Source organism: Lutra lutra, chromosome 17, assembly GCF_902655055.1.
Source record: "Lutra lutra chromosome 17, mLutLut1.2, whole genome shotgun sequence".
In the NCBI taxonomy this organism is placed as follows: Eukaryota; Metazoa; Chordata; class Mammalia; order Carnivora; family Mustelidae; genus Lutra; species Lutra lutra.
In genome coordinates, this window is record NC_062294.1 from 9,865,963 (window position 1) to 10,154,320 (window position 288,358).

General features: G+C 44.8%; 1 protein-coding gene and 1 long non-coding RNA gene across 3 annotated transcripts in view; one reads left to right on the plus strand and one right to left on the minus strand.

Annotated features, from left to right (window-relative positions):
- The first annotated feature begins 96,148 nt into the window (after positions 1 to 96,148).
- On the plus strand, positions 96,149 to 233,366 carry ADAMTS18 (ADAM metallopeptidase with thrombospondin type 1 motif 18). Of its 2 annotated transcripts, XM_047712341.1 has the most exons (23): positions 96,149 to 96,554; positions 96,657 to 96,744; positions 99,571 to 99,887; positions 156,906 to 157,188; positions 159,322 to 159,515; positions 159,786 to 159,869; positions 161,444 to 161,603; positions 163,173 to 163,278; positions 165,252 to 165,389; positions 167,547 to 167,700; positions 174,848 to 174,943; positions 179,297 to 179,445; positions 185,665 to 185,837; positions 189,693 to 189,823; positions 190,468 to 190,591; positions 191,314 to 191,558; positions 211,885 to 212,026; positions 214,453 to 214,579; positions 217,750 to 217,954; positions 221,061 to 221,246; positions 222,615 to 222,827; positions 225,589 to 225,736; positions 231,453 to 233,366. In XM_047712341.1, the coding sequence occupies exons 1-23, from the start codon at positions 96,465 to 96,467 to the stop codon at positions 231,566 to 231,568; spliced, it is 3,669 nt and encodes a 1,222-aa protein (XP_047568297.1). In that variant the 5' UTR covers positions 96,149 to 96,464; the 3' UTR covers positions 231,569 to 233,366. The 2 variants fall into 2 exon arrangements, with proteins under 2 accessions (XP_047568297.1, XP_047568296.1); XM_047712340.1 differs by lacking the exons at positions 96,149 to 96,554; positions 96,657 to 96,744 and having other exon boundaries at positions 99,771 to 99,887; positions 156,906 to 157,192.
- A 54,320-nt stretch (positions 233,367 to 287,686) lies between these two features.
- The window catches only part of LOC125089867 (uncharacterized), an 11,034-nt gene continuing 10,362 nt past the window's right edge, over positions 287,687 to 288,358 (minus strand). Inside the window, exon 3 of the long non-coding RNA XR_007124086.1 lies at positions 287,687 to 287,697. This is a non-coding gene — a long non-coding RNA (uncharacterized LOC125089867). The remainder of the gene's footprint in view (positions 287,698 to 288,358) is intronic.

The window sequence follows — 288,358 nt, forward strand, 5'->3', positions numbered from 1 at the left end:
ACTCCGACTTTAGGTGCTCATGATGTGTCTGTGTGGGTTCATTGATCATTACTCTGTGCCGTGCTGGTGGGGGATGTTGGTAGGTGGGGGGCTGTGCATGTGGGGAGACGGGGTGGTATGTGGGAAATTTCTGTACTTCCTGCTCAGTATTTCTGTGAACTCAAAACTGCTCTAAAAAATAAATCTAGGGGCACCTGGGTGGCTCAGTTGGTTAAGCATCTGCTTTTGGCTCAGGTCGTGATCCCCGGGGTCCTGGGGTCCCCTGGGGTCCTGAGGGTCCCCACCTCAGGCTCCCTGCCCAGCAGGGAGTTACCTTCTCCCTCTCCCCCTGTGCTCACTCATTCTCTCTCGCTCACTCTCTCAAGTAAATAAAAATATTCAAAAAAAGGGGGGGGGAAACCTGAAGATTTTAACCCATCATTTATGGAGCAGTTTAAATTCAGCTGTCTTAATGTGTAGAGATTTGTAAATAAATTATTTAAAAGAAATTCAGAAAACACAAAAATAACCAAGAGTCACCAGAATTGGCCGTGTTAAATTAATCCTGCCTTCCTTGTCTCAGGATACGGCTGTTAGAAATGCTACAGCTCTCAGATAGCTGGTTTTCAGCAAGGTGTATGATAGTCTTTGAGGAAATCAGAAAAACCTGGGGACATTTATACATTGAGCCCCAGTGTTGATAGCCAAGATCAGGTTGACGGACCATAGGTAACTGGAGGTGTGTGGTCAGCCGAGGGAGAAAGCACTTGGCTAGAGCATGGCAGAAGGGAACGGAACCTCCGATGGGATTTTGGAATAGTTGGGCTTCTGATCTGCCCTCCGCTCCTAAGGGTCTATGATCCTATATAAATAAATATTTAATCCGGGTACCAGAATTGTCAGGAAAAAAAAAATAAGAACTTGACTCTCACAACAGCCCAGTTCTTTAGTCTTTTAGGACTTTGTTAGCTTAATTCCGGCCAGTTATTTTATTTTTTTTTAAATAGCTTTCATGAATCTAATTCAAAACACATTGAGAAGTCAAACCTTTGCTGGGTTTGAGAATGTAACTAATAAAAAGGCAAATACATCAAGGTTGCCAAACACTGCAAAAGAGAAGTATATGACACCAACTCTAATGTGAGAAATTGTAGAGCCTTATTTTTGTTCTCCTTTTGATAGGAAACATAAGGGTTGTTTCATACTCTTGGAGAAAGGCCCTCACGATACTTAGCAATGACTTAAAAAATATCATTGTTATCAAATGAGAAGACCCTTCACATCATGGCAACGATCAAGGTATAATCCAGGCATGGCCCTTTTCTCTGGGGAGCTCCATGCAAGGCTGTGCCTCTCAAGTTTAGTAGCCTTTGGCAGCCACAGAAACCTCAAATCCGTCTGAAAAACCAAAACCTCACGTCGCCGTCCCCAAGGCGATGCCGTGGTCATGCAGGTGGCCTCAGAAAAGCAGTCACGAGGACCAGGGTCGGCCTCTGGGCAAGGAGCCTCTTCTAAGCCTTCCTCGTCTGCGGCCCCAGCCAGGGTACTGTGTTTGGAATGGACAGCCAAACCCATGCCTTCTGATCAGAAGACCTTTGTGGAAACCTAGCAGACAGAGAATCCTCCTGCCCATTCCCTTTGCAGAGTGATGAATGGTTTTGCCACGTGAGCACGGCTCCTCTCGTTTATCCCAAGTGGGATCCATTAAGCGTATTTGAAGTATCTCTTATTTAAACTCTAGGGGTATAGATTTCAGTGTCCTTCTTATAGCTGGTATGCAGCAAGATGTGTTCGGTCACATTTCCTGGGTGAATTTCATGGCATTCATGACCTTCCTGGGAGGGTCTTCCTCTTCATCCGGCCAAATCCGGCACATTCCTCAGACCTCAGCACTGCCATCAGCTCTCTCCCCTCCCCACCACATCCACACCTAATGCTCTAGGGACACCATGGCTCTCTCCGTTTTAAAGCACAGAGTTTCAGTTTGTCATTGGCCTGGGTGGTTACTGATCAGTGACCATCACTTCAGTTTAGCTGTAACTGACATGAGGGCTTCTGGCTTTTTGCATGTTTTATCTCTAACACGTTTCATGGTTTTTAATGTATTCTGGAAACTCAATAAACCTTTGTTAACTGTATCAGTATACAAATGAAGGAATTTCCTCCACTCCGTGCCCTCAGTTGGTAGATGCACACCTCTCTGGGCTTCGGTTTTGTTCCATGACCATCTGGATCAGAGTACATATACTTCCTTCCTTGTAGGGTTTTTGTTAGAATCGTAGGAAGTACCGAGGGTTCCTGGGTGGCTCAGTCGGTTAAGTGTCTGGCTCTTGGTTTCTGTTCCAGTCATGATTTCAGGGTCTAGAGATCTTGTGGGGCTCCCCGCTCAGCGGGGTGTCTGCTGGAGATTCTCGCTCTCCTTCTGCCCCTCCCCTACTCTCTCTCACTGGTGCTCATGCTCTCTCTCTCAAATAAATAAAATCTAAAAAAAAAAAAAAAGGAGAATCATATGAAATACTGCAAAGCCTTCGGCACACTATAGAAACTCCAATATTTGCTGAAATAAATGGCTGCATTTGAAAACATTTAGCAGCATCTCACGTTTGTGATGTACCTTACATCATATATTTTCTCTTTACCCAGAAAAACATCTCATCCTGGATCTTTCTTTCCCTTTTCCCACTGCACCTTCACCACTCGATACTTTTTCCCAAGGCCTCCATGTCTTGTGAAGAACAGACTTACAGTAATGACAATAACTTGCATTTGCTCATTTCTTGTAAGTTTATAAGTTGCTTAGCAGCACTATTCATACATTCCACTTAATAGCTATGGATTAAAAAAAATGTGTTCATATGATAGAGTATCATACAACAAGGAGAACAAGTGATGAAAGCTACTCACGAACATGGTCGAATCCAATAAACATCACATTGAGTGAAAGAGAGGATACAAAAAGATACGTATTACATAATCCCATTTGTGTACAGTATGAAAGGCATAATTATTTCTTGGTACTAGTATCGGGACTGTGGTTACCCTTGATGGGAGAAGGTATTGGGAGAATAAAAATAAAGCAAATGGAGCTTCCGGGTCATGCCCTGTTTCTCGAGCTGGGTGCTGGTCACGCAGGTGTACTCAGTATGGGGAAATTCACAAATGTATGATTCTGAAGGCACATTCTTCTCTGTGTGTACTTTACCTCCATAGAGAGTTCTGAATTGCTGTTCCATACATGATTTAATCCCATTTTTGCCCCAACTCTGTGAGCTCAACGGGGCAAGTATTTTTTTTTTTTAATTTTATTTATTTATTTGACAGAGAGAGAGAGAGAGAGAGATCACAAGTAGGCAGAGAGGCAGGCAGAGAGAGGAGGAAGCCGGCTCACTGCTGAGCAGAGAGCCCAATGCGGGGCTCGATCCCGGGACCCCGAGATCATGACCTGAGCCGAAAGCAGAGGCTTAACCCACTGAGCCACCCAGGTGCCCCCGGGGCAAGTATTTTTTAATTCCATTTTGGAGAAGAGGAGAATGACACCTGGAGAGTAGACACTTACATGATGCTCGCACCTGTCCCATGGGTTATAGTGGAGGTTGGAACCCAGGTGTTCTTAGCCTAGAACTCTCTTATGCCACCATATGATCCTCAGCATGTGACAGAATACTCTTTAAATGTGCACACCTCCCAGAAGCCCATAAGGAATGGTGGGAGGGGTGGCAAACTTTGGTGATTGCTGAGAGTGTAATCTCGGATTATGGAAGCTTTGGGATATGCCCCAAAGCCCACCATGTTGGTGGCCACCTGCTTGGCTGTTCCCCATTTCCAGTTGGAAGACAGTAGAGAGGTCTTCATAATGGAGAGCTCTCCTCCTTACACTACTTCCCACATGGGCTGCTGATGGCTACGTAGGGAGATTCAAATGCGTTCCAAAGACTGAGGCAATGACTTTGAGGACATGTGCAGAATATGATAGTGCTGAGCAGATGTTAAGCAGCTGGAACACTCTCTAGCATATCCAGTCAGGTCCCAGATGAACTGATTCTCTATGTTCTTCTGTTCAGCACCCCACGTGCTAATCCTTGTAATGGGAAGGCGGAATTCTGGCTCGCACCTCATCACAAAGGGCTTAATGGAGGAGAAGAGATTTTTGCAGGGGTCTTTAAAGACGCAAGGGGCTTGGTGGTTGATGGGAGCAAAAAGGTTCCAGATGTAAGGACACTACAGGAGTGGTCCAAGTTACGGGAAAACTGGCTACAGGATTCCATGGGCTCAGAAGACACATAAAGAGAGAAAATGCTTCTAAAGAGAGAAAATGTATGAATCTCAGGAGATTTTATTTTAAGGGGCAGAGCTTGAGTCTGTCAGCTCCAGGGCCAGAACCCAAGGCTCTAAACTTCTAGACCAGTGCGTTCTGCTTTAATCATCTGCTGTGTGACCTTAAGCAAGTCATTCCACTTCTCTGAGCAGGAATATAGTCCTTGATATTAGAGCTTGTGGTTATGCCCCCGCTGGAGTTTGACAGTGCATCCTAGCAACCAAAGCCTGTTTGTGGATAAAGAACAAAAAAACAAGTTTGAGGGATCATAAAAATATGTTCCATTGAAGGAAAAATGAACATTCCACACTTTCTTCTACAAAAACAACGGACACATACCTCAAAATATTTGACAGAGCACATCTAAATAGACTTTTTATTAAAGATAAATGCAGAGCATTCTTTTGACTCCCTTTTTTAAGGAATTGAGATGATTTTTATTTGCTTTTGTATTGTTTGATTTTCTTACTATTTTCTAAAGTTGCATTGTGTCATGGGACTCAACTTGGACCCATTTCCATGTTGGCTTTGTTGAAGAGCAATATTTTTTTTGAAAATTGAGGTTTCCTGAAATCTGGTTTTATTTTCCCAATAAAAGCATAATACTCCATATTTCGATTTTCTCTTCTTATATATCTTTTGCTTCTTCATGGATATTAATAAAAAATTCCCTATGTGATAAAGGAAAATGTGCTTCTGCCTCTCGCAGAAGTTCACTAATCAGAGTTCATATTCCTTTCACACAAATATTCCGACCTGCCAGGTTTTCGACGTTGTTAGAGCGGTCCAGCACACACTTGTGGTCATTCGTCTTATATTTTGAGTAGGATGCCTTAGCTGTCATCCTGAAGGCCCACGTATCTCAAAGGTTATGTTTTTACCTCTGGATGGCTTCAATCAGTGTGATAGACACAGAGCACTGGCTGTTGAAAGTGGGTTCTCTTCTGGTAGACGGCTGCTTATTTTGGCTTCGTCTCTCTTGCAATCTCATATTTTATCAAGTGCATAATTTCCTATCAGCTTCAGACACCAGAGTCACCAGCTGAGAAAAAGTTGGGAGGGCAGCCTTTGACAGTGGTAAATTTGATTGTGCTTTAAAAAACCCCCACCAGCACCCGCCATATGCTGCCATCCGAAGGAAGACTTATTTCATGGTCTCAACTTTACGGCCTGAGATTTCAACATGACATGAGTGATGTGGAAGGGAAGTACGTTTGGATGATAAGATGAGGATAATTTGTACGGGGAAATTATTTGCAATTGTGATAAATAATCCCTGGCACATCATAACAGAAAAGCTCAACCCTTGAACTGAATTATATATATTTGTGTCTCATAAACAAGGAGGAAAATACATTTTTTAAACTGCTGTGTTTGCAAAGTCCTTTCTTTCCAAGGCACCCTCGTTAATAATCATAAAGGAGCACATTTCCAAGCTCAGAATCACATTAATCTCCCTCCACGTGACCTGATCATGCACTTTGGGGAGAATGGATGGGATACAGTTGCCTTCGTGTATCCTATGTGTTTTTTCCTTGTATTCTTGGGATAGCTGGGAAATATGGAGTGGGGGAGACCAATGGGGGGAAAAAAACAGTAAGATAAAAAATGAACCTTTCAAGAAAATTGGACGTTTTCTGGTTAATCACTGAAGCAATGATAGACTGATGAAACGAGTGGCTTTTTTTCTTTTCCTTCCTACATTCAGGGAAGGTGGAAAGGGAATAATGTTTCTGTTCGTACTCGTGAACCTTACCGTCCTATCTGAAAAAGTTGATAGGGAGACTTCACAGGACTTTTCTTTTGAAAGTATGTGCTTATAAATGTTGCAGAGTTGGATTTTCTAAGAGAGGGAGGTTATCCAAGGGTTGAGGAGCAGGGGGATAACTATATGCAAGAAAGAATGTGAGGATTCCTCGAGAAGGTGATAGGAATGGCACTGGGGAAAGAGATGGGTGGGATGAAGCAGAGGGAAGAGAAGATAAACAATCAAGATTGACTTGTGTCTCCCTTCAAGGCTGCTTTCTGGAAGAGGCTGTACCTCCAGATGATGACTGAATGAACCTGTGGAAGTTGAACACTAAGTGTGGAACCTTGAGAGAAACAAGGATTTACCAAGCTTAAACGTGCAGTCAACGGAGGGGTCTGCTGAGAAGAAAGTCTTTTTCTGTTGGTACCGCCATGCTGGGCTACTTAGGGATGGCCAGTATTCAATGGTGGCCTGGGTGACCTAGCCAAAGCAGCAATGGCAGTAATGAAAACCCTTACAATAGGTCAAAATCAGGCCCCAAATTCAACCTCTTGGGACCCTGAGTTCAACCATTGAATTCAACCTCCATATTTATCAGAGGCAGAAAATGAATCCTAGAAAGATTAATCCCCATTCATCCAGTGGAAGAAGGGGGTACAAGGCCACTGAAGCAACTTCAAAATAATGCACAGTGATAGGAGGAGAGAACCAGGAAGGTCAGATAACATCCTGACACCTCATGGGTTTTCAGGAGGATCAAATGAGATCACTGAATGGAATCCCTTAGCACACAATCAAGCTTCTTACTTCTGTCAGCTCTTCAGTAAGCTCATCCCATGTGTGTTTGTTAAGCATTTGCAACTGTTGTATAATGTGTTCTGAGAGACCCTAATATCTGTCCCTAGAACTCTTATTTCTGGAAACTTACGGTGACCTGCTCACAGGTAGAACTCTGTAGTCGGACAAGAAGGAAAGATGACTGTGGCTTGGTCTACAAAAGAACACCGTCGGGCTTCATAGGGAGAGCTTACCTCTGGTTTCAAGGCCAAGGGAAGTAAGGGAACTGAGAGAGGAGAGGGGATTGGAGTCTAACCCTGAAGAGTTGCTAAGGTTTGGCCAGAATCCAGAATCCTAGGACTAGAAGAAAGTGTGAGAACTCTAGTTTCGTCTACACAACCACGGGAAGTTCCTAGGCTTCATCGCCTCAGGGATTATCTGCTTGAGCTCCCACGGAAGTCTTTCTTGCCTTCTCTTATCCTCAACTCCACCGACTAAGCTATGATGGTCTTCTTCTCCTGGGAAGACAGAGCTCAGGGACATTCAGTGACCTGCTGGGGGTGCCCAGTCAGTACGGTTACGCTCAGCCACTTCGCAGCTGGGCAATTTACCTAAAGGCACCGAGCCTCAGTTTCCTGGTGTGTAAAGTGGGGATCATAACTAGACATCCCACACAGAGTTATCATGAAATCTCAACCAGAGCCACCAGACAGTGCGGTGAAAGTGTCAGCTGTGTTTAGGACTTGCCAAGTGATGTGTTTTCAGTGTCAAGGGAGACAGAGGAAAAGACACACAGACGGGGCTGAGGGGACACATGGCCCTGAGGAGGGAAGAGAGGAGGAGTCAGGATCACGTGCTGGGGCTGGGGGTCCAGTGTTGCCAGTTGCCCACAGTGATGAACTTACACTTCTCTGTCAGTTTTGCTCTGTCTGTCGGCCTCAGCGCTGTTGATATCTGGGGCTGGACAAATTCCTTTCCTCCACGTGGATGTCAGGGTGGGGGTTCTCCCATGCATTGTACGATATTTAGCACCGTGACTGGCTTCTAGCTTTCTGATGCCCACGGTGCCTTCCCCCAAACTCTTGCCCATCAAAACGTCTCCAGATGTTGCTGAGTGTCCTTCAGGGGAACAGACCTCACGCTGGCCCAGCAGCTGCCCGTGCTCCCCTGTGAGGGTCCTGGCACAGATGTTGGTGGCAGCTCACAGTGGAGAAGTCCTCACACGACTTCCTGGGGAATATATAACAACCCGCCCACAACCGTCTTTTCCTTCCTTAATACCCATGATTGTACCGTGTTTCTTCTTCAGTTTTCAGCTCTGGGAATCTGTCTTTTCTTAATCGCCAAAGCCACAGCTCAGAGCAACCATGAGAAAATCATTAACACCATCTGTCTGTCCCGAAGCCGTCGGACCATCGCAAGGTGTACGTGTCCCGAGTACAGTGTGAACTTACTCTGTGACCCCAGTTAAAGACAGCATGGTTTATGTTTTTTACTGTAAGAATTTCGTGGGGAATATTTTTCTTCATTTTGTTTTCTTTTCCAGCTGTTAGAAAAACTAACATTCTTTGTCTTCACGTCCTGCTGTTCTTCTCTCTCCATCATTTAAAATAATCACAGGAATTTCAGTGAGGGGCTGGGGAGGTCTTAAAGAGGTCTCCTAGTTTAAGCCAGGTCTGTGTGGCTATTGAGTACGGTCTAGCCCCTGGGGGACGGGGCTGTGCCCTTCAGGGTCCCGGATGTGCCTCTTAGTGGGAAGAAAAAAACATGGATCTACATTTGGGGAGGAGCTGGAGGGCTTTGGTATTAAGTAAGCATCTAGCTAAGTATCTCACCCCATTGTCTCACCAAACCCTCACAAACGCGTTCATGAAATGGGAATGATAGTAATTGCTCTGTAGAGAACATGAGTGGGGCTCAGACAGAGGCTCACTGATCCCGTGTCTCAGTCTGTAATCCCAGCTGGGATTCAGGCCCAGGCTCTCTGCTGCCGCAGCTCTGTGTCCTTCCAGGCAATGAACAAGACCTCCATGGCGAGGGGAACTGGTGTGTTAGGATTTTCCTTGACTATTAATACCATGTATAGCCTCTATAGACGCTGTCCAGGAGGGCCAGGCAGGGAGTTTGGCTAAATCACAAGAGGCCTGCCGATGACCAGGCAGGCGGGTCAAACCTTGCCTCATCTTGACTGACTGCTCATACCTCAGCTCCAGGACGAACTGATAATAAATCAGTATTGGTACTAATAAAGGAGCAGCCAGGGAAAGTGCAGGGACAGACAGAAAATCAAGGGACAGGGATTCACATCCAAGTCTTTGTGGCTCTGAACAAGTTATCTCTTAGTTTTTTCATTTTTGGAAGGGGAATAATGATCCCAATTCACAGGCTGGGAGAGCAGCTGGAACAAACGAGATGGTCCATAACTGGTTCCTGTCTTCTTCTGCTTTACCTTGTTGTTGTTCTCGGGCCCTGACATGGGCTTCTCCACCTGCTTCTCCACACCTGTGGGCTTGGACCTGTGCTTGGACCTTGGCCTTGAAGGCAGGGACGATGCATCCCTTCTTCCTTGCATTAGCACCACAATCTGGGGTCCTGCCAATTCCTGGGGATGATTCCATGAAGCAGGGCTCTTTTCCCGTGACACACCGGACCTTCCACACTTTGTCCATTTCCAAGTCTGGGGGACCCTCACTCCCCCCAGGTCAGCCACTCAGCCAGGCTTCTCTGCACGCTCTCCTTCCCTTTGCTTCCCATCTGGAACAGCCTCATCTCTCTGCTTGATGGGCTCCCCATGACCACCATATTGTTTTCTCCTTCTTGGGACTTGGGATAGGCAAAGAAGTACTGACCACTGCTTGTTTTTCTTTTTCTTGTATTTATACATATTTGAATGAACAAACCTTTCTTTTATTGTTGTTGTTTTGTTTAGTGATAGTCACTGCAGACAAGAGAGGAGAAATTATGTCTCCTAATGCAAACATGTTGTAGGTAGGATATGACCAAGAAACACTTCCAACTTACTTTGATTTAATACAGAAAAGACTTCCACAGGGGCGCATTGTTTCTCCAGGCACTGTTCAAAGCGCCCGACCTACTTTAACTCATGTAATTCTCCAGTTCTTCTATACATAGCTGTCCAATTTTCCCAGCATCATTTATTGAAGAAAGGCAAGGAGGCAGGTTCTTTTAAGATCTCAGTTACATAGATGAGGAAACAGGTGTAAGAGGTAAAATAACTTGTCTGAGGCCACACCACTAGGAAGTGACATCCAAGTCTGTGATCTTAACCACTGTGCGTGTTTGATCCTTGGGAAGATAGCTCTAAGGAAAGTCTTTCATTGGCATAAAATCCATTAATTTATTACCAGACGTAAAATATGACTTTGCTGCTTATTAAAAAGGGTAAAATTGCATGAAACTGAGGCCTGGCCCGTATTATCCTATTTCTTTAAAAAAAAAAAAAAAGTGTACTTCTTGAGGGGTCTGCCCCAGCTCTGAGAACTTGTACCAGGGGAACAGTTAGAATTTGCAAGACCACCCTTGAAGGTCCCTTTAGCTCTGTGTGTCTGGGGGAGGAAATTAAGGCAGTTCCTCCTAATGGGCTCATTGAGTTGTTTCCCTTTTCATGGGGCTTGGAATGGAAGCCGAGGTCTCCCGGTCCTGTCTCCACATCTCCCCCAAACATACACATTAAAAAACAGCCCCTACTCTCCCCATTTATTCCCGTACTCTTCCTCCTCTGTTCTACCTGCACCATCCTGGCAAAACAGGTCCAGGATTTTGTCTGCTGATTTTGCTGGTTGGTCCTTTAACAAGATCTCCAAATAACTCTTGAATAAATTCTATAATAATAGAACAGTTACCTATTTAAAAATGAAATTATAAAATGTTGATTTTTACTTTAAAAGATATATGCTCCTTTTAAGTGTTTGGGAGGAAAAAAAAAAAGAGTCCTAAGAGGAGAATGAAAACGGACTATGACCAATCAGAAGTCTTATTCACTGTTAACATTTGGGAATCTTTTTCTCCCCAGGATTGATCTCCCTCTTCCTCTCGCCATACATATGTGTTGTGCACTTACACAATTTGATTGCTATCCCAGTGTATAATTTAGTTTGAATCCTGCTTTTTTTAATCCAACTTTTAATCAATAACACTGTTCCCATTTCATTAAATAGTCTCTTAAAGCAGCCTCAGATGACTACCTGATCGGATGAGCCACAGTTTTTAACCTATTGTTCTCCTCGTTCGATGTCTAGCTTATTTCCAATGTTTATGCCAAAATAATAAACATTTTTCTATATATGTCTCTGTCTGAGTTTTTTCCTCTTTCTTCGTCTGTGTGAATATTTTTACTAGTACAGAGAAAGATGTAAGTTTAATTTTCTTAGGATAGATTTGGGAAAAATCACTGGGGAAAGCAAGGGACATGTGTTTTTGTGGGGTTTTTTTCTGAAGGATTTCATGCATATTATAAAATTATATTCCAGATAATTTGTACCAATTTTCATTCCCATGAGAAGAGAATTAGAGTATCTGTTCCATTTCTCCTTTGCCAAAAATGTTTGACTTTTAAAAGCTTGGTTTATTTGATAAGGAAAAAAGAAAATCTCATTTCAGTTTTCATTTTCTAAAAATTCCTGGTAAGGCTAGCCATTTATTCATATCATTAGTCACTTTTTATTTTTATCTTAAGGTGTTATTTAAAGGGTTTTTATTGTTGTTATTGTTTTTATTGGACACTTGTATGTCTAATTTGAAATGTACACTTTTTTTTTATCAAATTTTTCCATTGGAATTTTTTTCCCTTGGGATTTTGAGGCTTTTCTTATAAATTTTTATGAAAATATTTCACTTACTTATTTTTAAGTTTTACTTACTAATTTTTTTTTTACTTACTAATTTTTAGCACACATGTTTCTTGATAGGAAGTACTGCCAATGGTGTCTCATAGTGAATTCAAAAATACTTAGGCCTAAGCACATCTTGGTGAAATCTAGAAACAGGTAATTTTTTTGTTGTCTTTTTGAAAATACTGTAAGTTGGATATGGTACCTTCTCTGCAGATACTCCCATATGTCTCAGAAAATATGTCTCATATTGTCTCTGTGTCTTTTCAGTTGGTTTTCTTGGAGATTTTCTTAATGTTTCTGCAGACTTTTCTAGGGTGCTCCTTTTTTTTTTTTTTTCTTTTTTGGTCTGTCTTATGGATATTATAGGTTTTCAGATCTCTTTAAGACATTAATAAAAATTTGCCTTTAAAATGGTCTTCTGTGCCCTGCATTATCTCTCTTTTCTCCAGGGTCATTTCTTTTTTATTTATCATATCTTCTCTAGTTTTCAATACTAGATAATCTCCTCCACTGTGTAATGATTGATATTTAACATTGAACTAGGATTCTGTGTATCAGGGTAGGGTTTGTGGAAGGTGGGCTTTGCATTTGGGGAACCAGAAGACAGTGAGTGGCCGTCACACTGGGGAGTACAATATGCTATGAAGTGAACAAAGTTAAGGTGAGGTGGATGACGTCTGCAGATAGAATTGAAACAAACATCCCTTCCTATCCCAGCTGCTCCTCCATTTTTATCCTGTATCTTATCTTACTCCAGTTCTCAGTAGTACCCGTATTAACAAGTCCCCCAGACTCCACAGGGCTCCATTTGACCAACAAACTCCCTCCTCCACGGAAGCCTCATTCACACACCTGGGCTGGGACTTCTCTCACGCTGTGTGGCAAGTGTTTCTGGAGCCTGGACTCACAGCATTCAGCCTCCGCTAATATCCACTCTGGCTGCAGCTGCTGGTTCACGTGGGTTTGGACTCACTTCACACTGATAGTAACTTGCATCAAGCATAGAGAGCGTGAATCCCACATTTTGTCCCAGAGTTTCTCTTTCTGGGCAGATGTTAAAACGTGCCCCTCGTGAATCAAGCACGAGAAGCGTATGAGTTTATGGACATTTATGTCTCCACGACAGCCTCAAGCAGCGGGGCAATGGAAGTGAATGGGCTGGTACTACTCTCAGTCAGTCCTTGGGTGCACAGCTCGTTTGGTACCAGCCTCAGAAGATTTGGGTGAGACTGAGCTTTAGCTTCCCGTAGCGGTGGCCTTGGTAATGTCACTAATACATTCTTCCGTTGGCCTTTCATCTTTCTCTCTCTGTCTCTCTTTGGTTCCTCACTACTGTTCCCTGGATTTCAATCTACCTCAAGTCCTCTTTCAGTTTGACTTTCAGAAGAACCCAAGATTCCTCAATAATGACCCTTCTATCTTCTTTCTTGGTTTTTGTGTGTTTGCTGAGGACCCGCTCCCATTCTCTCCAGGATGGGGGGATTACATTTAGTGAGCACATGCGCTATCATTCTGATATGAACTCAGTAAGGAGTTTTGTGTTATTGAATCTATTGACCTCTCTCCCTGCATTTTAAAAATTGCTCTTGAGTTTAGGGTATGCATTGCTGTAAACTTTTCAAGGGTGGGATTTATGTCAGTTTCTATAGAGAAAGCAAATATATAATTTACCGTGCCTGATTCAGAAAGTTTGTTGAATAAATAAACATACTCACAATGCCCGTCAGCCGAAGACTACTAGAGATTCATCTGCAGTTGAACAAAATAGGATTTATTAACTGACTAATAGGGAGAAAAACATGTATCATTGGAAATGGTGGGTTTTCTCAAGAAGAGGGTATTCAGGACTCATTACAGGCTTGTGTTAGGTGATCGTGGGGAGGGCCCTAGGAAGTGGAGTTTTGCTCTCGACTGAATGCTGTCAGGATATAAAAGGTAATTCTATGATTAGATATCATAATAATTTCTGTCTAGAAGGCAGGTGGAATAAAACATAGCTCATGCTGTAATTGGTAAAGAAGTAGCAGTGGTTTAGATTTGACTTGGTCTTTAGCGAATGAATGAATATTATTATTATCATTTTTTTGTTTGAACAATGTGTTTTTTGTTTTGTTTTGTTTTTGTTTTTGTTTTTGTTTTTGTTTTTGCACTGGCTCAGTCTTGATTATTGAGTGGACTTGTCTCTGTCTTGCTCCATCATGGTATTTTCCCCAGTACCAGTGCCCTGTGAAATTATCTGTGCTCAACAGGGATTCATGACAATCTGCCTTCAAGTGCCAGAAAGTTCTTACTGACAGTAAGGTGTGCCTGATAGTGCCAGCTCCCTCCCCAGCAGTCAGGAGCTGCCTTTCTCTTTCTCAGCCTTTGTGAAAGTTCTTTGTCAAGTAATGATGTGACAAAATTTCCATGCAAGTTTGTTGGGGCCATTGTATATGACTGATATGAACAGGTTTTGAACTCCAGTTCTGCCACTTGCTAATGTAGTTTCTTAATGATATTAAGCTCTCTTAGCCCATTCTGTCACATGGGCAGGGTGATAGTGATCCTCAGAGAATCTTGTACAAGGAAGTAATTGGTAGAATAAGCACTTGTACGACTAGCTGACCCCAATAGGCACACCCACCGTGGACTTTTCTTCCCAACTTTCCTCTCCCAGTTTCGGTAAGAACAGTCTCCTGAGGAATCATTGTCCTTAAAGGATCTCCCTGCCCCTGAATGGCTATGAATACATCCCTCTCAAAAAAAAAAAAACAAAAAAAACCTCAAATAAATACACTTTCCTGCCCACCTTCTCCACCACTTTTCTTCATCTTCCTCTAGGTCATGCTCATGTGGCTAGTTTTCACTCTGACACATAGTTGGAAAGCGGAGATCTTGTTTTTTTTCTCCTAACTGAGATTTGTATTACATATGAAATGTTTTGGATCTTTCCGCGCCTTTTCTTTAGAAAGCTGGTAATAATCAATCCTGTTGTACTTGCGACAATGGAAAGCTTGGTAGACATTTTAGAAGCCACAAGAACCCAAACACAATCTGAGGTGTTCTCTCAAAATACTGTCCTCGTGACCACAATGTGTTATATTTAACTTTAAGCATCAACTTCTTTGGCATAGTTTTCAGTAATTAAAGAAATACAGAAGAGTTTAGAAAAATGGGTGTGGTCCTACAGTTGGGTGATGGAATTTATGAGCAAAGTTCACACAGTCACCAAATTTGCTCTGACGCTTTTCGCCTGCCCTAGAAGTGGACCCTGGGCGAGGATTTGTAAGCACTTTATATGGAGGAAGAGAGAAATACCAGTAGGGAATGGACAGTTGAGAACAGGAAAGAGAAGATTGCGAATAAAGCCAGCGTTATCAAGCCTCTGACCACTGACTTTTAGTCTTGCTGGACTCAGTGGAGAATACACGCCTCTGTGTGGCTCTCCCGAGGCACAGTCAGCCAGGAGGGCATCCATTCACTAACTCCCCCAGGTCCTTGGTCTAGGGATGTCCCTGAGGGAACTCATTTCCCAGCACTTACCAGAGGGCATTTCCAGGTGGGCCGGGGCCATGGGCTCCAGCAGCCAGAGCAGATTCTTAGGCAGAAGCCAGCGAGTACCGAAGTGGTCAGAGTGAGGACATAGGGTTGGGTACTAATTGCTACAACGCTGAACACAAATTGAAATTTGAGTTCGATACAACTTAACAGAAGTGTCCTATTTTTAAAGGCAAATAGCTTTGGAAGGCACATTTTCAGAGTGAGAAAGGTCAATGAGGTTAGCGAGCAAGAGCTAGGATGTGAAGTCAGTCGGGCTTGTCGGAGGCTGCATTGCTTGACTGCTTTGGGTTCTGGTTCCCTTCGGAGGTCATAGCCAATGTCAAGTGCAGGTACCTGCCATACCCGGGATGGAGTAAGATACTTGGGAGACATTCAAGGAACTGTCACTTATCTTTTGCTATCTTCTCCGTAAAGGAAGTTCATTCGGCCCCACTTGCTTTCAGAAGTGGGTCAGGAGAAAATCAAAAGAGAATAAGTTTGAGACAACAGTTTCACCTTCATTGGCCGTGATTGTTCAGCAGCCAGCTGCTCCCTGGGTGCTGCGGAGAAGACATCTGAGTCACGGGAGTTGTTTTGGGGAGCCCCTGTTGCCAGCTGCCATGGGTAGAATCTAGTCATTGTGTAGGACTTTCCCTGTTCTCTCATGGCTTCTGATTCTTGAAAAAAGAGATACTCTCGGACCCACTGACTGCTCTGATCAGGTGGCCTCAGTCCTTTCAAACACACCGAACCTAGAAAAACTTTGACCTCTCTTGGTCTTTGCTCGTGTTTACTGGTGGGCGGTCCCCCCTTTCCTTTCCCTGTGACTCGGTTGAGAGATCGAGTCTTAGAGCCACGGACATGTTCTCTGACTGCTGCTCCCACCACCACCTCCAGTGTGACTGTGACTGTGATGATGGTGACTATTATTGCTATTGCTACTGCTGTTACTATCATACTGTTGCTATTTTTTTCCATTTTATTTTATTTTATTTCTTTTCTGTATTCCAGGATTCATACTATTGCTATTTTTAATGCTGCTGCTGTTGCTGTTACTGTTAAGTCCTACTAGTGCCCCTGCTTCCAGGCCACCTCTAATTGCTGTTGTCCTTCAGTGCGGCCGGCACAGTGGCTAGCAGGAGACATACATTCTAGATAACACATACACATTGTTTGCCTGCTTACAATGTTGATCCTCACAACATCGTGAGGCAGGCCCCCCGTTTTTGCCCCATTTTCCAGATGAAGATCTTAAGACCAAGAGAAGGGAACTAACTTGTCCACCAGCAAGAACGGGTAAATTCCAGAAGCATCAGAATTTGACTTTTGATCTGCTCAATACCATGCTTTGCTCTCTGTCTTTGAACACGCGCTCTCGTATTTCCTACTCTTTGCAGAAGGTCAGGCTGCATGCGTGCAAGGCAGGAGGGCGGGGTCTGCCGAGACAGGTGACCGTGGGGGTGATTCTACGCAATTCAGCCCCCATTAATGGAGGAACGTGGTAACTGGGATGGAAGGACCACATGACCGACGAGTATGGGAGCGTGCCACACTCTGTATTCTCTTCAACAAAGAACCTCTTTGAGCCTCAGCTTTCCAGATCTGTCATGCTGAATGTTTGGGGTATTACACCTAACTTCCACAGTAGCTCTGAGGACCGGAAGGATGATCTCTTTGTGAAAGCCTTTTGTAAATTATAAACATATTCAACCATAAGCAGTCATTCTAATGAATTTTGAGGCTGCGTGATGATTAGACAAAAAATGTTAAGCAAAGCTCATAAATAAAGGCAATTAAGCAGTAGTTTAAAACAAATTTCTTTATTTTTCTACTTTGCTTCTTGTACAAGGGACAGTCATCACATGAAAAATATGTAGGGAAACAGTCATTTGATGTTGTTGGTGGTCCTGGGCAGTGTGGGGATGGCTGAATGGGGCAGAAAATATGCCCATCTTCCTTTCTAATTCCTGGTCTCTCTCCTGCCTCATCTTACCCACAGCAATGCCTGAGGGGTGGGGTTGCCTAGTTTTATCCAACACCATCCTGCTGGCTTCTTTTGCCCAATGGGAGAGAAGGAGGCTCAGGGGCAAGGCTTCTGACTCTTTCCTTTCCCAGACCTCCTGTGTTGAAGAATTTTGGAGCTTCAGAAAGATAGGGTGGAGTGAGAGAGCTCCTAGTGTTTCTGGCACTTCTCACAAATTAATCCTTATTTGTAGAATGAATGAATGAATGAATGGCTCGTGGCTTTTTTCTTTAAGAAGAGATGTAATTATCCCTCCCTTCCAATATTAAGCAACCTTATATTAGCCGATTAAATACACATGTGGTATCCGAAGAATACATAATGTAATCATTTATTTCTAGTTCAGATCCCATCTTCTAGTCTGTACAGAATCTATGACAGGAATGGCCCCTGGATGTTCTTCAACTTGTCTCAGCTCAACTGCACCTTTAATGGCTGTGGGTTAGATGACACGGACTCTCCTCACCTGGGAACTCTTTTCCCATGGTCAGTGGAGGAGCTCTTTTTCTGGAAAGTTCCAACTTCTCTCTCTCCCTTTTCCCTCCCTGACCACTTAGATCATTTAGCCCCTTTTTTTCCCTGTTACCAGAGTCTCTCTTCTAGGTGGGTTGTCCATCATTCTGTTCCAGTTTGGACAGAGCTGGGTTGGGGTGGAAGATGAGGCCTATACATCCTCTTCGTCACACACAGGCTCCAATCAGATTGCTTAGACTGACCTCCATTAAACACGCCTCTTTTCCTTTCTGGACCTAAAGAATCATTTATTTGCTTCTGTCTCACTTATTTGCACTGCCTTCTCCTCCACTACTCCTAGAGCCTAGATCTCATCTAGTGAAAGATGCATATGGAAGCTTGAAGAAGTGTAGCGATGAGGGCATAGTAAGTATTTGAAAATTATTTGCTTGATGAAAAAATAACAAGTGTAGATGACATCTGAGTAGTGGAGACTCAGAACTTCAGTCATTTCCATGAAGAGAAGGAAGCTTTCTATCCCCCGGGAGGGTCTTTCTTCATCAGCCTGTTATTTCAATAATATTTGAGTGATTTCCTATTTTGATGAATTCAAGTCATGTTTGAACAAAATGAAGAAGTGACTTAAACTTTCTTAGAATGATTGGTCACATCACTCTTTCCAGGATGGTGTAATTTCTGATAGACATGGAAGTGTAAGGTCATAGAGCATATTTTGAGATTTCAATTCAGTTCCCTGATTTTTCATCTAAAGAAAGTGCCTTGTTATTGGGCATAGTTTGGCCACCATCAAAATGCATTTTATAGAGCTCAGAGGCTGAACCTTGTCCCAGAGTGAATTGACAACGACCTGACCCAGACACAGTGGACCAAGGTGTCTATTATGCCTAGCCCCGAGATCCCTCTCAGATGTTTTTCCTTTGTGGTAGGATCACAGGCCCAGATTTCTCACCATTAAGTTTTGTGGCATGTATTTTCCAGGTCCTGGTTAAATATGGACGCTGGGGAGAACTCACTGTCTCCCCAGACATCCTGGACTACTAGTCCTTGCTAATAGTGATTACGGTGCTGAGACCACACTAACTGCCACTTATCGCGTGTCTTCTTACGTGTCACGCCTGTCCTAAACATTTTGCTTTTATTAAGTGATTTACACACTGAGCAAGGTACTGATGTTATTTCCAGATTACAGACGAGGAAACTGGAGCTCACAGATGTCAAGTTATTTACCCAAGGTCACCCAAGTTTAGATTTCTGAGCCTAGTCCCTAAACTGTTGCACACGTTACGCAAATTCCTACTCGTTCTTCCAAGCCAAGCCAGCGCCCCCTCCTGGTCACACTGTTGCATCAGGCCTGCGCCTCTGCTCTAGGGCCACACAGAGCACGCACGTCTCCCTCTTTTCCTGCTTGCATTCGTTCTGAAAACATGTAGAGAACCCGGCTGTTCTCCAGCCCCGTTTGCTCACAGGGTCTGTGTTAACGGATAGGCTTCTCCTACGAAATACATGTTACTACTTTCATGTTGTTGAAGAGTAACTTCCAATCCTTTCTGTGATCTCAGCTCTGTTCAGAGATGACCAATAGCCCTTTTTTTTTTTTTAAGATTTTATTTATTTGTCAGAGAGAGAGGGAGAGAGAGCGAGCACAGACAGACAGAATGGCAGGCAGAGGCAGAGGGAGAAGCAGGCTTCCTGCCGAGCAAGGAGCCCGATGCGGGACTCGATCCCAGGACGCTGGGATCATGACCTGAGCCGAAGGCAGCTGCTTAACCGACTGAGCCACCCAGGCGCCCCCCAACAGCCCTTTAGACACAAGCTTTCGTTCATCTAAGGGAAGGAATAGCCTTGGCACATCCGAAAGCATCCATTCCCATATCCTCCTTTGTTGAGCATTTTATTTATTGTCTGGACAACATATGATAAAGCATTGGCTAATCATCTCAGGGTTGATTAACTTTTTCGTGCACGTTGTACATTATTCTCTTGGCACTTAGTGTACACACGTATGGCTTTGCCAGGAACTGTGTGTGGAAGACATAGGCAGGAGTTGACTCCTTTCTGTGCTATGGCTTATCGAGATTCTGATGTGTCACATGGTTGTGTTTTGAAGAGGACAGATTAAGTTTTTTAGAAGTGTTCTGGGTTAAGGGAAGAAATGAAACAGTGGAATCTTGTCTATCTCTTCCTGTTCACCCTAGAACATCATTCTGGACTTTGGTGTTGAATCCCCCACGTCTGCCAGCTTCTTCTAGCAATGAAGTATCCACTACAGGTTTCAAGTCAGCGGTTAGAGGCAGTAAGTCATTTTCCTACTGCTTTTCTTGGATTCCTCCAGTAGGCTAGGCAAGAGGAATTTCCCCTGAATGAATAATTTACAGTCCTCTCACAGATGATGGATTCACGGTTCTGTGGTGAAGTGGAGCCTTTATCCCAGCTACCATTTGTTTGGCAGCCGTGCTTTGGGAAAAAGACATGCATTTAAAATTATTTTAAGGTTATATGTAACCCACCTTCAAGTTTCAGGACTCACAAATTGTTTATATTATAATTATAATATTGTGTCGATAAACTATCACTAATTTAAATATTTTGCTAGTTCTTTTATGGTGTTGAAGAGAGACTGTTCACTGGGGTGCTTGGGTGACTCACTCGGTTAAGCATCTGCCTTCAGCTCAGGCCATAGCGTCAGCGTCCTGGGACCCAGGCCCATGTGATTCTCCCTCTCCCTCTGCTGCTTGCCCTGCTTGTGTTCTCTTTGTCAAATAAATAAATAAAATCTTTTTAAAAAGAGAGAAAGAAAGGTTGTTAAGACATGGGGGTTTACTGGAGATTCCCTTTTCATAGGACATGGTAATAAAAAAAAATCCTGAGAATGTCCTTTGATCTTAAAGCTTAAAAATCTAGTGTGGATAACACTTTAGATGATTTTCTCCTTTGATGTTCCCTGTCATTAGTCGATTTATATTTATTTTCCAGGATTCTTCCTGAGATCAGGAGAACAGTTCATATGTTCATTAGTATATCATGGTGCTTACATTTACCGGATGCCTTTATCATGTGACATTGAAAAGACAGTAAGACTAAATGCAGTCTGAAAAAAAAATTCTAGACATTGAAGTTTATTTTTTCTGTTTTATTCTATGCACGAAATTTGCTAGGGAATATCTCCTAGCAAAATATTAGGAGACCCTTCACCACCCACTGCCCAATCCCTATAAGCAGAGCACCTCATGAAGTTGGAAAGACCTCATCCCATGTAATGCTCAAATAACTTGGGTCCTTGTGGAAAATAAGCCACTGAGCCAATAAGGAATAAAAATGTTCTTTCCTTTTTCTTATCATCCTAATAGCAATTATTCTAAGCCAGCATTTTTCAGAGTCAGCACTGTTGACAGTTTCAACCAAATGGTTCTTTGTAGTGGGGGCGGGGTACTGTCCTATGTGTTGTAGGACACTGAGCAGCGTTCCTGGCCTCTACCCACTGTCCTCTCCAGTTGTGTCCACAACAATGTCCCAGGAATGCAAAATCACCCTTGGTTGAGAACCAGTGGTCTAAGCTCTTGTATCCTCTACCATTTTCAGTCTATAGGGGTGGCATTAAGAGCTCTTGGGATTGCTGGTAACCTGGACTTCCATGGTTAGAGCAATGGTTGATTGGGGAAGGCCAAGTGGTACTGTCTTTAGAGTAGGCACCATCACCTTTTAACTGCTGAGTCTCTAGTGGTTTTCCTGACCTTTCTGAGACTCAGTTTCCTTTTATTTTTTTTTAAAGATTTTATTTATTTATTTGACAGACAGAGATCACAAGTAGTCAGAGAGGCAGGCAGAGAGAGAGGAAGGGAAGCAGGCTCCCTGCTGAGCAGAGAGCCCAATACGGGGTTCGATCCCAGGATCCTGGGATCATGACCTGAGCCAAAGGCAGAGGCTTTAACCCACTGAGCCACCCAGGCGCCCTGGTCAGTTTCCTTTTCTATAGCCTGGAGATAATAATCACTGTATTGGTATGCCTGGCTCATAGTCCACTGTGAATATGAAATAAAGGAATGCTTATGAAAGATCTTTGCAGACTCTAAAGGGTTGCCCCAGTGAATGGGTTCAGTAATGTTAGGTTGCTTAAGCAAAAGAGATAGTGATGATCCATTCATGAGGCCGAATATACCAGCTCATCTATTCCGGCAAAGCTATGTAGAAATTGTTCTCATCCCCCAGTTACATACTATTTGCTGTAGCTCAGAAACAAACAGGTACACGTGCGTGCATACAACCCGAGCAATATATAACTTGGATGACTAGTTAAAAAATTAGAAAAAAATCAGTAAAGCCTGAATTTGGCCATTCCCAGGAACATTGGGAGGGTCTACCCCAAAATGAGCTTTCAGAATTGGAAATTGCACCCTCAATGTGACACAGGAGTCCTGGGTAAGTGCTTTGTTCACCTTTGTTAGATCAAGAAAGGTGCTGAGACTACTGCCAAAAGCCAGGAGAATAGAATAAGGTAAAGGAGCTTTATGAAGACAGAGCTTCTTTAGGGGTGTTAACTTAGAATCTCATCGGTTCAAACAGTACTGAGCACTCATTTATTCATTCCTTCAGGACAGATTTAGCAAGCCTCTCCTGTGTCCTGGGTGCTGTCCTAAGCCCTGAGATTATAATGGTGAATGAAAAAAATAAGACCCTTCCACCGTCCTGGGGCTTATAGTCAAGTGGGTTAAGACCAGGCAAGCAGACCCATCAACACAGAGTGTGATTAAACTTATAGCAGGAGGAAGGGGGTGGATATGTAGGTCACACGATGGATGGGAAGAGACTGAGCTGATGTGCAGTGAGGATTCCTGGGAGGAAGAACATTGATTTGACATGGGGCTGAAGGGGATGAGTGAATCCTTAAAAAAAAAAAAAAAAAAGTGAGGGAAAATACTCCAGATAGAGGGAAGGATAAATGCAAAGGCTGAAGAGAGAAAGGAGGTTGGCCCGTGAGTCAGGGTCAGTCAGTGTGGTTGGAGCCACTGGTGAAGAGGGCATGATGTCCACTCAGGAGAGCCTTGAAGGGCTATAGTTAGAAATTTCAATTTTATCTAAGAGCTGTTGGGGGAATCAAGAGCTTATTTGTTTAATGCTATATGGAGAGTAGATGGGAGAAAGCCATCCATTATTCTCTATTGCCTGAACAAACCTGTCTCAGCTTTGGAACGTGGCAGTGGAGATGGAAAGACGTGGAAGGATTCTAGATCTATGTTGGAGATTAAAAGCCAGATTTATGATGGATTGATTAAACTAGAGGACAAGAGAAATGCAAGAGTCAAGGATGGCCACACAGGAAGATCAGTGGACCAACAATATGAAACTGTCATTGGGCTTTCAAGGTCTGAAAGAGTGGGACCTGTGAATTACTCATAGAACACATGGTCTTGGGCGCCTGGGTGGCTCAGTGGGTTAAAGCCTCTGCCTTCGGCTCAGGTCATGATCTCAGGGTCCTGGGATCGAGGCCCGCATCGGGCTCTCTGCTCGGCGGGGAGCCTGCTTCCCCCCCTCTCTCTCCCTGCCTCTCTGCCTGCTTGTGATCTCTCGCTCTCTCTGTCAAAAAAAAAAAAAAAAAAAAAAAAAAGAACACATGGTCTTTCAGTGGTTTGATCTGGTTTATTTTTCATCACCATGATCAGCTTTTGTAAAGCTCAGGTGTCAAGAGCATGGTGTCCCTTCTGGATTGACTGTTGTTGGTCTACCTGAATGGCCTCAGATACAGGGTCACTGGAACCTAGAATGCCCCTGATTGTTGAATTCAAAGATTTTCCAGCCCTGATCCTCAGAGTCATGGAATCGGAGAAGCTTCAGGATCAGGCATGGGTACATGGATTGTCTATACCACATGTTGGTACTCTCACTTGCAAAAGGACTTCCCCTACAGGATAAGAGCTTTGAAAATCACTTAGCCCAAACCATTAACTTTGCATATGAGGAAACCAAGGAACAAGTATGGCTACTTCCTCCCAAGCAGGTTCCAGAATTTTTGTTGGCTGTCTTTTTTTTTTTTTTCCTCTTTCTACAAGGATAATGAAACCACTTGGGTGATTTTAAAAGTAGATTTATATACACATCGCCCTTATTTTTCACCTCTATTTGTGTACAAGATATTATTTCCATTTTCTGGGTGGGGAAACTGATGCTTGGGGAAACCAAATGTCCAGCAACTTGAGTTTGGTGTGCACAGGCAGAACTTGCACTTTTTACTCCAGACTTAGTCTCTGCTCCTGTTCTCCTAAGATAAAGGGGAACTGGCCTGGATCTTGCCATTGCCCAATTCATTTAAAATTGTTGGAGAACTTACTGAAAGGGAATGGTTAACATTGAATCCACAGTTTAAAAAAATATATATCTGGTTTCAAATCTCATCTTTTAGTGCTAGGGCATCACTTATCTCATCCACTAAATGGAGATGACACTGCATATTTTGGAGGGTCATTTTAAGGATAAAGGGAGAAAATAACATGAAAGACAGACGACTAATACAATAGCTACTCCTCAGGGACTGGACCATTGACGCTAGAACATGGTTCCAAACGAGACACTATCATAAAGGCAAATTTGAGTAAACTTTTTTTTTTTTCATCCTAAGGTTTCTTCCTATGAGTGAGAGAGCTGAACAGAGAGACCACAAACTCTACCCCGGTAGGTCATTGTTAATAGTGCAATTATATGAAAAAATAATCATGAGGCCCCCCTTTATTTCTCCATGTCCTGTGGTAGCACAAAGGACGGACCATCTCAAATGGGAGGGCTTTGGGAGATCTGGTGGAGTGGGCTGGAATGGAGGGGCAAAGGAGCCACCACACCTAAGTCAGACACCTTCATGCCTTGGGGGCTGTGTGAAGCCCGGCCGTCCTTGTGTTGCTTCTTGTTTGTGAAACAAAGTGAGGCGTTGCATGGTCAGCTGACGTTCTTCAGAATTGGGCTTTTGCCCCATAAAGGGCTTTCCCTGCCTTTCCTCTGGAATAGATCTTTTCATCTTCTCAGTGGTTTGTGGCATTTTCTTTGTAGAACTCTTTGATGCAGACAATGTGGTAAGTGCAGAATGTGTCTGCCCCATCTACCCCAACAGACCATAACCCCTTTGAAGAAAAGACCTCAGTATTTTTCATGTGTGTGTGTGCACGCGTGCGCACACTTGGTATAACATGTAGACCCTGAAGTCAGATGGCCTGGGTTCAGATCTTGCCTTTCCTTAAGCTCCGTGTCTTGTTTAGTTACTTCACGTGCTCTACCTTCTACTTCTGTGTCTGTGCGAAGGAATGATGACAGAATGTGCTTGATAGCGTTTTAGGAGAAGATGAAGTGAGTTAGAATATACAAAGCACACAGCTCTTCATAAATATGTATTGCTGTGATTATGATTATGATTCTTATTTCATGTGACTTGGTTGTTCGTGTTTCCTGAAATGCCCTTCTTCCTCGTATAAACTTACCAAAGTCCTGCTCACTCTTCTAGACCAACCTTGGATGTCATCTCCCGAGGGAGGCTATTTCCATCCCCCTCTTCTTTCTCAGCTCCCAGCATCCCTACACTCTTTCCTCTTTGGGGCACCCCATGTTGTTTTGTGAATCTGAGGGCATTAAGCTTTTTAAAAAGGCACTTGGCACTGACTAGGGAGTCTACAAATAAAAGCACGGAAGAGTAAATGAATATAGAGGAGGATCTCAGTTAATTTTGTGCAATTGATTTCAGCGAATTGAAGTAAATGGGTTGAAGCTAATTGGTGGGCAGATACTCCAACTAACTCGAAAGAGTTTAAAGAAGTTGGCTCAGGAAAGGCATGTCATTTTTCACGTGCATGTGCCTTTAAGAGAACTAGCCAGTGAAACCCAAACCAGCAAGGATGCTAATTAACTCTGATTAGAGAATTTATTCACAGTACTTTGTAGAGGGATAGATAATTGTAATGTTTGTAGTGAACAAATTACTTATTATCTCTTTGAGGCATTCTCACTTGGCCAAGAGCTCTTTGATCATGGGGACAAATACACACAGGCGATCATGTATTAGTTCCTTTAATCCTTATGGGACAGAAAGATTTATCAGTGGAAAACAGATCTGAACCCTCCTGACCTCACCTCGACACAGAAATCCTTAATTCGGGTATAAGGACAGGCTGGAAAGAGCAAATGCTTTTAACTAACGTCAACACACTCTGGCACTCTTTGTAATTAATCAGGGCAGAAAATTTGCAGACAAGAGAGTAACATAGGCTCTGCAAGTCATATTCCTGTCTAATCAGCAATAGCACACACTTTTTCTTCACTCCACTTGGCGTTTCAAAAGGACCATCATTTGAAAATGACAACTGCTGTTGCTGGGGATCACTGGAAACTTGGTCAGCCTTTGAAGACCCAGTGTTTATTGTTGCAGGCAAGGAATGGTAATGCACTTTGGTTTCAATCAGTTATCCCAAATAATTCCCCCCTAGAAACCGCTAAATCCAGCCCTCTCACTGCGACAAAGCCTGTCTCTATTAAATCTATGTTTTATTTTATAACAAGAGAGTGTAAAAGAATGGAGAAGTGATGGCTGAGAATATAAATAAAAAACACAAATGGAGGATCGGGAGGGCAGAAGTGGCTGGTGTTAGGGGAACCGGGTCCGAAGGAGGTGACTTCACATTCCCAGCACGTGCATGCCAGTCCCCGCTGTAGTGAGAAGCGGTCAGGCCTCGGCCTGAGTGGAGTCGAGACACTTTCCTGTGTTTATCGCGAGTTGGTAAACACATTAAAGATGACATCGGAAGATGAGATGGGGTCAGCATTTTTAAGTGAATTGGAACTGTTGAGAATGATCTTCATATTCTTAATTGAGAATTTATTTTTAAATAGCTTTTATTACTGAACTCAGGAAAGACTCAAGCTGAAAGAGGCCCAGATGTTGGCTTGGAGCAAGTTACTTAACCCCCGCCCCCCGCCCCGAGCTTCAGGCTCTTATGAAATGAGGCCAAAAGTGCCTACTCTGGAGGTTCATTTGGGGATTAAATGAGATTGTTTCCATAAAGATCAGAATATAGTAGGCACTTAAATAATGATAGGGGCCATTACGTTTTTTAGAACCGTTGAGGAGCTCACTTGTTTGTTAGTGTCTGTGAGAATAGAAAGGAATTCATAGGCCAGAAATATTAAGGAAGTGGATATTTTGAAATTAAATGTCTTCTAAAACATTTCTGTAGAAAGTGGTGACACTTAAAATATTGAACAGCTAGTGTGATGTGGGCACCAGTCAGAACGGATGAAGGTCACATCCCTGGGGTTGGGAATGAGGGGCTGTTTGTGCTAAGCCTTAACCCTCTGGTTTCTGAGCTATGTGGAGGTGTTGTTTGGGGGCTGCTGGGACAGCTGGAGACCCTATATGGTGGGGAGAAGCCTTGGAATAAATGACTGTTTATCGAGCCACTTGGTTTCTATCATGTGTAGAAATATTTCAATACATATATAACCAAGAGAGACATACCAGTGCCTACTGCCTATCGGCCATATCCACAGAGAAACCAGTCATGAGAATACTGCTACTCACGTGCTCTAGGGATTGTGTCATCAAGATATTGTGATATTAGCATAGAGATAAATATACATCAGTCAAATATATTCCTAAATCCAGAAATAGATCCACACAATTAAAGGTACTAGGGTAATTCGATGGGAAAAAAGATAACTTTTTATAAAAAAAGTGATGAGGGGACACCGCTTGTTGAATCTCCAAATGGAGAGAAAACCACTGTGACCCTTACCTTCCACCATATACAAAAATTAATTAAGTACAAGACCTAAAGCTTAGGACATAATGCATAGAAGACAATCTTTGTGACTGTGGCTAAATAAAGTTTTATTAAATAAGCAATAAAAATCATAAACTATAATTTTTTTTAAAAACTCAAGGGACCTTTAATAAAATTGAAAATATTTGCTCTTTGAAAGGCATTGTCCAAACAAGAAAAAAACAAAAAATAAAAACGTTAAGCCACAGACTTGAATAAAAGACATATACCTAACAAAGAACCAGTGACCAGAATATTTAGGAACTCTTAACAATATAAGAAGAAGATGAATAAACTAAGAAAAAGTGGGCAAAATAATTGAGCTGACACTTCATGAAAGAAGACATGTGAATAGTAAATAAACATTTGGGAAGGTGCTCAGCATCACCAGTCCTCAGGAAAATGCAAATTGAAACCCAAATGAGACACATCTCTCCACCTGCTGGATGTCAGAGATTGGAAAGACAGACAACAACAAGTGTTGGCAAAGATGTGAAGTTACTGGAATTCCCATACATTGCTGGTGGGAGTGTAGAAGGGTCCGGCCACTTCTGAGAACACCTTTGGCAGTTTCTTGAAAAGTTAAACACGGACTTACTCTACAGCCCAGTGATTCCACTCCTAGATATATACCCAAGAGAAATGGAAGCCTAGGTTCACGCAAAGGCATGTACACAAATGGTTGTAGCAGCTTAATGAATAATAGCTCAAAACTGGAAACAATTCATCAGGAGATGAATGAGTGAACCACAAGTGGAATATACCTGTGATGGAATGCCATCCAGAAAAACAAAAGGAAGGAATTACCAAGCTATTTCCAGCAGGAGGGAGGCTCCAAACCAGGGTCCTAAATGAGAAAAGCTTAATGCAGGTGGTTACGTGTTGTATGGTTTCATTTATTTACGTGACATAGCCAGAAAAGGCAAATTTGTAGAGAGAAAATCAAATTGGTGGTTGCCAATGTCTGGGGTCAAGAGTTGACTATAAAGAGAAAAGAGGGATGGTTTTAGGGTAATAGAGGTGTTCTAGCATGATTATAATGATGATTTCTTACCTACATGAATACATTCATCAAACTCTGCATTTTATTGTACAAAAATTATAGCTCACCAAGCTCATCAAATATTTAAATGCATAGTAATTAATGCACAAAAAAATTAATACTGTATCTTGTTAAATGAAATAATGTAGCAGGACCCTGGAAACCAGTGGGCTCAAAACATTTCTTTCCTTCTTACTCCTGCCCGCCTTCCTCCCTCCTAACTTTCTTCCCTCCTTCCTCCCCTTCCTCCTCCCTTCTTCCTTTCTTTCTCTGTTCATTCCGCATTATTTTTTCTGCTTGACAATTCACCAGTGCTAGTCTTTGCTAAGGTGTGAATGGCCAATGGTGTGTCAACGCGTGGTCGCTCTCAGGGGTCTTTTAATGAGCAACTCTTGAGATGGTCTGTCCGTGGCCTTTGTGAGGGATCGGTCCCTGGGGACAGAATTTTTTCTGTGGAGTAGACTTTGAAAGAAAGCTGTTATTAATTAGCTCAATGTATTCTTGGCTGGGGAAATGTAACCATTTATTTAGTAGAAAAACAAACATAAATCTCCAGATAGGCACTCTGTATTAATCAGACAAGTGGAATTTCCAGCTTTATTTCTCATGTGTAGTCTTTGTTGCTAGAGGAGGCAGAGTAACATTTATGGAAAGAGCATCACCTTTTAAGTCAAGGGGACCCCAGTTTGAATAATAACACCATTTGTTAGCTCTGGGACAGGGAGCTCCAAACTTTAAATTCTGACTACAATTCGGTGTTTGGAAACCAGGCATGAAAAGAGAGAAATGAACGCAGCTAAGGTTCTCACTGACATAAACAGAGACGGCTCAGTCCCCCCTGGGGGAAATGGTAAACTCATGTTTAGGGCTTTAGCTAATCAGGGGACATATGGCTATTCTAATGGAACAGGGCCTAGAGTCTGCTTTTATACTCATATTCTTTAGAGGGTATGTGAATGCAGTTGACCAAGAGCAGATTATAGGCGGGTTTGGTACCTATCTGGTTAGTTGCTTGGGGCTCCAGCTACCTGAACTGGGGGCTAATCCTAAAGATGCAGCATATATGTTAAAATTTCCCAAACATTGCATTCATAAAGCTCCTGCTTTGTTCTTTCAAAGGTGTCTTTTCATATCTTAATCTATTTGATTGTCACAAAGGCCCAAGGCAGAAGGTGTCTAAAGGTACCATCCATCTGTGTTTTATAGGCAAAGGTGTAGGAGTCTGGATATGGTAAGTGGTTGTTCAAGGTTCACAGCTGGTTGATGGAAAACTCTGGCCCAGAGTCCTCATCTTCCCTGTGGGGCTTTGTCATTGGGAGGAGACGTCCAAGCCCCCCGGAATACAGTCTGCGGTCTCATCCCTTGCTGTGATCCTTGCGGTCATCATCAGTTGCTCTTGGGTCATGTTGGACATTGGCAGATCTGGGTCCTGGGTTAAACATTAGGTCTTCTTTGCCTTTGCATTCCGAAAGGTCTTTGTGGAGGTCACACATCAGATTCCCAGGGAGGCAGCCCGGTTGAGTGAAAGATACATGGGGTTGGGAATGGGGAGAACTGGGCCCCACGTCTCTGTTCTGGTGTCTGGTGTTCTCTCTCTTTGGGTCACGGGATGCACATTTCTTACCACTGCTGGGTTTCTGTTTCCTCATCATTCAAATAAATTCCTGTGAGGAATGAAATGACGTCTGCCCAGTTCCTGGCTAGTAATAATTACCATCAGATGATGATTCGCCTTTTCCTCTTCCCTTCCTCTGCAGTTTTGGCCTGGTTTGATCCCACAAGGAAAGTCATAGTCAATAGGAGGGGTGGTCAAGTCACCAGAGGAACCAGGAGGAAAACAGAGACGCACCCCTGCCTTCTCTTCGCATGCTTTGCAAGAGATCGTTTGCAGTTCATTACGGTTAATCTTCTACCACTGTTGATGCTGTTGAGGAATGTTTTAAACTTTAGAATAGTTTTTAAGGCTCACAGCAGAAGCTGAAGGGAAAATGAGACCACTGCTTTGTTTTCAGCTCTTGATTGAAACGTAGCCTCTGTTCCTTCTTGCTTTGTCTGCAGAAAGAGCTTGCTCTTCCGTTCACACGCACACGTCAACATTGAACTATTGATTTCTCTCTGGGGAAGGCTTATCAGAACTTCTGGAGGGTCTGGGATGTAAGCATTCACTCTCTTATGTGCTGGAAGGAGCTTTAGAAATTAGAAGGCACGGTCCTTTTGCTTTACTGATGAAGACACTGCAACTCGAGATGGGGAAATGTCTCGCTCAGATTCACCCAGGGAGAAATGTTTCAGCTCCCTTGAAACTTCTCCTGGGGACTTACTCATTGTGACACCTTGACAAAGAGTGAAAATCCCAGAAGGGACTCTTCTTTGGCATCATTCAGTAAGCCTTCTTAGTGATTCTATCAAAATGGGAACTTTTCCATAAGAAACAAAACCATTTCAAACAAGTTTAGAGGCAGGAATTTTACTTATTTCAAAGAACAATTTCCATGCATAATTAATTTACCGAACAAACCTTTTCTTTCTTGAGGAAGGTCCGTGGGTGGTCTTGGAGGGAGCCCCGAATACTTAAAATTAAATGCAAAACTTCCTGTATGTTTCCTGATGAGAGGGTCAGGACAATTTTCAAGACCCCAGAGTCAGCTGACACAACCTCCCTTCAAAGCCTGTTCTACATGATAACAAAGGAATCATTTCTTGACTCTCTTGGGTTTTTAGTTGGAGAAAGCTCTGGGCTTTTGTTTTGTTTTGTTTTGTTTTCTTTAAGACAGGCTTACACTTTGTGTGTTCATCAGTGGAGACTGGGAGACACGCAGTGGAAACTCCTGTCTCCTTTCCTGAAGCTTGGTTGGTTGGGCAGCATAGAACAATCTAGAAGAATCTTCTGACTTTCTCTCCCTGCCCCCACCTTCACCCCAGCACGCTTGTCCCTAATAGTCAGCAACATATTAACCCCAAGCCCTCAGCTTCCCTGGTAACAAAACATTACTTCTTCTCTCCCACCTATTTTCTTTGTCTTTTGGGAGTTTTTCAAGGGTGCTTTTCTATTACCTAGGATTTTGTTATTTAGGTCATGACTTTAAAACCTTATACTTGAATAATGTGTGACTTCCAGTGTGCATGTGAATGAGTTTATCTCGTGGCACTCTCTCACTTCCAGATATGTCACTGTCTCCTTCCCTAGAGCAATCTTTTCCCAACCTGCCCTGCTCTTTTCAAAGTGAGAACAAATGCAACGTAATATACTGTGGGAAAAACTAATCCCCAGGTATTTTGGACCCTGTGTATTTTTATCATCTGTGAAAAATGAGAGCAGACTAGACATTTTTATGCCACTGTAGGAATTACAGTTCCTTTTCCTGTCCCCTGCCATTGGCCAAGCACCCACGATGTTTGATGGGCAGGATAAGAGGTAGAACCCCCAGGCCTACCTTCCACTCAGGGGCCGTGTTATAGGAATGCACTTTGTGTAAGAGCCAGTCGGATAGCTTAGGTTTCCCAAGACTGAAATGGTGTTGACAGATCTTAAATGGTTTAAAATGTGGGGGAAAGAGCTGCCGGTCATGATGAGAAACTCTCAAGTGCTGGAGGGCGCCATTGAGGAAACTTCCTCCCAGGAAGTGATGACCCCCAAGGTCAGCAGAGATCCAGACTCACAAAACTGGGCCAAGAGTCCCCCTACTGGGGTCGCCTAGCCTCCCAAATGGGCATGCGCATCTTCCTCCCACCAGCCTACTGGTGGCCTGCCTCTGCTTGGTTTCCTAAGCTGGTGTGTCTGTTTCCAGATGGGCTTCTGGAAAGAACCTGCTGGTGTATGGCTTGCCACGGGTCCCATATAAAGGGTGACAGTCTTGTTCATTTTTCTTCCTTAGGCCTTTTTGCTGGAGAGAGATTTTAGGGGATTGATGTGAAGAGTAGGACGTAAGAGAGTTCAAAATTCCAAGATGCCCCCTGACCCAAAGGAAGAGCTCAGAACACCACAACAAGGCACACGCTACCTCCCTTCTCATCCTTTACTTCTCCTTCCCTTGCCCTCCAAACTTCACCCACTTTGAACTACTTCCTTCCTGTTCTCTTTGATGCTAGGAAATTGCACCCATGTTCGCTTTATCTGGACTGTTTCCCTCTTCCAATCGGGCTAACTCCACATTATTCTTCATCATTCTCTTTGTATCTTCTCTGTTAGCAAGCTTTCTAGAACCTTCCAGATGAGATAAATACACCTGCTCTCTACTCTCATAACCCTTTGTTCTTCCCCCAATGTAAACTTCATTCATCCCACTTAATTTTTCATTGCAAACTCTTATTTTTTCTTGCTTATTTTTCCTTGCAAACTCTGAATGAAAGAGACCCTGTCCTCAGTACAGAGCTCAGGAAGTGACTGTTGGACATGTGCAGGAGGAGGATAAGATACTAGGAAATATCTTGGGATGTAGGGTGAAGAGTCTGAACCCTACTTTCTGTGGGATCCTGGGTAAGTTACCTAATGTCTCTAAATCTGATTCTTTCTTTTTAAAATGGTGGTTGCGCCCCCCCCACCCCGCCTCCCTGTATGACTGTCATAAAGATCAAAAGGAGACTTTTAGGAGATGATGGGCGTGTTTATGGCATAGACGATCCTGATGGTTTCACGAGCATACATGCATCTCCAAACTCATCAAATTGTCTGCATTAAATGCGTACAGATTTCTGTATGTCAATCATACCTCAATAACGTGGTTTAAAAAAAAACTTGAAAAGACCATGAGCACAACATACTTTATAGATATTATTCATAAATATTAAAGCAAATTGCATGGGATGGGCAGCAAGAGTTTGAAAAAGTATATCTTGCCTGGGATAAAGGAAACAAGATTCTCAAATGTGGGCATTATGAGACCTAATCAAACATCTTGCAAAAAGAAGTGCTTATTTTTAGAAGTCCTCTCTGAGCTGCATACTCACCGGCCAAGGGCCCCCATACAGTGTGTTTTGCACACATAATCTCATCCGTTCCGACAGTGACCCACAAGATAGGAGTTAATGTCTCCGTTTTTTATGTTAGAAGGCCGAGGCTCAAGGAGAATGTGCAATTTTTCCCAAAGGCACAACAGTTGTAGACTAAGAACCCGAAGCCATATTTGTCTAGTTTGCTGTTTTGCAATCGGGTGATTTTTACCAGCCCCCTCCCAGGGGACCTGTGGCAATATCTGCAGACATTTCTCATTGTCACAAACCAGGGCAGGAGGTGCTGCTGGCATGTGGATAGAAGCGTTCGGTGTCCAACAATGCACAGGATGGCAGCTACCAGAAGGAATCACCCAGCCCCAAGTGTCTGTAGCTCTGACCTTGAGAAACCCTGGTCTAGTTTCATGACTTCAAGGTCTCCCTTCTTTCATTCCCAAAGAAAAAATGTGATTTCCAGCATGTGGTTTGGACAGAATGGAGTCCTATCAGAGGGCAGTGTCATTGTAGGAGGCGCTCTGTGCCAGGAAACTCAGATGGCTCTGTGCCCTACAAAAAGTGATGAAATGAATGTGGCTGAGGAGACACTGACACCCTGAAAACCCAATTAGAACTCTGGCCTGTTTAAGGTTCAGAAACACCACACCCAGGAATCTTGGATACGGAGGGGGATGGAGTGTCAGGAGGGGAAGGAATGCAGGCAGAGGAATGCTGTGTCCTTGGGAAATTTAACTCTTCTGGCAGGGTTTGTGTTCTACATCTGCAAAATGGGAACATTAATGCCGGATTCAAAGAGTCCGTGTGAGGATTATGCGAAATAATGTCGGGTGTTCGGTATAGGCTCTGGTACATGGGGAGAGTTCCGTGGCACACGGGGAGTGTTCCATGGCACACGGTGGGGGGTGTTCCGTGGCACCCCCAAATGAACCTGTGCTATGAATATGGTTCTTGGTCCCATCCTCTATAGTTCAGGGGGGAAACTAGATTCGTACCCAATGTTGATTCTGCAGTCTATGTTCTCCTGCACATCCCTGTCCCTGTCACCTTCCTGGCGCTTACCCTTGTCTGGTAGGATTGTCACCTCTGGAATGGCAGTGCCAGCCCTCCTACCCCCATGAGCCCCTGGCAGAATGATGACCAAGAATGCTTTCCTGGGCTAATAGTCCCTCACATTCTCTTTCCCACTTAGCACTCTCACTGTCCTCCAGCTGCTGAGGGAGACTGCTGCGGTTACGCACCCATGGAGAGGGGCACCTTTGGTCTCCTGAGAAGGGATTCTGGGGTATTTGGTCCCTCTGGTCATGTTCATACTGTACCTGGCAAATCTCCTCCTTTGCTCTGTCGTTTCCTCTAAGGTGTTCAGTTGAGCAAAATGACGCTTGCCCAACACTGCCAGCATTTCCAGAAACCTGTGTCTGAATGGCCTTATCCTGTTTTCCCATGTGCCCCAACAAGATAGTCAAGAAATATTTGTTGAGGGCGCCTGGGTGGCTCAGTGGGTTGAGCTGCTGCCTTCGGCTCAGGTCATGATCCCAGGGTCCTGGGATCGAGTCCTGCATCGGGCTCTCTGCTCAGCGAGAAGCCTGCTTCCCTCTCTCTCTCTCTGCCTGCCTCTCCATCTACTTGTGATCTCTCTCTGTCAAATAAATAAATAAAATCTTTAAAAAAAAACAAAAACCTTAAAAAAAAAGAGAAATATTTGTTGAAGGAATAATTTAGACGATAATCTCATGAAGCCAAACCACAAGTCCATGTTATACAGAGTCTCAAAGAGGCTCAGGAACACGGGGAGGGGTCCCATAGGAGCTGTGGGGAAGGAGCAGTGCTACGACCCCAGCTGTCCAACGCCAAAGACCACTTCCGTAACCAGGACCAAATACTGATGCGTAATGGGTAGGAGATGGCACACGCCGACTGGGGCCAACTGGAGTCGTTCCCGTCACTGGCTGTGAGTGCACCCTGCTCTCTCTGACCCTCTCCCTCATACATTCAATGACTCACAGGTGTTTATTGACTTTGTGCTGCATTCCACGAACAGAGCTGGTGTGTACGGGATAAGAAAACAGACGACATCTCTTGCCATGTACACTGGACACACCTGTGAGTGGGAGGTGGTGGTCCTTGAACAGAAAGATGTATGTGTGGCGCACACAGGCTGAGTGTCACCGAGGAGATGAAAGGACTGGCCAGGGAGACAATGAAGGAGGTCTGCGGGAAAGCCTGACGGAGCTGGTGGTATGTGAGCAGAGATCCTGAGGAAGCCACACACACACACAGACCCTGGAAAGCATGTTTCAGGCTGAAGGAGCAAAGACCTTAGACTGAAAGACTTGGCACGTTGAGAAAAGTCAAAAGAGGCCAGCATGCCTGTAGTGTAGGAGAAAACGAGAGGGTATAAATGTGTGAAAATGACGTTATTCTCCTTTTGTCCTACTGTAATAGATGCAGGGTAACTCTGTAGCTCTCAAACAGGCACTTTATCGTTCAGAACTGGGCGCACTGAACTGTGTCTCCGAAAAGCATACATGGCAGCCATCACCCCTGGTACCTGTGAACGTAACCTGATTTGGAAATACAGTCTTTGCAGGTGCAATTAGGACATGAGTTATGATGAGGTCCCAGTGGAGTGGGGAGGGGTGGCTGATCCAATAGCATCTATGTCCTGAGAAGAGAAGGCACACAGACACACAGGGAGGAGAAGGCCATGTGTAGACACACACACACACAGAAGACAACCGTGTGATGGTAGAGACGGGTCGGGGTTATGGAGCAGCTGGTCAAGGAAGGCCCAAGATGGCCAGCCTTTGCCTGAATCCTGGAGTAAGAGCATGGTTCTGCCGGTGCCTCGATTTCGGGCTCCCAGTCCCTGGAACCATGAGAACCAATGTCTGTGGTTTCTCCCCTGCCATTTTGTCACTGTTTGTCAGGACGGCCCTAGGAGACGAATACGGTAGCTTGTTATTTGCAGCGGTTCTCCCACTGATCCCAGTGTGTTCAGGCTGAGAAGCCCCTACTTGGGACTTGAGTGTCTCTGAGGGGGGTTGAAGGGCTTCTCCTGCATCCCTCAGCTGGTGACCATCCCAGAGGGAGCCCACCTTGTTGACCACAGTGCCTGAGTGCTCGCTCCACTCTTCCAAAAGGGCTGCATCGTGCTTCTCAAAGTGGGCTTTGTCAGAAGGCAGGACACCTTGAGGACAGTTGGCACACTGGGGGCAGGCCTACAATTGCCCCTTGACCTCAGTCCTGACTGTAGCGTGAACTGAGGGCTCACTTATATCTCTTGGCCCCACACAAGGCACTGGGTCTCTGCTTATTGGCGTCCTGTCTTCCTTTGCTCCAGAAGGGTCACTCCCAGGTCCTCATATGTCCTGCAGTTGGAAAAAGGGAAAAATATGGAATGGGGTTATACAGACTGCATCCTCTCTGTGGGGAGGTTTGGATTACCCTAACATGGACTTCAGATAATTAAGGAAAAAAATTAGTTTCATTTGCCCCAGAGAGCTGCTTTGCTTGAACAAGTGTTCTTCATTAACTAAACAGGGTATTTTTCCCACCCCAAATGGCAATTGCCTCTTCTTACTAGCATGTCGTTCTTTGTCTAAAGAATTTTTTTTTTAAGGAATGGAAAGGGAATGTGTTTCAAGAGTAATGAATTCGCTGGTGGCAGAGAAAGAGTCTTCTAGCATACTAATGGCATGACTGGGTTTGGATAGGTTTGGGCACCAGCTTTGGGAACCACATGAGTCAGTGACCTTTCTGAGAGCTATAATTCCTACTCTGGAGTTACTGTGAAATGAGATGAAATCATATACCTCAAGCTCTCAGAAGTATGGGCCATTCTTAAGCCGTTCCTCCAGTGCCCGTAGTGTGCTGTAGATGGACGGCAGCCCAGGGGAGAACAGTGTTCGTTCAGGCCCCAGGGCCTGGTGCAGTGGCTTGTCCCCATCCAAGAGTCTTGCAAGGTTGCATCACCTCAGGGTGTACTAGATAGCCGAACCCTTTCTGATATGCCACACAACGGCATCTGGACCTTGTTTTGGTGCCAGTAGACAGGATCTGTGTCTGGATTTCTCGGTCCCCTCCCTGCTTCCCTGGGAAGTATCCAGTGCTGTAGGGTCTGAGCTGTTACCCTATGTGCAAGCTAACAAGTGAATCTGCCAAGGATTCATGGATGTTGGCTGGAGACAGGAGACCCAGGGGTCAGCAATAAAGAACTCTATTACCCCAGGCACAGCAACAGCATAAACCTCGTGTTTCTATCAGCTTCCTTTGTGCCAGCTCCCACAAGGCAATGCCAAGAGGGCCAGGGGCCACATCACAAGCTCTAGGGTGTGTCACAAAAGGGAACCATCAGGGGCGCCTGGGTGGCTCAGTGGGTTAAGCCTCTGCCTTCAGCTCAGGTCATGATCTCAGGGTTCTGGGATCGAGTCCCGCATCGGGCTCTCTACTCACAGGGAGCCTGCTAACCCCCTCTCTCTGCCTGCCTCTCTGCCTACTTGTGATCTCTCTCTGTCAAATAAATAAATAAAATCTTAAAAAAAAAAAAAAAAGGGAACCATCAGCTTAGGGAACGTGAGTCTGCAAGTTAGCCGGTAAGCATGCCTGCCCACTGCTCTAGAAGAATACACTATCTGTTTTCCAAAGCTGTTTGCTACATGTCCTTCAAAAGATGGTACCTAACAAAGGCAGTCAGTGTCTCTGTTCACAAGATGTGTGAGAATGTGTAAGACTTGTGCAAAATAGTCTTCTTTTTCTTCTTCTTCTTCTTTTTTAAGATTTATTTATTTGAGAGAGAGAGTACAAGTGGGGAGAGGGGCAGAAGAAGAGGGAGAGAATCCTCCAGCAGACTCTCTATTGAACACGGAGCTCGATGTGGGGCTCAATCCTAGGACGCTGAGATCATGACCTGAGCCAAAATCAAGAGCCAGACCAACCGAGCCCCCCAGGGGCCCCACAAAATTGTCTTCAAATAGTACGACCCATTGTTATTTTGTGTCAAAAACTATGAAACACTAGGAGTTTAGAAACCACCACATGGCACTTTCTTCTCCTCCCTTGTTCTCAGCCCCTTCCTGCTTTTAATTCAGGGAGAGATTAGGGTGGAAAGAACACAGTCTTTGGAACTTGGTATGGCTGGGGCTGCTGCTGTTAAAATCTTGATCTGCTTCTGCTTCATTATGAAACCTAGAGCAAGTGACTTACCTGTGAGCCTTAATCTTCCCATCTGTGAAATGGGGATAGGATTGTCTGCCTCACACGGTGAAAATGTTTGGCACGTGATAGGTGCTTAAAAAGTCCTGTCTTTGTTTATAATGTGAAGTGGCATGTGATTGCATTCTTGTCGTGGATCATCTGAAAGAGGAAGATGAACTCTGGGTGCTCGTGTCTCTGCAAGAATGGTACCAGGGTGGAGGCCGGCCTGGGCATGACTGACATATTTTGAGCAAAGTTGCACAAATGGGAGCCCGCTTGGCCCAAGCTGCCCCCTGAGTTCCTTACAAAGAAAGCTCACATGTCATCTTGGTGGGAGGCTTATGAGTGGGCCAACCTTTTTGCAACCATGACCCGCGTGTATCGCTTTATGTTTTCCATTTCACCTCTATTAATCTAACGCAAAACACCCTCCGCATTCCCACCTTGCCCTCCCTGGCCTATTTCTGCATCATCCTCGCCTCCCCAAGGCCTGCCTCTCAGGTTTTTTTTTCCTTAGCTGCCGCTTTGACTGTGTCGGCAAGCTATAACTCACTGTCAGCACCTCCTCCCCCCCTCCCAGTGACTCTGTCTCTCTTCACTCCAAATGGGCCTTGGCCAGCCTCTGGAGAGTTTGGCGGGCTAGGCGGGAGGGAGTCAGACATACTCCTCCATGCTCAGCGTTCAGGACACAGGTAGCTGGATTCCTCCTGGTGGCCTCACTGCTGCTCTGCGAGTTTCCCGTGGTTTGGATTTCTCAGGCAGGGAAAGCCAACTGAACCCTCAGCCCCTCGAAGGATCAGGAGGCGTCAAGAGGAGTGAGAAGACTGCTGACAACCAGGGTTCTGAGTCCACCCTCATCCTAGTGAGGACTGCACTGGTCCCACGGGAGTAGCATCTTTCTGCGGGTTCCCATATTACTATCCTGGTTGGTGACTACACCTGGAGAGAATGACACAGTTCCTCATACTGAAATCTCTTTTCTGATATTTAGCTGATGTGTCATGTCAGATCCCCTTTTAAGATGACTTCAGAATACTGGTAGTGATGGAGAGGCAAAATGTCAGCTCATTCAAACAGAAGTATCACTAATTATCTATCCGTCCATCCATCCACCCACCTACCACCCATCCATCCGTCCATCCTCCCATCCATCTGTCCATCCTCCCATCCATCCATCCATCCAACCATCTGTCCACCCACCACCATTTACTTATTTATTTATTTCCTTCCTTCCTTCCTTCCTTCATCCATCTATCTATCTATCTATCTATCTGTATATTGGACATTCTATTCCAGGTGACCACATTACTGATTGAAACTGTGGCATTGAGGATGAGTGTCTGTGTAGTCTGGATTTGTTTGTTTTTTTCAAATTTCTTTCCTAATGAGGAGAATCTATATGGTCTAAAGTTTTATGGACATGGAGTATTTGTTCTGTGGGTTTTGGATCAGTACTAACAAATATTCATTGGCCGTTGGGATTTTGCTATTATTAGAAGTCTCATTCAGAACCTTTTATTTAACTGGATGCTTTTCTTTACCCCTTCAAGAAGAAAGTTTAATTTTTGCTCCAAGGAAAAAATGCAAAGCAGCTCTGAGCTCAGAGTACAACTCCACTCTTTTTTCTTTCTTTTTTTTTTTTTTCAATGAAAGCAGGGGATGTGATGATGGATCCCATATCCCTGTGTGTTCTCTCAAGAAGAGGTAATTCCCAGAAACCCCAGGAGGCACTGAGCCTGCTAGAGGCATGACAAGTAGGAGGAGCCACTGCCAAAAGGGAGAAATGGAAAAAGAAAAGGCATGGCAATAGTCCTGGGGGTGGGAGGCTCATGTCTTTATCAGAATAGTGCTGGACCACGGGTGCTGGTGCATAGCAGAGGGCAGGGCAGAAACCTCATTTTCAGAGCGGGATCTGTCAGTAGAATCAAATCATCAAGTGTTGAACTGAAGCCTCCTTCAATTCTTTTATCAATGGCTTTGGAGGGGTCTGAGAGCCTGGGGTGGGCTCGCATGGCCTCTGACATAAGAAGAAGGGGTCTTAGGGTTTGAGACACCTACAGGGGCTTCCCCCAAGGCCCTGCAAAATCGTGAAATGCCGATTTTCGAGTTCATTCTTTTTATTGAACAGATTTTTAAGACACGTGTATGGAAATAGAATGGGTTGTTGGTGACTTCCTGAAGCATTCCTTTTCTTAAGAACTGCCCTATGAGATGTTGAGGGGTATTTGTTTAGGCATTTTATCTAATCCTAGACAATGGACTGACACTATACTTGCTGCAGGAATGAAGGAATGAGTAACAGGACCAGGCTCTAACAGGGTAACAATTACCAATCCACCCTAATCTCGAGGGCAACACACCTGAACCATCGGGGCCATCCGCTCAGCAGGGAAGAGATGGTGCCTACCTTCCCCTTCAGTCATCCAGGGTCCCTGCTTCAACATCTGTCCTTCCTCCCACCTCATTCTACTGCAGTCTGTCCTCAAAAATGACATAATTCTTGGTCACCTGTATCTTAGTGTGATTGTAAGTCATTGCTTCTTTAGCTTCACGTGCGCTTACTTCATTTCTCATGGGAAACAAAAGACTTTATCCCCAAGGATTACGTGTCAGAAGATGGAGTGGGGTAGGAAATCGGAAGGTGGCTTGCAACCAACAGCTGGGACCTGGGCTCCCCTAAAATTGACATCTTCTCTGTCGGCCCCAGACGCTTCTTTGAGCCTAAATGTTCTCATTTGCCAAGTATGTTAGTTGTATCAACCTCAGATAGTTTCAGAAACTACAATTGCAAAAAGACGCATAAACATCTGTATACAAAGCACCTACCGTACAGTTCTTATAAAGTGGTCTGTGCTCCGAATGGTAACAATTATTATTCCTGTCTTTATTATCACTATCAATATTAGGGGCCAGTTCAAAACACAGGAATAATGGAGACTTTCTAAAACATACTACATGTTATTTCAAAGCTTTCGAAAAGGCAAGTCTTCCCTACACTGAAACACCTCGGAGATTGCCTATAAAAAATGATCATAATGCAAGTTTTTACTTTAAAGCTCATGGAGAACCTGGGCAGTGGAGTACTTCCTTTAAGAACACTGATGATGGGGGCACCTGGGTGGCTCAGTCGGTGGGCGTCTGTCTTTGGCTCAGGTCATGATCCCGGTGTCCTAGGATCGAGCCCCGCATCAGGCTCCAGCCCCGTATCAGGCTCCTTGGGCAGCAGGAAACCTGTTTCTCCCTCTAACAGTCCTCAGCTTATGTTCCCTCTCTCACTATGTCTCTCTGTGTCAAATAAATAAATAAAATCTTAAAAAAAAAACAAAACCCAAAACACCGATGACAGAGTAGGAGGGCATCAGCCTGGGTGTTCCAACCGTATGGAAACAATCTTAACCAAACAGAAAAATTCACACTTTGGGAACCCGCCTTGTAAATGTGAGGACACTCTTTTCCTCCTGGACTTTCATGTTGGAATTCAAGTTCTTTTGAAGACAGAATGTATCCAATTCAGGCTGTGGATCAAAAACCATAACATACTAAACGCTGTGATGCGTGAGGGGTGTTCAGGTTTCTAATTTCTGGGCGGACATGTTGGAACACCTCGTCAACGACGGGATGTCCGGGTACTGCAAACATTCCTGCTGGGACTCAGGCAGCCTGAAGTCAAGCTGGCGTTCACGTGAGCTGAAAGGGAAGATGGAGGGGCACCTGGGTGGCTCAGTGGGTTAAGCCTCTGTCTTCGGCTCAGGTCATGATGTCAGGGTCCTGGGATCGAGCCCCATATCAGGCTCTCTGCTCAGCGAGGAGCCTGCTTCTCCCTCTTCCTCTGCCTGCCGCAACACCTACTTGTGATCTCCCTCTGTCTCTCTGTCAAATAAATAAATAAAATCTTAAAAAAGAAAGAAAGGGAAGATGGAGCTGAGCGAGGACTAGCCCAAGTTAGACGAGAGCCACCCTCCTGCCTTCTGTGCTCTTCCCGAATGTTTACTGACCACCACTGCATGACCACCTGTCCCCTACCCACTGAGGAGACAGCAGTAAAGGTGTACAGTGTGACACCAGGGTGCTCACAGTTTGATAAGAGAGTCACATTCACCATGATAATATGTGCTACGCATGGCATACAAGTTAGGTAACAAAAGGTCAGACACATGGCATGTGGATCTGCTTGAGTTTCTAGGCATTTGGGGAAGGCTTCTTAAAAGATGTTGTTATAGACTGAATTTTATAGACTGAATGTCTGTACCCCCTCCCCCAACTTCATATATTGAATCCCTACCCCAATGGGATGGTATTGGGAGGTGAAGCCTTTGGAGATAATTAGGTACAGATGAGCTCACGAGGCTAGGACTCTTGTGATAGGAGTAGTGCCCTTCTAAGAAGAGGGAGCTTTCTCTTGTCACCATATAAGGACATACGGGGTGAGAAGGTAGCCATCTGCAAGCCAGGAAGAGGACCTTCACCAAGAACCAAATCTGCTGCCACCTTGACCTCAGACTTTCAGCCTCTAGAAGAGTGAAAAATAAATGTTTGTCGTGTAGGCCACCCATTCGCTGGCATTTTGCTTTAGTAGCCTAAACAGACCAGGACCTCGGTAGCACTGGATTTGACTCTTTTAATAATGCCTATAAGTTCAACAGCAAGAAGGGATGTTTTCCAGAGATGGAAACAGCACATGGAAGGAAGGAGGGACACACAACATGGGCACCATACCTGTCTCTTTCTTCTCTTTGTGACTGCATTATATTGAGAAGAAAGAGGGATGAAAGGGTATCAGCTGTGAAAGGTTTTTGTGCCAAGCTGAGTTCGGTTTCAGCGACTGGGCAGATTAGTAGGTTTCTGCCAACCAAGTCGCACTCCCTGGTTTACTACTTCTGCGCCTCTCCCTGACTTCACCACAGCAAACTACAATGGGGTGTGCCGAGAGCTAGTTATTCTTACTTGTCTCTTTCACTGAATAGGGAATTCCTTGAGGTCACAGATGCTGGTTTTCTGTTTTCTTTTTCTTTCTTTCAGTGGAGGGAGTCCCATATAATGCCTAACACATAGTAGGAGCTCAATAAATAAGTATTCAAAGGTATTAAAATTAAGTCTTTGAGACGAGGTGATATGTGAACAGGGGTCTAGCTAGAGCTCAAAAAAGAGCTTTTTAGGTAGTGAGAAGGGCAGACACAAAAGACCTAAGGCTTTGTAGGCTTGGTGTGTTTTCAGATGACAGAAAAGGCTTATGCAAGAAAAATGGTGTATGAGGATACTAGAGAGTAGTTTAGAGATATGGGATTGAATGCCTTGGTTGGGAATACTTTGCCCTCTAGTTTTCCCTCTGCTTCCAACACATCCCTAACAGCAAACTATGATTGTGGTTAAGTGGACTCATAGATGGCCCCAATGATCCCCACCTCCTGTACTCACATCCTTGTGTAATACTCTCCTATTGAATGTGGGTAGGACCCGGCACTTGCTTCCAACCAACACAGTATGGCTAAGGTGGTGGTATTCACTTCCAAGTTCAGGTTCTATTATAAAAGATTGCAATTTCTGTCTTGCATTTTCTTTCTCTGACTTTCTTCCTCACTCCAATGAAGCAAGATGCCATGTTGTGAGTAACCCTAACAGTGAGGCCATATGGCAAGACCCTCAGGATGACCTCTTGCCAACAGCCAGATAAAACTAAAGCCATCAGTCCAACAATCTTTCAAAACTAAATTCTGTCAACAACCACATGAACTTAAAAGACAATCCTTTTCCAGTTGAACTTTGAGATGAGATCCTAGCCCTGGCTGGCACCTTGATTGCAGGTGCCTTGTGAGAGATCTTGATGTAGAGAGCCCAGCTCAGCTATACCTAGACTCCCGATTTGTAGAAACTATGAGATAATAAATACACGTTGCTTTAAGGCTCTAAGTTTGTGGTGATTTGTTTTGTAGTAATAGTGATGTTCTAAGATCCATCAAGACAGAAGGGAGTATGTGAGATGGGTCAGAAGCCCCCACATGGCATAGCTGTTGGCCAACCACTTCCCAGAGCCCTGGGCCTGGCCCATTTCTGGGTGCAGCCCTGTTGTAGACCCGCTGCAGACAACTCTGGCTCTGTGAAATGTGGACAGGAGGCTTCTCCCAGATTGAGTCAGTGAGTCCCTGTCTAAGCTCCAGCTTTCACAGTGCCTGACAGAGTATCTGGTGGAATCTTCCAGGATCACTCTGAAGTAGAAGCCACTATTGCAGAGAACTCTCAACATGGCCTACAGAGTCAAAGCAAGGACTTGGCAGGACAGACAGAAGGACAAGTCTCAGAAAAGTATAATAGAGCTCATTCAAGAAGTCTGTTTTCTGCTGAATGTTTTTAGATCTGAAAGAACCTGAAGACAAATGTGGCACATGGCTGTGGTCATTTTTGTTTTCTATTTTATTCTGTCCCCAAAGTTTGGCTGAAGGGATCACTCTGAATTCAACTTGCTGTGTCATATGCATTGGACTTTAAAGAAAACCAAAAGCCCAACAAATGCCAGTTATTTCTTCTTGGTTCTCCTTTAATGCCCCTCTGAACTTGCCTCAGATACTGGGATTCTTTCTCCAGATCGTGTTTAGTTGGTTTTTTAACATTTTAATCAGGGTTTATTTAGACTTGCAGAGCTTGACTTGGCTCAAGCAGAGTCTCTGGATCTGAAGCTGGACTCGAGGAGTATGCAAATGCCAAGGCGCATTTCTCCAAACCACACGTACTTGCTTTTATCTCTTTTATATATCGGGGTTCTCCATAATATTACGTGTGGAAAATACAAAAAGAGGCACAGTGAGGAAAAAAATAATAAAATAATCTTAAAGTGCCCCCCAAAACCACTGATTTTTGAGCATCTGCAAAAGATGCTGGCCATCTCCACCATGGTAGATGATATTCACATTTTTATTTTAAAAACAGTTATTAGTCTAATTTGTTCAGTGTTTACCCGTGCCAGGCACCTGGGTGAATTTATTTCCAACCTCAGGGTGTCAATCATTCACTGCAAACATATTTTTTGTCCCTAGCAGAGAACAAAACATGCTGTCAATCAAGACAACCCAGACATCTTGATCCATGCTCTTTAAGGGCGTAGGGATGAAGCAGAGGACACAGTGATGACCATGATCTGTGATAAGGCTCACCACAGGCTCCAGTTTGGCAGAGACGGCCTCTGTTGACTAGAATAAGTAGAAACACCCCCTCTTCACTTGTAAAAAGCCCTAATTTGAAAAATAAATTTAATAGTCCACTCTAGCTTAGGACAAAAGTCATATGTGTGTAAAAAAAAAAAGTGCCTTTTGGTAAAATCAATCACATTTTCTGCTTACACTTAAACAAAAGTTGATTGTTGACATTTATGTATTCAATTTATATATTGATACTTAAGTTACATTCTTGGGGTTTGTTATATCATAAATTATTGGTAATTTTCTAATTCTCTTGACCAATATATAAAATTAGTCTTGCTTTACCCAGGTTAAGAGAAAATGAATTTTCGTTGGCTCACTTCTTCCAGCTCTGAGAGTTTCCCAGTTGCCATGGACAACATTCATCCATTGGAAAGCATAAATATCTGCTTTCCTATATGGAGATGATGATTATCGTGAATTTCTGGGGAGGGAACCTACCACCCACACTGTACTTTCTTTTACTTTCTACTCCTCTAAGGAATAATCGTGAATCAGAGAAAAGCTATATGGAAATCAGAGCTGAAATAGCCTATAAATCAGCCTTGTCATCGTTTCCCCAAACTGTGGTTGATTTATGAAACACCCTAATGCCTCATTGCCATGGCCACACCATTCTCGTGATATGAAATCACACATACACACCATCAGGGACTACTTAAAGACTATACAAAGGGAGAACTAAAAACAAAACAGAATCAAAGCTGGAGAGCACTGAGACACGTATAGGATGCAAACACATCAGTGGGAAATCTGGGGGATGATGGAAATAAATGTTCACACTCTGAAGAGTAAGAGGGACGGTCATTTGGTCAACACAGGATTATCTAAACTCATGGAGAACGGGGGAGGGGTCATGTGAATGCTGAAATAATCAAATTTTTGTCTCTAGGTACAAAGGTGTCCCCAGGGGCTTCATCCTTGGGCACTCTGAGTTGGTTATTTCTAAGCTGAGGAATGGTCAAGCTTCACTCCTGGTTGAAGATGGGTAAAGGCTTCCCAGACATGCTGGTAGCACTGTGTGTCGAGGGAAAGTTAAACATGTGGCCAGGGAGAGAAAGAGGAGAGGAAGTGGGACTGTCTAATCACCCTCTTCCAGGATGATTAACTAAGCCAGACATTGGGAATCCGGGGAGAAACTTGGGGACCTGCCCTCTATCCATGTCCACCCAGATTAAAATCACGGAGCTGGGCTTTAGCTTCCAGTACCCATCCGTATTACCCCAAGAACATACTTCCTCGGATGAGAGCAATATTTAGGCTTGCTCTCAGTGGAATGTCCTTCATTTAAAAATATGTCCAAGTCCTATGTATTCCAGAAATCTGTCTGGGGCAATTTTCTAAAATACTTCAACAGAGAAAAATAGTGATGAAGTCGTGAGGGAAGCTAATGTGAAACCTAATTGTCATCCTTTTGGGCCGCCACGAATGTCCAGGGCACATCCAGAATCAGCAAAAACCCATCACATCACAGTGGTGTGGGGAACGGGCAGAGACACAGAGCGAGAGGGATCTGGAGTGTGCTTCCCATTGCCAGGGCGGCCCTGCCTCTTCCAGCAGCCTGTCTCTTCCAATTGCGGATGATTTCACTGGTGATGGTTATTGGGAGGTGATTCCACACTTGTGGGTCTTCTCCCTTCACATGTTCTGCCACTTAATTTGTTGTGTTTTGCCTGGTTACTTGTCATCACTTTGGGAACTGAGCACAGTCTCGCGGTCAGATAGATTTGAGTTCAAGTTCCAGCTCTGTCTCGTATGAGTTGCGAGACTTTGATCAAGTTATCTGATCTTTCTGAGCCTCAGTTCTCTCATCTGCAAAGTGGAGGTAATAATAGCTACGACATAAAGTACTTAGGAGGATTAAATGAATATAAATAAACCGGCATACAGCCTAATGTATACAGTAGGTCCTTGGTGTGAGTATGCTTGTGTGTGTGTGTGCGCGTGTGCGTGTGTGTGTGTGTGTGAGTTCTCCAGAGTACAGAACCAACAGGATGTGTGTCTTTCTGTCTATCTATCATCTATTGATCGATTGATTGTTCAAAGGGAAATTTATTTGAAGGAATTGGCTCATGCAATTGTAGGTGCTTGGTGCATCCAAAATCTAGAGTAGGCTGGCCGGCTGAAGACCCAGAAAGAGCTGCACTTCCAATTCAAAGGCAGCTAGCTGGCAGGATTCCTTCTTGTGTGGGGGAGGTTAGTCTCTGTACTATTGAAGCTTTCACCTGATTGGATGAGGCCCACCGACATCATGGCAGTAATCTGCCTTACTCAAAGTCTACCAACATAAACTGCCAATTTATCCAATAGACTCCTTCACAGAAACATCCAGAATAACGTTGGACCAAATATCTAGTCACCATGGCCCGGTCGACTTTGACAAACAAAGTTAACCATCACAGTGTATATGTATACGAAATGGGAGCTGTGTGGCTCCTCATATGTGTCGAATAATTATAGGCAGTGTAGACTTACTAATACCTTTTCAGTAGTCACTGACTTTATGTGGAAAAAAAAAAATTGTATAACTTTGGCTAGTCATTCCAGACCCCACATTTTGGATCTTTCAAAATTTATTCCACTCCAGCTGTCTGTGCCAAATCTTGAGTTAAGCAAAACTCCTCTCTCTGGCTGACCTGAAGCAAATCTTTTGGAAAAAAAAAAAAATGAAGCATGTCTAGGCAGAGACATGCTAAAGAGAAAGAAAATCCAGTCACTCTCTCCTCAGAGAGACATGTGACCCCTTTTGGAACTGTAAACTCCTCATTTTGGCTTTCTTGGCACCATGCCACAGCTTTGATGGTGAGACCATTTAGCTTTGTCAGTTCCTTGAGGGATATGGGCCTTCTCGGAGTGGGCAGTGAGATATCCATCCTGTTACCACCCTAACCACATGGAACATATTTTTCACTCATGGCAATCCTTGGACCCCCTTGAAATGAGCCCTTTACATATAGAAGGGCGGGCCCAGCCAAAAGAACGCTTAGATGGTCAGGGGAAGTTACTAATATTGCCCACCTATGGAAGCAACAACAATGGTTCATGAGATTTGCTTTCCATAGCTTGCTTGCCTCTTGGCTTTTGAGGCAAGTCTTGGCTTCCCCACTGTCTCTCTCAGATTATGGTGTCTCTTGGTGTCACTAAATTATATATGGCTTCAACCATAACCATGAGCTGCCTCCACAGAAGAATATGGTTGAAAAAAAAAATGCTCTGCTTCCCTGGTCTTCCCCCACTTTCTTCTTTTTTTCAAGATATTATTTATTTCGAGAGGTGGCGGGAGGGAGAGTGAGCACAATCAAGAGGGAGGGGCCCTTCTTTCTTCTCGATGCCAACAGCTATCTTTGAAGATCACATTAATGCGAAGTGAGTTAGGAAAAGTTCAATAGATGGGTCCTTAGATATTTGAGGTTGTTTTAAAGACAGTTATTCCAGGCCAACCCCCTTTCCATGGATCCCTCTGGTAGGAGGTTTCCCACATCCCAAATATTTTTTGAGGTAGCCATTGTTTCTACTTTTTAAAGCTTTTCCCACTTCTGTTTTTAGCACCCATGGGAGGTAAGGGCTCTAGGTCTCATCTCCACATAGCCTCTCACGTATCTGTGCCATCTTGTCTAATGCACTGTTACTCATCCCACAAAGTTGACTTCAGACAGAACTCCTGGGATGGCTTTCCCTAGAAAGTTCATCTTCTTCTGTTTCTATAGAATCTATATGTCTTTACTGCAGTTCTTTTCAAATTATGTAACTGTTGGATACACATTTCCTTCCCTGATGTGCCGTGAGCTCCCAACACAGGGAATGGGGAGTCCTCATCTTTCAAACTCCTCCATCTTGTATAGACAACAGCAAAGAAGACCTTTAATATAAGTTTGCCGGATGTTGGTTAGATGGATAGAAGGAGCCTTCAGGAAGATCTCAGAAACATCCCAGTTGAAATTTCGGTGCTGAGTTTACCACCAACATGCTGTGAGACATGGAAGCAATTTACTTGCTCTCTGGTTTTTTTTCTTATAGGTCAAAGGAAGGTGGCTTTTATTTGATAGCTGAGTCCTTTCCTGTTCAAATAATCTGTGCGCCCAACATGCTGTTAGGCGTTTGTGTGGCCAGCAGCTTCCACTCCAAGAGTCATCACTTTTGTATGGTTTTAGCATTCTACAGCAAACCTGCGTCATATTGTCATACCAGCTAGGACCCAGGCAAAAGTCTTACACTTTCAATGCTGTTTACTGCCTGATTCACTGGGCTGAGAAAAGGCATCGCTGCACTCTCAGAAATCGTCCTTTCCAGAATTCACATACCCTATGAAGGCTACTTAGCAGTATGGTCAAGACATAAACACCTCAGTGACACCAAAATGGTTCTAGAGAGTTTTGCCATAACCATCTTTGCCATAGTACTTTTGCCCCATAACAACTTGGCCATAAGGCAATTTTGCTATAAAAATTTAAAAAAAAAAACTGGTTGACAGTTTAATTTCATTTCTCCTTTGGCAGTATTTTTTCATTTTATATTATTATAAATCTCAGCCCTCATCATGGTCCACACAGTGGTGCAGTGTTGAATCCACATTTCTTGTAGAACTTCCAAACATCTCTTGGTGGACGGGATGCCAAGAACAGATGACAATGTAGAGGTTTCCACAGCACAACACAAAGCTCAGTTACAAATGTACAGCATAATATCTGGGAACTGATACCTCACTTAATGAAGGAAGAAATTTTAGCAAAAAAAGAAAAAGTGGTATCCTACCACCTAGCCACTGACTGGGTGGCTCAGTCGGTAGGACATCTGCCGTTGACTCAGGTCATGATCCCGGAGTCATGGGATGGAGTTCCACATTGGGCTCCTTGCTCTGCAGGGAGCCTGCTGCTCCCCCTACTTGTGCTCTCCCTCTGGGGAGGGGGAGACAGAATGCCGACGGAGAAGATGAATCCACAAGCAGTCCCCCACCAAATGTAGACCATGAATGAAAGACTTTGAAGACAAATGCTTAGGTACAGTCCCCAAAATAAAATCAGTTACTTGCAGCGTGGCCATGAATATACACTATACATTGGGAATGTACTCAGGTATTTTGCATTTTGCAATAGTCTTTAATTTTGTTCTTCATTTTTCATGTTTAATGATGCCCTTTTAAATCAATGTTCTTCTTTTACTTTTCATGATTTTTATCTTTTATGGCAAAAGTGCCTTATAGCCAATTAGTTACACAACAGAAATGCTTGTGGAAAGATGCCAGACAGGCACCATGATCAGAGAGGTGTGAGTGGGAGAGCCAAGACTGATGGGTTAGAAGGTAAGAAGCAAGTCATGAGCATCATAGACACCCAATACTGGAAAACACAGGTCAGTGGTTTCAACCTGGATCAGAGACATCTTTTCTCAGTGGACATTCTTTTTTTTTTTTTAATTTAAGATTTGTTTATTTATTAGAGAGAGAGAGCAGGGAAGGGGCAGATGGAGAAAGAGAGAGAGAATCCTCAAGCAGACTCTCCACTGAGTGTAGAGCCCAATGTCGGGATTGACCCAGGACTCTGAGATCATGACCTGAGCTGAAACCAAGGGTCAGCTGCTTAACTGACTAAGCCCCCCAGGTGCTCCTCTCAGGGGCATTCTATACCTACTTGATTCCCCTCTGTGACATGCAGCTCACTACATGATGAGGCAGCCATGCTGTTATCAGACACTGAGAAGGAATAAAGGTCAAATTCTACCCAAACTCTAATCAAGCTGGAGCCCACATTCAGAACCCAAACAACTATGATCTTAAATATTCCTGTGTTCCAGCAATTAGGAGTATGGCTTCCGCATTCAGTTGTCATGAGTATCATGCAGAGTTAGCCATTTGTTAACTGTGTGACTTTGTGCAAAATACTGAGCCTCTCTCTCTCACCTGTAAAATGGGGGTATTTGCAGTACCCAACTTACAGTATTGTTAATGAGGTTTGAGGGAGATGATCATATAAAATGCTTAGCGCAATGATTAGCTCTATTGACACCTGCGAATACTTACTCTATCTAGTAGCATATCAACTGTCACTCAGAGGATCCCCTTTTTCTTCTCTTTAGCAGAGAGCTAATTGGGACAGATACCAAAACAGAATACTTCTAGCCGCCAAATCCAAGAACATCACAAGAAGGGGGTCGAGTTTGGAATCACAGTAAGGGGTTCTGAGTCTCCGTTCTGCCCCCTCCACTGTCTGGATTGCTTTTTGCAAGTCACTCTGGGATCAGTTTCCCAGTCTCTCTTTTTTTTTTTTATATTTTATTTATTTGATAGAGAGAAACTAGGCAGAGAGAGAGGAGGGAGCAGGCTCCCTGTGGAGCAGAGAGCCCGATGCGGGGCTCGATCCCAGGACCCTGGGATCATGACCTGAGCCGAAGGCAGAGGCTTTAGCCCACTGAGCCACCCAGGCGCCCCCAGTCTCCCAGTCTCTAAATGAGAGGTTGTTACTAAGTCAGCATAGCTCCCTTTTTAGTAAGCAACAGTTCAATCCCTTGAAATTCCAAAATGGGTTAAACTGTTTGAACAACATTCAATCTAAGCAGCGAGATGATTTTAAAATATTTTTAAGTGTGTGCATGAATTTTCTCCTGGGAAAATCTGATGTGTACTTTGCCATTTTTCTCTCCCCCCGTACAAGACTCATCCACATCAAGTTAAAATCCCAGCCCTAGATAGCCTCTAACTGTTCCCATCCAGCCTACAAATGTTTGCGTATTATGCTCATGAAAAACAACCAATGGAAGTTATTACTCAAAATTATCATAGACATTTGTTCATCTGTCAAAAAGTAACAAGAAAATTGCATAGAGGGGAACAGTGGTATGAAATTTCATGAGCTCTTTCAGTAGTATATTTTAAAATAAGTGAAAGTCAGCATGTTGTGGAACAAAAACATGGTGGATAAGGATTAATATCTTTAAAAAAAAAACCACTTTTGCACACCCTGGACTCTGGTACATTCATATTATCCATCCCACACAGAACTGAAAAATCATTAAGCCCACAGAAATTCCATGTGTCCATAGTGCCTGCACTCATTTTCCTTCTTCTCCACCCATGCGTCCTTGTCCCTGTCTTTGCCTTATCAGGTTCTGCCTCAGGCCGCTGCCCATCTCAGCCTGGATTAGAAAAAAAGCCGCCCCCCACCCAATACCTGAACAATGGGGCTTCTGGGCTGGGTGACTTCCTATCTCTGTCCCTGTCCCTGAAGGCTGCATCTTTGGCCCACACTTCCTTGGCTTCCACCCCGGAAGGCAGCAAAAGGAAGCCATAGCTGTCAGTCCCCGCCAGCCTCGGTCTTTCTGAGATGCAGCTGAATAATCAGTTACTGGGTCAGTGTATCTCAGTTTCCCTGGCTCTGGTCCACAGGCCTTCTCAACATCAAAGTCTACAGGCTTGGAGCTGCGGGGCCCTCCTCCCAGACTCTCGCACCAGCCTGCCACTCAGCCCCAGCCCGAGGCAGCGCCCGCCCTCACCAGCCTCCCTTTGTTTCCTCCATCCTTTCCACAAGGTGTCTGGAAAGAAAGACCACTGTTTCCTTGAAAAGGGACCAGTTGGAAAGGAGAGATGGTGCAGACAGCACCATTTGGCAACTTGGTGGCTGGGGGCAAGGACCAGGAGCTATGAAATAGACACCTCAAACAATTTTTATTTTCATTTTGGTATCTGAATTAAAATAAAGCCAGCAGATCCAAACTGTGAGGTCCTTCTGCGAGAAACCAGGGCCCCGAATGCCCTCCTGTTTCCACGTACCCAGAAGCCACACAGTCCAAGAGGGTGCCTGTACTCCTGGCTTGATTGCAGAATTTACTCTAAGAAAAGTCAGAATATCAAGTGATTGAACAGAGGCATCTTGCCAGCTTGAGAGCAAGCTGGGAAACAGTTTAAGGAACAGAAAAATTCTTGTCTGTGAAGATGTCCAGTTTTCCTGTGTTGGTGTGGATATTTATGTCACTTTGGGGAAAATGATGGCACAGGCAGGATGCCTGATAGGAGGGTGGTTGGCGGGCAGATCACACAGCAGGTTGTAAGGGTTCAGCTGAAAAACAAATATTGTTTATGTAACGGGCCGCACACGCAGGCCGAAATAAGTCCGGCTAACACAACATTTTCTCAGACTTGGGGATTTTGCGTCTTTTGGCTTGGCTAAAGCTGAGGTCTCACATCTGTGTTGAGCAAATGGGTCAACAGTTCTCAAAATCCGCCAGTGGGTGAAGCAGAGATGGACTCTGGTGTTCTCATCTGTCAAATGGGAGCTGTGAGCATTCTGGTCCCAGAGGTCAGTGGTGGAGGGAAAATGAGTTCATTGCCAGCTGCCAGATAGTGTGATTTTATTTGTTTATCCTGAGCATCCAGAGGAAGTGATAAAGTTCACCAAAGTAGCAATATGTAGTTGGAAAAACCCTTGACAGGGAACCTTCAACCTGAGAATGTATGCTGACAGCAGGAAGACTTTACCTAGGTCCAGTGTATGTTTTTAGAGTGCCCACTACATGTGAGGCACTAGGAGTGGAGATCTGTTGCTATTTCGTGATTTGAAACATAGGAAGTAGATTGCTTGTTGTTTAGGGTTGAAGCAGGGGAAGAGAAAAGTGAATGACCGCTAATGGATATGAGGTTTCTTTTGGGTGGTCCAAAACTCTAAAATTAGGTCATGGTAATGGTTGCAAAGTCCTGAAAATACAACTAAATACATTGACTTGCCCATTTTAAGTGGGTGAATTGTATGGTATGTGAATTATAGCTCCATAAGCCTGCTTTTTAAAAAACGTAGAGATGGGCACCTGGGTGGCTCAGTTGGTTGGGCTGCTGCTTTCGGCTCAGGTCATGATCCCAGGGTCCTGGGATCGAGTCCCGCATCAGGCTCCCTGCTCAATGGGGAGCCTGCTTCTCTCTCTGCCTCTGCCCGCCGCTCTGCCTGCTTGTGCTCTCTCTCTCTCTGACAAATAAATAAGTAAAATATTTTTTTTAAAAAGTAGAGAAACACTATTAAAAAAGAAAAGAAAAAGCAACAAAACCAAGGTGATCACAACAATGAAACCAGGTCTTGAGCAGGAATATACCAAATTGACTTGGTTTCTAGCCTCATGGAGCCTGATGTTTTGTGAGGTAGCCACAGATTTGCTAAGTGGCCAAATAAAGAAGCCTTTGGGTAAAGGTTAAATGAGAAGAGGGCAGTGTGGCCGACACTGGCCATCACCTCGCAATATGCATGCATGTTCTTCTGTTTTCCTGCTGCTGGAGGTTGGAGACTATGCTTACAGCATCCTCACAGCCAGGTGTGGCCCTAGGGGCATTAAGTGTGTGGCTGGTGGGATGTGCGTTTCCCAAGTCAGGTAGGTTCCTTCCTTAGAACAAGCTCTCTTTCCTTTTCTGCTCTCCCATGGACTGAGAAACCAGCATCACCCCTGTGAACAGGTCAGCCCTTTGCAGATGGTACAGAAGAAGGCAGAAGGCATGGCCGACATCTTGCTCTGGACTGCCCTTCTGTCTCCTTCCTTGCCTTGTTCCCAATAAGAAGCTGCTTTCATTTTTATCTTAGCTTTTCTGTACATAACATGTGTCTTGTTCTCTGGCTGGTTTTAAGAGTTGCTGTTTATCACTGGTTTTAAACATATTTCAATTATGATTTTGATTATTTTGAGCAGGTTTTGTGACATAGGTCTTCATGTCTCTTGTTCTAGGAAGACATTGATTTTCTTGGACCTATAGGTGTATAGCCTTTATTAAAATTGAGGGGGGATTGGCCACTATTTCTGCAAATAGTCTTCCTGCCCACACCTACTCTCTTTTTCATGGAATATAATTACACATATATTAGCCTGCTCACAATTGTTCTTTTGTTCACTGGTTCTCTTCTCTTCTCTTTTCTTTTCCTTTCCTTTCTTTTTTCTTTTTTTCCTCTCTGAGTTTTATTTCAATAGTTCTTATTGCAATAGCTCCAAGTTCATTAATCTTTTCTTCCGCAGCATCTAATCTGGAATCAGCCTCGTGCAGTATTTTTCATCTTAACACACCACACGTTTCATCTCTAGAAGCTCAATGTGCATCTTTTTTAAAGAAAGAAATATCTTTTATGTCTTTTTAAGTCAAAGCCATCTTCAATGAGAGCTCAAGTTTTGAACATCTGGAATACAGTTATAATTGTTCTAATGTCCTAATTTTAACATCTGTGTCAGTTCTGGGTCAGTTTTAACTCATTTGTTATTTGCCATTTGGGTTGTGTTTTCTGGTTTCACTGCAGGCCTGGTGATATTGGGATGCTAGCTGTGGTGCATTTCACCTTGATAAATGTTTTTGAGGTTTTCCCGAGATGCAGCAAACTTTCTTGGCAACAGCTCGATCATTTTGGATCTTGGCATGATGATTTGCTAGGCGGGTTTGAAGCACTGCTCAGTCTAGAGCTAATCATTCCCTGCTACTGAAGCAAGACCTCCCTGAGTAGTCTCCCCAGTGCCCATGAAATGAGAGGTCTAGCTGGGGTAAATGGCATTATCCCTGGTCCGGTGGGAGTCCCAGACAACGTTCCCTTTAATCCTTTCGGATGACTTTTTCCCCTCCTTTTGAGCAGTTTCCTCCCATGCATGTGCTGATCACGACTCTGCTGACTATTCAGGGACAACTGTCTTGCCGATCCTTGGGGTTTGCTCCACTGGTAGCTCTTTCCTCTCCAAAATCCTGCCCTGCATACTCGAGTCACAGCAGTCTGCACACTCTAGTCCTGTCAGTCTCCCTGGATACTCAGCTCAATGATTCAATGCACAGAGTCTCCCAGGTTTCCCCCGGGGTCCTTTCATCATGCCACAGACTGCAAGCCTTTTCAAGGAAGAGATTGGGGGAATCATAGTGCCACCTTCATGTTTCTCCATCTCTCAGGGATCATGGTCCTTTGTGGCTTGATGTACAGTGTCTTGAAAATAGTTTTTCCCTGTATTTTGCCTCTCTTCATTTGTTGGTATGTTTCAGGTGGGAGGGTAAATCTTGTTCATTTGTCTTGGCTGCAAGCAGAAGATATGCTTCCCAATATCTTACTTAACCTTATCAATGAGGCTTTGAAATAGCTGACCTATCCTCATTCGCAGGGGAGGAAGGGGGGGGCTCTGGCAGGTACATAACTCGTGCATGCTCACACCGCTTGTGATGGTAGACCCCAGATGCCATCCCAAGCTTGTGTCTTGAAAACAGTTGTTTATACTCTTTTCTGTGCTCTGCATTCCTTTCACTGGAAATGCTCTCGGGTGGGAGGGGAGAGTGGGAGGAGAGGGCTTGAAAATAGGATGCTAGAACACCATTGGAGCACTGCAGACCACTTCCCTCCTCCTTTAGGGTGTGAGGTAAGTCGGGGTAGAAATTGGAATGTGTGGTTCAGACCCAGGGGCCACACCAGTATCGGTCACCACACTTCTGTCTCATAGCGAAGGAGTCTCTAGGTCTGCGGGTCTCAATGTGGAAAACAAACAAACACATGTACTCATGGTTGGGGAGAATATACACCACCTTGGGTTATTAACAACAACAAATGGGAGAAAATAAAGATGAAAAGTTCATATACTTAGTTTCTTTCTTGAGGTTCTGGCTTGTGCCCCCAGTGAGAACTGGGGAGAGAAAGTTCTTCGACACAGAGAATTTGGTGATCTGAGTGACAGTGTCCAACTATTGCTCTCTCTCAACACCCCCTTTCTTCTGTGGATAGGCACCACTGCATTCAGTGTGGCTCAGACCGCAGACCCAGCCAATCATCAGAACCACGGGTCTCCCACCCTGACAACTGGGCCAACCTTTAGCTCCATGCCCCAAGCTGGGTCACTCCCAGTTCTTCTCTAAGACTTTATTATCTGGGGCCAAAAGAAAAGGAGTTTTGTCTTTTGGGCTGCAGAATAGGAAGGCATGAGTCAGAGCTATCTGGGAGTCATCTACCAAACCCTACAAAGACCTTGTGTGCTATAGGAGAGAATAAGACAACACATAAGGCAAACACAGGCAAGAATTGGAGTGCAGTGGGGCTGGTTTGGGGCGGGGTGGGGATACGTCAGAAAAAAGGAGATTATCAGGGTTTAGTCATTCATAATTTGCAGATCTCACTGGATCTGGAACCAGTGCTTGGACTTCCCAGATGCACAACCCAGTAAATCCTATTTTATATTAAATTGATTTGAGTTGGATTTCTGTCACTTGCAACCAGAAGGGTCCCAGTAAATACAGAAAGGAAGTAATGTACCCAATACAAGGTCCAGAATTGTATGGAGGCAGGGATGAGACTTCTACTCATTCTATACCAAACATATCGGGCAGGAGAGAAAATTTAGGACCCTGTTCTTCACCTTGACCTGCAAAGCCTGCCCCATGCACAATCACTACTAACAGTTTTTCTTGTCATTGGTATCCATTGAAGCCATAAAAACTTAGTTCTGGGCACATTCTAAGGCTTTTATGTGATCCTTGCACAACCAGGGAGGAAGATCTTATTATAGTCTCGCTTTGGAAGGTGAGGGAATGGCGGCTTGAAGAATGTCAGCACCTCGAGTCCAGAACTGGCAAGTGTTGCAGGCAGCCTGACTTTTCAGCCATGTACTTGACCGCTGTGCTGTCTTGCCCTTGCACTGGTGCATTAACAACCTTCTGCCTGAGTACCAGGTGATGTCAGGAAATGATCTTTGACTGGTCTCAGACAGTATCGTCTGAATTTCCATTCTGTATAAGGCAGTTGCATCCAGATTTCTCCCTGAAGGATGAAAGAGCTGGTGGTGGCCACATTTTGGAGCGGAGGAAGAGGGGAACAGGATTGCTCCCCACTTGTAAAGCTGTCTTCTCACACTTTATCCCAATGATTCCTCACTTGAAGTTTGCTGCGTTTCAGAGAGTGCTGGTCAAGATAGCTGAGCGTGAACCCTGGTGCACAAGGGACTATACTTAACCTAAGTTTCCGGAAACAATCACTATCCCATCTCAGGTGTCATTCTAGCAGAAATTCAGATACAGTTCTGGCTGAGCCACTAAATCAGTGTGTTTTTCCTTCAATGACACCAAAGCGCTTGATTTTAGAGAATTCCCAGTGGCCCTGATTACAAAATAAATGAGAAAAGAAAAGCCCAAGGGGAACAAATGGGGGCCAGTGCAGACCTTGCAATTTTCAGTCTCTGAATACAGAATCCATCTGTGGTTCAAGAGTATGGATGTCACTGTAAGTGGACAGATGCCTGTTTGGACAAGCAAGGCCAGGAAGTGATTTGCCTTACGGCGATTTTTCCTTTGAAATTCTTTTTGTTAAAAAGTAAGTAGGTTTTCAACTATCAGTGAGACCCAGTCTACTAAACAGAATGACACAGACACCTCGGCATTTTCTGGAATGGCTTTTGGCTTTTATCAGCAGTAGGGTTTGGGGAAGTTTTGCTGGGCAGACAGAAGAGAGCTCGGTAGGGGCTGCATGTTTAGACAGGGTGGGGCTGGGAAGCAATCACAGAAGGCCCACCCTGGGTCTGAGCTGTGGGAACAATAAACACAGGGGAGACTCCCATGTCACAGGAAGGAAGAGACCATCATTAAGGTCTTTGGAAGAACGGAACTGCGGGGTCTCCAGTGGCTTCAGGGCTGGTGTCATCCCATCCCTGAGGTCATCATCACACATGTCTTTCTCACACACCAGATGGTCTCTGCCTTGGAGTTGGCAAGCTGAGGCGCCTCCTGTCCCAGTTGGCCAATACCTACAGGCTAGAGTTTGTAGGAAGAAAGTACATTTGGAACCACGAAGAGGGGACTCTTGCCCCAAAACTACTTGGGCAGCTTCACTCAGCAGATGCCAAACAGGGAGCCATGAGTCCCTGCATTGGCTCTGCTACTTACTAGCCCTGTGAATTTGGGCAAATTCCATTACCTCTCTGCACCCCCCCCCCAGTCTCATCTAAGCCTCAAGAAGCCTTAGAGATTATCTAATTAAAACAAGCTATGGTTCTAAAAATAAAGGGAATATCCAAGAGACCATTGTTCTGTTGCATGTAGAATTTTCAGGAGATTTCAAATTCCTCTTTCTTATTCTCTACCGTCAGGTTGCAAGTAAAGGGGCAAAAATGTAGATTCTAGAGAAACGTCAGAATCCCTCAGCACAAATTCAGGGGACCCTGTGTACTAATATTTCCTTAATATTTGTCTTGAAGCCAACTCACATTTTTTTCCCCAAATAGAAATACTTAAAAAGGAATCTTTATATCACTTGCCATAATAAGAATTTTAAAACATTGTATTATTTTCATTGTATTTTTTTCCAATTACTTTCTAATTAGATACTGTTGCCTGCCAAGGGTTCTAGCCCCCAGGCTTGTTCTTTCTTTAATGCTTGCTAATCTCTCTTTTTAATAGAGAAGTATTAAAGACCTACTTATTCTGAGCCAAAACACTTCCTCTTGATGTAATCAGCAAGTGAGAAAGTGAGTCCCTTTTGAGTAATGTTCAGCCCCTGAGATTTCATTGTCGTTTTGTTCATGTGCTTCTGAAAACCGTCTCCAAAACTACCTGGTTTGCATTTTCTGCACCCGGGAATACGGAATGTAGGCTCTCTCATGCCTAACCAGGAGTCCAATTAAATAGTCTAATCCTGGGTAGGCTGAAATCAGTTGCAGCGATTTAAAGAGATTTCCTTGCAAAGGGCAGAACCCTGTGCCTTTATCACTGTGTGCTTTGGTGCAAGCTTTATACAGGTCTTCCAAAAAATAAACTATTTTCAAACAACACTGGCCCTGTCCAGTCCTTCCAAGAGAGAGAACAGAAGCCTCAGCAACTAGGACCAGGCATTGTACCGGTCGCCCCTCTACCCGCTTTGAAAAGTCAAGCTTCTTGGGAAGTTTATACTCAGATATGGCTGCAGAAGTCAGGCTGTGCCTATCCACACAGAATGTCCATGAGCAAGTCCGCGTGGGTCAAAATACTTAGCACAGCCATAAAATGTAAGGCGGATAGGTTTGGTAGAAAAAGTCCCTGCTTTTCTTTTTCTTTTTTATTTTTTTTTTTTAATTATGTTCAGTTGACTACTGTATATTACATAATTAGTTTTGGATATAGTGTTCAGTGATTCATTAGTTGCATATAACATCCAGTGCTTGTCACCACACGTGCCCTCTTCAATACCCATCACCCAGCCAACCCATTCCCCCACCCACTCCCCTCTGAAACCCCCAGATTGTTTCTCGGGGTCCATAGTCTCTCATGGTTCATCTCCCCCTGTGATTTCTCCCCCTTCAGTTTTCCCTCCCTTCCCCTATGGTCCTCCATGCTATTCCTTATGTTCCACATATGAGTGAAACCATATAATAATTGTCTTTCTCTGCTTGACTTACTCCACTTAGCATAATCCCCTCCAGTTCCATCCATGTCGTGGCAAATTGTGGGTATTCATCCTTTCTGATGGCTGAGTAATCTTCTGTTGTTTTCTTTTATAAACAGTAAATTTTAGGGATGCCTGGGTGGCCCTGTTGGTTAAGTATCTGACTACTCAACTCAAATGATAATCTCAGGGTCATGGAATTGAGCCTCACATCAGTCTCTGCACCAAGCTTGGAGCCTGCTTAAGAGTCTCTCTCTCTCTCTCTCTCTCTCAAAATCTCTCACACTCTGCTCCTACTTTCTAAATAAATAAATAAATAAATAAAATGAACAGTACATTTTTTTTAATAAACATATAATATATTTTTATCCCCAGGGGTACAGGTCTGTGAATCGCCAGGTTTACGCACTTCACAGCACTCACCATAGCACATACTCTCCCCAATGTCCATAACCCCGCCCTCCCTCTCCCAACCCCCCTCCCCCCAGCAACCCTCAGTTTGTTTTGTGAGATTAAGAGTCACTTATGGTTTGTCCCCTCCCAATCCTATGTTGTTTCATTTACTCTTCTCCTACCCCCTTAACCCCCCCATGTTGTATCTCCACTCCCTCATATCAGGGAGATCATATGATAGTTGTCTTTCTCCGATTGACTTATTTCGCTAAGCATGATACCCTCTAGTTCCATCCACATCATCACAAATGGCAAGATTTCATTTCTTTTGATGGCTGCATAGTATTCCATTGTGTATATATACCACATCTTCTTTATCCATTCATCTGTTGATGGACATCTAGGTTCTTTCCATAGTTTGGCTGTTGTAGACATTGCTGCTATAAACATTCGGGTGCACGTGCCCCTTCGGATCACTACGTTTGTATCTTTAGGGTAAATACCCAGTAGTGCAATTGCTGAGTCATAGGGTAGTTCTATTTTCAACATTTTGAGGAACCTCCATGCTGTTTTCCAGAGTGGTTGCACCAGCTTGCATTCCCACCAACAGTGTAGGAGGGTTCCCCTTTCTCCGCATCCTCGCCAGCATCTGTCATTTCCTGACTTGTTAATTTTAGCCATTCTGACTGGTGTGAGGTGATATCTCATTGTGGTTTTGATTTGTATTTCCCTGATGGCGAGTGATATGGAGCACTTTTTCATGTGTCTGTTGGCCATCTGGATGTCTTCTTTGCAGAAATGTCTGTTCATGTCCTCTGCCCATTTCTTGATTGGATTATTTGTCCTTTGGGTGTTGAGTTTGCTAAGTTCTTTATAGATTTTGGACACTAGCCCTTCATCTGATATGTCGTTTGCAAATATCTTCTCCCATTCTGTCAGTTGTCTTTTGGTTTTGTTAACTGTTTCCTTTGCTGTGCAAAAGCTTTTGATCTTGATAAAATCCCAATAGTTCATTTTTGCCCTTGCTTCCCTTGCCTTTGGCGATGTTCCTAGGAAGATATTGCTGCGGCTGAGGTCGAAGAGGTTGCTGCCTGTGTTCTCCTCATGAACACTACATTTTAATATCAGAGTATGTTGGTGGGCACTTGAGAAAGATGATAGTGTTCACTGTGTTGCTACTGCAGGAAACACTCTTTTTTTTTAAGATTTTATTTATTTATTTGAGAGAGATCAGAAGCAGAGGGGAGGGGCAGAGCAGACTGCCCACTGAGCAGGGAGCCCAGTGTGGGGCTCTATTCTAGGACCCTGGGATCCCAACGAGAGCAGAAGATAGACACTTGACGACTGAGCCACCCACGTGCCCTGAAACACTCTTGATGGTTAATGAACTTCTTATAAAGAGTGACTAAGGGGGCGCCTGGGTGGCTCAGTCGGTTAAGCCACTGCCTTCGGCTCAGGTCATGATCTCGGAGTCCTGGGATCGAGTCCTGCATCGGGCTCTCTGCTCAGCAGGGAGCCTGCTTCCTCCTGTCTCTCTGCCTGCTTGTGATCTCTGTCAAATAAATAAATAAAATCTTTAAAAAAAAAAAAAAGAGTGACTCAGGGACCTGGATCTTCAGGACAGTGGTTTCTCCCAGATCAGGGGCCATCCAGCAGGTGGATGAGCTTAGGTTCCATGCTGAGGCACAAGGGTCTTGGTTACAGAGCCAATAGTCTTCTGTGTCCTCTTGACTTGATCAGGGAGGCAGTGGTGGTAGTGGTGAGGGTAGTTTAATGAACTGCCTGAACCAGGAGCTATTTTACTCATCTTCTCCTTTAACCCCTGCCATGATCAAGTGGTCTGGATCTAATGATTCCACTTTACAATAAAGACTCAAGTGCAAAGAAGTCAAGATGCCTACAGCTTTGGAGTCAGTTTGGAGGGAGCTCAATCTTCCAAATCAGGCTTGTGCCATTGTGTTCCCAGAAATCTTCAGCACCGATTTGCTCTCGGGATAAGTCTGCTTCCCCATCCCTCCGAAAGACCCTCATCCCTGCCCCGTGTGCTCCTGCCCCAGGGAAGCTCCAACTAGAGCATTTTCAACACAGAAAGGTAATGTTTCCAAGACATTTATATCCTCCTTAAACACACATGCATAATCCCGAGACTAGACATGAATGGTGGGGGGCAGGGTTTACTAGGGTTCCTTAAAGGAACTTTGAATAAATAATACTGGGCATTTTCCTACCCATAGTAGAAGAAATACATGCTATTTTGAGGATTTGGAGCTTAAAATATATCTTTGATGGAGAATGCCTACTGAAGATTGAAAAAAAGCTTACTCTAAGTTGACGATTTAACATGGAGGTTTGATGTTCTGTATGAAGTTAAATTGCTCTAACTTATCATCATACTCTAGAAGAGTTAGGATACTCTGGCTACCCATTAAAGGGTTTTTATTGAGCACCTACTACCTGCCACTCACTGTGATGGGGTACCAGCGAGAATGGGCATTATGAAGAAAAAGCAGGCCGTAGGGGCGCCTGGGTGGCTCAGTGGGTTAAGCAGCTGCCTTCGGCTCAGGTCATGATCTCAGGGTCCTGGGATCGAGTCCTGCATCGGGCTCTCTGCTCGGCAGGGAGCCTGCTTCCCTCTCCCTCTCTCTCTCTCTCTGCCTGCCTCTCTGCCTACTTGTGATCTCTCTCTGTCAAATAAATAAATAAAATCTTTAAAAAAAAAAAAAAAGCAGGCCGTAATGGAGCCTTACACAGGAGCTGAACCTTGTCTGTGGCTTTAGAGAAGGTTCCTCAAGGACAATTTTGAAGCTTGCTTCCAAGGAAGAATATATGCAGGGTCAGAAGTCCCCAGTTTACAAAATCATAATGACATACCTTGAAAGTCATATTAGAAATAAAATCCAAGTAGAAAAAAAAGGCTTCTTTTTTTAAGATTTTTAAAAAGATTTTTATTTTGTTTTATTTTCAGTGTTCCAAAATTCATTCTTTATGCACCACACACAGTGCTCCATGCAATACATGCCCTCCATAATACCCATCACCAGGCTCACCCCACCCCTCACCCCCCCCAAAACCCTCAGTTTGTTTCTCAGAGTCCACAGTCTCTCATGGTTTGTCTCCCCCTCCAATTTCCCCCAACTCAATTTTTTTTAAGTAATCCTGACACCTAACATGGGGCTTGAACTCACAACCCTGAGATCAAGAATCACGTGCTCTACCAGCTGAGTCAGCCAGGTGCCCCTTCCCTCCAAAACTTCTTAAATACAGCATCAGTTACATCAATTATTGGTAGGAGACGTCCAGTCTGGACGAATATAAATGGTGGTATTAGAAATCTTTTATTCATTTTTTTCCTTTTCATGGCAATTGTAAGTAACCCTTGCCATTTAACCATTTTTAACCGACTGAGCCACCCAGGCACACCATTTAACCATTTTTAAATGTACAATTCAGTGGCATTACTACAGTCACAGTGCTGTCCTACCATGACCACGATCTATTTCTAAGGCTTTGTCATCACCCCAAGCAGGAACTCTGTAACCCTTCAGCGATAACTCCCCCTTCTCCCTCCCCCGTGTCTACTGGAGACCTTTAGGTCTTTCTGTCTCTTCGAAAATGGGCCTATCCTGGATATTTCATGCACGTGGATAATACAATATCTGTCCTTTTTGCGTCTGCCTGATTTCCCTTGGTGTGATATTTCCAGGTTTATCCACATTGTAGTACATGTCAGAACCCCATTCCTGTTGATGGCTGCGTGATATTCTACCATGTGGATAGACCGCCTTCCACTATCGCTGATTCTGTTTGTAGATCTCGGGTTGATTTCAGCTTTGGCTATTGTGAATAATGCTGCAGTGAACAAGGATCTGAATCTCTTTTCCGTTCTTTTGAGTAGATACCTAGTGGTGGAATTGCTGGACCTCAGTTCTATTTTAACTTTTTGAGGAATGTCGGCACCATTTCCCATGGCACCTGCGTCATTTTACGTTCCTATCCCCAGTGTATGCAGCTTCCGGTTTCCCAACACCCTCACCAACACTTGACATTTTCTGGTTTTTGATTATAGCCATCATAATGGGTATGAGGTGCTATCTCATTGTGCTTGTCATTCGTATTTTCCTGAGGACTATGTTGATCATCTTCTTATATGCTTCTTGGCCATCTGTCTGTTTTCAGAGAGACAGCTAAGTATTTTGCCCATTTTTAAAATTGGGCTGTTAGTCTTTTTTGGTGCCAAGTTTTAGGAGGTATACATGTGTGTGTGTGTGCGTGTGTGTGTGTATTATATATATATAATATATATTATATTATATATATATAATACACACACACACACATATATATGTATTCTGAATATTAAACCTTTGTCACATGACTTGTAAATGTTTCTCCCTATTTTTTCAGTTGGGTTTTTTTTTTTTTTCATTTTCACTAATGTCCTTTGATGCACAAAATTTTCAAGTTTGCTGAAGTCCAGTTTATCTATTTCTTAGGTCATTGTAGATACTTTCGGAGTCTGTACTAGCTTAAGAGTGTTCCCATCCCAAAACACTCTGGTTTTTAATTTTCCCCATATCAAGAATACCTTTGATTTCCTCTGAGGCCTCACTCTTTGGTTGGCAGATGACTTCATCTTATCATCTCTACATACGGTCTTTTCTCCTCCCTTGTGTCTCTTCATGTGTCCCAATTTCCTCTTTTTCTTTTTAAAAATTTTATTGATTTATTTGGGAGAGAGAGCATAAGTGAGCATGAATGAGGGGGAGGGACCGAGAAAGAGGGAGAAGCAGGCTCCCCACTGAGCAAAGAGCCTGATGCAGGCCTTGATCTCAGGACCCTGGGATCATGCCCTGAGCCAAAAGCAGACGTTTAACCAACTGAGCCACCCAGGCCCCCCAAATCACATAAAATTTAAAAAATAAAATGCCAGAAGAGAATAGAGAGTGACTTGGGCAGAGAGACTGTACTTCAGTGATCCAAGAAGTCCTCTCTGAGGACTTGCTATTTCCTTGGCACCTGGACCAGTTTTTTAAAGATCTGGGAGACAATTCAGTCTCATCACCCAGGATACCATACACTTGAAGTCAGTACCTTTGCTCGCAGTGGCACAGCCAAGATTTGCATCCAGATCTCTCAACTAACTTCTGAAACAAACTATATTATGCATTTCAAGATTAATAAGCCAAATGGAGTGACTCAAGCAATATCTTGTCACTAGTGAGAGAAAAGGTAAAGGGTAAAAAAAAGGGGGGGGGGGGCGTAACTGATTGATTGATTTATCAGATTTATGGATTTTTTTGCAACCGTGAGGAGGGTAATCAAATGACATATTAATTTGACCAGTATTTTGACAAGCTGCCCTGGAATGTCAGTCCCCAGAATTATGTAAGATTAATAAACAACATTTCTTGCTGGGTACGGTGGCAGGCACCCTGGTCACACTATCCCGGAAAGGAATGCGATGCATACATTCCATTCTCCAGACCCACGGCTGGCCACAGTGGGATCTCCGAGCTGCCAAGGAGAACGAGAAGTTACAGATGCTTGGTTTTGGGTGGACTTGCCTGATGAACATCGAAATGACAAATTGTCTTTCACAATCCCTAGAGTGGGATGACAAAACACGGTGGTGGGTCAGAGTACAAGGCACATTCCACTCTTCTAGGCTTGCAACAAACCCAGCCCAGTTCTCGAGGTCCTTCTGGACCCCAGACCAAGCTCTCCTCCTTGGGAAAGCCCCACCCAAGTGCAAACACGTCCCAGACACACTGCATTCTCCCACAGCACAGCTCTCCAAGAGTTGCGTTGCTCAGCACAATCTCAGCCTTTAAAAAACACCATAGGAGAAGACCCTTCTCTAGGGAGAAGAGTCTATTTCTGAGTCCCTAGGACTTGGCCTTATTTGGCGCTCTTTTCTAACTTGAGCAGCAGGGAAAACAGCTCTTTTGCGTTCTGATAAGTCTTTATCACCAGGAGGCCCACCTCCCCTTCCTGCCCCCACACAAGGAACTTGAAATCCCCAATTCATTTCTCCAGTCTCTGTCCATAGCATCTCATACACTTGGGCATTTTCCGTATTCTGCCCCTAGTGTCCATGCTTTCTTTATTACCTTTTCTCAGTTACATGTTTCTGAATATAAGCATCAGGTTTTACTCATCTCTGCCTGTAGTAGCACAGCACCTACCAAGCTTGGAATAAATATATTCTGAATAATTTTTTTTTTTTCAGGAAGATCATGTTAGTTTTGAAAACCGTTTCCTATTTTGCAGGTATTTTTACAAAGTCGAGAGCTGCCCTTGTTGGCTTATGCAGAACTGTAATAAGGCTAGCATGAAAGCCAACTCTGATAAATGTACCAGATGGATATTGGAGAAAAAAATGACATAAGGTGGCCATGTCACAAAATCTAATTGCAGTATTTCAAAAGGAAAGGAATAAAACTAAACAGAACAAGTTCCTTTTTTAGTTGACAGTGGGTTAGTTAATATAACAAGGGTCACAATTTGTAGACTGTCCAGATACTACAGCCACAAATGTAAGGCTTGATGGGACAATATAAAAGAAAAGACTCCCGGGGCGCTTGGGTGGCTCAGTGGGTTAAAGCCTCTGCCTTCGGCTCAGGTCATGATCTCAGGGTCCTGGGATCGAGCCCCACGTTGGGCTCTCTGCTCAGCGGGGAGCCTGCTTCCTCCCTCTCTCTCTGCCTGCCTCTCTGCCTACTTGTGATCTCTGTCTGTCAAGTAAATAAATAAAATCTTAAAAAGAAAAGAAAAGACTCCCCAGAAGAACAGAACACTCATAAAGTTAACAGTACCTATAATGCAGTTGTAGTTTTCAACAATGCATCTGGCACACGAGTGGGAGCACTGTAAATTATTTTATTATTATTATCATTTTTTTAAAGATTTTATTTATTTGAGAGGGGGAAGAGAGAGAGAGAGAGAGCATGAGTGAGAACACGAGAGCAGGGGAAGGGAGAAGCAGACTCCCCACCAAACAGGAAGCCCAACACGGGGCTCGATCCCAGGACAGTGAGATCACTACATGAGCCAAAGGCAAATACCCAACCAACTCAGCCACTCAAGTGCCCCTAATTATTTTAAGCTAAACAGTAATATCCATTAAAAGGAATGAGAATACTCATTCACTTGAACTCAATTCTCTGTCTCACAGGAATTGATATCAAGGAAATAATCCCAATAGATAAAAAGCAATTCTTTACTAGTACAGATCTTCCTCAACATATGACGGGGTGATATCCTGCTAAAGCCGTCATAAGTTGAAAGTATCGTTAAGTCCAAAATGCATCTAGCAAACGTAACCCACTGAATGTCACAGCTCAGCCTCACTGACCTTAAATGGGCTCAGAACACTTCCGTTAGCCAACGGTTAGGCAAGATCATCTCACACAGAGCCTATTTTATTATAAAGTGTTGACTAGCTCCTGGAGTTTATTGAATACTGTAGTGAAAGTGAGAAACAGACAGGCTGTCTGGGTACAGATGGCTGTCCACGTACCGGTTGTTCCCACTTGCGGCTGTGCAGCTGACTGGAATCTGCAGCGGCCACCGCTCGGCACCAAGAGCATCGTGAAAACACTCATTCACTTTGAATAAGCATCAGGAGCAGTGTCAGACCACAGGTCACTAGCCAGGGGACAGATCCTGTCCAAAATTCAAAGTACCATTCCTGCTGAGTGCCTATCCCATTCACACCATCGTAAAGTCCAAAGATCCTAAGCTGTGTCATTATAAGTCAGGGACCATCTGTATAGACAAGATCTTTTTCCTATTTACCCAGAAATTAAATTTAAAAATTACATGGTTGTTAGACTTTGAGTGTTTTAAGATCTACCTTAGCGTCTAGGCAGCCAATATGTGACACTTTGCTTAAACGTTGCTGCTAGAATGGGTAACAGCACAGACTAGGATATGCTTTGATACTAGTTTTAAAATGGGAATGGAAAAACATTTCAGTGATTGCAGATAGGTAAAATATTTATGCATGTAGACAAAAACTGATTTCTTGTAGTTATTGGGGCTGAAGTGACGGACTCAAGAAGCTTGTGGAAGTGTAAAGATTTTTTCCTAAAGCTTTGTAAGCCAATTTTCTGAATTCTAAAGATAAATAAACTAGAATTGACATAAGGAAGAAGAACTAAGATTGGTTTGATATTTTAAAAAAAGGTATTTACTTTTGTAAGATATTTATTTTAAATAAGGTACTTATTTTATATTTATGTCCATTCCTCCCTTGCTGGTCTGAAATGAAGCTCTATCACTTTGTCTTCTAACAACAAAGCAAAGATCAAATAAATTTTTGAAAAGCGGAAACTTTCCTAGATAGGAAAGAAGATAGTAATCACACGCATAAAAGCAGATACTTCCTTCAGGCTTGTGAAAACAATTCTAGGGTCTGAAGACTCATTAGCGTCATTTTCTATAAATTTTGCATTTTATTAGGGAATGGGAAGAATGCCATTAGACTAGAAATACCGAAATGTTCTAAAACGGAGATTATTTAAGTCACTGAAAACTCAAGAAGTGACTGAATCTTTTTAAAGAGATGTAATTTTGTCTAAATAGCCCGGTTCCAATTGTGAAATTGATGAGCATTTACAAATGTGTGTTGAAACTAACATGGTTTTTATTTTTGTGCCAAAATAACTACACATACTCTGTTGATGCCTTTACCTTGAGGCTGGAGGAGCAGGGAAGACTTGCGTCCTGGTTTCAGAGAAGTGTTTGATGACATGTCTCTGATAGTAGTATGTGCAAGGATTATGACATGGGAACTAGATTGTAGGGCTTCTGAACACAATCCTACATGACTGAGGAGGTTGATTAATGATTTCTTGTCAACTTGGTGGGAGGTCTGCAGCAGAGCGACACGGAGATCACTCCCCAGGTCTGTCCTGTTCGTCTATTTTTTATCAGCCACTTGGGTTGAAAGTATGCTTATCAAATCTTCAGCTCCCACAACGTGGGGAGGAATGGTTAATTGTGTAGATGACAGAACCAAGTACACACTGAAATCAACAGGTGGGAACAGGGTTCACCAGTGGAATGTGACAGAGAGAAAAGGAAGCCTTACTCTTTGGACTAATAGTACAATTAGCAAGTTTACCATAGGAGACATGAGTCTTGGTTGGAGATCAAAGAAAAGAGGTGTGTTTTTTTGTTTGTTTGTTTTATCCATTTCTAAGGCAAACAAGGGTCTTTGGAATGATAAGGACATTTAAATAAAAAGTCAGTGTTTATGCCCTGGGGTCTGACAATTCTACCTTCCTTTGAGTCAGGTACATCTACAGTATTATGTCTAGATGGGAGCCTCACAATTGAAGAGGTTCATTTAAAAATAGAGAAATCAGAGGAAGGTCAACGGAAGAATGAAAGGGGAAAAAAAGCCAAGAGGTACTAGATTCTTGTTCTCTGCCTGGCACAGTTCTGTGCTGGGAACTCTGTATTTTACTCCCCAAATGTCCTATGGCATGGACACTGTGTTCATCAATTTATAGATGAGATGAGGGCCCAGAATACAAGGAAGTTGCCCAAAGACTAATAACCAGCGAAGGGCCAAACTGAAATTTGAGTCCAAGACTATAAGTTGCCTAAACCTAAACTACTTTCTCCTCCAGGAAAAACATCCAGATTTATTGAGAACACAAGCATTGTTTTTGTACATTTCAAGCATTAGTATAGAGAAGAGGAAACAGAAATAATTATATGCGTTTCCACATACAAGAACTAAGGCATTTGGTATAGTTTCTTAGAGCAACCAACTTTGCTCAATTTAAGGAAGAAGTTTTGTGGGTTTTTTTTTAAGATTTTTTTTTTAAAGATTTCTGTCTGTAATCTCAGACAGAGATTACAAGTAGTCAGAGAGGCAGGGAGAGAGGAGGAAGCAGGCTTCCTGCTGAGCAGAGAGCCTGACGTGGGGCTCTATCCCAGGACCCTGGGATCATGACCTGAGCCGAAGGCAGAGGCTTTATTTAACCCACTGAGCCACCCAGGCACCCCTTAAGGAAGAAGTTTTAACGCATAGAATTATCCAACAGTGTGGACATGTGTCCACGCGAATCTTGAATTTCCTTTTACTGGTACCATTGAAGCAAAGGATAGAAGGTCATCTATCCTGGATATATGGGAAAAGTTCTTTAATCTGTTTCTGAGAAAGAGGGTGAGCTCAAAGACCTCCACGATCCCTTCCAATGCTAAAAAACCTGAGCCTCTAAGTCAAGCCCACAAGAACTTCAAGTATATTCGGAAAGGATCAATTTCTGTGCTTCTGTGCTTCAGTACTTTTGAGTTCCCGTGTTTTGATCCCATGTTGCATTCCACATGGCTGGGCATTAGCTTCCAGCTCTGCAGCTTGCTACCCCTGTGACCACAGAACTTACCTTTCCACTATCATCTTTCCCTACCCTGCAAGTGGAGGTCATAGTCAGGCCTTCTGCAGAGGTTGTCCAAACCAGAAATGGGACATTCACTTAAGAAAAAATACTAAGCACCACTCCTAGATCACTGTGAACTCTTAATAAATATTAGTGATTGACATTAATAGCACTGTGATGATCCTGAGGACAAGCAGAGTGACTTACAGGTCCTTTTTCTCTTGTATTCTTAAATTCTTCAAGCGGGGGATATCACGCTGCTCAATGTAGCAACTTGAGGCTTGGATGGGCCAGAACATCTGAGGTGCTTATCTTTCCTTTTACTCGCTGCACACTTTCTTCAGGACCAACTCAGCCCCTGGCATGGTGCCAGCTGTCCTAGGGAAGGACACAGATACTGAATTCTGCTTGGTATCACTTGATTCAGGATACAAATCAAGGACCAAGAATCCCTTCTCTGGGCGCCTTTTATCTTCTTGCTATTTTCATTCTTAAATGCCTTTTTTTTTTTTATCATTGACATGTATACATGAAGCTCGTTCATTTTTAACACATTCAAATGGTTTGGAAGTATGTGAAATACAGACAAGGAGTCCTCCGTCACACCCAGCCCCACGCCTCACACATACACATTCCCTAAAGGAGAGCTTGCTTGAGAACTTGATGTTCTATTTTCTAATTTTCTTTTTCTATCCAACCATAAAGAGTTCCAGATTTTCTATTTCTGTCCAACCATAAAGAGTTCCCCCTTCACTACTTCATCAACAGCCTCAGCAATCACGGGAGGTGTGACCACTTTCCATATGGTGACTGTAAAGATCAGAGAGGCAGAGTGGAACGTTCTACAGGTAATGAGTAGCCATTAGGGTTGGAAGTGTTCTACTCTATTGACTTCTATCCCAACAAAGGCTGCCTTGAGGTGGCTTAAACCAGACTTCTGGCTTCTGGCACAAAGAATCATGAAAAAGATTATGAAATCAAAACCGAATTCACTAGTATTTGCTTGAAGCTTTCACGTTTAAGAGAAAACTGATTTATAGGACTCTGTAAAGAAATATATAACCAAACCTGTATCATCCAAGAATGTGTCATAATTCTTTTCTTTAAAGTGTAAGACAAAGCAATTACACTTACATTTTTAAGAGGCAATTTAGATATTTTGATATCTTTTATTTGGAATCAAATATGATGTGATACAACCTCAGTTTCTAACTAGTTTGTCTTTTCCTACCACCGACTCGTGGGAGGAATTCAAAACGCTGCAATTCAGGGGAAGAAAATGTTTGTCTTTCTTCATAACGCTTCCTTTTTTGGGAGTTGTTTATTTAATAATCAGAATCAGGCTTTTCTTTTTCTTTTCTTTCTTTCTTTCTTTCTTTCTTTCTTTCTTTCTTTCTTTCTTTCTTTCTTTTTTTAACAAGCTTGGCAAGTGGCTACCTGTTTTGGATCCATTCTGAGTTGATTAACTGGACCACAGAGAAGACACTAGAGCAGAACTGACTGGATGTTTCCTTTATTCATAACTAAATATTTGGACTTTGCTGCATTTTTTTGCCTGTATACATGAGACCACAGTGTTATAGATTCTTAAATCCACTGTTGCATTTAGAACATTTTGCATTTTCTTCAGCGATCCCTTCTCTTCCTGCCGGGTAACTTTCTGAAGCTTAAATTCAGAGCTCGTGGTACGTGAAATGTTCAGACTTTGGGTAACATGTCTGTGACAGGTCCTTGGTGTGGCTAGCAGGGCCTCCCATATGTCACAGGATGACATGTGGTTAGGTTCTGCAGACCAGAGTTTCCCAGGCAACCGAGTCAGTCATGCCCTATGGGGATTCCTTGGGAAGTTGAAAAAAGAGGATGGAGATGAGAGGTCTGGAGCCACCACGTCTCCAGGCCATTGTTTTGCTTTCTTTGTCCGCTCTCCTGCCTTCCCCTTGACTCTAGCCTGAGAGTCTCCAGTCTCCAACGTGGGACATGCATTCCTCTGCTGGCCAATCCAGAAGCTTCTCTGGGTGGGGAGGAGGGGGCAGGGGAGACACACAGAATTTTAAAATTATTTTACATCTTTATGTTTTAAACAGTGAATATATTCTCATTTGATAAAATCAAGGTGAAGTTTGTAAAGTGAATCAGGTTACATATATGTAAGTAAATCGTTTAGGTGGCACACAGTTTTGGCTAATAAGAAAGAGGAAAAAAATACGAGGTGGCAAAGAAACCATTGGGCAGTTTCCAAAATTTCTACCATCTCTAGTTTTTCTGTTTATAGCATTTTTCTTATTTCTTAACAGCAACGGTGATAATGATACCTAATACTTTATTTTCCTTCAAATTCACTTTAATTTTATTAATTAAATTATTTCATAATTAAATAAATTAAATTTTATTTTTTATTTATTTATAAATAAATTTACTTATTTATTTATAAATAAATTTATAAATTTATTATTTAATTAAATAAATTATTTAATTAAATAATTAAATAAAATTATTTAATTTTATTAATCTTCCTTTAATTTTTTTTTGTTGTTGTTTGTTTGAATAAGGAAGAAGTTACTATTTGTTGGCTGGAGAGTGGGAGAGAGAGAAACACACAAGACTACTTCCTGGTTTGTGTTAAGAGAGTTTAGTCTGGAGTCAGATAAGCCTTTATCTTAAGGCCAACTTCATTGTTTCACTAGTCCGGTGGCCTTGGGGAAGTTCTTTGATGGCTCTGGGCCTCAGTTTCTTTCTCTGTAACATGGGGGTGGAGAGGGGTGGGGGGGTGGGAGTGTGTGAGGGGGCTGGAAGCAGTAGTACCTTCCTTGTAGGATTATTGAGAGGATTCAATGGCGAAGGCATACAAATGCTTAGCATGGTTCTCAGCACACAGGAAGTATCTGCTAAGTTCTAGGTATCATGTATTCTTGTTATTATCATGTTTCTAAGATGCTGTTAATTCCATAACACCTTATTTCACAATGGTTCCAAGGTGAAGAGAGGTGTGTTTCAGAAGGATGGTCTGTGAAATTGCCTCCATGAAGCTTTTGGAGTCCTCACAAACACCTTTCCAGGTTGCATCACTCATTAGGATTAGCCCCTTGTCTCTGAGGAGAGTTCCAGAGCTATCCCTGATTCCGAGACTTCCTCCCACTCATGGCCATTGCCTGGGGACATTTGGAGTTAACCATCCTCCCACAATATCTTAGGACATGGCATTCGTGGTACACTGCTCCCATGTTCTCTGAGGGCTAAGCAAAGAGAAAGTGAAATTGCTTCAGTTGATCCCAGTAATAAACTTATTTCTAACTAAAGACATAATAATGTCTTTAACCCTTTTAAAAGTTTGCCTTCTTGTATCAATCCTGTTTTTTTTTTGTTTTTGTTTTTAAAAAGCAGATCCCAGATCACTGCTTAGAAACGTACCCATTTGTCCAGCCATTTTGGTATCTCTCTCTCTCTCTAAGATTTTATTTATTTGCAAGAGGTGGAGAGAGAGAGAGAGAGCGAGTGCACACGCAGGGTGGAGGGGCAGAGAGAGAGGGAGAAGCAGACTCCCCCTTGAGCAGGGAGCCTGACACAGGGCTCAATCCCAGGACCCTGGGATGATGGCCTGAGCAGAAGGCAGACACTTAACCCAGGCACCCCCCTTTTTTTTTGGAGTCTCTTATAACTCTTGATAACTGCCTTCTGATCTTATTGTGAAAGTGCATTAAAGGGATGCCTGGGTGGTTCAGTCTGTTAACCATTTGCCTTTGGTTCAGGTCATGATCCCAGGGTCCCAGGTTGGACTCCCTGCTCAGTGGGGAGCCTGATTCTCCCTCTGTTTGTGCTCTCTCTCTCTGACCAATAAATAAATAAAATCTTTTTTAAAAGTGCATTGCAGGTTATGGTTCCGAAAGAGATGAGATCTTTCAAAGTAATACATATATTTTTTTTCTTTTCTGACAGAGAGAGTGAGCACCTGTGTGCTGGGGGCCAGAGGGCAGGGGCAGAGGGAGATGGAGACAAGCTCAAGCAGACATCCCTGCTGAGTGTGGAGCCCAGCTCCCATCTCTTGACCCTGAGGCCATGACCTGAGCTGAAATCGAGAGTCAGATGCTTAACTGACTGAGCCACCCAGATGCCCCTATAGTACACATTTTTCAAAATGATGAGTGTAGGGTGAGTGAGAAAGGTCAGATAAAGCAATTGGCATAATCCATTCTGATACACATAACACAAGGAGACACTTCCTTAGAGAAAGCAACATGATAAAGAGAGCTTAATCTGTCTTTTTCTTTCTTTTCTTTTTTCTTTTTCTTTTTTTAAGATTTTATTTATTTATTTGACACAGAGAGAGAGATCACAAGTAGGTAGAGAGAGAGTGGGAAGCAGGCTCCCCGCTGAGCAGAGAGCCGGATGTGAGGCTCTATCCCGGGACTCTGAGATCATGACCTGAGCTGAAGGCAGAGGTTTAACCCACTGAGCCACCCAGGCGCCCCTCTTTTTTTTTTTTTTTTTAATTTTGCTAGAATGAAATCATGCCTCAGTCTTTTCTAGCTTCTCTAATAAGGATAGAGGCTCAGAGTGACTGGAATGCAAAGCTCAAACACACTCCCTTCCCTGCCCGCCCCCCACTCCATTACTACACGTTGGATCTCAAAAACAGGTAATTCTATGAGAAGGAGATTGAGAACATTATTCAGCCAAGGATTCATTCACGTAATGATCCCATCAATAACATGAAGAGTCTTTCCTGTGCCTTGCGCAGGGCAACAATCACTCAGGTTGGCGGTGTTTGAAATGTTGCATCAAAGAATCCTGGAAATACATATGTGAGATACAGACCACGTTCCCTCCATTTCACAGCTGGAGGAACACTCTTCTCTTCGCACTGGAACCAGCTTGCAAGGAATGAGTAACTTGTCTGAATGGCAGCACCAGAGTTTTACTCCAGTGCGCTCTACAGTATTCTTATTTTTTCTACCTTTTTCCTCCTCTCTTCTTCATGTTACTATACAAACAGTCATGGAGCGCTCCCTGTTGAGTCCCACATACTAGCGTCCCTGTAGGATGGATCTTGAGACCTACTGTCTTCTCGATCTGACTGTCATTGGCACGCTTCAACCCTGAGACACCAATGTGGGTGTTGTCTCACAATTTTGTTACTTCCAGCCTAAATCTTCTCTCTCAGATCCTACTCCAGGCTGACCACCTCCCTCCAAACCCCACACCCCACCTATAATTCTCAAGAATAGCTAAGACGTGGGGCACCCAGGTGGCTCAGTGGGTTAAGCTTCTGCCTTCAGCTCAGGTCATAATCTCAGAGTCCTGGGATTGAGTCCCGTATCCTGCCCTCTGCTCAGTGGGGAGTCTGCTTCCCTCTCTCTCTGCCTGCCTCTCTGCCTACTTGTGGTCTCTCTCTCTCTCTCTCTCTGTCAAATAAATAAATAAAACCTTAAAAAAAAAAAAAGAATAGCTAAGATGTAGGGTGCCTGGGTGGCTCAGTGGGTTAAAGCCTCTGCCTTCGGCTTTGGTCATGATCCCAGGGTCCTGGGATCGAGCCCCACATTGGGCTCTTGGCTTGGTGGGAAGCCTGCTTCCCCCTCTCTCTCTGCCTGCCCCTCTACCTACTTGTGATCTCTGTCTGTCAAATAAATAAGATCTTTAAAAAAAAAAAAAAGAATAGCTAAGACTTGACATTTGGAAACCTTACTTCTTTGTGTCCCCCCACCCCCACCCCTGTCCCAAACCGGATGCTTTTCAGAGATGCTGTTTCACTGAATGGCTCTCCATCCCTCCAGCTGTGCAAACTGGAAACCACACTCATTCTTTTTTTTTTTTTTTAAAGATTTTATTTGACAGGGAGAGAGAGAGATCACAAGTAGGCAGAGAGGCAGGCAGAGAGAAGGGGGAAGCAGGCTCCCCGCTGAGCAGAGAGCCTGATGTGGGGCTCGATCCCAGGACCCTGAGATCCTGACCTGAGCCGAAGGCAGAGGCTTAACCCACTGAGCCACCCAGGTGCCCCACCACACTCATTCTTGACACCTTTGTGTCCCTCCTCTCGGAACTTGTAATAGATTGGCATGGATCTCCACATCCACCACCCTGATGATCCCCTCCCTCAACTCTGGCCTGGAAGACTGCACGGCCCTCTAAATCGGTCCTCTTCCTTGGTCCCTTTCCAATCCATTCTCCACACATCAACCAGAGTGGGATTTCTCCAAATGTCGATCTGCTGGTTGCCTTTCCCCTGTCTTCTCACTTTTCCATGGAATACCATGGATCTGGTAACAGACCAATATTCTAACACGGTTCCAAGTCTCTTCAACACATCCTGTATCATTAATCTTTGCCCTTCCATCTCTGTACTTGGGCCACCCTGATTCTCTATCAGGTGCTTAAATGAGCCAGCTTCAGCCACATGCAAGGCTTTGACATATTGCCGATGGCCTGAAAAACCACCTCCATTCCAAAGTTTGCTGTCGTAATGTCCATGTTGCCTTTATTTCCCTGCTTGAGTACTACTTGCTCGCGGAAGCTTTTCTTAATTTCCCGTACTGGATCAGGTCTGTACATTTTATTCAAAACACTTTAAATAAGAGCCTATATGCTTAGCTGTGTGTTTCTTTGATTAATATCATCGGTTCTCTTTACCAGAAGATAAGCTCACAAGAACAAGGACCATGTCCCCACGTTTACCATTATGCATGTCTATGCTTAGTGTAGAGCCTAGAACATACTAACAGTTGAGTATGTATTTGAGTACACCGTAATGGAGCAGAATAGGATTATTACATGATTAAACTACCTTGTTTTCTAATTATTGATGAAAAAACCATCTCTGTCTCTAGAGTAGGTATTCGCAAATATTAGTGATGATCAGAAACACCTGGAAGCCTCATTGAGCATCCTGGCTCCCTCCCGAAGCATTTCTGATTCAGTAGGTATGGCTGTGTCTGAACTTTGCATTTTCTGGTGAGACCGTTTCTGCTGGCCTGGGGACCAGACTTGGAGAAGCATCGTACTGGCCCATACACATTTTAGAATACGATTCTTACTTTTTTGAGAAATCACGCCTTCTTCCTCAACTGCATTAGGCCCAGCCTCGGACGCTGCAGGAATCGGACAGGTTTGCTCTTCCTTAGGCATTTTCTAGCCCTTCTGAGAAGCTGCTGTGTTTGGACAGCCATGCCTGGCATCGTTCAGGGGTTCAGTTTCCAGCAGGGATTTACTCACTAGCAGGACTCTCATGATTCTCAACAGGGACAAGTGCCTGCAACTGAAATGAAAATGGGGAGGGCAGGCAGGGAGGCTTAGGTTTCAAACATCTTTCACTGAGGAATTAGTTATAAAGAGACACACAACAATAAAGCATGAACTGAGCCCAGACACCGTCATTCAGAGCAAGCTTACCCTCCGAAACTGGCCCCACGCCAGCTTGGAGCCAGGTGCCTTGCTTGGATCGGAGTCAAGTGCCCCGCGGCCACCTACAGAGCACTCAGGTAGGATCCTGAAAGCCCCTCACCTCCGTCTGCCCCACTTGATTACTATTTCAGGTCCCCCCCAAAGGACTCCCAGCTGGCTGGCTGGGGCCCAGCTGCTCAGGCTCTCCCATCCCATCATCTGCACCACCGTGGGGAGGACTGGCAGGACCTTTGGGAGAGGAATGACAATTGGGCCACCTTCTTTGCTTGGAGCTCACCTCAGAGAGGTATTGTTTACACCTGATTAGCGTGTTTATGGCTCATTATATCCTGGGTCTGTCTGGGGGCTGCAGAAAGACAGGAGGGCCACAGACCATCAAAGCTGAGATACAAGTTTTCCTAAGAAACAAAGCAAAAGATGAGGACATTCTGGTGGGGAGGCGGGGCGGAGTGGCGAAGATCAAGTGTATCTAGAGAAGGACATTTATAACGTGTCCTGCAAGCCGATGAGCTCACGGGCGGCACAGAGCAGTGCTCAAGTGCAATGCCGAGGGCAGGCATGGTGTGCCCCGAGGGCATGAGTCTGAGTACTGCACGTCTAGTTGAACTGAAGGCGGAGGATTTGCGCTTGCTTTAGTAAACATTGGAAAATGCCTAGCATGACGGTCGTGGGAATGCCTCACACACACTCACCTTGAGGCAGGGTAATGGACCCAGGGCCCAGCTGCTGGGCCCCAGATTCCGTGGCTGCATTTGTGCCCTGGCCACGCTTTCTGTGGACTGCTCCTAGCCCATGAGTGAGTGAGAGCAGCAACCCTACTAAGGCAGACCAATCCACCCCACCCCCACCCCCAACGACACACACACACACTGCTAGGAAACACAGGACTCCTCTGCTGGCTCTGGCTTGAGGTCACTTCAGCGGGCTTCTAGAACCTTCCTAACATAGCACAGAAATGTCAGTTGCTTCCACCCAACCACCCTCTGGCCTTCACTTGGGGTCAGACCCACGTCGCGGGCTGATGGGTTTGCCAGACTTCCTGGCTCCTCCCCTTTCTTCTCACCAATGATACCCCTAAGATTCTGTCAGTTTCTTCTTCGCAGAGGATCCTGGTTTCATGGGAGGGCACAGAGTATTTATTCTTCACCTGGGTGAGGAAGCAGGGACTTCTACTGAAATGGCCGGATTGAGGTTCTAAGAAATAGAGATGTTTCTTTTGTCCCTTGGTCCAGTCCATCATTATCCACATCATCTTCTCGGATTCTCCCTGTTTTCTGCCCTCTGTTATGTTCCCCTCTCCCAACACACACACACACACACACACACACACACACACACACACTCTCAATCTCCTGCAGAGGGTCTTCAACAAAGGTCATCCCTGGAGAATAATTTGACATTCAAGATCCCCTCCATTCATAACCCTTTTTAGACTTCTCATCCTCACTCCTACCTCAAATGACAACCTAGCATCTCTGAAAACCACCCACCATAGCAAAGGCCATCCTTAAGTTTCCAGCCTGAAAACTGGCTCCATTTGTGGAGTCATAAAATACAAAGAGTGAAATAACCTAACAGTCCTATGATGTATGTACTATGATTCCCAATTTTCTTTTTTTAATCTGCTAAGCCATTGTGTGAGATTGTTAGAATCAGGAAGCCTAAGTCAGATGCTGCATTGCCTTAGGAATCTTACTCTCTGGGCTTCCATTCTGTCATTTGAGATGGTGACATTACAGAGCTATTGTGAAGATTATAGAAGATCATATTATAGGTGGAAAGAATTATATGTGGAAAGAATATGTGGAAAGGGACCCTACACCCTTTAATGCTTACTGGGGGCTAACTATTATTAATACGAAAATAGTTATGGTAAAGAAGCAGGAACATGGTGATTCTAACCCTTGGCACATGGGGTGATATATATACAGCGCTTAAAATTTGTTAAATGAAATGTCCTTTAAGATAAGGTTTCTCAACCTCAGCCCCATTGACATTTTGGACAGGATAACTCTGTGTTGTGGGGGTTCTGTTCTGTGCAATGTAGGATGTTGAGCAACATCCTTGGCTTCCATACACTAAGTGCTAGTAGCAACCCCTATCCCACTTATGACAACCAAAATGTCTCCAGACATTGCCAAATTCCCCTTGGGTATAGGGAATGCCTCTAGCTGAGAACCACCAGTTAAGATAGAATTAACATAACTCCTAAACCTAAGAGGCTTAAAATCCAGCAGGGAAGCTAGACCACATTATTTTAGTTTTTGCTTTAATTTCTATGTCCCGTGACAGAACAAAATACTGGATGTCTGAAGAGCACAGAAAAAGTTCATTCACCCAGTCTGGAGGGTTTGGGGGTAGTTTGCTTCCTGTGAGCTCAGCCTCATGCCAGTTATTGGATTGACCTTTACAAATGGACCCATTAGGTCAGTCTGAGCTCGTGATGAGAGCTGGCTTGGTTTCTAGCTCCTTCGTTGAGAGTAGGTATTCCAGCTTTTGTATTTTAGAAATTGACTATGTGAAAATTAATAAAAGGAAAAAGGAAACCACATTTAGAATGGGACCATTTAGAATGGTACCGGGAGGCCTGCAGGGGGAGCTCTCCCACCTAACATTCCATGGCAGACCCCACAGGAAGAGAAGAGATGGACCTTGGGGGTGGATACGGCTTTACTATCTATCCCAGCTGGAGGAAGAAAGGCTTTCCTTCTGCCCCAGCAACAGCCCAGCCAATGAGAGAGTGTTATAACTCAGCCAGTGAAAAGCCACCATACTTCAACCTCCCAGTTTACTCCAATGGCCTTTTTGTTTACAACAACCTTCCCCCCCCCCCCCCCCCCCCCCCCCCCCGCGGCCACCTTTCCTCTAAAAAGAGCGGCCCTCCGTTTGTGCTGTGGATTTGCCTCTGGTGTTGGCTAGCTTGGCATTTGAGTTTTGCCGTTCTCTGCTATTCCCAAATAAACTCACTTTTTTGCTGGTAAAAGAACTGGCAGTTTTAATTCTCGAGTTTAGCAACAGCAGCAGCACTTGTCTTCCACCTAAACCGAAGATGAATGCTTCTGCTTTGTGAGGTACGGGCACTCTCTATAGCATGAGAAAATCATTCTCTTTTCACCTTCTTTTCACTTGGAGAGACTGGGTAGGCAGACGGGGGCCTGAAACACCCTCTATTAGGGGCTCTGAGCAACTGATGAGTGAAGCAAGGGATAGACAACCTATGATTTCTGCGGAGCATCCATGAGTCATCTGATAGGCTAAGACAGGCCTGGTTCTGCACAGGGGGTGAGGGCTAAATAGTTCAGTGTAAAAGGCAAGGGAAAGGAGAGGAAGGGAGAGTCTTCGGGTTTATGGAGGCCTCCAGCAACATGGTGGGTGGCCTAATGACTTGTAAGAAAAGGCTATCTGATACTGCCTTAAATCAGTTTAGTCTCCACTGTAAACCCATTTGATGGTGGTGATGCTTGGACAGTACTGGAAATGCACTTAATGCTACCGAATTATACACTTTTGGATGGTTAAAATGGTAAACTTTATGTTACATGTACTGGTGATGGTTCATTTCATGTGTCAGCTTGAGTGAGCTAAGGGATGCCCAGATAACTCATCTAATACTCTTTCCAGATGTGTTTGTGAAGGTATTTCTGGAACAGATCAGCATTTGAATGGGCAGTCGGAATAAAGATGATCACCCTCACCAATGCCTGTGAGCATCACTCAATCCTTTGAGGGCCTGAAGAGAACCAAAAGTCCAGGAAAGGATGGATTCATTGTCCCTGCCTGAGCTGGGACATCCGACTTCTGCACTCGAACATAAGGGCTTCAGGTTCTCGGGCTTTTGGAGTCAGACCAGAACTACATCATGGGGTTCCCATGATTCTCATGTCTTCGGGCTTGGACTGCAACCACAGCACTGGCCTCCAGCTTTCAGATGGCACACTGTGGACTTCTCAGCCTCCAGAATCAGGTGAACTAACCCCTGCTAAGAGCTATGTTTTTATATGTCCACAAAATTCCTATTGGCTCTGTTTCTCTGGACTAAGACAGTGTTTCACACCAAAAATAAAAAGTCATCTGAGTGCTCACACTTTAGTAACAACTGCTGTGGAACACAAATGGCTCTCTTGAGTGGTTTAGGATGAGGCGTGGTGCTCTTTGGTCGATGCAGGACAGAGAGGAGAGTGGAAGAGGTGAAAGTTGGTGACATTGAGAATTTGGTGGGAGCCAAGGGACATGTGAGAAAGCTCATGTCTAGAAGTCCTTCAAATTCTGGCAAGGCCACTAGATGTCCTATAGTAGAAGGGATCAAGGGGCCACACCCATTTATGTTCACATTTTAAGGGATGGGGTGAATTCAGTTGTAATCTGGCTTCCATAAAGATGAAGCTTAAAAGGTTCAAAAAGACTGTATCTATATCCTAGCTTAGGGCTTATCAATTGGTATTGATATTAGTGATCTCATGAGGCTGTTTTAAGGGTCAAAGGAGTTAAATAACTACAAATTTGATACATACCGATTTTTGATGTCTGATCCTACCTTTCCACATTCTGTTCCCTCCCTTTGCTTCTGTTAAGTGATTTCCTAGTCTTCAAATTACATCCATTTGACAGTTACTGTCTTTGGTTTCTGTTACGTTTTCAGCCTTCTAAATGTCTTCCTCCCTCCGGCATGCCCTGATTTTTGCCTCTCTTAACTCCTTTCCCCCTAATTTAAGGATATACATGCCATGTTGGGTCCAGCCTGTGACTTTCCCGGGTGAGCTTTCTGACACTCAGGGATAGCCCATGTGAATGAGGAAGGTCCTTTTTAGGGTAACTCGGAAAGTTAGGGATGAATTACAAACACTGCTCCTTTGCCGCTGAGGTCTGGTCCGGTCAAGCCTTCAGGGGTGGTTACACGGACATCTGCTGGTGGACTCCAGGAATACAAGGTTTCTCTTCCCACACGAAGATTCCCTAGAAACCTCAGCTACTGCTGGCACGATGGGGGGTGATTTGTACCCCCCCAGCCCAATGTGTCATGCTGGACGGAAAGGATGGTGAGATGGGCCTCATGTGTGCTTCCACCACCGCCACTTATCCAGATTTTGCCAGCTGGTAATTTCCCAACTTCTTTGTGCATTGGATGGTCTCGCTTTCATTTTCCAGTTTAGAAAACTGTTTGACAGAGTATTTTGATGTTGCTTTTCTTTAGAGTTCATAGTGCTGGGCCCACTACCAAGGGAGGGATCAGTGAGTGGGAGTAACTTTCCCCATCGCTGTTGTCATGCCTATTCATTTCTCAACCAAACTGGAGTCTCTCTCTGCTATCTTTCTGAGATATATGTATGCCTTGTGCCTTTGTTTTCCTAGTTCTGCATCATTGATTAAGCCTATGCTATCCTTCGTATCCAAAATTGAATTCGAAATTGTGTCTCTTAGGTAAAGATACAACCTTGTGAATCTAACATTTGTGGGTGCAGCCCCTGGGTGTGTGAGTGATGGTAGCCCTAAGAGAAAGGTCTTTGTGCAATCTGTATCCATTGGGCACTTATCTTTTGCATGGTCTGAGACAAATAACTCTTGGGTCCCCACCTCCCTTCGCCATTATAGAGGCAATTATACAGATGTTCCTGTTGCTCTGTAATTTATTTTTTGTTATTTTTGGGGTGTTTTTTTTTTAAGATTTTATTTAGTTGAGAGAGAGAGAGAGTGAGCCTTTGCGATTGAGGGGAGGAGCAGAGTTGAGAGGGAGAGAGAATCCCAAGCAGACTTCAAGATGAGCGTGGAGCCCCACCCGGTGCTTGATCTCACAATAAAGGGGATTTTGAATTTTTGCTAAGTGTGTTATGTTATATTCCTCCGATGAATTATGTCCCAGTCATTCACACTGGCGGTGCAGGGAATCTTCGTATCTGTCACATAGTCTCTCTATAGTACCAGTCAAACAAAGCAGGGCACAAAAGTGTATCCAGCCCAGTCTCAACTATGTAAAATGCTGCTTACAGCAGGAAGATACTGTGTTATCTGTGGTCATCTTTGAGGGGTAGCTAACAGATTATTCCAATTCTTTTGTTACATTTTTCTTTATTTCCTAAGACTTTGAAAAAAGAGCTTGTACTGGTACTAACTACTATTTTTAATTTAAGTAATTTCTTCAGTCCCTCCACAGTAGACCTACTTTGCCAGTTCCATAGCGTTGGAGGGGAGGTGCTGTTTTTGTTTTTGTTTTGTTTTTGTCTGTATTCCCTTTACATGCTTTTAAACCAAGTAAGTGTTGTATAATTAAAGCAGTGTGTTCAAAGCTGTGTGTCTGTGAGAGAGCTCTCATTTACTGTACAGTGAACTTAATGAACAAAGCAATATTTAGGCAATTCTGAAAAAAATGGGTTTTGTTTTTTGGTTTTTTTTTTTAGGCATGAGGGAGCATGGGGTGGGGGGAGTTTCAATTGTAATGATTTTCCTCCGTGTCATTTAGCAGTTTTCCAGGGCTTTTCATTATGGCAGCACCGGGCCATTTGAGGTTCTTGCTTTCTAATCAGCCCTGGACGCCTTCCAGTGAGCCTGGGCGGAAATTCACCGGGCACTGGGTTTAATTGGGGCCACCCACCATGGAAGCGCTTCCCCCCTTTGTCCGGAGAGATGGAAGCTCTTAACGTAATGCACATAAAAACGTCCAGTGTTGCAGGGCAAGAGCAAGCGGGCTCTGATGTCCCGAGGCTGTTATTATGTCCCAGTTTAATGTTAGCTTTTCAGGGAGGCTCCATCCAATCACGGGGGATACGAGAACTCTCCAGAAAGAGAGCAATATAAAGTATTAGGTTGCAGTCTGAACACAACCCCTGATGTTTGGAACCTCTCTAAATAGATCCCAGACTGCTTTAAAAATAAGAACTAGCCCCCTCTCATCCCTTCTCCTATAATCCCTCTGGCACCTTGGATTCCTTAAATTAATTCGTTGCAAAAGCCGGTTGAGTTCCAATAATTGGTTTTAAATGATCTGCCTCTTGAAATTGTGCCTCACAGTCTAGTGGAAACGCCAGCCTCGAGCACGGTGGGGCCAAGTCACCACGCAGCTTCTGGAAACAAATTGCCTGTGTAATGGGGTGCAGGCTCCATACAGCACTCCCAACGGGATGGTGATTGTGTAACTGGGGAAGGCAGGGTGTCTCGAAGGCCAGCTCATGGTGGTGTTTTGGATGCTGCAGAGAAGTCAAGGGAGCTGTGACCTCTTTGCACGCTTAAAATTGGAAATGTTTAATTTGGATGTGACTATGGCATCTGCAAGCTTCTTATTGGCTGTGCTTCCCAGGCTAACACAGCCAGTGTCCTGGGAATAAAGATTATTGTTGCTCTCCCCTCCCTTACGGAAGAGGGTAGAGGGATGAAGAAAGAGTGGTCAGGAGGCTACTGCTTATCGAGTATTTAATCTAGAGCTTAACCTGATAAGCGGGATGATCCCTTTTACCCCTCCCCCTCTCCCTATGAGACGGCGCTGTTACTACTGCCCTCTCGGAAGCTGAGGCTTACATGGGGAAGAGACTAAGTCCATCCGGTTAGTGTTTCTGTCCTGCCTGTTTGACTCAGCTGCAGCCCTTGGGAAACTTAAGGGGCGTACAGGGCAGACATACACCTGGGGCGGCTGGGGCGTGGCCTGAGACTCTGCATGTCTAATGAGCTCCCAGAGGGTGTGGATGTTGGGGGTCTGGGGACAACCCCCTGGGCCTGCGCGCTCCATACCGTGGCAGCACCTCAACAGGCCGCACATCCCATTCACCCGGAGCCCGCGGGCTCCCATGGATTCAGAATCCTGGGATGAGGGGACCTGACCACCGAGCACCCAGGCTGAGAACATCAGCCAAGGTGGGGAATTGTATGGCTTCAACCCAGGGCGGGCATCGAGGCCCTTAGACTTAGTAGAGCTACAAAATGCAGGAAGGGAAGGAGGAGAAGCCCACCGTGTATCCCAGAGCGAGGGAAGAAATAACAATGGGCCGTGCTGGGGGGTGAGGGAAGGAGTGAAAACAGCTGGAGCTTGTGCACAGGCAGGTATGGGACCTGCTTGGTTGTGCCGTGCGTTCCACACCGGAGGCCCTAGAAGCAAGGTTCCCCAGGCCGGGTCGGCTGAAGAGGCGAAAGTGCCTGTCTCAGAGGTCTGGATCCGTTTCCTTCTGGGCAACGAGGCCTCCACGCAGGGCCTTTCCCAACGTCTGTGTCTCAGCCCTGTTCTCAGTACTAGAAACGGAGAAGGCAGAGATGGCCAGGAGTACTCTGCTCTCGGCAGCTGGGGGAGGCAGCCGGGGTTGGGGTGGGGTGGTGGCCTCTATAGCCCTTGTCTCCTGGAACTAACAAGCCCCCCACTGCCCCCCCCCAACCAGGGTGATCTGGGAAGTCTGGCCAGGATGCTGAGGGCCTGAACGAAGGCGATTGTGATGAGGGTGTGAGGGGCTGAGCCTGTGGCATTTCTAAAGCAGGTTTGGTGACCAACTGAGCCCCCATTCTCTCCCACATCCTGGGGGGCTCCCAAACTTCCCAGCTTGGGATTTGGGTCAGATGGCAGCAGCTGGAGAATAACTAATGGCATTTGCTTGGTGCCTTGTTGAGTTTAAGGTGACTCTGGCACATCCGTTTAAATACATCCCATAAGTGGTGGGAAATGTGTGTCTAGAGCTTGGGACTGAGATACAGGCTGGAGTAAGAGCTTGGGAAGTCATCAGCCATTCTGAGGGGATCCGAGTACACAAGGGGAAGAGATGATCTAATTAGAGAAAAGAGAAGTGACAGGGATGCAAATCTGGGGAGCACCAATATTGAAGGGACCCCAAAAGGGAAGGGAAATAATTGATTAGTAAAAATTAAGGAAAAAAAAAGCCAGTGTATAGTAATGACCTAGAAGCTGGGGAGGTGAGTGCTTTTTGAGAAGGAAGCAGTGATTATGAATGCTGTAACTACTTTAAAAAGATAAACACTGCCAAGGGCTTTCCCTCTCTAACATTTTTTAAAAAAATAGTTCTGAGTAAAGGGAGCAAAGTCTACATCTCTATGTTTCTGTTTATTTTGAAAGAGCTTTATTCTCATTCCACAATTATGAAATTATCCTTTGCAATCTGGCCACCTTGGGGACTATTCCAGGGGACTTGGGGCACAAGTGAGGGGTAATTCACCAAGGTTATGATGAATTTGCCTTCAACTGCAGAGCCCAGTCTTTTGAGGGACTCTCTGACACCCAGGAAGGATGATGGGTAAGTGTGGGAAATGATAAAATTGGTGATTTTGAGGGGCGCCTGGGTGGCTCAGTTGGGCCATTAAACTTCTGCCTTCGGCTCAGATCATGATCCCAGGGCCCTGGAATCAATCCCCATATCAGCTCCCTGCTCAGGGCGCCTGATTCTCCCTCTCCCCTACCCCTCCCAACTGCTCCTGTGCTCACGCTTCCCCCCTCAACAAATAAAAAAATTTTTTTTTAAGTTAGTGATTTAGAAATAGTAGCAGTACATAGCAGTAGGTGGGATGAATCTTTGCTTCTAGTCAATTTCCCAATTCAAGATAAGAAAAGGCCCAAGAAGAGATTGCATCCCAAGCTGGGTGCCTAGAATGGTTATGTCCTGCCTGGGGGCTGAATTGAAATGAAATCCACTAGGTCCTAGGCTTCTAAATCCTGTCCCAAAAGGTGCCATTAACCCAGAGGGGCATCTCTTATCCTAATTTGCAGAGCTTCCAACTTTTCGCCACTTTTATGTGCCTGCCTGTGCAGAAGGGAGCACTTTTTTCTTTTCTGTTTTTTTTTTTTTTTAATTTATTGAGATGTAATTAGCATTAATATTACATTAGTTTCAGGTGTTACAACATAGTGATTCAACATTTGTATATGTTGTGAAATGGTCAACACAGAAAGTCTGTCATCTTACAAAGTTAGTAAAATATTTTTGACTATAGACCTCATGCTGTACATGACAGGTGCCCAACTGTTTCATCACTAGAAGTTGGTACCTCTTAATCCTTCTCACCCATTTTGCTCCCCTGTCCCCCCCTATACCCTCACCCTGCTCTGTGGCAACCACCAAGCTGTTTTTATGAGTCCGGGTTTGGTTTGGTGTTGTGTTTTAGATTGCACACATAAGTGAAATCTTACAGTATCTGGCTTTCTATCCAATTTCTTTCACTTTGCATAACACCTTTAGGTCCATCCTTGTCGCAAATGGCAAGGCTGCATGCTTTCCTATGGCTGAGTGGTAGTCCCCTGTATATACACCACATCTGTATTGGTTCATCTCTTAGTGAGCTTAAGTTGTTCCCATATTGTGGTCATTGTAATTAATGGTGCAGTGAACACGGGGCGTGTAAGTGTACTTTGGATTTAGTGTTTTTGTTTTCCGTAGCCTAGCAGTGGAATTGCTGGGTCCTCTGGTAGCTCTATTAAAAAAAAAAAAATTAGGGACCCTCCATACTGTTTTCCAGCATTGCTGTTCCAGGGAACATCATTTTCTTGATGCGCACGTCGGCGCTGTGTGCAAGAGCGGTAGCCTGGAATCAGATAGGAAATGCTGGGGGCTCCGGCTGGCGTCTGCATGGAGGAACATTTGGAGGACAGCGTCTATGAGCAAGAGTTCACGGGCTCAGGAAGTGGGATGGCCACAGGAATAAGGCTCAAAGGAAGTTCAAAAAAGGGAGAAGAACTGGGTTCTGCCTCAGACATGTTGTGTATGTTGCTCCCTTCAGCTCTTGTGAAAATAAAAATAGGTGAAGGAGGGATTATCTTCTCAGTGTGAAAAATGGTGTTTGGGGCGCCTGGGTGGCTCAGTGGGTTAAAGCCTCTGCTTTCAGCTCGGGTCATGGTCCCAGGGTCCTGGGATTGAGCCCCGCATCGGCTCTCTGCTCGGCAGGGACCCTGCTTCCTCCTCTGTCTCTCTGCCTGCCTCTCTGTCTACTTGGGATCTCTGTCTGTCAAATAAATAAATAAAATCTTTAAAAAAAATGGTGAGCACATTAAGACTTGGGTGTCCAAGGTCCTAGAGCAAAAAAGAACCAGGACCACTTCTGCTGGAATTGATGGAAACCCAATACAGACCAACTTAAAGGGAGAAAGAGAGTTGGAAAGAGATTTCTTAGCTTAAATGGTAGTGATTTCAAGGATTAAAGGAGAGGGGACAAGAATCTTGGCCTCTGACCAGAGGCTGTTTAATTCCCTCTTTCCTACCTGAGGAGTTTCATTTTTGCAGATCAGAGGGATGTCTGCTGACAAATCCAGGCTGTAATCACACACTGTGATGACCTCAGCTGAAAGATGGGTCCGTTCTCCCAAATGGTGTGGATAAACGCCAGTGAACCATTCTAACAGGTCATGCTTGAGTCCAGATCCCACCTCTTAGGCCAGTACTTTTGGCCCCTCCAAAAGTGCTATGACATGTTTGGGCAGTTCTAAATCACAGATTAAACCAGAACGAGGGAGATGGAAATGTTTAGAAAGCAAATTAGCCTCTCCCACCCAAAAATCTAATCAAACAAGCAACAAATACTTCCTGCTTATCCCTACAGCAAGTCTTCAGCCCCACACCTGTCTTTTATGATTTCTACTATAATTTGATTCCTCCCCAAGTAAGGAGTAACTCAAAGGCATCCCAGAAGCTTTAAATCTTTTTGACTCCGAAATAGTGCTGGCATTTTAGGGAAGGCTTAAGTACAGTGGGCCACAGTGTGCTGTTTGTAATACATTTAGTGACATCAGAAACTACCAGGTGTTGGTTAAAAGACAAATGCCGGGTCTCATCCCACACCCGCTTAACTGGAATATTCGTAGGGACGCCCAAGAGTGTGGTTCTGACAACCCCCCGGGAGATTTTGGTTCGTAGTAATACTTCCCAATCCTGGCCATCCACACTGAGTGAGGACACACTGGCCTTAGAGAGGCGAGATTGGGGAATCACTGGGGCAGATGTCTGAGCCTGCGTGTGCTCAGATCCTGGTGGTGGGAAGGAGGAGAGAAAAGGTCCCACAGACAACAGTTACTTCCTTTTCTTCGACGACCTGATTTTTTTCCCAGAGCTTTTGCAAAGTCTCTATTCCACTCTTCCCCTGTGCAGAGAGCTCAGAACTTGGCCTTGAGTCCAGTTGTGGAAATCAGTAGTCTAGTTCCAATACAGCCTCCTGGGTCTCAGGCAAACAAACTACTTTTAATAGTAGGTCTTGGGAAAGCACTAAAAATAGAATAAGGGAGCCCCGTGCATAGCCAGGGCGGGATCAACAGAGGCAAGTGGAGGGGAGGAATCTCATCGCATGGATAAGTTAGGGCACGTGCAGGTTGTAAAGCAAAAAAATCAAGGTCCATGTCCTGAGGAGTGCAATGAAAGACTGAAATGTAATGCTAGAGGGGAGGAGAACAGTTGTCAATTCCTAAATGGTGCTTGATGACAATCTGTTTCTAAAGCTAGCTATTAAGCTAAGAGTGTCTACTTCCTATGCTGTCACTGACAAATACAAAGCTTGCTACATGTCACTTGTTGGAGTTTCATTCTTTGTGTGGCACGCACCTTGCCTTTCAGGTTATCTCTAAAGAAAATGGAAAAAGTGGGGTGCCTGGTGGCTCAGTTGTTAAGTGTCTGCCTTTGGTTCGGGTCCTGATCCCAGGGTCCTGGGATCGAGCCCCGCACCAGGCTCCCTGCTCAGCGGGAAGCCTGCTTCTCCCTCCCACTTCCCCTGCTTGTGTTATCTCTCTCGCTGTGTCTCTTTTTGTCAAAAAATAGATAAAATCTTAAAAAAAAAGAAAATGGAAAAAGTTTTGACCTGCCATTCTTTATTCTTCCTTGCTTCCTTCCTTCCTTCTTTTTTTTTTTGGTGGGGGGGCAGAGAGAGAGAGAGAGAATCTTAAGCAGGCTCCACGTCCAGCACAGAGCTCATCATGGGGCGTGATCATGAGCTGAGTTGAAATCAAGAGTCAGATGCTTAACTGAGACACCCAGGTGACCCACAAATCTTTCTCTTGGGACATGAAAATACCTTCTACAAGAAACTGTCAGAAATCTTTTGGGTAAAACCTGATGAACTACTCAGTGCAGCTTTGAAATGCCAGAGGACAGTGCCCTTCTGCTCTCTGCATGGGAAGGAGAGGAGAAGCCAAGGGGTTGGTCATGGCACAGAAAGTCAGTGGTGGTGGGAGAAGAGTTAAATGTTTTTACTTTGCATGAAAGAGACACTTGTATCTTCCTAAAGCAGAGACCAAGGGAAAAGTGGGTAAGTAAGAGGAATTGCCGTTGTTTCTTACACTGGCTAGCAAGAGACACATGACTTAAGGTATATTCTCTTGAGAAAAGGTGAAACTTATGCCCATGCAGAAGGAAGAAAAAGCAACATTCATATCCATCATTCATATTAAAGAAGGAAAAAAGGGAAAGTATTTAACTACTTAAGAGTGAAACCCTATGATCTCTCTGTCTCAAACTTTCACACCATTTCCTTCCTCCCTCCCTTCCTTCCTTCTTACAAATATTTATTGACTGCTTGTGTGCTAGGCTCTGGGCTAAGTTTGACAGACTATATCACCACGGGTTTTTTTTTTTCTTTTTCCCCCTTAGGTGTATGCATTGAACTGAATGTGCCCATGCCCCCAAACCCACATGTTGAAACCGAATACCCAAGATGATGGTATCTGGAGATGGGGTCTTTGAGAGGTGATTAGGCCATGACGATTGTATGAGTGCCCTTACAAAAGAGATGGAAGACAGCTCCCTTGCCCTTTCCACCATGTGAGGACACAGAAAAAGGAAGGCACCCTATGAACCAGAAAGCAGGCTCCCCCAGACATCAAATCTGCCAGCATCTTGATCTCGGACTTCCCAGCCTCCAGAACCGTGAGAGACAAATGTTTATTTTTTTTTTAAGATTTTATTTATTTATTTGAGAGAGGGCACGAGAGTGGGGAGGGGCAGAGGGAGAGAGAGAAGACTCCCCACTGAGCAGGGAGCCCAAAGACCCCAGACTCAATCCCAGGACCCCAAGATCATGAGCTGAGTGGAAGGCAGATGCTTACCCCACTGAGCCACGCAGGTGCCCCAGTGTTTGTTGTTCACAGCAGCACTGCTGTGGTGCTCCCTCATAGCAGCCTGAAAAGACTGAGACAGATGACTGTGAACTTCAGATATTCATTATGGTGCCTTAGATTCGTAGTTTTAAAATCAGTAAGATTTTCTTTTTAATATTTATGTATGTATGTATGTATGTATGTATGTATGTATGTATTTGAGAGGGAGGAAGAGGGAGCAGGGGGAGGGGAGGCAGAGGGAGAAGCAGACTCTCCGCTGAGCAGGGAGCCCTACATGAGGCTTGATCCCAGGCACCTGGAATCATGACCTGAGCCGAAGGCAGACACTCAACCAACTAAACCACCCAGGCGCCCCCCAAGTCAGCTAAGATTTGTATTTCCAAATAACTTAGAGAGGAGCGTTATTTTGCACTTAGGGCTGAACCTTGCGCTCCTGACTCTCTGTCACCATCTAGAGGCAATTTGTACATATTGCAGGGCTAGTTCTGGGAATATTGAATAAGCACAGTCCTGTCAGAGGTTAGTTATGGCTAGCTTTGGCCTGTTTATTTATTGGCCCTACAGAAGACAGTGGACCCAGTCATCCGCAAATGGGTGGAAATGGAAGTTATGATCTCTCCAACTGTGAGTACATGAGAAATGGGTCTCAGTTTCTGTACCAGACCATGGAGGGTGGGGATCTACAGAGTGCAAAAGTTTCCTAGGGTTTGGGAGGACAGCTGGAAAACCAGTGGGGGAGAAGCCACTTACATCAGGTTCAAGAGGAGGCCTCCACCCTCTTGGTGTCCAGGTCTTTACTGAGACCACATAAAGCACGGAAGTCACCAGCATCAGGAGGCCCCCGCAGGTGCTTGCTACAAATGCATATCTGCCCCTCCCACCCCCACACACAAAATCTGCTGAATCAGGATTTCCATGGTGCATGGCCCAGGAATGTGCACAGTAAGCCAGCATCACAGGTGATATTGATGCACATTAAAATCTGACATCAGATGTATGAAGTAACAGAAATGCAGTATATCCCCTGTCCTCACTTTTAAAGCCCACATATAAAGTGCTTAGAAAAATACAGTCAACCCTTGAACTATCTTTCTGATACCTTGTGTTTACTCCCGTTTCACATTATAGAGCGGAGACCACTAGAACAGAAACATTATGTTGGGAAGCCCTGCTGGTTTGTTCAACCTGGATTTCCTCACTGTGTGGCCTTTCCCAAAGGCATTCCCCAGCACGAGGGCTCTGCTTGGGCAGCCTGGGGGTCGCCTCGTCGCTGCCGTGTCCAGGGAAACAGACTATGCGTACTGAGTTGTCACTTGTCCTAAGCTGCAACCTGGACCTCATCTTAACCACCTCGGTACTCTTAGGACTGCAGCAGGGTCCACATCCCCCTCTCCTGCTACCATCCTGGTCCAGGATGCCTCATTATTCACCTTGACTCTAGTGAGTTTGCTTACCCCTCTGGCCTGACCTTAGCAACTCTAGTCCTGATCCCCACAGATCAGAGACTCTGTATTAGAGATAATGCTGCCCTCCCCCCTCTCTCTCACATCTTAAATCTAACAGACTCCTGCATGCTTCCCCCAGTCTACAAGGTCCTGGTGACTTGGCCCTTCGCTCTCTGCCTCTCCCCCTGGACTGTAACTCGCTCACCAGGGCGAGCACTTTTCATGCCCGGAGACCTTCACTTCTGTTGTGCACCCTCTGCTGACACACAAGACCTTGTTCCTCTCTTCCCTTGTAGAACTAGCACTCTCTTTGGTATTATTTGAAATGTCAGCTCAGAAGAGACATCTGACACACTTATCCCTACTCCTAGCTAAATTAGATAGAGCTGTTATTCTTTCTACTTTAGGAGCCTGTTCTGTTCCTTTATAGTATTTCTGATCATCTGGGTTCTGGCATGTGAGAGCCTTTCCTCCCGGCCTAGACTATATTCCGTTCATCTGTGCACACAGTAGGGATCCAAAGATCAAGTAAGTGTATCGAGTAGGTGAACAGGCACGCGGGAAGTGAGCCGCACATTCACGAGGATGGCAGCACGGTTGTGGTGGTTGAGTTCTGGGAGTTGTAGTGTTTGGGGCCAGGACTCAGTCTTGAGAAGCTGGAGGCAGGGTCCCAGGGAGAAGAAAGAGGAGAAGCAGCTAGGCCACCGCCATCGGTGCAGGCTGCGACCAGACTCAGGGTTCCAGCCTTCCGGGCTCCCCTAGATTTGCCAGCGCCCACGGTTTCCTTGGGTAGCTAGGCTCCCTTGAGCCCAGCTGAGCCTAGGTTCCTCGTCTTTCTCGAGGGGTTAATAATTCCCACCTTGCAATAATAGGGCCCGAGGTAAATGAGACAAGGGGGCTGGGTAGCACCTGGTACTTGGGAGGCTTTGCGAACGCCGAATACGTGGGCTGTCTCGCCGGAAGACTTGTCCAAGAGAAGTCTGCACAGGCACCGGGAGGAGTCGCGCCACTTACCTGAGCCTGCCCCCTCCGCTCAGCCCGCGGTGCGCTTAAATTACGTTTTCCAAGCCTGACCCAGGGCGCTCCCCCCCCTCCCTCCCCTCCACTCCCCACCTCCCCTCCCCCTCCGCCTCCTCCCTCGGAGCGGGAGCCGGGGATCCCACGCCCTTGCACCAGCCCGGGGGCTCGGACGGGCCCGGGAGCCGCTGGTCGCCAATCACCGTGCGGTGGAGAGGCGGGCGCTCGGCTCGGCGCGCCGGGGGAGCCAGCTGGCGCTGCTTTCCCCGGGAGCCTCAGACGCTCACACAGACAGACAGACGCACAGACTGGCGGGCAAGCGAGCGGGCAGGCACGGACAGAGTCCGCCTGCCGCCTGCGCTCGGAGGCGCGCGCCAGCCCGGGCCCGGGGAGCCCCGGTGCCCCCCGGGAGCCGCAGGCAGGCAGCTCCGCGGGCCGGCGCCGGCAGAAGGGAGGGCGCGCGGGCGGCCGGAGGAGGAGAGGCCCCGGCGCGCGCGGCCCGCGATGTGAGCGGCGGCGGCTCCCACCTGGCGCCGCACCTGGGGCGCCGCGCTCCGGGCCGGCGGGGAGAATGCGCGCGGCCAGTGCGCTCCGCCCGCCGCGTCCGGCCGCCCGCAGCCGCCGCGCCCGCACCTGACCATGGAGTGCGCCCTCCTGCTCGCGTGCGCCCTCCCCGCCGCCCGCTCGGGCCCGCCGTGGGGTCCGGCGGGGCTGGGGCGCGTGGCCAAGGCAGGTGCCCGCCGCGGGGCGCGCCGACAGCGGGGGGCAGGGGGCGCCCGGCGCAAGCCCCGCCGGGCCTCCTCACGCGCGGTGTCCCCTTTTCTCTTGCAGGCGCTCCAGCTGTGCTGCCTCTGTTGTGCGTCGGTCGCCGCAGCCTTAGCCAGTGACAGCAGCAGCGGCGGCGGCGGATTAAACGTTGGTTCGTATTTGCTCCCACCCCTAGAAGGACCTTTCCAGGCGCTTGCCCCTTCTTTCCCCCCCGAAAAGAGAGAAGAGTAGAAAGGCGCCTGCCACCGCCCTCCTCCCCAACCTGGCAGGTGTGCGCGCGTCCTGGAAGGGGCTCCTGTTTGGGGGCGGAGGGTGGTGGGGATGTGGCCAGGACTCTGAACTTATCAAAAGAATCAGTGCCTCAAGCTATAAGTCCCACAAATGAGAAAACAGTACTTTCCTTCGTTCACAGATGGCTTGTTTAAAAAAAAAAAAAATCCTTACTATGGTAGAAATTAGGAAGTGGACGAGATGGTTGATATCAAAAGGCACCTTCCTCATTCCCTTCCTCCTTTGGGAAAGCCTGCAGGAGCTACTTTTTGGTGGAAGATGAAAAAACTGTGACCCCTCCCCTCCCCCCTCTTGCCTCCTCGCTTTTCTGCCCGGTTGTGTCCCTGATCTTCTTTTGCTTTTCTGCTTCCCCTGCCCTTGTGTCACGAGTTCCCAAAAACTGCTTTGAGAGAGAGGAGAGCAGGTAGCTTGAGATCTCTGGGGCCTTTAACTCTTCTGAGGCTCCCAACTGCGGGGTCCCAGAACACCTTCCTGGTCTGTCATTTATTAACTTCTCGTTGGCACCCACCAGCTACAGGAGAAGAGCTGATCCAGGTGTCTAGCAAGACCTTGATGTCCAACCCAGATTCTAGAATTTTTAGCCTTGCAGGGTTATCTGCCGCTGCAGTGGGAGAGAGCAAGGCATACTGGGGAGGCACGGCATGGCAGAGTCATGGAGTAAAGGCTGTGGAGATGTGGGGAGAGTGAGGGGACAGGAGAGAGCCAGGAATGAACTCTTGAGAAATTCACTTTTTGTCCACCCAGAGGGGCTGACTGCATTTTCTAAAACAACCCCTCATTGTTCCATGTATAGTTTCCGGACCGCATCTTTACTTAGTCCCGGAGCTGACCGATTAGATCACTCCCTGCAGGAGGCTCTAACTGCCTCTCTCTGTCCAGCGCTGAGTATTACCATCCACCTGCTCATTCTCCCCTTGGAAACAAACTTGTAGCTGTGTCTTGGGCAGGGGTCTTTGTGGGCTGAGTGCGTGGAAGGCTGGCTGGAGAAAAGGCTACCCCATGGCCTCCTACGTAGAAGCAGGCAGAGTTTTGGGTGGGTTTGGGCAAGGAGGTAAGAAATAACTTCTTGTACAGTCTAGAGCACGTGCAGGCGGGGTTTTCACACTTAGCTTTTAGTATGGTGGAGGAAGGAGGTGGTTTTTTGCTAAGAAAAAGTTGGATTGAATCAAGAGTCGCCTACCTGTAAAGCAACGTAGCCGATTTTTGAAAGAGAAATTGTCTATGGCGTGCTTAGTGGGTTTTTTTTTCTTTTTTAAGTTTAAAAGAGGAGAAAAAGTTTTCCAGTTGTTTTTAAAGACGTGTGTCAGTTAGATAGTATTTCTAGTTAAAGGACTCAAGGAGAAAATGGGAGAGGCAAGATATAAAGCCCATTGTGAGAATGGGAATTGCTCAAGCAATAAGGGTCACACATGGTTCATACAGAAGAAAACAGCTGAAGTTATGATCCTGTTGGGATCCCCCTCCCCCGCAAACGTAGGCTCAATTAGAATATCCCACATCGATTCCTGTTAGCTACAAGGCTTCTGTTCATTCCTGAGCTTTTCTTATTTGGTTGTTGACTATTTTGGGAAAAGGGAAATTCCTCTTTCTTTTCCTCGTCCAGTAACCAAGGACCCAAGTGACTCAAACATGCCTCTTAGTTATTTGGAATCTTTCTAAACACTTTCCAAATTAGTTTCCCATTCTGTGCCTAGAAAGTGGAAACGTGGAGTGTGTCTGAACACACAGAAGGCATGCTCCAAATCATTCTGTGATGATACTTCTCAGTTTCCACGTTTTGCGATAGAAAACAGTGTGCGTGCTTCAATTTTCCAGCAGCAAATAGTGTTTTTTTTAAGCTCCTCCCCTTTCGAACACGCAGCAATTAGTGCCGTTCTTGAGAGCAAGGGGGAAAGTATTTTGAAACCTGCCTTTCCAGGTGTCCCCTGACTGACACTCCCCCACCAACATGTCTGAGCAATCTTAAACCTCAGACACTATAGGAAAGTTCTGACAATTTTGAGGCATTTTTATGCATCCTCTGTATTTTATGTCTACAGCGAAATGGGATTGTCCCTGTAAAAGCTCGGAGTGAAATGTTCAGAGCTGTACAGGTGCTGGGGTTTTATTATCACATATAGTTAATATCGGAAATATGAAGCTCCTGGTAGGTGCTCGTTATCTGAGATGGTTTCAAGTTACTCAGCACTGTCAGTTACCATTTGAAATTTAAACTCAGCCTCCCCAAATGCTCCCAATTCAGTTTAAACACGAAGATGTTAATCTCCTCGGGGGGGGGGGGGGGGGGGAGTTCTTTTCTCTTCTTTTGTGGTCTTACACTTATTTTCTCCCCTCCCCCCCCCAAATCACTTTTTATGTATGGATGGCTCTGACTCATGTACTCACTCCATCTGTCTCCGTGCAGACCATGAGAGAGAGTTGTGGCATTTTCCCCCAGCATTCTTGACATTCACGAAGCTGTGCTTGACTTTTCATTTCTGTAGGAATTACCATCACAGAGCTCATTTGCACAGGCCACAGAGCTCCCGTCGTCCTGAGCCTCTCTGAGTTGTCATCGATCTAGGTGCATGGCAATGGGAACAAAGCCACCTTTGAGCTGCACATTTGCTCTCTGCCAGCCTGTGGCAGGGGGACCCTCTGGGGCTGTGGGTTCTGGGTGCTGACAGCGAAACCTTTCCCATTGCAGATTACGTCTTTGTCACGCCGGTAGAAGTGGACTCGGGCGGGTCATATATTTCACACGACATTTTGCACAACGGCAGGAGAAAGCGATCGGCGCAGAGTGCCAGCAGCTCCCTGCATTACCGATTTTCAGCATTTGGACAGGAACTACATTTAGAACTTAAGCCCTCGGCGATTTTGAGCAGTCACGTTATCGTCCAGGTACTTGGAAAAGATGGTGCTTCCGAGACGCGGGAACCCGCAGTTCGGCGATGTTTCTATCAGGGATTTATCAGAAATGACAGCTCCTCTTCCGTCGCTGTGTCTACGTGTGCCGGCTTGGTAAGTACCCCACGCTCGGGGGCGACTCCCTCGTTCGTGGGTTTTGTATAACTTGAATGAACAGATGTCTGCAATATTAAGCGTTCTTCCAGCCAACTCGGCACATTCACACTGTCAGCTTTGATACTTATAATATTCTCAATTGAATTAATCTAATCTGCTCCCAGAAAAAATAGAATAGAACTTTAATTACCATTTAGAACATTCTTTTGATGTTTAATGGTCTGGGCCTCTTTATTCTCCATGTTTGAGACTCTCCCCAAGGAAATTAACTTGATGGATGCCATTCGCTTTGTAAAAAGTCTTGGGAGACCCAGGCATTATATAAATCTAACAAGCTGATTGCCTCTACGTTGCTTTGAAATCGGAAAACTGTATTTCAATGCAAAATTGTGTTCGGCCGCCCCGTGAAACCCAACCTTCATCGTGGAAGGGAAGCCTTTTGTTTTCTTTTAACTAATCTGTTTGTGTGCTGTGCACATAAGGCATCCTTTTAGAGTGTGATGTGGTGTGCTTGAGGGCTGGCAGGCTTGAGCATGGCATCCGGGGTGCAGGGCACTTTAAGCGTTCTTTCCTCTCGGTGGAATCCCCAACAGTGGAGCTCCAGGCCAAGGGTATTGGTGTAAAGGATGCTTCTCTCAGGGTTCAGTGAAATCTGTGAGGCTGTAAACGGGGTTCCGGGTTCATTTGACGAGCGTCTTGAACAGACGTCAGAGTGTGTCTCTGTTGGGACCCCCGTGGTCATGCTCCTGGCACGGCCGGAAGAAGGAAAGTGTGAGAAAGCCCATTTGAGGATGTAGTTGGTAATGGACTTGGTGCATCAGGACACAGACCGTGAGGGTCTGGTGTAGGTTCCTGTGAATGAAAACTCCCACGTCCTTAACTAGTCAAGACTTTATTATTTAATTTCTTTTTCACATCATGGCCTGAAATTTAGCTAACACCTTTCCTCACAGAGTTGTGATAGTCTTTGGTGTAATCTTTGAATTATAGGGCAAAGCAAAGATTTAAGAAGTCTCAACGAAGCTTGATCCATTTAGACGATCAGTATGACACGTTGATGACCTATATGTTCTGACATGGTTACACACACACACACACACACACACACACATACACACACGTGAATCCTGGGAGTTTTGTTTGACTTGGTTGTGGTTGTGATGAGTCTCCTGCTCATTTCTGGGCATTCTACCATTTCTCCCGCTCTCCTGTCTGTTCCAGTACCCTAGCACCTTCAGGAGGTTGGGCATCTCACCACAGTGGCTTGGACTAGCCCAGTCCATGTAACACACTGGTTGAGAGCAGTCTGTTCTGGGCCATTGCACCCCAGCACTCACTAGTAGAACCTTGGGCGAGTTATTAACCTCTGTGTGTCTTAGCATCTTCATCTCTAAAATGGGAATAATAAGGGGGTTTACATCACAGGGTTGTGGGGATTAAGTGACTTCTTCCAGGGAAAATGCTTCCAGGGAAAACAGCAGTTCCTGGCAGGGAATAATCACCCTGTCACTGTTCTAGTTCCAGCAAAACTTAGCCACTTGATGTTGATTTCTCTTGGGATTCCACTCTCTGCCAATGATCACTTGCCTCATATTAATAGATGTCAGGTGATTTCTCCTAAAGAGGAAATTCATACGGAGCGAATGATCCCAGAACACCTAGGAATGAGGCAAATTATAATTTTCCATCGTGATGTAAAAATTGTGATGGTGTCTAAGAAGTAACTGACAGCCTCTTCTGCCTGTGTATAAGGCCGACGTGAATTCGAATCATGAAATTCAGATTCTGTCCCCACTGCTCAACAGACCAGCCACATGTGCTTCATTAAATAACTTCTCTAGGTCTCAGTTTTCTCTCCTGAATTACGTAGAATAATTTCTCCGACTCCTGCCATCTCTAGGCATCTGACTCTGATGATCCGATTTGTTGACCCTGGCCAGACCGGCTTGCTGTGGGGCAGGGCAAGAATCCAGCTTCTCCCCACTGCATTACCCACATCTCCATGCCCCTGCCGAGCAAGGGTGAGACACAAACCCATAGACCCATGCTCGATAAGAAGAAAACAACAAGAAAAAAACAGAAAAGAAGTCCAACTGAGAAACTGGTCACCACTCGGAATTAAGTTTTATAACCTTGTGTTGAGGTGTAATGTATATACAGAAAAGTGTAAAACGTATATACAGAAAAATACAAAAATCAAAGTTCGCACCTATGTAACCACCAACGAGATGAAATAAGACCTTCATTACCAATGCCCCCGCGAGACCCCACTGTGTCCCCTTCCCAGGCACTTCCCCCCCAGCCAGGAGGTAACCACTATCCTAACTACTAACTTAGCTTAATTTTGCCTCTTTGAATATTTTACGTAAGTAAAATACAGCATTCCTCTCGAGGACTATTTCACGTGTTGCCATTTATTGTCGGTAGGCATTTAAGTTGTTTTTGGTGTGGGTGCTTCTGGAGTACTGCTGAGCATTTTTGTATATGCCTCTTGGTGAGCATATGGACATTCTGTTGGAAGTCTGCCTAACAGTGAGCTGTTGGGTCTAGCTGTGCTAATTTGCCCTGCAATCAGAGCGTTTGGGCGTTCCAGTTGCTCCACTGCCTCACCAACACTTACCATTGTCTGTGTTTTCCATTATAGCTGCTGAAACGACGGGTGTGAAGTGGTACCACGTTATATGGGTTTAGTTTGTGTTGTCTTAATGGTTGCTGAAGTTGAGCCATTTCTTACACTTCTCAGTCATTTGTGTATTCTCTTTCGTGATCTTTCTGTATCACACGGACATAGAGTATAAATGTTTCCAGCCTACATTATGGTTTTATTTTCCTTTTCTCTGTAAATGGATACAAGAGTTCTGAGCAAAAACACTGCTTTGCTGACTTAAAATCTCTGTTGTCGTGGCTCTGAATCTCTAACAACACATTGATCTGCTTGTGAAACACTATCAGAGAGCAGCAGTGAACACCCTGAGATCAGCTGAGCTCAGGGAGGGGACACTTGACTAGGAACATTGAGAGATGGTGATAGAAAGAATCATGGCAGGAGCAAGAATGTCTTCATCCTTCCCGCCACCTAGAACACTTGGGCCCTGCTTCTTTGGCCAAACAAGGGGTTCATATCTTCACTAAAGTTAATTAGCAATTACTATCCCGTATTCAGAACAGTGAATGGTTTAAGAGTTCAGGAGAGCGACAAACCTCTAGATGCTTTTTGGAGAGACTCCTCGGAGTTAACATGTTAAAGGAGAAAAGCAATTTTTCTTATATTGACCCAAAAGCTGACATGAGATGATGGAGACTGAGAAGTAGAGGCTCTTCTGCTGGAAGTGTCTACACCAGGGTTCCTCCTGCCGTGGAGCTGGGCGTCTGGCATCTGAATGCCTGTAGGGGTTACAGCAACCTCCTCGAGGGCCTGCAGGTATATCAGGCCAGTAGGTTGGTCACTCTTCAAGAACAAAGTACCTGTGGGAGAACTAACGGTGATCTGGATTGCCAGGGAAGCCCCAGGAGAGAGTAGGAAAACAAAGGAGGGTCATAATAGTGAAATATATGTGTAGGTACAGGCCTGCCCACCTGTATACTTATGTATTCCAGTGAGGATTTCTCTGGCAGCGAATTTCCCTCGATAATTCAAAATTAAACTGTGCTCAAAATATTTTCTTAAAAAGCCCTCCCCTCCCCACAACTGAAAGGGCTAACCTTATTCAGAAGTTGAGCAGGTGGTTATTTACTTAGAATAATAGACAAAACAGAAATTGCAAACTTCCCTGAGCGAATCCCGCCCACTGTGACTCCTGGGCAGGATAATTTTTTAAAAATTTCTAGTGCCTGTACTCGGGGGCTTGTGCGCTCCAGCTCATCACCGCCTCCTACAGCAGACTGTCTCGCTCTCTGGGAAAAGGTGTCTGGGTTTGCAGCCTTTGGCTGCAGAATCTTGGGGTCACAGTTAAGCTAATCTAATCACCACCTGCCATGTACATCCCTTCTTCTGTATCTCACCTCTCCTTGACCACCACAGTGAGGAGGTCATTACCTCCAGGTTCATTGTTGGGATAGTCTTCTTGATGTCGAACCACCACCGACCTTCTCATGACTCTCCCCTGTATTTCTTAGTCCTGTCTTTTGAGATGATTGAATAAATTTGTGTCTGTCTTCCCATATCCTGGGAGATCCAAAAGGCCTTTCTGCCCAAAAACGTTTCACCCTAGAGCTCCTTTTCATTCCGACTGTGTTTTCAAAGTGCCTGCGATCAGCTGCCTTGACTTTGCCTGAGGTGTTGAAAATGTGAATTTCTTTAACCACAACAGAAGGTCAAAGAGGCTAAGCTCAGGAATGCGTGTTTTCAATTCTCCAAATGACTCCTAATGCATATGAACATTAGAGAACCATTGGATCAAGACAATGAACTATAGGCAGATTTTTTTAATGATTGCTGTTGGAAAAAAAAAAAAAAAAGGCTGTTGGTTTGAGACACTGATCCCATTTCTGAAACTTAATGGAAATGTCCTATTTTAAGAGCTGACTAAAAGGACACGCTGAATTATTATTTTATTCAACAACTATTGATGAGCTTCTGTTCAGGGCACGGTGGGTAGAGTGAGAAACAAGTTGGATACCATATTCTAATTTGTAGAAAAAGTTCATGGAGTAGGGTTTTTAAAAATGGGGGAAGCGTAGTCCAGTTAGTGCTAACTCCACATCTCCGAGCTTTACCGGTGCATATTAACACATTAGCAACTTAGAAATGCCCTACTTTAAAGACCTTTGTTCACACCTAGCACCTTCCGTTTCCGTAGTGTAGTGGTTATCACGTTCGCCTCACACCTAGCGCCTTCCTAACTTATTTGGTCACAGAACCTTTTTTCCCCCCAAGGAATATCTCTTCATAGGCTAGTAGTGACAAGAAAATCAAAGTGATGCTTCCCCCCAACCCCAAAAAAAGCTAGATCACGTATTGATTTCTAACTGGTGCGACATGCTCCAGGGAGAAAAGGATCTCATGACCATGTGACTGGTTTCATTGTCAGATACTCCCACAGAGTAAGGGAAACCTTAGGTTTAAATGCAATTAGATAAGGTCTTCCCTGTGATACATTTCACTCCTCTTACTATGCTAATATGCACTGTGAAGCTCCAGGAGGCGGGACTGTAATACTAATTGGGCTGCACCTCCCTTCTTCAAGGCACTTCCATCAGCCACTTGTCCAGGTTTCTGCATTCACCATGAAAGAGCAACTTTGAGATGCATCATACTTTCTTGATGCCCGATAGACCTCATTACCAGGGCAATGCACCTCTTGCTTAACAAACCCTTAACGCCAGACTCCATTCACCATGTGAGGAGCTAAGGACCAGGCATACCGAAACATCCCCCATCTTGCTCTCCTGCCCAGATCTGTACTAACGGTACTTGGTACTTTACCGTCGATACATAACCTCCACCAACACCCAGCCAGCAAGAATGGAGACATGGTCTGTTGGGGTCTTCAGTCGTCTCTGATCCGGGGCCTCAGAGACGCAGCAGGGGCTCCCTGGAAAGTGTGCCATGACCAAGTCTGCAGGAGATCCCTCCGGCCTCCATTCCTGACACACCGCCTGATTTTGCCTTTTAGTTTTTCTTTCGTTTCTCTTCTCTTTGTCCCCAACAATGAAACCGTAAGTGGTGTTTCTCCTGCATGGCTGGCTGCCCTAGTGTCCTCGTGTCTTTCTCACCGGTGGCCCTTTTAGATGGCGACTGCAGGGACCCATCCTCTGGAGAGCCTGGGTCCCTGCAAGGAGCTTTGGAAGCAGTTGGGTTTCAATAGGCGGGAGGGACGCTTTGATCTCCTCTTTTCAGAAGTATTTTATGACTCACAAGTCTCGGCCATTGAGGTGTCTGGTGCTGGTCACTGCCTGCCCAGCGGTCTTTAGAAAGCTGGTTTCCATTCATAAAAGGGTTGAAGTTAAATGACCTTAGTCCAGACAGGCCGAAAGAGACCAGGCTCTCCTGCTTTGTGAGGCCTTGTTAGCTAGGCGGGGGTTTGCTGAGTTACATACACTCCCTTGGGACTTGAGAGGAACATGTGAAATGAAGGGTTAGACTGGGCTGTATTAATAAGTTTGTTGGGTACAGGCCCTCCCAAATCAGAGATGTTTTCTTAGGTTCCTGATTCATCAAGGGTAAAAAGTGGTGTTTTTGTTTTGTATGGTTTTGTTTTTGGCTACTCTTCAGAGGTGATTTACGAAGACCATTATTTGCTGTTAGCAGTACTTTTAGCAAAATGCTGGCCAACCTCTTTTTTGAACACCTAGCTGAGGTTCTCGCCAGAGAGCAGGACCCCAAGGCTGACTTGGGGGGTGCTTCCACAGGAGGGCGAAGTGCTGACCCTTCCCCCACGCTCTCTGCCTGCTAGAGGGTGGCCCCTGCAGGAGCGCCCCCCCAAGCTCCAGAATTGTGAGTGCCACGCTCTCTGCCTTGCTCCACATCTGTTTTCTCATCTGTAACACAGACAGTACCTCATTCCTTCTCTCTCTCTTTCTCCGGGGGCTGTGGCGACTCACGAGGAGGGCTGAGCCTGATATGCACTGGGTGCTCGGTCCTTGGTTACTCTTGACTTTGGACTAGGAGCGGGTCTGGGGAGGAAATGGCTGTCGTTCTGGAACCTCCTCAAGGAAGAGGGCTCCTGGTGGTGGTAACGTCCTGCAGAGGCTGTCTGGAGATTTTGTCAGGGGAGGTCACCCCAACGTTATCTACCGTGAAGGAAGGAAACGAGAGAAAGCTAAAGAATCAAAGAGGAAGGATCAACAGATCCATAAAGGTTGGGCTCGGGGCGCGTAGGTTATAAGAGTGCTGTGTGCTGGCTTCGAGCTCAGACTTAGAGAAGTCCCGGCTCTGGCCTCTGCTCACCGCATAGCTCAGGTCAAATTCCTGATGGTCTCTGTGCTTAATTCCTTCATTGGTAAGATGAGGATAACGGGGTTTATGGATGCTGAATTGGAAGAAAAATGCTCTATGTGCAGTGCTTGCAACAGCGCCTAGCCCATAGTCATAATGTTAGTAGTGGTAACGAGAGAGGCGTAATCATCATGTTTGCTAACCTCATTCCATAAAGGAGTTTCCAAAGCTGGCTAATGCCCATGCTCCTTACCACCCACAGGCGGGAAAGCTTTCGCCAAGATAATAGTAATAGTTTCTATTTATTGAGCACTTCCTGAGTTATTAAAACTGGAGCCCTGGAGAGGAGAATTCAGCTAAGACACGGGCTGGGGCCTTCATAACATTTAACTGCCTATGAGCATATGGGTATTCAAGGTCTTAAGTGGCCTTTATACCTCCACGCGTTTCCAGAAGACCCAGGCACTTGGAAACAAATCCCCAGCCTCTGACATTCGGGCCCTCCCTCAGAGAATTCCGTGGGTCCTGGGTAGAGCCTAGGTGTCCATTTGAGGAAAGGAAAGAAAAGCTTCACAGATGGTCTCAACCCAGCAGGCGCTGTTGACTGCATTAATGCCCTAAACGCATCCCCGAAGAATCTTTTCAGGGGAAGCAGGACCGCTAGACCCTCTTTGGGGCAGTCGTTTCTGCTTTGCGGAATGCACCGCGACACGGAATGTGACTGTCCGTGCTCTAACCCCCATCCACCGGTGTGTATGCTAATGGGGGGCAGGCAGTGGGGGCTCCTGTGAATCGAAACGGATTGTTCTTGTTTGTGTGTCTTGGAAGTTTCCCAGGCGAGTAGAATAACTCCTTCTCAAACTAGGTGAAGCATTAAAAAAAGTACATTTTTTGGCTCTGAAATAATTTGAATTCATGCTTCCCACCTTCACCCCCTTTGCCTTGGGTTAGGATGGCTGGCTTTCAGCAAGGCTGGGTCCACGGTACCCAGGGATGTCGTCACTGTTGTCTTTGTCTGACTCGGCTCTTTGACCTTGCTGGTCTTCCTTCTGCAAGCAGGACCTTCCGCGCTCGGGAGAGGAGGCCAGCCTTGCCGTGGGCGCCTGGGGTCTCACGTGCCTTACTCGGCGGTGACGCCCCAGTTGTAACCTCTGTCCCACGTGAGAGCAAGTGTCCAGAGCTCTGGACTTTATTTGCTCTCTCCTCTCTCTCTAAGCCTCAGAGGGCCATGCCCATTTCATCTGCATATCCGAACAAGACCAAGTTAGGTCTTCACTTACGTATTGATATGGGAATTCATGCGTGGAAGGAAGTCAGGGATGATGGTGGACAGGGAGCCAGGGACTGCAGCTAATGCTTTGAAGTTCCTTTCGAAACCCGAGTTTATTACATCTAGGGGTGTGTGTGTGTGTGTGTGCACACGTGTGCACATATATGTGTTCACATTTAAAATGTACATAAATTGTATTAGCCAACACTTTTCCTGAAGCATGTTTTTTGATGGGAAGGGAGAATGCATGAAAATGTATATCTTGGAGTTCCTTCTTTATCAGTACATGTACATCTGTCTTATTCTTTTAACTGCTGTGTATTTAATCATTCCCTTCTGGTTAATGGGTTTGCGTCCAGCTTTTTGCTGTAGCTGAAGAAAACACGTACATTGGTCGGTCTTCTTAGTTGTATGCAACTCTGTATTCCACGAAAGAGACAGACACCGAGAGACCTGCTTTGTGAAAAAATGGAGGTGCCAAACCCATACTAGACATTAACTCTGGCCAGAAATTTCCCTGTTGAGAGTGACATTAGCCACCCAACGTCACTGGCTATCACCTTAGTGGAAAATCATGCCAAGTTCCCATGAACTCATTTCACCTTTGTTTTCCATGACGCTAAGAAAGTCACTTAGGAGAATGGTTCTCTCCAGCAGAGCAGATGTTCTGGTAAAATTGCACGGTTTCTCACCATTGACCAAAACAAACAAACAAACAAACAAACAAAAAAAACCAGTTGATGAGAAAGTGGTGCTGATTAATTCCTGAAGTCCAAACAGAAACAGGCCCAAGGAGCACCGCCCATTAAGGCTTTCGTGACCAAAACCATTTTCCCGGGCTTCCCAGCCATCTCTGTCCGCAAAACCAGGAGTTCCCTGTCAGTTACATCCAGTTATTTCCATGAAAGCCTGTTCCCACGGTTTCTCTACCCAATTACGGGGCAGGGTACACTCAAAGGCTGGAACACAGGTCTGGTGAGAGTGTTCCCTCTGGACGGCAGGCTCACCTCTCCTGAAGGGACGCCTTTGAAGTAGCCAGGGATTTCATTTGCAGCTGAATTCTTTTCATTGCTTATTCATGCCGCGGAGCTCCAGAATATTTTATCTGCCCTTATTACCACTACCCGTCAAGGGGGCATGCTTTCTAATATAAATTATGTCACGCACACCACTCATTTACTGGAAGTCGGCCGCCCTTACTTGAGAGACGGCACTTGAAAGGGACTGACATAAACTAGTAAAAGGAGATTATCTCTCTGGTGATTTCCCAAGTTCTCTCTCCAGCAGTAAAAACCTGACACAGACACTGCTTTTTAGTGTCTGTGAGTTCATTCTGTGATTTTATGATTCCTTGTCTCCCTTTCGTAGTGTTCTTTGCCACTTCCGGGAGGCAAATGAAGAGTTACCCCAAATTAATTTCTCTGTTGATAAGCAATGAACACAGTTATTCCCCTAGTTGATTATAGAGTATAGGTCTGTTTTAGGCAGCACAGTGATGTGGTGGAGGGAAAAGACTGCTTAATTACACTCTTATTCTTTATATATATGCTTTATATGTGTGTGTGTGTTTGTGTGTAATATTATACACACATAATACACACACACACACATAGATGTGTATGTCCTATATTTTCCTATGTCTTGGTCTTATCTCAGGGCTTTATAGACATTTTTCAGTGAGATGCATTAAAGCAAAACAAATTCCATGCCTTTAAAAGAATTCTTTTTGCATGTAAAGCAAGTACTAATTTCTCTTTAATCCTGCATATGTAACAATGATTAAATCATGTCTAGGTCAGTGATTTTTTTTTTAACTTCAGTTAATTAAAATATAATGTATTATTAGCTTCAGAGCTAATTTTTTTTTTAACTTCAGTTAATTAAAATATAATGTATTATTAGCTTCAGAGCTAGAGGTCAGTGATTCGTCAGTCTTATAGAACACCCAGTGCTCATTACATCACGTGCCCTCCTTAATGCCCATCACCCAGTTACCCCAAACCCTCACCCCCTCCTCTCCAGCAGCCCTCAGTCTGTTTCTTAGGATTGAGAGTCCCTTATGGTTTGTGTCCCTCTCTGATTCTGGCCTGTTTTATTTTTCCCCTTTCTTCCCCTGTAATCCTCTGTTTTGTTTATTAAATTCCACATAGATCAGTGATTCTTGGCATAGAGAGCTTTAAAAAAAAAAAAGATGCCCCGATCCCACCCCAGAACAATCGAAGACAAAGATCTGGGGCTGGGGCCCGAGCATGTGTGTTTCCACGGCTCCCCACCTGGTTCTTCTGCACAGTCCAGATCGAGATCCCCGGTCCTGACAAATGCCAGTGGCTCCAGAAGCGCGGTCACTTTAGAAATGCCTGTGCAGTAATTTAAGAGGGCAGATGGCATGTTAGAATGAGTGAGATTTTAGAAGCCCATCGCTTTTCCTTACTAGTTATGGGATCTTGGCAGAATTATTCTTTCTGAAGACATTTTTATATTTTGAGATACGTTTAGACTCACAAGAAGTTGTAAAAATAACACAGAGCATTCCCATGTAATCTTCACTCAGCTTTGGGAAATTATCAAAATCTGGGAATCTAGCACACACGCCCTCCCAGTTACTCATCCAGTCGCTAATTCAGGTACTGCTGGGAAGAGGTCTTGCAGGTGTCCAAGGCTTCAGATAAGTTGACCTTAAGATAAGGAGATTTTCCAGGTAGGTTTAACCCAATCATCGTATGATCTTACAGAATCAGGAAACGTCAAGGAGGTTCATAGCGAAGGGGATTTGATATGTGAGAGAGTCTCCATTGCTGGCTTTAGAGATCAGGGGGTCCACATGGTCAGGAATGCAGGCGGCCCCTAGCAGCCAGAATGGCCTCTAGCTGAGTGAACCTAGATGTGGATTCTTTCCCAGAGCCTCCAGTGAGGAAGGAGCCCCTTGGCTGACCCCTGATTCAGGCCTTAAGAAACCCAGAGTCGAGAACTTGGTCACGCTGTGCCCAGACTTCTGGCCTACAGAACCGCGAGCTGATCAATGGCTGTGAGTTTTAGGCTGCTACGTAACTCGTGATCTGTTATGCAGCAGTAAAAACGTAACACAGAGATGTTCTCCAATGCTGACTGTGCAGTGGGTGGGTCACATGGTAAGTCCCTTCTGGTTCCAGGGCCATGGTCTTCTTACATCACCCCCAAACGCTCATGCTACCTTGTGGGGCACGTGAGACCATGGGTTCAAGGAGAAGCAGTGGGTGTCCATAGATACTGCCTGTTGAAAATGGCCTAGGAAATTGTTTCACGATTTAGCTCGGCTTTCTTAGCAGGATGCTACTCACAGGGATCGCTGCTTGTGAGAGCTGTCCTGTGCATTTTAGGATGCTTGACTGTTATCCAGCAGATGCCAGGAGCACTGCACAGTTAGGACTGATAAGTGCTCCCAGGTATGGCCACTTGTCCCTTGGGAATGATTGTCCCCGGCCGAGGATCATGGATAGTGCCCGGTCACACGCTGGGTTCTTTTATAGAATGTATTCACGTATGTTTGTCTTTCTTCCATAGTGTGCTTGCTGTTGATTTTGGAGTCATTAAGAGTGATGATTTCAGGGGTGCCTGGGTGGCTCAGTGGGTTAAGCCTCTGCCTTCGGCTCAGTCCCTGATCTCAGGGTCCTTGGATCGATTACTGTATTGGGCTCTCTGCTCAACAGGGAGCCTGCTTCCCTCTCTCTCTCTGCCTACTTGTGATCTCTCTCTGTCAAACAAAGAAATAAAACCGTTTAAAAAAAAAGCAATGATTTCAGTAATATGATGATGCAATAATGATTTTTGCTTTTGAGGCATGTTGCTGGGGAGACCATCTGTGAATGGTGCATGGGGACTGGGCGTGGATTGGACAATAGTGAAAGATAGTCTGGAAATCTTTTTAAGGATGTGTATTTGCTTTTGAGTTGCACAGAATGCCAACCCAGACTGCTGAAAATAAATGGATGTCTGAAGAAACAAATATATATATGTACAAATACATACATATATTTGAGAGAGAGAGCGTGTGCACACAAGCAGAGAGGAGGGCCAGAGGGAGAGGGGAAAGCAGACTCCCTGCCAAGCAGGGAGCCTGATGTGGGCCGCCATCCCAGGACCCTGGGATCATGACCTGACCCAAAGGCAGATGCTTAACCAACTGAGCTACCCAGGCGCCCCATAGAAACAGAGATATATTTATAATAAATTTTACCCTTGCGTTCTTACAAGGAAAGAGGGAGGGGGAGTCTATGCATGTGGATGTAGATTAGAAATGTGGATTCCGTTTCGGGGTTTGCTGCCAACCTTCTGTAAATCTCTGTATCCTGTGGATCTGTAACAATGGGGACAGTGGGTGGCTCTGGAATGAGTTCTGGAATGTTCTCTATGTTTTATGAATGTGTGCTCAAGCCTGAGAATCTTGTCCAGGTAGCTGGATTTTTCTATCTACTGCATGTAGTTGGACATACTTGAACCTCACTGTACTTGAGGAGGCAAAGAGCTCTGTTTTAATTGGAATGCAACATAAGGGAGCTCATTCTTTCATATGCAATCAACTCATCAGCTGACCTGATGATGGAACCCACTACTTCTACCCCTTCCTTGAATAGACCTGCCCTATGAGAATGTATAGCACACTGGTACCTGGTACTTTTATAATAACCACATCCTTTAAATTACCCAGCTTCTTTAAGGTCATTTGGGGGTTTGTATGCCTGGTGAATTGCTTGACATTTCTTCTTTTCCCTCTGTTCCTTCCTCCTGCCTACCACCCACCCATCTCTACGCCCAGCCACCCCCTTCTACCCACCCACCTTCTAAGCCAAAGCATTTATTTCCAGCCTCCTATGTGGTTGAGTACTATGATAGATGATGGAGATACAAAAATGGTAATATGGTTCCTAAATTCTAAGATATTCCAGCGTGAAGCTGGAGAGTAATGGCGACTGGAATAGAAACACATAAGAGTGCAACAAAATTAATCTTACAATTTAAGTATCATTTAAAGCACCTTGAGAACACAAAAAAGAATCGAGTGACTACTTTTTTATATGGTGGGCAAGCATTTAAACGCAGATGTGTGTAGCGGGTGATTTTATGCATCTGTCCTTGTTCATGTCATTGCTCGTGGGCCAGCTGAATTGGGTATTTAGAAAATATACCCAGTTCCAACTACCTGATATCCCGGCTCCTGCCACCACCGTGATGCACGCCGCTCTCCTCTCTCACCCGGATTCTCATAGCAGCTTCTAGTCTGATGCTTCTCCTTCTCTCTTGTGTCCCTATAATCTGTCCTTCTCAAACTTGGCCAGTTTATTTCACCTTTTTTCCTCTGGCAACTACTGGCTTTCTGTGACTCATAATTTGTAATCCAAATTCCTGACCACGACCTGCAACGCCCTATGTGATCAGGCTCTTTTGGCTTAATTTCCTATCTTTTCTACCATGGTACACTCCCTGCCTGCCAGCACTTCTGGCCTCTGTCACCTTTCATGGCCCCAGATGCCCCTATTGCATTGACTTTGCTCTTTGGATGCTCTTCCCCTAAATATTCGCCTACTTCCTTCCTTCATGTCCTCTGCATGTCTGTGTAAATGTCATTGCAGAAAGCTCTTCCCTGCACTGGTCACTCTGCCATCCCCTTAACTTGCTTTCTTCTTCTTCATCCTCTTTATCACTCATACAGTAAAGACTTTATTATCTTGCATATACCTCCCTCCCTGCCTGAACAGCGGCTTTCTGAGGGCTGTACTTTGATTCTGCTGTTCATAGCTGTGTCTACAGTGGCAGGAATGGACCCTGGAAAATAGTAGGCACTCAATAAAAATTTGTTACACGAGCGTATGTAATTAACATCCTGGTCATTTAGAAATACACACATCATTTCTGTTGGGCATGTGTGAGGAATTGGGTTTTCCTTAGGCATCCATGTAGGCATGCATTCATTGCAAAAACGCATCAGTGTGTCTCCTTATATGCAGGTTAGCTATGGGGATTCAGAGAGAGCACTGGCCACCTGTGATTTCTTGTCTCTTTGGCCTCTCTTTCCCCAGTCTTTTGGTAAAAACCTTGCAGTTTTCCTTAGGGACCTACCTTCTTCACCTCTGCCCCAAGTCCTTGGAGTTTGGGTGGAGGTGCCATGTTTCATAGTGACCAGTCAGCAGATCAGATAGCCTTGACTATAGTGATTGGTAAGGATTTGCATGTCACGGGATCAGAGCCAATGAAATAAAATTCTGGGACACCTGGAGGTCTCACAGAGGATGGAACTAAGTCCAGAGTTGCTGGCCACCTTTATGTCCCCGAGAATAGTCATTACAGGCTTGATGCCGGAAGTTAAAGTACTTCGGACCTTTCACTCTAATTAAACATAGCCCCCTTTCTTGTTCCTCTAGTTTACCCTTAGTTTTGGTCCCTTTGAAATGAAAGTACTAACTGTGATAGGACTGTAGAAGTCATGGACACCTTCTGCCAAGAACCTCCACGTCCCGCAGAGGAAGCAGGCAAGCCGAATACAACAGGGGCCTTCATCCCGTGCCGGCCATCACGACAATGCAGTGACACCTTGCCTGCACTTTGTGAACTGGCATTTCGTGGGCGCAGAGCCCACTGCACAAAGCGTGAACACATCTACCACTGTCGGTAGTCGTTTGTGACGGCACATCTTGGCTGTATCATCTGTCTTCTTGATTCACTACTTTGTCAGTTGTCTTGTTCTTACACACCTCTCCACGTCTGCCGACAGTAACTGCAGACGGGTTGACACAGCAAACACAAGAGAGCGTGCCCCAGGCCTGTCAGTGAGCAGCTGGAGAGAGACCGCTCTGCACGGTTGACTTAGAGGATGACTTCACACTCCATAACTGCTTTTAATTGATTTCTTTGATTTGTTTGGACGATGACATGTGGGGAAATGTTGTAAACCAAGAATGCTTATTGATGGATGACATTGCCCAACGTTCATATGCAGCTCATTTGCGTCTTTGAAGATATTTATTTTAATGAATCTAATTTTAGTAGGCAGTGGGTTTTTATTTTTAAATAATGACAACAGAAGTGTTTGTGTGTGTTTGTGTGTGTGTCTCCTCCCCCATGCTCTGTTTCTTCTTTATGACGTAAGGAATTCCATCCCCTTTTTGCTGTGGCACAGTGCTGTCCAGTAGAAACGTAACACAAACCAATATGTGTCATATGTCATTTAAAATTTTCTAGTAGTCTTATTTTTTAAAAAAAGGTAAAAAGAAACAGGCAAAATTCACGGTGGTAGATTTTATTCATCTAAGATATTGAGAATGGTATTTCAAAATATAATCATGAAAAAATTGAGATAGTTTGCTTTTATTTTGTACTCAAGTCTTCAAAACTCAGTGTGCATTTTCCAATTACTGCACATTTGGTTCAGACCAACCTCATTCAGTGCTCAGGACCAGAGCCCGTCCTGGACAGGATAGCTCTAGTCCTCTCCTATCTGGAAGTCCTCGGATATATACAGTGAAAGTAAATGGGCAGAAGAGAAAGGTTCTGTTTTTATCTAGCTTGCTAAGATGGTGTATCTTCCAAAAAGTACTTCCCCAGTGTCGTTAGTTTTCTTTGAATAGTCTCTGGTATATACAGTTTGATAATTGGGTTTGGAGGCCCTTAGTCATGACATAGTTCCTAGACAGTTGGGTAATTCTGATGGTGGGATTCAGATGTAAAATAAAGTCAATTATTTCTTTTGAACATAACTGAGGGTAAATAGGTTTTGAAAAATTTCAGAATTTATGCATGGATTTTCTTCTAATTATATTTGATCAAAACTTGCTAGCTTACTAACTTCTGCTTTTTTAATTTTTGAGTGGAAACCTCTTTATTAGGTCTCATTTTTCGGATCTTCATAATAACCTTCGCAGTTCTGCTCATTACCATATGTAGAAACCGGAGCAAAATAGAGTTTTAAAAAGATCCATGGTCAGGCCAGGACATTAAGAGGTACTGTCACACTATAGTGTAAAGTTCTGTCTCTCACAGAAGGGTTCGGTGGTAAAAATAACCCAGATCAGTGAACAGTCAAAAATACCTTGTATCTGACTTACGATCATATTTAACGTATCAGAAAATTTAGTTATCTTGCTATATTTTTCTCACATGATATCTAAGCACATTTTTCCTTGCCAGTGGCCATGCTCACAGAAGCCGGCAACCCCACGGAGAGGCAAGAGATGAGCTGGCAGATGAGGTCTCCATGCCCTTCCCAAGCTGGGCCTGGCCTTCCTTAGGCCAGAAGAGTGGAGGAGAGTTTTCTCAGGAACAGTTGAAATGAGGAGCCCATGGCTTCCATTCTCCAGAAAGGAAGGAGACCTTCTCAGTCCAGGAATATGGCAGTGACTGCTTTTCAGAGGAGCCCCCCTCCCCCTCCATTCTTGGTGGTAGACTGAGCATACCCGGGGCTGTGTTAAGGTTTCTGGACAAACAGAAGCAAGGGTGTGTATGTGACATATATTATACACGTGTAGTACTAATACATATGCATATCAATATTTTACTAGATAGTAAGATGTGATTAATTCATAATTATATAGTAACATTAATGTATGTGTGTATTTTATATGCATATATACATGTCTGAGTTTGTATTTGTACACCCATAAATAAATAAATTATATGTGTATAAATAAAACTATGAGATTGACTCACATATTGTGAGAAGTCCCAGGACCTGCAGCGGGGAAGCTGGAGAGCCGAGAGAGCTGAAGGTGTGGTTCTGGGCTGAATCTGAAGGCAGGAAGAGCGCAGTGCCCCGGCTTGAAGACCAGAGGCAGGGGGCAAGTTCTCATTTCCTCCGCCATTTTGTTCTGTTCCTGCCGTGAGTGACGGGTGATGCCCACCCACACTGGGGACGGATACCCACCTTATTCAGCCTACTGATTCAATGCGATTATCTCAGTAATGCCTCTCTCCTCCGCTCGATGACAAGTGTCACGAGGACATGAGCCCTGCCTGTACGATTTTTTTCCCCTCATCACTGTATTTCAAGCATCAGTCACAGTGCCTGGCACTCACTCATTCACACTCTCTCTCTCGTAGTGTGTATGTGGAAATGCATAGCTATGCCAATACGCCTCTCCACATCGCATATTAATGTAATGAAATAATAGTATTCCTTCAAGTGAATTTCCTTACTTACCAAGTGTGTACTGAGTACCAACCAGGACAGATCCTGGAGCACTGAGCCTGGTAGTTCTGAAGAAGGGAGTTAGCGTCCTACCGCCCCTACTGTGAACCTCAGCACCTTGTGCCCGTGAGCTGAGAACCTCGGGGTGACCTTGAACTCTGTGTTTTCCTCATCAGGAACATAGGGATAAGACCTCTTCCAACTGTGGTCAGTCTTATGTTCTTCATGCAAAACCCATATCACAGTGCCTTGGAGGGACAATAAACATACAAATGAGTGAATATAAAATAAATCAGAAGGTCCAAGTGCTGTACAGTGGGTGAGGGAGGTAAGGAATGCCTGCTGGTGCGGGGGTGTTCGGTGCTCCCTGTTGGCTCTAGGAGCCTCACATACTCAAGGAGCACCTACCACCACAATGAATTGTTGCTGCCGTGCGCCGTCTTCAGCTCGTCCCCTAGAACAGGTAGGCGGTGGGCATTTACACGTCATTGATGCCTTACAGGAAGATCTGGGTTTCAGCTGGAATAAATGAACCAGTTTGAAATGAAGCGAGGATCTTGCCAAACTGCTCGTTAAACAGAGAGTATCTGAGAAGCCAGAATACTACATTCCTGGCCACGTTCTGAGGTTTGAGGATCTAAGGGAGGGTTTTGGAAAAATTCGCTGAACACATTGTGTTGCCATATTGATTAGAAGGGAGACGAGCTACCTGTACTCTGTCCTGGGTTTGGCTCTGGCTAATTTCTGCAGAGACCTCTTCCGTGATTAGCTTTCTTCCTTGCTGACGCTTGGTTTTGTTACTCACTTTCTCAACAGAGGCAGAAATGGGAAAAAGTGGTTGCCCGTCTGCTGAGATGGTCTTGGACCCTGGAGATTTGGTTCTAGTCCCAAGGCTCTTACTAGCTCCTTTGTAACCTTGTGCATATCTGGGCCTTGGTTTCCTCACCTGAAAATGAAGGGATGGGATTGGAGAAGTATTTATCAAACTGTCATTCTGGGTCTCCTTACAGAGGCATTGCTTGGATGCTTGACAGAAGTTCAGGTTCCTGGGCTCCATTCCAGCTCTCATAATCTCTGGGACCCTGTGCTTGGGCCTGCGCTAAAAAAAAAATTACATATTTTTTGGTGGAGAATGCATAAGTTGGGGGAGGGGCAGAGGGAGAGAAAGAGAGAGTCCCAGGCAGACTCCTCCCTGATGCAGAGCCAGGGGTGGCAGTTTGATCTCGAGATCAGGACCGAGCCAAAATCAAGAGTCGGATGGCCAACTGACTGAGTCACCCAGGCGCCCCAGAATCTGCATTTGAGTCATTCCCATGTTCATCGCATTTTGAGAATCTGTGAAATGTAAAACAAACAAACAAAACCTGATTCCCACATTTGGAAAACAAAATCTTCTTCCTTATGTAAGATGTCCTTTTCCAACCCAGGGTTGCAACTCATCGGTGAGTGGGTCGTGAATCTGTTCAGTCGGCTGCCGTGAGCATCAGTAAGAAGGAAAATACAGAGAAGCCTAAAATAGAGTCAACTAGACAAGACCAGATTATTATCTAGGAAAAGTATTCTGTGAAATTTTACAGTGTGGGTGTGTACGTGTGTGTTTACTCAGCCACGTTATAAAATGTGTGAAGGTGTGTAAACTGATGTTTGGGACCTGGCTTTTAGTCAAGGTGATTTAGGAAATGCTCTCAAAGAGGATCTATATTTAATGGGTGTGTGGTGTGGTCTGTTCTGTCGTCCCTCGAGAAAGTCGTGTTGTGTGAGGCGCTTGGAGCCAACCCGGACAAACACTAAGAATCACCCTGTGGTGACTTTGACAGGAGTTCCGGAGTCACCGAATAAGTAAATCTTTTCTAAGACAGACAGGTCTTAAAGACTACGTTCATCTCTATACGTGGGTGCCATTTCTTTTTTCTTTATCCCAAAAGCACAAAAAAGATTTCCATTAAGTGTTTGAAGAGACATGGAGCCTTTTTCCCTTGCATGTGAGCAAACGCTTGCCTTGGAGATCCCAGCATTGAGCTGGGCCCAGATTCAAGACAAGGCTTGTTGGACGAAGCAGACCTGTCAGAGTTCTTCACCATAAATGCCGTTACCTGTTGATTTAAGGGTTTCAGTGTACACTGTAGGTCATCAAGCCCGGAACAGAGCACATGGGTTTTGATCTGAGGATTCAGTTCTCCATTGTAAATCTGTCAGCCTCCCCTGTCGAGTCAGCTACCGAGAGTGGAATGTCTGTGGTACTATTTATCCTGTCATATCAGCTTAGGTCAACAGTTTTTTGTTACTCTCAGTGGAATAAGCCAGCCCCCCGTTAAATGCTACTTTTGACTCTAATGTAAGTCTCTTATCTCTGCTTTCTTGAGTGTCTGCCTCAGCAGGGCAGGGCTGCAGGCAATGAATGTAGCTTTGGTCTAGAGTTGTTTTTTTTTTTTTTTTTAACTAACACGTGACCCCCTCAGCTCATAAGGTGCTTCTGAAATCTTGCATAACACCTCTGTCCCTTCCAGAAGGTTAGGATTTCGGCTTTAAAAAAAAAAAAATCAATTGAAATAGCATAAATATAGAAAGATGAGGGAGGAAGAAGTAGAGAGCTCATTTATCTGTTCCTAAGTGGCCACATTCGTGTAACCGCCAACTAGATCAGAATATAGACTATCTCCTACACCCCCCGGAGCCCTGCTCACACTTGCTCGCAGTCCCTAAATGCCTCACTCCCAAACATAACCATTATCTTGGCTTCAATCTCGGAAGATTAGTTCGGCCTGTTCTTGAACTTTGCATCAATGCAATCCACAGAAGCTCTCAGCTGACGAGCTGCTTCTCTCCTACACCGTGTGTGGACACTGCTATGGTTGGTCCATTTTTATGCTCTGAAGCATCCAATCATTACATAAAGCACTACACCTGATGCATTCTGTTGTGGATGGACACTTGACTGTTCCTAGCTGTGGGCCATTACCAGAAATGCTGCTGTGAATACTCTTTTGCAGGTCTTATGGTTCAAAGATGAACTCGTTTCTGTAGGGTTTCTAGAAATGGAGTCTCTGGGTCGTAAGGCATGTGCAAATTGGTTCTACCGATTTGTTTTCAGAGTAGTTCTACCAATCTGCATTCTTACAGGTTAGCTTGTTCTTATCTTAGCCAGAACTTGGAATTCTTTGTCTTCATTTTCACAAGTAGGGATTGTACGTAGTATAGCACTGAGTTTTTGCCTTCCCCTGATGACAAAAGAGGTTGAGGGATTTTCCCATGCTTAATGGATATTTCAATGTCTCGTGGTTCATTCGTCTTTAGCATCCTATCTCAAAACCCTTTCCTATACCCAAGATCATAAAGATATGTCTTCAATGTAAAATTCTAGAAGCTTTATGGATTTATGTACCTTCTTGGGTAGCCTACAAACTACTTGGAATGCATTTTTGTGAATGATGTGAGGAATTGGTCAAGATCACTTTTTTCTCCCAGTGGATATCCGGTAGATACAACCCCATTTATTTCAAAGATGATTCTTCTAAGCATACTGCATTCCATTGTTATCTTTGTCATGAATCAGGTGATGGTGTATGTGTTGGTCTAGTCCTGATTTCTCTATTTTATTCCATTTTAAAAATTCTGTTCTGGGGCACCTGGGTAGTTCAGTGGGTTAAAGTCTCTGCCTTTGGCTTGGGTTGTGGTCTCAGGGTCCTGGGATCGAGCCCCACATTGGGCTCTCTGCTCAGTGGGGAGCCTGCTTCCTCCTCTCTCTCTGCCTGACTCTCCGCCTACTTGTGATCTCTGTCAAATAAATAAATAAAATCTTTTTAAAAAAATTATCTTTGTTCTAATACCACACTTTTATTAATTACTATAGCTTTATCATAGTTCTTGATAGCAAGTAGTCTAAGTCATTCATCTTTGTTAATTCAAGACTCTCTTGGCTATATGAGGTTTACATTTTCTTCTGCATTTTTGTATCAGTTTGCTAATTCCTACCAGAATGCTGCTGGGATATTTACTTGGCTTTCATTGAATTTATAGGTTAATCTTTACAATAGTATTTTTGATACATGAATACGGTATATCTCATTTGCAAGTCTTGAAATTCTTTCCTGAGGGAAATTTCTGTCCTGTGAGATCTTGTTCATCCTTTGTTAGATTTTTTTCTTGACTGATATTTTTGATGCTACTTAAAATGAAATAATTGTCCTTGTTTCTAAATTTCTGCTACTGTTCCAGAGAAATGAAATTGATTTTTGTATATAGACTTTCATCTGGAAGTTCTTGTCAATATTAGAAATTTACCTACAAATTATTTTTTTAATTTAATTTTTTCATCGTTCCAAGATGCATTGTTTATGCACCATACCCAGTGCTCCATGCCATACCTGCCCTCCTTAATACCCACCACCAGGCTCACCCAACCCCCCATGCCCCTCTCCTCCTTTCTTTTGATGCCGCTCTATATAACCATATCTTCTGTGAATAGTGACAGCCCCCCCCCCCCCAAATCTTTATTAATTTTTTTTGGACCCTTGCAAAGTCAAGGAACTTAAGTATGATGATGAATAGATGTGATAATATTAAACATCTTTGTTTCAGTCCTGATCTTGTGGGACAATTCTGCTCTTTTACCATGAAGTATGTTCTTAGCTGTAGGATTCTTTGTAGATACCCTTCATCAGATTGGTAACATTCCCTTCTATTTGTAGTTTGCTAATAAATTTTATTAAAAATTCTTCATCTATTGAAGGCATATGGTTTTTCTATTTTTTTTTTTTCTCATTAAGTATATTGACTGATTTTTTTTTTTTTTTCATGTTAAGCCCACTTTGCCTTTCTGGAATAAACCTTGTTTGGCCATGATGTACTATCACTTTTAGTGATGGATGCGTTTGATTTCCAAATATTTGTTTAGGTTTACCCATGCATGTTTATGAGAAAATTTGGTCTGTAATTTTATTCTCTTTACATCCTTATCAAGTTTGGGCACTGAAGATAGGCTGGCTTCATAAAATGAATTGAAAACTGTTTTTTGGTTGTTGTTGTTTTTTTCTTCCCTTGCCACTTTCCCTGGTTTTAATTGGTTATTATTTTTTTGTTATTTTTTATATAGAATCTTATCTCATTGCTTTTCAGACTTTTGTCTTTTCTAATGTATATGCTTTTAAACCTAAACATTTCCATATAAACATTCCTTTAACTGCATATCACAAGTTTTACTATGTGAAATCTTTATTGCCATTTATGAACAACATTTTGTAATTTCCCTTTGGGTATATTTTTTAACTCAAGGATTACTTAGAAGTGATTTGATTACTTTGGAGCCATTTGGGGTTATCTTTTTGGTTTTGACTTCTAGCTTAATTTCACAGTGGTGAGAGAAACTCCATCCACTTTTCAACCCTTTGAAATATGTTGAGTCTTGCTTCATGGCCTAGAATGTGTTCATATTTAGGGTGAAGATAAATATTCCATAAGCCCTTGAAATGTAGGTGAATTGAGTCCTTGTGTGTACAGTGTGTTATATATCAATGTTGTCAAGTACATTAATTGTGCCGCTCGGACTATTTTCATCCTTAGTGATTTCTCTGTCTGCTCTATCCATTAGCTTTTGAGAGATGTACGGTACAGTCTCCCTTTACGATTGTAAAGTTGCTATTTTTTGCTGTTAGTGTCAATGTCTCTTTTAAAATATGCAATGTCTTGCTTTACCTCTAGTAATGCTTCTTGCCTTTGAGTCTGCTTTGATGACTATAGTAACAGTGTCATCTTGGTTGATGTTTTCGTGGTGTAATTTTGTACCATCTTTTCAACTTGCATCCTTTTGCTTTTAGTTTTAAGGTGAGTCGTTTATAAGCAGCACATAGTGGAGTTTTGAAAATACATTTTAAATGGAGTATTTTACCCATAGTCTCTAAATATGATTACTTGCATGTTTTGGTATTAAATTTAGTGCCCATTCGTTTTTGATTTATTGGAGTCTAACAAAAATGAATACCATTACCACTTGGATTACAGTGTCATAAAGATAAGATATTTGAAATTCACCTACTCTCACTGGGGTAGGTTATTGTTGCCATGTATTTAAATTTTATATTTAAATCTAAGTTATCACTATTGCTTATAGAATTCATATTTATTCAGATTCCCCCATGTTCCCTTCGTTGTTATTCATTCTCTTTTATTTTCATTCTTCCTTCTGGGATAAGTATGTGTGTGGGTGGTCAGGTGGGAATGTGCATTCATTTATCCATATTCTGCCTGAAGAAATCTCATTAATATTCTGTATACATCTGATGGTGACAGATACTTCTCTTAGTGTTCATTTGTTTGGACATGCCCTTAATTTTTCTTCCTCTTCCCTAGATCTAGAATTCTAAGTTAGCCTTTAGCTCTTTAAAGGTGATAGTTCTTACTTCCTGGCCTCCATCCTTTCTGTCAAGTGGCCCATTGCCATTCTTGCTCTTTGTTGTTCCTTTTAAGGTAATATAGCTTTAAAAAAAATTCCCTTTGAATTTTTAAGGAATTTTTAACACCTTTGGTTTTCAGTGCTAGTACTATGATGTGCCTAGGTGTGTTTTCTTTTTTATTTGAACTTCTTGGAGGGGGTTCCTGGGTGGCTCAGTCGGTTAAGCGTCTGACTCGATCTCAGCTAAGGTCTTGATTTCAGAGTTGTGAGCTCAGTCCTCCATGTCTGTCTTCATGCTGAGCATTATATATACTTAAAAATAAATCAATAAGTGAACTTCTTGGGGCTTGTAGTGTTTCTTGGATATGTGGCTTGAAGTCATTTTCAGTGTCGGAAAGTTCTTGTGGCCGTTATCACTTTCAGATAATTCATCTGTCTTCTACTGTCTCACCTCTTCTGAGACTCCAGTTGCGTATATTACACACATGTTTTCAGATAGCCAGTAACATGTATGTTATGCATTTTCTACTTAACTGTTTTTCAAAGATATCAATTCCCCCTTTAGCTGCGTCTAAATTTTTGTTAAATCCATCTGAATTCTTTTTTTAAAAGATGATTTATTCATTTATTTGAGAGAGAGCGAGAGAGTGAGCGAGCATGAGCCAGGGGAGAAGCAGAGGGAGAGGGATCAGCTGGCTCCCCGCTGAGCAAGGAGCCTGATGTGGGGCTCGATCCGGAGATTCCGGGATCGTGACCTGAGCTGAAGGCAGATGCTTCACCGACTGAGCCACCCAGGCACCCCAAAGCCATCAGAATTCTTTTTTTTTTTTTTTAAGATTTTTATTTATTTGTCAGAGAGACAGCACAAGCAGGCAGAGTGGCAGGCAGAAACAGAGAGAGAAGCAGGCTCCCTGCTGGACAAGGAGCCCAATGTGGGACTCAATCCCAGGACCCTGAGATCATGACCTGAGCCGAAGGCAGCGGCTTAACCGACTGAATTCTTAATTTCAGTTATTATAACTTCCATTCTAAAATATGAATGTTAAAATAAATTTTGATTTTCTAGTTGAAATTTCTGTCTCATCTCCTAGTGAATTTTCTCAGTTGTTACTTATTTTTCTGAACAAGTTTACCCCAAGTACTTAAAGTCGGTGGCCAACACTGCCAATATTTGCATCATCCCTCTTTGGTCCTGTTTCTTGTTACGTCTCATGATTTAAATTAAATGGTGAACATTATGTAGGAAAAATTAGAGAGATTCTAGATAAGCCTTTAGCTTCTTGAGGCATTAGATTCTATCAGGTAGATCAAGTTAATCTAGTCAGCTGTTTTGAGGCTGAACTTCAGTCTTTGTAAGGTGTGGTCTACTTCTCCTTTTCCTATACTTCTAGGAACTGTCCCTCCCAGTGTCAGGTGCATACTGGAGATGGTCACCAGTGTTTCTTCTTCCTTGGTCAGTTTTCTTGTTATCTCCCCTTGAAAGTACCAAGACCCTGGTTGGACACCTCCAAATTTGGGGTTGTTACTTTTCTACTTGGCTTCCCTGGATCAGCACCATTTAGGACATGTCAGAGTCCTCAAAGAGGGAAGCATCTCAGACTATGGGCTTCACGTCTGTGTACTGCTCTTCTGTACGAGATGTTGGCCCTTCTAGTCCTAGATAATTTGGTAGCACCAAACACAAGTTTCCACCTTTCCTAGTTTGAATCAAAAGAATCAGGATGAGGTTTCTGGGTTTTTTTGTTTGTTTGTTTGTTTGTTTAGCAATTGCTTTAAATTGGGCTTTCAGCCTCTTCATTGAATGCCTTGAGGGGACAATAATGTCAAACACTCAGATCGCCTAACTGTGTTTCCCTTCGCTCTGGGATCTCAACCCTTTTGGTCCTGAATGTCTAGATAGTTATTTAATATCTTCAAACAGATTTTTTGGGGGAAGGGGGAGTAGAAATCTTAGAAAGTTTATCTAGCTGTTCTCAATGGAAAGAATGGTCTCCTGCAAGATAGTCTTGATTTATGTCTTTATTGTTATACTGTTGAGTCATTGAGCGCACTAACAAAGAGAGAAAAGACAATTTTGGCAATGATGGGAACAGCTAACATAAACATCTACTGTGCCCGTGTTTCGTGGCTGGTACTGTGAGGGGCAGATAGACAAAGAAGCCACATGCATATTGATAGAGAAGTGTCATCATTTCTCTTATAATGCCACTTAATTTTTTTATGAAAGGTTGTCCTTAAGAAGGTAGTGGAATACTCCATTCTCTTATCAGAATTCCTTCTACATACACCTAGTTAGTTTAGAAATATTTTTCTTGGTCCAGGGCCTAAGATTGTAAGCACTATACTGTATTACCTTTCATTTGATAATAATAGTGTCTATTTCTTTTTAAAAATATGTTCTCCATGCTTCACTTTGTTACTCACTTAAGTCTTGTAATGCACACATTACAAAGGTTCATTATTATCACCATTTTACAGAAGGAGAAACTGTGAGAGGAGTGTCACAGACTGAATGTTTGTGTCCCTCTCTGCCTCCCTGAATTCCTATGTTGGATCCCTATACCCCAGGGGGATTGTTTTCAGAGGTCAGGCCTGCCAGGAGGTGATAAACGTTAAATGAGGTCCTAAGAGTGGGGCTCCCATCTGATATGGTAGCCTTATAGGAAAAGGAAAAGACACCAGAACTCTCTCCCCTCCATGGGAGGACACCACAAAAAGGCAGCTTCTGGAAGCCAGGAAGAGCGCTGTCACCAGGTGCTGAGCTCACGGACACCACGATCGCAGACCCCAGCTCCCAGACCTATGAGAAAACACGTTTCTGTTGTTGATGCCACTGGTCTATGGTATTTCGTTATCTCAGTCCTGGTCCTAGCAGACCAGTCCCGGAGATGAGTCATTCAGGGTCTCTCATCTGTTGAGGCCGAGGAAGGACCTTTATAGAAGGCTGCTTTCTCGTTCCTGAAAAGCAGTGCCTACGACACGCCGAAAGTGCTCATGTCCTAAGCGGTCTTCTTCAACATCAGTGGGCGCTGAAGCCTAACTATCGTCCATCTGCTCACTTAAAGCCTCAAATGTGTTCTCGTGACCTGTGAAACTGGGGCTGTGCCAGACTCTGGACTGGACATTATGAGACGTTCTCCGTGGTGGGCCAGAGAGGTGCTCAAGGTACCAAGAATAATTCTATTCTTTCCATCTGGTTTTCATTCAAGATTGAAAAATTGGGGATGCCTTTGACCAGGAGCTGCTTATCTGGACATGAATTTGGACTTAGCTGTCAACACAGTGCTGAGGTGTCTAGAGTTTTCTTCCTCCAGTCCCAGCACAGGGGTGGCCAAATATTGCTTGACGACAAGGTCTTACATGAAGTCTCTTGCATTACCATGGTGTGGATTTCAATGTCACTTTTGGTGACATTGAGCTGACGAGCCCAAATCACTTGACATTTTTTTCCTTACCAATGGCTGGGGCACTTAACAGCAGGACTAAAAATATTTTTCTGGAGGCTCTGGCCTTCTTCTTCCCTTAAGATGTTGTTCAAATATCCTTTTCACCAAGAAATCTCTGATGCTCCCACACAGAGTGAAGGGCTTTGTGCTCCCGGGGCTTACCTTTGCCATCATGCGGTGTTGCAATCACCTATTTTCTTGGCCATCAGCCCCAGGAGATAGGTAATTCCTGGAAGAAAGAGACCAGATCCTAATCTTTGCAGTTTCAGAACCTGGCATAGAATCAGTCACATTAGCTGAAAGAATCACAGAACGGACTGTGTGAGACGTACTTTAGAAAAGCAGATCAGCAGGAGGACCTGGACTGGGCTTTGAGAACAAACAAACAAATGAACGGAAAGCACGAGCGTTATTCACTAGCCCATCTACCAAGTATTTGAGAGTCGTAGTATGTTTACTATTTTCCATGTGGATTTTTAAACAAGATTTAGCCAAGGAGTTTACAGTGAACTCTCCATGGTTTTATTTTTCTTATCGTTTAAGACTGTCACTGGTTAGGGAATGTTCATAGCAGCAATGTCCACAATAGCCAGACTGTGGAAAGAACCTAGATGTCCATCAACAGATGAATGGATAAAGAAGATGTGGTATGTGTGTGTACACACACACACACACACACACACACACACACACAATGGAATACTATGCAGCCATCAAAAGAAATGAAATCTTGCCATTTGAAGCGATGTGGATGGAACTAGAGGGCATTATACTGAGCGAAATAAGTCAACCAGAGAAGGACAATTATTATATGATCTCCCCAATATGAGGAATTTGAGAGGCAAAGTGGGGGCTTTGGGGGGTAGAAAAGGAAAAAAATGAAAGAAGATGGGATCAGGAGGGAGACAAACCATAAGAGACTTTTAATCTCACAAAACAAACTGAGGGTTGCCGGAGGCGGGGGTAGGGAGAGGGTAGTGGGGTTATGGTCATTGGGGAGGGTATGTGCTGTGGTGAGTGCTGTGAAGTGTGTAAGCCTGACACAGACCTGTACCCCTGGGGCTAATAATACATTATATGTTAATAAAAATAATTAAAATAAAATCATTTTTAAAAAAAAGATTGTCGCTGGTTAGGTTATTAACTAAAAGAGGAGCCGGGGGTCCATATGATAAGAGAGTGGAATAGAGCTGAGGCTCACACTCAAAATCCATTTCCTCTGAAACCTAGTTTTTTGTGGTACTAAGTTCTCCCCCAAATCTATTTTTGGGGGAGAAGCTCCCCCTTCTCTTTGGTCACAGGTGTGCATCCATTTTCTCATGGAGTTTTATGATCATTGTAACAGCACTGCCGAGTCATTTCAACTTTTTGATTCATTCATTCACAATGAAGAAATGAGTTTCCTTCCTCCTCCTCGGAGACGCAGTATACTTGTCCCGTATATTGGCAGATTTACTTTCTGGGGTTTCAGTTACCCACGGTCAGCTGTGGTCCAGAAGCGCCTGGTTGTCCTTCTGACGTCATGTCAGAAGGTGAGTAGTGGCCTGATGCTATGTGCGAGTGCCCACAGCGCATCCTCTCATCACGCGACCACGGTGTCATCTCCCGTCCTCGCGAGAGACCACATTCTCATCAAGCCTATTGTTCCAATTGTTCTGTTTCATTATTAGTTGTTGTTCATCTCTCGGTAGGCATCGTTTATAAATTAAACTTTATCATAGGAGCATAGAGGAAAGAACAAGGTGTTTATAGGGGTTGGTACTGTTGTGATTTCAGGCACCCCCTGGGGGTCTTGGAACGAACCCCACCCTGCAGATAAGAGGAGGCTGTTGTATTCTTAAAGGTCAATGGTTTTGATTCACAAGAACCACATCTGAAGAATTTTCAGAGGTCCCACCCTGAGGAAAGCTTTCCCCAGATATAACCCCCGTGATCCCTCAGAGCCCTGTTCCAAGGTCACTCTCTAGGACAGCCCTCTTCCCAAGTTGGGTTCATTGGGTTTCTCCGTTTTACACTCTCAAAGCACTGTGTGTCTTCCTTGCGGATTATATCTCTCCATTGGTAATTGTACACTTAATTGTGTGATTGTGTGGTCATTGCTTATCTCTTCCACTAGACCTCAAGAACTGTGAGTCAGGACTGGGTCTGACTTTGGTCACAACATCTGACCTATAAGTACCCTTCCCCCATCTCTACTTCGAAGGGAAGGAATGACTCTGTCTCTCCTGCTGAGATAGGAAGAGTATTGACGTGTTGTTGAGACGTGAAGTCAGACAGCAACAGGCTGTAGTCCATGCAGGGGGACCTGGATATCCAGAAACAAGGGGACTCTTGACTTCTAACCATATGGGTCCCTGAGACCTCCTAACACCCCCTCCCCCCATTTCCTAGCCTCCTCAGTCATACCATAGTGTAAGCTGATGGGTTGAAAGCAAAGGCTCTGAGCGTAGACAATCTTAAGTTCAAATTCTGTCTCTGCCACTTACTAGCATGGTGACATTGTGACATTGGGGAAATTGCTTAAACCTTCATTTCTAAATGGGGATTAAAATACTCCCCACATCCAAGTACCAGTATACGGATTAAATAAAGGGACTCAAGGAACGCTTTCTTGATACATGCTTGCCATGATTATTGACAGGCATGTAGCATCTTAGCCCAGGAACTTCCGTTTATTAGAACCCCTCTTAATGACACAAGCACCTTCTTAGTGACAAATTACTGTATCCTTCTCTTACCATCCTTGTGATCTCAGCAAGTTAGCCAGCCTCCTGGTGTATCAGTTGTCTTCACCATGAAGTTGATATTGTTACCACCTGTCTCATAGTCCTACTGAAAATAAACCTGGGCTCATGCACATAGAGACATTTAAGCAGTGCTTAGCCCATGAGAAACAGCATAGTAGCTTTGTCCTAATTTACGGTAATGGTGATGCTAAAAAATAATCATCAATAATGTACCACCATGTGATTGGGGCCCAGCCATGGCTTCACGTGTCCTTGACAAAGATTGTGTTTTTGTGACATCGTGGGGGCATTTCCCATGAAAAAGCCAGATGAAGAGGTAAAGAATCCAGGGCATTCAACCAGGGCTGGAGTTCTTGGTCTTGAGCCAGGCGTCTCTTAGAACTGCAGAGAGTTAGGATAATTGTGTAAGAATAAGAACTGAAAACTCCAACCTTCCTTTTTTGGGTGGCCCACAGTGCTCATCCAGCCGGACTTTCTTTGTTTTGTAGAAATGCACTTTCTATTGTTAGTGTCCAGATTGATTATCCGTGTTGATCAAATGCAGGTTTGGGTACCAAGGGGTAAGGAGGCACATAAACATTCTCCTACTTAAAGTTGACTTTTAAAGTTGTTTACATCCTGCTTAGATCTGGGACTTGAAATGTACTGTCAGAGTTTAAAGGCCCAGGAGTAATTCAGCCAGAACTCAGGAGTGGGCTCCGTTCTCGCTCCCCGTGCTTGAATGCTCCTGGACACACACAGGGATCCACGGAAACCTGGGGCAGCCCCCTCTCTGTTAGTCTCTGTGCTTGGAAAGTACCCCTAGAACTGTCAGGATGAGGAGAACTGCCGGCGCCTAGGGCTGTCTCCAGGAAGAGAGAGCAAGAGAGATCAGAGGTGAGGGACCGGGCATGTCCCAGTAGAACAGCTCTTGCTTTGGGAAGAAAACGATGGGTCATATTTTGCACTGTAACAGGAAATTTAGGAAACTGAGTATCTCGTTATATAACTGATGTTCTTTATACCTGTGGGTTGTTTTTTTTTTTTTTTCCAGTTCTAGAAGGAGGCAGAGCTTGTGAGTTCTAGTGTCTGATGAGGACACTTGCACTGTGATTAAAGCTCAGAGCCAGACAAGAGCCACCATTTGATGGCAATTTTCTTGAACACTCTGTGGCTCGATTTCCACACCTCCAAAGCCAGGTCAATAATATCATGGACCTCAAAGAGGTAAAGGCCTGGATATGGCATTTGGTACGGTTGTAATTAACAGCGGAGGTCATTGAGTCATGGTTGCGTACTGAATTGGGGTTGTGGTCATGTGGTCATGTACGTGTGGAGTGCTTGGTATAACCCAGGCACTATATTTTGGGCCTGACAACATCATCTCACTTTCAGCCCCAGACGGCTCTAGGAGTATGTGGTATCTTCTCCCCCATTTTGTGACTGAAGCAATAGAAGGTCAGAGAGATTAAGCAACTTCCCAGTATCCGAACACCTAGAAGGAGTAGAGTCGCTTGCTGAGAATTAGAGGAAACAGCAGACATCACTTAGTTTTATCTTCCTTTGGGAAAGAAAATGCATAAAGATTTAAGATCCCCTCTGGCTTCACTGAAGCTCTCATCTCAGGAGCGAAAAGCTTGTCTCTCCTGGTTTAAGTGAAACAGGGAAGTCTGGCTTGGGCTCGGCTGGATGGAGGAGACCTGGCCTCTCTCCGTCTCTTGGATGTCTCCATCTCCCTAAGTGACAGCAAGGATGGTCACACACACGTGCTACTCCTCCCCGCATTTAACAGTCTCAGACTAAAGCCAGACTCGATCGCATGCGATCCAGCCAAAGGTTCAGGGCTGGCTCTCACTTGGGGGACACAGATGGCCTTACTGCTAAACCCAAGCATAGTGGCAGCCCCCAGAGCTAGTGGCTGGTCCAGGTGACATCAGACCAACATGCAACAAAACCAAGTAGAAGGTGCTTTTCCCACCAAGAGCGGTGGCTTCTGGGCCTAGGAGAGCTGCTGGCCAGGTCAGGGTGCTGGCGGCTGCTCTGTGGGTTCACGGCGTCTCTGTTTCCGTGTACGTATGGGAACAGAGAGGCTCTCTTTTTTTTAGGATTTTATTGATTTATTTGATAGACAGAGATCACAAGTAGGCAGAGAGGCAGGCAGAGAGGGGGGCAGGAAGCAGGGTCTCCGCTGAGCAGAGAGCCCGATGTGGGACTCGATCCCAGGACCTGAGATCATGACCTGAGCCGAAGGCAGAGGCTTAACCCACTGAGCCACCCAGGCACCCGCAGAGAGGCTCTTTTTACACATGGAGTGTCTTCTGCAGCCGTCATTCTGTGACTTTTTTCGCCCATCAGAGCAGAACTCCTAGATACAGATTTTCAGTTCTCCCAGTCTTGGGTCTTGAACTGTCACTTCTTGGCCCCTTTCCATCTGCTTTCGACCTAGAACAGGAGTTCTGAGCCGTGGATGATTTTGCCCCCCAGGGGACATTCGGCAGTGTCTGCAGACATTTTTGCTTATCCCCGTTGGGGAAGGAGGGATGCTGCAGGCACAGAGCGGGCTGTGGCCAGGGTGGCTCCCGAAGTACTACGATGCCCAGGAAGGACCCCAGCACAGACTTGCCCAGAGCAGCAGAAGTGCGGAGGCTGAGAAAGCAAGCTTAGAGAAATGCTTTCAAACTGTTGTGACCAAAGTTAGTCATCCTCCTCGTTCCTGAAACTGGTATGTCGCTCTCTGCCCTTACATTGTCTGACCTTCTGAACATATTGGACAACTTCGATGACGGACCCTCCACTTCCTAGGAATATGGTGCACCACCCATGGTTTCCTGCTATTCTTTTGACTGCTGCTTCCCTGTTCCTACCATTACTGGTTTGTTGTTGTTGTTGTTGTTGTTGTTGTTTTTTGCCTATCTTAACAACTTTGTCTTATTATGTTCAGTTAGCCAACATACAGTACATCATTAGTTTTGGATGCAGTGTTCAGTGATTCATGACTTGCAAATAACACCCAGTGCTCATCACAACACATGCCCTCCTCGGTACGCATCCCCCAGCTACCCCATCCCCCCAACCCACTTCCCCTCTGCCTTTATACCTGGTGTCCCAAGTGCAGGATATGCAAATAAGTATCACAAATAACACAGTCTTGATGCATGCTGCACATAGGAGGGCCCAGAGGGGCTGTGACAAACACGGCTGCCTGCCAGTTTCTCTCGGTTCTCTAGACAAGTCATGCATCTCGGATGTGAAATCTTCCCGTGTTTAATGTAGGCAACTCTATAAAGATGCTCAATGTAGACAAGACAAAGCGCCTCTCTGTGCTAGCAGCGTGTGTCCACCTCTACCTTAAATACCAGCATTTCCTGGGGATTTTGTATTTTGGGGAAGATTGGAAAAATGAGCAAGCATCCTGCCCCTTTCTCTTTCACCACTAGGGAGACATAAATGCACAGAGTTCCTCTTCTCTGCATGGTTGATTTTTCTCCTTTTCGCGCTCTGAATGAGATGCCGAACCTACTTTTTCTTCTTTACTCCACTTGTGGAATGAACAGTCTTAGAGTGGGAGGAACAGGAGTGTCTTAAACTGCCATGGAGGCTGGCACAGATTTAGAGGACAAAGTCGAGATAGCCGCTAATGGGCAGCTCTCTGCAAGCAGTAATGTTTTTGGAATTCACCTGATGTGTGACTTTGGCTTATAAAATAAACCAGTCCCCGTTCCGTACACGCTTTCTTGAAATCCAGATTTCCCCTGTGTGCTGGAATTTAGAACTTGTTCTGTGCAGGTTTTCTCGTGATCAGTTGTCTTACCTTCCACATTTGTTTTTTCATTAAGATTTTTACCTTCGAATATTTCCTGCGGTTTGGTTGAAAATGGTTTTTCGACTTTGCGGTTCTGATAACAACTTCCTTCAAAAATTATACTAATCATATGAAACTGGTACATAACCCATATGACGTCTGGAAACAGTTATTTTTAAATGACTTTATGCTGAAGTGCAGTCATATTTTTGTAAAAAAGGCTGCGATCTGTTTTTAATTTGCGGCAGTTTGAAGCCATATTGATTTTTTTTTTTTTCTGCTGATATTTCAAATTTCCCTTTGTAGCAAACACAGTAAGTCGATTAACCTCTTGGCTTTCATTACCGTCGAGTGGCAATAGCTTTATTTACTCAATTGGAATGTCTAGAGGTTAAAAATTCCTTGATTCTCTGTAAAACTTGGGTAGAATATGGTAGAGAGGGACTGCCACGGTCTGGGCTCGGGCTTGGTACTGAGGTAGCTGGTGGAAATTCTGGTTTTCCCATCCCAGCTGGGTGGCCTTGGGCAGGTTGCTTAACTTTTTCTGAGGCTTGGTTTCCTCATCTACAAAATATTAATGGAATTTTTCTTGCCCTAGAGTATTATTAGGACAGTTAAGCAGCCTGGCGCCCTGCCTGGTTCATAGTGGTAAGTGCTTCCTAAGTATAAGAGAGTACCTCTACTAACACTGGTGCTTGTAGTAACAGTACTTGTAGTAACAATGGTAGTAATAACAGCCGTAATCCTGTCTATCACCTTATTCTAGAGTGGGTCTAAACATGCCAAAAGGCTTTGCCAAATCCAGACACTCGTTTGCCATTGTCCATTCATCCTTTTGTTATCATTTTTCTTAACTCCTACTCAATGCCAGAGCCTTTGGTAGGTGCTAGAGATGGAATGATGGACTTTTTAAAAGGGATATTTGTGCCCTTGTGGAATTATAGCTTATAACCTTGCTCTAATGAAGATGCATCCATAACGAATCCTCAAGATACACAATTACATTGGTAAGTGCTTCAGGAGACAAGCGTATGGTAAAGTGAAGACATGGTTGGTGGAGGGGAGTTGAGAGGACATAGCCCTAAAGGAAGCAGTGATTAAGCTGAGAGGTTAAGGGAAAGACCTCTTAATTAGAAGGAGGGAATGGCTTGTGGACAGGTTCTGTAGGAAGAGGAAGCATGGCTCGCTTGAGGAGCTGATGAGGCCACATGACAGAGCCACAGTGGATGGGCCACTGGCCGAGTCTGCCCTTGGTGAGGCTGCAGAGTAGGCAGGGCCAGACACCATGGGCCTTATTGGGCTTTCCGAGAACTTTGGCTTCCCCCTTAAACATGCTTCCTACTCACCTTCTAATCTCATCTCAAATCACATTTACTAGCTGATGACTGAGTTGGGAACAAGACCTAGTGCGGTTTCCAGCTTCCCCAAAGGTGACTTTCGTAAGCCTTCCTTAGGTCTCCTCTGGTGCTATGGCTCGCTCTGTGCTTCCTCAGACCTACTTGGACCAGAAGATCATCATGAAGCTCTGCTGATGAGGGAAGGTTATTCATGTTCTCACGAGTCACGGTTAGAGCCATAGCAACATTGCCAGTTGTGCCGTGCACGTAGTATGCAGTCAACAATTTGCTTAAAGGATTCGCCTCACTTTTGCTCAGTTTTCTACACAATGACTACCCATATGTGAGAGGGGTTTTCTATGGTACTGAAGTTTCTCTGGACTTAGGTAGTCAATGGGGAACGTATTTTATCAGTAGCGGTATGAATTACATTTACATTTCTCAGAGTTGGGGCACCTCTGTCCCATCCACCAGGCCACCTTATCCCTTTGTGAGGCTCCTTTGAAAACTCAGAAAGTGAGGTGTCCATTGATTTGAGATGAACCTGTGTCCCCCTTGCCTACCCTACGCTTGAGGAAAATGACAACTTTTCCTTCTGTTCAGTTTGAAACCAAATACAGTTGTAGTAGTTTTTGTTACTGTTTTTGGATATTATAATTCCCATTATTTTTTAACTCCAGCAGGTTACAGATTATTCATAAAGATCCTCACAGATATTCAAGAGAGATTGAGGGGGTAACTGGATGGTTCAGTCGGTAAAGCATCCGACTCTTGATCTCAGCTCAGGTCTTGATCTCAGGGTCTTGAGTTCAACCCCTGTGTTGGGTTCCATGCTGGACATGGAGCCTACTTAAAAGAGTGCGAGAGAGAGAGAGAAGATTGATAGAACTTTATTGTTGACTCCTCCTCTCATAATGGCTGTCAATAATGTATCAGGAACCCCCAAATCACTGTTACCGGACATTGCCAGGTTCCCATTTATTTGCAGCAATCGTCTTCTATACTGATCTAAGACTGAGAAATCCTAAAAGATTGATTTCTACTCTTAGCACCTATCTCTTCCAAATGCCCATATACAGTGGCATTTAATTCATGATTGTAAGCAGATGGAGGTTCCTATATGTACAAGTAGCCTGACATCTTTTAGACTTCCAAGGAAAACAAAATATAAATCTATAAGATCAGGGACAATTTATTGAATAAAGTTGATGGAAGGATGGTAGCATGGTGTGTCCAATGGAACTTTCTACACTGTCCAGTGTGGTAGCTGCTAGCCACATGTGGTGGATGAGCGCTCGAACTGTATCGCTAGCATGACTCAGGAGTTGCACTTTGAGTTTTATTTCCTTCTAATGGATTCACTTTAAATATCAATAGCCACATGTAGCTAGTGGCTATTGTATCGGACAGTATAAATTTGATGGGTTCAAGGGGTTATCCTCAGGAAGTAAGCAAGGCTGAGTGATTCTTTGTCTGTGAGCCAGCCCGGTTGTCTACAGAAAGGATTTGAGTAACTTCCGTAACTACCCACTCCCAATAACACAATCTTCTAAGTCTACATTCTGAATTTTTAAAAATGTGCTTACTTCCTCTTTGCCATCATTGCTGGGTTTCCGTCACTGTTCCGTCGCGCAGAAACCCAGGCGAAGCCTCTGCTGGATGTTGGAGTCTTGATTTCTTGTCTTCCTTTCAGTCAGCTTCCACATTTCAGCCCCACTCACTCTCCTCGGGATTAACATCCCTTATGACTCTCTAATTTTCGCAGGACAAAGTTCAAAGTTGCCGGCTTTAATGAACATAATGGCTTTGGGGGTTTTTCTCTCAAGTTGTGAAATTCTGGCAGTTTCCATGTCAGCTGATTGTAAGTTTTACTAATAATGTGATTTTTTATGCCTAATAACATACAGGTTACACATTATCTTTTTATATTTAGTTAGGGCTTTTTAAAAAGGCTCCCCCCCCACCCCGCCCAGAGCACATACATGCCAGTGCACATAACTGTTCTATGCTTGGCGAGTCAAACAGCTATCAGCAAGTGAGCCTTTCACCTTTGCTCCCCCACCTGGATACCCCTCCCCACCCCACCCACCTTGCCAACTCCCTCAGCTGCTAATTCCGCCTCCCCTGCCCTGGTCACCTGGCTGACACTAGCTAGCCTCATTAGAGACTAAGCTTTGATATGCCCCCTTTTAAGAAAGCTTCCCAAGAATTCATTAGGTGCCCCTTCAGTTATCTCCCCAGCTCCGTGGGGGGGATGAGGGTGGGGCAGAAGGAGGCTGTCTTGTGATGTGTGTTTAGCAGGTGGCCTCCTCGGTCAGAACCTGAGCACCCTGAGCCCGGGGCCGGAACGGTCTCATTCCTTATCTCTAGGGACTAGGTCAGTGCCGAATCGCTTAGAGATACCAAAGAGTTGTGGAATGAATGCATCTGATGGTCATATATATGCTGCAACATGGGGAATTTTCTAAACCCTCCCTCATCCCCTCCCCAAAATAAGAAAATAAAGCTAAATTCCTCCAAATAGGCAGGCTATAATCTTACATCCGTTTTGTGGAAATAGAGAATGCAAAGGTTGGGATACTCTTGCTTTCATTCATGTTAAATCGTGTCCTCAGTTCTCCAGCTCCTGACTTCTTTACTTAGTTGACTGCTGCCAGCCTCCTGAGTGGCTGCTGTCTCGTCCCAAAAGTGCCGCTGGGACATCATTCCTTCAGTCCATAAGCAGTCATTCAGAACCTGTTAAGCGTCAGATGCTGCTCTCGGTGCCTGGAAGCTAGGGATAAAAGATGGGACAAGAACATACAAGGGCCTTTCTCTCCGTGACCCCACATGCTAGTAGAAAAAGATAAAACCACCAGTCAGTGGAGAAATATGACACTTTCAGGCAGTGAAGCAACAAATGAGATAGGCCAGCCAGGCACTCACTGCATGTCAGACACGATTCCAAGTGGTTTACCTGTATTAATGTCTTTAATGCTCACAACAAGCCTGTAACCTTCATTTATCCTCCGGAAACCGAGGCCCAATGGGCCAGGTAACTCAACCAAGGGCACAAGCCTTAGAACAAGTAGTGGAATCAGAATTTGAATGCAAGCATCGGGTTCTAGTCTGTGGCATGACCAGAGTGTTGCCCACAGTCCTGACTTAAGGAGCCGTGTTTCTGATTATGTGGTCAGGGAAGGGTCTTCTGAGAAGGTAAACCCAGCCTCACAGAGAGCTTGGGGATTAGGGTTTACTGGGTTCCTACTGAGAAAGTCAGAAACAGGTTTGGCAGGTTTAAAGAAGAGCTGGAGGGCCAGACTGCTTAGGAAGTCTTCAAGGGTGGGGGTGGGGGTAATGGAGAGAGAGAAGGCCAGATTGCCCACAAGAGTGAGCAGGCAGTAGCCTTCTCACTCCAGCTGGGTTGCTGGATCTGCAGCCCCCAACTGAGGACCGTCGTCATGAAGTACATCAACTACTAGTTAGAAAAGAAACTGGTTTACCGATAGTCCTGGTCGCTGATGGATAAAAGTAAGATACTGGGGCGCCTGCGTGGCTCAGTGGGTTAAAGCCTCTGCCTTTGGCTCAGGTCATGATCTCAGGGTCCTGGGATCGAGCCCTGCATAGGGCTCTCTGCTCGGCAGGGAGTCTGCTTCCCACCCCCTCGCCCCCTCTGCCTGCCTCTCTGCCTACTTGTGATCTCTGTCTGCCAAATAAATAAATAAAATCGTTAAAAAAAAAAAAAAAGTAAGATACTGCTTGTCATCTCAGTTCACATGTTATCTTAGCTACATTGGAGAATCAAACGAAACCCCTTTTCTGGCCGAAGTCAAAGAACTCAGCATCTTGCCAGTTTTCTCCGTATGCTCATGGTAGACCACTGATAAGCAGGGTGCGACCTCGGATTAAAGGAGAGACATGGCAGTGGAAGCAATTCACTTTAAAATGCTTTATGTTAAGAAAACGGGTGGGTATGTGGCATGAGCAGCTGGGTTGCCATGGCGCTTCCTTCCTCTCTGGGCTCTAGAATAGTGCATTCTGCGATTGCTTCCAAGACCTGGCTGTCCATTCATATTAGCGATCGGGAAGCCTACGCATACTTGATTTATTGAACCCCAGCGTATCCTAGGACAAGGGTGGCCTGAGCCATCTGACATTTTGAACGACTTTGTAAACCGATCTGTAACCTATGACCAACTAATGTGTAACTATCGATATTAGATGGAAGTGACCCGACATTTGGCAAGAAAGCTACTTCTCCTCTTCCTGCCACACTGTGCTCGTAACAGGAAGGAAACTTGCATGACAGTTGGATGAGCCAAGGAAATGTATGAGAGCATAAAGAAAGACTTGGAAATCGCTGCCCACATTCAATTAATCCCTCCGTTACATGTTAACGAGTTGACAGCATATGTGTTTGTCTAACATCCTGTCTTATTTATGTCTTTCTGAAGGCCGATCTGGATGGAGGGTATTAGTTTAATTTAATGCAAAAGGTCATTTGCTATTTTTGCCCCAGGCTCCCCTCCTCCATCCCTAGTGCCTGTTTGGAGTAGGAATCTGGATCCTGCAAAAGGCGAGCTCGGTTCACAGAACAGAAATGTTTACCCATGGCAGGCTTCTGTAGTTTGTTTCTGCATGAAGGCACCAAGTATTTGAAACTCACAGACTTCACAAGGTAAATAAACGACGCTGCTTTTCCAGCCTTCCAAGAAAGCTGTGTTTATCTACCTGCCTCATGCCAACAGTGACCGCTCGGTGATGTTTTAGCGAGTGTCTGTCGCCAAGCATTGTGTGGGGCAGCCATTTCCTGATAGATCCCAAGCGATCTTATTAAAAAAAAAAAAAAATAGAATCCTGTGTTATTCTCATTCTACAGTTCAGGACACTGAGGCTAAGGTAGGGAAGGCACGTGGTGCAAAGTTGCAAAGATTTTAAGGTGTCGACTCTGAATTCAAATCTACGTCCAGACTCCCAAATCCCAGTTCTTTTTCCCTTTGCTCCCTCTAGACTCTCCATTCATAACCAGATCCTTTTTCCTAAATAATTACATTTGTGTGTGACACATATGTGGAGTTGGCATTGTGCTGGGTGATCTGGCAGATACAGAAAAAGGAAAAAATGCCTTGGATGATGAGACGGGACTCTTACATAAGTAGCACATCAAAGATAGGACTGAATTAAGGCAGAGGTCTCTAAGCCAAACGTCCACAGGCACCAGACTAGTCATGTAATGAGGGACATGGGACCGTGGGCAAGGTTGGGGACTGTGCAAGCATGTCCTATATGCTTAGGGGACAGCTACTCCTTAGCTGCTGTCTAATAGCTGTATAGACAAAACAGAATTTCTGACTTCTCTTGACAAATGGGATGAAATGACATTAACACAAGAGTTGAAAAACCTACTGAGTAGGGAGTTCATCAGCAAGAAGGTGGAGAAGTTTCCATTGCTTGTCCCCTCGGAGAAGCATCAGTTTGGACAACTAGCCATGCATGAAAATACCTTTACAACAGTGCAGCTAAATGAATTAAAGGCTTAAGCATAAGACTGGAAACTGTGAAGCTGTGTTAGAAAACAGACATTCAACTGAGTAAATTTTAAAGATCTTGTTGGCTTCATTCCATGATTCGGGAATTAGGCAGCAACCCATGTAGTGGATAGAAAGGCGCTCCAAGAAGCTATATAAAATGGAAGACTTTTATAGGTGAAAGGGAGCAGGATACGAAAGTTAAATTGGCAAAATGTGGAGTGGTTGTGGCAAGGCCGCAGTCCTTTAGGGGAAAGAAGGGGTCTTTCAGGAGGATTATGTCCTTGGTACTGACTAGGTAATGTCTGACTGACTGGTTTAAGATTCCATTCCTGAAAGAGGCTGATACTGTAATTAAGTTTGGGGACTTGGGGCTGAGGATAAGTGACACCATTTGGGGGACTTGCGTCTCTTTCTTAACAAGTACTAGAAGATAATATAGGGAAAACACTTTTGGACATTGGTCTGGGTGAGAATCTTTGGATATGACCCCAAAAATGCAGAGGATAAAAGCAAAAATCGGCCAATAGAATTGGGTCAAACTGAAAAGCTTCTGTACAACAAAGGAAACAATAAATAAAGTGTGGAGACAACTTATGGAATGAAAAAAAAGTTGCAAATCATATATCTGCTAAGTGATAAATGTCCAAAATACATAAGGAATTCAGGCAACTGAATAACAAGAAAACAAATATCCAGATTTAAAAAATGGGCCAAGGACCTGAGTAGGCCTGCAGATGGCCAAGAGGTAGCTGAAAAAATACTCAACATCACTAATTATCAAGGAAATGCAAATCAGCACTACAATGAGCTATCCCCTCACATCTATTAGAATGGACATTATCGACAAGACAAGATAGCCGGTATTGGCAAAGGCATGGAGAAAAGGGAACGCTTGTACCCTGTTGCTGGGAATGTGTAGTCACTATGGAAAACTGTATGGAGGTTTTTCAAACAGAATAGAATTATCCTATGATCCAGCAATTCCACTTCTGGATAAATATCTAAAGGAAATGAGATCAGGATCTCAATGAGGTTATCTGCCCTCACATGTTCATTGCAGCGTTATTCACAATAGCCAAGATAGGACACAAACCTAAGTGCCCATCCATGGATGAGCAGATAAAATGTGGTATACGTGCACAATAAAATATTATTCAGCCATAAAAATGGAAGGAAATCCTGTCATTAGTATACCATGGATGCACTGGGTGGACATTAATGCTAAGTCAAGTTAGGCAGAGGAAGACAAACACCACGTTGTGTAGGATCTAAAAGAGTCAAGGGTAGAATGGTGATTGCCAGGGACCAAGGGTAGGGGAAATGGAGACACATTGGTCAAAGGGTTCAAACTCTCAGTTACACAAGATGAATAAGTTGTAGGGATCTCATATATTGCATGACAACTATAGTTAATAAGACTGTGTCAAATACTTGAAATTTGCTGAGAGGGTGGTTCTTGGAGTTTTGGGCGCATATACAAAATAGATGGTAACTCTGTGAGGGGACGGATCTGTTAATTAGCTTGACTGTGGCAATCATTTCACAATGAATGTGTCTATCAAAATATCACATCGCACAGCGTAAATAGATACAACTTTAATTTGTCAGTTATACAGACCAAGAGGCCAAAAGCCTACCAAGAGCCAGGCTGGGTCTGGGGACTTCAGTTTGGGGTCTCTGTCCTAGAAGATGGTTCTTGAAACCCTGGAAATCCAGACTCTGAAGGTCTGAGTTAATAGCCACATCCTTAAGCTTGGTGTTCACCCAGGTCACAGATGGGCTCGAATGCTCGTACCTGGGCTCCGATGTTACACAGCCCCATCCACGGACTTTCTTGTTGCTCTGTAACGGCCATTTAGCCAAAGTGGCCCCACCTCGGTTGAACAGCCATTTTGTTGTTTATGCAGTAAAACTTAAATTGACCCCGCCCCCCCACCCCACCCCAGGGGAACTTATTTAAAAGCAAGTCCAGGAAGCCAGTCCCAGGTAACAAAGCCCAAATACAAGGGTGGGTCAGGTCAGGTGGAGACATCTAATCAGTAAAGCGCGCATACTATCTCCCTAGCTACCAAGGAGTGTGGGCCCCCGCCTTTTGGGCGCCAGTTCTCACCAAGGTGATAGGCTAGTTCAAATGTCTACTATGGGGTGAATTGTAGTTCAACTGGTCACTTGTGTGTGGCCTAGCAGGACTGTGCGGCTTTCCCTGTATGTTACAATCTCACTGGCCACCTGTGTGTGGCCAGGCCCAACCACATGGCCTTTGCTCTATAAAAGTTAGTCTGTGAGGCAGGGAGGGGTCGCCCTCTCTGTAAGGGGCAGCCCTGACCAGTCTTTTTGATGGTCGGTTTGATTCTCGATGCTTGGTGCGAAATAAAGCTTTGCTTGAACTTCGCTTGACCTTCGCTTTGTATCAGTCTCGCTCCTTTAATCACGGACCCATTATTGGGGGACCCAACATTGGGGACCCAACAGCTCCATGTGTACCAAGCTCTCAAATAGGTTTGCCACCTGTACAGTGATTGTACTTTGCATCACAGTAAGTTACCTGCGTGTCATCCCAACTGATAAAAAGAATAGAATTCCAGATGTCGAAAGGCCCTTAAATGATCAAGTCTAGTCTCTTTATTAAGTAGATGAGAAAACTGAACTCCAAGCATGAAGCATGAATGATTGGCTGATCAGTTGTGAGGTTTTGGGCAATGCCTTTGTTCTCCCTGGATCCCATTTTCTTTCTCTGTAAAGTCGGGGAATGGAGGACACAATTGCTAACATCCTACAATCCTGTGATTATTTTCTTTGGTTCTACCTTAAGGCAGGGGGTGAGGAAGGGCAGGAGAAGATAAATAATTAGAGAAAATTGGGACCAGACGTGTCCAGCATGGTGTTCGTCTCTGGCTCTTCCACACCACCCCTGGGAGAGCTCGGGAAGTCCAGTCAGCCGCCCCACCCCTCTGTGCAGCGACCCAATGAGTGGATGCCACGTGGCATATGTCATCACGTCTCGGACAGCTGGTTACTGGCTTGGCTTCCAGCTCCAGCTGTCTTTGAAATAAATGAATGTTGTCAGTTCCAAGGGAGGCAGGGCAAGGTGGGGTGGGGAGCTTGACATAACCCATCACCACTGCAGAAACAAGTAGAAACATATGTCTTCCTGGTGCCGCACATCCATGGGCAGCAGCCTTGGGAATGAAGGAGCATCATTTATTCAAAAAAAGCGACTTGTACTGTCTTGTAAAGACAGCAGATCCTCTTTGTGCCGCTCCAGATCGGTCCCAGGGCCCGTGTCAGTTGTTCCTTCAAGGAAAATCACTATTTTCGGCAAACACGTGGGAAACATCAGCCACCTGCGTTCCCTACTCTCCAAACTCAGACACCAAATAAACTTGGATGGTGAGAATTTAAATAGCGAGAGGGACCAATAACCTATTGATTACCGATTTTCAGCTAGAAGGGAGTTAGAGTTTGGATAGCAGTACTTTTAGGAAAATATTTATCTGGGATGATTTGCTAATGAGAGTTTAGGTCAGTACTTGAAAACCTATGTCTGGAATGCTGGGGCTCTTTGAGATAGCAATCTGGAGCAATGGTGGTATAATGAGGTGAAAAACAAGTTTTTACCGAACGTGTAATGTTATCATTTTTTTAGTCTAAATTTTTGGCATATCTCACCAAAATGATAGGCAGACTATACTCTATCAAATTAGCACACATCCTTTGGGGTGCCAGGGTGGCTCAGTCGGTTAAGCGTCTGCCCTCTGTTCAGGTCATGATCCCAGGGTCCTGGGATGGAGCCCTACATCGGGTCCCTGCTCAGCAGGGAGTCTGCTTTTCTCTCTGCCCCTCCCCCCACCCAGGGCTGCGCTCGCTCTCTCTCTCTGTCTCTGAAATACATAAATAAAAATCTTTAAGAAATTAGCATATCCTTCAGTGTTATGGGAGCCAAAGTCCCTACCCCTTGGGTTCAGCCATTTTTCTATCATATAGATGGGTTCTTTGGGCTTTCCCTTTAAAGCCCTCAGCCATTTCTCCCTGTACAGGAGCTTGATATCATTCTCAGAGGTGGTCTGCCTTTGCACTCCCATGGAATTTTGAGCATTCCCTCATTCCTTCTGCATGATTTGAGTGTCATGTCCATACCATCTGAGTGCCAAGAGCATAAAGTCAAAGTACATTATCTGTCCTTGCAGGGATTCTGCATTACAAAAAAAAGTTGCCTAACTCCCTTCAGTAGGCGCGGCAGTCCAGCGCAAGGGGGTAAGCCAGCAAGAAAAGCCTGTAAATCGTAGTGATGAACCAGGAGAGGAATGTAACGTGTCTGATTCATTTGTTGTGGTTTGTTTCCCAAGGGAAGAGCATCCTTAAGTGCGGGTACCAATGTCTTGCCTATCTTTAGGCCTCTCTTAATCCCAAGTACGTTGTCTTTTTTCTGGTTCCTTCCTTCTGCAAATATTTACAGAGCACCTACCACGTGCCAGAGGCGAGCCAGAGCAACACAAGCCCCAGGCTTTATGATGCTAACAGAAGCAACAGACAATAAACACAAAAGCGAACAACAGCAAGGTAGACCATCAAGTAAAGATAAGGGCCATACAGAAAAATAAAACTGACTGAGATGGAGAATGACAGTATTTGCTTTATTTTATAGGATGGTACGAAGAGGTGGCCTTTGGGCAAGGTAAAGTGAGAAATCTGCGGACAGAACATTCCAGATGCAGGAAACCATAGTCAGAAAAGTCCAGGGTGGGAGCCCAGCTGTTCTGTTGATGGAACAGCAATGGCATCATTGCACCTAGAGTTCAGCAAGAAAGGGTTGAAGATGGTTAGAGGGGCTACTGGGGGCTGGATTTGGATGGGACTGGACTGCAGAGTGGTTTGAAATCCATATTTCTTGGTTTGCCACTCATCTTGTCCTATTAGAGCTTGAATGTGACGTGTTTTAAGTGATGCTTTAGAAAAATAACTTTGGAGAGAAAGAGAGGGTAGGGCTTGCCAGCAGGGAGACAAGATAGGAGGCCCCGGCTTTATCCTAGGCCCGTGGTGATACATGACCAAACTGGAATGAGAACAGAGGGCAGGACAGGGTTAGGAGCTCAAGAGATCAGCTGTGCATTGAAATTTGTCAACATTGTTAACCCATAATACCACATTCCTTGGGACATTGTGGGAGAAAGTGAGGACTGGAGGTTGGAAGCCTAAGTTTGGATAAAAAAACATGACTTTGATGGATATGAGTTATGACCATTTCCTCTCAGACATTTAGCATGCCCCTCCCTCCAGAGGATGCTGACACGACATGCGAAGAAGGAAGACTGTTTATTAGCAGACACAGTACCAAAACCTGGAATGATGTAGAGGGAGAGGCTGGCTGCGTGGTCCCATGTGAAACTGGCGGAGAGTCTGGTTTCTATTAAATCCAGACCTGCTAGCTATCTCCACTTGGTTCCTCACAGTGGACCAATAGCCATTATGGTAGTCATGTGGTTTCCAAATGACATCCTTCCTTAAGCTTCCTTTGAAACCATCTGATGCTCAAAAAGAGACTGGAGCAGAGAGGATCATGTGACGCAGGCTGTCAGGTGGCTCCTTCCTTAGGTTTCCCTAGATGAGAAAGTCTTCATGACCAGACTGCTTTGTGAGGGTCATGCAGCTCTGATGTCCGTTCTTCCTGATGATCAAGGTCTGTCTAGCTTTCTGAGGAGCTGGGAAGATGTGGTTTTTCTTCCTTCTTATTCTGTGTGTATCTCTCCCAGAGATGTGTGGCATGCCCCTGGCATGTAGGACATGACATGGTTGGTACAAAGCAGCGTGTCCCAGTCTTGCCCTGAAATTACCTGTGGTTCACTAGACAGAATGAAATCTACCAAATTAGTCGTGTCCAGTAAGGCCACATTGCAGAGAGCGGTAGAGCTGCTCACCTCCAGATCCACCGAGAAGATTCTTCTGTGACACTGGTAACACCCCCCCCAATCCCTTTGGTGTGAAAATTGAGAGGGGAAGCCAGAAGGATGACTGATTTTGGTGTCACGTGACCCCCACCATCATTTCTGGAGTTTGAGTTTATGGGTGTTCTCCCAAGTCCTTTGGGTCCATCTAAATGACAGGAAAAGTTCATCACCAGGACGTTAGGACCTACATTAAGCCAGCTCAGAAGTATTTAGTTTTTCAAAGTCCATTATTTGGGATGCTACCCTACTCCCCCCAGAAGTCCTATCTTCTCTGGAGCCTTTGTTTTTTTCAACCTTTTTGAGGTATAATAAATAAAATTGTAATATATTTAAAACCTACAACATGATTTGATAAACATACGCAATCCCCCCCATTGATTTAAACATCGGTCAGCTCCTGTATATATTCATGCCCTGATTATGTGAAAATATTTGAGTTCTACTCTTAGTAGATTTCAATTAAACAATACAGTATTTCTGGAACTTTTCCTGAATCCAAGTAACATGTGTGGTTAAGGGCGAGCAAAGGCTGTGTGTTCAGATAGCCTCGAGATACAGAGAGGTTAATGAAAGTACCCATCAAATTGAGCTGTGTGACTGGTGGGATTTTGCAGCCAGAATGCCTTGTACAGTGATACAAAGGAAACAATGACCTCTTCCTCCAGGTAAGGTAATAAAGGATGGGGGAAAGGGAGAGAAGGAGAGAAATTCCCTAACCTCTGTAGATCCTGATTAACCACTTGGACTAATTAATAAGTGTTGAAACATAGGTTGTATGACTTCTTATAAAAATTGTGTGCGTTTATGAGCATTTGGGCATTTAATTTTTTGAAAATAATACTAAAATATAGACAATAGGCCATGGTAAACCTGTCCACCATTGGTATTAGGGAATTGTTTTGTTTTGTTTAAAGAAGAGTATTTTGGAGGTCTGTGTCCTACTGAGAATGGGCACGGGCATAAATTAGAACAGAATGGGCTTATACCTCCCAACCCAGTGTTGCTTTGGGAACCATTGTGCTCTATTCTCAAGAGATTTGGGCTGTTGAACTCATTAAGTGTTAATTTCAACAGATATGTTAATAAATAAATTAATTAAATAGGTTTCATCAGTATATTACTAATGTCTTTGAAGAGCTGCTAGTGTTGCATCTTCTATACAAGTCCAGATAGTTACACTTTAAGCACTCTGAGGAAAGGGTCAATTCATCTTTGTATCAGGAGCTTAAACCATCGCACAAGGTCAAAGCCATGTTAGTCAATACCGTCTCGGAGCCAAATTTGCTTAGTGTAAGTGAAAGCAAAGGATAATTCCTTTCAGCCTCCTGGAGTATTTGAAGAAGTGGCCCAGTATCCCAGGCTAGGAAAGGGATAAAAGCTGGGCAATTTGAAGAACTTCTGCAGAAAGATTTTTTTAGACCTTTTTTCGAATCCATCCTTATCAGTGTGACTCAGAAAGCCACAGAGACTGACAGGATATGGAGACTCTACCTGCCTAGTGGAGGTCAGGGGTCACCTGGGAGAATGGGTCTCTGCCCAGTGGTGCATCAGTGTGGACCGCAGGCAGGATGTTTGGTGAGCCTCTGGAGTGAGCTGCCATATTCTCCAGAAAGTCAGCTTCACTTTTTTTTTTTTTTTTCCTCCCAGCAGTAACCTCCCAGTTGTTCTCGTGGCCACTCAAAGTGTCCTTTTCCCCATGAGGCTGCCTTTTTTTAGTAGAGGGCAAGTGGATGAGAGATCGGGTCTCCAAGATGGACCACGGCTGGGTTTCACATTTAACCTGTGAACTTGTGGATGAGAAGTTAATGGGTCCAAAAGGATCATTGAAGAGGAGCAGTCTAGCAATTTCCTCTCTACCCGTCATCTGTCTTTCCCATCCCCATCCAAAGAAACCAACAAATAAGTCAAAACTAAAACCTGGAGCCTTTGGGTTAAGCAGCTCTCCAAGGTAGAAAAAACCCATGATGTCTCCTCTATCTTTAAATACCTTCAGTTACATTTGCAAGAATGTCATTAATATGTCTCTTCAACAGTCTTAAAACCTTGTGTAGTCCTTTCATTATTTTCTCAAAAAACGGAATACTTAGGCCATCTCCCAGAATTTCAGGTCCAATCAAAGGGGAAAATCATAATAGCAAAACACTACCAGAAAACAGCATGACTTCTCTTCTTTGTTCCCTCAAATAGTCAAATGGAATAATGATAATAAACATGTACTGGGTGGTTCTCTGTGCTAAGTGCTACTCTTAGCCCTTCAGAAGTATTAACTCACCTAAGCCTCTAAAAATCCTCTAAGGGATGTGATAGTATCATTCCCATTTTACAAATCAGGGACTGGAGTATCTGAGCAGTTTGTAAACTTCAAGAGAAAGGGAAAAGATGAAAGCGTCACTTAACCATTACGGAATTGAAGAAACTTTGTGGCTTTTGGCTTCATGGTCCCTTCTCTCTTTTTTAGTTTTTTCCCTTAGGATTTTATTTATTTGATAGCGAGAGAGAGAGCACAAGCAGGGGGAGTAGCAGCGGAGAGGGAGAAGCAGGCTCTCCACCGAGCTAGGAGCCCAGTGTGCGGCTTGATCCCAGGACCCCGGGATCATGACCTGAATTGAAGGCAGATCTTTAACTGACTGAGCCACCAAGTGCCCCAGTGGTCCCTTTTCTTGCCAGGCAATTTGGGGATATTGAGAGTATCGGATGAAATTTGCACTGAGTGGGATTTATAGTTTTTTGAAGGAAGATTACTGTGTGTATGGCTCTGGAAAGCCTTCCTCGCCTCCTAAATCATGTTTGTACTGTGAGTCTAGTTGACAGTAGTATTGCCCTCAGTGAAGGAACAGGAAATGCCAGATTTTTGTTGACATGTGTTTTTTTTTCCCCCCCAAAATGTAAGAGATTTTTCCCCCCACTGACAGTAATTGGGGATCCTGAATATACATTTGTTTTTTCGAAAGGCATGTCTACGTGTGAGGGCCTGTCCAAGTTGTCTGTTAAGCCACCTCTGCATGGATAGATGCAGACGGCAGAAGATTCTGTTTCGGTGTCAGAGAATTGTATGCTTTGGAGAGAACTGAGAATATTAGCAGCGTCTGCATGCTCTCAGCATAATGTCAGATTTTGTCCCCTCAGCCTGCTCACTGGTCCAGATCATTCCCCTTCTCTCATCTCGAACCTGGTCAATGATTTTTCTGTAATCTCAAGCTTCTGATTTCTTTTTGGGAAGCAACTATGGCTCTCGGTTTTTTGTTAATAGTTAACTGAGCAGTTGACAGCTTAGCATGTTGCCTGATGAATAAATACTTTCTTGATCCAAGAGAAAAAAGGTGGGGATCCCTTCATTTCCATTTCACAGGTAGGGGGGAAAAATAGCAACCAGAAGTTGAGAGTACTTAAGCCCAGCTATCAAGCAGTAAAGCTTGAAGTTTACCTCTAAACTGTTTAGGTTTTTTTAGAGAAAGAGAGCAGAGAGAGGGGCAGAGAGAGAGGGACAAGCAGACTCTGCACAGAGCGCAGAGCCCAACACGGGGCTCGATCCCACGACCCTGTGATCGTGATCTGAGCTAAAATCAAGAGTAGGATGCTCAGCCCACTGAGCCACCCAGGCACCCCTGAAGTGTTGTTCATATGTTGAGCATTCCTTTACATCATTGCCTCTGTGCCATTCCATTTTATCTTAATTTTTGTCACTTCTGACTTTTGTCAATTCTAAAACATCCTTGTGCTGATGGTTTTCCTGTTAGACTTTCTCAGCCTTTCTTAGTCCCTAGTCCCTCGCTTCTCTGATGCTTCCTTTCTCTCCTCCTCCAACCCCTGGATGGTGGACTCCTGTTTCACACTGAGTGCATACACTTCCTTAAGCCCTTCGCTCGCTCTAAGCTGAGACTTCTTCTTTGGGCTATCCTCATACGCACTGGGCCACAAATCAGCTACTTATTCTTCTTTAGTGCTATTGTTAGGACAAAATATAGTTAAAAAAAAAAAAAGAATGTGATGTCTTGACTGAAGTTGCAATATTTTTTTGTCATTATTGTTGACGATGGGCTAAAAAATAAAAAATGAAAGATCAATGGATTTTTAGTAACCACAAATATATATCTTTGCCGATATTTTCTCCAGCCAGCTTCATGGGGGCAACTTTGTTATTCTATTAGCTTTTCCTAAAAAGAGAAAGAGAATGTATATACTGCCCCCCCTTGGGGATTCCTTTTTTTTTTTTCTTTAATTACTTCAAGACCTTTCTTTAAGGTATATCATCTCACTTTTAGCAAACTTCATCAACCCATTGAATCAGTTTTTTATTATTTAATAGGATAAAGGTCACTTAAGACAAGGACCTTAGGGGCATCTGAGTAGCTCAGTGGGTTGGGCCTTATCCTATTGTTAGGATAAAGGTCACTTAAGACAAGGACCTTAGGGGCATCTGAGTGGCTCAGTGGGTTGGGCCTCTGCCTTCAGCTCACGTTGTGACCTTGGTGTCCTGGGATGGAGCCCCGCATTGGGCTCTCTGCTCTGTGGGGAACCTGCTTCCCCCTCCCCCTCTGCCTGCCTCTCTGCCTACTTCTGATATCTCTTTCTCTGTCAAAAAAAAAAAAATGTTAAAAAAAAAGAAATCTGTAGTCTCCCTTTTTCTGTCAAGTCTAAATCCTTTAATAGAATTTAAATATGACCTAGGGGGAGGGTGTTTTAAAGGGCAGTTTCCTGAAGTATGATTTATACCCTCCAGAGCCCTTGGTTTCTTACTTGGCTATTGAAATCTAAAATAGAAACAACTTTCTAACAAAGTGTTTTATAGTCGTTCCTCTCTGAACTATGAAATGGTGAACTGTGATCTGCGTAGAATATTGACTGTTGGTCTGTATCCATTGCCTCTTTAAGTTTAGCAGTTAAATTATATGATGACGGGGTTTCTAGGTCTTTGAAACTGGGAAAGGTTGACTCTTAATGTGGGAACAGTATTCAGTCCAGAAGGGGGCGCTGCCAGGCCTTTATCTCTGGCTCCCTCTGGCTTCTGAGGGAGAGGAGTCCCCTTGGGTGGGACATTGGGGCAGCCCTCCCTAGGGCTTCTCAGGGACTTGAGGCCTTCCCTGTCCTTCCCTACCCTAGGGGAAGCTTCAGCGCATCCTCAGTGGTAGGCCACTGGGTCTCTGTCCCCTCCTGTCCCCCCTCACCAACTTCCTCCCTCCTCATGAGCCAGGAAAGGGCTCTGGTCCCCTGGCAATGCCTGTCCTCAGGAAACCCTCCCATGATCTCCCACTCTCCTCATCCTTGTTTTCTCTCATGGAACACTTTTTTCCTTCATACTTTGCCCAAAGGAATATTCCATACCCATCTGTGATCTCGTTTAATCTCTCCCCTCCCCCGACCCCCCATTTAACTGGAAGCCACATGAGACCACGGCTGCATCTCGCTCACCACTGTTGGAGCCAGAACGTCGCGTGTGTTCTCTAACTCAAGACGCTTCACACATTCTCCACACAAACAGATGTCTCTTTTTGGAGGTGCTGGGTTTGGATTTTTAAACTATAAAATGTATTTATTTGGTCAGACTCCAATTTTTTTTTTTTTTTTTTGTTAAACTACACCCAAAAAAGAATCTTTCTTCCTTAATATCCGGCACTGTAAAATTCTTTTTTCATCCTGAAGAATTATTCTAGATTTTTGTTCTTGTCACTCTGAACTGAAAAAGAGAGGGCCGTGTGGGACCAGTATGTTTGTCCTGATATAGGATGACAATTCTTTTTTTTTTTTTTTAATGCTTTCTCAACACAGAAGCTTTCACTGTGCCTTTGAGTTGCTTAAGGTGCTCAGGAAACGGGGAGAATACAGGAAAAGTTTCCCAACCGGTTAGTCCAGTTAAGGCACTGAAGTGGCTTAAGCCTTTGATATTAGTTTAACCAAGTTAGGAAGTTAGTAAGGCAGGAGGGCTTTCAGGGATAAATCACTCCTCCCTCCCGCCCCTGCCTTTTAACTGTTCCTTCTGTCTGCAGGGGACTGTAAATGGTGTCTTTTGTCTTCATGCCTCTGGAAGGAGGGGGCACTGGGAGATGGGGTTTACATCAGGGGACCCCATTCTCCGTGTGCTGCCAGCTGAGATCTCCTCCCAGAGTGGTTGTGGGGTTCAAATAAAGCACCCCAGGGAGTGCTCGGGGCTCGACAGCTGGACTTTGGGAAGAGTGCCTGGTTTTTATGCATTGGAACATGTTGCTTCCCACCTCTGGTGTCTTCCGCTGAGCAGGGAAGGAAGAAGGGGTGCTGGCTGGTCTCCTGGACCAGCAAGCCTGCGGTCAGAGAGTCTTTCATTCCCTTATTCCACAAACATTTATAGACTAATAAACAAATGTTGATGGGCTGATAACATGCGACACGCAGCAGGGATGCCTGTGAGGCTCCTGCTGTCACAGAGGGTACATTAAGACTGTGTGCTCTGGGGGGGAAGGAGAGGGTGGCATTTCGTTTGTTTCTGTCACTGTAAATAGACATGAGCAAAGACACCAGGACGTCAGAGCATTTGAAAGTGGGGGAGAAACAGGGCCACGAGCGTCGCTTCTTGGAGGGGAAGGTGAAAAAGCCGTGAGCACCAGAAGCCGAGCTGGTCGATGGGAGGAGGAGATCATAGGTCGAAGAAAAAGTGTGCAAGAGTGTGTGGCGGAGGAGAATTTCCCTCTACCCTACTAGGTTCTTGGCTCAGACCTCTCTGTTATAAAAGATCAATGGGAGAAAACCAAGTGTCTAATAATATGTATACCTCCTGCACACATGGAGGGCCCCAGGAAGGCTTCGGGATCTCCCCCAGAGGGCCCAAGACAGCGCCCTAAATACCGTCTCCAGCTAAATACAAAAGAAAGTGTTGAGGGGGAGCAGTTGTGGGAACTTATCAGGCCAAGTGCCCTCAGCAAGGGTATGGTTGTTATGCAGTTTAAGTCCACACCTCCCTTGAGAAGAGTTTCCCGATCTGTGGTCATCTTCCTATTCCTCGTACACAGAGAGACACTCTTATACATAGAGATTTTCTTTATAAATATAAACTTCTCTTAGAGAAGGGTAACTTCTCAAGGTTTTCAGAGCTTCTCCTATGTGGGCTGATTCTTTCCTTTTTTTTAAAAGATTTTATTTTATTTGACAGAGAGAGTGAGCACAAGTAAGGGGAACAGTAGGCAGAGGGAGAGGGAGAAGCGGGCTCCCCGCTGAGCAGGGAGTCCAGTGCAACGCAGGGCTGGATCCCAGGACCCTGAGATCATGACCTGAGCCTAAGGCACCAGCTCAACGGACTGAGCCATCCAGGTGCCCCTGCATGGGCTGATTCTTAAAAATAACCAGCTCAAGGTAATCCTTGTGCCAAGAGACATATTCTGGGGTGAAATTTCTGTTCCTCTTCAAGTAAGAGAACATAGTAGATTCAGGAAATGAAATGTCCTATAAGAATGGTGGGGAGGGAGGAAGGGAGTGGGGACAGATAAACTGTCCAGCTCCACACAGAGCACGTTATACAGGGGCTTATGGGCCAGGAAAAAGGGTTTAGATTTGAGATCAATACCGGAGTGCATGGTAAGAGCTGATTACATTGGACTCTGGCCAGTGTGAGGAGACCCTATGAGAGGATGCAGGTAGTTTTGGGACACTAAACAGAGAGTGTCCAAACGAGGGACGAAAACCTCATCAGCATGGCCCTGGGCTGGGCGGAGAAGGGTGGGTTACTCTGAGACCCAGCCTGAAGATATGATGGAAAGGATTCCGACATTGTGGGATTTTACTCAGCTGAATTTTGATCTTGCCAATCGATTTATCTTCTTCCGGAATCTGCATGAGAACATGAACGTGAACGGTTCTCTTGACTTGCCATGTGCCTCTGTTCTTTATGCCAACACCTGGCACAGGGCTTCTAATTAGGTGCTTGGTGTGAGTTCACGGAGCCAAGGAAAGCATCTGCCTGTGTCCCGATTCTAGATAATAGGTCAATGTTGAAGTCAGTCTGGCAGTCGGTCAGAAGGCAGCACCCGAATGAAGGGGGAGGGAGATCGGCACCAAACCACGGGTTCTGGGGCTTCTTTTGAGAACGAGAAACTGAACCGTATCAGAGAGCCCAAATTAGGCCTAGGCACAGAGCCCTCCACCCTGCAGGGAGTTGTGGGGGGGTAGGTGCCAGGGCCGCCTCTGCGTTCCCATAGTAATCTGTGCTTGCCAAGATACCCCCTTAGCATTTGGTACCACCCTTGAATTTTTAGTTGTCTGCTCCCTAACAAACCACATGTGGTTTGTATATCTCCTGCCCCGAGCTGTGCCTGGCCCTTCCCCGGCATTCAGCGAGTGTTGATTCAGTCACTCACCTTCCTTAGCCGCCTCGCTTGCTGTAGCTGAGAGTGGGTAAAGGCTTCTTCAGTGGTTATTCTGTCTCCCCTTGTAAGGTAGTCAGGGAGGGACGAGTCTCCCATTTTGCTCATGAAGAAGGGGAGGCCTAGAAGACTGGCCCACGAGGCCCTTTGTGCATGGCGGTGGTCGTCAGAGCAGTTCAGAACCAAGGTTCTCATGCGTGAGTCCCAAGGACAGAGATCTGGTTTCTGATGGGGCGGGATCCTGCCTGGGAGTGAGGGGATCTGTGTGTGCGTTCTGTTTCCCCGCAGCTTTCTGACGTTTGGCAAAGTTGCCGGTGCCTATCAGGGCTTCTCCGACTTTCACAGACACACAGATCACCTGGGGACCTAAATAAAACACAGACTCTGATGGCGCAGATTTGGGGTGAGACCCGCATCTGCATCCCTAACAAGCTCCTGGATGGGCTTAAGCCGCAAGGCCAGCAGACCAGACGTGCCATCCCCGGGCCCGGATGTCCAGGACCTTCTGAACCAAATGCAGGAAGACAGAGGGCAGAGGTGTAGACGGGAAGGCAGGGCTGTGTTGCAGCTGAAATAGCAGGTACCAAGATACACACTTTGTGCCATGAACTTGGAAAGCGAAATTGCAGTTGGATGGGTTTGCCGAGTCCCTTTTACAGCTGGGACGCAGGGGTGTGAGAGCGCCTGGCTCTGGGGGGTCCCGAAACAGACCAGGTCCGCCACTTGCCGCTGACGGAATCCGAAGGCAGAGAGATGGGTGGGGGGATTTGTTTCAGGGAAGCCAACACCGGGAAGACAGCGGACTCACGTCTCGAAGGCGGCCTCCACAGTGCCAGAAGTCCTGCCAGGTTCACTCAGGGAAATGTGGAGTGACGGTGAGCGGGTATGTGCAGTGGGCACTGAAGGTCAGGTCCGTCGTGGTGTTGGGGTCAGTCACATGGGGTCTGGCTGGCTCAGGACAGTCACTGTTGCTCGAGGAGGTAGTTTCAGTCCCCATCAGGGGATGCGTTGCCTGCTGGGTCTTTTGCCCGAGTTAAGAGATAAGCTGGCAAGAAGAACGTGATCAGGGAGAAGGTACAGAATGACGTCCAAGTGGAGGGGATTCAAGTCCCCGTTCACTCCTCCTTCCCCATTTAGCAGCTCTGTCTCTCGAGAACGCAGCCCCAGGCCCCTACATGGAGTTGGTGGTAACCGCTTGCCCCCCACTGCCACCCAGGCTCGCCCTGTTATTTAGCCCTTGTGGAACCAGGGTGGAATGGCAGCGTTTCTCCTGCCCATGCTGGGGGTCCCTCAAGGGCCAGGCTGCCATGAAACTGCCCCCTCGGCCCTATGTTTGCCACTGTGTCCCCTGCGTCCTAGATGCAGAGGCTCCAGGATGTCACGTGGTTCATCCCTCAGTCTCAAGAATCCCTGAACATCAAGATTAGTAGTGAAGAGTCTGGAACAGTAGTTGAGGGCACTGCCTCTGAGGGTCAAGTGCTCCGGATATCCCAAAGCCTACCTCTTTAGCATCAGGATTATTCTAAGCTGATTGTTTTTAAGAAACAGCAGACATGAGGAAAGCTCGGAAAACTGAGTAGAAGTTACCATTTTACCTTCACAAGGGAAATCTCTATTCACGGGGGTGCCTTCTTCTCTGTGCCAGGGACAGGACGGTGACCAAATCTTTAGCAACTTGTCCGTGTAGAAAGCCAGGACTTAAATCTCCGTATCAACCATATCTTTTCTCTGTGCTTTTCCTGGTAACCTTGCATGACTGCCCTTCCCCTGCCCCCAGTCACCTCTCAATATCTTCTTATACCTTTAGCTGGAGATAGTATTTGTAAGGTGGTGTCTTGGGTCCTTTTGGGGAGTTACTCCATTTGCCTGGGTAAGTTCCGTGTGTATGGAAGGTATACATGTTATTAAAAGTCTGTTTTACTCCAGGCAGTGTTTACTACAGTGGGGTCAGAGCCAAGAACCTAGAAGGGTAAAGGGAATATTATTTTTTTTCCTTCTCTACAATGCCATTGCTAGCTTTTCTACTGACTACCTTGACCTCAGTTTTGTCCTCTGTAAAATGGGGATAAAAACATTATAACTGCTAATGGTACATCTGAAATAGATAATACACGTCAATTACTTAGCACAGTGCCCGCACATAGGAAGTAGCCGATAGACAGTTGTTGAAAATCACCACGTACAAAGGGGATGCCTGGAATCATTCATATTTTCTGTGTGTTTGGCTCTTTAGTCAGGTCTAATAAGGACACGAAAAAACGAATTCCTCATTTCACCGTTACCTCAGCTGCTGGCCCAGGAGCATAACTACAGCGCACCTGCGGGACACCATCCTCATGTACTGTACAAAAGGACGGCTGAGGAGAAGGTCCAGCGTTGCCATAGCTACCCGGGCTCCAGCGGGCATCATCTTGGTCACTCCCCAGCTCACACTCCCCTTACATCTCAGAGTCAAGAGAGAGAGCATCACCACCCAAGGTTGCAAAAGCAGCATTTTTGTGGACGACGCAAGAAATGTATGTAAGGAAACTTTTTCTTATTCTGTTCTTATGTGGGCCCTCAGTAGGCTCTCTTGAGTGTAGTCAGGTGTGCTGACTTTGCAGGTTAAAATGGGGTGACATAAGCACCCCTTGAAATTTGTCTTGGAGATGGGCCAAGATTCACCCCTGTCGGGCAAACCTGGGTGATCAGTTCTCAATTCTTCTAGGTTAAACTAGGAAAGATTTTGATATGCTTTTGTTTGTTTTAGTCATGGGTCGCCATGTTATCTTGGTTTCTGTGCTCCTGAGAAAGGTACCCAGTCTTCCAGTGATGAAGGAAATCAGAGGTGAATCCTCAGGTGTGGTTGGATGTTTGTTCCTTTTGAGCTCTTAAAGGATAACTTCACAGGAAATGAGAACATCAACACCTATGTGGATGTAGCAGTGAGATACAAGGCCTATTGGGCATGGTTTGTGACCCAGGCACAACATTCTGCACTTTGTAGATCAGCAGCATCAGCCCCACAAGTAGTCTTAAATGTTCTAATGGCCACATTTCAAAAATTAAAGATAAATTAATTTTAATAATATGTTTATTAATTAATAAATATTTACCTGATATAGTATAGAATATCATTTCCACATGCAATGTTGAGTATACCAAATTATGAATCAAGTATTTTATATTAAATTTTGGAATTCTGGTCATTGTTGGACAGAGCACAATTTCAATGTAGACAACAAATTCTCATCAGAAATACTTAATCTGTATTTCAAGTTCATAAAATTTAAGGTTGGAAAAGTAGCTTTGCATATTCCAATAGTTCCAAACTTATTTTTCAATGACTGTACCAAATATTGCTTGCTTAATTTAAATTGAAATTAATTAAACTTAAAATTAAAACTTTGGTTTCTCCAGTGGCACCAGACACATTTCAAAGGCTCAGTAACCACGAATGGCGGGTGAGTGTGAGTTAGAGCAGCCGGATGGTGTTTCTACCTGAGGAGAATGGGAACTGCTATCTCTGAGCAATAATGAAATGCCATGTTTCTACCATTATAATTGCTCTTTGGGGTTTGGGGTATTAACAGAAATATCATCTTTAAGGAACATCTGTTTGACATGGATTTATGATCATAGTGGTAATTATAATTGCGCTCCCCATAGTGACAATGATATGTATTTGATGGATATCAAAGCTCATCTTTAGAGCAGTCTTGTGATTGGTATTGTGAGCATTAATGCTCTTTTCCTTAATAAACTGAGACTCAGAGTCACTTATCAAAGTGGCCGACTTGAGGTTTTTTATCTAACTCTACATAATTTGATCTTTTAATTTCACTTTCTGGAGAGTTATAATGACTTTACTCTGAGGACTGTACTAGTTGTTGAAGTATTAAAATAACTCTGTGTTAGTATTACAGTGTCCCATTCCCTCCCAGCAATCCTTGGACTTGTCCCTCTCTATTAACTGAAGGGATCGTGCCTGGCCCAACATCTGGAGACTTCCAGGTCTCTTCTCAAAGGCATGGCCAATATCCACTCTGTTAAGGTGGTGCCTGCACTTTACCTGCTAGGAAATACTTACTATCATTTTAAATATCACCCCTGACTGTGCTCTTTTCCTCAAAACTAACTCGATATTAGTCAAAGAGTCCTTATTCAGCACTTACTTTGTGCTATACTCAAGTTTCTGTTGATGAAACAAGGATATTAGACATGGACAGTATTCTGTAGGACGTATATTTCTAAATTTCATTTGGAAATAATATATGAAGTGTTACCATGAATTCAGATGCAAAGGATAATGTCTATTTCTGCAGTGTTTAAAATAAAAATGAGCATGTTCTGTTTTTAAAGGCTATTTGGACAAAATTAATTTTTGTTGACCTGCTGTACCAACTAGATTTGTATTGTGTGTGTGTGTGTGTGTGTGTGTGTTTTACCTGGTAGAGTATTTTTGAGTTGTTGAGTCTATCCGTTCACCAACCTCTTTGACTGAATCTTTCTTGACCACAAACTAGGTGCAAAGCCCCAGGACAAGAACCTGAAGTCACCATTTATCAGTACATCAGTCAAGTGTTGGTTACAGACTCTCTCCCTGCCCTGTTTAGATTTCTTTTATCTCCACTGATAATTCTTTCCAAATGCTCTTATGTTCATTGTAGATGCCCCTAAGCCTCCCACGGAGGACACCTATCTCAGGTTTGATGAATATGGGAGTGCAGGGAGACCCAGAAGATCAGCTGGAAAATCACAAAAGGGCCTAAATGTGGAAACCCTTGTGGTAGCAGACAAGAAAATGGTGGAAAAGCACGGCAAGGCAAACGTGACCACGTACATTCTCACGGTCATGAACATGGTAAGGGAGTTTGTTAGACTCCAGTGCTCTAGTTCTCCAGAACAACCAAAATCACAGAATATCCTTGTGTGGATTGGGTAGCAGATGGAGCCACATGATTTTATTGGAAAAAAGTTGAGTTTTGAGGAAATTGCTTCATACGTACATATACGTACATTCAATTTTGTAGAATTGAAGCGTGCGTACTTAAAAATCTGATTGATACACACAGAGAGTTTTGGAAATTTCTAGATTTTCTTTATTTTTGTTTGATTTCAATTGCTCCAACAGGTTTCTAGCCTATTTAAAGATGGGACCATTGGAAGTGACATAAACATTGTGGTGGTGAGCCTCATTCTTCTGGAACAAGAACCTGTACGTGCCAAACTTCGCTTACTTCTTAATTCTTTCTGCCATTTGGGATCTACTTATTGAATACCTACTGTGTACCTATCCATGAACTAGTCATTAGAAATTCCAGCTTGAAAATAGGCTGACCCTATCCTCAAAGAAAGTAAACTTAATAGGGTTATGTATTCAAATAACTAAAACATCACAAAATAATTATATATATACATATATGAAATTATATATATAATGTGTGTATACAATGGCATAAATATTAAATGTGCATATATAATATAAATACTACATTATATATAAAAATACAAATATTATTTAGGTTTCACAGGGAGGGTGCATTTGATAATAGATTTAAGGGTTGGTTGCATTTTGCACATCGGATATGTTGGGTAATTTCAGGTAGATGCGAAAAGATATTTTGAAAACCTACTGAAAAGAAGTCATCACAAAATTCTTGTAGTTAACCTGCTGTCCCCCCAGCACCATCTTAGGTACTACAGGGACTAAGTAAAGACTATTAAACTGCCCTTGAATTGATTACCTTGAGGTGCAGGACACAGGCATGGAGTAAATCATTTAACCAGAACATATAATAAAGTGTTAATTGCATGGCACTCACTGCTTTGTAGTGTTTTGGTACCGAAACTGTATTTTTCTGAGGTGGAGATTACCAAGTTTTTTAAGTCCCGCTGTGGCTTCTCCTCTTCATCTGTTACCCCAGTAATTATTGTACAAAGCGAGGAGTCCGAGACAGAAATTAATCTCATTGTCCAGGTGTGTAGAGCTACAGAGGTTAACCTGTCAAACTGTTCCTGGAATTTTAGGAAGGTAGAAAGGAGGGTGTGTCATTGGGAGGCAATTTTGTTTTTAACCTACCACTTATACTTTGCCCAGGGACACTGAAGCCGGAGGCATCCTAATTTATGGATAATTAAAGGCCTAGTCTAAAAACCCTCAACTTGACCCAAGTCAATAGTTTTAAGCAAAGATTTGGTAAATAATTATCTCAAAGCGAGGTCCTGTCTTACCCCTCAGAGTCTTATAATTATTTGTTTCTACATCCATTCACTGAGCTTTCATTTTATTGATTGATGGATGGATTGATTTTAGTCTGTGATGTGCCAAGGCCTTTGCTGGAAATTCTTACACAGGGGTAGGTAAGTTGTGGTCAGTACCTTCCTCATGCTGTATTGAAGAAGACATTGAACTTTCTCACCACTAACTTACAATCAGGTTCTAAAAGCTGTAACAGTTTTATAAGGGTGATACCAGCATGAGATGAACACAGATATTCCTAACTGATATCAGGTTACTACTTTTTTTTATATAGAAAAAGAACTAGTTATAAAGTATACTACTAAAACCCTGTAGTTACTTTAAGTATTGTGAGCATTTACCTGAAATAGTTTTAGGGTGTTATTTTTTCTTTTTTAATCAGTCCTCTCCAACCTTAGCTCAAGTGTTTTTCTCTACTGATCTTTCTCCCTAGAAACATGATGTTTTCTGTATTTGCCTGTACAAATGGAATGAGTCACGGTTCTCACCTCTGACAAATTCACACTCTGATTTGTGTGGGTTTCCCATAGGGAGGATTACTGATCAACCATCATGCCGACCAGTCTCTGAACAGTTTTTGTCAGTGGCAGTCCGCCCTCACTGGAAAGAATGGCAAGAGGCATGACCATGCCATCCTGCTCACGGGATTTGACATTTGTTCCTGGAAGAATGAACCATGTGACACTCTAGGTAAGGCATGAGTGGATGCTTCACTCGCACCTGTGGAAGCATGGTATGGAAACTATCCACCGGCTGGGTGGCCCTAAGAATCCTCCATAAGAAGACCTAATATTTAAATGGCGGAGTAGTATCTTCACTGTACCCTGAATATTGTTCTATTTAACTGAAGTCGGGGTGGAATGGTGAGCTCATTTCCTTTATTCATTTGGTATTTTTCTTTATTAACTCTATTGATGACCATTGAGGTAAATTGTTTAACTAGACAAGTTGTGGTTTATTCCATCAGCACAACTGGGCAGCTGAAGAGAATTTGACTGAAGAACTCAGAATATCTCCATGCTGCGTAACTGTGCCCTTGGGTAGCATAGTGGTGCATCCTTTAGAAAGTTACTTGACCTTTAAAGGACCCTGCTATTCTATATTTGCACAAGATAGTGAGTAAGGACTGTGTCTTCTATGTCTAAACTGTTTTTTCTGGTATATTCCATTGCATACAATAGGAACCCAGCAATTTTTTTTGATGAATTAATGATCATCTAGATCAGTGTTGATGATGATGATGATGGTGGTGGTGGTGGCAATGGTGCCATTGGTCATATATGCTTATAAATTGTGTTTCTCAGACCATCTCGTGGACCTTATAGCAGCAAGGTGGGCACGGTCCATCCACAAGTGTGTGTATTTCATACACACTGGACACATACTCTCATTTCACATATGAAGACTGAAAACTGGGAAGAAAGATGTTTAACACACAATGTGGTTCAAGATAGAATCAAACACTGGCTAGAATGATTTTACAGCTGCTCTTAGAAGGAAGTAGTTTATGAAAACAGAAGCATTCGTCACGGTCTAGTAAATAGGAGAAAAATGCATTTACTCTGTTCACGTTCTTCAGGCCTTTTCATGTTGTCTGCTTCAGAAAAAGACCAGGATGTATGTTCTCTTAGAAAATATACCTTGAGCTTTAATGCCAATAGCATTGTTTAGTGTACATTTTGCATTGGTTTAACTCCAATAAGGCATATATAACTGTCATGCAGCTTCCTATTCTGTATGGAAAATGGAAAATACAACACTTGTAGTGATTTCACAGGGTTGTGAGGAGGATCTGTTGATGACAATATGTTTTGTTTTGTTTTTTAAATTTATTTATTTGACAGACAGAGATCACAAGTAGGCAGAGAGGCAGGGAGAGAGGAGGAAGCAGGCTCCCCACCAAGCAGAGAGCCCGATGTGGGACTCGATCCCAGGACCCTGGGATCATGACCTGAGCCGAAGGCAGAGGCTTCAACCCACTGAGCCACCCAGGCACCCCGATGACAATATGTTTTAAAATGCAAGAAAATGTTAATTTTCTGCATTTATCTGGACGAGACAGATAACCAGATAACCCTATACCTTTAGTGCTTTTCTGAAAAAAAAAAAAAAAATTAAGTACCTGAATCAATTGAACTGAAATTAATCATGTTAATCAATGAAACTAAAACTGTGCAGAACATTTTGAAGCCATAAGAAATGAACAGGTATCTGTACGAGTGCCCTTTGGACTAACACTTGAAAATGCTCTCTCCATAGGGTTCGCCCCCATCAGTGGAATGTGCAGTAAGTACCGAAGCTGCACCATCAATGAGGACACGGGGCTTGGCCTGGCCTTCACCATCGCTCATGAGTCAGGGCACAAGTGAGTGAGCCCTCAATTCACCACTTGAACGAAAACCGGCTGGGTGATTCACTGTGATAGTGATATCACTATCCCCTAGTGATAATTGTTGGCCTAGTCAGAATAGATAGGCTGAATCTTGGGTCAAGCTTGGAATCCTGCCTGACTCTAAGGAGAGCTCCCTCAGTAAAGGCCGGCCATCATGGATGTTGCTTTTTCTGAACAACAGTGTTTTCCTGCTACACAGAATTACATGGTGGGCACAGATGGACTGCGAGTCACCTAATGGACCCCCTCGTCTTTTAGGAATGTCTTCCAGGCTCTGCTACAGTGAAGATCCTTTTGGTACATTACATCGAGGCAGACATGTAAATTCACAAAACATAATGGCATGTTAATTGTTCAAAGGCTTTCAGTGCACGCACTGGATATTCTTGGAGTTGGTGTCATGGCGTGTTCTTAGTAGTCTCTTCCCCAGTGTTAGTAAATTTTTCTCTTGTGAGAATAGAGTTCGAAATGAGGGATGAGAAACCTGAGAGCAGTGAACTAAATGGATAAGGCATGACATATGGTGCTGACACAGTTCTGTAGAGGCTTTTCAAATACTCCTTGAATGGTACCAGCCACATTGGAATGAGCCCACTGCTGTACAAAATGGCTGCTTCAAAAGGCAAGCTGTTTGGATAGATGAGTTGAATATTGGTGTGTGTGTCTTGTGTTCAACACTTATCTCGAATGCTCATATTCAGAGCATCTGATTGATTTCTGGCTTAAAAGTAAAATCATCTCCTCTACAACTATAATTTATATTTGAATATTTTGGTGCTCATGTCTCTCATGAGCATATTATCTTCTGGAAATTTGGATCCGGTGTATGTACGCAGCCACTTTCTTAGCAAGGTATGAATGAACCAATTTTATTGTGAACACTGTTACAAAAATGCCTGTCATGCACAAGGCCCCTTTGTACAGAGCAGGAAAGAAGTATGAATGTCAAACATGTCTGCTTAAATTTGTTTCTGTACCTATCACCTGCTGACCCTGAACTTCAGTATCACAGTTTCACAGATGGTGGGAAGAAAAAAAAATGTGGTACTTGAAATGAAAGAATTTGACTATCCCATCATTTTAAAGTAGCTTAGATATCTTGACCAAAAGTTTCTCATCCTTAAAATATATAGCAGATGTACCATTCTCTGATTTTGTGGGCAAGACATAATGGAATAAAACCCATAGCATTCTTTACAATTTTCTACATGAATTTTACAGTACGACAGTTGCCTTTTTTTTCCTTAAAAAAGGTGTTTTGTTTTTTTTTTTTTATTTGTTTTAGAGAGAGAGAAGCATGCAAACAATGGGAAGGGACGGAGGAGAGGGAGAGCGAGAATCTAAGATTCCACACTGAGGGCAGAACCCCACACAGGGCTCGATCTCACGACCCTGAGATCATGACCTGAGCTGAAACTGAGAGTCGGACCCTTAACCTACTGAGCCACCCAGGCCCCCCTACAGTTGACTCTTAAACAACATTGTTTTGAACTCTGTGCAGGTCCACTTACATGTAAATTATTTTCAGTAAATGCCATATAGTATTTTAAGTGTATTTTCCTTATAATTTTCTTAATAACATTTTTTTCCCTAGCTTACTTGATTGTAAGAATATAGTATATAATGCATGTAACATACAATGTACGTAGTAATTAAGTTATTAGTAAGGCTTCCAGTCAGCAGTAGGTTATTAGTAGGTAAGCTTTGGGGGAGATAAAAATTAGACTTGAATTTTCAACTGCAGGTGGGGAGGGTCAGTGCCCTTATCCCCTTTGGTGTTCAAAGGTCAATTGTATATAGTAACTCATTTTTGTCTTTCTTTTTCCTTACAACTTTGATAACTCTGTCTCTCACTTGGGTTCAGTGATTGTCAATGCATCTTCTTTCCTTTGATTATAATCTGGAAAATGGGCTCACAAAAAGATGTTTTCTTCTTTCTACTGCAGTTTTGGCATGATTCACGATGGGGAAGGCAATCCCTGCAGAAAGGCTGAAGGCAATATCATGTCTCCCACACTGACAGGAAACAATGGGGTGTTTTCCTGGTCTTCGTGCAGCCGGCAGTATCTCAAGAAATTCCTTAGGTAAGACAAAATAAAGCAGGGGTATTCCTAGGGTGGTGACAATAAACAGTGTTCAACATAAGTTTAAAATACTCGGTGGTTTGATGATGATGGCGGTGTTAGTGACAGTGATGATGATGATGACGATGATGGGGCTGGTGCTGGTGATAATGGTGGTGGTGGAGATGGTGATGGTGGTGATGATGAAGGTGGTGAAGGTGATGATGGTGATGCTAATGATATTGTCATCACTATTGCTATTGAAAAAATACATTGAAGGTCTAATACCATGCTAAATGCTCTGCACATGTTGCCTCATTCAATCTTCATGGCATTCCTATTATGATTCTTTGTCTCTGCTTGAGGAAACTGAGTCATAGGGAAGTTAACTGTGTTGCTTAATGTCCTACAGCCAGTAAGATATAGACATGAGATTCACACTTAGGTCTGCTATGACTCCGAGATCTACACTTATAACTATCTCCTGTTTATGACCTCCAGAGGCTGCTATATAAACATTTAACTGTAACTCACTATTTTAATCTGATCATCCAGTTTGGTTATAAGAGTATTAAAAATGCTAAAATGGTGTGCATATTTATAATGAATGAAATATTGTCTTGCTTAGCTAATTTTGTTTAAAATGGCCATGAGCTAGACATCCAAGGGGGAAGATAGATATATGAAATCCATTTGATAACTCAAAACTCCTACATGGCATTTGTAAAATGGGAACTAGGAAGGTAGCACTGTGTGATTCATATTAAATGATGAACCCAAAGTTGGAACTCTTTGAAGTTTCCTCTAATTTTATTTAACAACAATATATATTTGACCATTGTAATTATAATAGCACTCCTAGTTTTTATTATCTATCTTATCATGCTATGTTGACTGACAAAAACGAGAAATTCTAATCACATTTCCCTTTGACCAAATGTTAGGGAAACAAACAAAATATTTTTGGGAATTGATAATTTTGATACTTTTTTTTTTAACTGTAGTATTGCATACTATTTGTGAATGTTCCTAGAATTAGTAATACAGGCAAAGCTGATTAAATGTAAAGATGTCTGACCAAACAGTATCCAAAGAATAGTAAAAAGTTGACAAACCTTTTGCTAATTATAAGTTTTATCAAATAGAAGATTGTCTTCATTAGTTTTAAATTTATGATTTGAGCTTTAAAAGTATCTTTTCTATCTCATGTGAGAATAGAATCAACAGATATTATAAATCAAGGTCAACTTAGTACAGATTGAGTTCCTGTCATTAATATGATACAATTAATTGTTTGGGGATGATGGTACCAGTTGACTTTGAATGCTTACCATGCTGGGTTGGCATGTTGCATTTTCTTGCCGGATCTGTTAAACTCTTGAAATCACTGTCCGTAATGAGGTATATTAGAGTTGATCTTGGTCTCATGGTTGACTCGGATTCCCATCTGTCTGCCTCCACAATCATACTTCACCACCATGCTATTTTAACTCTCATAGTTTAACTGTTTAAGTTAAACGGAGGGAAGGTGCTTTTTAACAATATCCACCATCCAGACTGACTTTTGTTTTTTCTTAATACATCCCAGTTGAGTACACTTCGGGGAATTATTGGGGCTTATCGCCCCAGTGCATCCTTTCTCCTGATGCTTTCAAAAACCTCACTCATCTTTTGCTTGTGAAGATTATTTGAGGTAAATTACATTTTTGACCATCGCCCCATTACTTATAAAAGATGCAGCCTGACCTTCAACTCTGTGAAGACAGGCACCAGCTCTGCCCAGTTTATTTTGTACCCTTAGTGCTTGGCGTGGTACTCAGCACCTGGTAGGCACCCCAGTAAAAATCTGTTGAATATTGTTGAATGCAATTATTGGGAGAGTTTTCAAATACATTGACCTTTCCCATCTAGTTGGCCAAACCAAACCACTTGGGTAACCGTAACTTCCAGTGCCAGATGAAACGTTCCATAGCTGTGTAAATTCCATCTTTTCAGACAGGAAGGGACTCACTCTCTGCAAAAAAAAATAAAAAATAAAAATCCATTTTAACTTTCAATATTATCTATATCTTTTGCTATCCTGTATTTTCCTTTGCCTGAGTGAATTCAGAGACGTCGTTTTACGTGGAAGGATCAAAGATAAACACAGGAATTAACACGGCTGTGTTTTCACGGCAGCACACCTCAGGCTGGGTGTCTGGTGGATGAGCCCAAGCAAACAGGACAGTATAAATATCCGGACAAACTACCAGGACAGATTTATGACGCCGACACACAGTGCAAGTGGCAGTTTGGAGCAAAAGCCAAGTTATGCAGCCTCGGGTTTGTGAAGGTATGTTTGCGTGTGATTGCAAACTTACATTAAGATTCTGCAATGTGTCTGTGTCCCTAACAGAAATGTAAACATTTGGTTTGCGAAGGCCGAGGGTTAGAGTCTGGGTTATCTCTAAGATGTCAGTTGTTTGGCATGATAATTAAGTGGCGGTTTTACTGTCAATGAATTATCCAGGCTTATCCCCCATAGACGGTGCCTGGTTTAAAGACCATTCGACTGCATCCCTGGGAGAAAATCCCTCCTGACGAGTTGAGGATTTCATCACAAGCAGTCAATCTGGGTACAGTCACGTTTACCTTCTCCTCATCCTTCTGTCTATTATCGCTGTATCCATATCCCGCTGTGATGTGATATGTTGAAAAAGCGTCACCCCCTCGAAATATATCCCTGTACCTTTCTGGAATATGAAAACTACTGTTGACAGGCAACTTTTTGTGTGTCCAGTCTTCCCTTCAATATTGTGAGAAACATCGATGGGAAAAGGAAAGGTCCAGGATGTAGAAGTGGGAGAAGTGTCAGACCAGTTGGTCCAAAACTCCGTCACAGAGCGTGTCAACATCGGTACAAAATGGAATCGGTTTTAAGTGTTTCTTCCCTAGTATCCAGAGAAATGTGGCATTCCTCGGTATCTGGAAACTGGGAAACGACGAAGTTTTATAGCTCCTTTTCCCTGCTCTCTTCCTCTTCTTCCCCCTTTCCATCTCTCGCCTTGTCTGTTTGTCCTCCTGCAGCCGCCAGCAGCCCCACCGTGGGTAACCTGCCTCTCCCCCCACCCCCAGCACTTGCCACGTGAGCATCTGTTCCACATAAGGCATCGTCTCAGAGACATATTTTACTTCTTCTCAGTCTTCATGAAGACCTTTTGAAAGGGGCATGATCATGTCCTACACAGAACTCAGAGAATGTATATTCCATTTGCCCAAATCCTCAAAACTTTTAAACCTGTCCGTCACACTGATGTTAAGCTTCCTTCTCTCCAAGTAATAGGTGTTTCCCAAGCTTCACTCACTAACATCAACAGTCACTGATAATTACCTTCATTCTCTGTGCTGTGTCTCTGTATTGTTTTTTTTTTTTTTTTTAAAGATCATTTATTTGAGAGAGAGAGTGCTCAGGAACAGGGAAGCAGAGGGAGAGGGAGAAGCAGGCTCCCCACTGAGAAGGGAGCCTGATGCAGACGCGTGACTTGATCCAAGGCCCCGGGATCATGACCTGAGCTGAAGGCAGATGCTTAACCCACTGAGCCACTCAGGCGCTTTTCTGATGAATCAGTTTGCTTAAAAATACGTAAGTCCAGTCCTAAGAAATAACTACCAAATCCCAGGTTTTGATATGGGATCACGTATTTCTCTAATGCTCCTTAAATGTCTCACCGTTAGAAAAGTTGACCCATGCACCATCCACAGTTTTCTTGGCGTATCCTCCATGGAACACAGAACTGATTTTGGCAAATGCTGGCGTATCGTGTATATGCTAATACGTTGACAACTGTTTCTAATTGCCTGTTATGTTGATGTATCTGGCAGAGGTCAGTAGACATTCGCTTGACTGACAAAGTTTGTCGAACTCTGTCTCCTGTTTGCTTCATTCCTGAAGGTTTCACAAGCTCGTGCATTCATTAATTAAACATTTACTAAGCGCTTACTTTGCGGCAGATGCGCAATGGGTAACAAGTTTGATTTTCCTTGGAAATATCAAGGAAGTTTTAAAAATGACCGTGATTCCTGCAGGATCAGACATTCGACGCACATGTGTGGGGTGCCTGTTCAGTGTCCGACAGTGTGCAGTGTCCCACAGCCTCTCTGCCGTGACTGATCTTTTCCTGGAACCATGCCCTATTTTTGGGAGAGAGTGCCTCGGTCTGATGGTCTTTCTTAGGGAGCAGGGCAAGGGGAAGTGGCTGCTGCACACTAGAGAGCATGAGGAAGGCTCAGGGATGGGAATGCCTGGTGGGGTGGGGACATTTCCTTAAGGGAGAGGTTTGAGACAACCATGAGGCAAGACAGGGAAGGCAGTAGATCCCGAGGGTGGAATTTCCCCCCCACAGCCTACAGGAGCGGAAAATACCTGCTTGTAACCAACCATGGCGATACCTCTGAGAATCACAGATAGTTCCTCCCCGGCCCTATGTGGAAGGGGTTTTCCAAACATGCAAACCTCTTGTTCATCCTGCTGGTCTGGACAGTGTAGACCCATTTCCAGCAGCCCAGGAAAAGGGTGGTGGTGGTTTTCCGAGTCTTCACTGTCCTCTCATTGCTTTCCCTTACAAACCTGATCTCCTCACTGCCTTTTTTTTTTTCCCCTAAACTTTATGCCTCCTGGAAAGGCAGTTTTGCATAATAGTTAGAAGTGCGTGCGCGCGCATGCATACACACACACACACACACACAGAGAGAGAGAGAGGGGGGAAGAAAGAAAGAAAAAAGAAAAGCAAAGAATGCTCAGGTGTCTTTGGATCCAGGGATGCAATTGTCAGTTTCCGCTGGAACTTGTTAGAAATGAAAATGCTCAGGTCTCATCCCAGCCCTAAAGAATAAGAAGGTTTGGGGATAGGATGGTCAATGCTTGAACAGGGGCTCAGGTGATTCCGATGCTGACTCAGGGATGAGAACTGCTGAATTAGGCAGTCTTTAGTTTTTTACACACACACACACACACACACACACACACACCCCCACCCACCCACCCAACTTCTGGAGTTAGGTAGGCCTGGGTTTAAAACCTGATTCCGCCACACCCTAGAACCCTGAGCGAGCAGCTGAACCTCCCTCGGTTTTTGTGTCCCCATGAGGCTAAGAAAAGTTCTTCCCTGCTAATTGTGAGGGTGCAGCTCTAGGGGCTGCGGGACCCCTCAGAGGATACCCAGGCTTTTCCTCCTCCTATCCCAGCAGCATCGTCATCCCAGGCTCCTCTCTCCCCGTGGCTTCCTTGTCTAAGGTCTGGAGCTGGCTCTCTTCTATCCCTGTCTCTTCTTCCCTCCTCTCCCAGCCCCGGGTTTTCTGTCTTTGGTATATCAAGCCTGATCTCTCTTCCCTTGCAAAATGTTCAGGGGAAATGAGTTGGCAACTGATGGGTCCCCGTTATTTGGACAGATGGAAAGGGGGGGGGTCCCCTCCACAGCTTCTGAAGACTGTGCCTTTGGTTATAGCACATGTAGCAAAAGCTCCACAAAATGTTCATTTTTAGAGGCACCGAGAGGGATTGAATCCGAATAGCAATTACAGGGAAGCATTTGAATTCTAGTGTAAATGTTTGTGATCATCACCTCACAGAATGCTTCCTTTAAAAGAAGAAGCAGGTTAGAAACAGTAGGGTGGAGATATATTTCTTCTTTCAAGAATCTGACATTGCAGTGCATGAAGGACGTCAAAGGAGACAAAGTTCTAGAAAATAAGTCACGGACATGCTATGTACAGCACGGTGACTGTAGTTAATACTACGTTGCGTGTTTGAAAGTTGCTGAGCAAGTAGATCTTAATAGTCCTCATCACAAGAAAAAAAAATTGTAACAGTGTATGGGAACAGATGTTCTCAGATTTATTGTGGCGATCTCTTATAATAAATATAAATATTGAATCATTATGTTGCATACCTGAAACTAACAGTCAGTTACACCTCACATTTAAATATTATTTTAAAAAAGAACTTGACATTGGGATAAAAGAATGGAGAATAAGGAGAAACTTCCTAGAATCTAAATCTAAAAGTAACCAGTGAATGGTACCTACTTTGCCATCTACTAAACTTGCTACATCAGGTTTCAACTCTTACTAACTCCCCCCATGGACTCATGTTCCCATGTTGATATCCTTGTATTTTCCCAAACCCTTCCTTCGTACACATCTATAAGCCTTTTAAATTGTGCTTTCCACCCTAGAATGCATAGTCGCCCGTGTGACAAACACCTAATCACCTTTTACCGTTGTCAAAGATTCAGCGCAAGTCGTACCTCCTATTTTCCCAAGGAGATTTAAATGTTCCTCTCCCCCAGCCTCCATCTGCACACTCTACGGACCATCATGAACTCATGGCACCATATTATAACTGACGAGGTGTGCCTCTCGCCTCAGTGGATGGCAAGCCCGTAGTGTCTGCCCGCCATGTTGGCGGATACCCCAGAATCATTTACTGAATTTACATGGTACTAAAGCTAACATTTCTCTAACATTCCCATTTTCATAAACTGGAAGATTTTGCCTCTGTCCCCTTCTCATCCCTCCTAAAGGAAGGGAGAGAGAGAGAGAGAGGAGTCAAGAATGTCTCTACGATTTTTGGCTTGGGCAGCCAGAAGCATGGAGGTGTCATAACATGAGCTGGAAGATGTTGAACAGGTTTGGGGGGGCAGATGGGGAACTTTGTTTTGGATGTGTTTGGTGCTTCATAAAATTCGATATGCAGAGACCACTAGCATTTTTAGCTCATCGGTTTTGCTTGATGGGGCATCCTTCAGAATCTTTGAACTACAACAGGACAACACGGGTCAACCAGTGACTGGACAGAGGAATGCGTAATGTCGAGACTCTCCTTAAAGATCACATCTAGGCGACATGAGACCTTGGAGTCTCTGTGGTTATTTCTTTTCCCCTTAAATTATGACTTCAGTCTAGGGAATTATAGATAAGGAAAAGCTAGTCGAATATGCTGGGGGGGAAGAAAGGAGGGAAGAGCAAGCAAAAAAGTGCAAACTCCCATTTCTGTTTACTTTGAAAGGGAGCTTTCTCAGAGGACTCTCATGGTCGTCAAGGCATGTAGTTGGCTATAATTACATTTGACTTATGTACTTCACCACAAAAGAAATAACATGTTCATACAGCCTGTCTGATTTCACTCTGGAATCCTGTGTTTTTTGCCTCATTTTCCTGGTCTTCTCCAGCTGCCCCTTCTCCTTAGCCCTGTGGCTTGGCATTGGCCATGGAATCCGGGTCTCCTTTGCTTGGGTCTGCCCCAGGGTCATTTCGGTGGCTGCCACATAGGCGAGGGGTGTGGGTTATGGCTGCCCGCTGGCTGTCAAGAGGAAACGGTTTAATTCTGCAAGCTTTCCTAACTGTGGCTGGGTTTCAGTGGTTACCTCTCCTTTCTCCATCTTGATGTAGGACTGTCTTTTTCCACATTAAGTTGTCCCCCTCGGCCCCAGGGTGATCCATGGAGGGAGAGCAGACAGAGATGATGAAGCTGATTCCCTTGTTGGAAGGCTGCCTCCTGCTTTCTACTGATGTTAGCGGCAGGGCCATGTCTATGGGAAACACTGACATACCGTGTCTTAGGAGCTGTTTTGAGATTTGAAAGTGGTATTCTGGAATGTGGGGCACATGGCTGGGGCCATGGATGGGTGGTGGTCCCCAGCAGCATCTTGAATGTCCTTCCATTCTCCTTTGGAGGGGAGGGACTTTCTGGTCCACACGATCAGGCTCATTGCCCTTATCTCTGATTTCCTTGCGTTTCCTCTTCTTGGTTCTGTGGAAAACTTTTTTTGTGAAATCACTCTGGAGCTTGCTCTTGCCATGTTGTCTCACCATGAAATCTGCATTAACCGGAAGGCTTGGGGAATTGGGTGCCCAGTTAATGGAATTTTCAGGGCCCCACCAAGTGACCACAAAAGTCATTTTGTTTCCTCCCTGGTTGTTAATATTTTCCCCCAAATCGTACACGTTCACACGTCTATCCCAGCAAACAGAACGTGGCAAACAAAGTGGAATGATTTTGACATTTCATGATTTTGACATTCTCTTAATGACATAATTCTGAGTAGCAACTTTAGCTGTTTGGGCTGGAAGGAATCTGGTTCAGTCCCCTCATTTATAGATGGGTGACTGAGGCCCAGGAGGTTGAGAGCTTTCCAGCTTCCACTAATGACAAACCCAGGTCCAGAGAGCTGGGGTCGAGGACTCTGGCTGGAATCAGGCCAGTGCAAGTCCTGCCTTTGCCACTTACCAGCTGTGTGACTTGGCAGCTTTGGAAGTGTCAATGGCTCACTCAGTCCCGTCATCTAAATTAGTTTCTCTGGGAAATTAGTTTAGTGTCTGCCACTAAATGCTGTTAGTAACACTATTAGTTTCCCATAGCTGCTCTAATAACTTTCTGTGAACTTGGTGACTTAACATAAATTTATTTTCTTACAGTTCAGGAGGTAGACATCTGGGATGAGTCTCATGGGCTCAGATCAAGCGTTGGCGGATTGTGTCCCTTCTAGAGGCTCCAGAAGAGAAGCCATTCTCTTGCCTTCTCCAACTTCTAGAAGCCTCCTGTGCTCCTTGGCTCATGGCCCCTTCTCCCCATCTTCAAAGCAGCAGCATCCCCCTTAGTCCTCCTCACACTGTCCTCTCTCTGGTTCTCTTCCATCTTCCTCTGCCCTATTTAAGGTCTCTCATGATCATCTTGGGCCCATCTGGAAAATTAAGATAGTTTCCCCATCTCAAGGTCAACTGATTAGCAACCTTAATTACATATGTGATTTTAATCCCCCTTTGCTATGTAATTGCACGAAGTCACAGGTGCCAGTGATTTAGATGTAGTCTTTTGAGGGGGTGGGGGGAGCAGTATTCTACCTACCGCAGTCTAGCATGAGAGTTCAATTCTTTCATGGTTTAGTGTGAGAATTGTCGAAATGCTTGAAAATTACTATAAAGAGGAGCAAGGTGATGATGGTGATCATTTATACCATTTATCCTTGGGAACCAACCTAGAGAGTCAAGAGCTACTTCTATCACTATTTGCATAGGGGAGAAAACCACAGATCAGAGACTTCTAGAACTTGACCATACAGCATGGAACCTGGAATTCTGGGGCAAGGATTTGAATCAGATGGGCTCAATTCCAGTCTTGGCCTCTTCTGCTTCCCCGGTGGTGGTATGGGTGGTGGTTCTTACAAACCAGGTCTCTTAGTTTCAAGCCAAATGGTCCCTCCATAAATTATTATTACTCCCCCATTATTACCAAACACACATGCAGGTAGCATAGAAACTTCCTGATGTTACATTTGCTACTGCACGTAACTGGTTACCTTGCCGCTACCGACTTCACTTGCCTCTACTTCCTGGATCATGTCTCATTCTAGCCTCCTCAGAACACAATATTGTGAACAAAAGCTTTGGGTATTTTCATTTTTATTGTATCAAACCCTGACGACCTGCTTCTTTCCTTTCAGGACATTTGCAAGTCACTTTGGTGCCATCGAGTGGGCCACAGGTGTGAGACCAAGTTTATGCCTGCGGCGGAAGGGACCGTGTGTGGCTTGAGTATGGTAAACTGCATACTTGTTAGTTTTTAGTTCTGGAAACATGATAACACATAGAAATAAGTCACTGTATAAACTGTTTGCAGTGGGACCTCAGAATGGAATGCCTTAGCCGCATATATTTTCTGACTTGTCTTTAAGTCAACCAACCTTATTTAACAGCTCTTATCAAAACTCATGGCTAATATCACCCAGTAGTCTCAGTTATTCAGGATGAGGTGTTTTTTTTTCTGCCTTTGATTTCCATTTTTAGATGAAATATTTCAAAAAGGTGGAAGGTTTCTTTGTCTACTGTTTGCCTTTTCAACTTGATTCAGTATAAAAAAGCCTCGGGAGGAGATATTCCCTTTAGTGGCAAAGGAGAGACTGTCCCCCCATACAAGGCCTCTATCGCTTACCTCACAGGACCCATCACTGAGTTTCTGACATGCTCAGTGGAGTCCCGTCACTTAGAGGGACTCCTAGCCAAGGGTCAGCTGGGTCACTGTCTAGGTTGTACCAGAAAACCATTAGCCAGCAAGTATGGTCAACCCTCAGAACCATCACTGATATGGAAGATTTCTGTGTTTTGGACAAAGAGCATTCATATATTTGTTTCTGGGTTTTTTTCTCCTTAGTAGCCTCTGGAGGGAGAGGTGCATTTGATATTGCAGTAAATGACCCAGATTTGGTGCATTCCTTTGAAAGATCATGATCGAGAGCTAGAAAGGGGAGTATGGAGATGCTCCAGATTCTTTGATCTCTGATTGAGCCACAAGAAGTAGAGAAGACTCGGTCATTTATAGTGAATTCAATCACACAATAACTTACCGACTTTTAGGCATCAGAGACAGGAGGCTCTGGAGATACAAAGATGAATAAAATTCCATTTTATCTCTTCAAGAACTCCCAGTCCAGTGGGGAAACCTGTGCAGAAGCCGATAACCTTGACTTTCTCTTTAAATGGACCTCCTTTAAGCCCCAGGTTGCTGTCAGTGCTCAGGTTTAGTGCACATTTAAAATGAAGTACCGTGAGCAGGTACACTGAGATGGGTGTTGGAATGCAAATCAAAACTCCTCAGTTGGACGGGAGAGAGACTTTCTGTGAGAAATTAACGATAACGGCAAAAATAGAGGCACACAAAAATCAACGTGTTCAGAAAATGCTTACTAATATTTGTTGAGTCCTTTATTCCGAGTCGCTTAAGAGATTTGCATTTTTTAACTCTTTGATTTTAAAGAAAATAAACTTTATAAAAAATTGAGGTATTATGTGCAGCTTTCCATCAGAAGTACCCGTCTTAGAAAATTCCAGTAAGGATGATCATGGAAAATGTGCACGGAATGTTTTAGGTGTGATGAGGCAAAATAGTGAAATAATTAATTGGACATACAGGCACTGCTCAAGGCATTTTAATTTTTTTGTTTTTTAAAGTATTTATTTATTAGAGAGGAGCATGAGTGGGGGTGGGCAGAGGAAGAGGAACAAGCAGACTCACTGCTGGGCGGGGAGCCTGACTAGGGGCTCGATCCCAGGACCCTGGGCTGGAGGCAGCCCCTCAACCGACTGAGCCACCCAAGTACCCCATCGCTTTTATCTTTATAGCATCATAATTGAGGACTTGCAACTCGAGGATTAGTGGGTATTTTTTCATTATGAAAGCAACAGCATTTAACATAAGGGGAGTGTACAAGAACAGATTGATCCGCTAAGTGAGGAAAGTAAGTGCCAAGTGGCACAGGGCTAAAGTTTTATGACCTAGATCACCAGAGATGTAGTTCCACGGGCAGGAAAGTGCCCCTGGATTAGACTTGAGTTACTATAACCTGAGACAAATAGGGCCAGAAGTAAGAAAACAGATGTCCTCAAGCCACTCCCTACCTCATTATTTTAAAAAGACCAGATGGCAGTTCTAAATACTTTAGGAACACCCCTTGACTGAATGGGGGAAGCCCCCCCCTTAGCAGAAAGCGTTCAGATGCGTCCCGTCCATCATCGCCCCGGCTTAATCATCACCGTATCCACATGCGAGGTTCTCGGACTCTTCCTCCACTAGGGGCCGACCCGGCTTTTCATTAGACCATACACCCCGTGAGGCCAGGACCCTGTCTTATGCTTTCTCTCAAGTGTCCCACGGAGCAGCAACTACTCCCTGTTTTGTCCTGTTGTCCCTGGAACCTAGCGGAATCCTTCCCCTTCTCTCCCGAGTCCCTGGTCATTTAGTGCTATTTGGACCATGAATGCTCAGTAGGTGTGTGAGGATGTGAAAACCACCTACGTTTATCTAGTTAGATGTGCAGGGAAAGAAGGGCTTGGTTTGCTGTCAGTCATAAAAGGTGTCTGCCCAGTTATGGCCACTCAGTTTGAAATTAGAAGAAGTACATATTTACGTATGTATGGAGAGAGAAAATTTTATGTGTAGAACTTTATAAATGTGGATTATGGGCACCCATACACACTTGTATATATAAAATATGTATATTATGAACGAGTTCTACGTGACATAGCACAACTTCACACTTTCCTAAAAGCCTCTGCCGTGAGATCCAAGGAGGATGTGTGTGTGTGTGTGTGTGTGTGTGTGTGTGTGTGTGTGCATTCATGTATTTACTTCTGATTTCTGTACTGAATGAAGGAGCCAGAGGAGACAATCTCCTAGCAACCTAACCTATGAGGATGCATCCTGAAATAAAAGAAATTTAAATTAATTGAAGGTTTGCAACAAATCTGAAAACCATATTTCTTAAAAGAAAAAAAAATTAAGGTTAAGATCTATATATGTGGGGGGGGGGGCGCGGGAGGGGTTGCCTCTGAGGCATGAAGGTTACGTGTCCTATTCAGCAGCTTTGGTGACTGAGCTGAAATCGAGCCTCAGCCGGCGGTGTGGCTGCCCGGGTAGACGTGTTAGCATTTCTTTGCTACATTTCTCTCATCCAGAAAATAGTTATTAACTCCTTAGCGCTTTGGGAGGATTATGTTAGAAAGCACGGGAAGTCCTCCCGCTCCGCCTGCCTGTGCCGTTTCTGGCACCCAGAAGCAGCTTCGTCAGGGGCAGCCTCTGTGCTGTTTCTGGCTCTTGTTCTTTTGTGTCCGCCGCTGAGCTCAGCTGGGAGAGTCCCAGGGATTCCGGGTCGGGAAGATTCTGATTCCTGCTCTCAGTGGCCAAAAGCCTCTCGTGACCAGTCGCTTTCCCCCTAAAAGTGCTCAGTGGTGTTATATGAGTTCATGCAAACTCTGAAAGGGCAATTAATCCAGGGGAAAGACAAATGAAAAACACAAGAAGTAATCTGCACACGGCGAGAATTTGAAGAAAGGAAGCCGGATCTTGACCTGGGCAAAGTGCACTCGCCATGCAATAAACAGCCAAGGAGCCAAATGTATCCCGGGGGAGAGCAAAGATTGGAAAGTCAAACCGCCTCCCCCTGATTCTGTAACTGAAGCCCCACTCCTTGGCAGAGCCCAGCATGGTCCCAACCCCAGCTCTTTGGATCCCACCACAGTGGCTTTTAGGAACATGTGCTGTTACACTAAGTCATGCAGAACTTGCTCATAATAAAAGCACCACAGGAATAAAACCACTACCAAGGGCTAATGCAAGCCCTAAGGACAGAGATGACCGGCCAAACCTGGAATGTATTGCAAAAGAAAAAAAAAAAACGCAGGGGTTAGCCCTGAAAACCCTTCTCACCCTGGCTAGATCAGAGCACTGGGCAAAGCAAGGACCGAGAGCTAATTTGTAAAAGGTACTCGGAGAGCTCAAAGTCATCCGAGGGTCTGGAGTCGGGAACTTTCCTACAGACAAAAGGTCAAAGCGTGTTATCTACAAGCACAGTTTGCCTGGACTGAGAGCTCTGGGGCTTCCTACGAATTGCTCCGTGGGGATGGTTTGGGATACACAAAAACGTTTGCATAATTGTATCTGTTTTTATGATGAGCTCATCAGAATGATGAATTCTGTGTTCTACCTAAAAAAACCCGCGTTTGTCCCTGAGTGAATGACCCACATTGTTCTTGAAGCAGCCTCGTTTCTAGATGGCGGGGGAGGCTCGGTTGTCCCGGGGCCGGGACTCTCTCCCTTGGCTGTTGGGCGGAGTCTTATCTGAACATGTCCCCTCGGCAGCTCACAAAGCATATGATCCTCACCTGCTGCTGACAGACGCCCCCCCGCCCCCCGAGGTCAGCCTTTGAAAACGCACACAGTGGATGCTGGGTAGCCGGGCCTCGGTCAAGGGCCCCCGGCCAAGGGCGTCTGTCAAGGTGTCGTGCGTTCTCCCGTTCACCGACGTGCTTGTGTTTCCCGCTAATGTGCAGGTGTCTGCCTCTGTTTCCCTTCCCCGCGTGGACTCTAACAGGAAACGTGTCCCGCCTTCTTTTCGCAGTGGTGTCGGCAAGGCCAGTGTGTGAAGTTCGGGGAGCACGGCCCCCGGCCCATCCACGGCCAGTGGTCCGCCTGGTCCAAGTGGTCAGAATGTTCACGAACTTGCGGTGGCGGAGTCAGGTATCAGGAGCGACACTGCAATGACCCCAAGTAAGGCTCCCGAGAAAGCCCGGGTTCGTAGAAGGCCAGAATGTACCGTTTTGGTTTTGCTTTGCTTCCGTGCTGGTCTTTAAGTGCAGTTTCCTTCTCCCTCGTGAATCACAACCAAACTGGGGTTTCACAGTTTGCAGATGAAGGCTGCGGGCACTGGGGAGGGGACAGGGGTGTGATGGCCAGAAACCCAGAGCAACAAAGGAGCTGCTGTGTGTGTGTGAATAGGACGATCAGAGACTCAAGTGATAGTCTGAGCTCCCTTCTGAGTCTAAATTCAAGCCACGTGGTCACACGATCAAATGCCTGTGTCGTTGAGAGAGAAGCTTGGCCAGTGGAATGTGCGTGTGTATGTGTGTTTGTGTGTCTGTCTGATGAACTGGAGAAAGTATGCTAATTTTTGCCTTGCGGGAATGTACGTCAACACGTGTTGACAGATCTGCCTGACTTTTCAAGAGAAACCAGAAATCCTAAAAAAAAAAAAAAAAGTGTGTGACATTCCCTGACTGTGAAGATATTGACAACAAATTCCGTTTTCTTTAAGCAGAACACGGTGGGGGCCAATCGCAGCATCTGCCAATGGCGACTGGCCTGCAGTAGCCTGCGGGCACACTCGGGCCCCGGGTGTCCCGGGATTTTGAACCGCTCTGTGTCTTCTTTGAAAACGGAGGTGGTTTTAGGTTCCTTTTCTCTGGTCTCGTCCCCATGTGCAACCTGTGGGAGATGCACACTTCCCGATTGTCACAGGGGAGTAGAGCGAGCCCAGGGTTGAGAGTGAGATCGGACTGCAAATCCTGGGTCTGCCACCTGTTGACTATGCGACTTCGGGAAATCCGCTTGAACTCTGAGCTTGAGTCCGTGTGTGAGGTCGAGATAGTAATGCTTCCTCTGAAGGTTTGGGAGGGATTAGAAGTGGGCCTGTAGAACACCCCCTTCCAGGGAGCATCCAGTGGGCAGTCAGGAAAAGGGTCTGGGGTCTGTGTGGCTTTCATCACTGTCATCCTAAACTCCAGGACGAGTACAGGGTAGCAGAGGATGGGTCCTCGAAAGCGAGGGGAGCAGGGAGGGAGGCCTTACTGATGAAAGTGGACTTTGGAGAATGTGGTAGAGAGAGAAGAGTGCAAGGGGTCCTCGGAAGATGAAGATTTCACTTCGTGGCACTGTTTGAGGGGTGGCTTAGTGCGAGGGGCAAAAAACGCAGCCTCCTAATCCCAGAACCCTAGGTTTGCCTCCTGGCCCTGCCTCCCTCCAGCTGTGTAGCCATACGCAACTTTCCCTCCCTGCTCTAGGTTCCTCACTAGTTAAAGGGGACAAGGAGAGTGCCTACGCCAGCTGGGTTAATATTCGCAAAGCGCTTCTGCAAAGTGCCTGGCCTGTTATAAGCATCGAATGAATGTTTGGTAGATTCAGAATTAAAATAATGAAACTGGAGCAAGAGGAAAATTTAAAGGAGACCTGGCATTTCATCTGAGTCAGCAGCCTGAGCTGAATCTGGAAGGCCAGTTGGTTCCAAAATAGGAGAGGGTCAGAAGACACTTGGGCTGTGGTTTGCTAGGTGCTCTTTGGGCTAGAGCAGGCTAACGGTATTTTTCAGCTTTGACACTATTGACATTTTGGGTTGGAAAATTTTTGTTACGGGGTTTGTCCAGGACACAGCAGCCCCGACCTCTCCCCACTAGATGCCTGTAGGATGACACTTCCTCCCCGACAGCCCCATGATAACCAGAAATGTCCAGAGACTATCCAATGTCCTGTAGGGGGCAAGTTCAGAGAGAGTAACTAGGTGTGATGGTAGACAGGCTTGTGATGCATTTCCAGCTTATCCCAGATTATTAAAACCACCCTCCTCGTACTTTGAATGTAGCCCATATCTTGGATAGGATTCTTAAAATCATTATATTACTTTTCATTTTTTTCAGCCTATTTCACAGATCTGGTTTTCATACCTCACAACATTTTACAGCTCCGTATTTTCCCAAGAAAGAAATAGATTACCTAATTTAATAGCTCTGCTGGTAAAGTGCGTGAATGACACCCCTGGGATTTAAATTAAAATCTCTCTCATATCTGTGGGGCCGAGCACTCTCATTATAATAGGGCATTGTTCACGGGAATATTGTACTGTAATTTTAGAAATGCCTCATAAAAGAATCACCAGTGTAGTTCCATTTGGTGCCGTTTTATCATTTCAACAAGCGTGAGGCTCCTCGGACACTGTTTACTTTAATTATGCCTCACAAATAAAACAAGAACATGAGCAGCCACCCCCAGGCAATTGAATTAGTTGTTCTCTGTTCTTATTTCACTTTGTTGTAGGAAAACTGAGGGATTTTTCCCCTGCCCTCCATTTTAAATTACTGATTTCTTCTTTGCTTCAGTTGAAACATTCAGTCTGTTCACATCACTTCACCCAACCAGCTTCATTTTCTCACGTGAGAAGCAGGAGGACCTTTTATTTCACATTAATGCTGATTTTCCCAGAACGTGTGTTGTTTCATAAAAGTGAACTCCTCCAGGCTGATTCATGGACTTACCCAGCTTTTCGGTTTCCAAAGGGATTAAAGCTTCCCTGGTTCTGGAATGACTGGTACCACACACACATGGCGCTTCTTTTTTCCCCATGTCTGGTGTGGACCTTTTTGGTTTTATTGATTGATTGATTTAAAGGGAGGGAGAGCGAGTGAGCCTGCGAGTGGGAGGAGGGACAGGCGGAGAGGGAGAGCGTCTGAAGCAGGCTCCAAGCTCAGCACAGAGCCTCCCATGGGGCTCGAACTCACAACCCTGAGATCATGATCTGAGCTGAAACCAAGAGTCGGACACTTAACCAACTGAGCCACCCAGGCAGCCCTGAGGTGGACATAATTTTTAATGGATAGAAGCTCTGTTTTCTCCTGAACCCTACCATGCCTCAGGGACCTGGAAACACTTCCCAGTCTACCTAGAACAGACGCAGGAGTTCCAGCCTATTGTCCAATCCAGTTATCTGATGAGTGAGTAACCAGGGCAGGCAGAGGGTCCCAGAGCAGTGATCTTTGCCGGGGTCACTAAGCTCGTAGTGGTAGAGTCGGACCAGGAGCCAACAGTTTTCATCCTTTGACATTCTTTCTGGTTGCCTGACTAGTCAGTTATCACAGTCTAAAGGAGCCTGGCAGAATTTCTATAAAGTCTGTTCCAGAAAATTAATTGCAAAAATTAAAGTGAAAATGAAACATGCAAAGGCATTCTAGAACTTTCCTAAAACGCAAGTCTATTTGAGGAAAAAAAAAAATAATATGCCACTGGAGTCCTAGCTATAGAAAAATAATTGAATTAAATCTCCAGCCCATTTTTCAACCAGTGATTTCCAGGCTCAGGTGGTTATCAAAATCACCAAGTGTGCTTTAAAAAAACACTGATTTCTGGATCCTCTTATCATATATTCTTATTAAGAAAGTCTGGAGGGACCCAGGAGTGAGTCCATCTGTCTGTCTGGCTGTCTGGTTCTGTTGATCAGCCAGCCAATACCGTAACCATTTGTAGCCAGGACGTGATAAATTACGCAGAAGTAAAAACGAATATCCTTTATATCGGTCTCATATAAGGATAAAATCATATTCCCAGACATCTGTTTTCTGACTGTTTATATTTTTGTTTTTAATCTTGTTGCACCAAAGAATGTCATGGTAGAATTTTCTGTCAATTTATCCTAATACTCCTGTTTACAGCTGCAGAAAAAAGTACGTGTATTTGAGGATTTGATGGAAAAGTACAAATTCTTGCTAGTCATTAGAACCAGAAAGCACTTTAAAGTTATGATTGATTTGTGCTAACTCTGCCCTAGATTCAGCCCTGAATTTTTTTAAAGAATGTGTCTCATTTATTTTGTGACCTTTGTTTGTTTTTGTCATTTTATTTTATTTTTTTCATGATGATCAGTGTAGTCTTTAATCCCCATCGCCTATTACCCCCTTCCCCCCACCACCTCCCCCCTGGTAATCATCAGTTTGTTCTCTAGAGTTAAGAGTCTATTTCTTGGTTCATCTCTCTCTCTTTTTTCCCCTATGATCATTTGTTTTATTTCTTACATTCCACATATGAGTGAGATCATATTTCTCCGCATTTCTCTGACTCATTTCCTTTAGCGCAATACCCTCTAGCTCCGTCCACATCATTGCAAATGCAAGGTTTCATCCTTTCTGATGGCTGAGTAATATTCCATTGTATATATACCCCGCCCCCTTTATCCACTCATCTACTGATGGCCTCTGGACTGCTTCTGTACTTTCTCAGCTGTGAAATCTTTACAAACATTATCTCAGTTAATCATCATATCTGCCCCCATTTTACAGGTTAGGAGGTTAAACAAAATTGCCTAAAGATAAGCTGGGAAGAGGCAGAGAATATTTAAATCTAGATCGGTCTCATTATAAAAGGCCAACTCCCTAACCATCGTGCCTGACTGTCTTCCTCTCCCCTGCCGGCCCCTGCAGCCTAACTCAGCTAAATCCAGGTGGAGTGGGGCAGGGAAAGGATCCTGGGGAGTCAAAGGTAGAGGAGCTTAGCTGTGCCCTGTGTCTTGCTAGCTATGTGACCATTATTTGGCAAGTTTTATGAGGCTTCTCACCCATCTTTCACCTCGTCTACAAAATGAAGGGGTGGTATGGAGGTTTTGAGATCGCCATGTTACGGTTTCTGAGTCAAAAAAGTAACCCATGTCGTCCTCTTTTGCTTTCTCGAAACTGAGGAGTCTAAATGAAGATTATTTATAAAATTGCAGACAGAATGTCTTAAACTAAGAAAAGTTTTAAATATGCTTTGTAAAGATGACCAGGAATAGTAAAGCTATGGTGGGGCCCTTTAAGGTTTTTCTAAGTGCTTTTCAGATAATGATTTAAGAAGTCTTCGGGGATTTGATGTAGCACAATGGCTGCTGAATGTTTAAGTAGTTGCTCCAGAGTGTTTTGAAATAGCAAAAAAATCTCTCTCTGGCGGCGTGACACTTCCCGTTTCTGTTGAATCCATCTCAGCAAGCAGTTGCACGAGGATTTGATAAAATAGGTTGAAGCAAATCCAGGGGTGTTTTATAGCATTCTTGTGCTTCCTAAAGAGACAAGGAATTTTAATCACACAAATTTATTAACCTGGAGCCTTCTTTCATGTTACATGTTTGCACTGAGCTTTTGTATGAGATGATCCATAGTTGGGTTTTAGCCTTTGGAGAAAAGCACAAAAAAAAGCAATTGCTTGGGGCCTGGAAGAAGCTGGATAAGCCGTTATTGGTCATTCTCAGTTTGGTTTATGCTCCTTTTTCCTTTAGATTGCTTTCTGGTCTTTGCAGTCTACCTACCAAGAGCTTAAAGAGCCAGCCATTAGATCATAATTATTTATGTTCTACTGGGATTCCCTATTCTGGAAATCCATTTCCCATTGTGCTTGGCAGGCGAGGAACAGGCCACCTACAAAGTTAAAAAGTGATTATGCAGATGAAAACAAGGGAATTTCTGTCCACAGTTGAGGATCAACCAGGGTGAAATATACAATAGTCAGCCAGTAATCAGAACATGGGCTCGGTGACTGGCAGAGCCGGATGGGAGGACATGGCGGATGGGGCTTCCCACTCTTTCATTTCAGTGCCTTGACCTTCTGCGTGGCAGCAGGTGGACAGCACCCTGGAGGAAGCTGGGGGTGTTTAGAAATGGGAGGAAAGCTGGGGAGTAGGTTGGGTCCACATTTGAAGAGCTGTGATACCAGGTTGGGTTGTGTGTGTGTTTAGTGTGTGTAGCACGCAGACACACATCTGTCTACATTAACGAGAACACTCGGGTGCATTTATAAATTTCCCTAACACAGGTAACACGAGGAGTGTCAAGAATGTGCTTTCATCATTCTTTAAAGAAATTGCCAAAATGTAAAACTGGCATCAGAGATGACAAATCAGTTTTCTCTAATATGCCAGTTCCGGTTGCTGAATAGTGGTAATGCCTCCCTAAGAGCTGTATCGGGAAAAGAAAGAGCGGGTCCCTGATGGACGGGTTCTGCCTGCCATGGATACAAGGAAGGACACGGCATATTGTGTCCTCCATTATTTCCTTTCCTGTAATAGACTGTATACATGCAGTGTATACAGGTGGTCACCTTGACTATATACAATGGTCACCTTGACTGTCCCTCCTTACATTATTGTTTGTGACTCATACCCCGCTGTTTGCTTGCATTAAAGCCCTTTCATTTTATTTTTAGGCCTCAGTATGGTGGCAAGTTCTGTCCAGGGTCTAGCCGTATGTATCAGCTGTGCAATATTAACCCTTGTAATGAAAATAGCTTGGATTTCCGAGCCCAGCAGTGTGCAGAGTACAACAGCAAACCTTTCCGTGGATGGTTCTACCAGTGGAAACCCTATACCAAAGTGGAAGGTAATTTGGTCTCTGTACCTCCAACAAATAGGGCTCTATGGGGACAGTAACGGGGATGAACACACGGGGAAATTGCTGCGTACATAAGAGTTTTGGTGTTGACGTCATCCCCTAGACCCGTCCTGACCCAGTTTTGCATTCACTTCCATAGATTTTGTTTATTTTTCCATACTTTTTTTTTTTCACAAGACACCCCTTTTCCCCCACATCTGTAAGCCAAAGGGTTCATGTGTTTGGAATGTACTTATGTTTCTAAACTTACCTTTGACATTCCGGCAATTAAGTCTCCCAGGGTTGTTAATTGCAATTGGTATGAATTGTCCAGACCAAAAACCCGTGAAACCATATATGCCCCATAGAGAAGCCATATTCAGCAATTGACAAGTAGATGATTGCCCACACGGAAGGCCTGTTTGCAGGGTATTACACACACACGCACGCGCGTGTGCGCGCACACACACGCACACACGCACACAGCCAAGAATTTAAAAATGTCTCCATACTGGGTTCCTAGTGCTTATTATTACTTAAAGTTGTGACTTGTATTTTACCTTTTAAATTGAATTGTTTTTGTTTTACCGAAGTATCAAAGCATTTATTTTAGTTGCAATGTACACATTTAATGTGCTTCCCATTACCTTCGCAGACAAAGCTGTCACCGTTCTGATTGTTTGCCTTCTATTATTGCCATTCCCTTGCTTTATCAAAACTCAGCCTTCCTTGCTTGAGAAAGGATAAGAGCGAGCCCCTAGGGGACACAGGTAGAAATGGGAAGACACGGAATGTAGTGGGGGAGATAAGACTAGGGCCATCGCTGGGCAAAAATCTCAAAATGAACACATGTTGTCGATCACCATAGAGAAGCCAGTGGAGTTAGGGGCATAACAAGGGGATGATAGTGCCACTCGGCCCAGGACCAGCCCAGCCATCGCAGGAGCACTGTGTGGTTCTGGGTCATCAGTGGGCATCTCAAAGCACAAGGACAAGCATGAAAATTCAGCAACCACAGTGAGCAGTCTGTAAGTGTCTACTTTTAGGTGTGTCTTTCTTCAAGTAGAAGCTCAGCCCTTTATTATTTCCAGTGTTTCGAGTTGCATTAAGAGAGAATATGTACAGGGTTTATTTATGAGTTTTCAGCCATTTTTTAAAGTAATACTCCATGGTACGCCTCTTTCTTGCTTGATGGAACAAACGTGTGCTTGCGAACTTAGCTTGTCTGTCATTTCTCTCGGACCTCAATGACAAAGCTGCGAAGACATGCATTTCAAAAAAAAAAAATTCTTCAGTAGACTCATATGGAAACTTGCCAAGAAAAAGAGAGAAGGTACCTGCAAATATCCAGAGGTAGTAAACTAGAGAAGGATTTAGAGTAATTGGAAATCACTTCAGAGGACAGACAGGGTTAATTCAAAGGCTAAGACCTTCCCCTCCATGACACCTCCTCAGGGAGGCCTCCCTTGCTAGTTTGCCCAGAATATCCTTCCTTCAGGTAATCCTCCCGTTCCTAAACTGCTCTATTCTTCGTAGCTCTTACACATGCCTGCGTTTACATCCCATCGTTGCTATTCATTATCTCGCTCCCCATAAGAATTCACGTTCCACAGGATAAAGCCTTCATCCATTTTGAGCATGCTTGGGCCTCCAGCATCTGAGAACAGCCCTTGGCACATATTTGTAATTTTCAGAATAAATGAGTGAATAAACAAGCATCAACTGTCCCTAATGGAGGTGTTTCCCGTCTCTGAGTGGCCGGCTCTCCATCACTGGAGGCATTCTATCAGGAACCGTGCGCTGATCTAGTCAGGGCACTGCACAAACAGGTGCCCAGGGACTGTTAGATAGAACACCTGCAGTTGCTTTCATTTCCAGCATTTGAAGATTTCTTGTCTCTTGGTAGAACACGCCCGTCATTCCGTGATTCTTACAGATGTGTGGCTCTTTCCCCCAGACCCTGCTGTCCTTCCTTTTCACTTCCCCTTCTGCTCTCTGCTCTGTTTTCTTGGGTATCCCTTGGTCTTTCCCACATTCATCGCGTCTTTCATTCAAATGCTGTGTTTACACAATGTGTTTTTTGTTAGCACCCTTTAAATAGGTTCTGTGTTCACGAGACAGTGAAGCACATACATTTTGTAACATGTAAAATATTTTTTGGTCTCAAAAGTTTTTCACTAATTTAATGGCAGCCTGACTGAGTAGGGAGCATGCCACTTCATTCAATTGCTCAACGGAGGTTTACTGAGCACTTCTCCCATGGGAGACATTCTGCTAGATGTGGGGGGAACTACACCAAGGAGAAGAGACCCAGCCCAGGGAGACAGAAAAATTAAGACCTTTTGTTTCTCCCTCTTCTCCTTCTGATATGAACTTAGAATCGGGAAACATTGACCATGGCTTGAAGGTCTGATGGCATTCATGCAGGTTGGGAAGAATGAGGGAAGACCATTTATAAATTAGACAGTCTTTGTCTTACAGTAGTGAGGTTTTTGTGTTTCCAATAGACCAGTTGAGAAACTTGCCCCAGAGCCTCTGTGGGTAAAACTGAACTTTTTAGAACTTGTTCATTCCTGGGCATGACCGAGAAAAAGAAAGGGCATCGATAACGTCTTCCGTAACCTCTGATGCAAAAATTACGAGGTGTTTAATAAAGCTATTCAAAGAGATTTCTAGGTAAAGGAGAAACTTTCACTCTATCAACCCATCTGCATATTTGGAACACGATAATCTAACTACTTTCACATTTAAGTTTTGACTTTGTCTTTTATCAAGAGGTTTATGAAGCCCAGCGGTTTGCAGACTGTTTACACGTTCGTTGTACAAACGTTGTCAGGGCTGTTGTGTGGTGTCGCCCACGCACGGTCTCTTGGGAGAAATGTCCTCTGGAGCTGCTGGCCAAGAAGAACGCTTTGTATTTAGGAAATTGGCATAACTCCTTTCTGATACAAGCGCTCTGTAGAAATACTGCATTTTTTTTCTTTTTGCCTGTGATACCAGAGACTTCTCAGGGACTTTATGGTCAATAAAAGTTACATTTTTTAGCCTTTAGGTTTAGTTTATTTGGGTCCTCTTCCTTTTCATGATAGGATTATTCTCTGTATGTTTTTTAAACATAAACCATATGGCCCTTTTTTTCCCCCAAAGGACCTAAAATTTTTTCTCTTAACTGCCTGAATAGATTTTGAAGTAATCCATGTCCCTAATCACAGTCAACAAATTATCGCCTGTGGGCCAAATCTGACCGGTTTTTGTTTAAAAATAAAGTTTTATTGGAACACGAAACACTCCTTCCTTTACATACTGTCAACAGCAGACCATAAGTCCTATGAAGCCTGAAATATTTGCTAACGAAGGAGAGTAGCTGTATAACCCACCAATTATGTGTATTGTGGCTATTACGAAGGGTTAGAAAAATACAATTTTTGTGTGTCAAAATAGTTTTATCTAAATCGCAAACAGGATTCCTGCTTTTAAAAGCACATATATGTACATTTGTACATGCACACCCACACCCACATACAAAACTAGTAACATTTCCCATTTTAGTCATGATTGCTTTCTTTTTTTTTTTAATTTATTTTTTAATTTATTTGACAGACAGAGATCACAAGTGGGCAGAGAGACAGGCAGAGAGAGAGGAAGGGAAGCAGGCTCCCGGCCAAGCAGAGAGCCCGATGCGGGGCTCAATCCCCGGACCCTGGGATCATGACCTGAGCTGAAGGCAGAGGCTTAACCCACTGAGCCACCCAGGCGCCCCTCGTGATCGCTTTCTAAAGAAATTTAATTCATCCTTCTGGCCATCATGTCATTGCCCTGTGATTTCCTCCTGATCACGTCCTGTCTTGATCTCTTTGCTTCTAGAGGCAGATCGATGTAAACTGTACTGCAAGGCGGAGAACTTCGAATTTTTTTTTGCGATGTCTGGCAAGGTGAAAGACGGAACTCCTTGTTCCCCAAACAAATGGGACGTTTGTATCGATGGGATTTGTGAAGTAAGAGGACCTTTGTTTTCTGGGTTGTGTCATCACGCTTGTGTTTCCTCCTACCAAACGTGTACCGTGAGAAGTGGCACAAGAGATTCTGTGTCTGGAGAAAAGGCAGCTTAGGGGAAAAGGCCAGTGTTTGCAAACTGGATGCATAGACTGTCTCTAACGTCCCCACTGTCGCTCTGCAGGACCCTCTGACATTCTTAGCTCCTCTTCCCCCGTCTCCGCAAGTATTACTATTTCCTGCCAATTGGTCTTCCTTTTAATTCCATTGTGTGTGTGGTGAGGGTGGAGGGATTATGTGGGGGGCTCAGCATTTTATGTTTCAGCAGGAGAGCTGGCCCAAATCAGCTCACCTGCCACTAGTAGCCGCAGTGACTTGGGGTTCCAGTTTTCCCGATGAGGAGTCCCAGCAAACTTTCGATGCGTTCTGTAACTGCTCTAGTCCTGCATCTGGTAAAGGCAGAGGAGTGATTTGAACCCCCAGACTTGAGGCTCTGCTTTTAACCCTAAAGCTGTACTATCTTTCTAATGTTCTGAAGGTAGAGCCCCCGTTATCTCTTGGTTATTCATAGCCATTGGCTTTTCTGATTTTTCTCACTTTGTTGTTGTTGTTATTTTATTTTATTTTATTTTGTTTTTTGTCACAGCCAGTGGGATGCGATCATGAACTTGGCTCTAAAGCAGTTTTGGATGCGTGTGGTGTTTGCAAAGGGGATAATTCGACTTGCAAGTTTTACAAAGGCCTGTACCTCAATCAGCATAAAGCCAACGGTAAGAGATGCCTGTGGTTTTATCACTGTGGCTTTGCCACTGAGCAAGTTCCCGTCACGCTGGCCATGACCGAGCTGTTTCCCAGCTCCCCTGACACACACAGGACAATGGCTTTGATACCTCCCAAGAACAAGGAGGATGGGTTCTCAGTGTGAGGAGTTCCGCCAACACACACAACTCTGAGATGTGTCGATCAAATGCCCTTTACTTTGCCGTGTGTCTAATGTCCCACAGGCCTTTGGTAAACACAGAACGGATTTTGAAACTTACGGTTCAAGATGTGAATCATGATCCCCACTCACGACATCAGATGACTATTTGAAGCAATGATCTAAACGAATCTTGAGTAAAATGAAACCTGGAGCCCTGTTGCCCAAGTATCACTACTGAGGTCATGGCGCTAAGTTTCTTCCGAGTAGATTAAAGATAAAAAGGGTTCTTGAGTTTTGTGGCCTTGGTTGTTCTGGAAGGAGGAAGTGTGTACCTCTTGTCCACACACACGTGCTTGGGAAAGGAGCACACACTTTCTTTCTGGTGTTCCTTCCTCCTGAAAAATGAAAAAAATTATTTACCTGTACTCCATAGAGTAGGAATGAATGTCCGTTCATGATTCAACAACTCTGTTCTGTAAAAGTGGACATCGCTGTGTCTCTGCACATTTTCAGCCCCATTTCTGCAGTGTGCATCATGGAAAAAAGCACTGTTCTCTTCTTCCCATTTAGCATATTATCCAGTCGTCACCATCCCAGCGGGGGCCCGAAGCATCGAGGTCCAGGAGCTGCAGCTCTCTTCCAGTCACCTTGCAGTCAGAAGCCTGGGTCAGAAGTACTACCTCACGGGGGGCTGGAACATCGACTGGCCCGGAGAGTTCCCCTTTGCTGGGACCGTGTTTGAATACCAGCGGACCTTCAACCACCCAGAACGCCTGTATGCGCCAGGACCCACCAACGAGACGCTGGTCTTTGAAGTAAGCCCCTTCTGTTTGTTTAGCGCTCTGCGCCTCCTGCTACGTTTACAGTGATGGCCCCCCTTCAAGCTAGCTTGGAGAACGCCTCTCCCTTTAGCTCAGATTTGTTTCCTAATAAGCTAAGTTGCAAAGTGCAAAGAGGAAGAGACAGGATCCCCATTCTGGGGAAGACAGCAGGAGGCCAGTGGATCTCAGAGAATGCACACATTTTCAGACCTACATGCCTACCACTCAGCCTTGCCCTTGACTGCCGTGAATGCTAAGGAACGCAGTAGGAATGCTTTTTAGGTAATTCCATATTGTCCACGTCTGCCATTCGGATAGCCCATTGGAGTTACTCAGCACACCTGTCGCCTGGCCTGGGACCAGTAGAATGATAGAGTAGAAAGAACACTTGCTTGAATGCCAAGAAAGTTGGTTTTTTTTTTTTTTTTTTTAAGATTATATTTATTTATTTGACAGAGAGCTCACAACTAGGTAGAGAGGCAAGGCAGAGAGAGAGGAGGAAACAGGCTCCCTATGGAGCAGAGAGCCCGATGTGGGGCTCGATCCTAGGACCCTGATATCATGACCTGAGCCAAAGGCAGAGGCTTTAACCCACTGAGCCACCCAGGCGCCCAGTGTCAAGAAAGTTTTAATCAGAGCAAATCACCTTCCTTGTGTGGGTTGGGTTGTTGTTTCCTTCAAGATGGGAGAAGAAAAATGAGTGGGTCCTGGTCTGCCAGTTGTCTGCTGGTGACTCTGCAGGACAAGCATCTCACGTTCATTTTCCTCATCTGCGTCGGTGTCTCTGAGGTTGCGTTTTCTGTGCGCAAGTGGGGCCGATCGCTGCTCCCAGAGGCAGTTCCATTTGCCTCAGGTGGTGTGGGAGCCGTGCTCGCGAGGGCCGAGGTTACCAGACACTCCAGATCATCTTCCTGTGTTTCAGTTTCTCACCTAGAAATTGGGAGAGAAAACTTGCCTCGTCAACTCGCTAGAAAAACAAGCAGTGAAGTGGGAGACGGGTGAAGAGGCTTGCCTAACACACAGCTAGGGAAAAAGCAGAACTGAGCTGGAGTCCGAGTGTTTTCCATCTATGAGTATTTATTTATTTATTTTTTTAGATGAGAGTGAGTGTATGAAGGCGGGGGAGGGGCAGAGGGAGAGGGAGAGAGTCTCAAGCAGACTCCATGTCCCGAGATCAGGACCTGAGCTGAAATCAGGAGTCAGACGTTTCCCCGACTGAGCCACCCCAGCACCCCTCCCTCCATCTATAAGTATGATGTCTACACTCCAGTCATGCCGCTCTCTTCTCAAATAAAGGAAACTTCGGCTTAATTTAACTAGTAGTATTTAATGCACTGCCTTTAAACATTTACTAAGAAAGACAAGTAGAAGACCATTGAGGAAAAAAACATGTCTCTTTGGATTCTAAGTCAGATGTTGTATACCTAGTATGGTTAAGAGGAACAATCTTTTTTTTTTTTTAAGATTTTATTTATTTACTTGACAGAGTGAGCGAACACAAGTAGGCAGAGCGGCAGGCAGAGGCAGAGGGAGAAACACGCTCCCCGCTGAGTAGGGAGCCCAAGGCAGGTCTTCATCCCAGGACCCTGGAATTATGACCTGAGCCAAAGGCAGACACTTAACTGACTGAGCCACCCAGGAGCCCCAAGAGGACAGATTCTCAACTAACTATGTAACTTGAACAAGTTATCGGGTTAGGATTGTTAACATCCTTGTCCCTTCATGTCCATATTTGTAAAATGGGCGGACAATACTAGCTAAGTGTTAGGGTTATTATAAGGATACTTGAAGACAAGTTCAGTGCTTACGAAGACCTTGTCACATAATGGTATAACCACTCATCACTTTGCATTCTGAACTTCTCACATATGTATTTTTTTGAAGTCTAGATCTCAAGGGGGTGCCTGGGTGGCTTGGTTGGTTAAGCATCTGACTCTTGATCTCAGCTCAGGTTTTGATCTCAGGGTCATGAGTTCAAGCTCTGCACTGGGCTCCATGCTGGGTGTAGAGTCTGCTTAAAATAAATAAATACATAAACAAACTGGTAAAAATCGAAACCTCGGACCATGGCTAGCAAACTCATGACTACCAGCCACATCCAACTCCCACATCTGTGAAATACTGAAACAAAATGGATAGATGCTTTAATATCAGGTGATTTCTTACAAAAATCGAGATTTGGACATCTCCTAACAACAGGGAACTTCTGGTCCCAGTAGCTACTTGAGTTTGCAACCTTGGTTCTAGATGGTGACCATGACTTAATTCATTTAAATTCCTATTATTTTGTCACTTGAGATATTAGGTCCTGTCACCTCTGTCTGTGTGGTGGGACATCCCTCAGAGACCTCCCACCACTTACTTGAAGAAAAGCTGCATACAGTTAGAAAAAAGTCTCCCAATCCTCTCAACTCTTCCATTTCAGAGATGAGAGCAGGAACTCCAAATCAAACTGGACTAAAGGGGTCCTAGGACAGCTCAGTAGGTTAAGAGTCTGCCTCTGCCTCAGGTCATGATCTGTGGTCCTCCTTGGGTTTCTACTTCCTGCTCAGCAGGGAGTCCGCTTCTTCCTCTCTCTCAGCCTCCTCCCTGCTGCTCATGCTCTGTTTCACTCTCTCTCTCTCTCAAATAAATTAGTAAAATCTTAAAAAAAAAAAAAAAAAAAACCTGGACTAAGGGTGGTTGGAAGGTCAGCAGTGGGTTGAACCGCTGGAATTAAACTTTCATTAAACCTAACGCACAGAAATTGAATTCTGATTCAAGATTTCTGGATATTTTTTCAAAACTTTTTTTTTCTAAAGTTCTTTTTCTTTTCTATCAAGTATTTGAGCGGGAAACGTCTCTTCCTTCTCTGCAGGAAGGTTGTATTTTCTTTCGAGAGGTGTATTTAGCTTGCAAGGTATTCGTTTTAGAGCAAAAACGCTTCATTAGTTTTGCCAAGAGGCCTTTGATCCATCTATGAGCAAATGTACACAAACCAAGGTCTGTGGCTGCAAAAGGACCTAAAGTCAGGAAGTGGGGTGAGATGCCCCTCACGGCGCCTGCCGTAGCGATCAGAACAAAGTGCAAATCACTCCCGGGGAGAAAGACATGTTTTACTATTTCGTGACAAGCAACCATTTTTGGTCATTGTTTCTCTCTCCAGTCTTGTTCATAAACACAAAGCTTCTCGAGTAGGTTTTCACAATTCTGCCTGTAATTTAAGGTTTGCCATTAAACATATATTATCTGCAGGAAAACCACAACAAAGAATAAGACAAGAAATAAAGGAACAAGCAAAGCAGAATAACAGAGTTCCCTCTTGCTTTCATCTTTGGGACCTGAAATAATATCCCCTGGCATTGTCTGCAGTGATGAAATTAACCAGATAATTGACATATTGTCACTGAACATTGTACCAGCCTGGGGCTAAGAATTTTTGTTTATGCTTTGCTTAATTTAAACAACTGCTTATCTCATTCACCCATATTATGTTGCCCTGACCCACAATCTTTGGCATGTTTATCAGGTCTTTAATTTCTCCTGATGGAGCGATTTTTGAGAAAGGGAAGGAGGACCTCAATTGGTGATGGAGTTCTCCAAAATTGGCCAGGTCCGTCACCTGTCTCCTTGCAAAGACAGACACCTCCTTGAAAATAGGTCAAAATAGGGGTACCTGGGTGGCTCAGTGGGTTAAAGCCTCTGCCTTCAGGCTCAGGTCATGATCTCCGGGTCCTGGGATCGAGCCCCTCATCGGGCTCTCTGCTCAGCGGGGAGCCTGCTTCCTCCTCTCTCTGCCTGCCACTCTGCCTACTTGTGATCTCTGTCTGTCAAATAAATAAATAAAATCTTTTAAAAAAAATAGGTCAAAATATAAGGAGAAATACTGGCTAACTCTAACTAAAATTATAAAAATGTAAAGTCTTTCCTAGGTCCAACCACATATGTATTATTTTAAATAATTCTTTACTATTACAGGGATAGAATAAGAACTATAATATCTATTAATACAAGGCTGTAGTTTTGCTACAAAGGATTAAGGTCACATTTGCTAGCTATTGTTATACAGAATCTTGTTTTATGGACTCATTCTACTTACAGATGGGAAGAAAGCTTAAATTAATATCTTAGGAATGTGACCTGTCTGAAAATAATCTAGAGGGAAACTTGTATGATTAATTGGACATGCCTTGCTGGTATTTTTAAAGGAGTTATGGTTTCATTCAAAAGTTGCAACTATGTTAGCAGAAAAAGAGAAAATCAAATCTAGTAACCTAGTATTATGTCTATTTTATCTTTTAAAAGAATTTAGGTTAATGACTTTAATATTTAAATTATACTTTTTTGCACTCAGGGGGACATCATCAAATTTCTGGTCAGTTTTTATCACATATTCATACCTTTCCAAACTCAGTAGAACACAGTGATTTTTTAAACTTAAAATCACAATAAGCAATAACTTACATTTTCCAAAATGAAACTATATATCTGTATCCAAGTAATCCATGACTATATTCTTTAAAGGAAGTTAAATAAAGTTCACGTGCCTTTCCGTACAGCTATGGATTGAACCAAAATGAATACTTTGGGAGCCAAAAATATGTTCACTCCAATATAAAAATGTTGAATGTGTTTTAACAGCCCTGTGGGATGTTGGAATCAAAGTGTGGGAACCTACCAAAATGAAAAATGCTATTCCATCCACAGAAAGTATAAGTCTATGAAAAAAAGCACTTTCTCTCTTGGCCTCTTAAAATTACTGAATGTTCACTAGGTTCTTACTATAGTATAAAATTTAGCAGAAGGGTATGTTTGTCAAAATACGTGGGGATGGCACTGGGGGGGGAGGGGTGGATAATGTTTCTTTCCTTCATATGTCTCAATCAGATCTTCCCAGTATCTTAGCTAGCTCCCATCTTCAACCACCCTGGTGTGTGTTGAGCTAGATACCTACCTTCAGAGCAGTTTTCCTTTCTTTGCTTCCATGTCTGATAAAAGGAAAATTAAGCCAACATTCATTGGGTGCCCATTATATGCCCAGTCCTGTCTGAGGCATTGAAGATGCACAAATGGTTATGACATAAATTAGGTTGCCAAAGCATTGTGGTCTATAATGAGTGAGTGTTGATGTGGATCCCATTCGTGTTGGAAGCAACATGGGTTAGAACAGGGATATATATAAACCATGGGTTCTGCTATTCCCCTATGTTGCTGTGCATGAGTCAGTTAAACTCCCTGGGTCCCAGTCGTCTTATTTGAGAAATGAGGCTAGGATCATGTCTTCCCCTACATCCTAGGGCAGTGTCCTGAAAGGCTTTTATAGCACCCCAAGCCCCATAAGAACAGAAAGAAGACTTGCTCCTCTTTGTGGCCTCCCAAACTGGCACGATATCTGGGACATTGTAGATAACCCCTCTCCCCCGCAAAATGTTTACTGAATAAATGGCATCCAGTGATAAAATATATTCATTCATTGAAAGAATAGAATCTTCTTTCCAACTTGAGAAGTCATACATGCAGGTGAGGAAGAAAACACGTGACTGGATGGTGGCTGCGTTTGGGAAGGGGGGAGCAGAGCATAATGAATGAACTTGTTGAATAGTTACATTGTACATTTGAAACAAATATAACATCATGTGCCACCTATACTCAAATAATAATAATATCAATAAAGCAAGCCAAAGGAGAACTTCTGACCAAAGTCAGGAGGGATAGGCCGAGAGGCCAGCCTTCTCCTTCACCTGCTTCCAGCCCCTGCTGTCCCAAACCACGGTCGCAATCCGAAGTTCTCTAAAGAGATCTGAACTTCTGCAGTTCGCGTTTTAAAAACCACTGGATTTCATCATCTCTTAAGACTAGTCTTAAAACTGTACAGTTTCAAGTTAAGTAAAGTGAATAGCACTTAAAGGATTGAAATTTGATCTCCTAAATTATATTTGAGGAATCAGTAGGCTTCCTAAAGTGCTGGCCTTTCCCAGAGTGGATGATGTGCATGTAAGAAGTTGCTGACCGGTTAGTTTACAGCAGATTTAGCTTAATGTGGGACAGTAGCAACTTGCCCTCCCTGGGTGGTGGTGGATTTACCAGATCTTTTCACTTTTTTTTTTTTTTGTGGGCATAGCCTAGTTAGTGCAAGGCAAGGGTAATGCAATCCTGGGAATAATTGACTGCTGTCATTTTACCTCAAGAAATAAGCACATGGCCCAAGACCAGAGAGAAGTGTCTTCTGTGTCTGGTTCTTTTTACATGTCGAAACCTTCTAGAATGTCTTCATAGGGGAGCTCAGTTTAAACTAAATGGAAAACAGACCTTCAGTTCTATCACTGAGTCACCCAATTTAAAATGCAGTCTCTGTTACATTCATTCTCCCTGGATCCCTGACTCCACATGTTTCAATGTTTGCAACAGGTGGATGTCAGTTTAAACAGAGCTGGCCCCATTGATTTCCTCGGTGGCCAAGGGAAACTCCTAAGGGTAATCAAGGATTTATATGATTGTCTTAGGCCTTAAATTTTTAAGGCATTATTTAAGTCAATCAAGTTTTTATTTTGAAGTACATTTACATATATACATGTAAATGTCTGGAAGAAAAGAAGCTAATTTTCAGGGCCGTGTATTAAATTTAAGCATTGCCCAGGAAAAAGTACTCATACACACACACACACACACACACACACACACACACACACACCAGAAAAAAAAAAATCAATATTGATTTGGCAATCATATGCTTTCTGAGATCACTACAGAGACAGATATTATAAACTAGATAATTTCCACATATTTCTTCTATTCAACTATTCCCCACAACATAAGTCTGGCATAAAATCTGAAGACCTTCTTATTGAACTAGTGCGCTCATTAGTCTTCCGAAGGATTGAAAAGTCAGCTTGTGTGCTAAGTCTTTTGGACATTATGTATGGACTGCACCAACTTGAGTTTATTTTATTGGCTTTGGGAACACAAGGAAAGCTAAACGTATTACTTCTTTACCCCCATGTAGCTAGTTTGGGTGTGTGAGTATGTGTGTGTGTTGTGTAAGGAATTTTTTTTTTAATTTATTTGACAGAGAGAGACACAGAGAGGGAACACAAGCAGGGGGGGAGAGGGAGAGGGAGAAGCAGGCTTCCCACTGAGCAGGGAGCTTGATGTGGGGCTCGATCCCAGGACCCTCGGATCATGACCAGAGCCAAGGGCAGATGCTTAATGACTGAGCCACCCAGGCACCCCAGGAATTACATTTTGAACAATTTCACAGAAATGTGAAAATGGAACATCAGAGTTGAAATTCACACATGCTTTTGTTGAAAAATAGTCACTTAGGGGCGCCTGGATGGCTCAGTGGGTTAAAGCCTCTGCTTCAGCTCAGGTCATGATCCCAGTGTCCTGAGATGGAGCCCCGCATCGGATTCTCTGCTCAGCGGGGAGTCTGCTTCCCCCTCTCTCTGCCTGCCTCTCTGCCTACTTGTGATCTCTCTCTCTCTCTCTCTCTGTCAAATAAATAAATAAAATCTAAAAAAAAAAAAAAAAAGAAAAGAAAGAAAAATAGTCACTTAATCTGAGGTACACAGATGTCAGGCTTTTTGAGGATAGATGGAAACTTAATATTTTTTCCAAGTTGAGGTTGAGATAGGAGTCATGTAAGGTCATAGATTCTGTACTTTGTCCAAGCACTGAGCAAAAGGCCCGTTTAACATAAGTTATAAAAGACCTTGGTCATAAGAATTAAAAACACAAAAAATTGGGGCGCCTGGGTGGCTCAGTCCGTTAGGTGTCCGACTCTTGGTTTCAGCTCAGGTCATGATCTCAGGATCTTGGCATCGAGCTCTGAACTGGGCTCTGAGGTCAGCGTGGAGCCCGCCCGAGATTCTCTCCGACCTTCCTCTGCTCCCCACCAGCTCACACACACTTGCACACTCTCTCTCTCTCCCCCCCCCAAACAAACAAATGAATCTTTTAAAAAACACACAATTTTTTCATGATAAGGTGTCCCCTTAGAGATGACACATTTTTTAGAAGTGACTGAAATTTAGCTTTTTTGCCAGTTGATGCATCCTCTCTCCCCTCCTCCTTCCTCTTCTCCCTTCTGGCTCTTTCTTCGACTTCCTGTCTCCCTCATTTTCTTTCTCCCTCTCTCTCTCGAATACACACACAACAACCCAGTAGTACTCGGCATCACACCTCCCCACCGTGGGAGGGAAGGGGAGGAAACTCATCGTGAGTGTGTCATTGTATAGTCGCCTCATCTCTGCGTGACAAACAGGACTCAGGATGATGTGATCACACAGGTTGCTCTTTGGAGACTGAAATAGGATCCCCTGTGTTTTGACGGCATTCGTTCCTTTTTGAAAATTCTTAAACATAGAAGCCCTCTTGCATGTTGAGGACTTGCTTCCTCCGTGGGAAGCAGCACAAGGGATGTTGAACTCGTGGGAAGCCTATTGCATTTAAGAGCGTGACAGGGGAGAGTCCTGCCGCTGACAGCAACCGCTGCCTTAAATGAGGCCAGCGAGGGAGAAATCCGTGAGCCACAGGCCAGTTTCAAGGCAGAAAAAGACATCTCAGGAAAATTACTATAATACACAACTTCTTCCACGCTGTGGCCTACGGGGATGGCAGGGCAGCGGGGAGCAGGTGGACGGGCACCGTGATCGGTGAGGCGGCCGGGGTGTGACCTTGTCATCGGGCTCCTGCCTTGTGCCCCTGCTGTCTGAATTCTCCACCATCACCACCCCCTGCCCTGGGGCAAGTGGCGGGTGTGAGGAAAGATGGGCCTCAAGATAAAAACAGCATAAGGGAGAGGAGAGGAGCCAAGAAGCATGGACTTGAGGGAAGACACAAAACCCAAAAGAGACAAAGACCTAATGGAGAATTAATTTGGAACAGATGAGAGAAACCTCAGGCTCCTGAGGACGATTCCGAAGGGCTGTCCTGATGCCACCTCATTTGTCTAGAGGCTACCATTGGCTGTTTGAAGCGTGGACCCCCCCTTAATTCCTGGCAAATACTTGTGTGACGGGTCGGAGGACACTATTTCTCTTCATTCAACTCCGAGGAATGCAGGCGGGTGGAATTAGACCTGTTGTCGAGGCTCGGGGTCGAAGCTGCCTCATAGATGCATTTCCCAGTCCCTGGCAGAGCCTTTGTGCTACTGCCGTTGTCCAAGCTGAACCCCCTACCCCAACCCGCCACCATAGCCCGGCTGATCCCCAGTGGTGTCCTTCCAGCCTGGAACAAAACAAGGCAGAGACAACAGGCAGTGCTGTGACATCACAGGGGCTTCCAGAAATCACAGCCCCTTGCAAAACCAGGACTCCACACCACAGAGCTGTCCCTTCCCCAAGCGCTGCTCAACAGGTAAGGTCCTGTGCGAGTCACAGTTCATCCGGAAGGGCCAGCCTACAAAGCCTATCCTAGTTCTGCTGTCACAACTGCGGGTTCATAAAACATCCATATAAACTCAGGGGAAGATGGATTGAGGAGATTAAAAGTCACGCGTGCTTAAACCACACTGGAGCACGGTCAAGAAATCCAAGTTCCAGGTTTGAACCCAAAGCGCGATGCAAATGTTCTAGCATGCTGTTGAAGCCCGGGGACAGGATGCTTCCCAGGGCTCCCACAGTTTTTAGAATTTTGAAGCGCAGTCCTAGACATCGTGTTTCAGAGTTGGAGAAAGAATGTGGTAAGAGATAAGGCGTCAAGTTTTGGAGTCAGACCTTATCAGAGACTTGAGTCCACGGTTGCACTTCAGTAGCTCGTGATCCTGAAATGAGACGAGACACGGACAATCCGCTGGCGTGGAAGAACCACACTAAGCACCGCTCTTATTTCAAAGCCATCAAAGCCTATCTGCAAGTCTCTGATTTACTTGAGAGAATTAGGACTTTTTTTTTTTTAAAGGCCTTGAATGAAGAGTGTGTGGGTGGCTCAGTGGGTTGAGCCTCGGGCTCTCAATTTCTGCTCAGTCCTGAGATCGAGCCCCACCCGGGGCTCCATGTTCAGCGTGGAGTCTGCTTGGGATCCTCTCCCTCTGCCCTCACCGCCCCCCTGCCCTGCAAACTAATGAATTAAATAAATCTTTAAAAAATAAAGATTAAAAAAATAAAAGGCCTTACATGAAAAAAAAGTTACAAAACGGATTAAAGGCATTTCTAGTTTTAACATTATAAACGAAAAGCGGGAGCGAAAGAAAGAAAGCCGTTTATCCAAGAGGACTCGGTGGGTCCTTTGTTTTAACGTTGTGTGCCCTAAGCAGACACTGAGCCCCCCACTTCAGTGGATAGTTGGTAGAGTCCAGTCGGCTGTGGTTTTCCAAGTTAAGAAGCTGTAAATTTTATAACTCTGCACCCTGCGGTCAGAGCTGCTGAATGTTTTGTCTGAAGTCAGGTGGTTCGTGTGTTAGAGGTGGACATTAAACAGTTCTACTGAGGACCTGGAAGTAGTTACGGAGGTGGCTTGCCAGCTGTAAATTAGAGACCCGGTGCCAGTTGGCTGGAAAATTCTCTGGACTAAGTCCAGTTAAGTAGACTGAATCGCTGGCGGTCTCTGTAAATGTGTGCGTTCACCAGCTCTCCCGGCAGGCTGACACGTGGCGTGGGGGGGTTCAGAACAGAACTGTGACCTTGTGCCGCAGGCCAGGGTGGGGTGGCATTCCCGGGACCTGGAGGGTGGCTGTGTTCTCCGCTAGTGCCAAGAGCAGTTTCTGACTGCTTTCAACAAGGTCACTGAAAATGCTTTAAAATAGATGGGAGTGGCAGGAACGGTGTTGGTCCTCAGGTGGAGTCTCAGCTGTTTGGCTGGTACCCGTCTGGCCCCGGTGGGACAGTCTGTGCTCAAAGGCATGGCCATGGTCACACTGAGGTCCTTAGGGGCAGGCTCTCCTGACCAGAGGCTATGGTCTCCGGATAGGAACGGCCGGTGACATCAGTGTTAGACCACAGGGTCATTAAGAATTTGGACGATCTAAAATCGTGTCTTGAAACAGGGGCAGGTAACCACCGGAAGGTCCGGCAAAGCTGGGCTCATGGACGTGGGACCAGCAGCGTCCACAGAGCCTCATGCTCAGAAGGACTCTGTGTTCGATTTAGTGCTCTGCTGTCACTAACCTGAAATTCTTAATTTTTTAAAGACTTTATTTATTTATTTATTTATTTATTTATTAGTGAGAGAGCATGAACAGGGAGAGTAGCAGAGAGAGAGAAAGAGAAACAGACTCCCTTCCCAGCGCAGGGCTTGATCCCAGGACCCCAGGATCATACCCTGAGCCGAAGGCAGATGCTTAACCAGCTGAGCCACCCAGGTGCCCCCGTATTTTTTTTTTTTTAAACAAGAGGCCTCGTGTTTCACTCTGCATCAGGCCCCATGATTTATGCCGCCGTTCTTTAGGGTAGGATTGATTTTTTTTTTTTTTTAACAAAGTTCTGTTCTCAAGAACAAGGTGAAAGCCTGACCAACAGAGATTCTATTAGCTGGGCAGATGACCTGTTTCCAGAGGATTAACTATTTACAAGCACCAAACTGTGAGAGACACGATGATTGGTGTGTATTCTGCTCTTGGTCACTTCGTTCCTCGATAGGGCAGAGAATACCTTAATTATCCCTGAAAAGCAAATAATACGCTATAATTGGCAAATACTCATCTTTTATGTACTTGGCCTTGATGTCTATTTGTTTAAATAATTACTGCCTTTCAGAGGCCTGTATGAGCTGATATTAGACTCTTAAATCCGCTTTCTGCTGGTTTGTACAAATATTGTTTTTCAGCCTACGTGATTGTGCACACGACTCTGCATGTGACTTTACAGCTACGTAGACATTATAGTCAAGCCTTAAGTCATTTCATTTTTTAAAGTGGAGAATCTTTTATTCATTTATGTGCTCACTGCATGCATTAATGTGTTCAGCAAACAAAATATAAATGATATGTCCTATATGCCACATAATCTTGTGAGTATTTATAGTAAGTTATATAAGTTATTTCTCTTCCTGCTTTGGCTGGCTAAGTAATCTTACTTGATAATATGAAATGGATTAGTTGCCTTCTTGGAATCCAGTCTTCTGTTTGGTGCTGTTCTACAGAAAGCACAAGAATTTTACTCTTCAAATGAACACTTACTTATTCTTGATCTATTCCGAAAACTAGAAAAGGAAGGAAAACTTCCAAATTCATTCTATGAGGCCAGCATTACCTTGTACCAAGACTAGAGGAAGACCCCACTAAAAAAGAGAACTACAGGCCAGTATCTCTGATAGGTAGGCAGAAAAATCTTCAATGAAATACTAGCAAACAGAATCCAACAAAATATTTTAAAAATCAATCACCATGATCAAGTGGGATTTATTCCCGGGTTGTAAGAATGGTCTGATTTTGGCAAATCAATCAACATGATACTTAATATTAATAAAAGAAAGTATAAAACCATCTGATCATTTCAGTAGACACTGAGAAGGCATTTGACAAAAGTACAACCGCCATTCATGGTGAAAACCCTCCACGAAGTAGGTTTAGAGGGAACATGACTCAACATACTAACAAACATATATGAAAAACCCACAGCTAATATCCTCTTAAGGGAGGAAAAACTGAGAGCTTTTCCTCTATGGTCAGAACAAGACAGGAATGTCTGCTCTCACCACTGGAAGTTCTAGCCACAGCAATAAGACAACAAAAGGAAATAAAAGGCACTCAGATCGCAAGACAGAAGTAAAACTTTTGCTATTTGCAGATGACATGGTACTATGTATAGAAAACCCTAAGACTCCCCAAAAAACTGCTAGAACTGATAGGCAAATTCAGTAAAGTCATGGGATACAGAATCAATATTCAGAAATCTGTTACATTCCTATACTCCAGTAATGAAGCAATAGAAAGAGAAATGAAGGAATCCGTCTCACTTAGAATTGCATGAAAAATAGTAAGAGAGGGACTAAGCCTAACCAAAGAGGAAAAGATCTGTACCCTGAAAACTGTAAAATGCTGAGGAAAGAAACTGAAAGTGACAGAAAGAAATAGACACTCCATGCTCATGGATTGGAAGAACAAATACTGTTTAAATGTCTATATTACTCAAAGCAACCCACACATTTAATGCAATCCCTATTAAAGTGCCAACAGCATTTTTCACAGAGCGAGAGTAAACAATCCTAAAATATGTATGGAATGTACACATTTGTATGAAAGGACCCTGAATAGCCAAAGCAATCTTGAGAAAAGCAAAGCTGAAAGCATCTCTATCCTGGACTTCCAAGTTCTATTACAAAACTATAGCGAACAAAACAGTGTGGTACTGGCACAGAAATAGACACATAGGTGAATGGAGCAGAGCAGAAAACCCAGAAACGATTCCACAATTATATGGTAAATTCATCTTTGGCAAAGCAAGGAAGAATATCCAAGGGGACAAAGACCATCTCTTCAACAAATGGTGCTGGGAAAACTGGACCACTTTCTTACACCACACATGAAAATAAATTCAAACTGGATTAAAAACCTCAATGTGAGACCTGAAATCATAAAAATCCTACAAGAGAACATAGGCAGTAACTTCTTTAATACTGTCCATAGCAACATCTTTCTGGGTATATCTCCTGAGGCAAGCGAAACAAAAGCAAAAAACAACAACAACAACAACAAAAAAAACCTATTGGAATGACATCAAAATAAAAAATTCTGCACAGTGAAGAAAACAAAACTAAAGGCAACCTACTGAATGGAAGACGTTTGCAAATGGCATATCCGATAAAGGGTTCGTGTCTAAAATATATTTTAAAGAATCATAGAATTCAACCCCCTAAAACCAAATAATCCAATTAAAAAATGGATAGAAGACATGAACAGACATTTTTCCAAGGAAACATATAGATAGCGAATAGACATATGGAAAGATGCTCCATGTCACTAACCATCAAGGAAAGCCAGATCAAAACTACAATGAGGTATCACCTCACACCAATCAGAATGACTACAACCAACAACACAAGAGACAACATGTGTTGGCGAGGATGCGGAGAAAGGGGAATCTGTATGCACTGTTGGTGGGAATGCAAACTGGTGCAGCCACTCTGGAAAACAGTATGGAGGTTCCTCACAAAGTTAAAAGTAGAGCTACCCTATAATCCAGCAATTGCATGATTATTTACACAAAGAATACAAAAATATTAATTCAAAGGATACATGCACCCCGATATTTACAGCAACATTATCTACAAGAGCTAAATTATGGAAACAGCCCAAGTATCTATCAATTGATGAATGGCTATATAAGAGGTATGTACATCGGATGGACTATTACTCAGCCATAAAAAAGAACGAAATCTTGCCATTTGTAAGGACCTGGATAGAGCTAGAGGGTCTTATGCTAAGTGAAATAAGTCCATCAGAGAAAGACAAATACCGAATGATTTCACTCGTATGTAGAATTTAAGAAACAAAACAAATGAGCAAAGAGAGCAACAGAGAGAAAGAGGGGCAGACTCAGAAACAGAGTCTTACAGCGATAGTCACCAGAAGAGAGAGGAGTGAGCAGGAGTCAAACAGGTGATGGGGTTGAAGGAGGGCACCCGTTGTGATGGGCACCAGGTGTTGTATGGGACTGCTGAATTACTATATTGTATGCCTGAAACTAATATTATACTGTATGTTAACTAGAATTTAAATTAAAAAATTTTTTAATTTAGAAAATTTTGTCCTTCAGAAGATCCTTACATATATCTGTTTGAAGTGTGAGGGAAGGTAGATGGGAAACCCAACATAAAAATTTGCCCCTCTGAAGGGAATAGAAATCCTCAAAGAAAACTTAAATTCTTTTTGTGATTCTGTGGCTTCTTGGCAGAGATTGTCACAAGATACTTTATTAATTAAGTGATGGCTACAAAACTTCTTTAGGGAGTCATGTGATCCGCCCTTCCCCCAACCCACCCCAGATTTCACAGCAGCTTTTGATTTTCCTTTGATTTGACTTGCAGGTTCGAAGGCATTTTGTTTTTCATCCCTTTAGTAACTGTCAGCAAGTGATTTTTAGAATGCTAAAATGGTGCCGGCCTTATCTTCTCTCCTGGAGAATATGGCTTCTCCTCATCCCTAGAGCGCCATGAGCATGAAAACCAGAAGAGGTGATGAGGGAAGCTTAGACCAAGGAAGCCACAGTGGTGACAGGCAAAGTGAGACAGGGTCAGATTGGAGGTCCACTGGACATGAAGAGAATGCCATTTCCTGGTTGACGAGACAGAGGGTGTGAGACCAAGGAGATCAGGGTGCTTCCAACTTTTTACCTTGCCCTGAACAATTGAAAGGACTGGTTGCCGTTACATGGGACTGAGAAGAACAGGGTACCGGGAGGGCAGTCCCGAGTTCACTGTCGTATGTTGATGTGCCTTTTATTTTTATTTTATTTTATTTTTTTAAAGATTTTGTTTATTTATTTGACAGAGATCACAAGTAGGCAGAGAGGCAGGCAGAGAGAGAGAGGAGCAGGCTCCCTGCTGAGCAGAGAGCCCGATGTGAGTCTCGATCCCAGGACCCTGGGATCATGACCTGAGCTGAAGGCAGAGGCTTTAACCCACTGAGCCACCCAGGCGCCCCTTGATGTGCCTTTTAAACATTCAAGGAGGGATGCTTCACAGGCGGCTGAATGTGTGAATATGGACCTCAGAGGATGGGTTTCATCTCCAGCTCTGCTGCCCAATAGGGCAGCCGCTATCCACACATGGTTATTTAAGTTTAGATTTAAATTAAATGCAAAGGTTTACTTAGTCATAGTCGTGTGCTATGTTCAGAAACCGCGTGTGGCTTGTGGCTACCATATGGAGCAACACGGGATTCTAGTCCGCTATCATCGTTGCAGAATGTTCTCTTGGAAAATATGGTGTGGAGTGATGGATTTGGGAATGGGAAGCATGTGAACTGCACTTAAAATCAAAGCACTGGATGAAATCCTATGAAGGCGTGTGTAGAGCTAAAGGAGAGGTCAAGAGGTTGGAGATAATGATAGGAGATAAGGAGGATTCTCCAAAGATGTGAGGAATGAAGTTCTGTGGGGCAGGAAAAGAACTGAGAGAATGGGCTTCGGGTGGCAAACCAGGGAGGAAGTGATCGATTGTGTCTGGTAAGACGAGGCCCATCAACTCTTGGATATGGCAGGACGCCCTTGAGAGCGCGGTTTCAGTGATGTGTTGGGGGCGACGCCTGATCCAGAAGGATCATGGAGGGAGGAGAACAGATACGGAGACAGAGTCAAGACAACTCTCTGAGGGATTTTTACCATAGGGGAAATAGCCTGGTGGAGAACTCAGACTAAACAGGGGCTGGGGTCAGGCGTCGTGGGTGAGAGTAGGAGGGCTGACGTGTATGGGTGCAGATGCAGAAAGAGGTCATGGGGGAGATCATGGAAATTCTCTTCTTGTTGGCGGCACTGATAATTCTCTATGGCTAGCTGTACTGGAGGCTGAGGGACACTTGATATCTTGATTGGCTTTGTTTAATAGTAATGACACTTTAATGTGTCATTTGTTTTCCCTAAGCACATCCTGCTGTTCACAGCAACATTTTTAAATGGTTTTTTAAAATTATTATGTTAGTCACTGTACAGTACATTAGTGTTTGATCTAGTGTTCCATGATTCATTGTTTGCATGTAACTCCCAGTGCTCCATGCACTACGTGCCCTCCTTAATACCCACAACCAGACTCACCCATCCCCCCAGCCCCCTCCCTTCTAAAACCCTCAGTTTGTTTCCCGTAGTCCATAGTCTCTCATGGTTCATCTCCCCCTCTGATTTCCCCCCCCTTCATTTTTCCCTTCCTTCTCCTAATGTCCTCCATGTTATTCCTTATGTCTCACATGTAAGTGAAACAATATGATAACTGTCTTTCTCTCCTTGACTTCACTCAGCAAAATCTCCTCCAGTCCTGACCGTGTTGATGCAAACGTTGGGTATCCATCCTTTCTGATGGCTGCGTAATATTCCATCGTGTCTATGGACCACATCTTCTTTATGCATTCGTCTGGTGACGGGCATCTCGGTTCCTTCCGCAGTTTGGCTACTGTGCACATTTACAGTGAAACCACAATTCGTGTATGGCTTAGGTTCTAGATTCTGTCTAAAAGCTGAAAGTAGAATATATTTTTTCTGCCCACTGAAAGTGTATTAAGCCTCTCCCAAATCATCAGAGCGTCAGTCTTTCACACTCAAAAGGCAAGAACTTCTATTTTCAATTCTTCTCACATTTCAGTTGGGGACCCCTTTGCCCTTGTGGTAGTCAGTCAGGGTCTAGTTTGAATGGCAGACAATGGGGTAGTCTTAGGAAGTAGAGATAAATTAGTGGATTTCTCTATCATGCTTCACACTTGAACATGCGTGTGATACAGCTCCATGTGTTGTAAAATCATCCCGCCTTGTGAGCCTGACAGCTCACTACAACCCCTCACTACCACTCCACTGCCCCAGCATTTTACGGCCACATGTAGGGAGGTGCCCTCTTTTACTCTCTCCCTCTGAGATCTCTGTACAAAGAGATTCCACTTAAAGGGATGCAGCACAAAGAAAACAGAAACCCAAAGTGTTACATACGAGAATACTACTTTAATTAAAGGGGAAATTGAGTTGAAATATCAATGAGCATCAAGATTCTTTTCAGAATGAGGGGCGCCTGGGTGGCTCAGGGGGTTAGGGCCTCTGCCTTCAGCTCGGGTCATGATCCCAGGGTTCTGGGATCGAGTCCCGCATCGGGCTCTCTGCTCTAGCGGGGAGCCTGCTTCCCTCTCTCTCTCTCTGCCTGCCTCTCTGCCAACTTGTGATCTGTTTCTCTGTCAAATAAATAAAATCTTAAAAAAAAAAAAGATTCTTTTCAGAATGAAAATTCTGAATTTTCTGAGTTGTATGACATAGCCATAAAATTATATGACATATCTGAAAATTCTGAGTTGTATGACATAACTATAAAAAGAAGAAAAAGACTAGAAAGATCTTCAAAAGTAAGACTTCTAGGACCTTGATTTTGAGGTTTCCCTGAGTGACTAAGGAGAACTTGGCATTTGTCCGCCTTAATGGTAGTCACCGGTTGTGTTCTGTTTTGGATGGGGGCGCGGGGAGCAAAGACCCATCTCTCAGCATGCTGGCTGTTTCTGGGAGGCACCAAGTGTTTGTACTGTTGTACAAATACTTGCAAATGATGGTCGTACCACGGAATCTTCAGAGTAAGGCATAATCCTGGAGATGCTAAAACTAGCAGCGAAGTGGAAACCATTCTGTAGCATCCTGGGCAGTGGTTGGTATAATGAACAGCTACCACCCACCCAGCTCTGATTGAAGAGGGCTCTCACCAGACAGGGAAAGAGCCAGGGTTGCCTATTTTTAACTGGAAATCTGCTTTGCTTTGGGGGCACAAATGCCAGTCCTAGTGGTAAAGATTTTTCCACAAGACTCATGGGCCAGGAGAGAAACAGCTACTTATACTCATGTTTGAGATTGCAAGAAGGAAAAAAAGAAAAGCAGTACTTAAGAGTGCATCAGGAAGGGAGGCAAGCAATGTTTGCCTGCACCAGAAACAAGGTGATAGACTGCGGTATTCAGGCAAATTTTGTTGGTGGCCCTACATTCTATTTTAAGCTTTTTTTTTGCCAGTCATCTGTGTGATCTTGTACAAGTTCTTTCGTGTTGGTTTTTTTCCAATGAAAAAATGAGCAACTGCATTGTAGAGTTATTATAGGACTGGTTTGAGATAATGCCTAGAAAGTGTCCAGCAGAGGGCCTGACATGTGGGACGTGACAGTAAATGATGGCTCTTATGTTAGTGGCCAGACCTTATAGGGTCAGATTTATGCTAAGTCCTTGTCCTTTTTTTTTTTTTTAGTTTTTATTCAAATTCCAGTTAGTTCATATACAGTGTAATATTAGTTTCCGGTGTACAGCATAGGGATTCAGTACTTCCATACATCACCCCATGCTCAGTCCCATCCCCTGTTTCTGGTAACATCCCCTCTCTGGTAACCCTCAGTGTCTTCTCTGGAGTTAAGACCCTGTTTCTTGGCTTGCCCCCCTCTCTCATTTTCTGCCCTTTGCTCATTTGTTTCTTCAGTTCCACGTGTGAGTGAAATCATACGGTATTTGTCTTTCTCTGACGGACTTACTTCATGTAGCACAAGACTTTCTAGCTCAGTCCATGTCCCTGAAAATGGCAAGATTTCATTTTTTTTTTAATGGCAGAGTAACACTCCACTGTATATGCATACACCATCTGTATCCATTCATCTGTTGATGGACACTTGGGCTGTTTCCATAATTTGGCTCTTGTAGATAACGCTGCTATAAATATCAGGGTGCATGTATCCCTTTGAATTAATATTTGTGTATTCTTTGGGTAAATAATAGTGCAATTGCTGGCTCATAGCTCTACTTTTAACTTTTTGAGGAGCCTCCATCTGTTTTACAGAGTGATTCTACCAGCGTGCATTCCCACCAACAGTGCATAAGGGTTCCCCTTTCTCTGCAATCTCGCCAACACCTGTTGTTTCTTGTGTTGTGGATTTGAGTCATTCTGACTGGTGTAAGGTGATATGTTGTAGTTTTGATTTGGATTTCCTTGATGATCAGGGATGTTGAGCATCTTTTTATGTATCCTAAGTTCTTTCAAGATTAAATCCATTCCAGTATATATATTACCAACCCCTACTTCTGATCCTGTTTCTTTTGGTCTTATCTGTTCATCATGGTATAAAATCGACAGACACATTCTCTTTGGACAGATTCTCTTTGAAAATCCTACTGGAAACCTGCCTGGATTTTATAATTGATGATAGGCAACTCTAAGTGGGGTATTCTGTGGTTTTTGGAGTGCCTCCCTCGTGCCCAGCTTCTACTGGCACCCAGGAGAAGGACTAAATTGTGGCCCAGGATAAATCTTAAAAATATATATATGGAGATTCAGTTTCAACATTATCTGTGAGGCACCACTGTGTGTTAGTACCATGCTAGGCTTTCAAGTTTAATCGGAAGGTTGAGACCTCATAATATAACCTTATTTCCTTCAATATATTGTAAAAAAATTTCTTTTTGCTTTATTAATGGATATACATAGACTTGATGGTTGTGGGCTTACGGCAAATGTCAAGTCATGTTTCCCTATTTAACGTCCATCTACTCACAGCTTTGATGGTAGGGAAATAAACATTTTAAAGTATCTAGGGAAATCTTGAACTCAACATAGAACATACTTGGGAACAATGGCATGAGCCAACTTTAAGGTCGAAATGTCATAAAAATATCTTAAAAATGTTCGGTGAGATTTCTGGAATTCCAGGGTCTGACCTGTCCCTCTACCTCTGGCTTGTGTCTACGCTGTCCAGGTCCTGATGCAAGGCAAAAATCCGGGCATAGCTTGGAAGTATGCACTTCCCAAGGTCACGAATGGAACTCAGCCGGCCTCAAAAAGGCAAAACCACGCCTGGACCACAGTGCAGTCCCCGTGCTCCGTCTCTTGTGGTGGAGGTAGTTGATTTTCCAATTCTGCCTTCCAAGTCTCTTCTCAGAACAGGTTCTGCAATCTCAGACCTCTTTAAATGGTATGATTTAAATAAGCAACAGAAGAACTGTCTTTTAGGGGACCCATCCCTGTAAAAAGCAAATATTAGTTTCCTCTTTAAGGATTTTCCTGTGGAGAAAGGCTCTGAGTCTCAGAAAATTCCAGTCATTCATAACCAGGACTCACAACTCATCTATCTGAATTTATGGGGAGGGGGGGAATAGACAAAAATATCTATTTATATTTTTCTTTTCAGCTTGCAGTTTAGTATCTCCCTGTGCTGACTTTTGTTACGGTAAGACCCGCCCACTGAGGCTTGTGGTAGGCAGGGTCAAAACCAGCGAGAACAGGCACGAGGCAAACATAAGTGTCTGTGTTGTGTCACTCCATCCCCTCAGGGGCAAGGCTAGCAGAGTCTCTCTCAGGAGGGAAGTGTGGTAGATCTGAGAAATCACCCTCCTGAGGTTGGGAAAACAACAGCCATCTTCTCAGTGAGCAGAGGGCAAGCATTTTATTTAGATCCAGAAATTTCCTATATTTCTGTGTAAGTCCGTCTTTGTTACCCTTGCCCCTATGAGAAGAAGAATGAAAGTCTATAAACAGATCCATAAAACTGAAGCATGGAGGCCGGTCACTCATTTTCTCATTACCGAGCCTCTGGTGACAGTGGGTCTCCCAACTGTGTCCATCCCCCTGAGCACAATGGGGCATCTTGAACCAGACACAGAACAGAAATAGAGAAAATGAAGAAATTCTTTGGTCTGTAAGGCTTCCTCGGGTGCTCATGCTAATTAAAAAAATATAAGGAAAGACTTCTTTTTTAAATATATTAGATACTTGAGAAGTAATACATTTTTACAGAAATAGGTAAAGGGGATTAATGGGTGTGGTGCAAAAACAATGAATACTGTTACGCTGAAAAGAAATAAAATAATAAAATCGAAAAAAAAAAGTACATGTATCATGACAAGCCCCAAGTAATGTATAACATTGTTGCATCATTATGTTGTACACCCGAAACTAATACAACACTGTATGTTATATGGAAAGAAAAGAAGAAAATGTGAAATTACTGAAAGAAGTAATACATTTTTAGTAGTTCACATTTTAAAGGCAATATGCCATGCAGAAGAAAAAAAATTTACCCTAATCCTTGAATCAGCACATGCCAACATGGATACTTTTGTCTGTGTCATTCTATTACTTTCTTATGCAAATGTAACAACACGTGTGTTAGATGTTCTCATTTTGTATTCTTTTTTTTAAGGCACAGAAACCATTCTATCCATACGTGTTTATAATGCACTCTTTTTCACTTAGTCTTAAATTACAAGCAGTTTTTCCTATATTAAATGCTCTTTGAGATCATTTGGAATAACTTTGTGGAATTCCAGGGAGAGCCCAGTTCCTTGGGAAGGAGAGATTCAGTCCATTTGCCACTTAGCACAAATGAGTCCAACCAGAGGGAGGATGCTGGAGAAGAGCATTGTGGGATCCTCCCTCTTCCCTTGATGTAGCTGTCCCTTCGTGTGACTCGCAGAACGGAGTGTATCCGAGGCATAGGAGAAGGAGAGTTCAAATGAATAAATGCTCTGGAAGTAAACAATTAACTTGAGGGAATCCCAGTGTTTGTATGTGCCTCCTCCAGGCAGACCTCCCTCAACCTAATCGTTATCACAGGAGGGACTTTTCATTGTTTCTCAGATTCAATTTTAAGGAAAGGTACCATGTAAATATAAACCAACAGAATTCAAAGAGGAGGCAGCATTCCTATTTGGAGAGCCGACAGACAAAATTATTCACACACATAAAAAATATGTGCCTCTGATAAGTCCGGAGACGAACACTGCAAACCAGGCATTAAGTACCATTAAAGCAAAAAACCGGAAGCCCCAAGTCCTAGCTGACAAGTATGATTCCGTATTCCGAGTTCAGCTCTTTGTTTATATCGACTTCTCGTGGAAGTAGAAGATGCTTCGTGGAAAAGCAGGGTGTTAGAGTTTCCATTTACGAATGGTTTTTCTTTGAAGAACATTTTCCAATAGACAGCTGCAATGTGAGTTCAGGTTTGTGGGATGTGCCCCTGTATAAACACCCTGTTTTCCAAAGGTTGTGTTAATCACTTCATGGTTCAAGAATCCGCAGTGGTCTTGAAACTGAAGAAGCTACATATTAAAATTATTAGAATATGAAAACTATTATCTCGGTGGTGGAGGGATGGGATTCAAATTAGTTGCAGATTTTTATCAAACGGAGGTGTTCTCAACACCCTATTTGGATTCCATACCTTAAGTTAAACATCAGAGTCCTGGTAAGTCAGAAGCTGCCTTTGGAACTGAAATTGAATTGGTTATCTGTAATTTTCACTTTGTAACTTTCGATGTCTTACTAGGTTACATAAGTGTAAAGGCCGTTTGCTTACGAGATCAAAACACTCAAGTCAGTTCCTCATTCTGCAATGCAAGAACCAAGCCAGCAACTGAACCCAAAATATGCAACGCTTTCTCCTGCTCTGCTTAGTAAGTCATCTGGAAATTTCTTTCTGGTTATATTTGTGCTTGTATGCTCTCCTTGTTGATATGAGAAAATTAAAACCCACTGCCAGTGCTTCTACTTACAAGTGACCCAGAGAGAGAGAGAAAAAATGCCCAAAAAAAGTAACAGAAAAGAAGACAGTTGAGGTTACAATATATAACTGGGAAAACACAGATTTCCTTTAGACATTCATTTGACTCCAGCTAAGCAAACCTAACCTTGGGATTTAAAGGTGCTTTTTTAAAATTTTTGTTTTGTTTTGTTTTTTAATCTTTACATAAAGCCTCCTCTGAATTAAATCAGACAGATTTAAATAATACAAAATCCCATATTAGTTAAATTGACATGTGGTTGTTTGCCTAACTTTCATATAGTCATCCAAGAATTTAAAAATCATAATACTATGCAGACCGTGAAACCCCAAATGCAAATTACACAGTAGCAAGACACAAAATGAAAAGAAAGAGGTAGAGGCCAAGGGGTAATCCGCTTCTGATGATGGCACTCTATGGGGAGCTCAGCGGGTGTGTTTTGGGGATGGATTTTAGCCACACTATTGTTTGAACACTAATTTTAAGTAATCTGCCCAGCCGAATGGAGTCTTGTGTGTGATTGATGTTCTGCCAGATGTATTTATAGAGAATCAACAGAGTTTCTTCTAAAGCAGTGCTGTGTTCCCTAATGTCTCAGATCATCTTAATAAGTAGTGTTTGCTTTGGGGTGATGCAATTATATTGCACAATCTTCTTATGCACAGATACTTTTTGCTTGTCATAGTGCAGTTGTCCTCATTGTCTGGGGCTTCAGCTACTCACCAATCCATCTGCCTGGTCGTCCACCTCATTTTTCTCCAAGAATCTGGAACTACCTGTGTCCTGAACACAAAGAGGAGAAAGAAATCTGGTGGGCTTCCATGGATTTTCCCATTTTGCTAAGAAATATCTGGTTCTAAAAAATGCCCAGTGGCTCTAAGACTGATTACCAACCGGTGTTATGGATGCTTGTGGAGTAATGTCTTCTTCAGAGGGGGTGTGTGTGTGTGCGTGCATGTGCGTGCGTGTGTATGTGTAATCGTGAGTGTTCTTGAATGGCTAGCTGATGTTTTGCCTCCTTCCCATTGTTGATTATTTCTGCCAAGCCAAGAAACGGACCCCATTCATACATCCATCCTTGGAAAAGGAGGGAGCCTAGCTTGTGCCCGACTTCTAGAACTTCCGTGATGACCCTGTGTAGAAATGAGACTCTTCAGTAACCAGTTACTGGCTATTTAAAAGCAGAACAGCCCTCACAATGGCGGCAGGGCTGGAGCCGCGACACGGCAGGCTCTGTTGTTCCCTTCCTTTCTTCTCTACCTTATCATTCACATCTTTGTATTTTCTGTTGGAACAATGGGACCTTCAGGGACTGTTGTCCCCTAGACATGGACTGGAAATAAAGTCTTAGGTTATTCGAGTTAGAAGGACAAAGGAGTCCATGCCATCTAACTCCATTATCTTTCCAAGCAACAGGCATGTCATAGGCACCTACTGGATACCAGCCTTCGGCTGACAGTAGGGATCTGGAAAACTTGTACTTGGTGCCACGTGAACTCACAGTCAAGAGCAAAAGAGGGGTGCATAAGGAAATAATTGAGAGGTGGTGAGATAATGCGCTATGAAGAGGTCTTGTGTAAAAAAGCCAGGGCAGGGGGGATGGACAGTGTAGGAACTGGGCTCTGAAATGGGATTGATAGGGACTGAGGACAGATGGGGAGTGAGCCCAGGGCTCAAGGGTGTGGAACCATGCCTGGCATACAAAAGGTCTACCTGCTGTGCTCTTCTGTATTTTAATGGACTCATATTTGTTGCATGAAGGAAAAACTTGAATTGGGTAGACAACGATGCCATCTTTACAGGAAAATGGTGAAACTAATAATGTCAAAATACGAAGTATATTTTCTCTGCATCTTATAAGACACAAATAATTACAAAAATAAGGAATTACTCTATTTTGCATTCTTTTTCTTGAGGAGAAAATGGATCATGTAGTGTTTTAGAACCAAATCATCTAGAACTCACGTGCCACATTCTCTGGACAAAAGGAAAGGATTTTAACTTCACACATCAGGCTGGTGGGGGAAACTGGGGGAGAAAATTATAGGACTGGTAAAGGTGGCAGAAATGCAAAGGTAAAACAAAAATGTATTTGGTCTCAGTGAGATTGTGTTTCTTGAAATGAGATTTAGAATACTGGTAAACCAAGGTCAGTCTCAGACATCACCCCTGTGACTGAAACGCATAAGGTCATCTAGGGGAGGGAAGGAGTCTCATTAATGCCAGGCCTTCCAATCCTAGAGTATCTACTGGTCAAATGCAGTTGCTGGAAAGGATTAGTGGGTCTCACTGCCTCACCCTCACATGCACACCAAGTCTCAGAGCACCGTGAAAACTGGGGTCTGGCGATCTTTTAATAAAGAACGTGAGGTTGTGTGTCTAACTCATCCATAAAGTTGAAGAGTAAGCAGAGTAGTTGGGGGAACTTCCTCCTTAGAGTTTCTGTAGGACCAACTGCTGAGTGAGGCCTTCCCTCCTGCAGGCCTGTGTGATGCGTGTGCACCCCGCCCCCCCCACCCTCCCGTTCCCTCCCCTCTTTCCCTCCCTTTCCCTCCCCCATTGATCATTCTTCCCTCAGTCTCATTACTGCACTTTGTATTAACGTCCCTTATAGCAACCATCCCATAGGGTTGTCCGTTTGTGTTCACACAGCCATCTCGTCACTGTGTTGTAGGCTCCTTAATGGAAAGAACATTGCCTTGTTCATTTTTCCAATCCCGATGCCGAGGAGAGTCCCTGGCACAAAGCGAAGATCCCAGTAGATCTGGCCGAATGAATGACTTGCTCGGGCTTCCAAATGGCACATGTTTCCTCCCTTGCAGAGAGCAGGAACGTGTTTCTGCCCAGAATCGGGTGGTGATTAAATGTGACTCCCCCTCACTGGACCACATCCGCATGGGCTTCAAAACCCGGACAAGAGTAATTACTAGGCATCGCCCTTATCGGTTCTAAAATCGATCGGAGGCTTTCAACAGGTGGTTAAAGCTTTTGCAGTCACTGCGGTGGAAGGGAGGTTGCCAGGCCACAGCCTCACTGGAAGTAATCTTGTTTTTCACTCCAAGCTGGAAGCCGGGCGAGTGGAGCGAGTGCAGCAGGTCGTGTGCGGGGGGCCAGCAGAGCAGGAAGGTCCAGTGTGTCCAGAAAAAGCCCTTCCAGAAGGAGGAAGCCGTGTTGCATTCGCTCTGCCCAGTGAGCACCCCAACGCAGGTGCAGGCCTGCAATAGCCATGCCTGCCCCCCCGAATGGAGCCTTGGGCCCTGGTCTCAGGTAAGACTTGGGAGTCATGAGTCTTGTTCCTTCTGGGACAAAGATGGTGGCAAAAATGGGGGTGGTGTCCTGGCTCCCATGAGGCCCTCCACCCTTTGTGCTTTCCCGGGAGTTACACGGAGTCCATGTGATGAGGCAGTTCAGCTTGTATCTGTGTGTGTGATGTTTATGCGTCCTGCGGGTCGGGAAGCCCGGCCCCACACTCAGTCTTCCTTAGAAGTCTAGGAAGGAGAGCATGGGGGCCACTGGGGCTAGACTCACGAGCACAGCTAGAAGGGATGTGAATGGGGGTGGGCAGGCCAGCGGAACGGCTGCTGAATGCTCCAGAGCAAACAGAAATATAAGGAAGGTGGTGCGGAATGACAGTCACTCTTGCTTCAGGGGGAGAGCGCTGTGGCGTCTGAGGGATCCAGAGGGGACTGGGGCACAAAGTTTGCTGCCTTCACAAACGCTCGGTGAAAGGTAGAAAGTGATGAAGTCAGAAGAGGCACAGACCTACCCACCCTTCACAGCTCCGAGGGGGTCAGTGGGTCACTGGGGGCTGGGATGCTCAGGGGTCCTCTCAGATGGCATTTGTCCCTGTCCTAACACGGGGGAACAGTGCTGCGGGCATCTGTTTGGGGGAGAGAAACATGCTCCAGTGTCGGGGATGGCTCCCCGAAACAGAGATTTATCTGGTCCAAGATGTGCTGACGGTGACAATTCTGCTCCATGGGAGCCCAGCCTCTGCTAAACCGTGGAGGTCAAGCCGGTTGGATGGAACCCTCACAAGGATGCGGGGGTTCCGTTGCCTGAGCTGGGACGACCACATTCCTACGTGCTTTCCTTTAGGGAACATTATCCTGGAGCATTGAATTCTTTTTTATATTTTTTAAGTGTTTTTTTTTTTTTTAATTTATTTTCAGAGAGATAGAGCACAGGTAGGCAGAGAGTCAGGCAGAGGGAGAAGCAGGCTCCCCACTGAGCAGGAAGTCCAATGCAGGGCTCGATCCCAGACCCTGGAATCATGACCTGAGCTGAAGGCAGATGCTTAATGACTGAGCCACCGAGGTGCCCCTCGGAGCATTGATTTCTGATTAAGGATAGCTGTGTACTGTCACATCCCCAACAGAATTCAGATTAAGGCTTTTGTTTTAATTATAGGACATGGGATTTTTTTGAAGGTTACAACTCTGTTAGAGGAATAAGGAGCTAGCAGTGGGAGAGAGTATTTTTGACATGCATTGGTAATGCTTTAAAATGAAGAAATAGGGTGCCTGGGTGGCTCAGATGGTTAAGCATCTGCCTTCAGCTCAGTCGTGATCCCATTGTCCTGGGATGGAGCCCCATGTTGGGCTCCCTGCTCAGCTGGGAGCCTGCTTCTCCCTCTCCCTCTGCCCCTCCTCCACTTGTGCTCGCTCGCTCTCTTTCTCACTCCTTTTCAAATGGATAAAATCTTTAAAAAAAAAAAAAAAAAACAAAAATAAAATGAAGGAACATATTTATATCAGAAGGTCGAACTGAATAGGATATAGGGTTATGTTTGATCTCTTTCTCTGCAGGTAGGGAAGTCTACTTTACAAGAGGAAAGAAAATTCACGAGGTTATTTTAGCCAAATGTGTGTGGTAGGCAAGGGGGAAAGAATTAGGGGACGCAGCAGTTCCAAATGTGACCTCATGAAATGGAGTTTGCCCCAGATCAGACATGGAAATATCTTAAGAGAGTATTTTGTGTCCTTAGTTTTTTGTATATTTCATTATTGTTTACTAAGACCAAATGTGTCCCTTTGGGAACATCTTCATGACAAATCTGAAAGGAGTCCCTCAAAATTTGTTACCTCAATTTGTTTTTAGAGACCATGTCTCTCAAACCCTCTGGGAAGCAATTTTAAAATATTTGATCATTCTTAAAAAATAAATATATAAATAAATAAATTTAAAAATAGGGGGAAAGACCCAGAAAAACATAAAATAAGAATTCTATTGAATGGGGTCAACCACCTAGAATCTTGAATGAACGATGATATGCGTCAGTGGTATACCTCCCCATCTGATATGCCCAAATCTGTCTGCCTGTCTCCGCTTCATGACAGCTGCCTGATTGATCTGGGTCAAGTTCTCTAAGTTCTCAGGTGGCCCTTCTGGAGAATGGGACGACAGCAGGGATCTCAGAGGGTTGGTAGAAGGTTGTGGACACAAGTCAACACGCATGCTTCATCACATGGAAAGCCATTAAATCTGCTGCTGTGGTTCGCAGATTATGGCAGTATTGTCCCTGTCATCCCTCTCCCTTCAGGGTGTGAACAGCCAGAAGTCCTGTTGTTCTCAGAGGAGGCTTGCAGTTGTGCCCAGATGTTTGCATGTTGACCAAGAGCCAAGGCAAGAGGGTCACATCTCATATGACCCTTCTGCTCAGAAACCAAGGCTGGGGAGGGGGGCGTGTCCCTTGAGGGCAGACCTGGAGCCAACAGCTTCCAAGTGACTCTGACCAGTTTTCAACCGCTCATCTGAAAGTCGGGAGGTTCCCCCCCCAACCCTGTCTGTCTGACAGAGTCCTGGGGAAGGGCAACAAAGTAAGAGCGCGGGGGTGACTGTCCCAACACACGGGTTCATTCCGACATTGACCGAGTGCTTTGCCCACCCCCCAGGCAGCAGATCGTAAGAAGAACTGGAGAACTCCACCCCTTTTTATCAAGGTCACGGTCTCTCGCTCTTACACGTGTACATCTGTTTCTATTACGCTTCCAGCAGATGCACAGTAAGCCTCCTTAGCAAGTGCCCAGACCAGCTCTGCCTTGTGCCAGAGCATGAGCCACTGCTGGACCCAGAGAGCAGGCATGTAGCATTCTCCCAGGAACCATGCGCGCCCTGGAGAGAACCTCGTCTCCGGCCCCGGGGCAACCAGCAGCCCCTGGGCATTCCGATGCTGAAGGGGAAGGCTAACCTGCATTTAAGGCCTCAGAGGGAAGAAACATTTCTCCTACTGTCTGCACGGGATTTTACCAGCCATTTGGTTTTAAAGCTTAAGAAGAATTTGTTGAATACCTCATTTATACGCTCTCAGCGTTCACCTGGAGGAGAATCATTTGGAACAAGCAGGCAAATGACCTTTTTCCCCCATCTCCAGTGTTCCAAGAGCTGCGGGCGAGGGGTGAGGAAGCGTGAAGTCCTTTGCAAAAGCTCCGCCACCGCAGAGAATGTCCCAGAGACCCTGTGCTCCAGCAGCCCGAAGCCAGAGGCCCAGGAGGGCTGTGTGCTGGGACGATGCCCCAGAAACACCCGGCTGCAGTGGGTCGTCTCTTCCTGGAGTGAGGTAGGAGTTGAGAGTTGGTACTACTGGGTTGTGGGTTCGAACGCTCCGTTCACCCGCTGGTGCCCAGATGCTCAGGCCTCCTTCCTGATCCACACACACAGGTGCCGACTAATGATCCATTCTTCCCGCCTCACCTTTCCCCAAACCCCGCATGAAGCACCCATCGCACTGAGCAGGCCCGTGCCTGGGCGTGAAAGTGCACAACTACCCCCTGCGTGTGTAGGGCACCTCGGGGAGGGTGTGCAGAGTGCTGCAGTGTGTGGGGGTCCGTGATGCCACAGGGGAGTTTGGGGTCTCCCAGCCCTGCCACCAAGAGGCGTCTCTGTCAGGAGAGACTTTCTAGGGAGCGCGAGTCGGAAGGATGAACAAGAACTGGGCAAGGATGGGGTCAGGGAAGCCTGTTCCAGATGGAAGGTGTGCCCCGGACCAGGGTGAGGGGAGAGAGGATGACACAACCAGCACAGTGGGGTGAGGGGCGGTAGAAGCTGAAAAACCTCATCGAACCCCGGTGTCAGGGCCACTTAGGACCCAGAACAATCTAGCATAAAGCAGTCAGCCCTTAGGACAGGCGAGGTATGCGCACAAGGAGGTTGCTGTGATGGGGACGAGAGAGGAGTGTTTCGGGAGTGGAGAGAAGCAGAATCTTGAGTTCCTAAGGAGGCCACTGCCACCCTCGGGCATATGTGGGTGGAGGGGAGAGGACGCTGTGAAGACGTCTCCTGGATCTATGCTTGGGAAGCTCGGGTGCATGCCCAGCCAGAGGAAATGTGAGACGAGGAGCCCAGCCTGAAGTCTGCATCAGTAACTGGTGGGACGAGGTCTCTGCCGGGAGGAGATCGCAGTTCGGGGAGGAAAACGGGCCAGGACGGGGGTCAACAGTGGGGTCGGTGCGGTGCAGCAGGAGCAGGACTTCTGGCCCAGCAGCCCCTGGGTCTGGCCATCCGTGTCCTTTGATTCTGCCTAAATGATAAGTAACATACACAGCAGCACGTCCACCTCCCTTCCTACCCCTTTTCTGTGAGACGTTAGAGCCTGATGGCTAAATGCGTGGGTCAGTCAGACTTACCCCATTTCCCTGCAGTATTCACTGCGGGTAGGACCTTGAGCTAGCCACTTAACAGCAGAGCCTCGCTGCCGGACGGTGCCCCATTTTATTTCTGGTGCTGATAAGCTCTGAGACGTGGGGACAGTTACTCGAATTCTCCAGCCTTTGGTTTCTTCGCAGCAGCAGGAGGGACGCGGTCGCTGGGCCTTTAGGGTCACACGTGGTTGACCTGCCGTGATCCCATTCCTAGATCGTCCCGCGTCTGCTCAGCACGCTTGACCGTGGGGCTCTGCACACCTAACGCCTCCCTTCTCGGCTCCTAGTGCTCGATGACCTGCGGCCTGGGCGTGAGGAGGAGGGAGATGAAATGCAGCGAGAAGCCCTTCCAGGGAAAGCTGATCACCTTCCCGGAGCGAAGGTGCCGCAGTATTAAGAAACCAAACCTCAACTTGGAAGAAACCTGCCAGCGAGGGACCTGCCCCGCCCGCCGCGGCTTCGGCGTGGCCGCTGGGTGGTTCCCATCCCCGTGGCAGCAGGTGAGTGCGGGCGGACCTCCGTGACATTCCCAGAACGGGGGCAGCCCCCCCCCCCCCGCCAAGGACCCATCCAAAGGTCAACAAGAGAAGCTCAGGTTCAGGAGACCTCACGATCTCGGGGAGCTGCGCCACCTGTGTGGCCCGGGCTGCTTCCATCACCTGGGAGCTCCAGCTGTCACAGCTGGAAAACCAAGACGCTACCCAAGAGCTCATCTCTTCACACGCACCTACGGTAACATAAAGCACCTAGACCAGACTGGTCCCATGGCCCCAGCGGTTCACTCTGGCTGCTGCCCTCAAGATCCCCGGGAGCCTCCTGTATTCTAGAAACACGACTCTTCGTCTTGACACCTTTGGTTTTTACGTCCAGTTGCTGAATGACGTAGTAGCCGGCATTTATGGAAGCCGCCTTGTTTGTGGGTACATCTGTGCCTGTTCTGTAGAGGAGGCAGGGAAAGCTCGGCTTGGGGCAATTCAGGCAGGAAACCCCCCGGCCCCTAAACACATCAGAGGTTAGAGGCACCCTTTTTCTCAGAAGACTCCCGTGAAAATTTTGGTTAAAGTTGCTTGGGTCTGATCGGCGAGGTTGGCGTGTGAAGCAGAGTCTGGGAGAGAAGCCGTGTTGTGTCCTCACCCTTCCCGAGCAGCAGAGGTCACGGAGCTCTTTACAGAACTTGCCAGCTCTGGAGGGGTGCTGCCCACCCCGTGACAGACACAGGGGCTGGGTTGGGGCATGTGCGAGCACAAAGGTAGGTCTGTAGATCCGTGTCTCTGTAAGTAAACGTACATACACACAGTGTAGAATGTGTGTGTTTATAGGCATGCATATGTTTTTTTAATTAACATATAATGTATTACTTGCCCCCAGGGTACAGGTCTGTGAGCCCTCGGTCTGACGCACTTCACAGCACTCACCATAGCACATTCCCTCCCCAGTGTCCCTCACCCAGCCATGCTATCCCTCCCCTCACCCCAGCAACCCTCAGTTTGTTTCCTGAGATTGAGTCTCTTATGGTTTGTCTCCTTCCCTGGTCCCATTTTGGTTTTTTCCCTCCCTACCGCCACCACCCCCCACCCTGCCTCTCAAATTCCTCATATCAGAGATTCATAAGATAATTGTCTTTCTCTGATTGACTTATTTTGCTCAGCATAATACCTTCTAGTTCCATCCACACCATTGCAAATGGCAAGATTTCATTTCTTTTGAAGGCTGCATAGTATTCCATTGTGTATATATACCACATCTTCTTTATCCATTCATCTGTTGACATCTAGGTTCTTTCCATAGTTTGGCTGTTGTGGACATTGCTGCCGTGAACATTGGGGTACATGTGCCTCTTTGGATCACTACATTTGTATCTTTGGGGTAAATACCCATTAGTGCTGGGTGATAGGGTAGCTCTATTTTCAACTTTTTTAGGAACTTCCATGCTGTTTTCCAGAGTGGCTACAGGAGCTTAACACCTGTCATTTCCTGACTGGTTAATTTTAGCCATTCTGACTGTGGTGAGGTGGTATCTCACTGTGGTTTTGATTTGTATTTCCCTGATACCGAGTGATGTTGAGCACTTTTTTATGTGTCTGTTGGCCATCTGGATGTCTTCTTTGTAGAAAGTGCATGGCTTCTGCCCATTTCTTGATTGGATTATTTGTTCTTTGGGTGTTGAGTTTGATAAGTTCTCTATAGATTTTGGATACTAGCCCTTTGTCTGATATGCCATTTGCGAGTATCTTCTCCCATTCTGTCCGTTGTCTTTTGGTTTTGTTGACTGTTTCCTTTGCTTTTGCAAAACCTTTTGATCTTGATGAAGCCCCAGTAGTTCATTTCTGCATGCATACATATTTGTAAGTACACATACATACACATGTATAAATGTCTAAAATGTGTATGTGTGTGTGTGTATTGGGAGAAGATCTGAGAACTAAGCCATGAAGAAAAGCAAAGGAAACCAGTGTGATTGTGTATCCCTAATCAGCTAGACTCCAAAACCAAACCTCATATGTTTTCCATCCCTGCCTGTTTTCCCCTCCCAGATACCAGTCCCTATAACGATGCTTGTCCCTAGATAAACACTTCACCTATCTGCACTAAGAACAATGTAACGCATTTTTAAAAGCAAAACAAAAGATAATCCATGTATAGGTTTTTTTTTCCTGATATTTCATTTGGTACAAAATATATGTCTGAGGGGAAAAAAAGGTGATAGTCCTTGTTAGTCATCTATTTTTGTTGTTGTTTTAATGGAACAGCAAAATCTGATTTCTAGGAAGCACCACACCCACCATACCAACTCAGAATTTGGCCAGGCACTGAGGACAGAATTCCAAAGCCGCCTCGGATAAAGTATTATTTCTTCGCTGTCCTAATTCTGAACCGTCTCCCATGCCCCCCTCCCCCGCCCCACTGCATCTGCGGAGATTTCTGGAATTCTTTAAATACTGGGATGATTTGTTCTGCATCCCTGTGGCAGCTTCTGTATTTCTGGAAGCCGTCTTCTTTACAGTCCCTTAACTGGAGACACGCTCTGGGGCAAGAGAGAGGACGTTTGCCGAGGATCCCCTTCTAATCAGATCACGTCTGCCGCGCGTTCGACTGTGGACGTGAGCACACATGCCGGGCTCAGGCCACTCCTGGCTTCATCAACAGGGCGCCCGGGTCGTGGCATGGAGCGTGGAGATGCCTTCTGTTGGACATCTCTGACCGCCACAAGCACCCTCCCTCCGAGTGCTGCTGACTCCTTCCTCTTGTCCCCTTCTGCAGTGCACGGTGACCTGTGGAGGGGGTGTGCAGACGCGCTCGGTCCACTGCGTGCAGCAGGGCCGGCCTGCCTCCAGCTGTCTGCTCCACCAGAAGCCTCCGGTGCTGCAAGCCTGTAATACCAACTTCTGTCCGGCTCCTGACAAGAGAGGTAACTGGCCCCCCACCCCAGTCCATCGGATTTGTCCTCTGAGAACTTTTCCAAAACCCCCTCCGGTCGGGTGGTGCAGCTTATGCCCTGCAGCGCCACTAGGGGGTGCTATTCACACCCTGTCTGTGTGAACGGCGCCCCCCACAGGGGGTACAGGGCACAAATCTGGGAGGTTCCTGCTCACGATGATCTTGTTTGCACACCCATGCAGGGAACATTTAATTCTGCGATAAGGCTTGTGAGCCCTTACTTCTTACTCTAAAAGGGGGAAATAGCAATCATGCCAGTCAGTTTTTTTTAACATGGTTTTAGTTACATAAGAAAATGAAAAAGTAACTACCATGAGCCCAAGATTAGGGTTGTCGGTGGAAACCCAAGCGTGAAGGGGGATCGTCCTTGAACTCACGTGTTATCGGAGGAGGCAGGTAAGTTACAGTCCGTCAGGGCACGTGCGGCATCCTCAGACCACACCTTGCGTGCTTTCTTGGTTACAGTCCATTCCCACGCAGTGCGGCGTGTGCTGGACGCACAATGGGACACTGGATTACATGCGTGAACTACTAGACTGGGTTTCACTGGCTCAACTTCCTTTTCAAAGGCACCTGACAAACACACCAGGAAAGGTCTCCTCCTCCCCTCAGATTTCCTTGTGCTAAAGAATTAGGTTCCCGCCAGGTACCTGCTACATTTTCTTTTCATCCCATCCCGGCTTTTCCAGGGCTGTTTAATTTCTTACCCCACGCTCTGCCATCTGTGGGAAATCAGATTCGGGACTCTGACTCCTTGGCTCTCCCCATCCCTACCACTTTGCGTTTCTAAGTTGTTGTCCTTATTTAGCTTCATCTTCGAGCCTTGGCTCCAGACTCTGGGCTTCTATTTTCCCTCCTCTGCCCTCTCTCCTTCCTTGTCTGAGGCTTGCAGGAGACAAAAGAACTAGTAACATGCCAGCTTCTCCGAGTCCCATCCCTTCCAAGGCAATTTTGGAATTCTCCAAACCTCCAGCCTCTTTCGGCAGAAAGCTTATGGGGGAAGAGACACACATTTGGAGCAAGTGGTCATGTACTTGCAAACTGTCTCCCCCTTCCTTCCCCCTTGGTGACTTCTCCTCCCCCCTCTTCAGTCTGCTGGCCCCAGACACATGCCCAGAGTCAGAAATGCATGACCCCTAGGTACTCGGAGACAGGCTGTAGGGAATGGCTGATCATGACCGTGGCTCAGCAGTATCTCCTGGCAAGAGTACAAGGTGGGGGGAGCCAGACAGATTAGATCCAGGATTGAGGGGAGGCCCTTGGTGTTACTATTCTGTTCATCCGGCACCCCGCCAGGCACACTGTCAATGCTCAGCACGTGTTAGGTGGGAGATGTGGGGTCCAGTACCATGAGGTTCTCTTCTTCCTTCCAAGCCAGGTCACTAAGCACCTGCTGCATATCCCTAGCATTCTTCTAGGGATAAAAGAACAAGGTAACGTCCTGTTCTTAAGGTACAAGGAGTCAGTGTCTCAGCGGAGGAGGAAGACAGGACAACAGATGCGCGTGGTGGAGTGTTACCAGTGTCACAGTGGAGGTCAGTTCTCCATGGGTTGCAGGGATGGGGGCAGTGGAAGATGGCAGGACGAGAAGGGGTTCTGAGAAGGACCTCTCTCCGTGCCTCTTGAGTAACTGAGGTCTCTTTTGTAAAGAGGAGTACGGTAAGAAGGCAGATATGAAAGGCATAAGCCTGAGTATTTCTTCTTGGCCAAAACGTGGCCTGTGGCTTTTATGCAGTTGAAGGCCTCCTCCCGCTTCTCGCATTCCATCCCAAATCCGGGGAGAGGGCCGTGCCCAAACTGCTATTGGGTTAGTCTTCCTCCTTAGATCATTGGCAGACTGACCACAGGGGGAATTGGAGTGTGTTTTCTAACACTTAGTTTTCAACAAACATTAGTGGACAGTAAGCAAACCCATGGTGCCAAAGGGAAGAAGGTTTCATTCTTGGAATCTTCTCTCAGACTCCCATGATGCACCGTGCTTTTGAGGCACCACCTTCCCCTCCAAGAGTTGAGAGTAGACAGTCTTGCAGGATAGCGAAGTGTGTGTGCCATCGCTCGGACCCCCTGCCCCACCCCCGTGCTGGTAGCCAGTCTAGGGCACTCACTTGGTGCTGTCTGCACTGTGGGAGGCTCTGCCTGGGTCTTCACTGGATCTGTACTTCGGGAAACCATCCTATGAGCTGGCATTGTGTCTATTTTACATGTCAACCTTATTCAGAAAAGAAGGAAGCCTTGGGCAGCGACATCAGTCATCACGGTATTGTGAGTGGTTGTTGACACAGTCGGGACGAGGCCTGGGCTGCAGCCTAGTGGGATTTGGCTGGCGATGAGCAGCCCCCAACAGGAGTAAGTTTATTCCTCTTGAAATCTCCCCTCCTCACATGGAGAGGGGCCAGAAAGGGTGGCACTGCACAGCGGGAGGAGCAAGGACTCTGACGTCACAAGAAGGATTTGCGTCCACACGCAGCCATTGACTAGTTTGTGGCCACAGGCAAGCTTTTGAACTCTTCATAAAATGAAGAAATAATGCTTACCTGAAAAGATCACTGGGAGTTAAGTAAGATGATTCAGTGTTTCCATGTCTATTTAGGACTCACTGTGAACTGGGAACTGTTCTGATGTCTGACTGTAGATAGAGCAGTGGACAAAATGGCCAGAGTTTCCACCTCCTATCTGGAAACAAACAACAGGCCAACCAATAAATATACAACGTCACATAATAAAGTAGAAAATAAAACCAAAGCAGGGTATAGAGAATGAGAAGGATTAGGGGGTAAGGGGTGGGGAAGAGAGACTGGTTTAGAGAGACTAGTCAAGCAAGGATGATATGATACAGATATGGATCTACGGGAAGGTGAACTATGCATGTATCTAGAAGGACAGTGTTCCTGGCAGGGGGACCAGCACATCCAAAGGCCCTGAGGTGGGAATGTGTGAATCTGATCAAGGAACAGTAAGACACCTGGAGTCAGATGTCTAAAGTGGACAGGGGTTAGGTGATAAGCAGAAGCTGGTCCTAGGGGCCTTGTCAGTCTTTGTAAGGACTTAAGATTTACCTCTGAGTGAGATGGAAGCTGATGGAGAACTTGGAGCAGAGGAGCCGTGCAATCAGACTTTTGGGAAGGTCCCTGGCAGTTACCCAGAGAAGAGCACAGGGGTCCAGAGCGGGAGGAGGAGGTTCCGTGAGGGCAGTGGCCATACTGGGAGAGGCTGGGTGCTGGTGTATTCTGAAGACTGAGCTCATGTTTAATACTTGTCAATGGTCTGCATGCGGGATGTGAGGCAAAGAATAGGACACCAGGGTCATCCTCAACAGCACACATGAAACATGAGACAACAGAAGCTCAAATAACCAGCTATCGGTAATCATTAGAGTAGCCGTAATCAAACCCAGTGCTCATCTCGATGGCTCGGCGATAAACCTCCCTTCTGCTTCCAGACTTAAAATGAGCTCAAAGCCGCAGCAGCTAGCCGAGATCCCATTCTTACCTCGAAAGGAGTAAGCGTTGCTACAGTACTGCAGTTAGGGTCATGCTTTTAGCGGTCTGTTTTCATCCTGATGCGGTATTTCCACTACATCAGTAGGATAATCTCTACAATTTAAGTAGAAAGTGATTCAGGTGTACATTCTGATTGAGGAGGCTGCGTGCTCGGTGGCTGGGATAGAAGACACTGTCCAAGTTTGTATTAGACACAACCGGAGATGAGTACAGAGATACATGGGCCAGAGGATAGACGAGTGTTCCTCTCACGTCTGACTTGTATCTCTGAGATAAGGGATCGCACCCCTGCCCCGTGATGGTCCACCTCCGTATACCTCCTAGATGCCCAGGGCAAAAAGCTCATCATCGTTCTTGATTCTTCTTTGCTCTCTCCTGTCTTTACCAACCCGTCAGAAAATTCTTTAGGCTCCATATCCAGGAGTTACTGAAAAGAAAAGAAAGATGCTCTTAGTTCACCTTTCTACCCAAGCTGTAACATGTAGATTTCACATTGGTTGTTCTAGCCATGATGATTACAGGGAAACTGGTATATTTTTTCAACAAATATTTCCTGAGCAGCTACTTTGTGACAGGCACTACACGTTGGGAATGAAGTAATGAAAACAGTAGATGAAACCTCTGCTCTCAAGGATCTTACGTTCTAGAGAGGAACAGACAGGCAGCACAGAATGGGATGAGCACTGATAGCCCCAAGGTAGGAAAATAAAGCAAGGGTGGGGAGTAGGGAGTGTTTTTTGGGAGGCCGCAGAGCACTTTGCTTATCTGGGGGAGTCCCGGAAGGCCCTGTTGTCTGCCAGTGACCTCTGAGCAGAGACATAAAGGAATAGAAGGGGTCTGGGGAAGTAGATGGCGGGGGAAAGCCACCATGTGCCTGGCACATTAGGGCATCCCCCAGGTGGCCCATGTGGGGGAGGGGACGAGAAGAGGAAGACGAAGACGAGGTCAAGCAGTAGTGGGGGAACCAGATCCTAAGACCTTGTCAGCCATGGTAAGGACTAAACCTTTCACTGTGGGTGGATGGAGGGGCCAAAGGGAGAGTCTGGGGCTGAGACATGCATGAAATGAACTGACTTGTCCGTTCAAAGGATCAGTGGCGCTACTATGAGATGGGTCCGGAGGCTGTATTTTAGGCAGAAGAACCAAGGCAGGGGAAGGAACCGTAGGTAGTTCTGAATCACAGAGAGGCAGAATTCAAGTCGGGAACAGCAGGAAAAGAAAGGAGAGCTGAGAACCTGGCCTGCCATGTCCAGGGACATAGGGCACAGAGAAGAGGTACTTCAGGATACTTTTAAAAGGGAGCTGGGTGAGTGCCTAGGGGCAGTGGGGGGGGCGTTGGGCAAAGTGAAGGTAAAGTGACTTTTGAGCCTTGCAGAGAGGAAGGGGAAAACACTTCCAACCATGACTGAGAAAACTTACGTATAGGGTAGACCATAAACACTTCTGAAGTCAAAATTCCTTGAGAATCTGGTAAAATGGCTAAGACCTTGACTCCTAAAATGGGCACTGAGGTTTACTTGAAGAATATCTTACATACAGCTTCACATGCCTTCTGTACCTAATGAGGTCCTTCTGCGTGAGAATCCCCGGTGTACCGAGTTCTGCTTCCAGCCCGTAATCCCATCTGTCAACAAGAGAAGTCAGGCCTGCTGTTGACTTAAATTCACTCCATTGCAGATGGGCTGGGAGATTTATTGAAATCAACGTAGAGCACTGCAGCTGAGCCATCCGTCTCGGTGTGCTGACTCCTGTATCGTAGGCCTCCTGTTCCCAAAATAAGGTCCATGGACCAGGTGGCAGCTGCTCCCAGCCCACCCCAGACTCTAGGAATCAGAAGCAGTGGTTTAACAAGATCCCCAGGGCATTCCTCCCAGGCTGGGCTAAGGACACAACATGGTGGCTCCCAGGCCCCTGGGGAGGATCCAACAGGAATCTTGGACTGGATATGACACTTTCTTTTAACATCCACTCCACCCCCACCAGCTGACATTTCACCAAGGGCCCTAGTCCCTTTTGATGTCTTAATCCTGCTCCCCCTCCCTCCCAGCCAAGTCCTAGTATAGGAGCAGAACCACTCAGAGGCAGGAGGCAGGTACGTCCAAGGTCTTTGACCCACAGGCTCTCACCTTAAGGAAAAGGCTAAGCTTCCTCCTGAGGGGTGAACAATTTTTTTTTCTCTCCCTGCAGAGGATCCATCGTGTGTCGATTTCTTCAGCTGGTGTCCCCTAGTTCCTCAACATGGCGTCTGCAACCACAAATTTTATGGTCAACAGTGCTGCAAGTCATGCACGAGGAAGAGCTGATCTCAACGACCCACCCCACCCCCCACAACACTCGAGGGCGAGGACTTCCCTCTCACCTCTGGAGAGACCAGCCACCATTAATCCCCCGCTGAAAGCCGAACACTGCAGACCACCCATGCGAGGCTGCAGCCATCAGTGGAATGGGCTCTCGAGGACAGGCTCCCTATCCACTTCCCCAAAGCACATGGTACTCCAAAGCACTTGAAAATGGGAAGCAAGGGCAAACTGGACTTCCACAAGAAAAGACAAAATAACTTCGATTTGCACTGTGACAACGAAAGAAGTGATGGGTCCCACTGAGAGACGTCACGTTTTAATTTTGACGAAGTGAGAATCTGGTCACCATGGGGAGGGTCCCTCTTTAAACTTCAGAGGGTTCCACGGCAAAGACATCTGGGTTGAAAAGGTGCTTTCAGACTTCGGGTCCGAGATGGAGCCTTGGAGCAATCAAATACAAATGGAACCCCTTGCTTCGCTGTTGCCCGGAGCTCACAGTGTGACGGACACTGTGGCCGGCCCCAAGGAGGAGTTTCACGGGAAGCAAAAAGGTGCTCATAACTGTGCTTGCTGCTGGACTAGCAAGCCTCGTGTTACTTTTATCCAGTGTGCGTGTGTTGTTTTTATTATTTTGTTTAGACTATATTCTGCTTAGAGAGTCTCCAAGACTAAAAGTCACACTTGAAAAGTATGCCAAGGAATATTCTGGAAACAGGGCAACATGGATTATTTAAGATCCCCAGATAAGTGAACTTCAAGACTCTAAAAAAACAAAAGCCCACAAACTCACATAAAAGGCATATGTTGACGTCCTACACAGTACGTCAACCTCGTAACTTCCGGTGCTAGCTGAACAAGTCCGCGGGAGCCCCTAGTCTGCTCTTTGGGAATCAGAACTGGCGAGACGTTCATTTCTGGTAAAACTCTAGGAGGAGCTAAATAGCAGAACAGCAATGTTTTGAAGGAGAGCAGACCAACATTTATAAGACTCCCTACATATTATCAGAGCTGCTTGGAAAATTAAAGACCACTTGTGGTTCTTTCTTACCAATGGTCATGTTTAAATTTTCCCTAAGATTTAGTTAAGAAAAAAAGACTGGCAACAGAGAAACCCATCTGTCTTCTTGCTAAGTTAATATTAATAAATCATAATAAGCCAAGATCCTTCGATGAATGAGAATATTTTATCATCTTTCAGATGATATTTTCAGTCATCAGAAGCCAGTTGTTGATAGGCACTAATGAGTTTAAAATTGTTCTCAATTGGAAAACACCACACTGTTTTGCCAAAACCAAAGTAACTTACAAGACTGAGTCCTTCTGTAATTTTTTGAGATGTGGTTAAAATGGGCATATTTATATAATTCTACTCTATTCCTCAATTTCTTTGATGAATGTAACCCAATTTTACTGCTTTATAAAGTCACAATTCAAACAGGGATTTGCCAGCTCAGCACAACCAACCAGACAGTGGTTTGTTAAATTTAGAGCATCCTTTGTTCCCATTCTAATTAAAATCATGCGTTCTTGAATCTCAGAGAAATATGATTAGAATAGTCTCTCAATCCACTTGGCTTGGCCTAGAGTAGTGGCCATTCTATCATCAGAAACACACAGTTCCACATCACCTACCCCCTTGCCCCCTGAAAAATAGCAAGTTATTTGTTTCTTTATATAATGATCATTTTATTATTTTATGGAAAAATTAATTTATTAATAGCCTATTCTTATGTGTTCTCACTTGCTTCTCTAAGTGATATTAATTCTGAGGAAAATGTTGAATAAAACAATGGGTTATAGAGAAAAGTCAAAATATATGTGTAATATTTAATTATTTTATAAGTTTTATAATAAAGTGTTCTGTTTCTTTATCTTTGAAATTTGTTAAGTTCTTGAATAAGTTAGAAGTCCATTACTTCCAAGATCATGTAACTGATAAATGTTGATGAGGGCTCTCAGTAATTTCTCAAGGAGAAGTTGGGAGGAGGAAATACTCATTAATTGATTTTTCTTGCTTGTGTCTGAGAAAATTAGAAACCACCAAAAGTTGGGGTGAAATGGAGAATATGTTTAGCATCTAACAGAATTATTTTTTCCTGCTCTAATGCTTTGTCAACATTTATGGGAATCGTCCAAGTTAGTTAGATAAACCATAAGCATAGTTGGCTTTCTCCTTCATTTTTTCCATTTGAACAGCAGTCTGGTGAAATCCTTTTGCAAAAAGCAAGAGGGAGGGGAAGGAAGGAAAAAAAAATTAAAAAGCCATTATTTCAGGTTTTCCTGAATGGAATCATCAGACCAGTGGAGAATAAAAATAGTCTGGGCAAAAGTCAGTCCAGTTGATGTGAATATATAATATTTTCCCTCCACATGTGATTATATACACATATATGAATATGCCCTAAATATATACGTGAATGTATGTGTACACATGTGGATCATTTATGCAAGCAGATCTTTAAAACATATTTAGGAGAATTTTATATGAATTATTGCTATTTGGCAAACAAAAAACTGATTGGGACGCCTGGGTGGCTCAGTTGGTTGGACGACTGCCTTCGGCTCAGGTCATGATCCTGGGAGTCCCGGGATCGAGTCCCGCATCGGGCTCCCAGCTCCATGGGGAGTCTGCTTCTCTCTCTGACCTTCTCCTCGCTCATGCTCTCTCTCACTGTCTCGCTCTCAAATAAATAAAATAAAAAAAATCTTTAAAAAAAAACTGATTAAGAATGAAAAATAGAATAGCACATAAAATAGCAGAAGAGGAGGTATAGAGGAGGTATCCTTGTGCTTTTTGATGATAAAATGTTAATGAAAGCAACCACAGATTTAGTGTTTGGTGTTTTAACGGGTGCCAGAGATGGGCCAAGCTCTTCATGTATGTTACCCCTTTTAATCCTCCCAAGACTCTAGTTAGGGAGCAGGGAGTCTGATTCCAGACTCAATCTCAGGATCCTGGGATCACGACCTGACCCAAAGGCAGACGTTTAACCGACTAAGCCACCCAGGTGCCCCAAAAAGATACTATTTTTTTTTCCTTTGCAGGTGAAGACTCTGGGATTCAGAGAGATCCCGTATTTCATCTGAGGTAGCCATAAAAGTGAGCTCTATAAATAATACAAACATTTAAATTGTTCATTTTCATTGAAAATAGTCACTCTAATTGGTTTACAGAATGCCCACCTAGAAAACAATTCCCAGAGAGAACAGGGGGGCTGTTCAGAGCTTCACAGGAATGTTCAGTTTTGCATCACGAAGAAGATAAAGATGCAATCTTCTCACTAAGATGATTTTTATCTTTAATCCTAAGTTACCTTTGTGCAGAGAAAAGGAAACTTGTATCTAAATATTTAATTATACCTTTCCTGATGGACACTGAGGGTCATGATGTAAGTGACTGTTGTTTAAATTTCTGTGTATAGAGAAGCCAGCACAAGCAATGTCCAGAATGTGTTTTTTCTGAATGTATAATTTGTTTCTGCAAAGTAATGGCTAATTGCCTCACCCCTGCACACAACCACCATCCTGTTGGAACATCATGAAGCCATACGTCCCAGGTATGGTTGTTTTCCTAAATCACATTTAGTGAGGGGCATAGCTGAGTTCATAATCAGGTCATTTAGTAGCAAGAAGTGATTTATATAATTGTTAGTTGTTCTAATGGACAAAAAGGTTGAAAGATTGTTCCTAGCATCCTAACTGGGATGAGAAAGAAACAGTAATGTCCAGGAAAAGGAAAGCCTATAGGCCATGTCTCCCCAACCCAACCCCCGCTGTTTCCACCCCTCTTCCCTGCATCGCCTTGGCCTCCCCATCCAGGCTGCGTCTGCCCCATACAAGTTAGGACATCACCTGACATGAACTAGCATTGCCCCGCAGTGCCCTTACCACGTGTCAGAAAACACAGGACAAACACTTGGTTCTCCTTAATCCTCCATCTTACCACTAATGGAATTTCTAAACCAACTGCTCAGTAGAGAGAGGCACTCTCACTGTATAAAGTTAACCGTCAGAGCCCTTGAGACATGGTCTTTGAAGGAGAACCAGGGCCAGAGGCTGTTCCTGCTGGAGACGAGGCCCAGACATGCCTCTCCCACTGACTCCCCTCCTGCCTCTTTTTTGTGGCTGGAGCACGGGAAGGACCAGGCAGCCCCCTCTTGTCAGGAGACCAAGCCAGCTCTACTACTGTTCCTCTGCGGGCTCCTCTGTTTCTGCAGACCCATGCCACCTACCGTGGGGCTCAGCAGCTCCCCTTCCTCGGAAAGAAGGTTCTCCCTGCCCTGCCCCATCCCTTTTGAAAGCCAGCTTGGGTCTAGAGGAAGTTCGGGGACACAAGTTTCTAAACAATTAGCTGTGTGAACAATCACTTGAGGCTACTTTATACATTCCTAGGCCCCATTCCAGAAATGTAATTTATTAATTCTGGGAGTAGGGCCTGGGAACTTAGAGTTTAAAAGGCATTCAAGTTGCTCTAAGGAAAAGTTAGTTTTGGAACCACTGGTCTAGGGCAAAAAAAGAAAGTAGCTCGAGTCCGTCTTCCTTGTCCCAATGAAGGAGTTCCGTTGGCACCAGGCCCTCTGGTACGGGTCTGCTGGGGTCTGAACTAAACTCAGCCAGTGATAAAGGGGGCCTTGCCTGCTCTCATCCTCTGTATGGAATTCACCTGGGACGCTCTCGGGGCTGCCAATAACGGGTCACGAAGAGGAGGACTCCCAGGCAAGGACCAGGTCCCTGGGCATCTTTGTCTCGTTTTCTCATTCCCAACCATGCTAGTAGCCGAGAGCAAGGTTTGGTGGGCGGGCAGTGGGAAGGTTTGAGGGAAACTGGCCAGTTCTCAGTCAAGCACCCACATGCACGAATTCGTATACCGTGTGTGTGTGCGCGCGCGCGCGTGTGTGTGTGTGTCTTTAAAGAAGAAAGAAAGGGCATTCAATAGAGAAGCCAATGAAATCCCCGTCGGAAAGTGTCTCTTGGCAAATTACTCCAGGGCCTTGTGTGTGTGTGGAGAAACCCACAGCACATGACAAAACCAGTTGTGCTCCTGAGACCCAGAGTCAAGGCAGAATGAAAGCTTCCAACCTACTTCCTGCCAGGACACTGGGTGCCAAGAGGTGAATTAATCCCTTTTATGAATCAGGCCAACTGTCACTTGCTTACAAATGGCCAGAAATGCATTGGCTGACTCGAGTGAATGAAAATTGTAACTTCAAGCTTTGTACGACAGAAGAAAAAGAAACAAAAGACTTTGAAAGATAGGAAAGAGCAGCCGGAATGGTGCTTTTGGCCGCACCAAGGTATAAACAAGGTAATTTCGTGTTCCCTAGAACTGTGCTGTTCTGGGACTCTGATTTTTCTCATTTGGTGGCTCATTTCATTATTTACAGCGGCTTAGGTTCTTTTTTTTTTTTTAAATATATATTGGCCCCAGATACTTAAAATGAACACATCTATTTCTGTATCAGCATAGTCCTAAACCAATGAAGGCCTAATTGTTATTGTACTCAGCATTTTCCCCCCTTTGTTGGGATGCCCACATTGTCTAGGGCCTTTATTACTTGCAGATAGGTCTGCGGAGGGTGCAAACATTTCACATTTTGTTAGAGGTTAGCATTTGCTTTCAGGCTAAAAGTCCCCCGACACACAGAGTCGGGGCCAGCCTTTCGTGGGCTCTGCCTACCCTCACAGTTTTTTCCTGCATGCTTGCTATCCAAATACATCCGTTCTTTCAACCAGCATTTATTGATCTGTGAGATCCAAACACTGAAGCAGATCTTGTTCCTGACCCGAAGGGATTGGCAGTTAAAAAACAGGATGCATATCCATGCAGTCAGGCAATGGTCCAAGGTCACATATAGTCCTGAGATTTTAATTCCTCACTGTTATATCCACCCCAGTCAATATTCGATAATGTGTGTTTTTAGGCTTGTATTGTTGTCACTTATGGTAAGATCACATAAGCAAATGAGGTTCATACAGACTGCAGACTTCTTTTCCCCATCAAAAACAGTAAAGTCACAAAATTATACCATTAAGCAGAGAGTAGCCCATTTGCAAATTTTTGTATAGAAAGGAATATATGGGGCGCCTGGGTGGCTCAGTAGGTAAAGTGTCTGCCTTCAGCTCAGGTCATGATCCCAGGGTCCTGGGATCGAGTCCAGCATCGGGCTCCCTGCTCAGTCCGCTTCTCCCTCTACCCCTCCCCCTGATCCTGATCTCAATCTCTCTCAAATAAGTAAATAAAATCTTTGGAAAAAAGAAATGAAGAAATGGAAGAGGATTTTGTTATTTCATTCTCTCCCCCTCACAGATGTAGACAGAAATATTTGAGGACTCTTCCTAAAATTACATAGTGAGTTAATGGTACGTCTAGGTGTAAGGCCGGTTATAATAATTTTCATGTAAGTATAGTTTTCACTGGATTGTAAAGTATTTACTGATTTTTTTACTCGATAGATAAACACTTTTATTGCACTTAAGGACAATTTTAATGAATAGTAAGTTTCAGATAGAAATCTAATAAGGAACATCGCTGGCCTCATGCACTATCTATAGTGTTAACTTAAATCCCCCCCCCCAAAGAAATACGTATTCTGGTACCATAAAAAGCATAACAAATGTTGTCCTCTTTCCTCTACATACAGCAAAGATGACCTCATGAAAGTACCAGTTTTAAAAAACAATTGACCCTTTCTCTTTCCAATAGTCTGGTATCCTAGGGAATCGATCAATAGCTTTGCTTTGAGCCTAGACTTGAGAACAGTGTTGAAGGCCACAAACTCTGCCAATATACTAAAAACCACTGGATGCTTTAATGGGAAGGTTTTGATGGCATGTAGATTACATCTCAATAAAGCTGCTTAAATTTTTTTAAAATGTGCAATGTGGGATCAAGATGGTGGACTGGGAAGTTTCTGAACTCACCTCCTCTTACTGACACACCAAAACTCTACACAGAGAACAACAGTCTCTGAGAACAAAGGGAAGACCAGTAGAACGCATGATAGATATAAAGATGGGTGGGGCTGGCAGAGACCCAGTCTGGCCAGGACACATGCCCCTGGCACAGCAGCCCGCTGGCAGGAGGGATATCACAAGTGCAGAGGCCCTCTCTAAGGAACAAGGGTTCTGAGCCCCACATCAGGCTCCCAAACCGGGGGAATCTGCACAGGGAAGATGAGCCTGCGCGCCGTCTGCTTTGAAAACCAGCAGGGTTTATGTCAGGGAGAGCCAGAGGGCGCACTGCTCTCCAAGGGCATCTCCCTAGTCTCACTCCCGGTTCCAGGGCAGAGGCAGCAGTTAGAAAAGCAGCTGGGTTATGCATCGCGTGGAGCTTCGCTGGCTCGTGTTGGGGCATGTGCCAGAGGGACCTGTTGGAATGGTCACCAGGGACAGAAGAGCTGGTGGGCACCATGTTTTGTTCATTCCCCAGTCTATCTAGCTGGGCCCAGTTCCGACACTCTCCATCTACTGTGCTAGCACCAGTTGCCCTGCCAACTGGCTTGCCCTGGATGGCACCACTTCCTAGTGGTTCCCACCAAGCCATGCCCAGCAGACAGCCTCAGCCAGCACTGATGTTCCCCCACCCCAGGCAGCCAACCTTGCTCAGTCAAGTCCGGGTCCCACAGACAGTACACTGGGGGACAACCCCACACACCAGGGAGTCTGCCTCAATCATGGGGCAACCACAATAGGGGACACACCTGGCTCAAGTGTCAAAGGGGGAGAACTGTGCTACAGGCCCCACAGGACACCTACATAAAGCCACTTCTTCAAGACCGGGAGACATAACTGATCGGCCCGATACACAGAAAACTAGAGACAGCTAGGCGAAATGAGGAGACAGAAGGGTATGTTCCAAATGAAAGAATAAGACACAACCTCAGGGAAAAGAACTACATAAAATGGAGATGAGCAAACTACTAAATCAAGGGTCAAAGTAACGGTCATAACGATGCTCACTGCACTTGAGAGAAGAGGAGATGAACATGGTGAGAACAGGAAAATGTCAAAAAGAACCAGAGCTGAAGAATACTGTAACTGACATGAGAAATACATTGAGGGAATGAACAGCACATTAGATGATGCAGAAGAATGGATCTGCGATCTTGAGGACAAGGTAGTGGCAGCAAAAAGAATCATAGCAATCAGAATAGCAAAAAGAAAGAGAAATTTTTTTTTTAAGATTTATTTATTTGACAGAGACACAGAGATCACAAGTAGGCAGAGAGGCAAGCAGAGAGAGAGGGGAAAGCAGGCTTTCTGCTGAGCAGAGCGCCCCACAATCCTGAGATCATGACCTGAGCCGAAGGCAGAGGCTTTAACCCACTGAGCCACCCAGGCGCCCCGAAAGAGAACTTTTTTTCCAAAGGACTATAGTTTAAGTAGCTCTGGGAAAACATCAAGCAAGCTAATGTTAGCATTATCTGTAATGTATCTCACTAGAATTAGCAGAGAGAAAGGGACAGAAAACTTATTTGAAGAAATTGTGGCTGAAAACATCCTTAACCTGGCAAAGAAAACAGATATCCAAGTCCAGGAACCACAGAGAGTCCCAAATAAGACGACTCAAAGAGCCTCACAATGAGACACATTATAACCTAAGATGATCTTCAAAGCAGCAAGAGAAAAACACTAGGTACATACAAGGGAATGCCCATAAGACTATTAGCTGATTATTCAGCAGAAAATTTATGAGCCATAAGGGAGCACCACGATATATTCCAAGTGCTGAAAGGAAGAAGGAAAAAAAAAAAAAAAAAAACCCAACAACTTACAACTAGTAATACTGAACCAGCAAGGTCATCACTCAGAATTGAAGAAGAGATAAGCAATTTCCCAGACTAGCAAATGTGACAGGAGTTCATCACCACAAACTGGCCTAACAAGAAATGTTAAAGCCACTTTAAACTGAAAAGCAATGGCCAGAACTAGAAATAATTATGAAAGAAAAACATCTCACTGGTAAAAGTAAGCATATGGTAAACGGAGTGCATCAACCACCTCTATAGCTAGTAGGAAGGGTAAAAGACAAAAGTAGCAAAACCATCTAGACCTACCATAATTAGTCAAAGGACACACAAAATAATGAGCTGTAAAGCAGGACAACAAAAACATAGGGGAGTGTACAAAAATGCAGTGCTTGGAGAATGTATTTGAACTTCAGCGACCATCAACTTAAAAGAGACTATCATACACATAAGAGTATATGTGAACCTCATCATAACCACAAAACCAAGTGCCTATAACAGGCACCCAGAAAATAAAGAGAAAGGAATAAAAACACTAAAGAAAGTGACCAGATCACAAGGGAAGGGAACAAGAGAAGAAGAAAGAGGTGGGGATAACTACCGAAACAAACAGAAATCAACAAAACGGCAATAAGTACCTATCTGTCAATAATTACTTTCAATGTCAATGGACTCAGTGCTCCAACCCGAAGACATACGGTGGCTGAATGGGGGTAATGCCTGTATGCTGCCTACAAGAAACTCACTTTGGATCCAAGGACACATACGGACTGCAAGGGAAGAGATGGAAAAAGATATTCCATGCAAATGGAAATGAAAAGAAAACTGGGGTAGCAACACTTACATTAGACAAAACAGACTTTACAACTAAAACTGTAACATAAAACATGGGAATTACAAAATGACAAAGGAATCAATCTAATAAGAATATATAACACTTGGGGCTCCTGGGTGGCTCAGTGGGTTAGGCCTCTGCCTTTGGCTCGGGTCATGATCTTGGGTCCTGGGATAGAGCCCCGCATCAGGCTCTCGGCTCAGCAGGGAGCCTGCTTCCCCCTCTCTCTCTGCCTGCTCTCTGCCTACTTGTGATCTCTGTCTGTCAAATAAATAAACAAAATCTTTAAAAAATAAAAGAGTATGTAACACTTATCAATACATCCAACACGGAGCACCCAAATACATAAAGCAAATGTTAACATAAATAAAGGGAGAAATTAACAGTAGTACAATCATAGTAGGGACCTTTAACACCCCACTTATCGAGGGGTAAGAAAATCAACAAGGCCTTGTCCTGAAATGACACGTTAAACCAAATGGACTTCACAGATACATAAAGAACATTCCATCAAAAACAGCAGAATACACATTCTTTTCAAGTACATAAGGAACACTCTCCAGGATAGATCCTATGTTAGGCCACAAAACAAGTCTCTGTAAATTGAAGTAGATTAAAATCATACCAAGCATCTTTTCCAAACACAATGATATGAACCAGAAATCATTATAAGAAACCTGGAAAAAGACACAAACATGTGGAGGCTAACCGATATACTACTATGCAACCAATGGGTTGATTAAAAAGTCAAACAGGAAATCACAAAATACCTGAGACAAATAAAAATGGAAACACACCAGTCCCTGGCAATACAACAGTCTATAATCTGGGGAGCACAACAAGAACAGTTCTAAGAGGGAAGTTTATAGTGATACAGGCTTCCCCCAGGAAATAAGAGAAATCTTGAACAATCTAACCTAAAGGAACTAGAAAAAGAAGAAACAAAGCCAAAGTTAGAAGGGAGGAAATAATAAAGATCCCAGTGAAAATAGCGACTAAAAAAATAGAAAAGATCAATGAATCTAAGAACTGTTTCTTTGAAGAGATTAAAAAAAAAACTGATACACCGTTAGCCAGTTTCATCAAGAAAAGAAGACGGCCCCCCAAAATAAAATCAGAAATGAAAGAGAAGTTACAACTGATACCAGGGAAATACAAAGGATATATGTTATATGCCAACATTTAGGACAGCTTAGAAGACATGGATGGATTCCTAGAAACACAATTTCCCAAGACTGAATCACAAAGGAATAAAATCTGAACAGACCAATTACTAGTAATGAACTCAAGTCAGACATTTAAAAGTTCCCAACAAACAAAGTCCAAGATCAGAAGCTTCACAGGGGAATTCTACCAAACGTTTAGTGTATGTGCTGCCGAAGCGAGCACTCTACCAAACGTTTAAAGTTAAGTTAATGCCTACCTTTCTCAAACCACTCCAAAGAATTGAAGAGGAAGGAATGTTTCCAAACTCATTCTATGGGGTTAAAAACCAAAGACACCACAAAAAAATAACATTAGAGATCGATATTCTTGATGAACATAGATGCAAAAATCCTCAACAAAATATTAGCAAACCAAATTCAACAATAAAAAGACTCCTATACCATGGTAATGTGGGATTTATTCCAGGGATGCAAGAATCATTCAACATCCACAAATTAATATGATACACCACATTGACAATAAAAGAGGCAAATATCATATGATCATGTCAATAGATACAGAAAAAGCATTTAATACAATTCAATATCGACTTATGATTAAAAAACTCTCCACAAAGTGGGTATAGAGGTTACATATCTCAACAAAAGGCTACAGCTGACAACAGACTCAATGGTAAAAAGCTGAACGCTTTTCCTCTAAGACAGGTAGAAGACAAGGATGCCCACATTTGCCACCTTGGAAATCCTAGCCCCAGCAATCAGACAAAAGAGAGAAATAAAAGGCATCCAAATTGGAAAAGAAGTAAAACTGTCACTATTTACAATTGACATGATACTATACATAGAAAACCCTCAAGACTCCACCAAAAAAACTGTTAAATGAATTCAGAAAATTGAATACAAAATTCATATGCATACCTCTGTTGCATTTCTATCAGAGAAATTAAGAAAGCAATCCCATTTGCAACTTCATCAAAAAGAAGAAAATAGGGACGCCTGGGTGGCTCAGTTGGTTGGGTGGCTGCCTTCGGCTCAGGTCATGATCCCAGCGTCCTGGGATCGAGTCCCGCATCGGGCTCCTTGCTTGGCAGGGAGCCTGCTTCTCCCTCTGCCTCTACCTGCCACTCTGTCTGCCTGTGCTCGCTCTTGCTTCTCTCTCTATGTCAAATAAATAAATAAAATCTTTAAAAAAAAAAAAAAAAGAAGAAGAAGAAGAAAATACCCAGAAATAAACCCACACTTATATACCCGATTATTCCTCAACAACGCCAGCAAAAACATACAATGGGGGGAAAGATCGGCTCTTCAACGAACAGTGTTGGGAAAACAGAGCAGCTACATGCAAAGAATGAAAATGGACCGGCATCTTATACCAGACACAAAAATAAACTCAAAATGTTATTAAAGACTTAAATGTCAGAACAGAAACCATAAAACTCCTAGAAAAGAGCACTGGTATTAAACAATCTGACATTGGTTTCAGCAGTATTTTTTTGGATCTGTCTCCTCAGGCAACGGCAACAGAAGCAAAAATAGACAAATGGACCGATGTCAAATTAGAAAGTTTTTGCACAGAATTTTCATGTTTCTCAGTTTCAATTAAACTCACTAAATCTCATGCTTCCTAAGAAAAAATTTTCTGCACAGTGAAGGAAATGATGAACAAAACAAAAATGCAACCCACTGAATGGGAGAAGATATTTATAAATGATGTAACTGATACGGGGTTAATTTCCAAAATATATTTTAAAAAAGCTCACACAACTTGGTATCAAAAATACAAATACTTTAATTACAAAACAGACAGAGGAGCCAAACAGACATTTCTCCAGAGAAGACATCCAGACGGCCAGCAGACACATGAAAAGATGCCCAGTATCACTAACGATGGGAAAAATGCAAATTAAAACCACCGTGCGAGATCACGTCACACCCGTGAGAATGGCTAGTATCAAAAAGCCAAGAAATAACAAGTGTTGGTGAGGATGTGGAGAAGAAAAGCCTCACGCACCATGGGTAGGAATATAAATTGGTGCAGGCTCTATGATAAACAACATGAGGTTCCTCAAAAAAGTCAATCTAGAACTACCATACGATATGGCAAAGTCCATTTCCAGGTATTTATCCCAAGCAAACGAAAACACTAATACAAAAAGACATACGCACCTGTATGTTCACTGCAGCATTATTTACAATAGCCAAGATATGGCAGCAACATAAGCGACAGCAGAAAGTCACATGGGAAAAGTGTGTACATAATATATACATAATATATAATATACATATTATAGCATCACATAGGTACACACACAGTGGAATATTACTCAGCTATAAAAAAGAAAGTTGCCAAATGATGTTGGGAAAACTGGACAGCCACATGCAGAAAAATGAAACTGGACCATTTCCTTACACCACACACGAAAATGGACTCAAAATGGATGAAGGACCTCAATGTGAGACAGGAATCCATCAAAATCCTTGAGGAGAACACAGGCAGCAACCTCTTCGACCTCAGCCGCAGCAACTTCTTCCTAGGAACATCGCAAAGGCAAGGGAAGCAAGGGCAAAAATGAACTATTGGGACTTCATCAAGATCAAAAGCTTTTGCACAGCAAAGGAAACAGTTAACAAAACCAAAAGACAACTGACAGAATGGGAGGAGATATTCACAAATAACACATCAGAGAAAGGGCTAGTATCCAAAATCTATAAAGAGCTTATCAAACTCAACACCCAAAGAACAAATAATCCAATCAAGAAATGGGCAGAAGACATGAACGGGCATTTCTACAAAGAAGACATCCCGATGGCCAACAGACACATGAAAAAGTGCTCCACATCACTCAGCATCAGGGAAATACAAATCAAAACCGCAATGAGATACCACCTCACACCAGTCAGAATGGCTAAAATTAAGTCAGGAAACGACAGACGCTGGCGAGGATGCAGAGAAAGGGGACCCCTCCTACACTGTTGGTGGGAATGCAAGCTGGTGCAGCCACTCTGGAAAACAGCATGGAGGTTCCTCAAAAAGTTGAAAATAGAGCTACCCTATGCTATGACCCAGCAACTGCACTACTGGGCATCTACCCTAAAGATGCAAAAGTAGTGATCCGAAATGGCACGTGCACCCGAATGTTTATAGCAGCAATGTCCACAATAGCCAAACTACGGAAAGAACTTAGATGTCCATCAACGGATGGATAAAGAAGATGTGGTATATATATACAATGGAATACTATGCAGCCATCAAAAGAAATGAAATCTTGCCATTTGTGATGATGTGGATGGAACTAGAGGGTATTATGCTTAGCAAAATAAGTCAATCAGAGAAAGACAACTATCATATGACCTCCCTGATATGAGGAAGTGGAGATGCAACGTGGGGGGTTTGGGGGGTAGGAAAAGAATAAATGAAACAAGATGGGATCAGGAGGGAGACAAACCATAAGAGACTCTTAATTTCACAAAACAAACTGAGGGTTGCTGGGGGGAGGGGGATAGGGAGAGGGAGGGTGGGGTTATGGACATTGGGGAGGGTATGTGCTATGGTGAGTGCTGGGAAGTATGTAAGCCTGATGATTCACAGACCTGTACCCCTGGGGCAAATAATACATTATATGTTAATAAAAAAATAATAAAATTATTTAAAAAAAAAAAAAGAAAGTTGCCATTTGGGACAACATGGACAGACCTAAAGGGTATTATGCTAAGCAAAATAAGTCAGACAGAGGAAGACAAATATCTTACGATTTCACTTAAATGTGGGATCTAAAAACCAAAACAACTAAACCAAACCAAACAGAAACAGACTCCCAGATACAGAGAACAATCTGGCGGTGGCCCGAGGGGAGGGAGGTTGTGGGATGAGGAAAATAGGGGAAGAGGATTAAACTTTACAACCTGTCTCTTATTAAATAAGTAAGCCATAGGGATGTAATATACAGCACATACAAGTTTGTATGGTGACAGATGATGGCTGGATTTAATGATCACTTCCTCATGTACGTGAATGTTGAATCACTATGTTGTACACCTGAAACTAATATGTCAACTACACTTCAATTTAAAAAAAAATCTGCTTAAAATGACAACTGTTTATGTTCACACTGAGAGTCACACAGCAGCTCTTCTGGGTGGCATCCGTTCTTCCTGCATGGTTTGCAGGATGGGGATGTTTACTTGGGGCAACACAGAGCCCTGAAGAAATTTTATTACAGAAAAAGCAACTTTAGTCACCCATTTACTATTTATTTCACTCAACAAATCACCCTAAAATGATCATTTTCAACCATTGTCCTTGGTACTGAAGATACAATGTAAGGTCCATAAAGGCAGGGGCATTTTTTTTTTTTTTTTTTTTTGGTCTTGTTCAGTAGGAGATCACTGCTACCAAGAATTTCTGGAATGGATGATACACAGGGAAACAAGACAGACATACTCTCTGCCTCTTCACACTTAGAGTCTAGTAAGGGATTCAGAAAATTAAAGAGCATTTTCAAAAACAACTGAAATCCTCTATGAAAAAAAATTTTTGTGGGGCTAGGAAAAGAACACTCTGTGAGATTGTTTCTAAAGTTCTTGTTTGTGCTTATTTAATTTGATGACTGAGATGCAAGAAAATCTTAACGTTAGCGTTTGCTTTAAAAGTTTTCTAAATCGGTTCCCTTATACTCTCTTGAAATGGAGAAACATTCACAATATCCATGTTTGGGCACAGAGAGTAAGCGTGGTTTTTGACCCAAATGATGTCATGAATGGATATGCCCAGTTAGAAGAGTAGTTTGATTTACAATGTTCAGTTAAGAAACAAAGAACAATAGGACAGTTGAAACAATGTTAATTAAATCCTCCTGCCCCTGACTGGAACATAGGAGGAAATAAACCAGGTTGGAAGTAAATCCTTCATTTTTCTTATGATGTCACCGAAGGATAAGGATCTTGTCAGGAGCACACCTGCTTCTGCTGGAAACACTTCTGAAGTTCTGAATTCCAGTTGGAGAAAACAGGGAAACTGGGCCCTTCCACTGGCCCTATAACTTACTCCTTCAATCTACTCTTCTAGAGTATGTGGGGGGCCTTTCCGTCTGCATTTGTAGCAACCTCCCTTCCAAGGGAAAAAAGTATCTGAGAGAAGTTTGGGGCTGGAGAGGGTGGAGGAAAGGAAAAACTAATTTGATACTACTCCCTCCTTTCTACCCCACACATTAAAGGCCGGGGTGGGGGGGTGGCAGGGTGATTGACACTGGGGAGGGTCTGTGCTATGGTGAGTGCTGTGAATTGTGTAAGACTGAAGAATCACAGACCTGTACCCCTGAAACAAATAATACATTATATGTTAATTTTCAAAAATGGAAAAAAAAAAAAGGCATACCTAGAGGAACGTATCTTGGATACAGTATTCTTTAGTATCTGGTAGATTCTATGAACAAGATTTTTTAAAATCTGCATTGAGAATCATCTGATGAAATTTAAATGTTTTGTTTCTTTCTGTAAAATTTTCCCAAGACCTACTTGCAAAACCAGTAACAACAACGTAGTACAAGACCAGAATTCCCAAAGACCAGCAACAGGAATGGGAAGAGCGGGGAGAGGCGATGATGACATCATGATGGCTGACATTCATGCCCATCTACTTTGTGCAAGGGACCTTCCCTGTATGGATTTGAATTTCTATAGTTGTCTGAATCTTAACACGACACGTGAAATAATTTTTAACTCTCCTAATTCTGCATATGAACCAAGGTTCATAGACATTTCATACAATGGGGTTCAATTTGCAGAAACCCTATTATGTTAAAAGCCTGGGATTTGCAACCACAGGAACCTCAAGTCCATATCCTGGGGACCCGCCCCCAAAGGATCCATGGGGTCAGCAGCCATCCTGCTTCATCTCGTTAAGCCTTCGTTTCCTCATCTAGGAATAGGACTTTCATCACTTATTCAGTGAACATTAGAGCCGCTGTCCCAGGGGCTACACAGTTAAGGAGAAACAAGGTTCTGCCCACACTGGGCTGATGATCCATGCATGGGGAGCGCCATTAGTCACGTCACCTCACAGACACACAAAGTGACAGCCATGATGAGGATGAAGCAGAAAGGTGTATGATCGCAGCAGAGGCGATACAGTGTTCTAGCCCTTCGCGCCTGGAACTCTCACTCATGATCTCGCACACCAGTCGGTGGTGCGGTTTTGCTCCCAAAGCCAGCACCTGCGTATCTTTTGCCAAGGTCATGCGCTCACTGCCAGCACCCACTCTGCCCGCAAGCGCAGAAAACCACGAGAGCCCAGAGATGTATTCCCCTGCTCCACCCCGTGCTGACGATGAACCAGGATGCCATTCATTCACCAGCCATCACCTGTGGCAGGAGTAGTGAGCAGTACTAGAATCGTCTGGATGTTCAGGAAGGTACTGCGCCCTCAACGGGAGTGACAGGCACGTAGCAATCCTCCAAAAATGGGCACTATAAAAAGGACAATCCAGAAACGAACACAGAACGGTGAAGAGGGCAGCAGGTGCTCTTGTGACGGGCAAAGCAGAGTTGGAGGGTGTGAGATGCGCTTTAGGATTTTGAAGCTTTTCGGGAACTGGCTTGAGAAGCAGGTGCACGTGGGGCTGACATTTCCCGAGGCCCCAGATGACTTGACCCTCAGCTGCCAGCCATATCCCCCAGCTGCACGGCTGGTGTCCTCCAAGGGCCGAGAGCCGGCAGCCTGGGAGTGGCCAACGGCCGAGCTCCTCTTCCCCAGGTGGGAAGAAGTTGGTTCCTGTCTGTTAATTCAATCCCGACTGGGTGGGCACTTCCAACATCCTTTCCCGTGGCAGTCTCGCTAGCCGAGTTCCTAACTGAACTGCAGCCAGCCTCCGTCACGGAGCAGGAAACCACCTTTGGCTGGGGCCAAATCACTTGTTCTGCGTCCAAATTTACTCACCCAGGTAGAGGTCTGAGTTGGAGGTCAGCCTGTGATTCTCAATGGACTGATTGTTTCCACCTACCTCCCGTCCGCAAGGTCCGGAAGACATGAAATAGGATTTGCGGGGGGAAGATTAACGTGTGGCTTTACCATATTGTCTATCTGGAAGGCACACTCTGGGTACTGTTTGGCCAGCACAAAGGGTCTTTCAGAGTTACCCTGGAAAGGGCTGTACTTGGGAGTTAGGTGTCTCAGTATCTCAGGACAAAGTGGCAGGGAGATTTAGCAGTGATCTAGATAATCTTACCAACCCAGAGAATTCAGATGTTGGTTTTACAGCCTTCAAGGGCACTAGCCAAATAATCAGCAGCTCATTCAATTTCCTTCCAAAGTGTTTGGGGCTACATGGAGAAAAGGCAGCTGATATTTACTAAGCCCCGATGATGTGCCCGGTGTTGTCCCGGGCACTTTGCGTGTACTTGCTCCTTAATTTTCGCATCAAATCCCTCCTTATCATTTCCTGCCTTTAAGGATAAGGAAACTGAGGTTTTGTAAAAGGAAACAATTCCCTTAAGGTCACATGGTAAAAACCTGATGTTACAGGGTTTAGAATACAGGTCTGTTCCAGGTAATAAAACACTTGGGAGTGGAATTCAAGCTTTTGGATCTCTTAAGCTACTGGAGGGGATTCTGGCTCGCAGCCAGGACAGAGAACCACAGCCCTACCCTAAATGCGTTCAACCTAAGTAGCCCAGCTAGTCAATGGCAAAGCAAATACTAGAACCCTATTTTACCCAGCATGCTTTCTACAAGCTCTACTGCCCCTTAAAAATAGTAAAGTCAGCCCAGTTCTCAACAGTGACTAATGGAAGCCAATATACTGGGGACCAACGATCTTGGCTGCCTGAGGTTCATTACTTAATGAAAGAAATCTTAAGACTCACTGTCTCTATTCCCAGAATTGATGAAGTAGACGTTACTAAGTGCACTCGTTACTAAGTGCATTGGAAAGGAGACCACACTGGAAAGCAGAAAACCTGGGCTTTCGCCTTTGCTCTACATTAATTCTTTGGATGAACCTGATTTATTCTCATATCCTCTCTGAGCCCAGGACATCACTGGATCTTGTGATTCTCAACCCTAATGTACATTATAACAACCTGGAGGGAAGGTAAACAATCTTATGCCCATGTCTCACCTCCAGAGTTTCTGATTCCATTGATTTGGGAGAAAGCAATAAGGTCCCCCCGACGTTATTCTTACATTCAGCGGGGCTGGGAACCAGCACTTTAATTCCAACAACACTGTAGATGAGTCATTTCAAGGCTCTTCCAAGCCCTTGAATCTTCCACAATTTTACGATGGTTTCCATTCTCACTGAAAATCTAAGAATGACTTCAGCCCTATTGTGTAAGTTGCCTGAATGTACCGATTGCTAAAGCAATTTATCTGTCTGCCCTGGGTGGGTTTAACAAGCAAAGATTAAAAACATCTGTGCAGAGTGCTGGTTGCCGCAGTGACATGGGACACAATGAGGAAGGGGGAAGTGGTCCTCGGGGAGCTTGGTGTTACAAAACTCAAATCAAAACTTTTTTATATGGAGATCACTGTTACTAAAAGGCTGTACTGGTGGGTTTGGTACAGTGGGGCCCTTGACTTCTCTGTTTCCACAAACGCTTTTTTCTCCTTCTCCTCACCCGAGACATCTGAAAACTCACATGGATAATGGCATAACCCTTGAATGAGAACTACTTGTACCTTTTGGATGGTGAAGGTCACAAAGGAATGGGATAGGGGCACAGGATGGGCCCTGATCTATGCAGGGGAAAAAAACAAAGCTTAAATTCAAACTTACATTTGAAAAAGGTAGTGTTCTCGTCTTCCCAACTGCCTCGATTTCCTACTCCTAAAAGGAAGTCAAGTTTCTGTGTTGAATATTTATCTTCAGATCCAAGCCTAGAACACTGTTATCTATTTTCCCTTCTCCAGAGAAAAACCAGGTCACTCTGGAAGTTAGGGTTCTGTATTCAGGGCAGAGAATGCTGGAGCCCAGAACAGAGATGAATGGGGTCTCCTCCAATTATCTCTTTCTTTCATTAAAAAGCTCTCCTCTACCTGTGTCTGGCACCGATGCCTGAGCCTCCTCCACTTAGTGCTGTGGAGTTGATATCTTCTTACTCTGTCTCTTTTGACTCAATCAGTTCAACCTGGCTTTTCTTCCAGAAAGATTTATGGGGATGACATTAGACATTCTGGATTATGAAAGGTACAGAAGAATAAAACCCAACCTACTCAAGTGATCGAAGTCTCTTCTGGTTTCTTCCATTAAAGAAAACAGGTGTTAAAATTGAACTTCGAATTTTCCCATTTCCAAAAGGACAATTTGGGCAATGTAACTTTAAGGTTTTTTCCTGCCCTAATAGCTGTAATTTCCATTTTTCCATAGCCTTCTCCTACAGAAAGGTGTTTCCTATGAAAATTGGACTTAGGTTTAGTGTTTAAATAAAAAATAACACATGTTGCCTTCTACTTTGTCCCAGGTGCTCTTTGTACTTCATTTCATTGGCATCTGTATTGGGCCCTAAAAGTAAGTTAGGTTTGATGAGAAGAGGGAAGGGATATTAATTCGCTGACCTATTCTCTGAGTACCCATTATTTGCCAAAATTTAAGTCAATATTAGAAATGCCAGATAAGATATGGCCTTTTCTCTCATCTGTCCTTTTGTAGGGACATAAACTAGTACTTTACAAAGTGGCTAACTGAACATAAATGTATCTTCTTTATGAGATAACATAGAAGTATATACAGAGTGCTGCAGAAGAGCAGAAAATTATTAATTCTGTGTAATGGATTCAGAGAACCCTCCACAAATGCCACCGTGGCATTAGAGAAGGTTCTAGAAGGATGGATGGACAAGGATGAGGTAGAAGAGAGGAAAGGGTAGCTGAAGCAAAAGGGACAGCATGTTCAGAGTTAGGAGTGCAACCACAAGCCCCCAAGAAAACCCCCAATGACCTCTGCCTCCTGGTATTCATGCCCCCTCTTGTAGATCCACTCTAATACTGGGGGGAGATAAAAAAGCAACTTTTCTTTTTTCCCCCCAGAATAACTGTGTGTGATTTCCAAGTCCAAGGCCATAAAACTACTGTGGGTTCCGTATTGTGCCCTCTTGGATTTACACCGTGCAGCGGTCAGCCTCCATGTTGTAATGATGCTCAAGCAGTCCATGCAGAAGCCTCCAGAAGAGGAACAGAGGTCTCTGAATGGCAACCAGAACCACGTGAGAACCATCTTAGAGGCAGAGTCCCTAGTTCAGCCACGTGTTCAGGTAGGTCAAGTGTCAGACCTGACATCTTCCATGCAGCCAACCCGAACCACACAGCTAACCATTTCTGAGTTCCTGTGAGACAATAAATCTTCACTGTTGTAAGCCCCCGTGGTGGGGGATAATGTGTTACACTGCAGTAGATTGCTGATACAGGTGGCATCCAAGTTTATGTCATACTCTGAGATAAGGAGTGAATGATAAGGGATTAGGTCCAAAGGGAAAGAGGAAGATCCAGTTGGAAAGGTTTTGTAGTCAGAGTGGACCACAGAGAATATTAAAGTGGATTGTTGTTGACTTTAGCAAGGAAGTGATGCAATTGGATGTGTGGGTTAGAAAATACACGCCTAGACACTAGAGCCCTAGCTGAAGGAAGGTGTTGGCAGATAGGATATTAAGTATGAATTATAGGGAATTTTTGCACTGGATTATTTGTGTCTACCTTCATTAAAGAATGATTTTCAGAGTTTGCAAGAACTTTTATGGATTCCCACCTCCTTCCCCCCGCTTTAAGACTCTCCTACACAACCTACTTGACAGATGACCTGGCTCCCTCTGCTTGAATATCTCCAGGGATGGGGGGCTCACCATCAGTTGGCCAGTCACCGAAAGACTGATTTGAAAAGCTGTATGACTCCCTATATTCTAATGGATGACTGGACTGGGTTGGACTTGTCTCTCCCACTACAGACTGGTGGCCTCAGGACTAGACTTTTAAGATCATACAAATTGGACAGGGTTCAAGATTCTAATGTCTGCCACTGGGTCTGCTCATTCTCTAGAGACAAGTTTGCATAAATCAGTAAACTAACTCTAGGTCGGGGTCTAAGAAGAAGAGGAGCAGAGACTTGACACTTAACCCACCATTTCTAGCTTGGCCGTACCAAATTAAGCAACAGAACCATTTGAAAGAAAGCTGAACACAGCTCCATCTGTCTCCTTGACATCTTACTTTGCAGCTATTTTTAAACCTCTGGATTGAAGGAAGAGGCTTGTATTGAGAGAGTTGGCGGAGCAAGAGAGCCCATGCCATCCCCCTCTGATGGCTCTCAAGTGGCCAAGGACGGAGGTGGTCTCAAGTTTGCAGTCCCAGGATGTCTATGATGTAGATGAGGTAATGGTTAATCAAGACTTGGCTCCCACCAAGCCCTGGTAGTGGAAGCATGAGAAACAGTCCACTTGTATAAAACCCTTGCCTTTGAGCCCAGGGTTACAACACTTGGCGACCGTCAGAGCCCTGTTAAGTGATTTGGATGTCCACACCAGTTGCTTAATCAGAGGATTCAATCATTTGGGGTTTAATAACTTAATCTTTAAGCCTATCTCTGTAGGTCCTGCCAAAACCCAGTTTCCAGAGAGAAAGAAAACAGAGGAATGGAAGCAAAATTGTGAACAAGAAGGCCACCTTGTATCTTGTCCTTACGTAGGAGCTCAACCTTGAAAGCCATATTTATGTTGGTATTGTGAGAGTGCAGGTCATCCACTTGTCTTTGAAACTTTCTTTCAAGATATGTGACAGGAGGTCCCTGTAGTGAAAAATGGACCTTAAAGTCAGACTGACCCACTTTCAATCAGGACACTACTGGGACATCCAGACTGAACATGACAGGGAGTCAGTTAGCTAATAATTTCCAGCTGCACCACCTTCATTACGCACCTCAGCTCTGCACGCAGTGGGGATCCTGGAGGACAAACCATTTCTGCTCAACGTGAACCTCTCTAAAGGGAGTCTTTGCTCTGGAACTCCCAGCTGAAATTGACCAACACATCACCAAATCCGCAGCACGGTCCACAGCTCTCCCTGCTGCAGCCCATGTCCCGTCTCCTGCCACCAACCCTCTCCCCTTTTCTTTGAAAGGTCTCAGATCCTCACTGTAGTCCTGAAAGATTTCCCTGCTGATTCTGCCTCCCCCCCCTCCTTCTGGCATTCAACCTCCCACCACGTCCCCGTCCCCTAGAATGACCCATTTGGACTACTAAGTCCATCGGAGTGTCATCCCCAAAGGATGTTAACTGACAGAGTAAGTTAAATGAACTTTGAGATTCACGGTCTTCATCTTTCACACTTTAGTGCTACTGCACCATCATCAGAACTTGAAGAGGTTAAATGAGGTAGCACACGTTCAGTGCCCCCCTGGCTTGTCAGTAGACCATCACCAAGATTTTTTTTCCCTTCACTCAGCTCATCAGTACGACCACCGGTATGTAAGGAGAAGATACATTCTTCACTTTTTTTTTTTTTAAGATTTTACTTATTTATTTGACAGAGAGAGATCACAAGCAGGCAGAGAGGCAGGCAGAGAGAGAGGAGGAGCAGGGCTCCCCACCGAGCAGAGAGCCCGATGCGGGGCTCGATCCCAGGACCCCTGAGATCATGACCGGAGCCGAAGGCAGCGGCTTAAACACCCCTGAGCCACCCAGGCGCCCCACATTCTTCACTTCATGCACCAACGGTGATATGCCTAGAATTCCATTAACCACATGAGGAGGAGGGGGAAGGGGATGCTGGAAACAGATCGTGGAAGAGTGGGACACATCCGCCACAAGTCTGTGAGCCTCTTTGAGGTGGGACTGACCAATGTCAGAGAGGAGCACAGAGCAGGGACATCTAGCCTGAAATGTCAAGGGCAACCACCTGGGAGAAACACTTATTCTGGAAGAACATGTATGTGTTCACCGAGCAAGAGAGGCAGGTTGTTGCCAGAAAAGGTGGCCCTTGTTGAGTCAGAGACATGCCGGAGAAGAGTGGTAGCATGAGACAAAGGATGCTCTACAGATATTCTAGAGTCAAGTGGGAAGGGGGTAGAGGTGCCCCAGCAGAGACCCATGAAGGGCTCCAGGCAGGGATTCTCTGCCCGGCTGTATCCAACAGAAAGAAAAGTAGGGCCCACAGGGGCTAAAAGCTGCCCAAGGTCAAAGTTATAAAGTTGCCGAGCCCCCCAGAGACAGAGCCCAGGTGTTGTTGCTCCTCTACCTGTAAGCAGAGGAAGGCATCCCTCCCAGGGAGTTACTGAGGGGGTCCGGACGAGCCTGAGCAGCTCTTAGCACACTGCCCATGGAGCAAGGAGAGGGGCGCAGCTGACCATCTCAGAACCCATCCACGAGGCTTTGTGGACTGGATCTCTGTGCTCAATGGTTCAGGAAATCTGAGCTCCTCTAAAGCAGGACTTTGGGGAAACAGAAGCCATGTACACATCCACAGCATTCAGTGCCCCCCCAAATCAATTATGCTTAAGTGATGCTAAGGGTCTGACAGAGCCAAAAAAAGAAGTTTTTAACCTCAACACTGAAGCTGATCCCCGTGCCTTAATCTAAGCTGCTGTGTCTGGTCCCACTTGCAAGCCCGGGTCTGGTTCTAATTGCTTTTGTGGATTTCAGGAAAATCCTTCACATAATTGAAATTAGGGTTTGTATTGGTATTTCTTTTGTTGTAATTAAAAAAAAAAAAAGAAAGAAAGAAAGAAAACCACCAAGTCCCTCAATCCAGGCCATTGGTCTAGTGGATACATGCTGTCCCGACAGACAGAACATCTTTCCAAAGAACAGGGTGACATCTGGGTGGGCAGCAGTACATGGGGAGTGAAGTACTGCTCCTTCCAAAAGAGCCAGATGGGCTTGAGTTGTTCCCTTCCCTGGCGTTGCTTTTTGGTAAGACAGGCTCATGGAAATCACGCAGGATCAGGGAGTTACTAGAGAAGCTGCAAGGACAGCTTCTGGGGCTACTGGGTCCAAAGCAGCCTTGGATGCCCCTATCTAGAAGAAACCACATCTCATGCGGGAAAGATCACAGAGACCAGACTAGTTCTAGTCCCTCACCTTCTAGGTGGAAAAATGCAGGATTTGATTGGACGGGTGACTTGCTCCAAGTCAAGGCCAAGCTCATGGCACAGGCAGAATTAGAATCCAAACTGGCTGGTTTCCAGACCATTGCTCTCATTTGGCTCAACTCCTCAGAAGACAAAAGGCTTCTGGCTCCAAGTTTTTCTTTCCATTTGGAGGAGAAAAAATGGGACTCAATTCTGAAAGAAAAGGCTACCCATGGAACAGTGGGAAAACCTAAAAGCCAGTTCTGGCAGCAATAAGAATGTTGTGAAACGCATTTTTAGACTGTGCACGGTCCCGTCTTCTTCGTGCACACACTGACGGGTGTGCATTTTACCCACGTGGCTCTGTGTAAATATAGACCTGTCAGTTGTCTGTGCCACGTGGTTTGGGATTGACAGAGGTGGCCCCCATCAACAGGAAAGCATTTCCACTCCTACCTAATGTCGAAACCATAGAAAGGAACATGGAATGAAGAGGAGGTTGGTAGAGAGAAAAGATTGCCAAGGTTGAGAAGGCTCTTAGCAAATCACCTAGTCCAGAATGTCCCAAAGAACAATCCATAGGAGAGTGATTTGTTGCAAAGGAGGGGGGAAGGCCTATGGTCGAATGGCTTAGGAAACTTGAATTCAAATCGAACAGGATTCTTTACTATAGGATTCCCTTATGGGGTCCTCACTCTGGTTCTGCGCACTGAGGCATTCTAGAAAAGGAATGTAAGATATAAACTTTCCCAGACTTATATGTCCACTGAAGCCCTTTTCACAATAAGGACAATCTCATGAGATGAAGGTTTCTTGGCAAATAACCTTTAAGTGTTGACCTTTTCCCATATCCTAATTTTACAGATGAGTAAAAAAGTCTCAGAGAAAAGTGACTTTCCTTAGGTCACACTAGTCATCAGTGGGCAGAGCCAGGACTCAACACTAGACCTTCAGACAATCGCCAAAGGACCAAATCCCTTCCTGCTCTATCCTTAATGTGTTTCCAAGACAGTTATCAGCAAGTGGTAAAGCAGTAACTACCTAAAATAGCAAAGTGTTTTGCCTGCATTATTTTCTATGATCGCGATTAAAATCCTAAGGGATAGATACTCTCATTACCAGTGTTATCCTTACAGATAAGGATGTGGAAACTTAATATACCAGCTAGTTGACCTTGGGCAAGTAGTAGCACGTGGAAGACGAATGAACGATTAAATGAATGATACAGGATAAGACACTATTACGGATTTTTTTTATTTTTTTTTTAAGATTTTATTTATTTGACAGAGAGAGAGAGAGACATCACAAGTAGGCAGAGAGGCAGGCAGAGGGGGGGGGGAGGAAGCAGGCTTCCTGCAGAGCAGAGAGCCCGATGCGGGGCTCCATCCCAGGACCCTGGGATCCACGACCCGAGCCGAAGGCAGAGGCTTTACCCACTGAGCCACCCAGGCGCCCCACTATTATGGATTTGAATGACTCCCAGGTACCGCCCTGAAAAGCTCAGCCACAGGAATAAAAAGAGGAATGATAAAGGAATACGGCTTCCCTATGACCGTGGCAGAGATCCTGCTCTCAAACTGGAGGTGAAGACCACGGCCAGAGGCAGCAGGTCTGTAACTCAGTCCCATGACTGATGGCTTGTGTACAGACTTGAGAGACCATCCAGGTCCTACAACCCAGGGTGGTCCTGAGCCTCTCTGATCACAGCCCGGGACATCCATCTGGCCAGAAGGAAAGAACAGCCCACCAGCCCACACTTCTGGTGTCTCCTCAGAGTGCTCAAGTCTTTTGTACCATCGCAGAAATCCCATCGGTACCCTTAATTCTGTGTTTCTGTCTTACACTGGAAAAACCTTCAGACTTTAAGTTGGATGCGGCCTCTAGCTCAGGACGTGACGTGCTGTTTGACCCCGGGCAGATCACCTGAGAGACAATCATGACTACTGTCAACGTCATCATCGTCATTGTCGTCATGGTGCTTAACATCGGCTTCACCCACCACGATCACTTTACAAGCAGCTGCGGGGGTAAACTGTTAGTACTGCTCCCATTTTATCAATAAGGAAATGTGGCCCAGAGAAGCTAAACTAGTTCTTCAATTTATGGCCTTGGGCAGGTAGCAGAGCTGGAGTTAGAACACAGGCGGTCTGACCCCCGCGTCCCCTGGGTAAGCACTTGATAAACAACTTCGCGGGGCACGTGTTGCCTAAGAGCGAAGAATTCTCCTCTCTTGTCACGAGCCTATGAGGTAGGTAGTATCCCGCCCATCACGAAGAGGAGACTTGAGCCTCAAAGAGATTAAACGTCTGCTAACTGTCGCATATCAAGCAAGCAGAGAGAAGAGCTGTACTTTCTAGAACCCAACCTCTTCTGACTGTATCTGGACACAGTTTCCTCATTTGCAAATTAAAGTAATGATAACGTCTCCTTCTCAATGACCTCGGCTTTAAGATCATGGTACCTGAGAGACCTTGTAATCTCAATGCTCGGAGACAGTCACCTCTCCTCATCTTTGTGCAAGCGAATGAGGAGTCCTCTCTCTGGCAGGCTGCCATTTGCTGACTCTGTGTTCCTGCGCTGGCTGGACGTTTGATTCACTCACCTAATTTTTTAGGGCCTTGTAAAACGTATGAGGTAATTTGTCTTTGTTAGTGAAAAAGATTTAGTGATGAATTCACCCTACACCGTAATTAGCCCCAAGCCTGTCTGTCCCAGAGGGAATCCCTCCTATCTTAGCAAAACATGGGCAACCTGAGGTTCAGGGGCATGTCATTTTATAGAATCTGGCTAATCAAACACAAAATGCATTGAATCCACGGGTCTTTATTCCTGCCACCTCCAGGAGACTCCACTTCTCCCCAAAGAAAAACAGAGGAGGAGTTTGGCCAGCATTAAGGTTGGCTGAACGGCGTAAATCCCTACTGCTACCTGTTAAGAATGGCTTGTTGCTCGAGTTGTATTTCTGTGGACGCTCCTTGAGTTTCAAGGAACAAAGAGGCACCCTCAGGAAGCGGAAGACACTTGTCTATTGTGTCTTTGCTATTGCTTCGAGAATGTGCCTCCACTTGACTGCCAAAAGACCTTCTCCCATAAAGGCTCGGTGGCTGTCAGACAGCCTCAACGTGACAGGAGGATTTGCTCAAAGGAGACGGTTTGCATTTAATGTTGAAATCAGGCTTTGTTCCTGCCCACAGGGTCCCCCAAAACATGAGGAAACATTGGCTATCCTTTCCCAGCAGCTTCAGGCATGTGGCTATCATATGACCTTCGGTGATCTAAGTCACCTCTGTCCCAGCTTGGCCAAAAGTTGACGGCTGTTCATTTCTTCTTCTCACAGACCACTCAGTGATAAATATGTTCACCTTACCAACCGAAGATAATCCAACAGGAGGGAAAAAAGAACCCTGGCAATCCAGCGGGCAGTCGATGGTGTGGCTGAGATGGCCGCTCCCCTCAGGGGCTGAAGTCCACCTGCCTTCCTAATGGTCCTCAGAGTCCCCGTGCCAGCTTCCACATTGATGCCAGGGAGGGTCTCCTGCAGCCAGCCAAGAAAACAGCACGTCCCCTCTACTCCTGGGTGAGGTAACAGGACCCAAACCAGGAAGCAGGACTCTCAGACATGAGCCAACCAGGGGACAAAGCAAGGACTGATAACTGGGGCTTTGACCAATCCATGGGCATGAAGGAAGTTCCTTCATGAAGGGAGGTCACCGTGCAGCAGCTGTGAAAAGACACCTTCAGATCCAGAAAAGCAAACTCACCGTCTAGTCTCTGGAGGAAAGGTTCTCTTGTCTGAACTCCTGAGCGAACCCTTCACCGTCTTCGGCTTCACCAGAGCCGATCGTATGGACTGGCATCGTCCCAGGCCACCCGATGCATTGTGGGACAGTGCCAGATGTGAGGATGTTCTGCTCCCGCTCTGTCCTTCCCCACAACTGCCTCCCTGGTCCTCTGATGCAGAACCGAATTCCCCCGCCAAAATGGGAACCATTTCTCCATTCTTCAGCTTCCAACTTGCCTTGACAAACAGAATATGGTAGAAGTGATACCATGTGAGTTCCACCGCCCAGTCCTCAAGACGCCTTGAAACGTCTTCCTCTCCCCTCTGGAAACGCTGTCCTGACACCACCATATGAAGAAGCCTGTCTCTCCTGCTGGCCAAGTGAACCATGTGGAGAAGAACTAAAGTGCCCCGAGGGAAGGCTAGCACCCACGTCCAGAATCTGAGGCCATCTGGACCCTCCTCCCGGTTGAGCTAACGGAGGACAGCAGCCCCGTGAGTGATTCCAGACAAGCCATGAGAAAGACCACCTGTCTGAGGTCAGCCCAAACTGCGGAGTCATCAGCAAATACACGGTTTTAAGACACATTCTAAGGTGGTCTTGGGCCACCTGTTGGGAAGTCATATACACAAAGGGCGCTGTGGGGACCTTTGTATTGGGAAGGCAGAGTACTTCCATGAGAAAAGTTTCTTTCTCCAACATTCATTACCCAACCGACTCCTATATTCAAGTCTTTCTGGGACGCCTGGGTGGCTCCGTGGGTTAAGCCTCTGCCTTCGGCTCAGGTCATGATCTCAGGGTCCTGGGATCAAGCCCCACATCGGGCTCTCTGCTCAGCAGGGAGCCTGCTTCCTCTCTCTCTCTCTCTGCTGTCTCTCTGCCTACTTGTGATCTCTGTCTGTCAAAAAATAAATAAAATCTTTAAAAAAAAAAAAAAGAAAAAAGACTGTCTTTCTCTGGGAATCAGTCTGCCGACTCCCTGGAGAAGGAGTAATGGGCTCTGATGGGCTCCTGAGCTCCCCATTCTCCTGTGATAGGACATTTAACTGTGTTCCGCATCGGACTGAAGGCTCCAGAAGGCGAGGACGGAGAAGGACTGTCGCCACTGTGCTCCCGGCTTTGGTTCCCACTTCCACACACGGGCAGGATTCCTGCTCGTGCAGCTCGTCAGTGCGCCGAGTGTTTACTGATGCCCTCACCAGGTCACCCAGGCCACCATGGGCCAGTGATGTGTGCGACCGTGTTTTTCCTTAAAGGAGACACCCTCTGCCTCTGTGTCTTTCTGTTCCCAGGCCTGCATCTGATCCCCAGAGGCTCCCAAAACATATCCCCCGCATAACTGCATATTCGAATACAGGTGCTCTGCTCTCCTTAAATCAGCTCTCCTCCAACCTACGGTGTAAGACCCAGCTGAAGGCCCTGGGGAGGTCTGGCTGGGAGCACTTAGTCCCTGCCCCTCCAGGCTCTCTCCTCCTGACCACTGTCCTCTTGCCTAAACACTGCACCAAGAACCTGGCATCGCCAGGAGTGGGCCGACCAAAGCAGAGTAGAGGAAAGTGATCATACTCCTTGCTGAGAACTTTATTCTGATCTTAATGCCACTTCGTGCTCATATGGCTTTACTGGGAGGACACGCGGTCCAGATTATGATGGCCTTGCCGCGGCAGCAGCCTGGGCGAGAAAGGCATCTGGGTTATGTTCGTTCTCGTCTCCCCTTGACCTGAGAATATGATTTTATTCAGGAACATTCTAGAGAACCAGCACAGCAATTTTCATTTAGCCTTGTTTTCAAAATTGATACTGTCACGGGGCTTTTCAGGTGTGATTGTGATGATAGAAAATTGTGTTTTCTGCAACACTCCTGCAAACACACAGGGAGCCAGAACTCCAAGCTACATTCCATTCAATGTAGAACTTGCCTTTGGTAGCAAAGTCTCTATGTAGCACTGGGCAAAAGTTTTTGTTTAGTTCACCTATATCCTATTTGAAAAATGAAAAACAATTCTAAGTGGCACTAAATTCCTTGCAGAGGATTGAGTATTTCTTGTTCCCATGTTGTAGGAGAAGCAGTTAGAGGCTGTGCGGAGGAGAGGGTGTCTGCAAGCACGGAAATTCAGGATGAAATCTCTTTCCTACCACTAGGTAGTTTATGACAGTGGAGAAGACTAAGAAGGGACACTGGAGGGTAGACGGGGGATGAAGATACTTCTCTTGCAAAATTAAGCTCTCTATATATTATACTATGCATATTAATATATGAGTGAATAAATCTATATCTCTATATATTTCTTTTGATAGATACATCTGATCACCGCGCCAAACAAAGACACACCGTTAGTCTTAGTTGTTTATTTGCTGTTGTTTCCTACTGGATACAACCTCTGTCCATCTGGTAACCTGGTTGACCTTGGAGTCTAATAAACCCCGCCACTGAAACACGGATTTGACGTAGAACACTTTTTGTGATTGCCCGAATGTACAAGAGTAGGTAAAGAAGAAATGGCACCTTGAGATCTGGGATCTCATTGGGCCGCTTGGGAATCGTAGTGTGAGCAAGCGTTAATGGTCATATCCACAGCGACAGCCACGGGATCCTCTTTGTGGAACAGGCAGAGGAAGAGAGAGAGAGAGAGAGAGAGAGAGAGAGAGAGAGAGAGAGTGTGTGTGTGGTGTGTGTGTGTGTGTGTGTGTATATATATTACGTATATATATATATATATGCAAACAAGGAATCCTCTGAACCAGCCGGCTCTCCAGCCAGCAGTGGGAGCTGGGAGCCCTCTAGCGTTCCTTAATATATCTCAAGGCGCTCGAGCTGGTGGCGGACGGTTGGGGCATCTCTGGGCAGATGCTGCCATCTGCTGGTTAGACCCACATTTAGCAAGTGTCAGCCTGGTCACTGTTTTAGGCAGGAAGCTGGGCTTTTCTCACCTGAACCCTTGGACTCAGCTTTCAACAGGCAAGAAAACACAAAGAACAAGCCAGCTGGCTGCTAGCAGAGCCCACGATTACTTCCAAACATACTCTGGACCCATCTTCCCCTACACCTCTGGGCTTTAAAGGCTCTCTACAACAGGAATGACCCTGCCACGCCAATGTTCTAGGACGATCTTGTGGTTGGGGGTGAGAATTAAGCAACTGGATCAGAAAATAAGTTTTACAAGTTGTTCATACCCTGAAACACAGGATCCAAAGTACTGGAGAACAGCCTATGACGTAGCAGGTATTTTCACATACAAACTTCTTCCTAACCCCCAGCCCTACACACCACACCCCAACCAGGCCTCTGAAGTTAGCGTCCCAACCACTGCACACAACTGTGACTGCGCACTCATCAGCTGCTGTCAGACCTCTGACAGACCTCTCACTACCACTCACTAGGTGGCTGCTGACTCTACCTATGGACAGCATTGTTAGCAAATCCTTGTTTGTCTTGCTGATTCCTTATCAAGAAGAAAATGTTCAGATATACAAAGAGGATTTCAGTATCCACTCTGTTCATCAGGAAAAAAATATTTTAAGATTTATTTATTCCAGAGAGAGAGAGAGGGCATGCATGAGCAGGGGGAGGGGCAGAAGACGAGAGGAAGCAGACTCCCCACTGAGCGCAAAGCCCTACGTGGGGCTTGATCTCCAGACCAGAGAACATGACCTGAGCCAAAACCAAGAGTTGGATGCTTAACCAACTGAGCCACCTGGGTGCCCCAGAAAAAAAAACATTCTTAGATTCTTCAATCTCAGCTCTCCTGACATAGATTTCAAAATCTTTTTTTTTTTTTTAAGATTTTATTTATTTATTTGACAGACAGAGATCACAAGTAGGCAGAGAGGTAGGCAGGGGGGAGGGAGGCAGGCTCCCCTCTGAGCAGAGAGCCTGATACGGGGCTCGATCCAGATCCTGAGATCATGACCTGAGCCGAAGGCAGAGGCTTTAACCCACCGAGCCACCCGGGCATCCCAGATTTCAAAATCTTTATCATACTTTCCCCACTGGATGGGTTTCACTTTGTTAATTCCATCTCAAACTGAGTTTACCCGAGTTTTATGAAATGCTGTGAGCAAGGCTCAAACAGCAGAACTATGATCTCCTTGCTCTGAACAGTGGAGCTGTATCAGAGTGTTTAAAGATGTAAAAACATGGTTTCAATGGATAATAAATATTCTGGCCCAATGTCGTCCAGATTTCCCTCACAGGAATGCATGCTAAATTTTCTATATACGGACCCTACTGCTTCAGCCACATAGAAATCGCTCATATTTATGCCATGGCAGGATTTCAAACGCTCCCATATACTCATCCTCCTCTTCTTCTGACTGGGACAGTTTCAGGCTGTGGTTTCTGTTTCCCATCCCTGAAATCTCAGAAGTACTTACTGCCTTGGAGACATGTCCTCATTGGTCAGAACTCCGTGGAACCCACTCATTACATTTGAAATATTTTCTTTCAAATAAATATAAGTAAAAAAATAAGTGAATTTCTTTAAAAAGCCTTTTGTTATTATCATAGGAAAACCTAGCACTAGCTGCCTTTAGAAGGAAAATGCAAAAATAGAGGGAAAGCTAAACAAAGGCATTAAGCTCAAAAAAATATAGCTGCTGGCCAAAGGGGTTACTGAAAGGAGAGGTGGCATAGGGAGCTTCAGGGATGAATTTTAAATCAAAATGAAAGTTGTGTTGTTGTTTTTAACATAGTTAGCCATTTTGAACACTTCTGAAAGGAGAGTAACATCATCACTGTGTGGTTCATTGTTACCAGATGAGCCCCCCGGACCACAGGAGTCATGAGTAATGTGAGTCCCATACTTCGGTGAAACCCTGCCCTGAGCCGGTGACCGAGAACAGCACATGCTGGCAGGTAGATCTAGCTTTCAAAGCAGGATTCAGGGTGAACACAAAGAAGTGCTTATCATTCCCATGAATGCAGAGTCTGGATAATACCGAGTAGGGTCCCCTTTAATAGAGTAGGGAAAACTGACATCCTCTCTCATGTTTACAGTAACTATGGAAACCAGCATCATCTTTTCTATTTCCAGGTGAGGCCACTGGAGATTAAAGAGAAATATCGTTTGTGTGGGGTCCCATGTTTAGTCTGTAAGGATCTCAGGCTTGAGCCTGATATACGCTGCCTTCAAAGGCTGGGGTGGGAGGGCGGTGTGTGTTTACTGCAAGAAAAGAGATGAAGAAGTACAAGAATTTGGTAGCTTTTCCTTGTGACAGTTCAGTGGTTCTCAAACCCAGTGAGCAAGTCATCTATGAACATGGATATGGCTCTCGCCCTCTTTTCACGTAGGAGGGAAAGGAGGCCAAGAAAGATGTAGGGACATGCAAGTCTGTACAGGCAAATATGAATTAAAATAAGAGGCTTGGGGCGCCTGGGTGGCTCAGTGGGTTAAAGCCTCTGCTTTCGGCTCAGGTCATGATCCCAGGGTCCTGGGATCGAGCCCGAGCCCCGTATTGCGCTCTCTGCTCAACAGGGAGCCTGCTTTCCTTCCTCTCTCTCTGCCTGCCTCTCTGCCTGCTTGTGATCTCCGTCTTTCAAATAAATAAATAAATAAAAATTAAAATAAGAGGCTTAATGCTTCCTGTTGAAACTAAGGGAAGAGATTCTGCCTGCCTGACTTTTCTTAGGGCATCTACTTTGGAAAACTGGTCAGCTCCTTCTCTCTTCGAAATTTATATGAATCTTTCTAAAAAAGCTTAGTAAGCCTTATACCACCTTTGTGACCCACGAGGTTCCTTCTCAATAATCCGGAAACCATTTTTTTTTATAAAGTAATGTCTGCAACCAGTGTGAGTGGGGCTTGAACTCAAGACCCCAAGATCAAGGGTTGCGTGCTCTACCAACTGGGGCAGCCCTCTCTGAAATGTAACCATTCTGGAAGACAGCACCCCCATCTCCCAGTTTCTGTGGGAAGGCAGGAGCCTGACTTCCACAACCAGCCTTCCACAGATGCCTTGCTCCAAAACTATCTCCTGCCATTTGATTGCCCTTTGGATAAAGCCAATTAGCTAGCACAGATGGTCACCCCAACTGCTAAACGAATGTAGGATCACCTGTGCATAACCGATGAAGCGGCCACGTCTGTTCTCCGGGAGATAGTTACTGTGTATCAATGGGTTGTATCTGCTTGGCTATACAAAAAGGTGAGATTTCTTTGTTTTTTAGCAGATTGTCTGCCTGGGATATGTCTCACATTCTCCTTAAATGCTTATTCAACAATGAAACGGTCTTCTTTTCCACTTTCTGGGGAAAGGTTTTCTGAGTTGGCAGATTTTATTTTAGTTCTATTTTCCCAGGAAGGTTGCACAGTGAACCAGGGCAGAGTCAGAAAAGGAACCACCGGATTCCTAGCCCGGGGCTCTTTCAGTTGGTCCCACTGGCATTTATGAGTAAAGGGGAGCAGAATAGCCACCCCCAAAACATGCCTTTTGGCATGTCGATTAGTTTCAGCTGGGTTCTTTTAGGAAAAGCTACACACAGGAGAAGCTCAGACCAACAGTAGAAGGTACTCTTCTGTAACTTATCCTCTGTAATAAATGTATATTAACATTTATAAGGGAAACCTCTCTGTGTAAGTGTATCTCCTTCTCCATACCAGAAGAGGAGGAGGTCACTAACTCCCAAGAAACTGTTATCAAGGAGAAGGCAAGGATTTGAAGTTACATGACAGCCTTGATTGCATTTGCTGTGCTCCCAGGAACTTCCCCTAACTGGCCTGTCCCTCCCCATCCCCTTCTTTTTTCTTTCAGGTGGTGGCCTAGGCTATTTCAAGGAGTTACTCTGGGTAACTAGTTTCTGGTTATCTCCCCCACACTCAAGAGGTACACACAATACTAGCCTTCTGTTTCTCTCTGGTTGATGTGTCTTTTTATTACAAAGAGATATCAGGCTAAAACCTAGAAGAGTCAAGGGAAAACTATTTTTCCTTTCCCCATGTGAACACAGGGTTTATGTTCGTTATTGGGTACCATGTGCATCTTGTCTCCCCACAATCCCTTTATACTAAGTTTCTGCTATTTTTCTCAAAGACTAACAAGGTGCCAAGGACGTGGCATAGTCAATAAGTTCAAGTTGAATCACTGAACTTGGAAAAATGAGGTCAAATGGATTATAGTCTTTAATCACTACAAGACTGTTAACAAGATGGCAGCCCCACATGGAGTCACTCAAGCTAAGCCCATATCACCAAACTGGGACTTAATGTACATTTTGGTTCTCCCAGAGATTGAATCTTACACCAATCAGGAATCACTTAATCAGCACTCGTTGGGTCATCTTCCTGATGGACCCTTGCTCTCCAATTCTCTCCAAGAAAGTGACCTTCAATAACCAACCAGGTTTTTTTGCCTAGTACAACTCCTTGTTCCTGCTCCCTGCTGTCTATAAGAGCTGTTCATTTTGGTATACCTCTGGGAAGCTCCTCTCTATCTGCTGGACTGGATGCTGCCCAATTCATGATTTGTTGGATAAAAGCCAGTAAAAGATTTAAAAGTTATTCAGAAAATTTTGTTTTTTAACAGTTCGGTGGCAGCGATGGGATCCAAAGGGGACTTCTGATGGCTTCAGGGACAAACAATGGAAATGCAGGTGTTGGCACCCGTGAGCCTTTTTGGAGTTCACTGTTTCCCAAGGGCCACGGGTAAGTTCTTCTTGGTTCTGAGCTCTGCCATCTTGAGTTGAGTACCAAATCCCGTTGGCTTTCTAGCCAGGTTAATGGGTCATTCCAGACTGGCGAGAGGTTCTACAGAACTCCAGCCCTCAGCCCTTGCTTAGTCCCCAGTCCAGGACTTAGTGGGTCAGCCGGAGCTACCAGATGCTTCTCCATGGAGCCCAAGTCCATCGCCCTTGATTCAATCCAAGCCCCCCTGTGCTGGGTCTGTTGATTCAAACCATAGTTCCATTCTAGGAACTTCTGGTCCTATACACCTACTAAGGCCTTCCCTTGGCCAATCCATGATACTGTCTCTTGACTTACTGGTGTCCACAGTTCTATTCTCTTGGTTACTATTGGTCTCTGTTAATGTGCCCAAGACATAAAGGAACAAGAGGTCTATTATTAATGCAAATCTCAGAATCCAAAAACCACCAAATTGGTGGGCACAGGCTGAGTACTTGCAAGCTGCTAGAGCATTTGTCATCTGATGGTTAGAAACTTATACAAGGACAAATGGTTACAGAGTGAGTTACAGGAATACCAGGTTACCCATCAGTTTCAAAATTTCCATACAAGGAGGTACCGTTCAAAGCACAGTAAACACAATCTCCAAGCCAGCAGCTCATCCCTCTGATACATTAATTTGACCCCAAAAAACCTAATGCTGAGAGAAATGGAATCCTCAAGGTTCAACGAGTTGAGCACATCCTCTCTCTGGCATATTTATTTCTAGGTCCAAGAACTCTGGTCTCAGAAGCTGTAGATATCTGTAAAAATGTCAAATCTTACCAGACCAAGTGGAATACAACAGCCACTCTGGCAAACATCCCACAAGACAAGCTCATTCATCAAAGGGGTACACATTGAAAGCAAGGGCACCTGAAATCAAGCCAACAGAATGGGATACCTGACAGGCAGTAGCCTCCAGAAGTCTTCAAGATTCCAAAATAGCTTTACTGAAGGATTAATTGCAAAAGACTAATGATAAATTAAAGACACAAAAGGTACCTGAAATAAAAGACCATAAGACAGAACTCCTGCTACTCCCCTCTCTCACCCTTTTCTTTGTACTCAGTCTACTAGTCCTCCATGTGAACGGTCTTTCCACTCTGAAGAAACTACAAGACTATTAAAAAAAAAAAAAAAATCCAGCAAGTTATCAGCCTACAGAGGACCCAAGTCTACCCTAGAATGGGGGCCCTCTATGGGCCCAATATTTACCTCTAAGGGTGGAAGGAATTCAAAGGGATTCTCCTATAAACAGTTACCAGTTATCCCCTTAAATAGCCAAGGAGAACTATGATTAATGGAAAACCTTGCCAAATTCTGCCAAATACTGGAACCACACTCTACTTTAAAGCTGACTCATTCTGGAGCTTCTAGGAAGGATTCTCAGAAAATGGGCATAAGCTGGCAAAGGGTGAGAATTCTTACAAGTCAGCCCTCCCAGATCTGTCTGAATGCCCAGTTGAGAGAGGAAGGTAAAATTTCGCATTGTCCCTTCCTTCCTAAGTCCAGACTCATTGGTTAAAGATGCTTTTTCCTCCCAGGGATAGCTACTGCCTTCTTGTAGGTCTCATTTTGTGTCTCAAGAACATGGCTTGGCGACCATCAGGGTGGGGGAGGGGGGCCCCCAGAAACGGCTGGGCAGAATCAGGCTCATGCTCTAGTGTAACTGGAATCCCACCATTAGGCAGCTCTTCTGGGGAGCTCTCGGTCTTTTGAGGGGCTATCTCTGGGTGTGACTCTGGATCTTGGGTAGGAATACCTTTAGTGAAGTCTCTTGGGTCCATGGTGGTTGTTTGATACTGAGGCATAGTTACTCTCTGTCCCAGCTGAAGCCTGACAAAACATTTGAAAGGATTAAGTAGCTCTGCAGTTCTAAACTGGCCAGATGGAAGCTGATATGCAGAGCCAGATAGGATTTTTTTTTTTTTTTTGAGAACTTCTCCCCACCTAAAATATACCTAGAAAGAAAGAAAAACACTCCAAAGACAAAGCTTTAAATCTAGAACATAGAGGGACGCCTGGGTGGCTCAGTTGGTTAAGCAGCTGCCTTCGGCTCAGGTCATGATCCCAGCGTCCTGGGATTGAGTCCCACATCGGGCTCCTTGCTCAGCGGGGAGCCTGCTTCTCCCTCTGCCTCTGCCTACCACTCTGTCTGCCTGTGCTCATGCTCTCTCTCTCTCTCTAACAAATAAATAAATAAAATCTTAAAAAAAAAAAAAAACAAATCTAGAACATAGAAATCTTTTGATTTTCATCTTGAAGATCTTTCTGATATAAAGAGGATACCCCCAAATTACTAGAATTCACAGAACAATCCAGTAATGTGGCAGGATACAATGCACCGAAAACCATAAGATACCTTGGAATAAAACTAACCAAAGATGTAAAGGATCTGTACTCTAGAAACTACAGAGCACTTATGAAAGAAATAGAAGAAGACGCAAAAAGATGGAAAAACTTTTTCCATGGATCAGAAGAATAAACATTGTTAAAATGTCTACGCTAATGAGAGACTATGGACTCTGAAAAACAATCTGAAGGGCTTGAAGAGGTAGGGGGGTGGGAGGTTGGGGGAACCAGGTGGTGGGTATTAGAGCACGGATTGCATGGAGCACTGGGTGTGGTACAAAAACAATGAATACTGTTATGCTGAAAATACATTTAAAAAATGATTAAAAAAATTGTCTATGCTACCCAGAGCCATCTATACTTTCAATGCCATCCCGATCAAAATGCCAATAGCATTTTTCAAAGTGCTGGAACAAATAATCCTAAAATTTGTATGGAACCAGAAAAGACCCAGAATTGCCAAGGGAATGTTGAAAAAGAAAAAAAGGGGCACCTGGGTGGCTGAGTGGTTAAAGCCTCTGCCTTCCGCTCAGGTCATGATCTCAGGGTCCTGGGATCGAGCCCCGAATCGGGCTCTCTGCTCAGCGGGGGGCCTGCTTCCCTCTCTCTCTCTCTCTGCCTGCCTCTCTGCCTGCTTGTGATCTCTGTGTCAAATAAATAAATAAATCTTAAAAAAAAAAAACGGGGTGCATCACATTGCCTGACTTCAAGCTGTATTACAAAGCCGTGATCACCAAGACTGCATGGTACCGGCACAGAAGCAGACACACAGATCAGTGGAACAGAATCAAGACCCCAGAAAGAGACTCTTCAGCATCATTGGTCAATCTTGCCTACAACAGGAAAATTATTCCTTAAAATTATTATTACCATGATATTTGCAACTTGTCTCTGAAGTTAAAAACAAAAACAGTGCTGATGGAAAAAATAAGGTTCCCATAGTTGTATGGCTTTGCTGCCAGATTACTAACTGAAATCTATTTCCTTCCGTGGAGGTAAGTTTTAATGTCCAGACTGAGAGGCAGGGAGAGGCTGCCGCGTGGACAGTAACAACTGTAGAGAATGCTGGAAAGGCTCTGCTGGGAGCAGGGACTGCAGATGCCCAGACAATGCAGGAGAAAATGCTCTCTCTGTGGGTCCCCCCTCCCCAGGAAGGGCAGCTGCCACTGTGGGAGCCGAAGTCATTTAAATCTCACTGTAAATGACTCAGGGGAGGCTCTTCCTTTCCTCTGGGCTCAGCACCACCTTTACTACATAATGCCTGGAATTTCTGCAGCCATCAGGCAACAGATGGGGGCGGGGAGGATGCTGAAAAGCAGAAGACAGAGCAGACAGAGAGAAAGCATCGAGGTCTTTGAAGAGGTCAGGGAGAGACTGGCCAGCCGAGCTGCAAGCCAACCACTCCCTTGTGAACAATTCCTGTGTCCTTAGTGGTGCAACACAAGGACTCATACACTCGGAGTGGAAGAGATCACAGGGCAGCCCCACACTGGTCAAGGGCAGGCAGGAGTCCGTCCCTTGATGCAGAGCACCCCGGTGTGTCCCAGCTGTGCTCTCGGGAAGAATCCCGTTATGATCTCTATGCTGCTGCAAACGCAGCCCGTGTCCGGAGGGCATGAGAGGAAGGGGAAGCTGGACCAATCCCACTGGTGTGAACTTGCAGGTGAAAACTTCTCTATGCTCAGGGACATCAGACAGGTGTCCTGTTGATTCCACAATTCTTCCCTCCTTTGAGATCCTAAACACTCATGCACACATGGAAATGGACACACTGTAACTTGGGAAAATGGGACAGACTTAGCTATTGAGAAAGATTACTAAGCTTTAAAAGACACGGTCTTCCTTTAAGGACGTGGTATTTTTGCTTCGGATGATGGGAGCGATACAAATAGAGAATGGGATCGGGGAAAAGTGTTCTCGCTGAGATTCTGACAAATATCGAACAGAGGACAGCTCCCCGTCCAGCCGCCCGTACCCTGGAAGCACCCAGAGCCGACTTATGCTGGAGGCAGAACTGTCACGTGATAGCAGCAGAGGAAGAGAAAGGTGACAGCATGGTTCTGGTCCACAAAACTGTCACGCGGTGGGGCACCTGGGTGGCTCAGTGGGTTAAGGCCTCTGCCTTCGGCTCAGGTCATGATCCCGGCATCCTGGGATCAAGTCCCACATCGGGCTCTCTGCTCAGCAGGGAGCCTGCTTCCTTCTCTCTCTGCCTACTTGCAATCTCTGTCAAACAAATAAATTTAAAAAAAAAAAAACTCACACAGTCACAATAGCTAGTGACGCTGGACCGCCCACCACGATGCGGGCGCTACTCGGGCACAGAGAGCTGTCACAGAGATATCAGGGACCACAGAAGCAAACCACCTCTGGAGTCCTCGCTGTACTCCACACGGTCCTCTGAGCGGGTCGTTCAGCCTAAACCCAACAGGCGGCATCACGAGGAAGAGAAACAGCAGTTTCTAGGTCTGGCTCCTGAAGAGAGTCTCCCTCAAGAGCGGGGAGAGGAGCTTGTGCTCTCAGACTCGCCTGCTCTCCGACGGAAGCGCTGTTGTCCCCATCCCCACCAATGGCCTCATCATTCCTCACGGTATCGACATGACATTTACATCTCAAACGACAATGGATCCCACTCGGGGTGAATGGACAAGGGAGCTCCTCAGAGCGTCTGAAATTAAGAAAAAGGATCTTTGCATCAAGTTTTTTGTTCACAAACCATTTTTCAAGCATTTCACTCATCCAGGAAACCTCATAAGAACACTACAGTCTGGGAAGGTCCATTTCTTCACGGACAAGTTGGAACTCGAGTGCCTCGTTCACCACCTCAACACCGGCGGGCACTTCCCACAGCAAAGTCCTGGTTCTCACGGCACAGACACGGCAATGCTTCACGTCACCTAAACAGACTTTTCCCTGTGTCATTTCCCAAAGACAACACAGGAGATGAAACTTTATTCAAGGTCAGAAACAAATTTAGCGACTTACTGATGGATCTCAGTTTTTGCTGAGCCTGATTTCCAAATGCCTGTGTGGGAGATGGTGGGATGTGAAGAACCCAGAGGAAAATGGGATTCTTGGTAACTTTACTTAGTAACAAATCTTTGCTATATACTAATGAAAGTTAGTAACAAACTTTGGTGTAACAAATCTCCATATCCACCCACCATGGGTTCCCAGGGCAGGGGCTGAGATAGTAAAACAACTAATGTATTCATGCCTTGGCTTAGCTGCTTTGATTATACATTTATTTCCTGCTCAATATGCAGCCACTAGAAAGAGCATTCTGTTAACACAGTCATGCTGTTTTCTTTCTAGAAGAATCCTGCCTGAGAAAAGAAGTGATGCATGTCCAGGGGAAGTTAGTGTCTTGAAAACCTCAAGCTCATGGTGCTGGGGTCCCCCCAAATATGGTATTTACCTCAAATGGGTGTGGTTCTCATGAGCTTATTTGTGCTGGGTTTTGGTGAGAATGGACCAAACCTGAGGCATAATCATTGCATCTTTAAGGATAGTAAACTTCTAAAGATACATGTATTTTTAAATGCTTGGTGAAATTTGTAGTCCAGAAGGATTTAGGATTGAGTAGATAATACAGTCTCTTAATAGCTGATATTTTCAATGGACAAATACTTGCCAGATATGAAGAACAAAGACTCTCTCTCTCTCCACACACACACACACACACACACATAACCCTAATTCTTAAAAAAAAAAAAAATTCTGTTATTATGCACTCAGGAAGTAGTAATTTCATTATTTATGTTTTATCCCATACTCTACATGCTATTTGTAAGAAATATTGTAACTACATGAGGGATGCATGTGTCACAGGAAACCAAAGGTTGTAGGCTTCTCATGATACATCCGCTCTCTTCAAAGGGAATTCAGAGACAATTTTCATCTGCTTAGTCTCTGTAGAGCATTTTAAAATATTTTAAAATTCATGGGAATAATCAACACTCAGAAGAATTACGTCTTTGGCAATGAAAAACACATTGAGACGTTTTAGAGCCGCTGCAAACTGCCACTCAAGCTTATTATTTATGAACTCCTTGCTCTTTAAAATCAAGAACAGAGCAATTAACTATAATTTTACACCTTCGGGAAGACGAAGAACACAGTATGCTATCTATTGTAAATACCCAAGGGTATTCTTCCACTTAAATTTATAGCCCCATTGTGTGGAAATTTTTCTCTTATTCAAAAGAAAGTTAGAAAGTGAATCTTATAGTTTGTTCACAGGCAGTAGTACGGAATGTGCACCAAACTGTTGCTACGAAAATAAGCTTAACGGACCCCACTGTAAAGAGAATTGCAAGGTCAATATTTAAGACGACAGTACCCAGAGGCAGACCATGTTAAGGGAGGCCACATGCTCCCTGGTTTGTTCACGGAGTTTGGTGATCACGAGTGCACAAGTGCAGGCCTTGGTAACCGTGTGTGTTCAGGTCAAGGGCAGGGCACTTAGCATGGGTCAGGGCCTCAATCCCCACAGTGGCTGTGCTACGCTCCTACCTCCAACCACCCATGCACTTGACTCAGGGAGATCAGGGAGGGTCCCCGGGGTGGGGGGGGAGGCGTGGGCTGGAACCCGGGCAGCCTGACCGGAGCGCGAGCACCCCTCCCTCGCACTGCAGCTGCCCAAACAGGAGCGCCCAGCAGGTGCCGGGAGAGCCACGCGGCCTCCACGGCGTCACCCCTGAATACCGCACCTCCGCACGGCTTCCGCCCAAAGACAGTAACCGGGTGTTCCTTTTGGAGAACAATGAAAAGAACAGAACGACTCCCTTGCTTTGCATTCTTCAGAGCTGCTCAAAGAAGGAATAAGAATTGAGCGGGCATCGCTCGTGCTTTCGACGACACACTGGCCTCTCGTTCTTCCTCTTCCTACGGCCTGAGTGACGGGCCTGCCGCCTCCCCCTCAGCCATTCCATGAGACCCCAACATCATCCTTCCAACCTCAATCTCCGCTCCGTTCAGATTTTCGGAGTGGTTCTGCTCACGACCAGTCCACTGCTCGAAGAAATGTTCAATGGCTATTCCTGACCACGGATAAACTCCGTACAGCCCAGACCTTGTGGGTCTGGGTCCCAAATGGACTCGCCCCACCCGCTTCTCCCATCAAGAAGCAACCACCGATCCCACCGTTTCCGAGTAATTCCCCTCCCCCACCCCACCCCCAGGATTAGTCCACAAATACCAGGATCTTGCTAGGTTTAGTGGTGTGGGGGGCTGGGAAACCCCAGTAATTGCAAATATAAACTCTGCATGGATCCGGCCTCGAGTCCCACACACGTATTGCTCAGGTGGGCCAGGCCCCTCCCCAGCTAAAATGAAACAACCCAGAAGGATGAGTGTGACTTTGGAGAATTTATCAAATTCAGTTGGGAACTGTGTTTTTCGCTCAGCTATTTTTGTCATCTCAACAACTCAAGCGGATGAGCACCCCTGGTGTGGAAATGGGGCCCGTGTCAGGCTGGGGGGAGATTAGGGTCAGGGTGTTGACCTTCAGGTAGGAAAACACACAGTGATTTCCCCTCCCTGGTCGGACTTCCTTTCTGTATTTATTTTGAAATTTGCCCCAACTACAATTTTGCACTTTCCCACTACTGGTCCCATAGTTTTCCTATCTACAGGAATTGTTTCCCACTCTCTGCCTATTCAAAATAGGGAACATGATCACTGTTCCGATCTACAAAGCTGTGCATAGAGCCCAGCTCAGGGTAAAATGGTGGCTCTCTCCTATGAGGTCCCACAGCTCTGGGCCCTCAGGTCACACCGCAGTGACAATGGAGCATTTGGGAAGCAGTGGGAGTCCTCCATCATCAGGCCCAGATGAAGATACCTGCAGTCTTGTTAGAGCCTAGATCGGAGCCCTCAAAACCTGTTACTCAACATGTATTTTCTGCTCAAAATTCTGTGTCATATTATTTTTTCCCTATATATTTCCTTTATTAAAAATAATTTACCTTTCATTTGCTTTTTTTTTTTTTTGCTTTCTCTTTTTGCATTTAAATTTTTTTTACCAAGCTGCCTTTGCAATGTCAAGTGCTTCAACCATTTAATCTGTTAAGCCTCCGTTCCCTCCCATGTAGATGGAAGATGAGGGTATTATCTAAAATAGAAGGCTATTAGGGGAACTGACGGAAACAATGCATGAACAAAGTTAGCACCTCTCAGAGCCGCGATGGGAAGCAAAAGGACAGGCCGGACCTGGGCTGGGAACACAAAAGGAGACCTATTACGGCCCAAAAGACACTGCTGAGTCCTTTGGGACTCCCTGCCCCATGCAGGGAAATAGAGACAGGAGAGTATGAGGAAAGCATGGAAAATATCACTAGAGAAACCTCGTCCACATGAGAAGTCTTTCCATTCAAGTAAGTTTTGCTGGACATTTCACAAAAGCAGAGTATGTGGGTTCTAGCATCTGGGGTGTTTCTTGTTCAGAAATGACGTGGCAAGTCCATGCAGGACACGGAGGGGACTGAAAAAGAAGGGAGGGTCTGGGAATCACACTGAATTGACAGAGTTCAGCGCAGCATCCCGCACGCAGCCCTCCGTGGAGACTGGAGCTGCGGGAGGAAGAAAACTGATCTAGGCATCGCAGTGGGTCCTTCCTGCTGCAGGGAAGCCGGGGGCTCTGCCAGTTGGAACGGATCCCACCTACCCACCGCGGGGGTGACTCAGCGCCACGCACTGATCACATCAGTTGGCAATAAAATGCATGAGTGACCAGCAGCAAATGGTCCTGCCTTCCCGTTTCCCTCTCGTTTCCTACGTAAACAATCGACCAGGTGCCGAGGTTACAGAAGAGATTGCCCTTTAGTGTCAGGGAAGGAAAAAAAAATCCATCAACCCCTTCCCCACAGAGTGTTACTAAAAACATCCAAGGTGGGGGACATGCTCTGAAAAAGAAAAAGATTTGCTTGGACTTGCCGCTGTAATTAAGTAATTTATTTTGAAATAGTTAATGTCTATCTTTGTTATTTTCTAAGACGCCGATGGGTTCAATAAGATTAGGAACATGCGTAACAACTTTTAAGATTTTATTTACTTGTCAGAGAAAGAGAGCGAGCATGAGAGGGGTGCAGCGGGCAGAGGGAGGGGGGCTCCGTGCTGAGCCAGGAACCCGACTCGGGACTAGATCCCAGGACCCTGGGATCACGACCTGCGCCGGAGGCAGACGGACAGAGCCGCCCAGGCTCTGAGCAACAAGCTTACATCGCGAAGCATCTGCGTTCTCTCCAGCTGTATCGAATCAGCATAAACCCAGCCGCTTGCAACAGCACAGATTTCCTTTCTCGCGGGTTGCATGGGTCGGAGCCCAGCCCCGGCGGAGCGGGTCCCCTGCTCAGGGCCTCACAGAGCTGCGAACCGGCGTCTGAGGGCCGGCACGCTCGCCTGGAGGCCACCCTGGGAAGAACCCGCTCCAGGAGCATTCGGGCTGTGGTCAGGACGCGACACCCGCAGCTGCCTGAGAGCCCGGCCCCCGAGGGCTGCGGGAGGGGGGCTGTTTCAGGGTGTAGGGGCGGCCCACAGGGCCCAGAAGCCTCCGGCACGTCCTCACCCATGGCCACCTCCTTCCTCAGTGTCAGGAGGGGAGGTTCTGGCTCCAGGCTGCTCTGCCCGAGTCTTCCACAAGCTCATGTCACCACAGCAAGGACATTCTCTGGGTCCCCCGCAGCTACGGGTCCGAAGCACAGCACGGGTCCTGCCAACACTCGAGGGGAGGGCACCGCACAAAGGCACGGACATCGGGGACTGGGGCCCACCGGGGCTCACTTTGGGTGGGTAAGTGAGGTGGAGAACCTATAAAAACACATTCCCAGCCAGTATCTCTGTATCTAAAATTTAAGCCTTAAAGAAAGGACGGAGAAGCTCAATGTCGTTAAAACTAAAAACTTCTGCTCTGGGTCAGAGGATGTCCAGAGAAGGAGACGACCAGCCACAGCCTAGAAGAAATACTGACCAGAGACACCGCAGATGAAGAGCTGTTGCCAAAACATCCAAAGAACTCTCCAACCTCATCGTGATGAAACACTGAGCCTAAGACCCTAACAGACCCCTCACCAAAGAAGATCCGCAGATGGAAATAACACTTGGAAAAAATGCTCCCTATCGCATGGTATCAGGGAAATGCAAATTGAAACAATGAGATACAACTCCACACCTGTTGCAGTGGCCACAAGCCCGACGCTGACAACAGCAAATGCTGGTGAGGGTGTGGGGCAACACGGGGGTCAGCCCTTGCGGGGGCGGGGCCATGGGGGGGCGGGGACAACGGGGCAGCCACTTGGGAAGACAGTCTGGCAGAGGCTTATGAAACTAAACCTCCTCTTACAATCCGATCCAGTGATCACCCTCCTTGGAATTTTCCCCAAAGGGGTTGCAAACGTGTGTCCACACGAAAACCTGCCCACGGATGCGAGAGCAGCTTGATCCAGAACTGCCCAATCTTGTAAGTAACCAGGACGTCCTTCAGCAGGTGTGGTCCGTGCGGTGCGTGGTATATTACTCAGCGCTAAAAGGACGGGAGCCATCAAGCCATGAAGAGACAGAGGAATCTTAAATGTGTATTTCTAAGTGAAAGGAGCCCATCTGAAAAGGCTACACACTCTAGGACTCCAACAATAAGGCATTCTGGAAAAAGCAAAACTATGGAGACAAAAAACGGATCCATTGTTGCCAGGGGGGCAGGTGGAGGCTGAGTAAATGGAGCACAGAGGATTTTCGGGGCAGTGAAAACACTCAGGATGGTATCATGATGAGGGACATAGGTCATTCTACCTCTGTCCAAATCCACACAATGGCCAACACCAGGAGTGAACGCTGATGTCATCTTTCTCCTTCGAGCAATTATGACGTGTCAATATGGGTTCATCAGTTACAACGCATGGACCCTTCTAGGGGGAGGTCAACAATGGGGGAAGCCATGCATGTGTGGGATAAGGAGTCTATGGGAAATCTCTACACCTTCCCTTCTATTTTCCTATGAAACAACATTCTTGAAAATAATTTCTTTTAAAAAATTAATCGAGACTTATGTAGAATAATTCCTCAAGTCCCCATTTCGCTGTGATCCTATACAAATGTCAAGTTCTTAAATCAGGTATCCTCATAACAAGGGGCTTTAAATACAATGAAAAAGAATTTTTTAAAAATTATGGGGTCCCTGATTATGTTACTATGTTTATCTAAGAACTTTGCATTTAGGACTCAACACTTTCATGAACGATTTTTCCTAATCTGCTTCTGGAGAGTGAAATAAAAAAATCACATGGGAAAAACAAAAATAGAATCCTAGCCTTTTATAGGAGATGGAGCCAGCTGCTGAAAATTCAATCCTAGCCTGAAGCCAACAGTGTTATTTGAATCTCTGGGACTAACTTGGGGAGTAAACAAGTAAATACTGCATTCAATGACCACAAATTAGTATTTTTAAAAATATTCAAATATAACCTGATTTCTATATAGAGGCTTACATATTTAGATCTTTTTTAATACTCCATAGTATAAAAAGTTGTGAACACTCTATTTGTTCATTTAATTATTTTAAACCTTTACTGAGAATCATTTCTATCTATTGGACCTTATTCTAGGTATTGGAAATTGCATTAGTTATTTATTGATGCTTACCAAAATAACCCAAAAACTCACTGGCTGAAAACAGAAAACACAGACCAGCAGTTTCTGAAGTTCAGGAATCCGGGAGCAGTGTTGGGGCGTTCTGACTCAGGGTGTCCCATGGGGTTGGCATCAAGATGGCAGCCAGGACTTTGGTCATCTGAAAGCTGCCCTGGGCTTTCAGCATGTCCTGCTAAGGCCACTCATGGGACTTGGCTGGAGGCCTCAGTTCCTCACTGTGTCCTAGAGCTATTGTGACATGGTGGCTGACTTTTCCTTGAGTCAGCAATCCGAGAGACAGCAAAGGCAAAATCAGGGAGCATAACTTCATCTCAGAAGGGACACACCACCCTCTCATCTGTAGTAGATTGGTCCCAGACACCAACCTTGGTGCAAGGTGGGAGTGAACTGCTCAAGAGTGTCACTGGGAATCTGGCTCCCCCAGTAAGACTCAAATGAGCCCTATCAGAACAAAATCAATATCTTAGTAGGTAGGCTTCATTTCTGATGATAACCAGTAGTCCTATGGTGCCAAAAGGACAAACCGAGGGCACGAATGAGCTGGCTAATACCAGCTTGTGTCAAAACAACCTGTTTGCAGCCATCATTCCATTCTCCCCAAGGTCAGAGCACGCATGCCTCTCCCCTGCTCACCATAGTCCGCACCTGGACCTCTTTCCCAGCCTGCAAAGGGATGCCCACTCTTCAAGTATCAGTTCAAATTCTGCTGCCTCCATAAATGTGTTCAACCTCCCCTCCCAACCCAATGTACTCTCTCTTCTGAATCCCACCCTCAGAGGTTTTAAACGTCTCTTGCACAAACTATAATTTTCCCTGCACTGTAATTACCCATCGAAGCATTTCCTCCCACTCATCTAGTTTCAGTATTTCGCGAGGAAGGACAGACAGGGTCTTCTTTCCCATATGTCCAACATGACGGGTGTTCTAGCCATTACAGAGAAGACTGACGGGGGGTATACCACATAGCGCGTTGTCAGGAGGACTCAACACAGGCAAGGGACTAGGAGACAGGAAGACATAAAGGACAAGGGAAAAATACATTTTGAGGCTGAAGGTAGGACCAACACATAATTACAGAAATAAACTTTCGAGGACAGCTCCATTCATAACATTGATCATACTGCCTGCATGCCTTTCCCCCAAACTCTCTAGTGAAGCAAATGTTCTATACACTGGGGACATTGACACATACACGGGTTATGCATTTCACAAGATTTTAAGTTTCTCCTCATTTCCGTCTTCTTTGGAAGAACAGAGATCCAGACTGGAAAACCATCCATCTCCACGACATCGCTGATTCCCAAATCCTGCTTGACATACCTTCTTCTCATAGAAGCTTATCGGGCACATCACATGCTAACACATCAACGGATCCAGGATTTATTTTCCAATCCACTGAAACTCAACAGAATCACATTAAAGATGAGATCCAAATCTGCTTCCACTATTTAGTCTGTGTCATTTCAAAATCACTGTCATTCCCTTCAGCATGTCAGTCCTGTCACTATGTTGGTTCTTTTCCACTGGATGGTCTGGGATGGTTTGTGCTCATCATTAAAGTAGGTATCCATTAATGCATATAGAATAATAGTAGTATTTTATTCAGTAAGTTATACTAAATAACAGAAGTAATACCAATTACTAAAGAAGGAAAGGCATTACAGACTGACCCATTTGGGGCATTTGTTTCAAACACCTTACTAGGATTTACAAAGCCCTAAATAAGCTCAACTACATCTTCCCTGACTTCAGTTCTGCCTCCAACTCAGCACCCTGGCTCCCTTTCCATTTCTCGAGTTTGTGAAACTCTGACCATCGCCAGCGTTCTCACGTGACTTCCTTTCCCTAGAAAGATACTGCTCATTTTTCACATGGAAGACTGGTCATCACTGAGTCTTGGTTTAAATAAGAGTCCTTTGAGGGATTTTCCTTAATGATATTTTTGAATAGGAGCCCAAATAATTATTCTCTATCACAGCACTCAAATATCACTGTATTATAATATAAAATTTAAATTTTTACTTGTTCACTTGGTTATTGACTCCCTCCCAGAGTAAATTTTGAGTTCCTGGAGCAGTAGCTTTTTTGTTTTTTTTTAAGTGTCCACTTATACAAGCATTGGGTGGTACCCAGAACATGGAGGGCATTTAGAAATACTCCTGAATAAATAAATTAACATAATCAATCACAATCTTCTGCAACATAATCCTTTATAAAATTTCACTCTGCATTTTTGCTTTTCCTGAGCAAACATTTTAATTAAGTTTTAACAAGTTTCTGTGTTATTGTTCACCCAAATGATCTGCCAATCTGAATCCCATTTTAGGAAACGAAGCCACAGCCATCCATCCCCAGGATGGGACACATCACATTCACCTTGGTGGGCACTCAGGGCAATCACATGCCATCATTGAGTCTAGGATAGAAGAGAGCCACCGTCTGAAATAAAGCCATTTCCAGAAACTGAAATGCAAAGAGCATTAAGCGTGTGTCTCTTTTAATAAAATAAGAGCATGAAACTGCCAGCTAACTGATCTATCCCAACTGCACTGCAGAAATGGAGATGTTCTCATTTTTCTTAAGCCATATGGAAAAGGCTGGCAGCAATCACGCACAAAGTCACAGAGCTACACAGCAGGAGTGGTCGACCAGGTCAAGTGGTCTCGATTTTCTTGTCCTTTTGCCTTCCCATCTCCTTCCTTATGTGTAGCACAAAACGCTTCCTGCCCTTGTCTTCTGTGACCTGTTTGTGACGACCCTTTGCCTGTGCACACACACAGCCATTATACAGCGATAATACATGTGTATACATAAATTTACATTTAAAAAAAAAAAAGGAAGAAGCAGGTCACCTGGGTGGCTCAGTTGGTTAAGCGTCTGCCTTTGCTCTGGTCATGATCCCAGGGTCCTGGGATGGAGGACTGGGTTCTATCCCACCTCCTCCCCGCTCAGTGGGGAGTCTGCTTCTCCCTCTGTCCCCCTCGCCCCCGTTCCTGTTCCCTCTCTCACAAGTTAGGTAACATAAGATAAAGAAAGAAGCAATCATTTGGGGAATTAACATTTCCGTTTGCCTTACTTTACAGAAACCTTTTCCCCAGGTGTGTTTGATTCTATTTTGGCCATTCTGATGTCTTCCCGACATTTTTGTTTGGGATAATAATAAGCTCCAAATCATCTTAAAATAGACTATTATGCCTTAGAATTGTTGAAATTGGACATCTAGAATGTACATATGTTTTATTATCTCTGAGGATGAGACTACTTCACTGTGTCTAAATAAGCCTTTGAATGTGGACTTAAAATCACCAAGGTTTTTGATGAATTGAGAAACTTCCTGATACTTATTTCTTTACTGTATTTCTAATAAAAATAAATCATCTGCTCCAGTGATCCCCACCGATGCTTACATAATCCCTATAGACTTAAAGATAGCCTTAAGTTTTTAAAAATCTAATGCTCTAAAGTCAGAAACCAATTTTCAAGTGGGAGCTATTGAGCTAGTGAGAAGAAACAATAAAACCAAGCCACCAACTTTTCTAATTAGTATTTCACTCCAAGCTCATAACCACACTTTTTGATAGATCTATATTATATTTTACAGATGAATAAATCTAGATATAGCATCCTGCAAGTTTGATTAAGGTCCCATTTCCTATTAGGCCACGTACCAGATTTCAAACTATAAACCTTGCTGTGCCTTCCTTGTTCACTCTTTTTCTAAGATAATTAGAGGATCCATCTGTAGTGGGTTCAACAGTGTGCCCCCAAATTCATGCCTTTTCAGAACATCTCAATGTGACTTTATTTAAACATAGGGTCTTTGCAGAGTTAATTAGTTAAGAATGGAAACAAGATCAGGGCACTTCGGTGGCTCATTGGGTTGGGCCTCTGCCTCCAGCTCAGGTCATGATCTCAGAGTCATGGGATCGCACCCGCATCAGGCTCTCTGCTCAGTGGGGAGCCTGCTTCCCTCTCTCTCTCTGCCTGCCTCTCTGCCTCCTTGTGATCGCTCTATCAAATAAATAAATAAAATCTTTAAAAAAAAAAAGAACTGAACTAAGATCATACTGGATTAGGACAGGTTCTAAATTCACTGAGAATGTCCTCAACAGAGGCACAGAATGACTCATAGAAGCACCAGGAAGAAGGCAAGATGAAGGCAGACGAGACAGGAGGGAGGCGTCCACAAACCAAGACCCATCAGGGACTTGCTACAACCACCGGAAGCAGGGAGGGAAGCACGAGGCAGTTTCTCCCTCAGAGCCCCCAGAAGACCTAACCCCACCAACACCTCGATTTCAGACCCGTAGCCTCCAGAATGAGGAGTGAACACCTTTCTGATGCTTCGAGCCACCCCGTCCGGGGTGGTCTGTTACAGCGCCGAGGAAGCTAGTGCACCATCACGTAGAGAAAAGAAAGTTTATTTACTAATGAAAACCACATTCCTCATGAGGCCATCTGGCCCTGGATTCTAGGGTCTCTTGGTCTATGTCCTATACATCGCTCTGTGAGGACTCTGGAATCTGAGAGAGCAGATTCCTTTATGGCGCTTAGATTAACGCTCTAGTTCCATCTGCAATGGCAAACAAGAGAGCTAAGGTTATGGCTGGTTTTATTTGCAGTGTAGAGTCTCTTTCTAAATGTCTCTCCTGACCTCGATTTATCTTCTTAACATTGGTATTCAAATGCTCTTCCTTTTTCAAAGTAACGGAATTGCAAACTCATGGAGGGCAACAGTCACGTTTGTACACATTTAGTGGGTCACCCGTTGGACTGAAAACTTGAATACCGTTCGCTGCCCTTCTGTCACACCAAACCCGGGAGGGGTGACACTGGTGCCCCGACCCCTAACCTTCGGAGCCCTACAGACCGGCACCGGGAACAGAACCTTTCCGAGGCTGAGACAGAGAACAGAGCCGTGTCTGCAGTTCTTCGGTATCTCGAAGGCAGAGCAAGCGCCTGTCAGAACACACGACCCCGCGTCTCCCACGTGTCCTTCCTCAGCATGAGTGTGTCCTTCCTCTCGTCACCCACGGGGCAGTGAGACCCCACCAGATGGACGAACCTGGCGACCTGCTCATCGTTTTACCCGGCCTCTCCCACCGTGCCCAGCGCTTCCCTTTTATTTAATATCGTATCAAGAGGACCCTTTCCTAAAACCCATGTTCGCAAGTATCTAGGACATCGCTCTCCAGAGAAACAAGAGTTAAGACCAGGTGACAGCCCCAGGTGACACTTAGAATCCGTGCACTCGCACAGCACCCCGACACACCGTTCCTTCCTCCGCTGTCTGCGGTGATTGGGGCTGAGCCACAGAACGTGCGCACGGAGCGCAGCCAGAGCCCCCGGGGGGCGGGAGGGGGACCCAGCAGCAGGGACCGGCTCCAGGAAGCCCACCCTCCCTGCCCGCGACTCCCCCACAACCAAGCCGGGAAGCCAAAGAGCAGCTCCTTCAACGGTCACCAAACACCCGGGACTGGACATACCATTGACCGGTTTTCCTCATTTTCGCCCTCACTTCCAACTTCCGACCCACAGGCCAGAGACTCCCCCCTGCGCCAAGCAGCGGCTCCCGGCCACCAGCCCCAGCTCCCCGGCCCACAGTCTCCAGCCACGGCTCCGGGTCCTCTGGGGGCCTTGGCACCTGAAGCTTTGCTTCTCCCCGTCTGCTCCGGGCTCTCCACCAAGGGCGGAGGCTAGTGGTTGGCTCCCTCCCGCAGACTGGGAAGCAGCAGCTCCTGCCTCTCCCCTCCAGGGGGCCTGCCCTTGGCTCCACGGGGGCGAGAAGCCAGGGTCCTGCTTGGCTGGCGCCGGAGATCTCCCTGTGACTGTCCCGGAAGCGGAAGCACAAACTCGGCTGCTCCCGGCTTCAGGGCCGGATTCTTTCCGGGAACTTGGGTCTGTACAATCATGAGTCCTGTCTCTCAGCAGACACGCTGCCCTCATAATCCAATGTAGCAAATGCCCCTATGGGGCAACCGGAGTCCTGTGACGGGTTATAGAATACATGTGATGCATTTTATTCGATTATCTTTTAATTTCTGCTTGCATTTTCATTTCTACTTCTCTATGCGGATTCCAACCTATCAGAAAATCCAATCGCTATGAATGGAAGTATTATTTAAGGATTAAAAGCTTATTTTCAGTTTATGCCACATTCACATGGAAAACTCGGGAATTATTTCCTGATCATGGGGTTGTCTTTGCTTTACAAATCAAGGCTTAAAAAAAAAAAGGTACATGCTAATATTTTAAGAGGAGATGCGGTGACACAGAGAAGCCTGTGAGGGGAAGAGAAAGAGAAGCGGGGATGTCTGGAAGCAAGGACGAAGCCGTGAATTCCTCAGGAGCCTGCTGCATCACCAAGAGAAAGCACTGGTCACTCAGCCACACAGGACGTCGCCGGCCCCCGTGCAGCCACTCCCTACATCAGACCACCGCATCGGGACAGAGGTGGCATGGGTCTCCAGCCCCTTCTCATCTCCCATTGGTCACTGGTCAAGATTCCCCTCCTAGGAGCTCATACTGGTGGCTCCTGTCATCGGAGCATGGTGAACACAGACGGGTGACACCATCCCTCTCACTCTGTCGCACCACATGGGGCCCCATCATCCTCACCCAGAGGTGGCCGGAGGAAACCGAGCCTTGGTGGGTCTATCACATCCCAGCCACCTGCTGCAGCTTCTGGGTCCCACATCCAGGGGGACACTGGAGTCCTTCCAGAGGCCAGCACACTCACTGGGGGGACGGTAGGACAGACCATGCTGCCAGCAGGGGATGGCGCAGTGGCCGCAGTGCAGAGGGGGCAGCAAGACAGGGACTCTCTCCGTCAACAAGGGGTCCAAAGCCCAAGACACAAGGAGACCAAGTAACATGTGACCCTTCCATGCTTCACACGGGACGATCCTGAGGAGTGCAGGTGCACAGAGTAAAACATCCCGAAGGAAATAAGCAACTCTGCAGGACGGGAACTAGAAAGCGGCAGTCCCCGGAGTTCCTGCTACTGGAATATCCAGCCACTGTCCTCCCGACAGAGCGGGCAGACTGAGATCAAAATATTTAATAACGGCAGCCCCCAAACCACTTGTCCTCAGCTGGTGATGGTACAGAGAAGCAACCGTGAGAGTTAAGTCCATCTCCCCCCAGAGTAAGGACTGAAGTCAGGCCGGCCGGGACTGAGACAACATACGGAGAACTGGAGACCTTCTAACTTCTGAAAGTCATTATTTTGAGGAAGAAAAATCACTATCGTCTTTGACATAGAAATACATTCCCACACACAGGACAACGAAAGAGCATCGTTCACGGAAAAGCCAAGCTAGATGAGCTGCCTCAGGGCTTAACTGTTGAACTACATCACTTGAACATCAATATTTTAATTAATACGTGTGTGTGTGTTACGAGAACTTAGAGAATCTCAATTGGAAAACGATGACAAGGTGAGTCTACAGGTCAGTCTGAGTTAGGAGTGAACCGGGTCCTGGTGCACACGTGCTCCCACACGAACATCATCATCATCGTCAAAGTGGTCCTGACCATATTAGCAGGAGGACACGTGTGGGATACGTGACTTTCCCTCTGTATTTCTCTGAGCCCCATAGCAGGTAGCCCAGCAGTGAGCTTGTCTGTGTTCAACGCAGTTTCAGGCACAAGAAGGCCCTGCTGCCACCTCAGTCCCCTCCCCGACGCCCAGGGAGGCCTTCCTCTCGGGCTTCATGGTTGGCCTTCCCCAAAGGACAGGTGTACATCCCAGGAAACCACAGCCGGACACGAGCCCACCAGCCAGGCAAGCACAGTCTGGTGCCTCTTAGCGAGTCTGAGCCAAGCTGGTGCCCGTACTGATGAAGGACGGAGCCACTGGACTTGCAACAGGATGTCCCCGAGATCACAGTGCACCTGTGGCAGAAAATGCTAAGTATGGGACTTCCAGCCCTGTGTTGCTAGGAAGGCACCTCTCTCAGGACTGGTTTCCTCACTCCATCAAGGGAATTCCCAACTGCATCAGAACACTGAGCCAAGGGTTGTACCAAAACCCCCAACAGGGGGAGCTTGAGCAAGGTAGCAGCTGATTTCCCCTCTGCCTCACACTAGGATCCTAAGAGGGGACACCCGGGGTGGCAGCTCTAAGGGCCAGGGACTCGGGCCCCTCCTTTCTTATTGTTCTCCCCCGTCCCCCTTGTCTGAAGGGTGGAGGTGGCCCGAGTCAGCGGACGGGAGGGAATCCTAAGGCACAGAGCACGTACCCTCCTGTCTGAAGGGCATGAGCCACGTCGTGCTTGAGGGGGCAGCTACCAGCCCCAGAGCCAGCTCTCAACTTTCCAGCAATCCCATGAGCGGGCTGTGAAACAGCCTTTATTAAAAATTCAATTACAGGGGTGCCTGGGTGGCTCAGTGGGTTAAAGCCTCTGCCTTCGGCTCAGGTCATGATCTCAGGGTCCTGGGATCGAGCCCCGCATCGGGCTCTCTGCTCAGCGGGGAGCCTGCTTCCTCCTCTCTCTCTGCCTGCCTCTCTGCCTAGTTGTGATCGCTATCTGTCAAATAAATAAATAAAATCTTA

What these genes read in the sequence shown, in the direction of transcription:
- ADAMTS18 (XM_047712341.1), top strand. Translation starts at nt 96,465, where the DNA reads ATGGAGTGCGCCCTCCTGCTCGCGTGCGCCCTCCCCGCCGCCCGCTCG. An exon ending in TGAACCATGTGACACTCTAG is followed by an intron (nt 161,604 to 163,172) that starts GTAAGGCATGAG and finishes CTCTCTCCATAG; the next exon opens with GGTTCGCCCCCATCAGTGGA. An exon ending in CTCCGTCTCTTGTGGTGGAG is followed by an intron (nt 212,027 to 214,452) that starts GTAGTTGATTTT and finishes ATGTCTTACTAG; the next exon opens with GTTACATAAGTGTAAAGGCC.